We start from the raw sequence: 288358 nt of genomic DNA, 5'->3' as shown, positions 1-288358 counted from the left end.
TCTTAGTATCCCACTTTCGCCTGTGCTGGTGTGATGTTTAATTGTGCTCTTGACTTCTCATGCTCGTGGCTTGTGCCCATGTGTATCCTATGCTGTGATAACGCCTGGTTTATTTTGTCCTGTATGAACTTAAAAAAGTTGCCGCGTATTAATTTTCTATGGAAGTTAATTGTCAGAAGTTGTAGGTTTTAAGGACTTTTTCACGCATTAAATTTCTTACACTTGACGAAGAGGGTAGATTTATATCCACGAAACGCAGTGTTACACATTATATGATATATATCGTAACGTTGGCAGATATCCACAATGCTATTGCTCTAGAAATTCTATACCAATGGACACAGCCACAGAGAAGAGAACTAGAACAGATTAAACAACTACAGAGTTTGCAGAGCTTGTAAGGTTAAGTATTGTTTATTAACTGCACTAACTAGCGTCACGCTTCCCTGATTAGTATCACTGGACACAACTGATGATTAGGCCTCTCTGTACAAGTTGACTCTATCCCTAAGCTTATATACAGTGTAATGTCACTGAGTGCTCTGGACAACCGTGATAGTAATGAGCCATCTAACAAGCACAGGAATGTTTACAGTAACAGTACTGTAAACATTCTACTCCTACTTTTGTATAACAACAGCTGTCAGGTTGAGGTAAATTTTGTAAGCAATTAATTTAATATCATTGCATAGATAATTGGAACAGGGTGACTTGTAAGCACAACCTTATTTAATCCACATTTCATAATGTATTTAGTATTTATACGTTTAAGATATTTTTATTACTGTAAACATAAGTTTTACTTTGTAGTATTGAAATTGCTAGAATATACTGCTAATTTGTTTTAGTAATTATATATAATTATTGTTCTAGTAGCGATGCTTTACACTCAAAGATAAGAAATGTAAGAAATATATCTGTAAAAGAAAATTCAAGTTTTTTTTAATTGTACTTTTTAGCTCAACTCTTGATATAAATACCTAGGTTGACGGAAAGTTTATAGTAAGTAACTTATAGTGGTAGGTATACTTACGTTTCGTGTATATAAGGGATAATTTAAGTAAGGTTTAATAAGTTTTTTTTTGTAATTTGTTTATTATTTACCAAACATGATTGTTAATAGATTGATAATCACTAACAGAATGCGTTTGTTAGAGAACGTTTTGACTAAAGTAACTTATAGAGTTTGTATATTGTAAATTTGTTGTAATTTAAAATCCAAATGCTATTATTTTATCAATTAAGTATTATTTTAACGCTTTTAAGGTTCGTTTCATCAAATTGGTTATTATCGAATTTATGTGACGGTAAAACTCAATTCTAATATAACATAGCTTCAGACAATCCCGAACCAAAACCTCTTGAACTGAACTATATCGCAAGATAAAGACTATGATTGATAAATGCCGTTTGTGCCAGGTTACTTGCTTTTGTGGGTGGAATGTAAAATATACCTTATGAAGATTATAATTTAGGATGTAGTTAATGAGCTGTAACAAACCGCTATAGTTTCTTACGCTCAAACTGACAAGAGTTAAAAAAATTTCGTACCTTGATTTTTTTACTAAAATCCAAAATGTGGTGTTCTGCCATAGTTATTTCCTCTAAGTGTAGTATAAAGTAATAGTATAGTATAACATTTTTATGAAGAATGTAGGGTAAACATGGCCTTAATTTTATAAAAAGCTTTTATTTTTATGTAAAGCTTTTAAAGGCTCCCACAATGGAAAGGTTATGTAGAGAAATTATTTCTTTTCTCTACATGAAAAATGTATGTTTTAAGAGTAAACTGTCATTAAAAATTTTCTGTATATATATATATATATATATATATATATATATATATATATATATATGTATATATATATATGTATATATATACATATATATATATATATATATATATATATATATGTATATATATATATATATGTATATATATATATGTATATATATACATATATATATATATATATATATATATATATGATCTTTATAATATCTTTCTCTTTCACATTTATGGCACGAGAAAACCACCAATCGATATGTAAGCGTGAAGTTAAATTATTGGTGACACCAGGAATAAATATTTCATAGTTTACGAAGTTAATTTTGTATTTGTTTTAGCAAGATATTACATGCTCATAAGATGTCATAAACAATAAAGTAATAATGTTTTTGTTTTTGACACAATTTTGAGGAAGTTATTAGTCCGGAAACACCGTTTCAAAGAAAGCAGCCAGAACAGAGTCCAGCTAGTACATTTGCATTTATATTGCTGGGTTGGAATGTAATGAATACAACAGTCGTGGGTATGAGGGTTATAAAAGTTAGAAACGAATGTAAAAAAACTACAGTAGTTACCGCTGTGTTATTAAGCCGTATATTTATTGTAAGAGATTCCCCGTTGGTAGAAGTGTTTATGAAGTAAACATAATTGAATTACAGTCTTTAGTGAAAATAATTTCGTCTACAAGTTTGTGAACAATGCTTACGAAGGTTAAGTGAAAGATTTGGCTCATATCGTTCCAAAATAAAGAAATGTACATAGGTAAAGTTCAAAATCTTTTCGTGAATCTACATAATCGTTATTATATTAAATGATTATTGTGTTCCCTAACATAAAAAAATATTATAATATATATATATATATATATATATATATATATATATATATATATATCTCATTTATGAAATGATTTTAGCTCATATAATTGCTAACATTTCTTTAAACCTGTAGTTTTAACACTGCGTTGGCCACACCTGACTGCTAAACCGGATGCTCTACAGTCGGTACATAAGTATAGTCACAGTTAATGTGGTAAAACGTATTATTTAGTTGTATATATAAAACATAGTTTAATACATTGACTGCGTTGGAAGCACCTGGCTGCTACACCGGATGTTCTAAAGTCGGTACATAAGTACAGTCACAGTGAAGGTGTTGAAAACGTATTATTTAGTTGTATATAAAACATAGTTTAACACATTGACTGCATTGGCAGCACCTGGCTGCTATACCGGATGTTCTGCAGTCAGTACATACAGTAAGTAGAGTCACAGTTAATGTGGTAAAACGTATTATTTAGTTGTAGATAAAACATAGTTTAATACATTGACTGCGTTGGCAGCACCTGGCTGCTACACCGGATGTTCTACCAGCCAGCTCAGACCACTGGAGACGGTAGAGTACCAACTGCTGAAACTGAAATTACTTGTATTTTCGCTCAAAATTTTCCCTCACGGTGGGAAATCATCTGGTGTGTCATTTTACCCAAGTGTGTCATTTTAGACTGGTCTCCCCTACGAAGGCATTTACGAAGGAGAATCAGCTATGAAAAAATATCTAATATATTTAAGTAAACCTAAATATTTAATACTGGATGGAATAAAAAAAACATTATATTATTAGGAGTATTCTTTGTAAACGATTCTTTGCTAGATTTTGTTTTACCCAAAGGCGTTATTAAATTTTAAAATTAAATCCAGATCGCTACAACACATAGGCCGCTTTAATGTTGCACTTGGAGTATCCGTGGTTTACAACATTACATAATAATCATGGACGATTTATTCATAATAAATTAATATACCAATACCTTATGTATTTTACATAATAACTCAATATACAGGGGGTAATAAATGTGGGCTTGATAATTCCCGAAAGATTACAGGTAAATCAATAAAAATTTATACATCATTACTCCACCTATAAATCTACTTTTGAAGTAACTTCAATTTTCTTGGTCAAATCAGGGAGATGGTCCTATAGAAGTTAGAAAACATCTTAAATAAGAGCATAGGTCGAATTTTACATCAAATTAAAGGTCTATATTAGTAGAGTACAGTGCCACAAATCCAATATCAAAGAGGTGACTATATAATAATTACGTTGGTTTAAATTTTCGTTGGTATTAGTTTTTAAGGTACTTAGTTGGAGGATGGTCTAAAAGTAGTTGCGGGGAAAATTGAACTTACGCATAGTTAAAAATGTACCTACATTATTTTCAAATTGTTAGACCATCCTTCATTGTAATTTAAGAGTCATTAACTACCTTAAAACTTTTTTTCTTAAGTCCCGTTTTCATTTAATAAGTTTAAATTTCATAACTTGAGCGAAGATAGACAAGAATATTAAACCACCTAGACCAGGGTCTTCATTGTAAATGTTTCAAATTTTAAACGAGCATAATATTTTAAAGATTCAACTTTTTCAGGTTGGTTTTTCTGTATTTTACTCAACTAATTCCTTTAATTTGATGTTCTACTCGACCAATCTTTTAATTTAAGACTTCCTTTTGACTCTTTGCGGGTCGCCCTGATATGGTAAAAATATTAGTTACTTCAAAATGTAGTAAAGTAATTTATAGGTGCCGTAATGATGTATGAAGTTTTATTGTTTCACCAAACGATCAGTTCGGGATTTTTTACAACCTTTACATTTAAAATCTAAAAAGAACATTATTCTTATATTTTAGTTTTTTTAGACAGCCCCACTTAAAGTGCTTTTCATTACTTGATAGAATTTATATTTCTTATATATATATATATATATATATATATATATATATATATATATCCTGTCAGTACGTTTTTATCTCCTTCAAAAATCGTCGTCCGGAGTAATAAGGACACCACAAGTAGTAACTGACAGATGTTGGATGACATGCGAGATGGATCACACACCGTGTGAACTTTGAGGACGTTTTATCTCATTTAGAATCTTCTCATAATAAATTTCTAGTAAGTGACATATCACATCCTTATTTATGATTCTGAAAAATTAATTATTATGATACAAGTAAGAGAGCTTTAATGGAAATGGTTTTATTACAAAAATAGTTATGCTGAAGTAAAACTCATCAATGTTTTTCACTGGATGTAAAAATACTATATTATATTAGTTTGATTATTTAAAATCATATGTGACAGATAAGGCCAAATATTAAATAATTGAATAGTCAAAAGTAAGGGCTCTGTGGTATAATGATAGCACATACACCTGGCCAGTGAGAGATACGGGTTCGAGTTCCGGTGGAGCAAGTACTTTTGTGATTCAATGTTTATTGAAATTATATATATATATATATATATATATATATATCAATCTTCAATAAGAAATCATCAAATTTTTAAATTGAACAGTTTCTATATTTCGGCTTAAGCCGTCTTCAGGAAATTACAAAAATATTAATAGGGCTATAAGAAAAAAATAATATAAAACATCAACAAAGGAAAATTAAAATGGAAAAATGAATTAAGTCGATTGGTAAACATATGATTTAATTTTATAAATTTACTTTGTTGACTAAAGTTAACACCTTAAATTTAATCCACTTTGAAATTTTGATTTAGTGACTAGTTGATGGGCTTGTTCCATGGTTCTAAGACTGTTTCTATTTAAATGTTCTGATATTTTTCTAATTTTTTTCACTGAATATGTTTCTTCCAAATTTTTTATTATGTATTAATCCATGTGCTACTACAGGTTGCTCTGTCTTTTTATGTTTATATGCATACCTGTGCCCTGTCATCCTGGTTCTAAGAGAATTTATCGTTGGGCCAATATAATCTTTAGGGCATAACTTGCACTGAATTTGGTAAACAATATTTTTTTTATTCACATGTTAGGCTTTAAATATACTGTATGATTTTTTTAGAACTTCATATAAATGTTTTTGAAGTAGAGCACATGTTGCAAACTAAACACCTAGGTTTATTGCAATTATTTTACCCAACTATCACGTTTTCTTGGTCTTTGTGTTTAGGTAATTTTGGATGGATGAGAATATTTTTAAAAACTGGTGGTTTTTTTCTAAATGTTATTTTTGAAATGTATTTGAAATGTTTTAGTTCAAGCAGAGCTGTCCAATAAACTGTATGCTACTCAAAGTATATTGTTAATTTTATAAAGTCCTGGGTGGTAATTTGTTAAAGCTTTGGATTATTATTGTCAAAATTTAGATTTATTGTTCCAATTGATAGTTATATAGTGTTTAGTTTGTTGTTTAAAGGTTTGCGTGGATAACCCTTTTTGAAAATGCTCATAATAAATTATCAATATATTCTTCTAAGTGATATTTGTCACTGCATAAATTTTGGGCTCTTTTAGCTAAACTCTTTGGAATGGCTTTTTTGACATGGGACGGATGACAACTGTCATAATGTAGGTATTGAAATGTTTTGGTGTTTTTTTATATTGATCTTAGTTTTCAACTTCTCATTTTTAATAAAACTATCTATATCCAGGAAACTCACAATTGAATCAGATACCTCCTACGTAAATTTTAAGTTGCAGAAAGTGTTCATTGATCGTAAAAAATGTTGTAATTGTTCGTTACCATATGTCCATATCATGAAGACATCGTCAACGTAACGTTTCCAAAATATGTGTTTGTATGTTTGTGTTTCTAGAAAATCATGTTCAAGCTTCCCCATCACAAGATTAGAATAAGAAGGAGCCATTCTTGTTCCCATGGCTGTCCCATTTTGCTGTAGATAAAAGTTATTTTAAAACCTAAAGCAATTCATAGTTAGAATGAAATTTATTAATGTTAAAAGAAAATCTGACGAAGGAAGTGTATTTTTGGGACGTTTGTTTATAAGTAGTATCTCACAAAATCAATTCATTGTTGGTGTTCAATATTTGTGTACAGCGATTGAACATGGATTGTTACTAATTTAGGAGGAGTTTTTCAGGAGGAGGTTGAGCTACATATTTCACAAGGTGCCAAAAATCATTAATATTTTTAATGAAAGAAGGAAGATCAGTCACAAATTCTTTTAAATGGTCGTCAACAAAAGAAGAAATTCTTTCAGTTGGAGAAGATATTGAAGCTACAATTGGTCTTCCTGGTGGATTTGAAATATTCTTGTGGATTTTGGGCAATACTCGTATGTAGAATGTTGGTGTTTTCGGAGATTTCTTTACTAGTAAATAATTGATGGAATGATCACTTAAGCTTTCTTGTAAGTCATTTTTTCTTTATTTGATTAGATATTTTTGAACAAAATTCTTCATTAAGATCTCTATTTAAAATGTTATAAGTAGTTGTGTTACTTAGTTGTCTTTCTGCTTCAGCAATGTAATCCTTTATATTCATTATTACAGTCACATCCCCCTTGTCAGCAGGAAGTATTATTATGTCCATGTTATTTTTAAAAAATGTATAGCTTTTTTTGGTTAAATTATGGTTTTTTGGTAAATTATCTGCAAATGAAGGATCAGAAATAATTATATTTAAAAACTGCTCTATAGTGTGATCTGGATTCAAAGCTGGGGGATCCTATTCTGAAGGTAGCTAAAATTTCAAGAGAGATTTATGAATCTGCTTCTTCATTTTGATTGTTATTTAAAAAGTAATGCTTAATTCTAACTTTTCTTGAAAACTCTAACGCATCAGAAACTAATTTTATGTGGTCGAATTTTGGAGTTGGTGCAAAGTTAAGCCCTTTTTTAATAATATAAATTTAATTTTTTTTTAAAGTTTAGTTGGATATATTAATATAGTTTGCTTTTAGTAAATTGATATCTTTAAATTCACAACAATCATCTATGTTTATAGTTGGTTCTAAGTCATCAAAAATTGGAAGTAAATAGTAATGATAGAGCAAAGACATGTTTGTTTGAAGTAGGCCTCTTAAACCAATTATGTGCATAGTTTGGATCATGGCATCAAGGCTAACTTGAAACTTGACTGAGTTGCAAATATATTGATTGAAACTATTAATACTTCTTCACGCACTAAACATAAAATAAGATCCAATGTTTGTGGATTTTTTTTAAGCTTTTAACCACCTAATAATGAACACTGAAGTTGAACACATATCTCAAATATGTCTACTTCCGATTCAAAATTATCACAGTGCTCCATCGTATTACATCTTATGAGAATTGACTAAGATTAATATACGGACTCTGGTCTATAATGGTTTTAGTTACTGAAATAGTTAAACTTATTCAATTCAATCTTATATCATTTTATAGAAATTTGTTCATCGATATTCTTATAAAAATCACTCTCCAACTCTATGGCCCCAAAACCTTTGACTGCTCTTTAAACTCAAAATCGAATTACTCTGGAAGGGATGAGGAGATTGAAATATCTCCAGTGGTTTTCACTTATGTAGGTGTATATATTATACAATGATGTGCCTTTGACATATCTGTTACTCAATAGGAAATCGCGTCCTAAGCCGCGGGTAACTACTAGTTAATATATTTAAAGGAAATGAATAGTTATACTATCCAAGCTAGTTTCTATCGATGACACATTCATTAACAATGTCAATTCAGTATTTTTAACAGTACTATTAAAAATATTTTAATACTATACCATATTGTCCAAAGACACAAGCGATTAACCGTTTCCACTTTTACAGAAGTGTAAGTTTAACGCTATAACCATGTTCTTCTTAGAAGAGTTCAAATCGAAATATTATTCTATTAAAAATCTAAAGCAAAACAGACTATGCATAGTAAGTATTTGTAAATAATGAAATATAAAGTTTGGTTAATAACTAATCTAAACCCATTTTTAAGTACTTAAGTAAATTTATAATGTATATACATTTTAAGACAATAATTGATTTGAGGAGTGGACGGAAATATAATTATAAATCCCAGGACATCCGCAGGAAGTACAAACCGATCGTATTCTGGTGCTGTGGGAATCCGGATGTCCAAATCTTTTAACAAATGCAGTGGGGGAGGAAATAAATAAATCACGTGGTTATTAGAACAAATTATATTACAATGAAGCCCTAAGGGCAAAACCCATTCCAGGAAGGTGGAATTTGATAAGAGAGGAAAGTCAGTCCATAGGTCAATACTCCGAGGCAAAAGGGTCGTATTTCGGGTTACTACAGTATCGATATTTTACGGTGCTACGAACGTAGCTGGAATAGCCGAATGAGAAGAACAGCAACACATAAAGAACAGCTGCATTAGTATTGCTACAAAGAACACGTAGCTAGTTTGATTAGCAAAGTAAAAATTTTAAGTGGAGACTGAGAAGCGTGGTGTGTCGGAACTTTGACTTTAAATCGCAGAACAATCGAGGTGAAGTGAGTAGCTTCGATTTTATTTTATTGGCTAAACGAAATACCATTAATCGACAATGTCGTCGCTTTCTCCTTTATTATGGCCATTTACACCTGGGATTTGCCTATCAAATAATACGACTCCCGTGACATCACCCACTATTAAGCTTACTTTCATCTTATTTAATTTTTGAAATAATTTTTAGTTACTTTAATACAATTAAGTCAATTATTACTTCAAAAAGGTAAACAAGATTTGTTAAATTAATATTGTAAATTAACAAGTAAAAACAAAGTTTCTGTATTTTCATAATTACATTTTGTTAATAAAAGAAAATAAATATTATAAAGCTGCGACTCTGAGTTTCATATATCATTTCCTGTAATGATAATTAACTGAACTAGTCGGAAACTAATTAACCAATTAATGAAATAAGAGGAAAGAGAAACGTCATAATTTTAAGCATTCCTTTTTTCCAATTGTGTTATAGCAAAGGCTTCATCTCAATAGTATCGTCAGAACACCTACTGCACGTAAAGTTCAGTAAGAGCAATGTAAGTTGGGGTAAAGAAAGACAAATACCTTGAATAGCTGTGAAAAGCTGAATTCTCTTACTATACACCTTTGTATTATCAGTTTTCCTGCCATATTTATAAAATATAGATCTATTACTCATTTAAAGTTTTGCCTGTTAAATATGCTACGGTCAGAAAATTCAGTTGTGGAATTACTCCCAATTGGAATTTAAAACTCCTCTATTCACAAATGATCATCTTGAAGAATTTTACGGGCTGTGACTTTTAACCAAACAATACTGTATTTCTATTATAAAACACAATTTTACACAGAGTAGACATAGTGCTCTTATACATAAAATGTATTAAAATTTGCATAGATTTTTGTACTATTTGTGGCAATAGAATAAATTTTACTTTCTCCGCAAATACTTGAACCCGCAACTCTCGTTGCGAAGTTAGAATGCTGAATATGTTACCACAGAATCCTACTTGTTATACGTTGGTTAAATGATTTTTTTTTATCTATTATATCACTCATTGTGGACTGGCTTCGTTTTTTCCAGGAAATTTTAACAGTAAAAAAAGTTTGTTGTAATTTAATGTTTTATTGTATAATTATTATTATTGCAATATAATTTATGTTCACTCACTTTCAAGGGTACCCAGATAAAATATTTACCAAACTTGACTAGTTATAACGGATTGAATAATACTTTAATTATTTTTGTGTAGTACCTTAAGGTTTTTGAATAAGACGACATTTTTTCTATTTTATCATAGATTAATTTTAATAATGACACAAATAGTACAAAAATAAATAAATCGACCAATTTTAGTACGCCCTTCTATTACATATTATATATAATATTTTAAGTCAATTACAATAAAACAATAAGTTAAAAACCCCCACTATTTCGAAGTATAATATAAAAGAGTTTTATGATTAAATTCTTAAAGAGCATCTTGGCTACATCGCAGTTAATTAAAGTAACTTTCTTTGCCCCGGAGAGTACCCGCTAAATCACCATCTGATAAGGACTTTGTCTCCTAATTACTGTCCTTTAATTAAAACCGATCTCTCAAGCGTCCTCAAATAGATTATTTGGTTACGTTTAACTAAAAGTGTAATATGGATTTAATTATTGAGATTGTAGAGATCGTATTTAACACTTAATACGAAATGTACAGATGACATATGACTTAATATGTGTAATCGGTTTAGCGCAAGTTTGTATAAGACGTTTATATTTGAGAGCTTGACTGTAGTGGCTCTGTATAACCACATGACTTCAATATTAATATAACAGTATCCTTATATTAGAGTTGGGATATCCTTATATAGCAATCCTGCTAACATGCGATATTCTCATTTACGGCTTCATAATATAACCCATTATCTATGTTTCAATACATATTAAACTTTTTACTATAAAACAACTTGTCATAAGTATTTACAACAGACTGTTAATTTACAAATAAAAACAAAAATTGTTTAGAGAAAATCGCAATTATTTTATATTATACCAGGACAACTTGTATGCAAAAGACAATCTTAACGTAGTTATAATTTATGAAGATACTGCATTGGCTGAATTTTAGTTTATATGATTACATCAAACATCTTTGTCTTTAAAAAATATTTATTATGTAGGTTTTTTCAATTTAATGAGCGTTGAGACATGGTTAACAGTAATACAATTTTTAAATATTTTGTTTCATTGGGGAGATACGTTTTTCAGTAATACATGTCTACTTATACGGGTTACTTTGGGGGGGAGGAGTTGTATCGTAATTAGATGAAGCCTAGCAATAAACAACTAATTTAAACAAAAAAGTAATCAGTGTGGATTCAAAAATAAATAAAAATTTTAACAATAAAATCTGTCAAATTATTCCAAACAACATATATGTCTACCTTTTTCAATAACTATTCCGATTTTAGATAGAGACCATTTATAGTTACAGATATTTAAAATTGAACGATTTATACAAAATATGTTAATTTAATATTAACTGTAATTAAATCAAGTAATGTATATATTGTCTAAAGTTTTGGCTGGTAATGATTAAATATTATGGACTTTTCAAATGTTTAACAGTGTTACAATTATGATCACATGTCAACATTGATGGTTACCGTCCGATCACTGTGTAAACTAATGATGCAGATTAAGTTTCTAGATGACAGCCACATTTGAAATCTACTTTTCTTTTAATGAAGCCGAAATGAATTTTTATAATGTGGTGCCATGTCTTATTTGTTTATTTTCATTTATTTATTACGCATCTTATGTTTTGAAGAATTTTCATAGACAACCAAGTTTATCATATAGACGATCAATGAATTGTAACTTTTACACTTCTTAGCAGACAATAATGTAAACTATTATTCGTCTATTATAAATGTATACACTGCTGCGTGTGTGTTTTGTTTTGTTACTTTATATAGATCTAATCCGACTATTCCACAAAGCAAACGGGATTATTGTAAATAATAGAAGTTTTTATCGTCAAGTCTCTACCAACAGCACTTCTGTGTCACGCCACGTCGGCTAAGATAACATCATTAACGTCCACAAAATCAACCTTACAACCTACAAAGTTAAATTAGTTGTCAGGTAACTAAAGACAAGCTGAAGACTTGAGGACGTTTTCCCTATTAGCTACTTATTCCTGTGTCCCAAATGAGATTTTATATCTCCTTAAAAGGTTCGTCTTCTGTACTGTAATTTTAAAACTCATTTTCTTATTCAAAACAACTAAAAAATATGTAATTTTTTATTATTTATTAGTTTCTTTTTTAAGGAGAATCCGATATCCTTTAAGCTCTGCTGTGCCCTTCCTCATTGGCTACTAACCTGTGAGGATCTTATCAAACAGAATAAGGGGGATGGTACTGATAAAAAAGTGCAACGGTCACAGACAGGATACAAAGTCCAACGTCTTAGACCGCTCGGCAATCGGCACTCCCAATGTTATTTAGCTGTAATAGGCTTATTGTAATATTACCACGTAAGAAAGAGCTCTTCAATATGTATATTGAAAAGAATGTTGTAAATTTTCTAATAAATATATGCAGCATTCGTTGTATATAACATTTTATCAACGGTATCGGAAGGAACTTAATGTAAGCTTCTATAATAAATATTAAGAATAACAATATTGCAATTATAATTAATATACAATATATTTCTTTTAATTTTATTCGTTGTCAGCACAGTTTTAGATAAGGCCGTGATAGACAGTTTGATGTCACGTCATTAAATTGATAATTTTCAAACATTTTTATCTAAAACTATCTGTTTTTACTGCTAATAAATTTTAAACCAGTTTCCTAAATAGTAGGCGCATTGATCCTTGCATTAAAATGTATTTATGACGTAAACTGTATATTATAAATTATTATTATTGTATTAAATTCAAAATTTATAACAGACATAATATCATGAAGGTGTTGTCTTATCTAATTTTTTGAAAAATAAATGTAAAGATTATTGAACGTTTGCTCGTATAGGAAGATATGTACATTAAATGTTAATATACAATATCATAATATGTAATAATAGTTATTTATTCATTGTATTTAAGATACATATAAAAGCAAAAAATCTAAATTGAACTAAATTATTATTATTGTTTAGAATTAGTATACAAAAATACGAAACTAATTTTACCTTAGAGATAACCGAATTTCGGACCTCCGCCCTGCTATCAGACTGATGAAGAAGGTAAGAACCACGAATCCAGTCCCTCAGGTAAGAAAAAATTAAATAGCAAGATAAGATTGCTTCCGAATGCAGAGAATAATCGTTACTGGAAATAAAGATAAAGCTATCTTTCCGCTCCAATAACCAAGTAATAAATGTCGAGTTTTGGTCAAGCGTTTAAACAGTTTAAAGACTGTTCTAAACTATAAAGTTGCTAAGAATAGTTTCTATATATTTCCTAATTATTAAGTTCGTATTAGAGGTTACTGTAAATGAGCTATATTCTTCCTAATAAGTTACAAAGGTCCCAAAAAAGTTTATGACTATGACTTTTATAATATAACTTACTATACGAATAACTTAGTTGTGTTATACTTAACTGAGTGTACCTGTCAAATGTAACCAACTGTTCTGTGTAAAACATTTGTTCATTAGTTTGTTTATTATAATTTTTTTTACATTTGCAGTGAGTAAAACGTGTGCATAGTAAACTTTAATTTTTAAACGTCATTATGGATTTCGTAGATTAGGTAAGTATTGTCTAAAACATAATCAGAAATTTGACCACCGAAAACCCCTTTGAAGCAGTCGGCAAGAACTAGCTAGATAATATTTCACTGGAATGTTCTTTTGAACTAATGTACCAGTCCTAGCTCTAAATGTACAACAGTAATTTAACCATTTTGCCATACATTTAAAGACTGAAATAAAAACACATCTTTTATCTTTTGACAGAATAGACTTCTAAGATCTGTGATATGTTTTTTCTTTATCGGGAAACAGAACAAAATCAATTATGGAACAAAACATATTAAGAACAAAGTAAGCTACAATGGCCTTAATTCTCATATTATCTTGATCACCAGGAGAAGGTAAACACAAATATTGGCGTCGGAAATATAATTAACTAAAACCAGAAGTTCTCGTAGAGATGCAAAACCGACGAAATTTCGTTGCGATACCGTGGGTAAACGGCTAGTCGAATATAAATCTAATATATGTTATGCCACTATTAACATAAATACGTGTAACACCGATTGCAGGTGTCGAGTGTCTAATGGAGATGTTAGATAGACAAACGGAGATACTCGGTCATGTCAACCATTGGAATATAGGGGGACACTTACAGGGAAATATGCCAACCTCATTCTCAAGAAACGTCAATTGCATTGTTGTCATATTCCATCCATTTTTAACTAGTCTTCTGAACAATAAAATAAAAACACAATACTCGCATATAAAACAGTACATGGTGTACATTCTTATGATTCTTTGTTCAGAAACACTATTTAAACTATTCATAATAGGGTAAATTACCTAATACACCCAATTTACTATTTCTTACAAATTGGAGTTTGTCTAGTTATTTGAGTGAACATACGGGAGTTTTTCTCTTTAATATTAAACCCAAAAATTAATGTGATTATTGCATAAAGTGTTGTTATTATATTTGTTAACGCTGAGCTATTTTAAAAACTTTCTTAATTATTATGAAATATGTGCAAACTCAAGTTTTATACTTTTGTACTATCATTTGTAATTGTATTAGAAAATTATTTAAAAAATAGGAATTCGATACAGTTAAGAAATGAGCTGAAACTGTGTTTTCTCCTCAGCAATTATATAAAAAGTTTTTTATATAATTTGCTGAGGACACAGTTTTCAAGGCTCATTTTCTAAATTAAACTGTATCGAATTCATATTTTTTAAATAATTTTCTAATACAATTACCAAATGATTACGTACACAAAAGTTTTTAATTAAACAAAACTTGAGTTGCAACACATCATTTCATACATAATTAAGAAAGTTTTTATAAATAGCTCAGCGTAAACAAATATAATAACAAACAACTTTATGGTCAATAATCACATTATATTTGGTTTTAATAAGTTAAGATGAGAAAAAAACTCCTCGGATGTTCACTTCAAATAACTAGGACAAAAACGCTCAATTTGTAAGGAAATAGGAAATTGGGTGTATTAGGTATTTTCTATTATGAATAGTTTTTAATAGTGTTTCGTTGAACCATCAAGAAATGCTCAATAAGAATGTACAGCCCATGTACTGTTATATGCGGAGTTATTGTGGTTTTATTTTATTGGTTCAGAAGACTATGTTTAAAATATGGAAAATGGAATATGTACATACAATTGCAGTGGACTGTTTCTTGCGAGAATGGAGGTTGGCAGTATTCCCCTGTAGGTGTCCATATATTCCAATGGTTGGACATGAAATGACCGAGTTATCTCCGTTTTGTCTATCTAAACATCTCGCCAATTAGTAGACACTCGACACCTGCAATCGGTGTTACACGTATTTTATGTTATTAGGTGGCATAACATATATTAGATTTATATTCGGACCTAGGCCGTTAACCCTACGGTTATACGCACGAAATATTACGTCGGTTATTGCATCTCTACCGAGAACTTTCTGGTTTTTTAGTTAATTATAGAGTTCCGACGCCAATTTTATGTTGTGTTTACCTTCTTCCTGGATGATCAAGATAAATATGAGAATTAAGGCCATTGTAGCTTACTTTGTTCTTAAATATGTTTTTGTTCCATAATTGATTTTGTTTCTGTTTCCCGAATAGAAAGAAAAAAACATATCACAGATCTCTAGAAGTCATCATTCTGTCAAAAGATATTAAAAGATGTGTTTTTAAAATTTCAGTCCTTTTAAAATGTATGGCAAAAATGGTGTTAAATACTGTTGTAACATTTAGAAGCTTAGGACTGGTTACCAATTAGTTCAAAAGAACATTCCAGTGGAAATATTATCTAGCTAGTTTCTTGCCGACTGCTTCAAAGGGGGTTTTTCGGTGTCAAATTCTGATTATGTTTTAGACAATACTTAATCTACGAAATCCATAATGACGTTAAAAATTAAAGTTACTATGCACACGTTTTACTCACTGCAAATGTAAAAAAAATTATAATAAACAACTAATGAACAATGTTTACACAGAACAGTTGGTTACATTTGACAGGTACAACTCAGTTAGTATAACACAACTAAGTTTATTTCGTATAGTAAGTTATATTATAAAAGTCATAGTCATAAACTTTTTTGGGACCTTTGTAACTTATTAGGAAGAATATAGCTCATTTTTACAGTAACACTCTAATACGAACTTAATAATTAGGAATATATATAGAACTATTCTTAGCAACTTTATAGTTTAGACAGTTCTTTAAACTGTTTAACGCTTGACCAAAACTCGACATTTATTACTTGGTTATTGGAGCGGAAAGATAGCTTTATCTTTATTTCCAGTAACGATTATTCTCTGCATTCGGAAGCAATCTTATCTTGCTATTTATTTTTTCTTACCTGAGGGACTGGATTCGTGGTTCTTACCTTCTTCAGTCTGATAGCAGGGCGGAGGTCCGAAATACGGTTATCTCTAAGGTAAAATTAGTTTCGTATTTTTGTATACTAATTCTAAACAATAATAATAATTTAGTTCAATTTAGATTTTTTTGCTTTTATATGTATCTTAAATACAATGAATAAATAACTATTATTACATATTATGATATTGTATATTAACATTTAATGTACATATCTTCCTATTACGAGCAGCTCCTCAATAATCTTTACATTTTTTTTTCAATAATTCGTGTTACAAAAAATAAAATATCCATAATTTATATGCAATTTGAAAACAGATAGTTTTAGAATAAAAATGTTTGAAAATTATCAATTTAATGACGTGACATCAAACTGTATATCACGGCCTTATCTAAACTGTGCTGACAACGAATAAAATTAAAAGAAATATATTGTATATTAATTATAATTGCAATATTGTTATTCTTAATATTTATTATAGAAGCTTACATTAAGTTCCTTCCGATACCGTTGATAAAATGTTATATACAACGAATGCTGCATATATTTTATTAGAAAATTTACAACATTCCTTTTCAATATACATAATTGAAGAGCTCTTTCTTACGTGGTAATATTACAATAAGCCTATTACAGCTAAATAACATTGGGAGTGCCGATTGCCGAGCGGTCTAAGACGTTGGGACTTTGTATCCTGTCTGTGACCGTTGCACTTTTTTATCAGTACCATCCCCCTTATTCTGTTTGATAAGATCCTCACAGGTTAGTAGCCAATGAGGAAGGGCACAGCAGAGCTTAAAGGATATCGGATTCTCCTTAAAAAAGAAACTAATAAATAATAAAACATTACATATTTTTTTAGTTGTTTTGAATAAGAAAATGAGTTTAAAAATTACAGTACAGAAAGACGAACCTTTTATAGGAGATATAATCTCATTTGGGACACAGGAATAAGTAGCTAATAGGGAAAACGTCCTCAAGTCTTCAGCTTGTCTTTAGTTACCTGACAACTAATTTAACTTTGTAGGTTGTAAGGTTGAATTTTGTGGACGTTAATGTTTATCTGAGCCGGACGTGGCGTGGACACAGAAGTGCTGTTGGTAGAGACTTGACGATTAAAAACTTCTATTATTTACAATAATCCCGTTTGCTTTGTGGAATAGTCGGATTAGATCTATATAAAGTAACAAAACAAAAACACACACGCAGCAGTGTATACATTTATAATAGACGAATAATAGTTTACATTATTGTCTGCTAAGAAGTGTAAAAGTTACAATTCATTGATCGTCTATATGATAAACTTGGTTGTCTATGAAAATTCTTCAAAACATTAAGATGCGTAATAATAAATAAATGAAAATAAACAAATAAGACATGGCACCACATTATAAAAATTCATTTCGGCTTCATTAAAAGAAAAGTAGATTTCAAATGTGGCTGTCATCTAGAAACTTAATCTGCATCATTAGTTTACACAGTGATCGGACGGTAACCATCAATGTTGACATGTGATCATAATTGTAACACTGTTAAACATTTGAAAAAGTCCATAATTATTTAATCATTACCAGCCAAAAAACTTTAGACAATATATACATTACTTGATTTAATTACAGTTAATATTAAATTAACATATTTGTATAAATCGGTTCAATTTTAAATATCTGTAACTATAAATGGTCTCTATCTTAAAATCGGAATAGTTATTGAAAAAAGGTAGACATATATGTTGTTTGGAATAATTTGGAACAGATTTTATTGTTAAAAATTTTTATTTATTTTTGAATCCACACTGATTACTTTTTTGTTAAATTAGTTGTTTATTGCTAGGCTTCATCTAATTACGATACAACTCCTCCCCCCAAAGTAGTAACCCGTATAAATAAGACATTGTATTACTGAAAACGTATCTCCCCAATGAAACAAAAATATTTAAAAATTGTATTACTGTTAAACCATGTCTCAACGCTCATTAAATTGAAAAAACCTACATAATAAATATTTTTTTAAAGACAAAGATGGTTTGATGTAATCATATAAACTAAAATTCAGCCAATGCAGTATCTTCATAAAATTATAACTACGTTAAGATTGTCTTTTGCATACAAGTTGTCCTGGTATAATATAAAAATAATTGCGATTTTCTCTAAACAATTTTTGTTTTTATTTGTAAATTAAACAGTCTGTTGTAAATACTTTATGACAAGTTGTTTATAGTAAAAAGTTTAATATGTATTGAAACATAGATAATGGGTTATATTATGAAGCCGGTAAATGAGAATAATCGCATGTTTAGCAGGATTGCTATATAAGGATATCCCAACTCTAATATAAGGATACTGTTATATTAATATTGAAGTCATTGTGGTTTATACAGAGCCACTACAGTCCAAGCTCTCAAATATAAACGTCTTATACAAACTTGCGCTAAAACCGATTACACATATTAAGTCATATGTCATCTGTACATTTCGTATTAAGTGTTAAATACGATCTCTACAATCTCAATAATTAAATCCATATTACACTTTTAGTTAAACGTAACCAAATAATCTATTTGAGGACGCCTTGAGAGATCGGTTTTTAATTAAAGGACAGTAATTAGGAGACAAAGTCCTTATCAGATGGTGATTTAGCGGGTACTCTCCGGGGCAAAGAAAGTAGTTACTTTAATTAACTGCGATGTAGCCAAGATGCTCTTTAAGAATTTAATCATAAAACTCTTTTATATTATACTTCGAAATAGTGGGGGTTTTTAACTTATTGTTTTATTGTAATTGACTTAAAATATTATATATAATATGTAATAGAAGGGCGTACTAAAATTGGTCGAATTTATTTATTTTTGTACTATTTGTGTCATTATTAAAATTATATCTATGATAAAATAGAAAAAATGTCGTCTTATTCAAAAACCTTAAGGTACTACACAAAAATAATTAAAGTATTTATTCAATCCGTTATAACTAGTCAAGTTTGGTAAATATTTTATCTGGGTTACCCTTGAAAAGTGAGTGAACATTAAATTATATTGCAATAAATAATAATTATACAATAAAACATTAAATTACAACAAACAAACTTTTTTTACTGTTAAATTTCCTGGGAAAAAACGAAGCCAGTCCACAATGAGTGATATAAATAGATAAAAATCATTTAACCAACGTATAACAAGTAGGATTCTGTGGTAACATATTCAGCATTCTAACTTCGCAACGAGAGTTGCGGGTTCAAGTATTTGCGGAGAAAGTAAAATTTATTCTATTGCCACAAATAGTACAAAAATCTATGCAAATTTAATACATTTTATGTATAAGAGCACTATGTCTACTCTGTGTAAAATTGTGTTTTATAATAGAAATACAGTATTGTTTGGTTAAAAGTCACAGCCCGTAAAATTCTTCAAGATGATCATTTGTGAATAGAGGAGTTTTAAATTCCAATTTGGAGAGTAATTCCACAACTGAATTTTTCTGACCGTTAGCATATTTAACAGGCAAAACTTTAAATGAGTAATAGATCTATATTTATAAAATATGGCAGGAAAACTGATAATACAAAGGTGTATAGTAAGAGAATTCAGCTTTTCAACAGCTATTCAAGGTATTTGTCTTTCTTTACCCCAACTTTACATTGCTCTTACTGAACTTTTACGTGCAGTAGGTGTTCTGACGGATACTATTGAGATGAGAGTCTTTGCTATAACACAATTGGAAAAAAGGAATGCTTAAAATTATGACGTTTCTCTTTCCTCTTATTTCATTAATTGGTTAATTAGTTTCCGACTAGTTCAGTTAATTATCATTACAGGAAATGATATATGAAACTCAGAGTCGCAGCTTTATAATATTTATTTTATCTTTTATTAACAAAATGTAATTATGAAAATACAGAAACTTTGTTTTTACTTGTTTAATTTACAATATTAATTTAACAAATCTTGTTTACCTTTTTGAAGTAATAATTGACTTAATTGTATTAAAGTAACTAAAAATTATTTCAAAAATTAAATAAGATGAAAGTAAGCTTAATAGTGGGTGATGTCACGGGAAGTCGTATTATTTGATAGGCAAATCCCAGGTGTAAATGGCCATAATAAAGGAGAAAGCGACGACATTGTCCGATTAATGGTATTTCGTTTAGCCAATAAAATAAAATCGAAGCTACTCACTTCACCTCGATTGTTTCTGCGATTTAAAGTCAAAGTTCCGACACACCACGCTTCTCAGTCTCCACTTAAAATTTTTACTTTGCTAATCAAACTAGCTACGTGTTTCTTTGTAGCAATACTAATGCAGCTGTTCTTTATGTTGTTGCTGTTCTTCTCATTCGGCTATTCCAGCTACGTTCGTAGCACCGTAAAATATCGATACTGTAGTAAACCCGAAATACGACCCTTTTGCCTCGGAGTATTGTGACCTATGACTGACTTTCCTCTCTTATCAAATTCCACCTTCCTGGAATGGGTTTTGCCCTTAGGGCTTCATTGTAATATAATTTGTTCTAATAACCACGTGATTTATTTATTTCCTCCCCCACTGCATTTGTTAAAAAGATTTGGACATCCGGATTCCCACAGCACCAGAATACGATCGGTTTGTACTTCCTGCGGATGTGTCCTGGGATTTATAATTATATTTCCGTCCACTCCTCAAATCAATTATTGTCTTAAAATGTATATACATTATAAATTTACTTAAGTACTTAAAAAATGGGTTTTAGATTAGTTATTAACCAAACTTTATATTTCATTATATTACAAATACTTACTATGGCAATAGTCTGTTTTGCTTTAGATTTTTAATAGAATAATATTTCGATTTGAACTCTTCTAAGAAGAACATGGTTATAGCCGTTAAACTTACACTTCTGTAAAAGTGGAAACGGTTAATCGCTTGTGTCTTTGGACAATATGGTAATAGTATTAAAATATTTTTAATAGTACTGTTAAAAATACTGAAATTGACATTGTTAATGAATGGTGTCATCGATAGAAACTAGCTTGGATAGTATAATAACTATTCATTTCCTTTTAAATATATTAACTAGTTAGTTACCCGCGGCTTAGGACGCGATTTCCTATTGAGTAACAGATATGTCAAAGGCACATCATTGTATAATATATACACCTACATAAGTGAAAACCACTGGAGATATTTCAATCTCCTCATCCCTTCCAGAGTAATTCGATTTTGAGTTTAAAGAGCAGTCAAAGTTTTGGGGCCATAGAGTTGGAGAGTGATTTTTATAAGAATATCGATGAACAAATTTCTTATAAAATGATATAAGATTGAATTGAATAAGTTTAACTATTTCCAGTAACTAAAACCATTATAAGACCAGAGTCCGTATATTAATCTTAGTCAATTCTCATAAGATGTAATACGATGGAGCACTGTGATTAATTTTGAATCGGAAGTAGACATATTTGAGATATGTGTTTCAACTTCAGTGTTCATTATTAGGTGGTTAAATAGCTTAAAAAAAATCCACAAACATTGAGATCTTATTTTATGTTTAGTGCGTGAAGAAGTATTAAATAGTTTCAATCAATATATTTGCAACTCAGTCAAGTTTCAAGTTAGCCTTGATGCCATGATCCAAACTATGGCACATAATTGGTTTAAGAGGCCTACTTTCAAACAAACATGTCTTTGCTCTATCATTACTATTTTACTTTCCAATTTTTGATGACTTAGAACCAACTATAAAACATAGATGATTGTTGTGAATTTAAAGATATCAATTTACTAAAAGCAAACTATATTAATATAACCAACTAAAACTTTAAAAAAAATTAAATTTATATTATTAAAAAAGGGCTTAACTTTGCACCAACTCCAAAATTCGACCACATAAAATTAGTTTCTGATGCGTTAGAGTTTTCAAGAAAAGTTAGAATTAAGCATTACTTTTTAAATAACAATCAAAATGAAGAAGCAGATTCATAAATCTCTCTTGAAATTTTAGCTACCTTCAGAATAGGATCCCCCAGCTTTGAATCCAGATCACACTATAGAGCAGTTTTTAAATATAATTATTTCTGATCCTTCATTTGCAGATAATTTACCAAAAAACCATAATTTAACCAAAAAAAGCTATACATGTATTTTAAAAATAACATGGACATAATAATACTTCCTGCTGACAAGGGGGATGTGACTGTAATAATGAATATAAAGGATTACATTGCTGAAGCAGAAAGACAACTAAGTAACACAACTACTTATAACATTTTTAAATAGAGATCTTAATGAAGAATTTTGTTCAAAAATATCTAATCAAATAAAGAAAAAATGACTTACAAGAAAGCTTAAGTGATCATTCCCATCAATTATTTACTAAGTAAAGAAATCTCCGAAAACACCAACATTCTACATACGAGTATTGCCCAAAATCCACAAGAAATATTTCAAATCCACCAGGAAGACCAATTGTAGCTTCAATATCTTCTCCAACTGAAAGAATTTCTTCTTTTGTTGACGACCATTTAAAAGAATTTGTGACTGATCTTCCTTCTTTCATTAAAAATATTAATGATTTTTGGCACCTTGTGAAAATATGTAGCTCAAAACCTCCTCCTGAAAAACTCCTCCTAAATTAAGTAAACAATCCCATGTTCAAATCGCTGTACACAAATATTGAACACCAACAAATGAATTGATTTTGTGAGATACTACTTATAAAACAAACGTCCCAAAAATACACTTCCTTCGTCAGATTTTCTTTTAACATTAATAAATTTCATTCTAACTATGAATTGCTTTAGGTTTTAAAATAACTTTTATCTACAGCAAAATGGGACAGCCATGGGAACAAGAATGGCTCCATTCTTATTCTAATCTTGTGATGGGGAAGCTTGAACATGATTTTCTAGAAACACAACATACAAACACATATTTTGGAAACGTTACGTTGACGATGTCTTCATGATATGGACATATGGTAAACGAACAATTACAACATTTTTTACGATCAATGAACACTCTTCTGCAACTTAAAATTTACGTAGGAGGTATCTGATTCAATTGTGAGTTTCCTGGATATAGATAGTTTTATTAAAAATGAGATGTTGAAAACTAAGATCAATATAAAAAACACCAAAACATTTCAATACCGTACATTATGACAGTTGTCATCCGTCCCATGTCAAAAAAAGCCATTCCAAAGAGTTTTTAGCTAAAAGAGCCCAAAAATTTATGCAGTGACAAATATCACTTAGAAGAATATATTGATAATTTATTATGAGCATTTTCAAAAAGGGGTTATCCACGCAAAACCTTTAAACAACAAACTAAACACTATATAACTATCAATTGGAACAATAAATCTAAATTTGACAATAATAATCCAAAGCTTTAACAAATTACCACCCAGGACTTTATAAAATTAATCAATATACTTTGAGTAGCATACAGTTTATTGGACAGCTCTGCTTGAACTAAAACATTTTTTCAAAAATAACATTTTTGAAAACCACCAGTTTTTAAAAATATTCTCATCCATCCAAAATTACCTAAACACAAAGACCAAGAAAACGTGATAGTTGGGTAAAATAATTGCAATAAACCTAGGTGTTTAGTTTGCAACATGTGCTCTTACTTCAAAAAACATTTATATGAAGTTCTAAAAAAAATCATACAGTATATTTAAAGCCTAACATGTGAAATAAAAAAATATTGTTTACCAAATTCAGTGCAAGTTATGCCCTAAAGATTATATTGGCCCCAACGATTAAATTCTCTTAGAACCAGGATGACAGGGCACAAGGTATGCATATATAACATAAAAAATGACAGAGCAACCTGTAGTAGCTCATGGATTAATACAATAATAAAAAATTTGGGAAGAAGAAACATATTCAGTGAAAAAAATTAGAAAAATATCAGAAACATTTAAATAGAAAACAGTCTTAGGAACCATGGAAACAAGCCCATCAACTATGTCACTAAATCAAAATTTCAAAAGTGGATTAAATTTAAGGTGTTTAACTTTAGTCAACAAAGTAAATTTATAAAAATTAAATCATATGTTTACCAATCGACTTAATTCATTCTTAATTTTCCTTTGTTGATGTTTTTATTTTATTTTTTTCTTATAGCCCTATTAATATTTTTGTAATTTCCTGAAGCACGGCTTAAGCCGAAATATAGAAAACTGTTCAATTTAAAAAATTTGATGATTTTTCTTATTGAAGATTGATATATATATATATATATATATATATATATAATTTCAATAAACATTGAATCACAAAAGTACTTGCTCCACCGGAACTCGAACCCGTATCTCTCACTGGCCAGGTGTATGTGCTATCATTATACCACAGAGCCCTTACTTTTGACTATTCAATTATTTAATATTTGGCCTTATCTGTCCACATATGATTTTAAATAATCAAACTAATATAAATATAGTATTTTTACATCCAGTGAAAAACATTGATGAGTTTTACTTCAGCATAACTATTTTTGTAATAAAACCATTTCCATTAAAGCTCTCTTACTTGTATCATAATAATTAATTTTTTCAGAATCATAAATAAGGATGTGATATGTCACTTACTAGAAATTTATTATGAAGAAGATTCTAAATGAGATAAAACGTCCTCAAAGTTCACACGGTGTGATCCATCTCGCATGTCATCCAACATCTGTCAGTTACTACTTGTGGTGTCCTTATTACTCCGGACGACGATTTTTGAAGGAGATAAAAACGTACTGACAGGAATATATATATATATATATATATATATATATATATATATATATAAGAAATATTTTAAATTCTATCAAGTAATGAAAAGCACTTTAAGTGGGGCTGTCTAAAAAAAACTAAAATATAAGAATAATGTTCTTTTTTTTAGATTTTAAATGTAAAGGTTGTAAAAAATCCCGAACTGATCGTTGGTGTGAAACAATAAAACTTCATACATCATTACGGCACCTATAAATTACTTTACTACATTTTGAAGTAACTAATATTTTTACCATATCAGGGCGACCCGCAAAGAGTCAAAAGGAAGTCTTAAAATTAAAAGATTGGTCGAGTAGAACATCAAATTAAAGGAATTAGTTGAGTAAAAATACAGAAAAACCAACCTGAAAAAGTTGAATCTTTTAAAATATTATGCTCCGTTTAAAATTTGAAACATTTACAAATGAAGACCCTGGTCTAGGTGGTTTAATATTCTTGTCTTTCTATCTTCCGCTCAAGTTTATGAAATTTAAACTTATTAAATGAAAACGGGACTTAAGAAAAAAAGTTTTAAGGTAGTTAATGACTCTTAAATTACAATGAAGGATGGTCTAACAATTTGAAAATAAGGTACATTTTTAACTATGCGTAAGTTCAATTTTCCCCGCAACTACTTTTAGACCATCCTCCCAACTAAGTACCTTAAAAACTAATACCAACGAAATTTAAACCAAACGTAATTATTATATAGTCACCTCTTTTTTTATTTTTTTTTTGATATTGGATTTGTGGCACTGTACTCTACTAATATTAGACCTTTAATTTGATGTAAAATTCGACCTATGCTCTTATTTAAGATGTTTTCTAACTTCTATAGGACCATCTCCCTGATTTGACCAAGAAAATTGAAGTTACTTCAAAAGTAGATTTATAGGTGGAGTAATGATGTATAAATTTTTATTGATTTACCTGTAATCTTTCGGGAATTATCAAGCCCACATTTATTACCCCCGTGTATATTGAGTTTATTATGTAAAATACATAAGGTATTGGTTATATTAATTTATTATGAATAAATCGTCCATGATTTATTATGTAATGTTGTAAACCACGGATACTCCAAGTGCAACATTAAAGCGGCCTATGTGTTGTAGCGATCTGGATTTAATTTTAAAATTTAATAACGCCTTTGGGTAAAACAAAATCTAGCAAAGAATCGTTTACAAAGAATACTCCTAATAATATAATGTTTTTTTTATTCCATCCAGTATTAAATATTTAGGTTTACTTAAAATATAATTAGATATTTTTTCATAGCTGATTCTCCTTCGTAAATGCCTTGTAGGGGAGACCAGTCTAAAATGACCCACACTTGGTAAAATGACACACCAGATGATTTTCCCACCGTGAGGGAAAATTTGAGCGAAAATACAAGTAATTTCAGTTTCAGCAGCAGTTGGTACTATACCGTTCGTCCAGTGGTCTGAGCTGGCTGGTTAGAACATCCGGTGTAGCAGCCAGGTGCTGCCAACGCAGTCAATGTATTAAACTATGTTTTTATCTACAAAACTAAATAATACGTTTTACCACATTAACTGTAACTCTACTTACTGTATGTCATGTACTGGACTGCAGAACATCCGGTATAGCAGCAAGGTGCTGCGCCAATGCAGGTCAATGTGTTAAACTATGTTTTATATACAACTAAATAATACGTTTTCAACACCTTCCACTGTGACTGTACTTATGTACCGACTTTTTAGAACATTCCGGTGTTTTGTTTCTTGTAGCAGCCAGGTGCTTTCCAACGCAGTCAATGTATTAAACTATGTTTTATATACAACTAAATAATACGTTTTACCACATTAACTGTGACTATACTTATGTACCGACTGTAGAGCATCCGGTTTAGCAGTCAGGTGTGGCCAACGCAGTGTTAAAAAACTACAGGTTTAAAGAAAATGTTAGCAATTAATATGAGCTAAAATCATTTCATAAATGAGATATAATATACGTATATATATATAGATTTATATTATATATATATATATTATTTTTATTTTTTTTATGTTAGGGGAATCACAAATAATTAATCATTTTAATTATAATAACGATGGATTATTGTAGATTCACGAAAAAGATGTTTTGAACTTTATCCTATGTACATTTCTTTTTTATTTATGGTTGATACGATATGAGCCAAATTCTTTCACCTCTTAACCTTCAGTAAGCATTGGTTCACCAAACTTGTAGACGAAATTATTTTTCACTATACTAAAGACCTGTAACTATCAATTATGTTTTAACTTCATAAACACTGTCTTACCAACGGCGGAAATCTTCTTTATCAATAAATATACGGACTTCTGCTCTTAATAACATCATGCGGGGTAACTACTGTAGTTTTTTTTAACTATTTTCGTTTTCTAACTTTTTTTATTAACCTAACGATCATAAATCAACCCACACGACTGTTTGTAGTTCAGTTACATTCCCAACCCAGACCAATTATAAATGCAAATGCGTACTATGCTTGATCCTCTGGTTCCTCTTGTTTTGCCTTGCTTTTCTTTGATTGAAACGAGGGTTGCTGTTGGGTTTCCGAGACGGACTAATGAACTTCCTCAAAAATGTGTGGTTGGGTCGTGTGTCCAAAAACAAAAACATTATTACTTTATTGTTTAATTGACTTCTTGATAAGGAGCCATGTATATTATTCTTGCTTTTAGTTTAAAAACAAAATACAAAAATTTTTAACTTCGGGTAAACTATGAAATATTTATTCCTAGTGTCACCACAAATAATTTAAACTTCACGCTTAAATTTAATCGGATTTGGTGGTTTTCTGCCGTGCCATAAATGTGCTTCGTAGGTGAAATATATTATAAAAAGATCATATATATATTTATCACTATAAAATGTATATAGTAGGTACATGTATATATTATATACCATATATATATATACATATATATATTATATATACATATATATATATATATATATATATATATATATATGTAATATATATATATCATATATTATATAGTACATATATAAATATATTATATATAATTATTCAATTGATTTAAATTAAATTATCACAAAGCAGTCACTTTGTAAAGCAGTATAAATGATTTATTAAGCGCTAAGAAGCGAATGTCAAATTGAGTCTTACAAAACGAAATGGCAGTCCAAAGGGATGAAGTTAAAGTTTAAGGGCTTATTAGTCTCGTTAACCATATTTTACCTTTGATGATTCTTGTTCATTAGCTGGAAGTGATGCTCTGCTCGGGATCAGTAGAGATACCAGCGCGTCGATCTGCTTGTGCAACGGTACGACGACAAACGTTCTTTCCTTTGTTCCCGTCGTTTGGCTGATAAAAAATGATATTACTAATAGGCTTTAATCATATTATGGTTTTTTAACGAAATAAGGAAACTTTTACATAGTATTAACCCTTTGAAAGCACGTTTTACAAAAAATGAATATTTTAGTGATTTTATATTGTTTTTCCCTATAGAAATAACCTTTGTAAGTACAGTTACAATTTATTTTTAGATTTTGTCAATCATAATTTATATTTATTTTTGAGGTGGTTTCACTGCATAACCACTATGCAAGTACGGTCTTTTGGGGTGTATGCAAATTAAATTAAATTTTCTCCACCAACTTTTATTTAATACAATCAATAAATGACTATTCTAACAATCTAAAACTGATTGTGTTGATAATGTTTATTATTACTTTCATATGTGGCGACACTTTATTATTTATTCCTTTCGGTGATAGGCTCGGAAAACAATCTTTTAGTTCACTCAAACAAAGGGCAACACCACACGTTTCACATACCCATTTCGACCGATGAACTTCTTCTTTGCTGGAGCATTGAGCACAACGTCGAGACGTTCCTCTTACTGGCATGTGTGCATTTTCCGTAAAACGAAGTTCTTGTGGAACCTTTGGTTTGTAGTTGTTGATTGGAGTTGAAGAACTTCGTCTTCCTCTAGTTTCTCCACGAGGTACTCCCAGAAGGGCTTTTGACACGCTTCTCCTAAACTCTTTTAGTGTCAGTGGTTTTCCCTGGGATAGCATTGAAAATATGATAAAAGAGTTTACTATGGTTGTGTCCAGAAAGTGCCAGAAGATTCTGTGCCACCACTTTTTGGACTTGCGATCTATTGAGTAGGTAGATTTCAACATGTCTGCCTTATCGACATAGCCCATGTGAGCATTGTAGTCCTTTACTAATATATGGGCATGGAACAGCTACAATTTCACACCGTTTGCCTGTTTTCTGTTTACAGTATATTGTCACTTCGTTAGGATTGTGGTAATTAGAAAGAAAGTAGATACCTCTCTTGTCTTTCCATTCGACAGCTAAAATTCCAGTCATAGTTGACATGAAAGTCATGTTCTCCTTGATTCAGATCATGTTTCCCCTTCAGGCAAACACTCTTTTGGAAAAAATTGTCTGTCAGCTCTTGTTGTACCACAAGCTTGAATATTGTTTTTTCTGTAAGTAAATCATTAGATTGACTGAGCTAAAAAAATTGTCACAATATATTACATAATTCTTATTTACTAATTCTTCAGTGAGTTCTGTTACTACCCTTTGCCCAAGATTCTTTTCAACTATTCCAGCCCTTTTACCTTCGTAGATTTGAAATTGGCTGATAAAGCCTTTTTCATCAGCCCTCACCCAAACTTTGTACCCACGTTTGGTTGGCTTATCTGGCATATATTGCTTGATTCCACTCCGACCTTTGAATGGAATCATGCTCTCATCAATTGATTGAAATCGAGATGGAGCATAGCATGCTTTGTAGGTTTCTTGAAACTTGTTTAGGAGAGGCCTGATCTTATATAGTTTGTCATAATTAGGAGAATCTCGTTCGGGCATGTCATTATTATTGTTTATATGTAAATTTGTTAAAAGCCAGCCAAATCTGTTCACAGACATGTATGAAGATATGTAGTCATCTCTCAAATCTGCCTCTGAAGACCAGTAATCACGGTAGGAGGGAAGTTTTTTTTATTCCCATTAGGATATTTAGGCCTAGAAACACTTTCATTTCTTTCCTTGTTGTTGGAAATCTGATAACGCCCCCACCTATTTGGGTAGCGTAAACATTGGTTTCAAACACAAGTTTGTCAACTAGATCGTCGGGAAAAAGAGCTGAAAACACATCAACTGGGGTTGAAGCGTCAATTAGGGGACCTGTGCGTTCATTGAAATCATACGACTTATTGGGTGAGTAGTACTTTTGATACCACGTAACACTATCTTTGTAAAGTCTGTTAGCCAAAGGCTCAGAGTCCTCATCAAATTGAACGTCCATAGGCTGATTTTGAACGTCCAAGACTGCATTACCTTCGGGAATGCCAGGCTCTACCCCCTCTGCACTATGATTATCTTGAAAGTCATTTTCATTAATAATTAAAATCGGGATTTCATTACCTTCAGCTGTTTGGGCTAGGTCCAAATAATCTACCTCTAAGATTCCATTTTCTGCAACTGTGTATATTCCTTCAGCAACATCCGGGTATACTTGATCTTCGTCGTCCTCTGATTCAGGGTCAGATGGGATGTCTTCAGTTTCCGCCAGCCAAGCCTCTATGGATTTGTTCTCCATGGTTATAGTACCCCCTGAAATCAATAAGCAGTTGTAAAAAATGTAATAAGTAGTTTTTATATAGTAAAAATAACAATATAAAACAGGTTTAGCAACTGGTACGTAGTATAAAACGACGGCCGACCCCAAATGCATGGTGGTCATGTGGTGAAACCACCACAATAACGCCTAATATTTATTCGCCTGGCATCTCAAATCTAATTATTATAGTTTATATGTATATATTTAAGTACATTTATACTGAAAATATATGTTTGTACTTACCAAAAGTGATCAAAGCACAAAAGAAATACAAATATGTCACACTCAGTCAAGGCATGGACTCTTCTTTCACCCAGTCGTGGCAAACAACGCTCCTGCCGGGATTTGGGCGAATCTAGTGGAGCGGTTACGTAATTTGCCGCTAGAATGCGTCCTAAATCACTTCTGGAAGGTGGTTTCGTATATGCACCACTATGCGGGAAAGGAATAGAAATAAAAAACATAGGTGGTTTCACTATGATGCCACTGTGCTTCAAAGGGTTAATGACAATACAAGTATCGTCTAACTATAAAGGTATAAATGGAATGAAAAATGAAAATTCGTTTATTTAAACAGGCAAAGTGCGACATAAACTATTATAATGTGCGACCAAAGCTTTACTGCTTTATTGAATTTTGTATTATTCGAAATGTTTAATACCTTAGTTATTACCTATCACTCAAGAGTCTAGAAAGGTTTTATTTTCACGGTACTACCAGAATATTATTGGTTTACCGATACCAAACAGACAAAATACATCAACAAGGGGGGTATGGCATTCCCACTAGTTGTGAAAAGTCAGCTGTTGATTCTATTAAGTTATTAAATTATTTTAAATATTTAAAAACTAAACAGGGAGCACTTGGGAACTTAACTATTAATAGAAATGCTTCACTCAATCAAGAAATAATACAGGTTTCCGAGCAATAATAAAAAATGTACAATTATCATACATTATTAAACCAAAAATTATGGCACCATTTTACGTAAATTTAAAATTGTAATGGTAGTATTTTACGTTTTCATAAATGATTTCATGATGAGACTGCCTTTTTCAATTTATTTGTAAGAACGATAAGACGTACATGTCTGGATATAGGCCGAATTATAGGTTTAATTGTAGAATATCCTTAATAATACAACAAGAATATTTAAAATTATATCCTGGTAAAACCATCTTATCATAAATTAAAACTCATGTTGAATTTTACAGTAAATAATTTCTTAACTGTGTTGTATTTAACTTACTGTTTCCTTTCCAATTCAAACAGCTGGATTTTTACAATGTTTCTATCAAGATTAATAGGCCGACACATGAAGGAGAGGTGCTGTGACAACTAAGGATCAAGGTCCCTAGTCCAGAAAAGTAAGTGACAAAGGCTCACAGAGATCCTTGCTTTACAGAGGGATTTTCCGATTTGCCTCCGAGAATGACAAAAGTGGTGTTAAACATGTTTTTATTGACACAAAGATTTAATCACTGTTTTTTTAATTTTTTACAGGGTGTTGTTTTGTATTAAAGGTGGTAAAATAAGTAAATAATAGCATAGTAGTAGTCAGATTTAATTATTACAATTTAAATTTAAATTTGTGACTGGAAAAACTGTCGGATCTAAACTACGTTGGTACGCTTTATTCTAAACTGATGTGGTTCTTTCAATTTATAAAATTGTTATATCCTTCGCAAACACATGAGTAAGCTTCACATTTATAAAGCTTAACTTCAACCGCCTTCTTTTGAACTTAATATAAAAAGAAACTAGGATGGAGGGAAGCATTGTCCTTATCAGATGTGAGGATAATAGTTATTGCAGGTGACTTCATGTATTATTGACGCTTCAAAGTATTTCACTGTCGTTCCAAAATTTATTTATTAAATTTTAATTTCATGAATCTAAAGTTATTCAACGTGTCAAAGATACATTGTTGGTCATAAAAACTAAGTACGGTCAATATTCCAACACTGTGCCTTGAAAGAACATTAATTTTTTTATTTGGAATTTATTTTATATGTATATATATATATATAATATATATAATATATATATATATATATATATATATATATTTATATTTCCTATAAATTTATTTTTAAATTCTATAGTATGGATGTAGTTAAAATACCACGATAATTATATTTAATATTATATTGTTATGAGGTAGTTAAATATTATTTATTACATTATTAAATGATACGTTAAAATCTATACTCTTATTTTAAAACGTCTATACTAATACATTTTCTTCTAAAATATGTTCATGTTTACAAATTATATAAAGCAGTAACACATTAATACTGCTTAGAATTTGGAAAAAATCTAAAATTTTGCTGTACTGTGCGAAGTACAAGAATACGATTTGAACAAAACCTAAACAAAAATCTGGGATTGGGACTAACAGACTTTTTTTGTTATAAGATTACAAAAACTGTCAAGCTTTATGCTAAATAGACTAAATGTAATGAAATGCCTGATATAACTACATAGCATAAACTAAGTATGATTTTTAAACAGATAGTGTTCAAAACGTTATACACCCTAGATATTAAGAGGGAATTGTAGATATAAAGGCATTAATTTCACCCATTGGAAAGTTTCGTGAATGAGTTTTGTTATAATTTTATTGATAAAATGGTATTTTCCGAAATTTTAAATTTGTTCTAAATTACGGTTTTAGTCCCTCAGTTTGGAAAGTTAAAATATTTTAGATAACAAACTTACCTAATTCTTAGTCAAAAATTCTCTACATGTAATGGGTTAATTTTTAGATTTGAATTTGAGAGTCCCACATTTGGAATGTCTTTTTCAATTAGATGATACCAGCTTGCCTAATTTTTCTATGCGATTTAGTAGTTTTTACACTTTTTTATAACTCTAACGCTTTTTTTCCGGATATATTTAGTATACTTTGGCTGTATCTTAGACTTATAATAAAGCCATAGTTACTTAGGTATTAAAAACTGCTCTTACAAATCACTATATACTTGTATTAAATATCAGATTTATACAGTCATTTTAAACTTCCTTAAAAATTAAATACTATCTCTTTGCATTGCAATATATTTAATATAAAACTACAATATTAAAATAAAACACATAAATATTTTTAGGGAAATCTGTATGGGCATCAGAACGAGATTATAAACACAAGGGCAAGGACAAAGATAACCATAGAAAACTCTGCAGACGCCGCAATACACAACATGACATCTACTGGAAGTCGACCGGAGCTAGAGTTTGTTACTCCAACTGGGACACAGACGAGCCGGATGTGTTTCTGTGAATACCGCTGTCTGGTAGTCAATGACGTATTTAAGTGGTGGATCGGCAAGTTTTCCGACAAGATTGCATTTATTTTGTGAGTTAATTAATAAAAAATAGAAAAGTGTTGCTGTCATAAATGTACTTGTTTGCTCTTTGTAATACGTTTATTTACAAGATAGATCTTAAAAGTCGAGTAGAAATATTTAATGGCGAATTTTTTTTTGAAAAATGTAACATAACCCTAAGAAAATCTGTAAAGCATAATGTAAAACTCATGTTTTGCAATAGTTTAATCCTTATTCTGTTTACAAAGGATGCCATGATTTATTTAGTATGTAGTTTTTAAATACAGTTTTCGTCCAACGTAGTCGATCACGTAAGCTTATTATCTTGCCACAGGATAAAGAATGCCAGGTCATGTTTCCTGAGAAACTCCATAGTTTAATAAAGTTATGGATTAAGTTTTATTGTGGTTAAAAATTAATTAAGATGACTAATAAATAGTTTATTATTTTTAACTAATTACGGTCACAGGTATTGTATAATTAATTTAGATAAGACAACGAATTTATTGGAATATTATTAACATTAAACAAATAAATTGTAACTTTTCACTATCATAATAGCAAAATATTAACAATTAAAAATTTATGTGGTGAACACGTAAAAAACTTAGCCCTTACGTAGCCTGGTAAAATATGACATTACTATTCCTCTTTTACATCATTAACATTAACAATAAATATGATGTATTTTTCGATTGATCTGTTAATTAATACATACTAGTGTTTCCATAACGCTAAAATTCTGATAACACTAAAAATTATCATTTAAATGATTCTCCTATGCCTATTTAAACCAAAATGTTTTTACGTACAGGTCATGGACACGTAGAAGTGATTTTTATTATTTATACAAAATATATAGTTTACGAGGATTTGTAAGACTTTTTAAATAATAACCAGCAATTTTTATTTAATGTAACGTTATTATTTTAAAGCATTTATAAACGATAAATGTTCAAAAAATATATTTTGGATGATAAATCATTTCGAGTCAACCGCTATCAACAATTATCGTACATACTTAGTATATTTATGTAATTGTAAAAAAACAAAGAGTTATTTAAAGTATGATAATTACAATAAAGCGCTTGCGATAATTTAATATTGATGATGACACCATATTAGTAGCTACAATCAACATTAATAGCAGTAGTTACTGTTAGGTGGATAATATAATTATGGTAAATTATTTATGCATACAAGAGATTGCACTATTCATGAAACTATGCATTATAAATTTATCATAGTCTTGCCAGAGATGTGGTTCAATAGACACACTTCCAATAATTTCTACAATACTGTAAAACACGCTGTCCATAAACAAAAGACATGCTACCACCTCTTTTACCATTTTAAAATAGGCATATCAGCTTTTTTTGGCTGCTGTACTAATAATTATATGTTCTTTATGAAACAGGGGTTAGCTCACAATGTGAAGAAATTGTGTCGAGCGATTTCCCAAATATAAAACTCTCACTTAGGTAATAGTTGTTTTTAGAGTACACAAAAATAATATTCTCTCAGATGGTTCTCAATCTAGCAATTTATTAAAATATAAAGCTTTTAAACTTGCTTCAAGGGAGTCCCCCAGACCTCAGCTTAACTGGGAAGTGCGGAAGATTCTCCAAATGCTTGGTGTTTGTAAGAACCCTCACCCCCTATTTGGTCATCCTAGATACGCCTATGTTTGTAATTAGATCCTCTAGAGGAGTTTTCATAGTTTACTGATCTTTGAAATCTCGAGAGATATTTGTATCTTGTGCCGTCGAGATTTCTGTGTCTCTACAAGCGAAAAAAAAACTAGTGCACCTCAATAATGGCTACGAAAGTAAAACATATTTTGAGATAGTATAGAGCAGTTAAGTATTAAACATTCTAGAGTGCCTAATCCAAAATACTTGAGGGAGGCAATAATATTACAAGATTAAATTGGAGATAAGAACGGACAGATTGTGTGAGGGCCAGTAATATTGACCTAGACTGATTCATTTACTGATCTCGATAGCTATCATAAAGTGAACATCGTCTAAATTTAACAACCGCATCGTGCTCTGATTGGGTGGAATACGAGTTTTGTTTCAAATGCTTCTAAAGGACCGTCACCTTAAATACTGAAATAAACTTGGAATTTCCCATATTACATCTTAGGTAAATATATCCTTATTTAGAAAATTTAAATCTATGCATTCCATCCTGTCTATCTGCTCTATCAAATAGCCATTGAACATTACAGCCATTGAAATCTTCCAAACCAAAGAAAAATAAGGATACTGTTCTTTGTACTAGTCAGGTAAGTCGTGAAACCCTACTGTACTGTAATTTTGCCCCGATCGTCAACCACGATTTATATTAAGACTTAGAAAATAATTACTGTCCACATATTGATCCTGACCTGGCCGTCAGAAATATTATCTTACGGAATAACCCCTGGATAAAATTATATAAAAGAGGTCGAATTTAATACCACCCCTAATTCAATGAGGATAATTAATAATTCTATTTATAGAATGCACGCTTTATTGAATGTATTCTTATATATAATTTATTTGATATAACAATCAGGTTATGTTATACAATGACAAATGCCATTGACACAATGACCACTGGTATAGCCACGATCCTGGAACTGGCAATGGGCCGCACAGCCAACGTCAAACTGTGTAGAGACATTGTAGATACTGACGGCAGTCCAGAGATAGGTGGTGCAAGCGCTTCTCCTTTCTTCTATATCTGGTTCTAGAACATACGATGTATTAGAATGATACTGACACACCATTAAAGTACATTCCACTGGCGTAATTGCTGGCTTGGTAGAACACCAAGGGGCAGCACTACCACTATGAGGAGGCTATTACACGTTGATGCATTGGTAGTGAAGGTGGTACTGTGTTACATGATGTCTTAGCATTGTCAGAATAGATCCAGGTACTTTATTAGTTATAATAAATTTCCTTACTAAGTTGTTTTTTCCACAAAACTGTGAAAGTCAACCAAATAAAGTAATACGTAAAAACACAAGTTATTACTTAAGGCTTAGAATTAATTAAAATTATCCTTAGGCCATGAAATCATCATTAGCTATACCGGTAGTGTAATTCTATTTTTAAACAAATTATTTATAAATGAGGGTCCCGCGTCACGGCCTTTGTATAACATTTTCGCATTCCGAGAATAGACTTGGTTTCCGTAGATATATACTGCATTCCGAGCATATACCATATTTATTTTATGTAGTGAGAGAGGTTGTTTCAATAAATATTTTAAATTCTGCTTCAGTTCTCCTTCCGCTTAGTTCAGCATTTGAAATCACGTTTTCACAGACGTGACTCCTGGAATATGGAATTCGTAGTAGTTAAATAGGTAGACAAGATATATTTTTTCAGAAAACTAATGTCAAAGTTCTGTAATTGCAACTACATGTGATATCACAACTTATGATATACTCTTTTATATTTTAGTATAAAAATGTATACGTAAACTTAAGTGTTATGAGAGAAATCATTACTGGCCACATAAGTCTCGGTAATTTATGAACTTAAAGAGAGACTTTCTAAACAATTTCGCGGGATAAAATTCATGAATTATGCAGTGTGGAACAGGTGGACATAACAAAAGGATAACAGCTATCTCTGATTACGTCACTAAAATCAAAAAGATGAAAGCTGTTGTAAAGGTTGTACCTGATCTCTCAATAATAATATTGCTGGTAAACGTAAACAAAGTTTGTACAAACTAGTACTGTAACTACAAGTAGTGTAGTAGTAAAGTAACAAAATGTACTGTAACTACATTCATGTTTTGTTAATACAACACAATTATTATATTTGTTTTAACTATGTGGCACGTATTTCTGTTTCATATTATTGTTATGCATAATCACAATAAACACTTAACTAATGAAATATCATTTGGAATTGTGTTTTGAATTATAAAATTATTAGTAATTTAAATAGCTATTGTAAACGAACTTAGTATATTTACAATAATAGCAGCAAACATTGCAACCACTCTACGTCATTCAGAATATGCTTTCTTTCTTTTATTTTATATTTTACTAATTAAAATATTAAAATAATTTATGAAAACCAATTCATCAATTAATAACAGATTTAGCTTAGATAATATATAATACCATTGAATTATAAAATATTTAATTCCACATACTATAGAAAATTAAAGTAATAACTATCCATATTTAAACGAGAAAATAGTAAAAACATACCAGATTCCAGAGCCTGCTGATGTACAGGAACGGCTGAGACCACAAAACAAAAGCACACATAAGATGAGAAACGTTCTCCCGTACATTTTCCTCTCAACAGGTGTAAGACCTTTGTTGCTTTGAGGCCAGTACAGTGTAGCCTACAGCTATATAACGGTCGTGATCGCAGTCGGGGAAGTACGGGAGAGGAGGTGATTCTCGGTATTGCTAGCAATTATCTCGTTCTATGTGATTTACATAACGGAGTTGACTTCGTGCAAAATAATAAACCACGTCGTACTGCCGAGTTAAGAATGTGTGTTTTACACTTCTCCTCGGTGCTCTTGACACTTCAAAACTGGACGCAAACTTTGAAACGATTTTTTCTTCGGGATACTCTAAAGGAAAGAATAAAAATATTATTATCATTAACGGAGGGAAATATATACAATAATTACATAAAATATTATTGTATAATTAATTATTTAATTAAATATTTTATAGTTTTAATGGTATTATATATTATCTAAGCTAAATCTGTTATTAATTGATGAATTGGCATTCAATGTATTTAAATTAAATCATGGGTTGATGAAAGTTATATTAATATACCAGCGATTGTTTATTTTTTTTCGTATGATAGGAAAGTAAAGTAATTATTTGTTATTTTACGCACGGTAAATTTATTATAATAAAATTAGTTAGTGCTGTCAATTATATCAAACAATTCAAATAATTATCTAACAGATCATAACCATTGTAATACATATTATAATTTGAATTGGTTTTATGAACGGATTTTCATTATACTATTGTTTATTAAAATTCTTACAAAAAATAGGATGTTTTCATTGAATATTATGCTTATGCAGAAGGTGTACTGACATTTAAATACCGAACGTTAAATATAAAGGCGGAGCAACAGACAACAGTAGATTAGCAAGGGCAAGTTAGTTTTTAATGTACTCAGTTAGCGAGCAACAACCCAGTTGTAACACAGTTAAGGAAGAAATTAAACAGTAGGATAAGTTCAATTAGCGAACAATTTTCAACTTGAACTGGGCGAAGTTTGCCGCACACAAGCGTCACAGTTACGAGATCTCGTGTCAACTCTGAGTGACCGCAGTTTGCATGATAATCAGCGAGTTCCATCGTGTCAGATATTGTTTTCTGAACTACACTAACTAACCTCGTCTATCAGAGATGCAGTACATGTAACTAATCAAACATGTCTGTCTTGCTGTCCTGGTAAAATATCAATTACTCTTGTCAACTCTGGGCGACCGTAGTTTGCATGGTAATCAGCGAGTTCCATCGTGTCAGATATTGTTTTCTGAACTACACTAACTAAAGTAAAAATGTCTGTCTTGCTGTCCTGGTAAAATATCAGTTACTCTTGTCAACTCTCGGCGACCGTAGTTTGCATGGTAATCAGAGAGTTCCATCGTGTCAGATATTGTTTTCTGAACTACACTAATTAAAGTAATCAATCAGAGATGCAGTACATGTAACTAATCAAACATGTCTGTCTTGCTGTCCTGGTAAATATCAGTTACACTTGTCAACTCTGGGCGACCGCAGTTTGCATGGTAATCAGCGGGTTCCATCGTGTCAGATATTGTTTTCTGAACTACACTAACTAAAGTAATCAATCAGAGATGCAGTACATGTAACTAATCAAACATGTCTGTCTTGCTGTCCTGGTAAAATATCAGTTACTCTTGTCAACTCTGGGCGACCGCAGTTTGCATGGTACTCAGCGAGTTCCATCGTGTCAGATATTGTTTTCTGAACTACACTAACTAACCTAATCAATCAGAGATGCAGTATATGTAACTAATCAAACATCAAATCAATCAAACAATGTCTGTCTTGCTGTCCTGGTAAAATATCAGTTACTCTTGTCAACTCTGGGCGACCGCAGTTTGCATGGTAATCAGCGAGTTCCATCGTGTCAGATATTGTTTTCTGAACTACACTAACTAACCTAATCAATCAGAGATGCAGTACATGTAACTAATCAAACATGTCTGTCTTGCTGTCCTGGTAAAATATCAGTTACTATTGTCAACTCTGGGCGACCGCAGTTTGCATGGTAATCAGTGAGTTCCATCGTGTCAGATATTGTTTTCTGAACTACACTAACTAACCTAATCAATCAGAGATGCAGTACATGTAACTAATCAAACATGTCTGTCTTGCTGTCCTGGTAAAATATCAGTTACTCCTGTCAACTCTGAGCGACCGCAGTTTACATGGTAATCAGCGAGTTCCATCGTGTCAGATATTGTTTTCTGAACTACACTAACTAACCTAATCAATCAGAGATGCAGTACATGTAACTAATCAAACATGTCTGTCTTGCTGTCCTGGTAAAATATCAGTTACTCTTGTCAACTCTGGGCGACCGCAGTTTGCATGGTAATCAGCGAGTTCCATCGTGTCAGATATTGTTTTCTGAACTACACTAACTAACCTAATCAATCAGAGATGCAGTACATGTTACTAATCAAACATGTCTGTCTTGCTGTCCTGGTAAAATATCAGTTACTATTGTCAACTCTGGGCGACCGCAGTTTGCATGGTACTCAGAGAGTCCCATCGTGTCAGATATTGTTTTCTGAACTACACTAACTAACCTAATCAATCAGAGATGCAGTACATGTAACTAATCAAACATGTCTGTCTTGCTGTCCTGGTAAAATATCAGTTACTCTTGTCAACTCTGGGCGACCGTAGTTTGCATGGTAATCAGCGAGTTCCATCGTGGCAGTTATTGTTATCTGAACTACACTAACTAACCTAATCAATCAGAGATGCAATACATGTAACTAATCAAACATGTCTGTCTTGCTGTCCTGGTAAATATCAGTTACACTTGTCAACTCTGGGCGACCGCAGTTTGCATGGTAATCAGCGGGTTCCATCGTGTCAGATAATGTTTTCTGAACTACACTAAGTAAAGTAATCAATTAGAGATGCAGTACATGTAACTAATCAAACATGTCTGTCTTGCTGTCCTGGTAAAATATCAGTTACTCTTGTCAACTCTGGGCGACCGCAGTTTGCATGGTACTCAGCGAGTTCCATCGTGTCAGATATTGTTTTCTGAACTACACTAACTAACCAAATCAAACATATATGTAGTACATGTAACTGATCTGTCTTGCTGTCATGGTAAATATCAGTTACAATCGATATTATTTTCCACATCTGATTACCTAATTGTACTGATAATATATTTATTTTCCTTCTAAACAAACGGTACTAAATTAAAAAAGACTGCCCATTTATATAATTCTTTCATTTTATATTAACAATCTGTTGTATAGCAAAATAAGATAAACAGTTATTGTATAACAAAGTTAAACAATAATGACTATCTCTTTAACTACAGTTTCTAAATAACTTTAAGACTTAACTTAACATTGACACTTGACATGTGAAACATTAATAAGTAATATATTTAATAGAAATCATTATTAGACTGATAATTTCTTTATTCAAAAAGTTTTTACTGGGCATTTAACAGTTTTTTTCTAAACAATTATTTATAAAGTAAAATTAACATACAAATCTTAAATATTACATATAAGATCAATACATATTTTTAGGTATTATATACTTGGCCCTCGTAACCGAAGCTTATATTGATGTTTTAAATAAATTTAATTGGTTTTTATCTGTCTGTGAGCCCAATATTTAGAAAAAAAACTATCCATTAAACTTCTATATATAGCCATCACTGAGTTTTAAGTCATTGCTTCTCAATTGATGGGATATGGATGAGCGTTATAAAATAGTTTTACGTTTGTCTGGTGGCCAATCCTGGTTTCCTCTATGATGGCAAAGAGGAAATAGCAGAGTAAATAAATTTGTAACGAATCTGAATGCAACACAAATAAGTGAAGTATTAATATAATTAGGTTATTGATACACAGTAAGTAAAAACAATAAACTGGAATGTCAATGCGGAACTTCGTGAAACTTCTCTTACGTATTCACCCCAGCTCACTGACACTTTTATTATTTAGACACTGCTACGAAACCTGACTCAGTAAACTAAAAGATAATCTATTGTGTGAAAATATATTTTGATAATCACTTAATCTGAGGACTTCAAAATATGAAAGGAACTTAATTTTTACCTAGACAAGTATTAATTTTCAGATAGGGCGCGTACAACCATAAATTAGGCTTAGCATCATTGAAGCCTACCATTAAGTAGGTAGAAACAATTCTTTGTTTTATTTACCCGAAAACATAAATCTTTCTTTTCTGTGTAACTGTATGTCCATCATTCCACAAGAAATATATAAAAAACAATGAGCTATAGCTTGAAATTTTGCATCTAGCCTAAGAAAAAGCCTGTTACGTAACACATCGTATCTTGTAGTACACTCTCAAGAACATTTCTCAATCGCAAGAGTAAAATATCGAATTACTGACATCCATCAAGAAACTATAAAAACACAATTTACAATAGTAATGTTATTTTAATAGTAACTAGTTTTAAAACTGTTCTATATATTTTGGATAAAAAAATATAATTTAATAAAATCGTAATGTACTTATTAAATTAAACAATGATATTTTGTAGTTCTGTGTGTCGCGTAACAGACTTCACTAAATTTCCATTGTTTAAAATCTGTAATACTTATTCATTCTCACAATTCTACCATTCTCCATTCTCCCTGTGAACAGTATGACTGTGCTGGCCACGTGTCAGGCGGTATATGCTCCATTACTGAACTATACTTTGTCAGCGTTTTAAATTAAGTATCATACAAAGTTTAAAGTATGAAGGCTAGTCTATCCACAGTGTAACGAGCACAGCTTGCAACGCTTATTCTACAGTCAGGCAGAAGAGAAACGCTATCCGACTGATAGCCACTTGTTAAGAGTCAAAACAATAAAGCAAAATAAGCCAAACAACACGCAATCTAAAGAAAAGATAAGAGTACGCCAAACCACGTGTTTAAAATGGTAATGGTTGTGTTGGGATAATTAGGCCACATGTGTTAATATACAGATGTTTAAATCTGTTTTGAGTATTAATCAGTTGTTTACGATTTTATTTATTCTGCTATTTTCTCGTTTCCATCATTGATACCGTAAGTCCAATGTTCAACTATTACATAACGCTCAGCTTATATAAAATTGATGTTTATTGCAAATTTCAAGTATATATGTCAGTTTCTTTTCTGATATGTGTGTAAAGAGACAGTCAAACATACATAAATAAACTTTTCCATCGTATCGTTTTATATGCTTCGCTGACGCTCAGCCTGCACATACTCATAAAGGTAAAGGCGAGTGATAAACAATTAGTACTAGTCTTATGAAACGGTTATGAGTGATATTTACCCACTTACTAGATAATCCGTACCCAAATATGACGTCTAGTAAATAAAATATCGTGAAACACGTTGTTGTTTATCAAAGGCTGTTCTCAGTATTTCCCAGGTGAGTCTTAAATCCAAGTGACAGACAGTGATGAAATACAAGCGTCTCTCCCTGCCTACAGCCCTCTATCTGATATCAGAGTATCCTATATGTCTCTGATACCTTCACTCGGGTCGGGTCACTATCCTTCAGATTGTATGACATATATAACATTTCGCCCTGCCTACATCCCTGTAGCTGATATCAGAGTATCTTATCTGTCCTTATTACCTTCACTCGGGTCGGGTCACTATCCTTCAGATTGTAAAAAATATATAACCTTTCGCCCTGCCTACATCTCTGTAGCTTATATCAAATTATGTTATCTGTCCTTATTACCTTCACTCGGGTCAAGTCACTATCCTCCAGATTGTAAAAAAATATATACCTTTCCCCCTGCCTACATCCCTGTAGCTGATATCAGAGTATCCTATCTGTCCTGATTACCTTCACTAGGGTCGAATCACTATCCTTCATTTTGTAAAATTTTATAATGACTCCCCCTGCCTACATTCCTCTAGCCTTTAACAGAGTATCCTACCTGTCAGCCACTATCTTACTCGAGTCAGGTCACTCTCCTGCATTTGGTAAAACTTATTTATCGTTTCCCCCTGCCTCTAGCTGAAATCGACATATCCTGTCAGTCCTTCTCTTTCTTCACTCGGATCGGGTCCCTGTCCTTCAGTTGGTAAAAATGATATAAACGTCAAAAGTAAACTCGTCGTTTCATTTTATTCAAAAGTATTGCGTTTAAAGCTTTATTGTTTCATTGATTCCACAAACATTTATTAACGATCACTTCGCTTTAACTTCTTTTTAAATCAAGATTTGGTGCTAACTGATGTATTATTATCATGATCCCACGTAGTTATTGATATCGTACTAAACACTAGAAGGCCAGGAGACACAAACTTCCGTAGAGATTCTCAGCTATATTTCCACCTATATTGTCACATTAAGGTTTTGTTCTATACACCTTTTTTATAAACAACTTGCACTTTTTTTTGTAAGTTGTAACGTTTTATTCTCAAACCTGTACCAAATTAGGTTGGTTTTACTCCTTCAATAAGTTCTGAGATCGTTCAAGGGATCTATTGAACTGAGTATTCTGCTGAACCGTCGTAGCTATTACACCTAAAATATTACTTTCTGGGAGAACACTCCTGTTCTTATATACCATTCATGTTTAAACTTATCCGAACAGGTCCATGAAGAGACAAGGCGGGTTGAAAGTTATCAAATCGTATTAGATAGGAGAGTTGTAATACCCTTGTAGAGTTTAGTCTCCTACACTTGTTGAGATGGTACTTGAAGATAATGCAAAGAAAGCTCTCAATCTCCCACTGAGTTTCCCAGTTATTAACTTATCTGTGATTGGTGGTTTATTGTTGCTTCATTTTATAATATTGGAGTGCTTAGAATTTACTGTCAAAAATTCAAATTCCAGGCTATCTATTAAAGACACTATTTATCAGACACAAATATTTGTCCAATGGATCGATTAAACGGAAGAATAAGCTGGAATGATTCTTTTTGTTGTATTTAGTTATATAAATTTTCCTTGCGATCTAATATTAATTGGCTAACGGATTTGCATACCAATTATTTTACGAAACTTCACCTTGAAGTACTCCACAGTTTCTTAATTCAAACAAATAGCTTTATGTGATGTAAATAATGTATCTGGTATTATTACACATTGGCTGAGAAGCCAGATTTAATTTCGAAACGCTTTATTGTTTTCTTTTAGTTTTAACGATACAGCAGCCGGACACCTTTAATTAAACCAGAATTTAAATCAGATAAATATTATACATCCTACTAAGAACAAAATATACATCTTCAAAAATTATATTTCATTAGTAAATACATGCCGCTTGTAAATTACTACTTTGTGTAAAAAGAACCAAGTACAGACAACGTGAGAGTACATGGAGTTTGATGTCTTTACCAATGTTACTGCTGTAGTTGCATGTTACAATGGGAAGCGGTGAATTTGTGGTTCCTTTCTGATTACATAGTAGATGCCATTAACAACATATTTTTTGAAAATTACAATCGTTAAGAACTCATTTACCTTCATTTATTTAATTTTTAATTTTCAATCTAACAGATTATATTCTGTACATATTTTAGCGTATATACGTCTTATGTGGGAGGTTTGGTAGAAGACGGAATTAACACTCAAATTAACTTTTGTCAAGAAATAAATAATAATACTGTGTTCATCTGGAAAAAAAACCTTCCCGATATCTTTAAAATGTAAGGCTTAAAACTATGAAACAAAAGGAAAACTGGAAGTACAGCTCATTCTGCTAATTGTACCTTAGTCAGAGAAAAGAGAAATAATAATTAAATTTTCAGAATGTCGAGAAGAAAATATTTTAGAATGTGCGGTATTTAAATCTTTTACCGTTAAAATAAATTTTTATTAAAATCAATTGTGGGGTATAACAAAAGTTGGCAGTTACTCCAGGTAATTAATTAACTCTGTTAACATCAACATTAATGGCTAGTACTACATTAATTGAGAAACGCTAATTAAGTTTATTTTTATACAGAAAATTGTACAGTTAATTGAAAACTATAACACTATTTAGAGACTAGTAATCATTAATACTATCTCCTAATTAATAGTTTGCGTTTCACAAAATATAAGTGTCTAACACCTAGACGTTTAACAGAATAGAGCAGTGACATCAGAGCCTTATCGCTAGCGCTCAGCTGATTGTGGTTAAGAGAGGCCCTCTTGTTTTATTAGTCTTAGGTTTGGGATTCTTTCTCAAATCGGAAGAATATTTAAATGACACTAATTTAATACTATTTTACGTTTGACGAGTGATGTCGTTTATAAATACAGAACTAAGTCATTAAGATTAATAACGTAAGCCAACGTTTACAAATCTCAAAAAAATATTAATATTGTTGTTCAAACTTTTAAATTGTTTTTTGTAAAAGTGTGTATCTTATATCAATGGAGTATTGTCTGAATTTTTTATAAATTTAATTTAACAACACGTGTATGCAAATAAATTTAATTTCACGGGAACTTTTGTTTCAGAATTACCGTTTGTTAGATTCAATAGTGTAACTCTCTACATGAATGTTAATGGGGTTCGGATAGCTCTATCTTTACTATGTTAATGATACTGTTACCCGTTTTCTCAAAAACTACTAAAGTTAAAGAGGTGAAAATGTTTTTGGTACTTATATGTCGTGTAATAAAGATTTTAACACAAGGGTTTGCTTTTAACTTCTTTATTTACATTTTTATGATTTTCTAAAATTTTATTATATAAACCCGAAAAAAATCCTATACTTTTGCTGTAAAAAAACTAAAGCATACAAATAAAAAAGCCAATGTTACGTTTTTATAATAAATACAAGAGGATGTGGTAAAAATTTTAGAGTTGTATCTCTTGTAGTTTCTGAGATAACGGGTCATTTATATAAAAAATCACGGTTTTCGGGAAAACGCAAATAAAGATTTGGCCTACAAGAAATTATTCAATTGCTGACCTATAAAATTAGTATTGTGCAATCCAGCACCATACGATGGATGGTCTGGGTCCTGTTCTTCAGCAAAAGCTTCTTACAACCATCTTTCGGCACTTTCACGTCGTTGCATGTCTTTTTTCTGGAGTTTTGAAAGTTCTCGCTCGCCCCTTTGCACTCGCAGTCTGTCTAGTTCACTCATCACTGAATCTGTGTTTTTACTAACAGTCATTCCAAGTTCTTTCGAGTTAAAACTGGCATTTCCTCTGTTAAAACTTAAAATGGCTTCATAAACACCAAACTCCAAGGTTTGCAGACTTACAAACACCGTTTTGGGTAGTGGTGACCAAATTGTAATTTGGTCCGACTCATTTGAATTTTTGGACTTACCATGCAGGCAGGCATTTCTTCAACAGGGCAGGATCTTCCAAATCCTGAAAATAGGCTTGATCTGGCGCATAATAACTTCAGGTATATGCATGTGTTTCAAATGATCATACATTTCATTGTTGGCGACAGCTCGCTGATATTTACACCAGCTCTCTTTGCCTTTTTCACAGAGATGTGCTGTGGATTTTCTTTAGTGGACAATAAATGAAAATATTCAGCCCATACTGCTTGCCTCATTTTATCTACATTTCCAGTATTCCTCCGAAACAATATAAGGAGTTAGTTATAAAGGAGTTAGGAGGGATTCGTTCGGAGTTGTTGCATCCGTAATATTTCTGAATGGCTAAGATGCGTTCATCTGTAAGGCGATTTCTTTCACCAATGGTTTTTCCATCGGCAAGGACATGTTTTCCTGATTTTAGTTTTAATTTCTTTAGGCGAGCACCCATTCGTTTTAGTACATGTCCACAACACTCCATTTTCTCAATCACATAGTCATCTCCATAAGGCTTACTGTCAGCAACAGAAATAAACGCACCGGAATCGCCATCGCCTAAATAATATTTATATTTTACGCCAATCTCAGTTTCTGACCTACCAAAGGCTCCATGTACTTCCATAGCCCCACTAGAGCCTATGAAATTAGCTTTACGGATTTCATTTTGTATGTTTTGTAATTTATCTTTGCATGTACAGAACTTACTTACAACGGCCACAACAATAACACAACCCTTATCGACACTTGTTACAGTCACAACTCCATTATTTGATGTTTGCCCCCTAGTTTTGCGCCACAAAAGCTACAGGCACTAATTTCCAGGAACTTTCTCATAAGTGACTCTATATCTACTAGGTCATATATGTTCTCTGCTTCATAATCACTGTAACTTAGTTCTCTATCACCTATTTTCATCTTTAAAGAGCTTACACTAGGTAAGTCATCTTGTTTTGGGGTTAGGCCTAGGACTACATTGTTGAATCAACTTGTTGATCACTTTCTGGCTTGTATTTTTGAACCCCAACGTTTTTCCTTTTCTTGAACACACTTTTACGCCTCGTCATTTTCCTTTATCAAAAACTATTTATCACTGAAAATATGTTTTAATATTCACAATATCATAAGACACAGCACAATAGCCTATGTTTGGTAAAAAAAAACAGATACAGCCACAATAAAACAGCAGAAAAACAATCTGCTTGTTTGTGTCTTGTTTATATAATGTTAATATAATGCGTTGTGTATATGATTTTTCTACCATATTAAAAACCTGTGGATATATGTTTTTACTTATTTATATGTTCCTTGTTATGTGTGAGCACATTTTTGGAAATTACTAAACAGATTTTAATGACAAATTTTCAAGCGAAATATGGCGTCCCTATAGTGGTCTCATGTAAGTGACGTCAGTATATGAGATAATTGAAACATGAATGTCGTAGTAACGGGACAAGACTGCGTGTGAAAATTGGTAATTTCCAAATCATTAAAAATGCATTACAGTTTCTGTGTCTATGAGCGATAATCTCAGGATTCTCAAATATGGTGATCACATCACGATATCAATTAGTAATAATCACCAGTTTAGTTCCGTGGATGGAGGGGTAGATTTGTATGGAAAATATACATTCTTGGAGAGGCAAGATAGCCGGTTGGACAATAAACGGTGTTGAGAGGTTCTAATTGTACTCGAAACCTGATTAAGTAGTCACATTACTTCATTAGTTCTAGTTGAATGTTACTGTTTAGCCAATCAATGTTTGTTATTTATAATAGTGGTTAGCTATAACACTAGAATAAGAATAACCTAATAGAAATTAGAACCTATACAATGGGAGACTAAGTCTGTTCAATCAACAGAAATTGTAAAATAATGAGTTAGACTAAATTAAAATAAATTATACGAAGTTATGACTAATTCATATAGAGACTGAGTGTTTTCCAAACTACTAAAGTTATTAGTCTATATAAATATTTGTCTATTTTAACTGGTTGCAGCTAAAATGTCCGATTAATAATTAAAATTTCAAAATTAAAAAAGCCTAATGTCTCTGTCAATAAAGCAATAATCTGTAGAAAAATGTGATCTTATAATAGCTTGTTTAGATTAGGAGGAGAAAATATTTCCTAGCAAATATATAAATTATAAATGGCATTAAAAATTTTAAAAGTTTCTAAACACGACGTATATTAATAATTTACGTAAATTTTGGTGAATATGGTGGATGAGCAAATAATAAGGTTAAAACAGACAAATACAACATAGACGTCTACTGAATCTGAACATTATAAACACTACGAAATATTTTAATTTAAATGTATAATTTATATTTAGCACATTTTTCTTTTTCTAATTAGACAACGGAGGTAACATGATTACGCATTAAGATAGTGAGACAGCTCGTGTTGGTGTAACAAGTCTGTTATCTTATCAGAGGCCTCCCTGCTTTGCCTCATTAGGGGAGGTGTAATATCGGAGACGTACTTGTTTCTTGTCTAACATGTACGCTGTTAAATTTGTAGTTTGGATGAACTTTTCAAAAAGATTTGTCTTTCGTATCACTGGATGCAGTACAAAAGGTTATATAAAATAGTACATATTGCATCTTTATTTATTTGGCCATCGGTGTGCCTTTTTACACATTACGCAGATTATATAATAATAATTCGAATAATTATGAACCTTAAGAATAGAAATTTAGCAATAATAAAGGCATAGTAGGAATTTATTGAAAATTTAAAATTTTAATAAAAATTATTAATATACCTAAAATAAATAAACAAAAAATAATAAATTAACAATGGGATAATAAATACAACAAATAAATATGGAACTACCAGCAGTTAACAACTAGGCAATGAGAATAGTGTCTTTAATCAGCTGTGATGGAGCGTACATATTATTATTATTATTACATATATAATATTTAGCACAGAACTGTTTTCTAAATGAACGGGCAAAATTTTAACGTGATATATCTAGATCTTAAAAAGGTTTCACGTTATATTTTATTTGTTTAGCATTTTGTCCAAGTTTATTTAGTGTTTCTATAAGAAAGGCATCATTTATATCTGAATTGGGATTGTTGTAGTACTCTTTTCAAATGGATTTATTTCTGGGAGAATTTTAGCAGCATTTTCAATTTCATGGACTTTTTCCCGAGATAATTCACGACAAATAAAAATTGTTTTAATAATATTTTTATTCTATTCAAATTATTTTCTATTATATTCCACATATTCTATCTTCGTTATTTTTATATATTTTTATCAATTTCAATTCGGATAAATCTTTGTATATTCATGTCAAAAAGGAATGTGGAATGTAACCTACTCTCTTCTGCAATCATCCAAATCGTCGGTATCCAAAACGGTCCAAAACAGTTTCTGTAAAGTATAAATCTTGATTCACTTCTCAGTACATACTGCCTTTTAATATTTTTTTAATATTTAGATAGAGTGTTCTCTCACACACACACACACACACACACACACACACACACACACACACACACACACACACACACACACACACACACACACACACACACACACACACACACACACACACACACACACACACACACACACACACACACACACACACACACACACACACACACACACACACACACACACACACACACACACACACACACACACACACACACACACACACACACACAAACACACACACACACACACACATATTTTATATGTATATATACATATAAAGATAACGGATAAGCAGTAGTTGTAGTTGTTATATTAATTAACTTGTAAAATAATTATACGTACTAACAGGCGAAAAATGTGTAAAAATTTTAACAATATATTTTCTTAATAAATAACAACGACAGTTTTAAATATCCAATGTGGTTCAATCTCCTACAAGTATTTAGAATAACTTTTTTTAGAGTTTACTTTAAATCTTTATTTTGCTTGTAATATACAATTACATATCAATTAACACTATATATTTTGGAGTAGTACCGTATGTCAATAGTTACAATAAAAAGTACACTCCACAGCAAGAACAGCGCATTTACAATAAAAACCAACACGGAACATGTGGGTGCCTGGCAGTTATAGAAGTCCATGACATATGGCAATTGTTGCTTGTTCCCTCATAGTTACAACGTTTTACTTTTATGTTAGGCAGTTATTTTCCCATCTCTGAATATTAAATTTGCCTTCATCTCCCGACACTGCGAATTTTCTTTGTAATAAAATTATTAAATTGATTTAAATTAAATTATCAGCAAGCAGGCACTTCTGAGAAGCAGTATACATGATTTATTAAGCTCTAAGAAGCGAATGTCAGATTGATTCTTACAAACGAATTGCAGTCAAAGGGATGAAGTTACAGTTAAGGGCTTATTAGTCTCGTTAACATATTTTACCTTTGATGATTCTTGTTCATTAGCTGGAAGTGATGCTCTGCTCCGGATCAGATACCGGCGCGTCGATCGCTTGTGCGACGGTACGACGAGAAACTTTCATTCCGTCTTTTTGTTAAAAAAAAAACAAATAAAATGCTAATGGGCATCAGTGATGTTACGTTTAAACAATATTGAACGGAAAAAAGAAATATGAGGAAAGTGTTATGCTAAAGGTCACTACTTGGTGTTTATGACGGTACAAGTATCGCCTAACAAGAAAGGTTTTAACTATTATAATGTACGACGAAAGCTTTACCGTTTTATCCAATATTGGTAGTATCCCAGTTATAGTATGTTACTCAAGAGTTTGGAAAATTGTTATTTTCACGATAGCAACAGAATATTATTGGTTTTCCTATACTACAAGAGAGAGTGTTAGATACTTCCAGAAGTGGGATAATATTCCCACTAGTGGTGAAAAGTCAGTTGTCTATTGTGTTAGTAAATTATTTAAAATATTTAACGCGAACGGGCAGCACTTGGTAGCTTAACTATTTATAGCAATGCTTCACACAATCATAAAATAATACAGCTGTTGAGCAAATACAATAGTTGTACAATCATCATTCATTATCATGCCAAAATGTATGTCATCATGTTACGTAAACTGAAAATTGTAATGGTAATAATAAATAATATTTTCAGAAATGGTTGGATGACGAGACTGCCTAATTCAATACATTTGTAAATACTGTTATACATAGATTTCTGTGAATGGTTATAATTATATTTTGGCACTTATTCTAAGAAATAAATAGCCTTAATTTTATAACAATCATCAAAACAAAACAAGAATATTTAAAATTATTTCCTAGTTAACCATCTTATCCAGCGACCAAAGAAGAACATAGACTGGCAATCGGGGCGCGAGGCTGAAGCCGGTCATCACCAGAGTGGTGGGGATGGCAGTGGATGAGTCACCCACTACCGAGCGTCCGTGTGGCGGCAGGATGGGCTCGCTCTCGTTGTTTACTTTTGCTTGCCACCGATTATAGAATTTGTATTATTGGAAATTGGATGTTTTTTTAAGAATGATCAACTAAAATATACTTCGCTTGAATTTGTGTACATTTTATTTCATTGTAAGTAAGGGATATAAACTAAATACCATAAAGAAACTGTAAAAACTATACTGTAACCTGTATAGAATGTTAGAAATCATTCATTGATATATACTGTAACACCAAATAAACAGTAACATTGTAAACTGTAACATCACATAAAAAGTAAATTAACTATTTAAGTTAGACATTTAAGTTATTCCGTATTGTAAAAGGTTTAATTTATAGGCTTTAATTACATATAATGTTTCATTTTATTATGTACTTGTTGGTTTTGAAGCCCGCTACAACGATTAGTTGATTTAATCAAATTTAGATATATTCCCATAATAAGTTGCTAATGTTTATAGATTTGAGTATAATAAAGGTTGAGCATTTAAACATTAAACCTATTTGCAGCGTATGGAGGCGAGGCGGCGGGTACGTTTTTGCGCTGCATGAAATTTGTTTCTGATTTATACCTCGTTTCTCGACAAACTGTTCACTCCAAACATTTATAAAAAATACTACGGTAAAATTTGGTTTATTATCTCAAACTTTCTCGCAGACGAAACTCGCCTGACCAATAAATAAAAAAAGTAGCAGCCGACTCATTATTTCATGTCCATCGCCAAAGCTCAATTTGGTTTTTAATTAATAATATTTATTTTATAACACTTGTAATAAACTTTTAAAATGTTTATCTACTACATCATCATTGGCATAGTATTGACTACAAAATTGTGAAATTTCAAGTTCTTATCCCAACTCTAACTGTATAATCCAACGGTGTTAATGAAACGCGGCGAATTAAAATGCATACTCGCCGCGAGCTGGTGCCCGGCCGGTTTGTCACCAGAGTGGGTGTGGGTTGGCTTCAACTGCCGTAATGTATTGGGTATAGGGATTTCCAGTCTATGTTCTTCTTTGGTCGATGATCTTATCTTTAACTAAACTGATATAGATTGTTACAGTTAATTTATTGCTTAATTATGTCGTATTTAACTTTTCTTTCCTTTACAATTCAACAGCTGGATTTTCACAGTATTTCTGTCGGGATTGTGGACCGACTCATGAGAAAGATGTGCTGTGACATCTAAGGATCAAAGTCCTTAGTCCAGAAACGTAAGTGACAAAGGCTCACAGAGATCCTTGCTTTACAAAGGGATTTAGAGATTTGCCTCGTAGTATGACAAAAGTGGTGTCAAACGTGTTGTTATAGACACACTTATTAAATCACAGTGACTAATTTGACAGGGTGTTATAGTATTTAAGGTGGAACTAAATAATAGCATTTGTTTTAGAAATATTTCAGATTGAATTATTATAATTTTTATTTTAACTTGTTACTCAAAGAAGTGTTATACTAACGACGTTAATACAGTTTATTCTAACTTTATATAGCTCCTTCCACTTATAAAATATTTGTATATTTCGCCAATACGTTACTAATTTTCAACATTTATAAAGCTTATAGATGGAGTAGACCACAACATCCGGAATCTCTTCCACTGAATACCAAAAGTTACTGGAATGGTGGAAAACGTTGTTCTTATCAGATGTGAGACTAGAAATTATTGAAGACCTCTCTTCATGTATTGTTTTCACTTCTGAGTATTTCATTTTAGTTCTAACATGTATTTATCAATTGTAACTTTATGAATCTAAAGTTACGCAACAAAACAAAGATACTTTGTTGGTTATAAAACCTAATAGTATCCATATCCCACCACTGACCCTCGTAAGAACGTTTATTTTTCAATTGGTAAGTTAAAATGCGTAATTTAATTCTTCCACTTTACCAGGAAGTGCGCTACCACTACATTAAAGAGTCCTTACTTTTTACCATTCAATCATTAAAGTCTTTGTCCCATATACGTACGTTAAAATAACCAGCTTAACATAAGAAGACCAAATACCTGTCAAGAACTTTTATTTACATTCATTACATTTGTATAAATGGCAATAGCCGAATTCAATTTCAATGAAACAATTATGTATTACTCAGGAGGATGGAAATATTTAAATTGTGTCTAACTGACTGCCTATAGATATCTCAAAAAGAAACTGCCATGTTAACTTGAAATTCTATATGAATCTGCATTTATTTATAAACAGCACTGTTTGATGGGGGTGCAGCTATAGGATTTGGCTGAGCAGGTGCTAGTATTTTTTATTTACCCTTTTGAGTAAAAAAGATGGCAGGGAGTAAATTACATGATAAATAAATTTAAAACGACCTGTTTTAATTCATATGAGAATTTGACAATTGAATCTATTAACACGTAACATATAGGAAATTTTGAAAGACTCTGAAAAGATTTCATTTCAAACCACTTTTGTTGTACACCCTGCCTACCTAACTGTAGCATTTTATTTAATCACTGATCACACAGTTGGCTGACAAACTTTATCTGTCTGCCAGAACTATTGAGGATGGGTTACCCAACATGCGGTGTGGTATTCCTACCATGTAAATTACTTACTTATATATTTATTTCATAATTTCATTTCTATTTGTTCAGCGTTTGTGACGTACATGATTCCAGATGACTGTCACTGATAGCAAACCGTAATTCGTTGTCTGAGGGAGAAGATCTAGGAAGATCGAAACAATAACACATTAGTAAGGGAAGTAAATCGTTAACAGGATATTCCAGTAGCTCTGAAGGCATTCCACTATCGATAGGTTTTACTCAAAGGTTACTAAGGAAGAAAAGATTCCTTCTGACAATTATGGTTCACATTTATTACTGCAGTGCAATACACGTTCCGTGTTCAAAAGAGGAATGCTACTATTGTTGTGAATGGCACGTTTCTTAAATTATTCAGTTCAAACTGAATTCCGATTTTGTCAACTCACCGACATCAGATTTCAGGATCAATTTATGAGATATTGTCAGATTACTCACACTAAAAGAGTACAGAGTGAACTGCACTGTTTGCTCACTTATTTGAACTTTCTCACTACTGCTCAAAGCACAGTATTTGTTTATAACATTGTTTAATAAATATAACTTTAAAGAAAATGTGTCCTTACCACGTGTGTGTGCTGAGTATTCTATAATTATAGTTTTTTTTGTTTGTATTTGATGTAGAGTAATTTCTTACTAAGAACTGTTGCTCGATTTGGTCCTTACAGGCTAAATATATTACAGGTAGAATATATAGAATGGATTTTATATATACTGAATATTTACTTGCATATCAGTTTGAACCCGTCAATGAGACATTGCTGTTTGCAGTAATATAGAGTACCAAAAGTTGTTTAACTGATACCAATATTCTATTTAGAGAATGGTTAATCAGTAAAGGTCATTCAAAAGTGACTGTGATAACAGTCTCGGACGGAGACTCGGCCAACTGATCAGCGAGTTGTTCGCGAGTGAGGATGGTAATGGCCTTGTACTCGTTACCATCGGTAAGAGAGTTGAGTGTGCGGTGTTTGGTCTGTATATTCATCTATGGACTTACAATTACGTGGGCAACTGGATATTACTTTACAGGTTACTTGTTACACTGATTAAACGTAAATAGATCGATATTAACAATAAAGTGTTTCATACATTTTAATTAGGCAATTAGCTAATTTATTATATAATATAGTAATGCAATGAATTGAATTCAAAACTATTTATATTTAATTTTAGCATTTAAATACAGGGCTTTGAGATGACATTGTACCGTGTTTCTAGATATAAACTTGATTACATCGCAGTTGGAGGACAAACAATTCCATATCAACTCTTCACTAAAGGTAATAATAGTTAAAATTTGATTTATAATTTATAGGCTAATTTACTTAGTACGGGTGTAGTTAAAAAACAAAATAATTATGTTTAATATAATATTGTTATGAGGTAATTAAATTTTATTTATTGTATTATTAAAATTACATGTTGAAATGTATTTACTCTAATTTTCAAGAAGCTCAAGCTAATACATTTTATTTTAAAATGTGTTAATTTAAAAATGATATTATATGGCTTCAAAACTAGAAACGATTTAAAACATTTTTTGGAATCTCATGAAAATGAGCCAAATGGTTAGAATGTTAGATTAGGTGATGACGATTAATTTTTATGAAATTACTGTTCGTATAAAATATAATAGCTGAAGAATTCAATTTGATATTATTTAAAAATTTAAATAACTGAATTGTTCTTTCTCTTAATTATTTCTATGTTTCTATAGATATTATTGGACAAGCAAACGCGTAATGCGTTCACGCTCTAAAAGACAACACATTATTATTTCAAAGAATTTGACATAATAGGAACAAAACCAAAACAAAAAACTGGGATTGGGACTAACAACCCTTTTTGTAATAAGTTTGAAAAATTGACAAGATATATACTACATTGGCAAATATCAAGTTAAATGCCTCATATAATGTTATACCAGAGCTTAAATAAGATTTCTCAACATATAGTGTGTAAAACCCATAATATTATAAGACATTTTTTAAATAGATGCATTAGTTTCACCTGTTAACAAGTTTCATGAATCAAATTGGATAATACTTTTATAATATTAAAATTAGCATTACCCAAAATGTATTCTTTTTTTAATTCCTAAGTATATAGTTTTAATTTTGATATATAAGGAAATGATTAAATGGAAGTTATGGTTATAAATCAAACTTATATCTGCAAATATATTGCTGTTCTGTGGTAAATATATTTAAAATAAATATGATAACTTTTCGTACAGGCCAGCTGGGCCGATGCTCTCAGAGTCTGCAAGTCACTGGGCATGAAACTAGCTGCGATCAACAGTAAGCAGGAACAAATACTTTTGGAAAAATTCATGGATCGAAAAGGTAAGTTAAAGAGTGAAATAAATAAATTTAACAATATTTTTTTTTCTTAAGTAGTAAGTAACAAATAAGAAATAAACACCCAACGAGTGATAAATATACGACATATATATGTCTATAATTAAAGGAATTTATTTTATAAATGGAAATATATTTCAAATTAGGTTCGCACATGTTCAATATTAAAAACATATCAGTAACATAAACAAAATATTTAGCTTAAAATAAAAATAAAATTATAAATTAACTGAGTTTAAGTTGTATGATGCATTTGTTACAGAAAATATTAAAAATAGGTAAATACTGTTGTAATTTAAAAATTCGTACGAATAGGTTATATTAGGTTAGGTGAAGTTAGGTTGGCTTATGTTATATTAGGTTTAGTTAGTTTCGGTTCGGTTGTCTTAGTTTAGGTTAGGTTATATTTAGTTAGGTTAGGTTAGTTTAGCTTATGTTAGACCAAGTTAGGTTACGTTGTGTTCGTTTTCTTGTTCAGTAGTAAGGTGGTTAATTGGTTAAATTGTTTGTTAGCTTGCTGGTATGATAGATTAGTGTAAATTACTTTATGTTATATTAGTTACGTCTCTTTACCATATCTTGCATAATGCAGGTTAAATGATTGAGATGGTTAGGTGTGCAGATCTTTATAGTTTCTGGTAGTCAGGTAATCATGTGGCCTGGTGGGCAGATGGTTGGGTGTCCCAGGGGTTAGTTAGTTATTTCCGGTTAGTTTATTTCAGAATTTGTTGCGTTGCGGTATGTTTCTTGGACTTATGTTTGGTTTTTGTTACTTAGTATTTATTTACGGAACCATGTTTTTAATTGCTTAAAATTCAAGTATAACATGATGTATCTACCAATTTACATTAAACTATTATAGTTACTCTCATTTAAATATTGAAAAACCTACTTTTTTGCTTGCAAATTTAAACAAAACGATATTATGACACTTAATTTACTTATATATTTGCTACAGATTATTAATGTCATAGATTCACTGTTTTATTATAAAAATTTGTAAACAAACTAATTCTACGTTGAATTCTAAATTTTGTTTTAGTCCCTTATTTTGAAAATTAATATTTTAGATAACAAACTTACCGATTCTTAGTCAAAAACTTTCAACATGTAATAGGTCCTCCACTTTTGGAACGTCTTTTTTCTCAAATTGGACGATAAAAGTTTACTTAATTTCTCTATAAGTTATTTAAATGTATTCCATTTTGTTTCTTTTTTATAACTCTAACGTTTTTCTTGATATATTTAGAGTAGCTATATTTGACTCGCCTCTTTTATAATAGCTGAATTCATTACTTTGGCTGTATCCAAAATCGAGACTTATAATAAGCCATAGATACTTAGGTATTTGAAAACTGCTCTTACAAATCACTATATATTTGCATGAAGTATCAGATATCTAAAGTCTAAAAAATTTAAACCTCCATAAAATTAAATATTACTTATTTGTATTGCAATATATTTAACATAAAACTACGAAAATGACTAAAATACATAAATATTTTCAGTTCCTGGGGAATTCGTATGGACATCAGGGCGAGCTCATAAACACAAGGGTAAGGACAAAGATAGCCATAGACACCGCTGCAACCGCTGCAGTACACATGGCATCTACTGGAAGTCGACCGGAGCCAGAGTGTGTTACTCCAACTGGGACACAGATGAGCCGGATGTGTTCGGTGAATACCGCTGTCTGGCAGTCAATGACGTATTTAAGTGGTGGATCGGCAAGTGTTCCGACAAGATGCATTTTGTTTGTGAGTTAAGTAATAAAAACAGTTGACTTCAAACGTTTTGCATTCGTAAAATGTCCTTGTTTGCTCTTGGTAATACGTTTATTTACAAGATGGACCTTAACTGTATAGTAAAAATATTATTACTGGTAAGATTTTTTGAAAATATAACATAACCCTAAGAAAATCTTCAAAGCATAACTCATTTCTCACGTTTAAAAGTACTTAAATATTTATGCTGTATACAAAGGATGCCATGATAAATTAAATATGTCGTTTTTAAATACAGCACGTATAGCGAGTCGGTAATGTCAGTATATTTAAAATAATACATAATAATAATAATGCCACATAATGTTTGCTGAAGAATTGTCATAGTTTAAAGTCCAGGGATTAAGTTTCATGGGGTCTAATAGTTAAGATTATTGATAACTTTTGTATTATTAATAACTGACTAAGGTCAGAGAATTTTTATGAATTAATTTAGGTAAGATACCGTATTTAGTTTAATAGTATTTACATTAAAAAAATAAATAGTGACTTTTGACTTTCAAAATATTACAAATTTTACACTAATGCGGTGAACACGTAAAAATCTACGTGTTATCAAGTCTATTCTAACTATATTTAAACCACAGCATAATTAGTATTTTTGAATTAGTGTACAAAAATATTACAGTAATGTTACTGCGATGCAGTAAACGCGCAGAATGTAGTTATAATTTGGCACAGCGGCTAAAGTCAAAAATTTTCATGCTGTAGATAAAAGGTTATAATCAATAAGGTTATCATTCAAAATTATGATAAAACTGATATTTTATACAACAATAATTATAATATTAAAATACAGCAGAACGGGTAAGATTACTATCGCAAATATTGTATCTCCGGTACATCTACAGTTACCATTGTTGTAGTATTGTATATTGCAGTGGGTATGGCGGTCATCGCGAAATAACGAAATTAAGCAACGTCGAGCTTGGCTGCTGCTTGGATGTGTGACCGCTGAGCGATCCTGTCCTTGCAAGCAGTCTGCCTGCCTGGCCTTTGCTGGTGGTTCTGAAGTCATATTTAAACCGCGGTCACCAGATTAACTGTTAGAGAGTGCATCTTAGCCCCAACTTTGCTTGGTAAAATAAGACATTACTTTACTTTAATTTTTACTGTTGTCAATGCTAATTTATTTTTTTCAGATTTACATGTTAATTAATAAATAACTAGTGGTGAGAGAACGCTACAATTCTAATAGCACTAAACATGAACACTTAAATTATCCTTCTATTCCTATTTAAACCAAAATTACGTACACATTATGGAAACTTAGAAGCGATTTATATTTATTTACAAAAAATTTATTTATTATTAAAATAGAAAATCAGGAAATAAAATTTATATATCATATAATTTTATTACTTTAAAGAATTTATAAACAATGCAAATTAAAAAAAATTATTTCGGGTGATAAATAATTTTGAATCAACCATTATCAACATACTCGGCACATACTTAGTCTTTATATAAATTTAAAAATTAAAGAGTCATTTAAAGTATGGTAAGTACAATAAAAGCGCCTGTGGTAATAGAATATTGATGATGACGCCATATTAGTAGCTACAATCTACATTAGTAGCAGTAGTTACCGTTAGGTGGATAATATAATTATGGTAATTATTTATGCATACAAGAGATTGCACTATTCATGAAACTATGCATTATAAATTTATCATTGTCTTGCCAGAGACGTGGTTCAATGGACACACTACCAGTAATTCTATATTACTTTAAACACACTTTCCATAAACAAAAGTTATGATACTACTTCTTTTACCATTTTAAACTATGCCTATTAGCTTACTTGGCTACTGTACTAAAAATTATAAATTCTTTATGAAACAGGGGATAACTCACAATCTGAAGAAATTGTGTCGAACGATTTCCCAAATATAAAACGCTCACTTACATTATAGTTGTTTTTATAGAACATGAAATAAAACATATTCTCTCAGAAATGTCTCAATCTAACAATTTATTAATTATAAAGCTTTTAAACTTGCTCTAAGGGAGTGCCCCAGAGCCCAGCTTGACTGGGAAGTGCGGAAGATTCTCCAACTGCTTGGCGTTTGTAAGAACCCTCACCCCCCATTTGGGCATCCAAGATACGCCAATGTTTGTAATTAGATCCTCTAGAGGAGTTTTCATAGTTTAATGATCTTTGCAGTCTCGAGAGATATTTTTATCTTGTGCCGTCGAGTTTTCTCTGTCTGAATAAGGGAAAAAAACTAGTGCACCTCAATAATGGCAACGAAAGAAAAACATATTTTGAGATAGTATAGAGCAGTTAGTATTGAAAAATTCTAGAGGACCTAATCTAGAATACTTGTGAGAGGTAATAATATTACAAGATGAAATTGGAGATAAGAACGGACAGATTGTGTGCGGGCCAGTAATATTGACCTAGACTGACTTGATCCGTTTTCTGGTATTGATAGCTATCATAAAGTGAACATCGCCTAACTTTAACAACCGCATCGTGCTCTGATTGGATGGAATACGAGTTTTGTTTCAAATGCTTCTAAAGGACCGTCACCTTAATACTGAAATAAACTTGGAATTTCCCATATTACATCTTAGGTAAATATATCCTTATTTAGAAAATTTAAATATATGCATTCCATCCTGTCTTATCTGCTCTATCAAATAGCCATTGAACATTAGAGCCATTGAAATCTTCCAAACCAAAGAAAAATAAGGATACTGTTCTTTGCACTAGTCAGGTAAGTCGTCGTCATACGCAAAACCACACTGTACTGTAATTTTGCCTTGATCGTCAACCACGATTTATATTAAGACTTAGAAAATAATTACTGTCCACATATTGATCCTGACCTGGCCGTCAGAAATATTATCTTACGGAATAACCCCTGGATAAAATTATATAAAAGAGGTCGAATTTAATACCACCCCTAATTCAATGAGGATAATTAATAATTATATTTATAGAATGCACGCTTTATTGAATGTATTCTTATATATAATTTATTTGATATAATAATCAGGTTATGTTATACAATGACAAATGCCATTGACACAATGACCACTGGTATAGCCACGATCCTGGAACTGGCAATGGGCCGCACAGCCAACGTCAAACTGTGTAGAGACATTGTAGATACTGACGGCAGTCCAGAGATAGGTGGTGCAAGCGCTTCTCCTTTCTTCTATATCTGGTTCTAGAACATACGATGTATTAGAATGATACTGACACACCATTAAAGTACATTCCACTGGCGTAATTGCTGGCTTGGTAGAACACCAAGGGGCAGCACTACCACTATGAGGAGGCTATTACACGTTGATGCATTGGTAGTGAAGGTGGTACTGTGTTACATGTTGTCTTAGCATTGTCAGAATAGATCCAGGTACTTTATTAGTTATAATAAATTTCCTTACTAAGTTGTTTTTTCCACAAATCTGTGAAAGTCAACCAAATAAAGTAATACGTAAAAACACAAGTTATTACTTAAGGCTTAGAATTAATTAAAATTATCCTTAGGCCATGAAATCACCATTAGCTATACCGGTAGTGTAATTGTATTTTGAAACAAATTATTTATAAATGAGGGTCCCGCGTCACGGCCATAACATTTTCGCATTCCGAGAATAGACTTGGTTTCCGTAGATATATACTGCATTCCGAGCATATACCATATTTTTTTTATGTAGTGAGAGAGGTTGTTTCAATAAATATTTTAAATTCTGCTTCAATTCTCCTTCCGCTTAGTTCAGCATTTGAAATCACGTTTTCACAGACGTGACTCCTGGAATATGGAATTCGTAGTAGTTAAATAGGTAGACAAGATATATTTTTTCAGAAAACTAATGTCAAAGTTCTGTAATTGCAACTATATGTGATATCACAACTTATGATATACTCTTTTATATTTTAGTATAAAATGTATACGTAAACTTAAGTGTTATGAGAGAAATCATTACTGGCCACATAAGTCTCGGTAATTTATGAACTTAAAGAGAGACTTTCTAAACAATTTCGCGGGATAAAATTCATGAATTATGCAGTGTGGAACAGGTGGACATAACAAAAGGATAACAGCTATCTCTGATTACGTCACTAAAATCAAAAAGATGAAAGCTGTTGTAAAGGTTGTACCTGATCTCTCAATAATAATATTGCTGGTAAACGTAAACAAAGTTTGTACAAACTAGTACTGTAACTACAAGTAGTGTAGTAGTAAAGTAACAAAATGTACTGTAACTACATTCATGTTTTGTTAATACAACACAATCATTATATTTGTTTTAACTATGTGGCACGTATTTCTGTTTCATATTATTGTTATGCATTACCACAATAAACACTTAACTAATGAAATATCATTTGGAATTGTGTTTTGAATTATAAAATTATTAGTAATTTAAATAGCTATTGTAAAGGAGCTTAGTATATTTACAATAATAGCAGCAAACATTGCAACCACTCTACGTCATTCAGAATATGCTTTCTTTCTTTTATTTTATATTTTACTAATTAAAATATTAAAATAATTTATGAAAACCAATTCATCAATTAATAACAGATTTAGCTTAGATAATATATAATACCATTGAATTATAAAATATTTAATTCCACATACTATAGAAAATTAAAGTAATAACTATCCATATTTAAACGAGAAAATAGTAAAAACATACCAGATTCCAGAGCCTGCTGATGTACAGGAACGGCTGAGACCACAAACAAAAGCACACACAAGATGAGAAACGTTCTCCCGTACATTTTCCTCTCAACAGGTGTAAGACCTTTGTTGCTTTGAGGCCAGTACAGTGTAGCCTACAGCTATATAACGGTCGTGATCGCAGTCGGGGAAGTACGGGAGAGGAGCTGATTCTAGATATTGGTAGCCATTATCTCATTCTCTGTGATTTACATAACGGAGTTGACTGCGTGCAAAATAATAAACCACGTCGTACTGCCAAGATAAGAATGTGTGTTTTACACATCTCCTCGGCGCCCTTGAGACATCAAAACTGGACGCAAACTTTAAAATGATTTTGTCCTCAGGATTCTCTAAAGGAGAGAATAAAAATATTATTATCATGATCGGAAGGAAATATATTTTATAATACAAAAAATACTAAGCAGTACATGTATTTAAATTAAATCATGGATTGATAAAATTTATATTAATATACCGGCAATTGTTTATTTTGTTTTGGATGATATAAAAGTAAAGTAAAGATTTCTTATTTTACCAGGCAAAGTTAAGGCAAGAAGCCCTCTCTAACACAACTTACCCGGTGACCAACGGCTTAAAGGTGACTTCCGATCCACCACCAATGGCCAGGCTGGCGGGCTGCTTGCAAGGACAGGATCTCTCAGCGGTCACCCATCCAAGCTGCAGCCACGCTCGATGTTGCTTGATCTGGTTATCTTGTGATAACCATTGTACCCGCTACACTGCTGATATGGTCCACAATGGATTGAATTTGTGTAAAGGTCATGCATAGTATTGCTACTATAATTATTAATTCCTGTGAGAGATGACCTATTTTATCCTGAAAATAAATTAACGTTTTGACATATATAGTAACAGTAAATAATATCCAAAGTTGCAAAAAACACTCTGTCAGTGCTTCAAATTTTAAACTGCTACATAGATATGGTAAATTAATTATACGCGTAATAAAACTAGTTAGTGCGGTCAATTATCTCAAACAATTCAAATAATTATCTAACACAACATAACCATTGTAATATATATATATGATCATTTTAATTGTTTTTATAAACGGATTTTCATTGTACTATTGTTTATTTAAATTCTTACAAAAAATAGGATGTGTTCATTGAATATTATGCTTATGCGGAAGGTGTACTGACATTTAACAGATTTCTGGCTCCAATTTTCTCTACCGAGCGTTAAATATAAAGGCGGAGCAACAGACAATAGTAAATTAGCGAGGGCAAGTTAGTTTTTAATGTACTCAGTTAGCGAGCAACAACCCAGTTGTAACACAGTTAAGGAAGAAATTAAACAGTAGGATAAGTTCAATTAGCGAACAATTTTCAACTTGAACTGGCGAAGTTTGCTGCACACAAGCGTCACAGTTACTTGTATCTCGTGTCAACTCTGAGCGAACCGCATTTTGCATGGTAATCAGCGAGTTCCATCGTGTCAGATATTGTTTTGTGAACTAAACTAACTAACCTAATCACACAGAGATGCAGTACATGTAACTAATCAAACATGTATGTCTTGCTGTCCTGGTAAAATATCAGTTACAAGCGACATAATTTTCCAAATCTTAGTTACGTAATTGAGCTGGAAATATATTTATTTTCCTTGAAAACGAACAGTACAAAATTCAAAAAGAATGTCCATTTATGTCAATTTTTCAATTAAATATTAACAATCTGTTTTATAGCAAAATAATTTAAACCGTTATTGTATAACCAAGTTAAACAATAATGACTACCTTTAACTATAGTTTCTAAATAACTTTAAGACTTCACTTGACACGTGAAACGTGAAAAAGTCAATATATTTTAATGAAATCATTATTATACTGACCTTTTTTCATTCAAAACTTTTTTGACATTTATATATTTTCATTCCGAAACATTATTCACAAAGTAAAAATAGAACGCCTAAAAGGGAAGAATATGTAAAAATCTTAAATATTACATATAAGAACAATAAATATTTTTATGTAATAATATACTTGGCACCCGTTATCGAAGCTTATCACACGAGGGGTTTATAATTGTTATTATAATTGTTTTTATAATTGTTTTTTTTATCTGTCTGTCCACACAATATTTCGAAAACGAACTATCCACTGGACTTTCATATATACGCATCGCTGTGTTTGAAGACGGCCTTTCTCAATCGATGGAATGTGGCTGAGCGTTATAAAACATTTTTACATTGGTCTAGTGGGTAACTATGATGGCCAAGAGGAAATAGCATATTAAATAAATTTGTAACGGAGCTGAACATAACAATATAAAAATATAACAGTAACGTATTAATATAAGTAGGTTATTGATACAGTAAGTTAAAACAGTAAATTCGATAGTCAATGCAAAAATTCGTGAAAAGTGTTCTCTTACGTATCCTCCACACCTTACCGTAAGCCTATTTTTATTACTTAAACACTGCTAGTAAACCTGACCCAGTAAACTATAATATAATATATTGTGTGGAAGTATATCTTGAGACACATTTAATCTGCGGACTGCAAAATATGAAAGAAACTGCATTTTAACATAAACAAGAATTAATTTTCAGATAGGGCACGTACAACCATAAATTTGGCTTAGCGTCATCAAAGCCTACCATTAAGTAGGTGGACACAATGTCTTTTTGATAACTCGTAAACATAAATCTTTATTTTGTGTATGATTGTATGACTATCAAGATATTTCGAAAAAAATTAGCTGTAGGCTGGAAATTGTGCATGTAGCCTCAGAGAAACCTGTTACGTAACACATCGTATTTTATATTACACTCTCAAGTACTGTTCTCAGTACCAAGAGTAAATTTTAAAAATCAAATTACTGTTATCCATGAAGAAATAACAAAAACACAATTTAAAATAGTAATGTCCTTTTAATAGTAAGTAATTTTAATGTTTTTCGATATATTTAAGAAATATATATATATATATATATATATATATATATATATGATTTTATAACATCGTAAAAATCAATAAATTTCCAATATGCATTATTCAAAATCTGTAATACATATTCAATCTCGAAATCCCTGTGGACAGTATAACTATGCTAGCCATGTGTCAGGCGGTATATGCTACATTATCGAACTCTACCTTCCTTTACATTCATTGAATTTCCACTATGCATTATTCAAAATCTGTAATACGTATTCAATCTCGAAATCACTGTGGACATTATAACTATGCTAGCCATGTGTCAGGCGGTATATGCTACATTATAGAAATCTAACTTCCTTTACATTCATTGAATTTCCACTATGCATTATTCAAAATCTGTAATACATATTCAATCTCGAAATCCCTGTGAACAGTATAACTATGCTACCCATGTGTCAGGCGGTATATGCTACATTATAGAACTCTACCTTCCTTTACATTCATTGAATTTCCACTATGCATTATTCAAAATCTGTAATACATATTCAATCTCGAAATCACTGTGGACAGTATAACTATGCTAGCCATGTGTCAGGCGGTATATGCTACATTATATAACTCTACCTTCCTTTACATTCATTGAATTTCCACTATGCATTATTCAAAATCTGTAATACATATTCAATCTCGAAATCCCTGTGGACAGTATAACTATGCTAGCCATGTGTCAGGCGGTATATGATACATTATCGAACTCTATCTTCCTTTACATTCATTGAATTTCCACTATGCATTATTCAAAATCTTTAATACATATTCAATCTTGAAATCACTGTGGACAGTATAACTATGCCAGCCATGTGTCAAGCGGTATATGCTACATTATCGAACTCTACCTTCCTTTACATTCATTGAATTTCCACTATGCATTATTCAAAAATCTGTAATACATATTCAATCTCGAAATCCTGTGGACAGTATAACTATGCTAGCCATGTGTCAGGTGGTATATGTTACATTATATAACTCTACCTTCCTTTACATTCATTGAATTTCCACTATGCATTATTCAAAATATGTAATACATATTCAATCTCGAAATCCCTGTGAACAGTATAACTATGCTAGCAATGTGTCAGGTGGTATATGTTACATTATATAACTCTACCTTCCTTTACATTCATTGAATTTCCCACTATGCATTATTCAAAATCTGTAATACATATTCAATCTCGAAATCCCTGTGGACAGTATAACTATGCTAGCCATGTGTCAGGCGGTATATGCTACATTATAGAACTCTATCTTCCTTTACATTCATTGAATTTCCACTATGCATTATTCAAAATCTGTAAATAAATATTCAATCTCGAAATCACTGTGGACAGTATAACTATGCTAGCCATGTGTCAGGCGGTATATGCTACATTATAGAACTCTACCTTCCTTTACATTCATTGAATTTCCACTATGCATTATTTCAAAATCTGTAATACATATTTAATCTCGAAATCACTGTGGACAGTTATAACTATGCTAGCTATGTGTCAGGTGGTATATGCTACATTATAGAACTCCACCTTCCTAGACATTCATTGAATTTCCACTATGCATTATTCAAAATCTGTAATACATATTCAATCTCGAAAATCCCTGTGGACAGTATAACTATGCTAGCCATGTGTTCCAGGCGGTATATGATACATTATTCGAACTCTATCTTCCTTTACATTCATTGAAATTTCCACTATGCATTATTCAAAATCTGTAATACATATTCAATCTTGAAAATCACTGTGGACAGTATAACTATGCTAGCCATGTGTCAGGCGGTATATGCTACATTATCGAACTCTACCTTCCTTTACATTCATTGAATTTCCACTATGCATTATTCAAAATATGTAATACATATTCAATCTCGAAATCCCTGTGGACAGTATAACTATGCTAGCCATGTGTCAGGCGGTATATGCTACATTATCGAACTCTACCTTCCTTTACATTCATTGAATTTCCACTATGCATTATTCAAAATCTGTAATACATATTCAATCTCGAAATCCCTGTGGACAGTTATAACTATGCTAGCCATGTGTCAGGTGGTAGATGTTACATTATATAACTCTACCTTCCTTTACATTCATTGAATTTCCACTATGCATTATTCAAAATCTGTAATACATATTTCAATCTCGAAATCCCTGTGGACAGTATAACTATGCTAGCCATGTGTCAGGTGGTATATGTTACATTATATAACTCTACTTTCCTTTACATTCATTGAATTTCCCACTATGCATTATTCAAAATATGTAATACATATTCAATCTCGAAATCCCTGTGAAACAGTTATAACTATGCTAGCCATGTGTCAGGTGGTAGATGTTACATTATATAACTGTACCTTTCCTTTACATTCATTGAATTTCCACTATGCATTAATTTCAAAATATGTAATACATATTCAATCTCGAAATCCCTGTGGACAGTATAACTATGCTAGCCATGTGTCAGGTGGTATATGTTACATTATAGAACTCTACATTCCTTTACATTCATTTGAATTTCCACTATGCATTATTCAAAATATGTAATACATATTCAATCTCGAAATCCCTGTGGGACAGTATAACTATGCTAGCCATGTGTCAGGCGGTATATGCTAACATTATCGAACTCTACCTTCCTTTACATTCATTGAATTTCCACTATGCATTATTCAAAATCTGTAATACATATTCAATCTCGAAATCCCTGTGGACAGTATAACTATGCTAGCCATGTGTCAGGCGGTATATGCTACATTATAGAACTCTACCTTCCTTTACATTCATTGAATTTCCACTATGCATTATTCAAAATCTGTAATACATATTCAATCTCGAAATCACTGTGGACAGTATAACTATGCTAGCCATGTGTCAGGCGGTATATGCTACATTATAGAACTCTACCTTCCTTTACATTCATTGAATTTCCACTATGCATTATTCAAAATATGTAATACATATTTCTCGAAATCTCCTGAATCCCTGTCTACCTTCTTTACTTAACATATGCTAGCTAGCCATGTCAGGTGGTATATGTTACATTATATAACTCTACCTTCCTTTACATTCATTGAATTTCCACTATGCATTATTTTCACTAATCTCGAAATCACTGTGGACAGTTCACTAGCTATCAAATATCTGATAATCACTATGCATTCAATCTCGAAATCCCTGTGGACAGTATAACTATGCTAGCCATGTGTCAGGCGGTATATTCATATCTATGCATTACGATACATATTCATCTTGATGGACTATACTCTACCTGTGTCCTTTACATTCATCGAACTATCCACATTCATTGAATTTCCACTATGCATTATTCAAAATCTGTAATACATATTCAATCTCGAAATCCCTGTGGACAGTATAACTATGATAGCCATGTGTCAGGCGGTATATGCTACATTATAGAACTCTACCTTCCTTTACATTCATTGAATTTCCACTATGCATTATTCAAAAATCTGTAATACATATTAAATCTCGAAATCACTGTGGACAGTATAACTATGCTAGCTATGTGTCAGGTGGTATATGCTACATTATAGAACTCCACCTTCCTTTAGACATTCATTGAATTTCCACTATGCATTATTCAAAATCTGTAATACATATTCAATCTCGAAATCCCTGTGGACAGTATAACTATGCTAGCCATGTGTCAGGCGGTATATGATACATTATCGAACTCTATCCTTCCTTTACATTCATTGAATTTCCACTATGCATTATTTCAAAACTCTGTAATACATATTCAATCTTGAAATCACTGTGGACCAGTATAAACTATGCTAGCCATGTGTCAGGCGGTATATGCTACATTATCGAACTCTAACCTTCCTTTACATTCATTTGAATTTCCACTATGCATTATTCCAAAATCTGTAATACATATTCAATCTCGAAATCCCTGTGGACAGTATAACTATGCTAGCCATGTGTCAGGTGGTATATGTTACATTATATAACTCTACCTTCCTTTACATTCATTGAATTTCCACTATGCATTATTCAAAATATGTAATACATATTCAATCTCGAAATCCCTGTGAACAGTATAACTATGCTAGCCATGTGTCAGGTGGTATATGTTACATTATATAACTCTACCTTCCTTTACATTCATTGAATTTCCACTATGCATTATTCAAAAGATCTGTAATACATATTCAATCTCGAAATCTCTGTGAACAGTATAACTATGCTACCTATGTGTCAGGCTGTATATGCTACATTATCGAACTCTACCTTCCTTTACATTCATTGAATTTCCACTATGCATTATTCAAAATATGTAATACATATTCAATCTCGAAATCCCTGTGAACAGTATAACTATGCTAGCTGTGTCAGGCTGTATATGCTACATTATCGAACTCTACCTTCCTTTACATTCATTGAATTTCCACTATGCATTATTCAAAATATGTAATACATATTCAATCTCGAAATCCCTGTGACAGTATAACTATGCTAGCCATGTGTCAGGCGGTATATGCCTACATTATCGAACTCTACCTTCCTTTACATTCATTGAATTTCCACTATGCATTATTCAAAATATGTAATACATAGTTCAATCTCGAAATCACTGTGGACAGTATAACTATGCTAGCCATGTGTCAAGGCGGTATATGCTACATTATAGAACTCTACCTTCCTTTACATTCATTGATTTCCACTATGCATTATTCAAAATCTGTAATTACATATTCAATCTCGAAAATCCCTGTGGACAGTATAAACTATGCTAGCTATGTGTCAGGCTGTATATGCTACATTATCGAAACTCTACCTTCCTTTACATTCATTGAATTTCCCACTATGCATTATTCAAAATCTGTAATAACATATTCAATCTTGAAATCACTGTGGACAGTATAACTATGCTAGCCATGTGTCAGGCGGTATATGCTACATTATCGAACTCTACCTTCCTTTACCATTCATTGAATTTCCACTATGCATTATTCAAAATATGTAATACATATTCAATCTCGAAATCCCTGTGAACAGTATAACTATGCTAGCCATGTGTCAGGTGGTATATGTTACATTATATAACTCTACCTTCCTTTACATTCATTGAATTTCCACTATGCATTATTCAAAATATGTAATACATATTCAATCTCGAAATCCCTGTGGACAGTATAACTATGCTAGCCATGTGTAAGGCGGTATATGCTACATTATCGAACTCTACCTTCCTTTACATTCATTGAATTTCCACTATGCATTATTCAAAATCTGTAATACATATTCAATCTCGAAATCCCTGTGGACAGTATAACTAATGCTAGCCATGTGTCAGGTGGTATATGCTACATTATAGAACTCATACCTTCCTTTACATTCATTGAATTTCCACTATGCATTATTCAAAATCTGTAATAACATATTCAATCTCGAAATCACTGTGGGACAGTATAACTATGCTAGCCATGTGTCAGGCGGTTATATGCTACATTATAGAACTCTACCTTCCTTTACATTCATTGAATTTCCACTATGCATTATTCAAAATCTGTAATACATATTCAATCTCGAAATCACTGTGGACAGTATAAACTATGCTAGCCATGTGTCAGGCGGTATATGCTACATTATAGAACTCTACCTTCCTTTACATTCATGAAATTTCCACTATGCATTATTCAAAAATCTGTAATACATATTCAATCTCGAAATCACTGTGGACAGTATAACTATGCAGCCATGTGTCAGGCGGTATATGCTACATTATAGAACCTCTACCTTCCTTTACATTCATTGAATTTCCACTATGCATTATTCAAAATATGTAATACATATTCAATCTCGAAATCACTGTGGGCAGTATAAACTATGCTAGCTATGTGTCAGGTGGTATATGTTACATTATATAACTCTACCTTCCTTTACATTCATTGAATTTCCACTATGCATTATTCAAAATCTGTAATACATATTCAATCTCGAAATCCCTGTGGACAGTATAACTATGCTAGCCATGTGTCAGGCGGTATATGCTACAATTAATAGAACTCTACCTTCCTTTACATTCATTGAATTTCCACTATGCATTATTCAAAATCTGTAATACATATTCAATCTCGAAATCACTGTGGACAGTAATAACTATGCTAGCCATGTGTCAGGCGGTATATGCTACATTATAGAACTCTACCTTCCTTTACATTCATTGAATTTCCACTATGCATTATTCAAAATCTGTAATACATATTCAATCTCGAAATCACTGTGGACAGTATAACTATGCTAGCTATGTGTCAGGTGGTATATGCTACATTATAGAACTCCACCTTCCTAGACATTCATTGAATTTCCACTATGCATTATTCAAAATCTGTAATACATATTCAATCTCGAAATCCCTGTGGACAGTATAACTATGCTAGCCATGTGTCAGGCGGTATACGATACATTATCGAACTCTATCTTCCTTTACATTCATTGAATTTTCCACTATGGCATTATTCAAAATCTGTAATACATATTCAATCTTGAAATCACTGTGAACAGTATAACTATGCTAGCCATGTGTCAGGCGGTATATGCTACATTATCAAACTCTACCTTCCTTTACATTCATTGAATTTCCACTATGCATTATTCAAAATCTGTAATACATATTCAATCTCGAAATCCCTGTGGACAGTATAACTATGCTAGCCATGTGTCAGGTGGTATATGTTACATTATATAACTCTACCTTCCTTTACATTCATTTGAATTTCCACTATGCATTATTCAAAATATGTAATACATATTCAATCTCGAAATCCCTGTGAACAGTATAACTATGCTAGCTATGTGTCAGGCTGTATATGCTACATTATCGAACTCTACTTTCCTTTACATTCATTGAATTTCCACTATGCATTATTCAAAATATGTAATACATATTCAATCTCGAAATCCCTGTGAACAGTATAACTATGCTAGCTATGTGTCAGGCTGTATATGCTACATTATCGAACTCTACCTTCCTTTACATTCATTGAATTTCCACTATGCATTATTCAAAATATGTAATACATATTCAATCTCGAAATCCCTGTGGACAGTATAAACTATGCTAGCCATGTGTCAGGCGGTATATGCTACATTATCGAACTCTACCTTCCTTTACATTCATTGAATTTCCACTATGCATTATTCAAAATATGTAATACATGTTCAATCTCGAAATCACTGTGGACCAGTATAACTATGCTAGCCATGTGTCAGGCGGTATATGCTACATTATAGAACTCTACCTTCCTTTACATTCATTGATTTTCCACTATGCATTATTCAAAATCTGTAATACATATTCAATCTCGAAATCCCTGTGGACAGTATACTATGCTAGCTATGTGTCAGGCTGTATATGCTACATTATCGAAACTTTACCTTCCTTTACATTCATTGAATTTCCACTATGCATTATTCAAAATCTGTAATACATATTCAATCTTGAAATCACTGTGGACAGTATAACTATGCTAGCCCATGTGTCAGGCGGTATATGCTACATTATCGAACTCTACCTTCCTTTACATTCATTGATTTTCCACTATGCATTATTCAAAATCTGTAATACATATTCAATCTCGAAATCCCTGTGGACAGTATAACTATGCTAGCCATGTGTCAGGTGGTATATGTTACATTATATAACTCTACCTTCCTTTACATTCATTGAATTTCCACTATGCATTATTCAAAATATGTAATACATATTCAATCTCGAAATCCCTGTGAACAGTATAACTATGCTAGCCATGTGTCAGGTGGTAGATGTTACATTATATAACTCCTACCTTCCTTTACATTCATTGAATTTCCCCTATGCATTATTCAAAATATGTAATTACATATTCAATCTTGAAATCCCTGTGGACAGTATAAACTATGCTAGCCATGTGTCAGTGGTATATGCTACATTATCGAACTCTACCTTTCCTTTACATTCATTGAATTTCCACTATGCATTATTCAAAATATGTAATACATGTTCAATCTGGAAATCACTGTGGACAGTATAACTATGCTAGCCATGTGTCAGGCGGTATATGCTAACATTATCGAACTCTACCTTCCTTTACATTCATTGATTTTCCACTATGCATTATTCAAAAATCTGTAATACATATTCAATCTCGAAATCCCTGTGGACAGTATAACTATGCTAGCTATGTGTCAGGCTGTATATGCTACATTATCGAACTCTACCTTCCTTTACATTCATTGAATTTCCACTATGCATTATTCAAAATCTGTAATACATATTCCAATCTTGAAATCACTGTGGACAGTATAACTATGCTAGCTATGTGTCAGGCGGTATATGCTACATTATCGAACTCTACCTTCCTTTACATTCATTGATTTTCCACTATTTTCCATTATTCAAAATCTGTAATACATATTCAATCTCGAAATCCCTGTGGACAGTATAACTATGCTAGCCATGTGTCAGGTGGTATATGCTACATTATCGAACTCTACTTAGTTAGTGTATAAATTAAGTATCATGCAAAGCTTAAAGCATGACGTTTATCAACGTATATAGCTTGTATCGCTTATTCTACAGTCAGACAGAAGAGAAATGCTGTAGGTCGATATTTATACTCCTATAACGCTAATGATCAGCCAATAATCAGCTGAAAACTCAATAACAATTTGCGCAGCTTGCATTGCTTATTTTACAGTTAGACAGAAGAGAAATGCTATCCAACTGACAGATAGTTAAACTCGTACGTCGCTAACGTTCGGCCAAATAATTGTACGCTTAAATGGTTATTTATAATCATCTTTACTCAACCACTTGAGAAGTGTGAAAACAATAGAGCACAACAAGCCAAATAACACGCAATCTAAAGAAAAGATTAAGAGTACGCCAAACCACTTGTGTAAAATGGTTTTGGTTGTGTTGTGATAGTTAGGCTACACATGTTAATAAACCATATTTTAAACTCTGTTTTGAGTATTACTCAGTTGTGTACGATTTTATTTTATTCTGCTATTTTCTCGTTTCCATCATTGATGCCGTAAGACCAACGTAAAAGTATTACTTTACGCTCAGCTTATATAAAAATTAATTTTATTGCAAATTCCAAGTTTATGTCAGTTTGTTTCCTAGATATGTGTGAAAAGACAGACAGTCAAACAAACATTAATAAACTTTTCCAACTTCTCGTATTATAGGCTTCGCTAACGCTCAGCCAGTACATACTCATAACGGTAATGGCGAGTGATAAATAATTATTACTAGTCTTACGAAACGGTTATGAACGTTTTTTAAACACTTACTAGATAATCCGTACCTAAATATGACGTCAAGTAAATAAAATATCGTGAAACACTTTGTAGTTTATCCAAAAGCTGTTCTCAGTATTTCCCAGATGAGTCTTAAATCCAAGTGACAGACAGTGATGAAATACGAGCGTCTCGCCCTGCCTACAGCTCTCCAGCTGATATCAGAGTATCCTATCTGTCCTCTACTACCTTCATTCGGGTTGGGTTACTATCCTTCATATGGTAAACATTATTTATCGTCTTCCCCTGCCTACAGCTCTCCAGCTGATATCAGAGTTTCCTATCTGTCCTCTACTACCTTCACTCGGGTTGGGTCACTCTCCTTCAGATTGTAAAAAATATATAACTTTTCGCCTTGCCTACATCCCTGTAGCTGATATCAGAGTATCCTATCCGTCCTCCACTACCTTCACTCGGATTGAGTTACTATCCTTAAGATGGTAAACATTATTTATCGTCTTCCCCTGCCTACAGCTCTCCAGCTGATATCAGAGTATCCTATCCGTCCTCCACTACCTTCACTCGGATTGGGTTACTATCCTTAAGATGGTAAACATTATTTATCGTCTTGCCCTGCCTACATCCCTCTAGCTGATATCAGAGTATCCTATCCGTCCTCTACTACCTTCAATCGGGTTGGGTTACTATCCCTCAGATGGTAAACATTATTTATCGTCTTCCCCTGCCTACAGCGCTCCAGCTGATATCAGAGTATCCTATCTGTCCTCTACTACCTTCACTCGGGTTGGGTTACTATCCTTAAGATGGTAAACATTATTTATCGTCTTCCCCTGCCTACAGCCCTCTAGCTGATATCAGAGTATCTTATCTGTCCACCTATATATTCACTCGGGTCGGGCCCTTGTCCTTCAGTTGGTAAAACTGATATAAACGCCAAAAAAGTCGTTATTTCGTTGTATTCAAAAGTATTGCGTTTAAAGCTTTGTTATTTCATTGATTCCAGAAACATTTATTAACGATCACTTCGCTTTATAAATCGAGATTTGGTGCTAACTGATGTATTATCATCGTGAAACCACGTAGTTATTGATATCGTACTAAACTCTAGAAGACCAGGAGACACAAAATTCCGTAAAGAGTCTCAGCTATATTTCCGCCTATATTCTCACATTTATTTTTTTCCATACACCTTTTTTTATAAACAACTTGCACTAAATCAATTTCTCACAAAGTATAACATTCTATTCTCAAAACTTCTACCAAATTAGGTCGGTTTGACTCCTTCAATAAGTTGTGAGATCGTTCAAGGGATCTATTGAACTCACTCTTCTGCTGAACTGTTGTAGCTTTTAAACCTAAAATATTACTTTCTGGCAGAACACTCCTCTTCGTATGTACAATTCGACTAAACTAAGTCCAAACTAGTCCAAACAGATCCATGAAGAAACAGGACGAGTTGTAAGTTATCAAATCGTATTATATAGGAGAGTTTTAATACCCTTGTAGAGTTTAGTCTCCTACACTGGCTGAGAGAAAGCTCCCAATCTCCAACTGAGTTTTTCAGTTAGTAACTTATCTATGATAGGTCCTTTATTGTTGCTCTATTTTATAATGTTGTAGTGCTTCGAATTTAATATCCAAAATCCGAATTCCAGGCTATGTATAAAATAAACTATTTATCAGACACAGAAAATGTCCACAGGATTGGTCGTCAAGACAAAATAAGTTGGAATTATTCCTTTCTTTAGTACTTAATTATATAACATTTCCTTGGGATCTAATATCAAGTAGCTAAAGGATTTACATACCAATTATTTTGTGAAACTTACCCTTGCAGTTCTGCTCAGTTTCTTAATTATTACAAATACCTTTATGTGATGTAAACAATGCACCTGGTATTATTACACATTGGCGGAGAAGCCAGATTTAATTTCGAAACGCCTTATTGTTTTCTTTTAGTTTCAACAATACAGCAGCAGGACACCTTTAATAAAACCAGAACTTAAATAGATAAGTACTAACACCCAACTTAGAACAAAATATACATCTTCAAAAATTATATTTCGTTAGTAAATATATGCCGCTTGTAAATTAATACTTTGTGTAAAAATAAACAAGTACAGAGAACATGAGAGAACAAAGGGTTTGAGGTCTTTCTAATGTTACTGCTGTAGTTGCATGTTACAATGGGAAGCGGTGAATTGGTGGTCCTCTCTGATTACATAGTAGATGCCATTAATAATATACTTTTTTATTAACATCATAAAGAACTCATTTACCTCACTTAATTAAATTTAATTTTTAACTTTCAATCTAATAAATTATAGTTTTTACGGTAGGCTAAGTAATAAACACTGTTTTTCAAAACACACCTTTTAGCCTATACGTCTTATGTGGGAGGTTTGGTTGAAGACGTAATTGACACTCAAATTCACTTTTGTCAAGAAATAAAAAATAATATTGTGTTCGTCTGAAAATACGCCTACAACCTTCCCGATATCTTTAAAAATTTAAGGATTAAAAACGATTAAACGAAAGGAAAACATAAAGTCAGTCAGAGAAAAGAGAAATAATAATAAAATTTTCGGAATTTCGATAAGAAAATATTTTACAATGTGCGGTATTGTTTTACTGTTAAGATACATTGTTAATAAAATACATTTTAGTGTATAGTAAAAGTTGGCAGTTAATACAGGTAATTTGTTAAATGTTTTAACATGAACATTAATAGCTAGTACCACTTTAATTGTCAGACGGTAATTTAGTTTATTTGTTATATCGAAATATTTACAATTCATTTAAAACTAAATTTTTCCCTAATGTATGAATAATAACTTCTAATTAATAGTTTCAATTTTGCAAAATATGTGTTTATTTCTTAAACAGTAATTTATTTCATACTTCAGTGCAAGTATGAGTAATAATAGACGAGAAAGAAAGCTGTTTATCAGAACAGAGCAGTGACCTCACGACCTTATCACTAGCGCCCAGCTGTTGTTGATAAGAGAGGCCCTCTTGTTTTATTAATCTTAGGTTAGGGATTCTTCCTAAAGCAGAAAAATATTAAAATAGCACTATTTAATACTGTTTTACCTATAATAAGTCATATCGTATGTAAATACAGAATTAATTCTTTACAATTATTAACGAAAAATTCAAATTCAACGTTTAAATATTGCAGAAAATATTAATATGCTTGTTAAAACCTTTACATTTTCCTAGTAATAGTATGTATCATGTATGAATTTAGAATAGTTTGAGTTCTTGAATAATTTAATTTAAATCACGTGTATGAAAATATATTTAAATTTACGAGAACCTTTGGTTAAGAATTACCGTTTTTTAGATTCAAAAGTGTACATGAATGTTTAAAACATTTTTGGCTATATTAAAACAAATTTTTCGATTGGAATACTTCTTGTGTCTTCTTTCCTGTTAAATGAGAAGGTAATGTATGTGTTTTTATTTGGAATTTATATTAAAATGTCTTTATGAATATTACGCATGGTAAAAAAAATTTCTTCTGTATTATTACTACTGGAGTGTTTACTGGTTGTGACCTTAAAAAATGTGTTAAGTTAAAACAAGCATTAATACCTAATACGTAGATTATTTGTCGGTCGGAACGAACGATATTTGCGCAACAAATATCTTCGGAAGTTATAGGACAATATTGATTAATTTTAATTTAAACCTTGTAGTTTTCATCTGGAAGCAGTTAACGATTTCAACACATACTTGTAAACATATAGAAGTGAGGGTAACATTTGGTAGAGATCACCGCTAACTCAAGGCTATACTTGGATAACAAGAAACCAAAATTTCCTTGAATTGCAATATTTCATATTTATATGCACTAATTCACTTAAATTAATAAATTTATAAATTCAGTGCCTGACTAAAAATAACCGCAAACACTACACTAATATAAAATCACGTAATATAGTATAGCTATTTTATAAGTATATTACGTTAGTTGTTTTTTATCAAATGTTAAACAGTACCATCATAAAAAAATAGTGTTTCTCATATTCAATTGAACCTTCATGATCAATTTCAATTTTATAAGTCAGCTCGTTTTCGATGTATGGAGCGAACAGACTGATAAATGATGTGCAATTTTTCTAGCCCCAAAAGTGATAGGCTTCGCTGACGCTCAGCCAGTAAGAACACAAAACATTACCAAAGACAAAGACAAGTTCAAACAGTAAGCAAACAGCTGTGGATATACCTAGATGCTGCAAGCCAGGGTGTTGGCACTTTGATCCCTGTTGACAAAACATATCCAGGCTCATAGACCCATCACTGTTTGTTGTGATTGTTCAACACATACAGTATATTACACATTCCAAGTCGTATTATTTACTCAATACAACTTAGTAATATCAGTTACCTCAGTACATTACGCTGAAAATATTTTCCATCCTACTAAAATAAGTAATAAAATCACTTTCAACCATTACATTTTCAGCCATTATGTTTGCCTGTGCTAGCCCACTAACATTTCAAAACACTTTTGATATTTCAAATAATGAGTACAAATTCAGCTTTTAGCCAATGCGAAATTGTTTCAGCTTGAATTTTTTTTAGTTTACTTTTTTATATAATTTGCTGAGACACAGTTTCAGCTCATTTCTTAACTGTATCGAATTCATATTTTTTAAATAATTTTCTAATACAATTACAAATGATAGTACAAAAGTTAAAAAAAACTTGAGTTGCACATATTTCATAATAATTAAGAAAGTTTTAAAATAGCTCAGCGTTAACAAATATATAACAACACTTTATGTCAATAATCACATTATATTTTGGTTTAATATTAAGAGAGAAAAACTCCCGGATGTTCACTCAAATAACTAGACAAACGCCAATTGTAAGGAAATAGGAAATTGGGTGTATTAGGTATTTTCTATTATGAATAGTTTTTAATAGTGTTTCTGAACATAAGAAATGCAGAAGAATGTACACCATGTACTGTAATATGCGAGTATTGTGTTTTATTTATTGCTCAGAAGACTAGTTAAAAATGGATGGAATATGACAACAATGCAGTGACGTTTCTTGGAGAATGAGGTTGTCAGTATTTCCCTGTGGTGTCCTACATTCCAATGGTTGACAATGACCGAGTATCTCCGTTGTCTATCTAACATCTCCATTAGACACTCGACACCTACAATCGGTGTTACACGTATTTATGTTAATAGTGTCATATATATTTTATTAGATTTATATTCGACTAGCCGTTACCCACGGTATCGCACGAAATTTCGTCGGTTTTGCATCTCTACGAGAACTTCTGGTTCTAGTTAATTATATTTCCGACGCCAATATTGTGTTTACCTTCTTCTGGTGATCAAGATAATATGAGAATTAAGGCCATTGTAGCTTACTTTGTTCTTAATATGTTTTGTTCCATAATTGATTTTGTTTTGTTTCCCGATAAAGAAAACATATCACAGATCATAGAAGTCTATTCTAAACTAAAACGATAACTAAGATATGTTTTATTTCAGTCTTTAAATGTATGGCAAAATGTTTAAATACTGTTGAACATTTAGAGCTAGGACTGGTACATTAGTTCAAAAGAACATTCCAGTGAAATATTATCTAGCTAGTTCTTGCCGACTGCTTCAAAGGGGGTTTTCGGTGTCAAATTCTGATTATGTTTTAGAAAATACTTACCTAATCTACGAAATCCATAATGACGTTAAAAATTAAAGTTACTATGCAGACGATTTACTCACTGCAAATGTAAACAATTTATAATAAACAACTAATGAACAATGTTTACACAGAACAGTTGGTTACATTTGACAGGTACATTCAGTTAATATAACACAACTAAGTTATTCGTATAGGAAGTTATATTATAAAAATCGAAAAAATTTATTTATTAATTATTTTTTAGTCATAAAATTGTGTAGGACCTTTGTAACTTCTTAGGAAGAATATAGCTCATTTACATTAACCTGTAATACGAACTTAATAACTAGGAAATATATATAACTATTCTTAGCAACTTTATAGTTTAGATAGTCTTTAAACTGTTTGAAGCTTGACCAAAACTCGACATTTATTACTTGGTTATTGGAGCGGAAAGATAGCTTTATCTTTATTTCCAGTAACGAGTCTTCTCTGCATTCGGACGCAATCTTATGTTGCTATTTGTTTTTCTTACCTGAGAGACTGGATTCGTGGTTCTTACCTTCTTCAGTCTGATAGCAGGGCGGAGGTCCGAAATTCGGTTAACTCTAAGGTAAAATTATTTTCGTATTTTTGTATACTAATTATAAACAATAATAATAATTTAGTTCAATTTAGATTTTTTGCTATTATATGTATCTTAAATACAATGAAAAAATAACTATTATTACATATTATGTTATTGTATATTAACATTTAGTGTCCATATGTTCCTATTACGAGCAGCTTCTCAATAATCTTTACATTTTTTTTTTTCAAAAATTCGTGTTATGAAAAATAAAATATCCATAATTTAATGCAATTAGTAAGAAGGAAATAGATTAAACCAAAGTAATTTGCAAATAAAAGTTTTCTGACTACGATTAGATCATTCTAGACATTTTCAAAGCATAGCGCAGGATTTTGCCAGTTTATATTATTCTCAAGTCAAAAGCAAAACATCATGAGTTCTGTAAGTGATGACTTAAAACAACACCTTCATGATATTATGTTTTTTTGATATAAATTTTTAATATAATAATAAAATTATAATATTTTATAATATACCGTTTACGTCAAAAAAACATTTTAATACAAGGATAATGCGCCTGCTATTTAGGAACTGGTTTAAAATTTAATAGCACGTAAAAACAGATAGTTTGAAATAAAAATGTTTGAAAATTATCAATTTAATGACGTGCTATCAAACTGTCTATCACGGCCTTATCTAAACTGTGCTGACAACGAATAAAATTAAAAGAAATATATTGTATAGTAATTATAATTGCAATATTGTTATTCTTAATATTTATTATAGAAGCTTACATTAAGTTCCTTCCGATACCGTTGATAAAATGTTATATACAACGAATGTTGCATATATTTACTAGAAAATTTACAACATTCTTTTCAATATACATATTGAAGAGCTCTTTCTTACGTGGTAATATTACAATAAGCCTATTACAGCTAAATAACATTGGGAGTGCCGATTGCCGAGCGGTCTAAGACGTTGGACTTTGTATCCTGTCTGTGACCGTTGCACTTTTTTATCAGTACCATCCCCCTTATTCTGTTTGATAAGATTCTCACAGGTCAATAGCCAATGAGGAAGGGCACAGCAGAGTTTAAAGGAGATCGGATTATCCTTAAAAATTAAACAAATAAATAATAAAAAATTACATATTTTTTAGTTATTTTGAATAAGAAAATGTGTTAACAACAAACAATGAGACTAAAATTACATACAGATGACGAACCTTTTAAGGAGATATAATCTCATTTGGGACACAGGAATAAGTAGCTAATAGGGAAAACGTCAAGTCTTCAGCTTGTCTTTAGTTACCTGACAACTAATTTAACTTTGTAGCTTGTAAGGTTGATTTTGTGGACGTTAATGTTATCTTAGCCGACGTGGCGTGACACAGAAGTGCTGTTGGTTGAGACTTGACGATAAAACTTCTATTATTTACAATAATCCCGTTTGCTTTGTGGAATAGTCGGATTAGATCAATATAAAGTAACAAAACAAAACACACACGCAGCAGTGTATACATTTATAATAGACGAATAATAGTTTACATTATTTTTTGCTAAGAAGTGTAAAATTTACCATTTATTGATCGTCTATATGATAAACTTGGTTGTCTATGCAAATTCTTAAAAACATAAGATGCGTAATAAATAAATGAAAATAAACAAATAAGATATGGCACCACATTATAAAAATTCATTTCGGCTTCATTAAAAGAAAAGTAGATTTCACATGTGGCTGTCATCTCGAAACTGAAGCTGCATCATTAGTTTACACGGTGATCGGACGGTAACCATCAATTTTGACATGTTATCATAATCGTAACACTGTTAAACATTTGAAAATTCCATAATATTAATAGCTTACCACATTAGACGTTTAAAAATATATACATTACTTGATCTAATTACGGTTAATCTTAAATTAAAATATTTGCCTAAATTGGTTCTATATTATATTTTTGTAACCATAAATGGCCACCATCTCAAAACCGGAAGAGTTATCGAAAAAAGTAAACATACTTGTATATGTTGTTTGGAATAATTTGACAGATTTTATTGTTTAAATTTTTATTTATCTCTGAATCCACACTGATCACTTTTTGGTTAAATTATTTGTTTATTGCTAAGCTTCATCTAATTACGATACAACTCCTCCCCCTAAAATAACCCTTATAAGTAGACATGTATTACTGAAAACGTATCTCCCCAATGAAACAAAATATTTAAAAATTGTATTACTGTTAACCATGTCTCAACACTCATTAAATTGAAAAACCTACATAATAAATATTTTTAAAATACAAAGATGTTTCATGTAATCATATAAACTAAAATACAGCCAATGCAGTATCTTCATATACTATAACTACGTTAAAATTGTCTTTTGCATACAAGTTGTCCTGGTATAATATAAAATAATTGTGATTTTCTCTAAACAATTTTTGTTTTTATTTCCAAATTAACAGTCTGTTGTAAATACTTGTGACAAGTTGTTTATAGTAAAAAGTTTTATATGTATTGAAACATAGATACGGGTTATATTATGAAGCCGTAAATGAGAATATCGCATGTTAGCAGGATTGCTATATAAGGATATTCCAACTCTAATATAAGAATACTGTTATATTAATATTGAAGTCATGTGGTTATACAGAGGCACTACAGTCAAGCTCTCAAATATAAACGTCTTATACAAACTTGCGCTAAACCGATTACACATATTAAGTCATATGTCAGCTGTACATTTCGTATTAAGTGTTAAATACGATCTCTACAATCTCAATAATTAAATCCATATTACACTTTTAGTTAAACGTAACCAAATAATCTATTTGAGGACGCTTGAGAGATCGGTTTTAATTAAAGGACAGTAATTAGGAGACAAAGTCCTTATCAGATGGTGATTTAGCGGGTACTCTCCGGGGCAAAGAAAGTTACTTTAATTAACTGCGATGTAGCCAAGATCCTCTTTAAGAATTTAATCATAAAACTCTTTTATATTATACTTCGAAATAGTGGGGGTTTTTAACTAATTGTTTTATTGTAATTGACTTAAAATATTATATATAATATGTAATAGAAGGGCGTACTAAAATAGGTCGATTTGTTTATTTTTGTACTATTTGTGTCATTATTAAAATTAACCTATGATAAAATAGAAAAAAATGTCGCCTTATTCAAAAAACTTAAGGTACTACACAAAAATAATTAAAGTATTATTCAATCCGTTATAACTAGTCAAGTTTGGTAAATATTTTATCTGGGTACCCTTGAAAGTGAGTGAACCTAAATTATATTGCAATAATAATAATTATACAATAAAACATTAAATTACAACAAACTTTTTTTACTGTTAAATTTCCCGGAAAAAACGAAGCCAGTCCACAATGAGTGATATAATAGATAAAAATACTAATCATTTAACCAACGTATAACAAGTAGGATTCTGTGGTAACATATTCAGCATTCTAACTTCGCAACGAGAGTTGCGGGTTCAAGTATTTGCGGAGAAAGTAAATTTTATTCTATTGCCACAAATAGTACAAAAATTTATACAAATTTAATACATTTTATGTATAAGTGCACTATGTCTACTCTGTGTAAAATTGTGTTTTATAATATAAATATTGTTTGGTTAAAAGTCACAGCCCGTAAAATCCTTCAAGATGATCATTTGTGAATAGAGGAGTTTTAAATTCCAATTGGGAGTAAATCCAGAACTGAATTTTCTGACCGTAGCATATTTAACAGGCAAAACTTTAGATGAGTAATAGATCTATATTTATAAATATGGCAGGAAAACTGATAATACAAAAAAGGTGTAGAGTAAGAGAATTCAGCTTTTCACAGCTATTCAAGGTATTTGTCTTTCTTTACCCCAACTTACATTGCTCTTACTGAACTTTACGTGCAGTAGGTGTTCTGACGATACTATTGAGATGAAGCCTTTGCTATAACACAATTGGAAAAAAGGAATGCTTAAAAATTATGACGTTTCTGTCTTTCCTCTTATTTCATTAATTGGTTAATTAGTTTCCGACTAGTTCAGTTAATTATCATTACAGGAAATGATATATGAAACTCAGAGTCGCAGCTTTATAATATTTATTTTCTTTTATTAACAAAATGTAATTATGAAAATACAGAAACTTGTTTGTACTTATTAATTTACAATGTTAATTTAACAAATCTTGTTTACCTTTTTGAAGTAATAATTGACTTAATTGTATTAAAGTAACTAAAAATTATTTCAAAAATGAAATAAGATGAAAGTAAGCTTAATAGTGGGTGATGTCACGGGAGCCATATTATTTGATAGGCAAATCCCAGGTGTGAATGGCCATAATAAAGGAGAAAGCGACGACATTGACGATTAATGGTATTTCGTTTAGCCAATAAAATAAAATCGAAGCTACTCACTTCACCTCGATTGTTCTGCGATTTAAAGTCAAAGTTCCGACACACCACGCTTCTCAGTCTCCACTTACAATTTTTACTTTGCTAATCAAACTAGCTACGTGTTCTTTGTAGCAACACTAATGCAGCTGTTCTTTATGTGTATTATCTTCTCATTCGGCTATTCCAGCTACGTTCGTAGCACCGTACAATATCGATAGTGTGGTAACCCGAAACACGATCCTTTTGCCTCGGAGTATTGACCTATGACTGACTTTCCTCTCTTATCAAATTCCACCTTCCTGGAATGGGTTTTGCCCTTAGGGCTTCATTGTAATATAATTTGTTCTAATAACCACGTGATTTATTTATCTCCTCCCCCACTGCATTTCTTAAAAGATTTGGACATCCGGATTCCCACAGCACCAGAATACGATCGGTTGGTACTTCCTGCGGATGTCCTGGGATTTATAATTATATTTCCGTCCACTCCTCAAATCAATTATTGTCTTAAAATGTATATACATTATAAATTTACTTAAGTACTTAAAAATGGGTTTAGATTAGTTATTAACCAAACTTTATATTTCATTATTTACAAATACTTACTATGCATAGTCTGTTTTGCTTTAGATTTTTAATAGAATAATATTTCGATTTGAACTCTTCTAAGAAGAACATGGTTATAGCGTTAAACTTACACTTCTGTAAAAGTGGAAACGGTTAAACGCTTGTGTCTTTGGACAATATGGTATAGTATTAAAATACTTTTAATAGTACTGTTACAAATACTGTATTGGCATTGTTAATGAATGTGTCATCGATACAAACTAGCTTGGATAGTATAACTATTAATTTTCTTTAAATAATATATTAACTAGTAGTTACCCGCGGCTTAGCACGCGATTTCCTATTGAGTAACAGATATGTCAAAGGCACATCATTGTATAATATATACACCTACATAAGTGAAAACCCCTGGAGATATTTCAATCTCCTCATCCCTTCCAGAGTAATTCGATTTTGAGTTTAAAGAGCAGTCAAAGTTTTGGGGCCATAGAGTTGGAGAGTGATTTTTATAAGAATATCGATGAACAAATTTCTATAAAATGATATAAGATTGAATTGAATAAGTTAACCTATTTCAGTAACTAAAACCATTATAGACCAGAGTCCGTATATTAATCTTAGTCAATTCTCATAAGATGTAATACGATGGAGCACTGTGATAATTTTGAATCGGAAGTAGACATATTTGAGATACATCAAAACTTCAGTGTTCAATATTAGGTGGTTAAAAGCTTAACATTACTAAAAGCAAACTATATTAATTTATCCAACTACACTTTAAAACAAAATGAAATTTATATTATTACCAAAGGGCTTAACTTTGCACCAACTCCAAAATTCGACCACATAAAATTAGTTTCTGATGCGTTAGAGTTTTCAAGAAAAGTTAGAATTAAGCATTACTTTTTAAATAACAATCAAAATGAAGAAGCAGATGAGAAGATTCATAAATCTCTCTTGAAATTTAAGCTACCTTCAGAATAGGATCCCCCAGCTTTGAATCCAGATCACACTATAGAGCAGTTTTTAAATACAATTATTTCTGATCCTTCATTTGCAGATACTTTACCAAAAAACAATAATTTAACAAAACAAAAAGCTATGAATTCTTTAAAAAAATAACAAGGACATAATAATACTTCCTGCTGACAAGGGGGATGTGACTGTAATAATGAATATAAAGGATCATATTTCTGAAGCAGAAAGACAACTGAGTAACACAACTACTTATAAAATTTTAAATAGAGATCTTAATGAAGAATTTTGTTCAAAAATATCTAATTAAATAAAGAAAAAATGCCTTACAAGAAAGCTTAAGTGATCATTCCATCAATTATTTACTAGTAAAGAAATCTCCGAAAACACCAACATTCTACACGTTGCCCAAAATCCACAAGAATATTTCAAATCCACCAGGAAGACCAATATTGTAGCTTCAATATCTTCTCCAACTGAGAGAATTTCTTCTTTTGTTGATGACCATTTAAAAGAATTTGTGACTGATCTTCCTTCTTTCGTGAAAAATATTAATGATTTTTTGCACCTTGTGAAAAATGTAGCTCAACCTCCTCCTGAAAAACTCCTCATAAATTAGTAACAATCGATGTTCAATCACTGTACACAAATATTGAACACCAACAATGAATTGATTTTGTGAGATACTACTTATAAACAAACGTCCCAAAAATACACTTCCTTCGTCAGATTTTCTTTTAACATTAATAAATTTCATTCTAACTATGAATTGCTTTAGGTTTAAAAATAACTTTTATCTACAGCAAAAAGGGACAGCCATGGGAACAAGAATGGCTCCTTCTTATTCTAATCTTGTGATGGGGAAGCTTGAACATGATTTTCTAGAAACACAAACATACAAACCCATATTTTTGAAACGTTACATTGACGATATCTTCATGATATGGACATATAGTAACGAACAATTACAACATTTTTTACAATCACTGAACACTTTCTGCAACTTAAAATTTACGTGGGAGATATCTGATTCAATTGTGAGTTTCCTGGATATAGATATTTTTATTAAAAATGAGAAGTTGAAAACTAAGATCAATATAAAAAACACCAAAACATTTCAATACCTACATTATGACAGTTGTCATCCGTCCCATGTCAAAAAAGCCATTCCAAAGAGTTTAGCTAAAAGAGCCCAAAATTTATGCAGTGACAAATATCACTTAGAACAATATATTGATAATTTATTATGAGCATTTTCCAAAAGGGGTTATCCACGCAAACCTTTAAACAACAAACTGAACACTAAATAACTATCAATTGGAACAATAAATCTAAATTTGACAATAATAATCCAAAGTTTTAACAAATTACCACCCAGGACTTTATAAAATTAACAATATACTTTGAGTAGCATACAGTTTATTGGACAGCTCTGCTTGAACTAAAAACATTTTCAAGTACATTTCAAAAATAGCATTTAGAAAACCACCAGTTTTTAAAAATATTTTCATCCATCCAAAATTACCTAAGCACAAAGACCAAGAAAACGTGATAGTTGGGTCAAATCATTGCAATAAACCCAGGTGTTTAGTTTGCAACATGTGCTCTACTTCAAAAACATTTACAAGTAGTTCTAAAGAAAATCATACAGTATATTTAAAGACTTAATCATGTGAATAAAAAAATATTGTTTACCAAATTCAGTGCAAGTTATGCCCTAAAGATTATATTGGCCCAACGATAAATTCTCTTAGAACCAGGATGACAGGGCACAGGTATGCATATAAACATAAAAAGACAGAGCAACCTGTAGTAGCACATGGATTAATACATAATAAAAAATTTGGAAGAAACATATTCAGTAAAAAAAATTAGAAAAATATCAGAAAATTTAAATAGAAACAGTCTTAGAACCATGGAACAAGCCCATCAACTCGTCACTAAATCAAAATTTCAAAGTGGATTAAATTTAAGGTGTTAACTTTAGTCAACAAAGTAAATTTATAAAATTAAATCATATGTTTACCAATCGACTTAATTCATTCTTAATTTTCATTTTTTGTGATGTTTTATTTTATTTTTCTTATAGCCCTATTTATATTTTTGTAATTTCCTGAAGACGGCTTAAGCCGAAATATAGAAACTGTTCAATTTAAAAATTTGAAGATTTCTTATTGAAGATTAATACTTACATACGCACATATACATATACATATATATATAATTTCAATAAACATTGAATCACAAAAGTACTTGCTCCACCGGAACTCGAACCCGTATCTCTCACTGGCCAGGTGTATGTGCTATCATTATACCACAGAGCCCTTACTTTTGACTATTCAATTATTTAGTATTTGGCCTTATCTGTCACATATGATTTTAATTAACCAAACTAATATAATATAGTATTTTTACATCCAGTGAAAAACATTGATGAGTTTGTACTTCAGCATAACTATTTTTGTAATAAAACCATTTCCATTGAAGCTCTCTTACTTGTATCATAATAATTAATTTTTCTGAATCATAAATAAGGATGTGATATGTCACTTACTAGAAATTTATTATGAGAAGATTCTAAATGAGATAACACGTCCTCAAAGTTCACACGGTGTGATCCATCTCGCATGTCATCCATCATCTGTCAGTTACTACTTGTGCTGTCCTTATTACTCCGGACGACGATTTTTTAAGGAGATAAAAACGTACTGACAGGAAATATATATATATATATATATATATATATATATATATATATAAGAAATATAAATTCTATCAAGTAATGAAAAGCACTTTAAGTGGGGCGGGTACGGTCCAATAAGCGGACCCGGTTTTTTATATCGAAGAATATAATCATCGATACCTAATATTCGCATATCGAATCATAGACTATCAATCGATATAAAAGTAATAACAATCATATGTTTAAATTAAAATGTGAATTTAATGATAACATATAATAAATGAACATAACCAAAATCAGGGAAACTCATAACTTTAACTAAATGAAACAGAACGAAAACGTTTTTACTAAAGTTGTGTCCACCATTACCTTCTTTTTTTGCATCTGAAGACGACCATGTTAGCTCCTCTGACAGTTACATTTGTTACCTTTCCACAAATATCACATAATGGATTCTTAGGTACTAACCCAACATCCTGAAGCCATAAAAAACATATTTTATCGTCTTTTAAAGCAATTTCGTGAAGCTTCCTAAGATTGACGGCCATTTTAATACACAATGTTACGTGAAATTTAAAATATTACCTTGTATTATTTGAAAGTGTTTACAGCTGTTCATATAGATTATTTAAGTTGTTAAAAATAATTCATCAGTATCGATTGATTATATCGATGGTTATGATTAAGTCATATCGTTTGCCAATTTCGATATAAAAAACCGGGTCCGCTTATTGGACCGTACCCAGTGGGGCTGTCTAAAAAAACTAAAATATAAGAATAATCTTCTTTTTAGATTTTAAATGTAAAGGTTGTAAAAAATCCCGAACTGATCGTTTAGTGAAACAATAAAACTTCATACATCATTACGGCACCTATAAATTACTTTACTACATTTTGAAGTAACTAATATTTTTACCATATCAGGGAGACCCGCAAGGAGTCAAAAGGAAGTCTTAAATTAAAAGATCGGTCGAGTAGAACATCAAATTAAAGGAATTAGTTGAGTACAATACTGTAAAATAAACCTGAAAAGGTTGAATCTTTAAAATATTATGCGCGTTTAAAATTTCAAACACTTACAATGAAGACCCTGGTCTAGGTGGTTTAATATTCTTGTCTATCTTCGCTCAAGTTATGAAATTTAAACTTATTAAATGAAAACTGGACTTAAGAAAAAAAGTTTTAAGGTAGTTAATGACTCTTAAATTACAATGGAGGATGGTCTAACAATTTGAAAATAATGTACATTTTTAACTATGCGTGAGTTCAATTTTCCCCGCAACTACTTTTAGACCATCCTCCAACTAAGTACCTTAACCCTAGAGTAGACGGGCTGGGTCTGTGAGACCCAGGCGGTTTTGTTTTGTTCAGAGCTTTAAGGTCAAAGTGACTTACGGTGGCGAGACTCCGTGTAGCTTTCCAAAACACTCCACATAGTGCTCTGCCGTAATTGTTTTTGTTTCCCACGTCTCAGTCTTTGCGTAGTAAGTGATTGATTACGATTTGGGTCTGGTAGGCCTAGCCCGTCCGTTGGCGTCACGTTTTTACAGATATTTCGAATTATTCTTATTTTATTTCATCGCCTATTTTACATCGGAAAAGTGTTTATATACGATTTTTTTTTATTGTAATGAAGTTTTAGACCATTAAAATAAATATGTCTAATAGACATATTGACAGAAGCAGTGAAATTGACAGACTATTGTTACGAGACAGTGAGAGTGAATCTCATGACGCTGATCCAAACTTATACAGTGACCATGATACAGAAAGTGAATTCGATTTGGATGAAGTTTGTGAAGCAGGACAACATGAAGAGGAAAGTGACAGGAAGGGACGGTCACTCTTAAAACCTTACATGTAACTTCGGGCACAACAAGGCGACTTACCTAAGGAAATTTGAGCCTTAGCTGCAAAATTCCTATTCCTGCAAAAGAAAACCCTGAACCAGGAAAACGAGGCAGGTGCTCTTTGTGCAAAGACAGCAAAACCAAATATTTTTGTAAGCAGTTTAAAGCGTGGCTGTGCTTGTCTCACGCGGAGCTGCTGTGCCGGGATTGCGCTGAGTCGTTCTAAAAGATAAGGATACAACCGACACCTACAGCTTGTATCTATGATTGTGAAAGTAATTTAGTATTTTTCCCCCTTCTTAAGTTAGTTATAGTGATAAAATGATAGTTTTTATTGTGTAAATATCTATTTGTAGAGTAAGAACAGTACTTGTCTTCATTTTGCTTTTCTGTATACGGAAATGTACATTTGCAAAAGTAGATTTTTTACGCCTATATAATAAGAAATCGGTTTTATTTCAGAAAGATTTTACATTTTTATTTTATTATTTAGGTCTTTCTTATTTCAAAAATATGTATAGTTTAATTTTTATATACACATCATGGTAAGATAACATTTAATATTTAAAGTAAATTTGTAAGATCTAATTAGCTATTTTTTTATAAAAGCTCTTCATTAAATTACGACATTAAAACTAGCCAATACTAATACAGCCATGCTTGTATTTTAATGTAAAAATAAATTTGTATTAATAAACTGGTTAAAACATATTTTTTTTAATTGTTTTTATTTGGGTCTGTCAGACCCAGCCCGTCCTGATACGTAACTTTTTTGCCCGTCTACTCTAGGGTTAAAAACTAATACCAACGAAATTTAAACCAACGTAATTATTATATAGTGACCCCTTTGATATTGGATTTGTGGCACTGTACTCTACTAATATAGACCTTTAATTTGATGTAACATTCGACCTATGCTCTAATTTAAGATGTTTTCTGACTTCTATAGGACCATCCCCCTGATATGACCAAAAAAATGGAAGTTACTTCAAAAGTAGATTTATAGGTGGAGTAATGATGTATAAATTTTTATTGATTTACCTGTAATCTTTCGGGAATTATCAAGCCCACATTTTTACCCCCTGTATATTGAGTTATTATGTAAAATACATAAGGTATTGGTATATTAATTTATTATGAATAAATCGTCCATGATTATTATGTAATGTTGTAAACCACGGATACTCCAAGTGCAACATTAAAGCGGCCTAGGTGTTGTGGCGATCTGGATTTAATTTTAAAATTTAATAACGCCTTTGGGTAAAACAAAATCTAGCAAAGAATTGTTTACAAAGAATAATCCTAATAATATAATGTTTTTTTATTCCATCCAGTACTAAATATTTAGGTTTACTTAAATATATTAGATATTTTTCCATAGTTGATTCTCCTTCGTAAATGCCTTCGTAGGGGAGACCAGTCTAAAATGACACACTTGGGTAAAATTACACACCAGGTGATTTCCCACCGTGAGGGAAATTTTGAGCGGAAATACAAGTAATTTCAGTTTCAGCAGTTGGTACTCTACCGTCTCCAGTGGTCTGAGTTGGCTGGTAGAACATCCGGTGTAGCAGCCAGGTGCTGCCAACGCAGTCAATGTATTAAACTATGTTTTATCTACAACTAAATAATACGTTTTACCACATTAACTGTGACTGTACTTATGTACTGACTGTAGAACATCCGGTATAGCAGCCAGGTGCTGCCAACGCAGTCAATGTATTAAACTATGTTTTATATACAACTAAATAATACGTTTCACCACATTAACTGTGACTGTACTTATGTACCGACTTTAGAACATCCGGTGTAGCAGCCAGGTGCTGCCATCGCAGTCAATGTATTAAACTATGTTTTATATACAACTAAATAATACGTTTTACAACATTAACTGTGACTGTACTTACTGTATGTACCGACTGTAGAGCATCCGGTTTAGCAGTCAGGTGTGGCCAACGCAGTGTTAAAACTACAGGTTTAAAGAAATGTTAGCAATTATATGAGCTAAAATCATTTCATAAATTATATATATATATATATATATATATATATATATATATATATATAATATTATAATATTTTTTTATGTTAGGGAACACAATAATCATTTAATATAATAACAATTATGTAGATTCACGAAAAGATTATAACTTTACCTATGTACATTTCTTTATTTTGGAACGATATGAGCTAAATCTTTCACTTAACCTTCGTAAGCATTGTTCACAAACTTGTAGACGCCATGATTTTCACTAAAGTCTGTAATTCAATTATGTTTACTTCATAAACACTTTTACCAACGGGGAATCTCTAACAATAAATATACGGCTTAATAACACAGCGGTAACTACTGTAGTTTTTTACATTCGTTTCTAACTTTTATAACCCTCATACCCACGACTGTTGTATTCATTACATTCCAACCCAGCAATATAAATGCAAATGTACTAGCTGGACTCTGTTCTGGATGCTTTCTTTGAAACGGTGTTTCCGGACTAATAGCTAAAGGTGTCAAAACACAACATTTATTACTTTATTGTTTATGACATCTTATGAGCATGTAATATCTTGCTAAAACAAATACAAAATTAACTTCGTAAACTATGAAATATTTATTCCTAGTGTCACCAATAATTTAACTTCACGCTTACATATCGATTGGTGGTTTTCTCGTGCCATAAATGTGAAAGAGAAAGATATTATAAAGATCTTATATATATATTATATATATATATATATATATATATATATATATATATATATATATACAGAAAATTAATAATGACAGTTTACTCTTAAAACACATCTTTTTCATATAGAGAAAAGAAATAATTTCTCTACATAACCTTTCCATTGTGGGAGCCTTTAAAAGCTTTACATAAAAATAAAAGCTTTTTATAAAACTGAGGCCATGTTTACCCTACATTATACATAAAATTTTATACTATACTATTACTTTATACTACACTTAGAGGAAATAACTATGGCAGAACACCACATTTTGAATTTTAGTAAAAAAAATCAAGGTACGAAGTTTTTATTAACTCTTGTCAGTTTGAGCGTAAGAAACTATAGCGGTTTGTTACAGCTCATTAACTACATCCTAAATTATAATCTTCATAAGGTATATTTTACATTCCACCCACAAAAGCAAGTAACCTGGCACAAACGGCATTTATCAATTATAGTCTTTATCTTGCGATATAGTTCAGTTCAAGAGGTTTTGGTTCGGGATTGTTTGAAGCTATGTTATATTAGAATTGAGTTTTACCGCCACATAAATTCGATAATAACCAATTTGATGAAACGAACCTTAAAAGCGTTAAAATAATACTTAATTGATAAAATAATAGCATTTGGATTTTAAATTACAACAAATTTACAATATACTTGTACAAACTGTACAAATTACTTTAGTCAAAACGTTCCCTAACAAACGCATTCTGTTAGTGATTATCAATCTATTAACAATCATGTTTGGTAAATAATAAACAAATTACAAAAAAAACTTATTAAACCTTACTTAAATTATCCCTTATATACACGAAACGTAAGTATACCTACCACTATAAGTTACTTACTATAAACGTTCCGTCAACCTAGGTATTTATATCAAGAGTTGAGCTAAAAAGTACAATTAAAAAAAACTTGAATTTTCTTTTACAGATATCTTTCTTACATTTCTTATCTTTGAGTGTAAAGCATCGCTACTAGAACAATAATTAAATAAAATTACTAAAAAAATTAGCAGTATATTCTAGCAATTTCAATACTACAAAGTAAAATTTATGTTTACAGTAATAAAAATATCTTAAACGTATAAATACTAAATACATTATGAAATGTGGATTAAATAAGGTTGTGCTTACAAGTCACCCTGTTCCACTTATCTATGCAATGATATTAAATTAATTGCTTACAAAATTTACCTCAACCTGACAGCTATTGTTATACAAAAGTAGGAGTAAAATGTTTACAGTACTGTTACTGTAAACATTCCTGTGCATTTTAGATGGCTCATTACTATCACGGTTGTCCAGAGCACTCAGTGACATTACACTGTATATAAGCTTAGGGATAGAGTCAACTTGTACAGAGAGGGCTAATCATCAGTTGTGTCCAGTGATACTAATCAGGGAAGCGTGACGCTAGTTAGTGCAGTTAATAAACAATACTTCACCTTACAAGCTCTGCAAACTCTGTAGTTGTTTAATCTTTTCTAGTTCTCTTCTCTGTGGCTGTGTCCATTGGTATAGAATTTCTAGAGCAATAGCATTGTGGATATCTGCCAACGTCACGATATATATCATATAATGTATAACACTGCGTTTCGTGGATATAAATCTACTCTCTTCGTCAAGTGTAAGAAATTTAATGCGTGAAAAAGTCCTTAAAACCTACAACTTCTGACAATTAACTTCCATAAAAAAGTAATACGCGGCAACTTTTTTTAAGTTTATACAGGAGAAAATAAACCAGGCGTTATCACAGCATAGTATACACACGGGCACATTCCACGAGCATGAGAAGTCAAGAGCACAATTAAACATCACACCAGCACAGGCGAAAGTGGGATACTAAGAAGAAAATTAAAGTCGGCACTTCCTGCGGCCACGCAGCGAGTCCTCCGAATCTTTGAGACAGGAAGGTGATGGTCGGGAAGGGGAATAGGTAAAGGCGCCTGACTCCGACTCTATGTTAAATAACGCATCACCTAAGTATTGAACTTGAGATGAGACCTGACTCATTATTTATATATAAGGATCAAGGGAGACATTTTACAGTTTATCGCTATAAAAATAATAAAAATTTTAGTCAGAGGAATTTTAAATTCAAAGCATTGAAAATATTGAATAAAGTAATATTATTTATTATTTATAGTTGATATATTATACGGATATCATAGTTTTTTAAGCCTATTTTAATATAAATTTTTATCATTTACGAATATCTCGTACGATTAATCTCGTATGTTAGTTTCCTTGTTGTTGAAAAAGTAATTGGCTATAACTATTATTTATATCATTGTAGTTGCTTATGTATTAAATAACACTGAAAAAATGCAGCTGAGAAGCTCTCAAGAGTATAATTACTGGAGAAGCTACGAAGTGTGCTGGACAATATATCACGCTTGGTCCTGGACAATGACATCTGGGTGAAATTGTATTAGAGTCCAGTGGTAGATATATTATGGTCCCCAACGCAGGCTTTGTAACATAAATAACGCATTATGTTACGTGAAAATAGTTAAATTTAGTTAACTGCACCTCTATTGTACAAATAAGTTTGAATGTATTCCATTTGTATATTTATTAGCCTTTGTGTTAGGTAACTATTTATTACGAGTTTTCTAAATAAACACGGGGGAAAAATTATAATATTTTGCGTTAATTCTGAATTTCAAGTTCGTCTGGTGAATTTTTCAAAGGTCTCCTAAAAAACTGCTAAGAACTCTGTTACTGTATACAAAATAAAGACTTTTCTATATATTAAAATATTACAATGTTTTTATAAAGTAAGCTCAAATGCAAATCAACATTTATACGTAATGATATTTACATAATAAAATCAGCTACGTAAGTATTCAATTTAAATCAAATAGGTTTTAAACCTATTATTAGTCACACACATTAACAAAAATATAAGATTAATGATAATGTCCATACTACCTACGAATCCACAAGTTACGGTTTTTCACTTCAGTCCAGTTAGGTTGCAACAGTTGCTGGCAACTGTCAACTTGAATTTATCATATTTCTCTGTTAGTGTCCATATTGTCTAGGAACCCACAAGTTACTAGTTTGCTTATATTAGAGAATGATACTGTCACTTCGGTCTAGTTAGGTTGACGTCCAGCAACAGTCAACTTGAATTTATCATATTTCTTTGTTAGTGTCCATATTGTCTAGGAACCCACATGTTACTAGTTTGCTTATATTAGAGAATGATACTGTCACTTCGGTCTAGTTAGGTTGACGTACAGCAACAGTCAACTTGAATTTATCATATTTCTCTGTTAGTGTCCATATTGTCTAGGAACCCACAAGTCACTAGTTTTTTTTGTATTAGAGAATGATACTGTCACTTCGGTCTAGTTAGGTTGACGTCCAGCAACAGTCAACTTGAATTTATCATATTTCTCTGTTAGTGTCCATATTGTCTAGGAACCCACAAGTCACTAGTTTGTTTATTATAGAGCATGATACTGTCACTTCGGTCTAGTTAGGTTGACGTCCAGCAACTGTCAACTTGAATTTATCATATTTCTCTGTTAGTGTCTATATTGTCTAGGAATCCACAAGTCACCGGTTTGTTTGTATTGGCTGACGTCACTCTCACTTTGTTCCAGTTAGGTTGACAGTCAGCAACAGTCAACTTGAATTTATCATATTTCTCTGTTAGTGTCTATATTGTCTAGGAATCCACAAGTCACCGGTTTGTTTGTATTGGACGACGTCACTCTCACTTTGTTCCAGTTAGGTTGACAGTCAGCAATAGTCAACTTGAATTTATCATATTTCTCTGTTATTGTCTATATTGTCTAGGAATCCACAAGTCACCGGTTTGTTTGTATTGGACGACGTCACTCTCACTTTGTTCCAGTTAGGTTGACAGTCAGCAACAGTCAACTTGAATTTATCATATTTCTCTGTTAGTGTCTATATTGTCTAGGAATCCACAAGTCACCGGTTTGTTTGTATTGGACGACGTTACACTCACTTTGGTCCAGTTAGGTTGACAGTCAGCAACAGTCAACTTGAATTTATCATATTTCTCTGTTAGTGTCTATATTGTCTAGGAATCCACAAGTCACCGGTTTGTTTGTATTGGACGACGTTACTCTCACATTGGTCCAGTTAGGTTGACAGTCAGCAACAGTCAACTTGAATTTATCAGACTTCTCTGGTAGTGTCCATATTGTCTAGGAACCCACATGTTACTAGTTTGCTTATATTAGAGAATTATACTGTCACTTCGGTCTAGTTAGGTTGACGTACAGCAACAGTCAACTTGAATTTATCATATTTCTCTGTTAGTGTCCATATTGTCTAGGAACCCACAAGTCACTAGTTTTTTTGTATTAGAGAATGATACTGTCACTTCGGTCTAGTTAGGTTGACAGTCAGCAACAGTCAACTTGAATTTATCATATTTCTCTGTTAGTGTCCATATTGTCTAGGAACCCACATGTTACTAGTTTGCTTATATTAGAGAATGATACTGTCACTTCGGTCTAGTTAGGTTGACGTACAGCAACAGTCAACTTGAATTTATCATATTTCTCTGTTAGTGTCCATATTGTCTAGGAACCCACAAGTCACTAGTTTTTTTGTATTAGAGAATGATACTGTCACTTCGGTCTAGTTAGGTTGACAGTCAGCAACAGTCAACTTAAATTTATCATATTTCTCTGTTAGTGTCTATATTGTCTAGGAATCCACAAGTCACCGGTTTGTTTGTATTGGACGACGTCACTCTCACTTTGTTCCATTTAGGTTGACAGTCAGCAACAGTCAACTTGAATTTATCATATTTCTCTGTTAGTGTCTATATTGTCTAGGAATCCACAAGTCACCGGTTTGTTTGTATTGGACGACGTTACACTCACTTTGGTCCAGTTAGGTTGACAGTCAGCAACAGTCAACTTGAATTTATCATATTTCTCTGTTAGTGTCCATACTGTCTAGGAACCCACAAGTCACTAGTTTTTTTTGTATTAGAGAATGATACTGTCACTTCGGTCTAGTTAGGTTGACGTCCAGCAACAGTCAACTTGAATTTATCATATTTCTCTGTTAGTGTCCATATTGTCTAGGAACCCACAAGTCACTAGTTTGTTTATTATAGAGCATGATACTGTCACTTCGGTCTAGTTAGGTTGACGTCCAGCAACTGTCAACTTGAATTTATCAGACTTCTCTGTTAGTGTCTATACTGTCTAGGAATCCACACGTCACCGGTTTGTTTGTATTGGCTGACGTCACTCTCACTTTGTTCTAGTTAGGTTGACAGTCAGCAACAGTCAACTTGAATTTATCATATTTCTCTGTTAGTGTCTATATTGTCTAGGAATCCACAAGTCACCGGTTTGTTTGTATTGGACGACGTCACTCTCACTTTGTTCCAGTTAGGTTGACAGTCAGCAACAGTCAACTTGAATTTATCATATTTCTCTGTTAGTGTCTATATTGTCTAGGAATCCACAAGTCACCGGTTTGTTTGTATTGGACGACGTCACTCTCACTTTGTTCCATTTAGGTTGACAGTCAGCAACAGTCAACTTGAATTTATCATATTTCTCTGTTAGTGTCTATATTGTCTAGGAATCCACAAGTCACCGGTTTGTTTGTATTGGACGACGTTACTCTCACTTTGGTCCAGTTAGGTTGACAGTCAGCAACAGTCAACTTGAATTTATCATATTTCTCTGTTAGTGTCTATATTGTCTAGGAATCCACAAGTCACCGGTTTGTTTGTATTGGGACGACGTTACTCTCACATTGGTCCGGTTAGGTTGAACAGTCAGCAACAGTCAACTCTTGAATTTATCAGACTTCTCTTGTAGTGTCACCATATTGATACTAGGAACCCAAATGTTTATAGTTTGCTTATCATTAGAGAATGGTACTGTCACTTCGGTTCTAGTTAGGTTGACGTATTACAGAAACAGTTCTACTTGAATTTATCATATTTCTCTGTTAGTGTCTATATGTCTTAGGAATCACAAGGTCCACCGGTTTGTTTGTATGGACGACGTTACTCTCTCCACTTTGGTCCAGTTAGGGGGACAGTCAGGCAACAGTCAACTTGAATTTATCATATTTCTTGTTAGTGTCTATATTCGTCTAGGAATCCAAAAGTCACCGGTTTGTTTGTATTTGGACGACGTTTCTTCACTTTGGCCAGTTAGGTTGACAGTCAGCAATCAGTCAACTTGAATTTATTCAGACTTCTCTGGTATTGTCCATATTGTCTAGGAACCCACATGTTACTAGTTTGCTTATTTAGAGAATGATACTGTCTCTTCGGTCTAGTTAGGTTGGACCGTACAGCAACAGTCAACTGCATTTTTCAATATTTTCTTGTTAGTGTCCATATTGTATAGGACACACACATAGGTCACTAGTTTTTTTGTTATTTTAGAGAATGATTCTGTCACTTCGGTCTAGTTAGGTTGGACAGTCAGCAACAGTCAACTTTGAATTTATCATAATTCTTGTTAGTGTCCATATTGTCTAGGAACACCATGTTACATAGTTTGGCTTTATTAGAGAATGATATGTCCATTCGGTTCTATTAGGTTGACGTACAGCAACAGTCTAACTTGAATTTTTCATATTCTCTGTTAGGTCATATTGGCTAGGAACCCACAAGTCACTAGTTTTTTTGTATTAGAGAATGATACTGTCACTTCGGCCTAGTTAGGTTGACAGTCAGCAACTAGTCAAACTTTAATTTATCATATTTCTATGGTAGTTGTGAGACGTATATTGTCTAGGAATCCACAAGTCACCGGTTTGTTTGTTATTGGAACGACGGTCACTCTCACTTTGTTCCATTTAGGTTGACAGTCAAGCAAATTCAGTCGAACTTGAATTTATCATAGTTCTCTGTTAGTGTCTTTTTTTGTCTAGGAATGTCAAAGTCACGGTTTGGTTGTATGGACGACCGTTACACTCACTTTGGTCAGTTAGGGTGACTGTCAGCATACAGTTCAAAGTCAATACTTGTCTTTATCTATATTTCTCTGTTAGTGTAACATAGTGTCTAGGTATCCAAATAAGTCACTTGTTTTTTTTGTTGGTATGTGTATTGATACATGTCACTGCGGTCTAGTTAGGGTTGACGTTACAGCAACAGTCAACTTGAAATTTTATCATATTTCTCTGTTAGTGATCCATTATTGTTCTAGGAACCCACAAAGTCACTAGTTTGTTTATTATAGAGCTATGATACTGTCACTTCGGTCTTGTTAGGTTGACGTCCAGCAACTGTCAACTTTGAATTTATCAGACTTCTCTGTTAGTGTCTATACTGTCTAGGAATCCACACGTCACCGGTTTGTTTGTATTGGCTGACGTCACTTCTCACTTTGTTCTGTTAGGTTGACAGTCAGCAAACAGTCAACTTGAATTATATATATTCTCTGTTAAGTGTTTCTATATTGTCTAGGGAATCCAACAAGTCACCGGTGTTGTTTGTTTATTGGACGGACGTCACTCTCACTTATGTTACAGTTAGGTTGACAGTCAGCAACAGTCAACTGAATTTATCAGATTTCCTCTGTTAGTGTTATTTGTCTAGGAATCACAAGTCACCGGTTTGTTTGTATTGGACGACGTCACTCTCAACTTTGTTCCATTTAGGTTGACAGTCAAGGCAACAAGCAACTTGAATTTAACATTATTTCTCTGTTAGTGTCTATATTGTCTAGGAATCCACAAGTCACCGGTTTGTTTTGTATTGGAGACGTTACTCTCACTTTGGTCAGTTAGGTTGACAGTCAGCAACAGTCCACTTGGATTTATCATATTTCTCTTGTTAGAGTCTATATTGTCTAGGGAAATTCCAACAAGTCACCGGTTTGTTTGTATTGGACGCGTTACTCTCACATTGGTTTCCGGTTTAGGTTGACTGTCAAGCAGCAACAGTCAACTTGAATTTATCAGACTTCTCTGGTAGTGTCCATTTTTTTTTTTTTTTTTTTTTTTTTTTTTTTTTTATGTCTAGGAAACCCACATGTACCTAGTTTGCTTATATTAGATGAATGATACTGTCACTTAGGTCTAGTTAGTTGACGTTACGAGCAACAGTCAACTTGGATATTTTATCATATTTCTCTGTTAGTGTCCATATTGTCTAGGAACCCACAAGTCACTAGTTTTTTTGTATTAGAGAATTGATACTGTCACGTCGGTCTAGTTAGGTTGACAGTCGAGCAAACAGTCAACTTGAATTTATCATATTTCTCTGGTTAGTGTTCCATATTGTCTAGGTACCCACATGTTCAATAGTTTTTTTTTGTATTAGGAGAATGATACTGGCACATCGGTCTAGTTAGGTTTGAACTGTCAGCAACAGTCAACTTAAATTGATTCATATTTCTGCTGTTAGTGTCTATATTGTCTAGGAATCAAACAAGTCACGTGAATGATCGTTTGTATTGGACGACCGTCACTCTCACTTTGTTTGCCTTTTAGGTTGGGTCAGTCAGCAACAGTCACTTGAATATATCATATTTCTCTGTTTTAGTGTCTATATTGTCTAGGAATCCACAAGTCACCGAGTTTGGTTTTGTATTGGCGACGGTCACACTTCACTTTGGTCCAGTTAGGTGACAGTCAGCATCAGTCAACTTGAATTTATCATAATTTCTCTGTAAGTGTCCATAATTGTATAGGAACCCACAAGTCACTAATTTTTTTGTATTTAGAGAATGATAACTGTCACTTCGGTCTAGTTAGGTGACGTCCTGCAACTGTCAACTTGATTTTATCAAATTTCTCTGTTAGTGTCCATTTGTCTAGGAACCCACATTGTCCCTAGTTTGTTTATTATAGAGCATGATATTGTCACTTCGGTTAGTTAGGTTGACGTCAGCAACTGTCAACGTGAATTTTATCAGACTACTCTGTTAGTGTTATACTGTCTAGGAATCCACAGTCCCGGTTTGTTTGTATTGGCTGACGTTCCTCTCACTTTGTTTAGTTAGTTGACAGTCAGCAACAGTCAAATTGAATTTATTCACTTATTTCTCTGTTGTGTCTTATTGTCTAGGAATCACAAGTACCGGTTTGTTTGTATTGACGACCGTCACTCTCACTTTGTTCCAGTTAGGTTGACAGTCAGCAAACAGTCTAATTGAATTTATCATATTTATCTATTAGTGTCTATATTGACTAGGATTCCACAAGTAACCGGGTTTGTTTGTATTGACGGACGTCATCTCACTTTGTTCCATTTAGGTTGACAGTCAGCACAGTCAACTTGAAATTATCATATTCTTGTTAGTGTCTATATTGTCTAGGAAATCCTTACAAGTCACGGTTGTTTGTATGGAACGACGTTACACTCACCTCTGGTCCTGTTAGGTTGACAGTCAGCAAACTGTACAACTTGAAGTTATCATATTTCTCTGTTAGTGTCATATTGTCTAGGAACCAAAGTCACTGTTTTTTTGTATTAGAGAATGGAGTCTGTCACTTACGGTCTAGTTAGGTTGACAGGTCAGACAACGGTCAAACTTTGAAATAATTTAAAATTCATATTTCTCTCGTTAGTGTTCATATTGTCTAGGAACCACAAGTCACTAGTTTTTTTGTTATTAGAGAATGGATACTGTCACATCGGTCTAGTTAGGTTGCAGTCAGCAACAGTCAACTTATATTTTATCATTATTTCTCTGTTAGTGTCTATATTGTCTAGGAATCCACAAGTCACCGGTTTGTTTGTATTGACGGAGTCACTCTCACTTTGTTCCATTTAGGTTTGACTGTCAGCAACAGTCAACTTGAATTTATCATATTTCTTGTTAGTGTCTATATTGTCTAGGAATCCACAAGCACCGATTTGTTTGTATGGACGACGTTTACAACTCACTTTGTCCAGTTAGGTTGACAGTCAGCAACGTCAACTTGAAATTTATCATATTTCTCTGTAAGTGTCCATATTGTCTAGGGGAACCCACACAGTCACTAATTTTTTTGTATTAGGAGAATGATACTGTCACTTCGGGTTAGTTAGGTTGACGTCCTAGCAACAGTCAACTTGGAATTTATCTATTTCTTCTGTTAGTGTCCATATTGGTCTAGGAACCCACAAGTCATAGTTTGTTTATTATTAGAGCGATCGATATTGTCACTTCGGTCTAGTTAGGTTGACGGCCAGCAACTGTCAACTTGAATTTATCAGACTTCTCTGTTAGTGTCTTATATGTCTAGGTATCCAACTCCGTCACCGGTTTGTTTGTATTGGCTGACGTCATTCACTTTGTTCTGTTAGGTTGACGTCAGCAAACAGTCAAAATTGAATTTATCATATTTCTCTGTTAGTGTCTATATTTGTCTAGATAATCCACAAGTCACCGGTTTGTTTGTATTGGACGACGTCACTCTCACTTGTTCCTGTTAGGTTGACAGTCAGGCAACAGTCAACTTGAATTTATCATAATTTCTCTATTAGTGTCTATATTGTCTAGGGAATCCACAAGTCACCGGGTTTGTTGGTATTGGAACGACGTCTCTCTCACTTTGTTCCATTTAGGATGACAGTCGCAACAGTCAACTTGAAATTATCATATTTCTCTGTTTTGTGTCATATTGTCTAGGAATCCACAAGTCACGGTTTGTTTGTATTGCACGACGTTTACACTCAACTGTGGTCCAGTTAGGTTGACAGTCAGCAACAGTCAACTTGAATTTTAATCAATTTCTCTGGTTAGTGTCATATTGTCTTGGAACCCACAAGTCACTAGTTTTTTTGAATTAGAGAATGATACTCGTCACTTCGGTCTAGTTAGGTTGACGTCCTGCTAAAGTCAACTTGAATTGTTTCATATTTCTCTGTTAGTGTCCATATTGTCTAGGAACCCACAAGTCACTAGTCTTTGTTTATTATAGAGCAATGATACTGTCACTTCGGATCTAGTTAGGTTTGACGTCCAGCAACTGTCAACTTGATTTATCAGACTTCTCAGTTAGTGTCTATACTGTCTAGGAAATCCACACGTCACCGGTGTGTTTGTATTGGCTGACGTCACTCTCACTTTGTTCACAGTTAAGGTTGATCAGTCAGCAACAGTCAATTGAATTTATCATATTTCTCTGTTAGTGTCTAATTGTTAGAATCCACAAAGTCCAACAGGTTTGTTTGTATTGGACGACGTTACTCTCACTTTGGGTCCAGTTAGGTTGACAGTCGCAAACAGTTCAACTTGAATTTCTATCAATTTCTCTGTTGTGTCTATATTGTCTAGGAATCCACAAGTCACGGTTTTGTTTGTAATTGGACATCGTCACTCTCACTTTGTTCCGAGTTAGGTTGTAACAGTCAGCAACAGTCAACTTGAATTTATCATATTTCTCTGTTAGTGTCTATATTGTCTAGGAATCCACAAGTCACCGGTTTGTTTGTATTGGACGACGTCACTCTCACTTTGTTCCAGTTAGGTTGACAGTCAGCAACAGTCAACTTGAATTTATCATATTTCTCTGTTAGTGTCTATATTGTCTAGGAATCCACAAGTCACCGGTTTGTTTGTATTGGACGACGTTACACTCACTTTGGTCCAGTTAGGTTGACAGTCAGCAACAGTCAACTTGAATTTATCATATTTCTCTGTTAGTGTCCATATTGTCTAGGAACCCACAAGTCACTAGTTTTTTTGTATTAGAGAATGATACTGTCACTTCGGTCTAGTTAGGTTGACGTCCAGCAACAGTCAACTTGAATTTATCATATTTCTCTGTTAGTGTCCATATTGTCTAGGAACCCACAAGTCACTAGTTTGTTTATTATAGAGCATGATACTGTCACTTCGGTCTAGTTAGGTTGACGTCCAGCAACTGTCAACTTGAATTTATCAGACTTCTCTGTTAGTGTCTATACTGTCTAGGAATCCACACGTCACCGGTTTGTTTGTATTGGCTGACGTCACTCTCACTTTGTTCCAGTTAGGTTGACAGTCAGCAACAGTCAACTTGAATTTATCATATTTCTCTGTTAGTGTCTATATTGTCTAGGAATCCACAAGTCACCGGTTTGTTTGTATTGGCTGACGTCACTCTCACTTTGTTCCAGTTAGGTTGACAGTCAGCAACAGTCAACTTGAATTTATCATATTTCTCTGTTAGTGTCTATATTGTCTAGGAATCCACAAGTCACCGGTTTGTTTGTATTGGACGACGTCACTCTCACTTTGTTCCAGTTAGGTTGACAGTCAGCAACAGTCAACTTGAATTTATCATATTTCTCTGTTAGTGTCTATATTGTCTAGGAATCCACAAGTCACCGGTTTGTTTGTATTGGACGACGTCACTCTCACTTTGTTCCATTTAGGTTGACAGTCAGCAACAGTCAACTTGAATTTATCATATTTCTCTGTTAGTGTCTATATTGTCTAGGAATCCACAAGTCACCGGTTTGTTTGTATTGGACGACGTTACTCTCACTTTGGTCCAGTTAGGTTGACAGTCAGCAACAGTCAACTTGAATTTATCATATTTCTCTGTTAGTGTCTATATTGTCTAGGAATCCACAAGTCACCGGTTTGTTTGTATTGGACGACGTTACTCTCACATTGGTCCAGTTAGGTTGACAGTCAGCAACAGTCAACTTGAATTTATCAGACTTCTCTGGTAGTGTCCATATTGTCTAGGAACCCACATGTTACTAGTTTGCTTATATTAGAGAATGATACTGTCACTTCGGTCTAGTTAGGTTGACGTACAGCAACAGTCAACTTGAATTTATCATATTTCTCTGTTAGTGTCCATATTGTCTAGGAACCCACAAGTCACTAGTTTTTTTTGTATTAGAGAATGATACTGTCACTTCGGTCTAGTTAGGTTGACAGTCAGCAACAGTCAACTTGAATTTATCATATTTCTCTGTTAGTGTCCATATTGTCTAGGAACCCACATGTTACTAGTTTGCTTATATTAGAGAATGATACTGTCACTTTCGGTCTAGTTAGGTTGACGTACAGCAACAGTCAACTTGAATTTATCATATTTCTCTGTTAGTGTCCATATTGTCTAGGAACCCACAAGTCACTAGTTTTTTTGTATTAGAGAATGATACTGTCACTTCGGTCTAGTTAGGTTGACAGTCAGCAACAGTCAACTTAAATTTATCATATTTCTCTATTAGTGTGTCTATATTGTCTAGGAATCCACAAGTCACCAGTTTGTTTTGTATTGGACGACGTCACTCTCACTTTGTTCCATTTAGGTTGACAGTCAGCAACAGTCAACTTGAATTTATCATATTTCTCTGTTAGTGTCTATATTGTCTAGGAATCCACAAGTCACCGGTTTGTTTGTATTGGACGACGTTACACTCACTTTGGTCCAGTTAGGTTGACAGTCAGCAACAGTCAACTTGAATTTATCATATTTCTCTGTTAGTGTCCATATTGTCTAGGAACCCACAAGTCACTAGTTTTTTTGTATTAGAGAATGATACTGTCACTTCGGTCTAGTTAGGTTGACGTCCAGCAACAGTCAACTTGAATTTATCATATTTCTCTGTTAGTGTCCATATTGTCTAGGAACCCACAAGTCACTAGTTTGTTTATTATAGAGCATGATACTGTCACTTCGGTCTAGTTAGGTTGACGTCCAGCAACTGTCAACTTGAATTTATCAGACTTCTCTGTTAGTGTCTATACTGTCTAGGAATCCACACGTCACCGGTTTGTTTGTATTGGCTGACGTCACTCTCACTTTGTTCTAGTTAGGTTGACAGTCAGCAATAGTCAACTTGAATTTATCATATTTCTCTGTTAGTGTCTATATTGTCTAGGAATCCACAAGTCACCGGTTTGTTTGTATTGGACGACGTCACTCTCACTTTTTTCCAGTTAGGTTGACAGTCAGCAACAGTCAACTTGAATTTATCATATTTCTCTGTTAGTGTCTAAATTGTCTAGGAATCCACAAGTCACCGGTTTGTTTGTATTGGACGACGTTACACTCACTTTGGTCCAGTTAGGTTGACAGTCAGCAACAGTCAACTTGAATTTATCATATTTCTCTGTTAGTGTCTATATTGTCTAGGAATCCACAAGTCACCGGTTTGTTTGTATTGGACGACGTTACTCTCACTTTGGTCCAGTTAGGTTGACAGTCAGCAACAGTCAACTTGAATTTATCATATTTCTCTGTTAGTGTCTATATTGTCTAGGAATCCACAAGTCACCGGTTTGTTTGTATTGGACGACGTCACTCTCACTTTGGTCCAGTTAGGTTGACAGTCAGCAACAGTCAACTTGAATTTATCATATTTCTCTGTTAGTGTCTATATTGTCTAGGAATCCACAAGTCACCGGTTTGTTTGTATTGGACGACGTCACTCTCACTTTGGTCCAGTTAGGTTGACAGTCAGCAACAGTCAACTTGAATTTATCAGACTTCTCTGGTAGTGTCCATATTGTCTAGGAACCCACAAGTCACTAGTTTGTTTGTATTAGAGAATGATACTGACACTTCGGCCTAGTTAGGTTGACAGCTGGCAACAGTCAACTTAAATTTAATGTATTTCTTTGTTAGTTCCATATTGTCTAGGAACACAAAATAGCTGAACAATAGGCGGGAGATATCCGTATTAAAACTAATAGTATTTTCCTCAGTGTATGAGGCCATAGACCGCCAAACTGTGGGGATCTGGGATTTCCACAAAAGTTACCATCTGTAGTGTTGATTTATAAACATTGATACTTACAAAATTATAATTCAAAGATGCACATATATGTAGATTATTCAAAAAGTGGATACTGTAATTTTAAATAATTTACATATAACAGATATGAGATTCAAGAATGGATTTATCTCCAAATCTGAATTGTTTACCTTCTCATGGAGTACAGTCTGTCATTTAAAAAACATAACTGTAAATCAAGTCGTTGTTTTTTATTTATTATTGTAAATTCAAAATATTGTTGCACACAACAATGTATTTTACCGGAATCATTAAATGATTGGGCGGAAATAAAATTAATGCAGAGAATCTGTATGGAATTAATTATCTTTGTGTATATCTGAGGTTTTATATAAGTTTCCTTGTTTATTTTTATTTAAGTTTTATTTAGCCATTATTGTCATTTGTAAAAAATATTTGAAATAAATGGCAATGGGTCACTTCCATATTAGGTCAATTATTTTTAATATTCGAGTAATTTTAATGAGAAATTCAATCATAGCTCGTTTATCAATAAAACTATCCTATTGGAATTATTATTCAACTCACTGTATTTGTACATTCAATGATAATATTGAGTAAATGTTACTTTTTTTACTTGTTTTCACACTTCATAATATCCCCAGTCAAGGTGAATTCTGAGAGATTTTGCGTAATTGTATTTGTTTTGCAGACATAAACAATAATATTGATGTATTTATGTTATAGTCTGAAATTTTGTTGTTTTTATTTTGTGCTGTTAGGCGAATTTTTAAAACTATTAGTTATAGTTTTCAAAACCCCCAGACATTTCATAAAACGCTATTGTGAAAAACATATGAGGTTATTTGTTATATTTTATGCTTTGGATGGATATCTTATCTTTTAACGCAGTACATGGATTTAAATATAACATTTACTGAACATGTTGAAATGAGCCTACGCATCTTGGAATACACTGTTTAACTACTTTAATAATGTATAACCAACCCAGTTTCAACGTTATAACGCGTTCATTCCCACATGAGCACACATTTGCATATCTCATAAAGGGAGGTTCGAATGGCCCACCATCCATTTCACCATGCAGATTATTTTCCATCTGGTTTATTGTCATTATGATATGTACATTAAATGAACGATAAACCAACATAGCGGTTACGTTTCGGTAATCTTTGAGATTGGGTTGCGCCCTAAAATTTATCGTTGAGATAATATACGTTACCAAAGATTGGTGAGTGATAATTTATAATTTTATTGGAATCCATTTATACGTATAAATTTAACATTTAATAACTTAATACAGCATTAATGTACCCTAACATGTTTTTATAGCTGCGATATTGTTACGTTTAGTTATCTTGTTACTTATCGTAGTTATCTTCATGCCGTTGCATACTTAAAAGACCACAATAATGAGTATCTTAGAATAGTAGTATTTACATTATTAAAAGTATAAAATACCATTAAGGTAATATTATATAATTTATAATAGAAAACCCGGCAGCAGCAGAACAGCTACTTTTGCAGTAACGTGGTGTACATGAACAGAAACAATTACATAGTGACTCATAGACTCCACATCGCATTGAGTAACATGGATCTTCGTAAAACTCTATGTCTACATCAAAATTTAACTTTTGCAAAATGTAAAAACTATGAAAGAGTTTTTTCTGGATATATCAGGCCTAAAGACAGACAGAAGTGAAATATGTCCTGCCCTTCAAGTGATATATTTTGATAACGCTCAGCCAGTGCCCAGTGCACTGCCACGTTTTAGACACAATACCATAGTACGGTAGAAAAACCGGGTCTTTTCACACATACGTAGGTAGGTAGGATTATTTCAATATGAATGTATAGCTCAATTTAATCTTTTTCTCAGTGTAGCGTCTGAATCTGAGAACATTCCGGGAGTCAAGCCTGTGACAGTTTCAAATTCCTAAATATACTTAGGCGTAACGACCATTAGCGTGGTAGTGATGATACATACGTTTTTTGGCTAAATAGAGTCGAAAATGATTTGCAACTTAACATCACATGTTAACAAAACATTTCAACAGAAAATTTAGAGCAATTAACAAGAGTGTACTGAAGGGCTTTGCTTAGTGGTAAGTCTCTCGAGTCCATATCCAGACGATTGGCCAGTACTGGCTATCCAGAAAGTAACAGACGTTTTTAAAAGGTGCGGCAGTGGACGGGGCTACAGGTGCCATCTTGGTATCAAAACGCTCTAGCGTTCAGTACGTATCGAGCTGTAGTCAAGCATGCGGTCTGTATCTCTGTTACTTATCTCACTGTGATTAATTAAATGTGTGCTGCTATTGAAAATCACGGATTGTGAAGTGCATTCAGTGATAAGGTTATTGCTAAAAAAACCATAAACCAAATTATATATATATATATATATATATATATATATATATATATATTGCCAATTTTACGAAGTTTATGGAAATTGAATAATTAATGAAAGCAGAGTAAGGCAGAAATGTATTGACTTTAAAAACGTCTGCACCTATGTTGATTACCATAGTCGGAGCGGTCGGCCTGACATACTGAATGAATATTTGATGTTGAAAATGAATGAAAAAGTTCATAAAATCGTCGTTTCACAATGAATAAACTCTTGAAACATTTCCCACGAATTCATGTTTACTTCATGTATTTGATATAAGGAAGCTTGGATACCACAACCTTTGTGCCAAGTGGGTTCCAAAAATCCTTACGGAAGATCACGTAATTTTGAAATCTTTCACCATTGTACGCAATTTAAAAAGTCATCGAAACATTACTACTAAATGCATTTAATATTCTACATTAAGTACTGGTTTTCGATTTTATAAATTATATTCTTTCACTCGTATTTATATAGAGATAACGTGTTTGCACATCGGCCACTAAATACCACAAATTGTTTTTGTTTATATTCCGGAAGAATTAAAGACTTAGGGTTACTGTAAATACTTGTGACTTATGCGAGATTGATGGTTAACGTGGGCACAAACTTTTAATAGGATAAGGAACTTTAAATTAGTTAAACTTTGTCACTTAACCATTTTTACGCGTCGTTTGACATCAACTCTGAGACAGTGGACTGGGGTTCAGCAACTCACGAATATTGTTAGCTTAGTTTCTATTGTACAATTATGTTACTTAAAACGACTACAGTGACTGTTTTATTTAGTATTTTCTTAGAGTTATATATTGTAAACAATTAAATTATGGAGTAACCTTGAGTTAAAGAGGCTAAACTAAATTCAAAAATATAATTCTTGTGTTCTCAAACAATGATAAAGAATGAAATGGATTATCCTTATTCAAAGTGAAAATTCGATATTTAAGTCCACATGTATGTTAAAAGCTAACAGCTGAGCATTTGTAATGTATTTTTATTTTAAAACTTAATCGTGGAACACTCAAAATTCTAAAACACAAATAATAAAATTATAGGTAAAGTCCGGAAATAAGATAAAAAGGGATCATCCATATCCTAAGTCAAAATCAAGATATGGACTACACCTATGTCCAATAACTAATAGCCAAGCCTGTGCAATATATCTGTATATTTTACAACGTAGTCTTGTAAAGCACATAATTCTCAACGATGAATAACACAATTCTAGGTAAAGTCCCGTAGAAAGAAGAGAAATAAGCGACCAGAGACAGATGGTCACCTCGGGACCCGCTATGACAGTTGGGAAGTCGATAAAGAACTTTATCCCCAAACAGGAATAAAATGATTCCACTTTTGGTCTTTCAGTTATTGGATTATAGACCAGGGACATATTTTTTAAAGTTTCTAAATTCCTTCCTATTACTGTATTTATAAATAACCAAACGTCATGTCCTTAGGTATTGATAAAAAATGTGTACTTCAAGGTTACAAGGACAATCTTTATTTGTTTCAAAGTGCAGTGGTTTACAGAGTACCCATAAGAAGACATGTGAACTAAAAGAGGTCCTCGAAGTGCTTCTCATGCTCATTGTGAATACTGCCTAGAGCATTTTCGTAGTTCAAGAACAGAAAAAATTCAAGAATAGATTAAATTTATTGATAGATTTTAATAAAGCATTCTAATTTTTAAAGTTATTTAACTATTATATAAATTTTTCTTAAATAAATTACAGTTATAAGTATGCCGTCACTAAATTTGAAAAAATATAATTATGTATAATATTGTTGGGTCAAAGGCCAATAAAATAGCCTATGATTAAATTAATATTATAAAAAACTGTATTCAAAAGTTTTGTAATTGATGATAGATAATTTGAAAAGATAAGAGATTTTGAACATTTTTCATTGATAAATTAAATAATAAAACAATACGTTTTAGTATTGCAATCAAACCTCTTCTTCAGGTGTCAGATTTCAAATTATAGTTTAAAGGATTTAATTTTCCCTTTTCTTTGAACTGACGTCTGCACTTTAATTTTGCAATTTTAATATAATTTAGTACATGAAATTTATTTGATAAGAGTTGTATTGACTTCGCCTTTATTAAGAAATTCTTAGTTAAAGAATTTGGTTTAGTAGTTTAATTTTTCCCTGTGTATTGGAGATCAATCTAATACAAAATGGAACTTTGAGGAGAAGTTAGGAAAAAGCCGTAAATTTTATTCAGGTCTCTATCTAATTCAAGAGAAAGGCAAAAATACATTTTTAATTATATGATATGTAAGCCTCTGGTAAACATTATGAATATACATATATCATACATATATCACATACATTGTTATTATAACTCGCATGTATGTCTAATACTCTCAAGTGAAAGTTCCAAAACAATTGTAAAAACAGTTCGCATTTTCGCATTGAATAAGCTAAAGGGAAATATGTTGTCAGTTACTGCCTTGGATCAGTGCCACATTCCAGTCAGAAGGCTCCAAATAGTCTGAAACTTCATGATTTTCTGAACACATCAATTGAACATTTACTTGAATACTATAGTGCTATATAACGTTTTCAATATAATAATTCTGAATAAAATTGCATATCAAAGTACCAAACTTTAAAGGCTGAAAAAGAATTTGATATAACAATATTTATTGTGAACTTATTAACAAGTAATAAATTTTATGTACCTTTTTAAGTAATACATTACTCTAAAATTATATGAAAATGTATATACATTCATATCGTCTCGAAAATTCTCACCAACTCAAAATTTTAAGTGTTCAGAATAATCAAATATGAAATGTAGCTATCCACAAAATAAAGAATAACACATGCTTTCTATTCAATAAGACATTAAATTATTCAAGGGACAAAATATGTAATGTTAAACATGAAAAAGAACACTTACTTTTGTATCTATGTGCAACAATATGCAATTCCTTGTGTACTGGTGTACGAATTCCAGTGTTCTTTTGTGTTTTGTGTGTGTGATTAACTGTCTTCTTTACAGCACTTACTTATCTGAGGTTTGAAGATTAAAGAGAAAAAGAAATTTGAATCAGGTCACCATAAAAAGAAGATAATCAATTGTAGGAATATTTTGATGGAAGCTAGCAGGCAATGTAGTTCTTTTGAAAATGTTAATATTTCTGGTGCATAAAATGACGAGAATGAGACATCGCAATGTATATGTACAAAATACTTGTATAAGACAGTACAAGTATATAAAAATATCCAGTTATTAACAGTCCTAACATTACATTAATGAATCATACGGTTTAATTTTACTACTATCAAATAGCTTTACTAATTCAGTAACACAATAATTTTCAAATAAAAGTTAAACGAATTTAACCAAAGAGTAAAGTTAAATAAAAATTACATACATTTAAATATAGGATATCGTGTACAAATGCAAAATACAGGATAGGTGCACGATGACGTGTAATATTAGGTTATGTACACAACACTTAGTGAATAGAGGATAAGCTTATGTTTTTCTTGCAGTTTCTTTACACCAATTCTCAGAGCCCACAAATGACCAAACTGAGCGGTTGTGATAAATGACTGAGAGAAAAGAACGGAAACTTTAGATAAATATTTATGAAGGTCATTAGTGTGACGAAGTGGGCACAGTACAGGGTGTGGTGGATATGTGCTCTTTTTAGTCGAATAGATGTTGTAATTCTTAAAATATCTGAACTCTCTTCTTAAAATATTTTAAATAACAGTATGTGGACATTGTATTTCAGTTATATTTAACAGGCAAAAATATGTCTCAATATAACGCGTTGTGTATATGATTTTTCTACTAAATTAAAAAAATGTGGTTATATATTTTTACTTATTTGTATGTTCCTAGTTATGTGTGACCACAGATTTTTTTCGAAATTACTAAACTGATTTTAATGAAACCTTTTCAAACAAAATGTGATACCCTAAAGTTATCTGACTTAAGGTTTTATTATATATTAAACAAGTACTTGACCAGAAATTACCTTGGAACTTTCACATTTAAAACCGTATGGGGAATCGAGAAAAAGTAATTTGCGGAGATACAGTTCTCAAAATAAATTCCTTCAAAATTGCGACAAAACATAATTTTTCATGTTTGAATTGAAGTGTCGTCTTTATTTGAAGCAATATCACAAATCCGTCCTAGAGTGGCAAATCAGGATTAAATGCAGAGAAGGGAATTTACGAAATAAATATAAGGCACGTCAGAATTTATGTGAGAAGCTTCTTATATACATTATGTTTTTAAATAATTCTTCTGTAGGTGTCCTTTAAATGAACAACAAATAACATGGAATAACGAGATGGAATATAATGGCGAAATTTAGTTTTCTTTGAAAGACAATAACTTAACTCTCAGATGCTAAGGAATATATCATTGATTATGTTAACCCTGATATCAGGCTCCTTATTAGATGGGATCTAACAAAAATAGAAACTTATTTTAATAGCTAGTCCTGCCACCTGAGCGTCCTTAAGTGCTCAGAAGGCTTTATTATGAACATGTTAAACTTTAAATTAGGATATTTTATCTACAGTGGTGGGGGGTGGGGTAACGGAATATCACCGGGTCAGTAATGTTAGATGCCATCTACGCTCCAGCCTGACCGTGTCAGTCTTACTGTTAGGTACCGTCTACGCGCAAGCCTATTGATGTTTGTTGTCGTCATATGCTTTAATATTATATTCGTGTTGTCTGATTATTTATTAGTTTAAGTTTGTATTTTTATAATGGCAGGATCTGTTGACGAATGTCTAATTATAAATTGGATAGGTGCTCCAGAACAACTATCAAGGTATTTAATTGTCCGGTGCAGAAACACATATTTACAGTATGTAAATTCGACAGCTGCAGAAGATCCATATGTGCAGAACACACTAAATCAACTTTACACAAAGCAACACATACATTGCCGCCGTAGACGAGTAATCTGTACAGAGTAATATACATTGGCATGTAACTTTTTAAAAATTTTGTTGACATATTAAACATAATTTGTAGTAAACTTTATTTTTAATATGAATATTGTATAATAAATATGTGTTTAAATACGTCTCAATGCAATTCTATGCAAGAGATTTAACGTTTGAATTACAAATACAGGCTTAGTTATTCTATTTTGTTAAATATATACAACTATTACAAAATCATACATATTTATATAAAAAAAACTATAAAAACCAATAAATTAAATGAAATAGAAAAAAACTGCTTTAGCAGAAAACAATTTAAAATTAAACGATAAATTTGTAAAATGTTAGATGCAAACTATACACAAGCCTACAGGCGTGTCCAGGTAGACAAGCCTAATGGCGGGTTAATGACCCTAGTGGTAGCCTAGTGGTGTCATTACTAAAGGGGATATGAAAAATGTGCTCTGGGGCCAAGGCTCAAAATTATCTTGAAAATTGGAATCTTTCAAACTACTGTAACATACCTCAAGTGGGAAGACTCCTAGTCTAGATCAGTGTCCGAAAAGAAACTTCTGAAGGTGTACTTTGAATCACGACATAAGGAACGACGCTGATTAAGATGACAGGACATAGTTTTCATCTAATGATCATAACTTACCCCGCCGATAACAGGTAACATATAATCTTTTATAGTAATAGTCTTAGTGACGACATCACTTGAGATAATATAAAAATCCATCCTGTAGTAACGAATGTAGGACAGGAATGAGTGCAGAAAACGGATTTTTCTCAAAAATTATCAAATACATTAGAGTTCTCTGTCTATGAGTGATAATCTCAGGATGTCACGAATATGGTGATCACACCACGGTATAAACTAATAATAATCACCTCTTTAGTACCGTTAGACGGAGGGATAGAGTTAGAGAATAAGGAAAATATCTCATTCTTGTTGAAGCTAGTTCGCCGCTAGGGGCAATAAACTATGTTGAGAGGTTCTAATTGTACTTGAAAACCTGATTGTGTAGTTACAATACTTCACTAATTTTAGTGAAATCAATGCTGAATTATGACGTGTTCAATAGGTGACTAAGTCTCTTTAATCTTAGTCTCTCCGGATTTCATCTGCCTATCGTACCGTTTCGGAGCCAGCCGTCCTTGTGATTGCGGGGGTAATTCCCATCGATCTTCTTGCTCTTGAGCGGAAGCATGTATACGATGGGAATGGCACTGTCAGCCGTGCTACTGCCCGTTCGCACACAATGTATGAGTGGCAAACTCAATGGGAGACGGAGAGTCGAGGGACGTTGGTCTTTTAGGCTCATAGGTGATCTGAGGGGATGGACCGAAAGAGAGCATGGAGAGGTAGACTTCTACCTTACCCAGCTTCTCACTGGGCACGGTTGTTTCGGCTTCTACCTTAACAGAATGGGGAAGATCCCGAGTCCGGAATGCCAGTACGGGGATTCGGATGCGGACGATGCCCTGCACACCTTCTTCAAATGTAGAAGGTGGGAAACGGAGAGAAGGGAGCTGGAGGCAGCTATCGGGCATGTTTCGCCGGAGACTCTTATAGAAGAGATGTTGTCCAGTCCCGAATCGTGGAACGCTGTCGCTGCGTTCTGCAAGAGGGTGCTAAGGCAAAAAAGAAGAGAGCAGCTATAAAGCACCAGAATAGCTCATGCTGGTGGATTTTAGAATGAAGTAATGCCCATTGGGCGAACGATGGCACCCTCTTGAAGTAGTTGCAGAGATGCGTTCCCGAGAGGGTTTTCCAATGCCTGGACCGGTAGGTTTTTAGTGGGTGAGAGTCCCACACACCAGGGCGAACACCTGTCCCTGACGGTGCATAATGCATTTTCCTATCGCAAAAAAAAAGGTCTCTTTAATCAACAATAAAAGTAAAATTAATATTTAAAATTAGTTTCAATAAATGATGTGAAGTTATGACTAATCCAAATAGAGAATAAGTCATTCCAAACAACTAAAATGATTGGTTCGTAGAAAACTTTCTCCTAAGACTGTATGGTTGCAGGTAACATATCCGATTAATTGCTGAAATTAAATAACCAAACAGACCAGTTATTCCTACCACTATTCCTAAGCTATCACCAAGGTAAGATTCAGAAGGACGGTATATTGTTTCGTGCCACGGCAGTCGTTTGCACACTAATACCGAACTATGAGATACAAAGCTGCCTGTCTGGCGCGTTTTACCATTATAACTTCAAATTTTCAATAGCCTAATGCTCTTTTAGTACGGTAAAAATAAGGAGAACCACGTGCTCTTAACATAGCTTTTTAGTCCAGGAGGAGGAAAATTTTCCTAGCAAATATATGTCTTAAATTTTATTGAAAAATTAAACATCAACAGGTTCTAATTACGACGTATATTAACTAACGTTAAATTTGGTCAGAATAAGTACTATTAGGTGACCTATTATTCTAATATACATCTGATTTGATGAATTAAAGTAAATTTCCAGTGACTATGGTGGATAAGCATATAATAAGGATAAAATAGACAAATGTAACATCATGTGTCTATTGAATATAAAGAATCATAACCCTTATAAATATTTTAATTAAAAACATAATTTGTTTGTATAAAATTTACATTTTTCAAATTAGGCAACGGAAGTAACATGATAAGTCATTAAGATAGTGAGACAGCTCGTGTTGCTGTAACAAGTCTGTTATCTTATCAGAGGCCTCCCTGCTTTGCCTCATTAGGGGAGGTGTAATGTCGGAGACGTGCTTGTTCTTGTCTAACATGTACGTTGTTACATTTATACTTTGGAGGAACTTTTCACAAATTTGATAATATTGTTCTTTTGTATTACTGGATATATTTCATCAGGTCAGATAACACACTCAATATTTTATCTTTATTTGTTTATATATTTGATTAACGGCAATGCCTCTTTAAACAAACAAAAATCGTGTGAATACAAATTATATAATATTAATTATAATAACAAACTTTTAAAGATATACATTTAATTTAACAACAATGAAGTTAATAATGAGAAAGTAGGACTTGGGTGTAAATTTAGACATTGAATTCAAATTAATGAATATAACAAAATAAATTCACACAAAATAATAAATAATAAACAATAAATAAATATAGAGTAATATAAACGTAAATAAACAATGCTCTTTCCTTAAAGGTAACTTGTGGATCGATAAAGGTTATAAAATATCATAATACTACGTTACAGTATTTAAATCAAGTCTCTTCTACAGGTGTATAAACACTAATGCATAAAAATCGCACTAGCCACAATTCATCATAGCTTTAAGTTTATTTTTTATCTTATACATAAAAACAGTTATGCTTCCCGAAATGTGGATATAGGAACCCACAAAATGCAAAAGCTAATCGATCGCTGGTAAATTTATTTCTAATATGCGAAATACAATATACTATATAGCTTCACAATTAAAAACCATATAATGTAGCTATCCACATTCATACTGTTGAAGTGGGAACTATAAATCTGTTTATTTAGTTTTCTGACGGTGATGCAAATATTATATTTATGTGTCTGACGGTCAGTGCTAATGTTAATGTTAAGGTGGGAAAAGACATAATATAGGGAAAATGACGTTTTTATACTCTCCCTTTCGGCTTCTACCACAACTAGCGCAGTTGACGGCGGATTTCACATTTAGACAAAATTACTCCATAGATTTCAAGGAACCAAAATGTTGTATTCTAAAACTATAATTGTGTTATGTCACATGAAAAATGAGCGTAAGCACATTTATTACGTAAAACACACAAATAGCCTTAACACATCCATCGACAGGATTATTCGATCCCAGCATGTTTCTGAACGTTACAGTTTTGAGGACTGTTGTGAAAACAATATTTGTTGCGGGTATGTGACTTTGTAATGCATACTACACCGTTAATGCAATTTCATCTAAATTAAGCGTAGGTATTATATCGCTTGCCCAGATCGTGAGTCAGTGTTCCACATAAGCGTCCCCAACAATGCCTATTTTTAACAAATGGCAATTTAAAAGGTAAGTTTGAATATTCTTGAAGTGAGTACTTATTTTTGCGGGCTATGACTGTATGTTTTGCGCAGGGAATAACTTTTGTTTATGTTTTCACATGCTTTTAAAGTACAATCTTCACCAAAACTTAAACAGTCCGTTATATAAACATCTGATCTGAACTAACATGTCATTTAATGCATGTTTTACTGAAACTACAAGTAGTCAACAACTAGGCACTGGTGTATGTAATGAGGTGTGACGGAGCATATATATATATTTATATATATATTAGCACAGACCTCTTTTCTAAAAAATTTTGGTAAATTTCAACGTGATATAGCAAGAAGTGTTACATTAAATTTTCTTTTTTTAGCGAATGGTCAAAGTTCATTGAGCATTGATATACTAAAATCATCGTTTATATCAGAATTGGGATCGTTGTACATTTTTTTCAAATTGTAAAATTGTTAGCAACATATTCAATATCAGCTACATAACATGGAGTTTCTTCGTGAGATAATTCACATCAAATCTGAATTGATTTAGCAATTTCTACATTCGAATTAAATTTTTTTCGACGATGTAATCTTCGATTTTAATTATTTTCATACATTTTGATCAATTTCATTTCTGATAAGATTTGTGTCTCTTCACGTCGTAAAGGAATGTGCCATGTAACTATCTTTTTTCTGTATTCATTGAAGTCGTCGGCCATCTTAGTTTCTGCAACTTATAACTCTTGGTTCACTTCTTAGTATGTATTCTCCTTTATTATCTTTGTAATACCTAGATACAAAATGTATCAAATTATCTGATATTTTCTCAAATTTATCAAACTGACTAAAAATGACCGGTGCATCATTCTCCAGGTTACTCACTTCTTTTATAGTCTTTTTGTTTCCTTGTCGTTCAATGGGCTATAATGTTGGAATTGAAACAATAATGGTTCACAATCAAATATTTTATTATAAATATATAAAACAAGCTGGTAATGAGTGTAATTTTATATTTAAAAATTTAGTTTATGTCGATAAGAAATCATTTAATAATTAGCAAACGTATCTTTTCAAGATATATATATATTCAAAGCCCGTTAGAAGAGGTAGTAACTTCTGTCGGTCAGTCCCGTGACTGAGTCCCGTAAATGCCTTTTTCTTATCCTGGAAAATTATGAATTCTAGTAAAAATATAGTAATGGTTAAGTAATGATTGTATAACTATATATTTAAACATGAACATTGAAACAAAATACTTACTTAATAATAAACAACGACAGTTCTAAATATCCTACGTTGTGGTTCTACCTCCAAAATGTAATTAATATAATATTACAATTTACTTTACACTCTTTAAAAATTGCTTGTAATATACAATTACATATCTCTTAACACTGTATATGTCTGTAGCAATATGTCAATAGTTACAATAAAAAGTACATTCCACAACAAGAACAGCGCATTTACAATAAAAACCAACACGGAACATGTGGGCGCCTGGCAGTTATGGAAGTCCATGATATATGGCAATTGTTGCTTGTTCCCTCATAGTTACAACGTTTTACTTTTATGTTAGGCAGTTATTTGCCCACCTCTGAATATTAAATTTGGCTTCATCTCTTGACACTGTAAGTTGTCTTTGTAATAAAATTATTCAATTGATTTATATTAAATTATCAGCAAGCAGTCACTTTTGTAAAGCAGTATAAATTATTTATTAAGCTCTAGGAAGCGAATGGCAGATTGAGTCTTACAAACGAATGGCAGTCAAAGAGATGAAGTTACAGTTAAGGCCTTATTAGTCTCGTTAACATATTTTACCTTTGATGATTCTTGTTCATTAGCTGGAAGTGATGCTCTGCTCGGGATCAGTAGAGATACCGGCGCGTCGATCGCTTGTGCGACGGTACGACGAGAAACGTTCTTTCCGTCGTTTGGCTGAAAAAACAAAGATAATGCTAATAGGCTTTAATCATATTAGGTTTTAACAAAATAAGGAAACTTTTACTAGGTATTGATTACAATACAAGTATCGTCTAACTATAAAGGTATAAATGAAATGAAAAATGAAAATTCGTTTACATAAACAGGCAAAGTGCGACATAAACTATTATAATGCGCGAAGAAAGCTTTACTGCTTTATTGAATTTTGTATTATTTTAAATGGTTAATACCTTAGTTATTAGCCTATCACTTAAGAGTCTGGAAAGGTGTTATTTTCACGATACTACCAAAATATTATTTGTTTTCCGATAAAATACCTACAAGAGAAAATACATCAACATGTGTGGATATGGCATTCTCACTAGTGGTGAAAAGTCAGCTGTTGATTCTATTCTGTTATTAAATTATTTAAAATATTTAAAAACCAAACAGGCAGCACTTGGGAACTTAACTATTAATAGCAATGCTTCACACAATCAAGAAATAATACAGGTTCCGAGCAAATAATAAAAAATGTACAATTATCATACATTATTAAACCAAAAAAGGATGTTGCCATTTTACGTAAATTTAAAACTGTAATGGTAGTACGTCACGTTTTCAGAAATGATTTCATGATGAAACTGCATATTTCAATTTATTTCTAAGAACGATAAGACGTACATTTCTGGGTATAGGCCGAATTATAGCTTTAATTGTATAACATCCTTAAAAATATAACAAGAATATTAAAAATTATTTCCTGGTAAACCAACTTATTTTTAATTAAACTAATCTAGAATTTCAAAGTAAATTATTCCTTAATTGTGTTGTACTTAACTTAATTTTTCATTTCCAATTAAACAGCTTGATTTTACAATATTTCTATCAAGATTAATGGGCCGACACATGAAGGAGAGGTGCTGTGACACCTAAGGATCAAGGTCCTTAGTCCAGAAACGTAAGTGACAAAGGCTCACAGAGATCCTTGCTTTACAAAGGGATTTTGAGATTTGCCTCGCGGAATGACAAAAGTGGTGTCAAACATGTTCTTATTGACACAAAGATTTAATCACAGTGGCTATTATTACTGGGTGTTTTGTATTAAAGGTGGTAAATTAAGTAAATAATAGAATATAGCATAGTAGTATTCAGATTTAATTATTACAATTTTAATTTTAATTTGTGACTAAAAGAACTGTCGGATCTAAACTACGTTGGTACGCTTTAGTCTAAACTGATATGGTACCTTCAATTTATAAAGCTTAACCGGCATCTCTTCAACTGAATAACAAAAAGCAACTAGGATAGAGGAAAGCATTTTTCTTATCAGATGTAGGGATAAAAGTTATTGCAGGTTCATCTATTATGGAGGCTTCAAGTATTTCATTGTGGTTCCAACATTTATTTATTAAATGTTGATTTCATGAATCTAAAGTTATTGAACCAAACAAAGATACATTGTTGGTCATAAAACCAAATAGTATCCATATCCCAACACTGAGCCTTGTAAGAATGTTAATATTTCTATTGGGTTTAGTTTTATATATATATATATATATATATATATATATATATATATATATATATATATATATATTTCCTATATCTTTATATTTAAAGATATATAGTATGGATGTAGTTAAAATATTACAATAATTATATTTAAGATTATATTGTTATGAGGAGGAAGTTAAATATTATGTATTACATTATTAAATTTATACATTCGTAGATTTTTACCCTTATTTTAAAAAGTCTACTACTACTAAATTTTCTTCTAAAAGATGTTCATTATTACAAATGATATAAAGCAGTAACACATTAATATTGCTTAGAATTTGGAAAAAATCTTAAAATTTTCTGTACTGTGCGCCAAGAATACCATTTGAACCAAACCAAAACAAAAATATTGGATTGGGGCTAACAAACTTTTTGTAATAAGTTTACAAAAACTGACAAGCTTTATGCTAATTAGACTAAATTTCAAGAAATGCGTGATATAATTATGTAGCATAAACTAAGTATGATTTTTAAACAGATAGTGTTCAAAAAGTTATACACACTTGATATTAAGAGGCAATTTTGCTATAGAGGCATTAATTTCACCCGTTGGTAAGTTTTGTGAATGAGTTTTGTTATAATTTTTATCGTTAAAATGGTATTTCCCGAAATTAATTTTTTCTAAATTTATTATGGTTTTAGTCCCTCAGTTTGGAAAGTTAAAATATTTTAGACAACAAACTTACCTAATTCTTAGTCAAAAACTCTCGACATGTAACGGGTTGATATTGAGATTCAAATTTGAGTGTCCCACTTTTAGAATGTTTTTTTTTAATTAAATGATACCAGCTTACCTAATTTCTCTATGTGATTTAGTAGTTTTAAACTTTTTTTATAACTCTAACGCTTTTCCGGATATATTAAGTATACTTCGGCTGTATCTTAGACTTATAATAAAGTCATAGTTACTTAGGTATTAAAAACTGCTCTTACAAATCACTATACATTTTGTATTATATATTAGATTTCTACAGTCATTTTAAACTTCCATAAAATTAAATACTATCTGTTTGCATTGCAATATATTTAATATAAAACTACAATATTGAATAAAACACATAAATATTTTTAGGGGAATCTGTATGGGCATCAGAACGAGCTTATAAACACAAGGGCAAGGACAAAGATAACCATAGACAACTCTGCAGCCGCCGCAGTACACAGTATGACATCTACTGGAAGTCGACCGGAGCTAGAGTGTGTTACTCCAACTGGGACACAGACGAGCCGGATGTGTTCTGTGAATACCGCTGTCTGGCAGTCAATGACGTATTTAAGTGGTGGATCGGCAAGTGTTCCGACAAGATGCATTTATTTTGTGGGTTAATTAATAAAAAATAAAAAAGTGTTGCTGTCATAAATGTACTTGTTTGCTCTTTGTAATATGTTTATTTACAAGATAGATCTTAAAAGTCGAGTAGAAATATTTAATGGCGAATGTTTTGAAAATATAACATAACCCTAAGAAAATCTGTAAAGCATAATGTAAAACTCATGTTTTGCAATAGTTTAATCCTTATTCTGTTTACAAAGGATGCCATGATTTATTTAGTATGTAGTTTTTAAATACAGTTTTCGTCCAACGTAGTCGATCACGTAAGCTTATTATCTTGCCACAGGATAAAGAATGCCAGGTCATGTTTCCTGAGAAACTCCATAGTTTAATAAAGTTATAGATTAAGTTTTATTGAGGTTAATAATTAATTAAGATGATTAATAAATAGTTTATTATTTTTAACTAATTAAGGTCACAGGTATTGTATAATTAATTTAGATAAGACAACGAATTTATTGGAATATTATTAACATTAAACAAATAAATTGTAACTTTTCACTATCATAATAGCAAAATATTAACAATTTAAAATTTATGTGGAGAACACGTAAAAAACTTAGCTCTTACGTCGCCTGGTAAAATATGACATTACTATTCCTCTTTTACATCATTAACATTAACAATACATATGATGTATTTTTCGATTGATCTGTTAATTAATAAATACTAGTGTTTCCATAACGCTAAAATTCTGATAACACTAAAAATTATCATTTAAATGATTCTCCTATGCCTATTTAAACCAAAATGACGTACACGTCATGGACACGTAGAAGTGATTTGTATTATTTATACAAAATATATAGTTTACGAGGATTTGTAAGACTTTTTAAATAATAACCAGCAATTTTTATTTAATGTAACGTTATTATTTTAAACGATAACGATAACGAAACGAAAATAATAAACGATAAATGTTCAAAACATATATTTTGGATGATAAATCATTTCGAGTCAACCGCTATCAACAATTATCGTTCATACTTAGTATATTTATGTAACTGTAAAAAAACAAAGAGTTATTGTAAAGTATGATAATTACAATAAAGCGCTTGCGATAATTGAATATTGACGATGACACCATATTAGTAGCTACAATCAACATTAATAGCAGTAGTTACCGTTAGGTGGATAATATAATTATGGTAATTATTTATGCATACAAGAGATTGCACTATTCATGAAACTATGCATTATAAATTTATCATAGTCTTGCCAGAGACGTGGTTCAATAGACACACTTCCAATAATTCTACAATACTGTAAACACTCTGTCCATAAACAAAAGATATGCTACCACCTCTTTTACCATTTCAAAATAGGCATATTAGCTTTTTTTGGCAGCTGTCCTAATAATTATATGTTCTTTATGAAACAGGGGATAACTCACAATGTGATGAAACTGTGTCGAGCGATTTCCCAAATATAAAACTCTCACTTAGGTAATAGTTGTTTTATTGTACACAAAAAATATTCTCTCAGATGGTTCTCAATCTAGCAATTTATTAAAATATAAAACTTTAAAACTTGCTCCAAGGGAGTGCCCCAGACCTCAGCTTAACGGGGAAGTGCGGAAGATTCCCCAACTGCTTGGCGTTTGTAAGAACCCTCACCCCCCATTTGGTCATCCTAGATACGCCTATGTTTGTAATTAGTTCCTCCAGAGGAGTTTTCATAGTTTAATGATCTTTGCAATCTCGAGAGATATTTTTATCTTGTGCCGTCGAGTTTTCTCTGTCTGTACAAGGGGAAAAAACTAGTGCACCTCAATAATGGCAACAAAAGAAAAACATATTTTGAGATAGTATAGAGCAGTTAAGTATTAAAAATTCTAGAGGGCCTAATCAAAAATACTTGAGAGAGGTAATAATATTACAAGATGAAATTGGAGATAAGAACGGACAGATTGTGTGCGGGCCAGTAATATTGACCTAGACTGATTGATCCGTTTACTGATCTCGATAGCTATCATAAAGTGAACATCGCCTAACTTTAACAACCGCATCGTGCTCTGATTGGGTGGAATACGAGTTATGTTTCAAATGCTTCTAAAGGAGCGTCACCTTGAATACTGAAATAAACTTGGAATTTCCCATATTACATCTTAGGTAAATATATCGTTATTTAGAAAATTTAACCCTTTAAGCGTCATGAAAAATTGGACCTGATCATTGATTAAGTTACAATGTTTTTAAATTTCCAATGTGTAAAGTTAAATTTATTTTCTTTTCTATATGTCAAAATAGAGTTGTTTAACGGTAAATAAAATTTTTTTAGCCCTTTTTGGATTTCCTAGGCTAATTTTTAACTTTGAGAATATCGTAGAATAGCAGTATAGTTGTCACTATATTTTTTATAATTTATTCAGTAAATAGGGGAATGAAACACAGTTTTACAGATAAACATATACTACATTACAAGCTAATAAAATTTGAAAAATACAAAAGTAGACAAAGAGTGTTTATTTGGTGGCGGGCTGCCACAACTAGCATTCCGCACGTCTCCCGCAAGCCACTGTTATCGCGTGGACTTTGAACCTTCTTATCGCTCGGAAACCTGTAGGACGGCCTTGCGGGGCTTGAATTATGTTTCTTGCTTTCTGATAACATCCTTATGACCGTATTAAAATATGAAAAAGTTTGGGGTTGATCAAGTAATTGCTCAGAATTACCAAATCTTGAAATTCCGAATCGTCTGGATTTGCTATTCACACGAATAATGGTAACAAACACTAAATAAACACTGGACACTGCTGAATATAATATGAATAATTTACTTTAAAAAGAATAGGACACAACAGAAAATTAGCGATAACCGAAATACATGTGCGTGTACCGGACGCTTCTCACTAACTAACTGACTACATGCCTTGACGGGAGCTCCCGTTAATGACTTTATGAAAGGCGCGGGGCCACGCCCGCTGGACAGTGTTTGGCCAATTACAAGTCACTGCCACTCCCATTGTAATAGAATTTGAGGCAGGGCAACCCGTCTGTATGTCGCATGACTACTAGAACCATCTAGCAGCAAAATATTCAACTAACATAGCAGTAAGAAAATAAAGAACGCAAAAACGCGGATCCACGGCAATAACGTTTTGAGCTTGTAGTGGCCCTCCGCGGATCCGTGTCAATAACGCTAGTAAGGTTAAATCTATGCATTCCATCCTGTCTATCTGCTCTATCAAATAGCCATTGAAAATTACAGCCATTGAAATCTTCCAAACCAAAGAAAAATAAGGATATTGTTCTTTGTACTAGTCAGGTAAGTCGTCGTACGCAAAACCCAACTGTACTGTAATTTTGCCCCGATCGTCAACCACGATTTATATTATGACTTAGAAAATGAATTACTGTCCACATATTGATCCTGACCTGGCCGTCAGAAATATTATCTTACGGAATAACCCCTGGATAAAATTATATAAAAGAGGTCGAATTTAAAACCACCCCTAATTCAATGAGGATAATTAATAATTCTATTTATAGAATGCACGATTTATTGAATGTATTCTTATATATAATCTATTTGATATAACAATCAGGTTATGTTATACAATGACAAATGCCATTGACACAATGACCACTGGTATAGCCACGATCCTGGAACTGGCAATGGGCCGCACAGCCAACGTGAAACTCTGTAGAGACATTGTAGATACTGACGGCAGTCCAGAGATAGCTGATGCAAGGGTTTCTCCTTTCTTTTATATCTAGTTCTAGAACATACGATGTATTAGAATGATATTAACACACCATTAAAGTACATTCCACTGGCGTATTAGCTGGCTTGGTAGAGCACCAAGGGGCAGCACTACCACTATGAGGAGGCTATAACATGTTGATGCATTGGTAGTGAAGGTGGTATTGTGTTATATTTTGTCTATGACTTGTCAGAATAGATCCAGGTACTTTATTAATAATAAATTTCTTCACTAAGTTGTTATTTCCACAAATCTGTGAAAGCAAACCAAATAAAGTAATACATAAAAATATATGTTATTACTTAAGGCTTAGAATTCATAAAAATTATCCTTAGACCATGATATCATCATTAGCTATACCGGTAGTGTAATTTTATTTTGAAACAAACTATTTATGAATGAGGGTCCCGCGTCAGGGCCTTTGTATTACATTTTCGCATTCCGAGAAAAGACGTGGTTTCCGTAGATATATACTGCATTCCGAGTATATAGCATATATGTAGTGAGAAAGGCTGTTTCATGAAATATTTTTAATTCTGATTCAGCTCACCTTCCGCTTAGTTCAGCGTTTGAAATCACGCTTTCACAGACTTGACTCCTGGAATATGGAATTCATAGTAGTTAAATAGGTAGACAAGATATATGTTTTCAGAAAATTAATGTCGAAGTTCTGTAAATGCAATTTTTTGTGATATCACAACTTATGAAATACACTTTTATATTTTAGTATAAAATGTATATGAAAGCTTTAGGATATGAGAAAAATTATTACTTGCCATATAAGTCTTGGTAATTTATGAACTTAAAGAGAGACTTACTAAACAATTTCGCGGGATAAAATTCGTGAATTATGCAGTGAGGAACAGGTGGACATAACAAAATGGTAACGGTTATCTCTGATTACGTCACTAAAATCAAAAAGAAGAATGCTGTTGTAAAGGTTGTGTCTGATCCCTCAATAATATATTGCTGGTAAATGTAAACAAAGTTTGTATAAACTAGTATTGTAACTACAAGTAGTGTAGTAGTAAAGTAACAAAATGTACTGTAACTACATTCATATTTTGTAAATTCAACACAATCATTATATTTGTTTTAACTATGTGGCACGTATTTCTGTTTCATATTATTGTTATGCATTACCACAATAAACACTTAACGAATGAAATATCATTTGGAATTGTGTTTTGAATTATACAATTATTATTAATTTAAATAACTATTGTACACAAACTTAGTATATTTACAATAATAGCAGCAAACATTGCAACCACTCTACGTAATTCAGAATATGCTTTCCTTCTTTTATTTTATATTTTACTAATTAAAATATTATAATAGTTTATGAAAACCAATTAATCAATTAATAACAGATTTAGCTTAGATAATATATAATACCATTAAATTATAAAATATTTAATTCCACATATTATAGAAAATTAAAGTAACAACTGTTCACGATTAAACGAGAAAATAGTAAAAACATACCAGATATCAAAGCCTGCTGATGTACAGGAACGGCTGAGACCACAAACAAAAGCACACACAAGATGAGACATGTTCTCTCGTACATTTTCCTCTCAACTGGTGTAAGATCGTTGTTGCTTTGAGACCAGTACAGTGTAGCCTACAGTTATATAACGGTCGTGATCGCAGTCGGGGAAGTACGGGAGAGGAGGTGATTCTCGGTATTGGGAGCAATTATCTCGTTCTATGTGATTTACATAACGGAGTTGACTGCGTGCAAAATAATAACCCACATCGTACTGCCGAGTTAAGAATGTGTGTTTTACACATCTCCTCGGTGTTCTTGACACTTCAAAACTGGACGCAAACTTTGAAACGATTTTTTCTTCAAGATACTCCAAAGGAAAGAATAAAAATATTATTATCATTAACGTGTAACGCGACCGATTTGGGGATTAATTGGTATCCGCTGCCACCACCGGATGATTCCGGAAAAAGAAATAAAGTTTATGCAACAACGTTTGAATTTTAAAAACACTGTTTATTAATGATTAATCTATAAAAATTACTCAATTTAGATTGGTTAAAAAGGGGAGAGCACTTCTGAATGATATAAAGTATTGAATTACATTTCTGAAAGAATTTAGAAAAGTTTTAAAATAGGGCAACAGAGAGTTACATGTCTACGAGTCTGAGGCCTGAACTAGACTAGCTTCCCAGCACACGCAGGTGCTGACTCTGCATTGTCAGCAGTCTTACTGCTGACCTCCTCAACAGTGCTGTACACTTTACAATTATTATTACGTCTTTAGTTAAATTTTACTAAATGAATGAAATTTGTATATAACCAAACAAAGCATAATTTCTTGAATTATTGTTAATATTGGGTTCGGGTCGTTACATCACCCTCTCCTCTGGAAAAGATGTGTCATAGGATTAAAGTGATGGCACATCTTGAATCTATTACATTCGTATATTAATGACTTATTTGTAACTTTAAAACGTTTTTTTTTTTCTTTGAAGTGTTCCCCAAATTATTAATACATATTTCTAATCTAAGTTTACATAATCATGATACTATTAAGATTTAGGATTATTACTAATATACAATATTTCTTTTCAGAGTCACAAGCCGGTCAGAGTCTTTTGATTTGTCACTCTAAAGATTTTAAAAATTTTCACATTTTTTTTCACTATTTAATCATGAGGGGGGGGTCACCCGAACAAAGGAGGCTTCGTGGATGATCTCTGCTAATGGAGTTCCTTCCTCCACCCTCACTGTCAGTTGGCTCTGGTCTGGGCCGCTTGTGCTCTGAGTTTGTCTTTGCCGCCGACTGGTCGTGCAAAGGCGTCTTATTCTCCTATGACATATAAAAACTACGAGCAGTACACAATTTAAACTTACAACTACATACATGACAATAAAATTATAATTCTTATTTACATTAATGACGACAGGTCGGTTTATATTAGATCCTTGCAATAATGAATTTAGTCCTATTTCTATATGATCATCAATTAGATTCTTTTTTATATCTTTTAGCGTTTCAAAAGTTAAGTTATTGTTTAATAATATAAGAGCGGTTTCATTCGGCTGCAATATGTTTATTTTCGGTATATGAAGGTGCGTAATATTTCTTTTATAAACTATATTCCCTCTGATTCTTGAAAATATCTTACCAATTTTTCCAAAAATATCACACCTTGATACTTGTTTTATGATACCTGAGGTATTAACAACGACTTCTAAATAATCTTTTACAATGTCTGTTTTAATTACAGATGTATCATCTTCAATATTTCTAAAACAATTTAATATTACTTTGTAGGGTTCTGCAACACTATAAATCCAATCATTACCATTTTGTAACCAAAACGGTGAGTTTACATTCTCAGTTAGAACTCTGTTACACTTTTGAGTTACAGAACTTAATCCCATAAACAGTGAATAGATGCAACCATCGACTGTATGGTGTAGTACACTTATTGAATTTGGACAAATGTTAACATAACTGTGCCTACATTGAACATATTCATCTGAGGTGAGAGGTACATAGTACTGCCTATCTTTAGATATCAACAAGTAATCGTGTTCAATTTTCCAAACTAACCAATGTCTTAACCTAGGTTGATAAAGTGGTATCACTTCGATTTTATAGGTTTCAAATTGTCTATCAATTGAGCTTAATGGTACTGTAACAATCAATCTTATGCTAGCTGGGTTAGCTAATGCTTGTGCTGTACAAAGATCATAATACAAAAATATATCTTCATTATTTACAGGAACAATTAGTTTCAAATGAGATGGTATAATCTTTTCAATTTTATTCAACACTTTTGGGAAATCATGTGGATTTAGTAATTTACTGCTTATATTACCAGAGTATATAAGTTCTAATGCTTGCCTAAACTCTAATACTATTAGCTTAGCTTCATCAACAGTTTGACCTAAATGTCTTAACATTGTTGTAATTGCCATATGTTTTGCTAAGGACTGATGCATCATTATATTCTGTTCATTGAAGTTCGTTAATGATGTTATTAACCTGTCGTTGGCTGTAGATAACTTAATCATTATCTCATGAATGGCTTTAGTGTTACTTACAATTCTAGAATTAATATATTTCATCAAAGTTATTTGTGTATGACGCGAACTAACAACTGTACCACTTATTAACTTTAGTTCGTCTACTTTGGTATTTACATGTTCTAAATCTTCACTAGTCGGTACACCAAATAACCACTTTAATGCATAACCTCCTGCATTTATAAGTCCACGCTTATTTCTAGAATTTCCAGCAGGTGGCAAAAGTTTTAATAAGTCAGTTATATCACTCTCATACTGCTCGATTCCTTCCTTCACTCTTATATATTCAAACTCGAAGTCTTCATCCCAGACGTTCACACTGATATTTTTAAACTGTTCTAATTCTACACATCTTTCTTTTAATGGTATCAGTTCATCAAGGATGTCTACTAGATCAAAGTCTAAAACGATTGTCCATTCATCTCCGGATATCACAGAGTCTTCTAGCTTCCTAAACACAACTCCTTGGCTCATTTCAGCTGCTTTGACCAACGTAATAATCATTAGTCCTGTAACAAAGGTTATACTTGACATCCATAATCTAACCTTTAATTTATGTTATGCATATTCAATGTTGTTTAACTAACTTCTCCTTATTATAATATAACACAATTAATCTTCTTAAAGTAACTCGATTTGTCCTTTCACTTCTTACAACTTTTTTTCTTCTGGCCTTCTGTGTTAGTACTCACAGTAATCTCATGTGCTTGTGTGGATATACTCAGACAATTTTTGATCTTCAGAGTACTCCTTTTTTTTCTCTCACACAACATTCATACCCATTCAGCAACATTCGTTTTACATTTTCACTTCTGTCAAACTGATCATTTTCACTTCATTCGCTACTGAGTTGTTATCCTACAAGATGAAATTTCGAGAATATACAACAACTTCGGATTTTTTTCTTACTTCTCTCATGATATAACACTTTACTTCTACATTATTATAGTACAACTTGTATGCTTCTATTTACAACTCAACTTCATAGTCTTTCAGTCTGGACGGCTTCCTCCTTTCCCTGACTGGTCTTTCATTGTTTCCTTCTTGGGCAGGTTGTAATCCACTCGGTCCGGCTTGCTCTGCTGCTTGGCTTGGTACTGTTGGATCTTCAACCTCCTCTTCTGCATCACTTGCTTCTTCTTCGAGGTTTACTCCTCTTCTTGCTTCCTTGCTAGGAACTTCTAGTGCTTCTTCATTTTCATTCCCATGGAATTCTTCTACGCTGTCTTCGTTTTCTTCTTCTTTGTTTTTCAGTTCAAATACTGGCTTGATTCTATTCACGTGCACTTTGACGTTTTTCCCTCTTATTCTTAAATCTACATTTAACTCAGATACGATTTCTAATATTTTGTATCGACCTTTCCATAACTGTGAGAGTTTTTTAACTCTGCCCTTTTTTATGTGTGGTACATGCAGGTACACTAACTGTCCGACATAATACTCACTTTCTTTCGACTTCTTGTCGTAATGCTTCTTTTGAGCTTTCCTTGCCTTTTCCTGGCAGTGTTTCGATACTTCTTGAATCTCTTTTAATCTGGTTCGTAGATCTTCTACGTAATCTGAGTAGACATCTGTGTCCTCAGTTATAGTGAGATCTGCTTCTAAGGGTGTTTCCATCTTCTTTCCGTACACCATTTCAAAAGGTGTGTACCCTGTACACTCGTGTTCTTGGCTGTTGTATGCCATGTTCATGGGTAACAGTTCGTCCCAGTCTGACTGGTTTTTGTTGACAAAGTGGCTCAGCATTTTAGGGATGGTTCGGTGTACTCTCTCTGTCCGTCCGTTACTCATAGGATGGTAAGCAGTTGTCTGTAATTTTTTTATTTTCAGTAGTTTGCAAACATTCTGAATCAGTTCTGATGTGAAATTCTTCCCTTGGTCTGTAATTAATTCTTTTGGTACTCCGATTGACGTTATAACTTTCTGAACAAATGCTCGTGCTATGGTTTCAGCTATTTGATCTGGTAATGCTATAAATATTCCGAATCTTGTGAAATGGTCGATAACAGTTAATATGTACTTGTTATTTGATCTAGTTAACGGTAAGGGACCTACTATGTCGCATGCTAATCTATAACCAAATTCACTCACTTCTTGAAACTTCCCTAATGGTGCTTTTGATTTTCCATAGTCTGTTCGTCTGTTGCATGAGTCACATGATCGTACGAATGCTGTTACATCTGCTCTCATTTTTGGCCAGTAGAATTTGTCTTGAATTCTTAATATGGTCTTCTTTATTCCTCCATGTCCACTCGTTGGTAAATCATGATGTAGTCGTATTACTTTCTCTCTCAATTCTCTTGGTATTACAATTAATTTTTCATCTTTTTTCTTGAAGTACACTACTCCTTGGGGACTTGTTTTGAAATGTTCATGCATTTTCAGTTTTTGACATTCTTTATCTTTCTTTTGAGCTGCTTTAATCGCGTCTATATCTAATAAAGGTAACTTTTCACACTCGTTTTTGTATACTACTCTACTTAGACAATCTGCATTTTTGTTTTTCACACCGGGTTTGTGGTAAACTTTGTAATCATACTCAGCTAATTTCAAAGCCCATCTGGTTAATCTACTTGAAGGATCTTTTAATGATAGTAGCCATTTGATTGCACTGTGATCCGTGTAAAGAGAAAACGATCTTCCATAAAGATAACATCTGAAGTATTTAACTGCCCAAACTACAGCTAATAACTCTCTCTCGGTTACACTGTAGTTCTGTTCTGCGGAATTCAACTGTCTTGATGCATACGCTATAGGATGTTCTACACCGTTTATTTCTTGTCCTAGCACTGCACCAATCGCTACGTTGCTGGCATCTGTGCTAAGAATGAAAGATTTTGAAAAATCTGGGTAGATCAACAAGGGTTCAGTGGTTAGTTTTTCTTTTAGTTTTTTGAAAGCTTTCTCACAATCTGGTGTCCAATTAAATTTTTCATTCTTTTTGATCAATTTAGTTAATGGTTTGGCTATGTCCGCAAAGTTTTGAACATGCCTTCTGTAGTAACTGCATAATCCAATGAATCCTCTGATTTCTTTCTCATTCTTTGGCTGAGGGAACTCCCTTACAGCTTCAATCTTTTTCGGACAAGGCTTTACTCCTTGATTCGTGATTATATGTCCTAAGAAATTAATTTCGGGTTTTGCAATTTGGCATTTCTTTAGCTGCACACTTAAGTTTACCTCCTTAAACCTCTCTAGCACGTCACTCAAATCTTGTGCATGCTGTTCTATTGTCGGGCTGTAGACTAAGATGTCATCCATGTATGGTAAACAAGACTTTCCTTTCAGTCCTGATAAAGTGGTATCAATTAACCTCTGGAAAACTGCAGGGGAGTTTATAAGACCCATGGGAATTCTGGTATATTCATAATGTCCTGTTGGAGTACTGAAAGCTGTTTTCTCTTGGCTGTCAGGATGCATTTTAATTTGGAAAAATCCCGAATTCATATCTAGCGCAGTAAAGAATTTACTTCCACCAAGCATGTCAAGTGTTTCGTGGATATCTGGTAAAGGATAAACTTCTGGTACTGTGCATGAGTTCAGATCTCTGTAGTCGATGCACATTCTGTGAGTTACAACACCATCTAGACCAGGTTTCTTTGGAACTATGACCACTGGTGCTGACCATGGTGATACACTCGGTATTATGATTCCCTTATCCACTTGTTCCTCTATCAGCTCTTGTATCACTTGTTTCTGTGCATGCGGCACTCTGTATTGCCTTTTGTTAATGGGAGGGTGGTCTCCTGTGTTAATTTTGTGGCTTACTTTTGCTGTGCATCCTAAATTTTCAATTCCTCCAAGGCTAAACAAATTTCCAAACCGATAAAGTACGTTTCTAATCTTTGCTTTTTCTTCTGGTCTCAAATGCTCTATCTTTTCTTCTACTTTTCTTCTGAATTCGTCGCTTTTTTTTGATACTGTGTTGACCCTTTTTGGTTCTGTCGAATTCTTTGGTTTTAAATGAGGTTCTTCTAATTTACAGATCAAAGTGTTCTTGTACATTACTAAATCTTCTGGGCTTGTATTAACTACTTTCGTCCAACAAGTTCCATTTCTTACTGTAGTTAGACTTCTGGCTACATAAATTCCATGAATTTTTACGAGTGCTGGTTCTGTAATTACAACTTTGTTCTCAATTTCTTGCTTTCGTTGTTTCACATTTTTCCCCAATTTTAGTTGTACTAACATTTCTGAACGGGCAGGTATGTTGAGGTTAGTTCTGCAGTATGCTGGAAGATTTTCAGGCAAGTTTTCGTTTTCGTTATGCTTCACTTGCGCGTTGATTGAGCGATCGGGTTCTACTTGGAAGGTTTGAGTTCGCTTGGTGGCTATACCAAGTCCACTCACACAATCATTTGTAGTTTCTTTGTCTCGTTCGTATAGGTCGACTGCGTCACAACCTTCGATACTTAAGACATATCGTTCTAAATCAATGACAGCTCTTTTCCACCTAAGCACATCATAACCTATAACTGCAATATAATCGTCAGGCAAGTCTGCTACTATGAACGTACACATCATTTCTGTGTCTCCTAGCTTTATAGTCTGTTTTACTTGACCGTAGGGGTGCATTACGGCTCCTGTGATGCCATGTACACGAACATCAGTCGGTGAGATAGGTCCTTGGGTGACCGTTTTCTCTATCATCGAGATTTGTGCCCCAGTATCAATTATGACTGGCCCATTGACACTCCCAATGGTTCCATGAGCTAGTAGTTCATAGTTGTTTTCCTGCTCAGTGATGTATGCAATTTTAGGTTTTTTCTTCGCCTGTCCAAACCTTATCTTGTGTAGGTTCAGATTTACTTCCTCACGGGGTTGCCAGCGGCGCTTCTGGGTTCCCCGCTGTAGTTTAACGGTAGAGCGTTTCTTGAACTATAACCGCTTCCTGAAGGTTGACCTCTTTCGTTACCCGTGTTCTTTGTTCTGGCCCAGCAATTATCAGCTGTATGACCTTGCTTCTTGCAGAAGCTGCAGTGAGGACGTGTGGAGTTTGCCTTCGATTTACATTCTGATTCTCTGTGCCCTTTTCTACGGCAATATCCACATTCCTTCATCTGCCTGTCTGTAGAGCTTCTACATCTACAGTCTTTTGCTACGTGTCCTATCTTTCCACAATTGTAGCATTTACTTGTTAAATTGTTTCCAAAAACTTTCCTTGGTTTTTCTTCAAATGGATTTGGCCTTTTTTCTAAGTTATTTATAGCTATCGCGGTAGTCACTGCTTCTCTAAAATTCTTTGGAAACTTAATCCTTGTTTGTCTGCCAATTTCTCCGTAAAGTCCTCTGACAAAGGCTTCCATTGTTCTTCGGTCAGCTTCTTCTCTTAATACTCTATTTACTTCTTCGTTATTGGTGGTTCTCAGTGTTTTGTCACTGACCCTCTTTACTCTGTCAGAAAATTGTTCGATGGTCTCTCCTTTGTTTTGTCTGATGCTAGCTAACTGTTCAAAATAATAGTGATCTGGTAGGCTATCTCCAAACCTTTCTGTTAGAGCAGACTTAATTTCTTTAAGTGTTGTGGCGTTTTTGCATTTTTTATCTGATTTTGAAAACTGTAGTGCACTACCAATTAACTTTAATTTTAATACTTGTAATGTTTGTGTTTCGTTCCAATTGCTCAGTTCTCCTATGCCTTGAATGCTGTCGAAGAATGGCATGAGTAGATCGGCTCTCTCTCCGTCGTAGGGAGTAATGCTAGACACTAGCTCAAATGATGGCCTGCTTGCTGCTCCGATTGTCATATCCATAGCGGATGGTGACATTTCTGTTCTGTTCAGCACAGAATTTCCCGCGATGGTTTCGTCTATGCAGTCTTGAAGAGACCTGACTTTGGTTGAAATTGCATCAAAAGCCTCTTGAAATTCAATGGTTTTTCCTTCAAACGTTACTGTAGAACTCATGATTGTTGATTTGTTATAATGATCTTAATAATCTAACATTTAATTTAGGAAACTCTACAAAATTTTACGAAGTTCGATTTAAAATATACGACTGAATTTATGACTAATAATACTATTTTTTTCTTCAAAATCCCAAAGTTCTATATCAAAATAAATTTTCTGATAACCAATCAATGATTGATAACCTATCTATACCCAATCCTATCAATCAATCATCATCAATTGATGTTAGTGATAATAATCCATATACATCATATAAAACTAATTAGTAGATTAGCAATGCCTAACCAATTAACAATATCGATTTACACAGTACAAGTATACTAATGTGACGTATAGATTTTGAATAACGCACTGGAATAGCGTCTAACTTCAAATTCAAATTAATTTTAAAACATAAATATTTCTCAATAACAATTATCTAAACTCAAAATATTAATTTTATCAAAACTATGACACTTCTTTTAAAGAGTGCTTCTACATTACAAAGATTTAATAAATAATTTTTTATCTGGAAACATTGGCATTTCTTCCTGAATATTATTTAATAATTATTCTTATCTTAATTTTAAAATGAGAAATAGGTGCCCTGGAAGTGACGACCTGACATTGAAGTACACATTGTTACTCCATGTTAGAGTAATTCAATTTAATTTACTTATTACTTAATAATCAATCACAAAATTTGCCAAAAAAATGTGTTTATTCAATGCTGCATTCACTATTATACCACAGCACCTTTATTCTCTCTTATTTCTATGTCTTATTTTATTATATAATTAACGTAGAATATTTGGTAAAATTAGTTTAAAAGTATAGCCAATGTTTCTTCATTATATTTATTTAATTTCTGAACGTGAACAAAGGCTCACCAAATATCGCCGCCATTGTGACTGCCATGGTTGCTAAGGCTGTGGACAGATGATGTTGGTTGTTGACAGCGTCACCCACGATGTTGGTTGGTTGCTCCGCTTCCGTCTCCTAGGCTGGCGACGTGATGAAGATGGCAAAATGGCGTCCTTTCTCGGCTTGGCGTCTTCACGTGTAGATTCCTTTATCCAATTCCATCGTCTTCCTGTTGCACTTTTTACTCCAAAATTCTGAAAGATCCAACTTGGAAACACTTTTCCTAACTGTTAAACTATACTTGACACTGGATTACACTGTTTAAGTAATTTTGATGATCACGTGGTCACTTCGGCGTCGGGAAAACAATCAACTGTACAGCTAAATTGTCCCAAAGTTACGCGATAATCCCACCGCGCTGCTACCAAATCTGTAACGCGACCGATTTGGGGATTAATTGGTATCCGCTGCCACCACCGGATGATTCCGGAAAAAGAAATAAAGTTTGTGCAACAACGTTTGAATTTTAAAAACACTGTTTATTAATGATTAATCTATAAAAATTACACAATTTAGATTGGTTAAAAAGGGGAGAGCACTTCTGAATGATATAAAGTATTGAATTACATTATTGAAAGAATTTAGAAAAGTTTTAAAATAGGGCAACAGAGAGTTACATGTCTACGAGTCTGAGGCCTGAACTAGACTAGCTTCCCAGCACACGCAGGTGCTGACTCTGCATTGTCAGCAGTCTTACTGCTGACCTCCTCAACAGTGCTGTACACTTTACAATTATTATTACGTCTTTAGTTAAATTTTACTAAATGAATGAAATTTGTATATAACCAAATAAAGCATAATTTCTTGAATTATTGTTAATACTGGGTTCGGGTCGTTACAAACGGAAGGAAATATATACAATAATTACATAAAATGTTTTGCATTCAATGCATTTAAATTAAATAATGGGTTGATGAAAGTTATATTAATATACCGGCGATTGTTTATTTTGTTTCGTATGATAGAAAAGTAAAGTAAATATATCTTATTTTACAGCCAAAGTTAAGGCAAGAAGCGCTTTCTAACACAACCTATCTGGTGACCAACGGCTTAAGGGTGAACCACCACCACCAATGGCCGGGCAGGCGGGATGCTTAAAAGGACAGTCACTCAGCGGTCACCCATCCAAGCAACAGCCACGCTCGGTGTTGCTTGATCTGGTTATCTTGCGATAATCGTTGTATCCGCAACACTGCTGATATGGTCCACAATGGATTGAATTTGTAGAGGTCATGCATATTATTGTTACTATAATTATTAATTCCTGTGAGAGATGAACTATTTAATCCTGAAAATAAATTAACATTTTCACATATATAGTAACAGAAAATAATATCCAAAGTTTCAAAAAATCACTCTGTCAGTGCTTCAAACTTTAAACTGCTAGATAGATGGTATGGTAAATTTATTATAATAAACCTAGTTAGTGCTGTAAATTATCTCAAACAATTCAAATAGTTATCTAACATAACATAACCATTTTAATACATATGATAATCAGAATTGTTTTTATAAACGGATTTTCATTGTACTATTGTTTATTTAAAGGTTTACAAAAAATAGGACGTGTTCATTCAGTATTATGCTTATGCGGAAGGTGTACTGACATTCAACTGATTTCTGGCTCAAATTTTATCTACTGAGTGATAAATATAAAGGCGGAGCAACAGACAACAGTAAATTAACAGAGGCAAGTTAGTTTTTAATGTACCCAGTTAGCGAGCAACAACCCAGTTGTAACACAACTAAGGAAGAAATTAAACAGTAGGATAAGTTCAATTAGCGAACAAATTTCAACTTGAACTGGCAAAGTTTACCACACACAAGCGTCACAGTTACGAGTATCTCGTGTCAACTCTGAGCGACCGCAGTTTGTATGGTAATCAGCGAGTTCCATCGTGTCAGATATTGTTTTCTGAACTACACTAACTAACCTAATCACACAGAGATGCAGTACATGTAACTGATCAAACATGTCTGTCTTGCTGTCCTGGTAAAATATCAGTTACTCTTGTCAACTCTGAGCGACCGCAGTTTGCATGGTAATCAGCAAGTTCCATCGTGTCAGATATTGTTTTCTGAACTACACTAACTAACCTAATCACACGGAGATGCAGTACATGTAACTGATCAAACATGTCTATCTTGCTGTCCTGTTAAAATATCAGTTACTCTTGTCAACTCTGAGCGACCGCAGTTTGCATGGTAATCAGCAAGTTCCATCGTGTCAGATATTGTTTTCTGAACTACACTAACTAACCTAATCACACAGAGATGCAGTACATGTAACTGATCAAACATGTCTGTCTTGCTGTCCTGGTAAAATATCAGTTACTCTTGTCAACTCTGAGCGACCGCAGTTTGCATGGTAATCAGCAAGTTCCATCGTTTCAGATATTGTTTTCTGAACTACACTAACTAACCTAATCAAACAGAGATGCAGTACATGTAACTGATCAAACATGTCTGTCTTGCTGTCATGGTAAAATAGCAATTACAACCGACATAATTTTCCAAATCTGTTTACGTAATTGAGCTGGTAATATATTTATTTTCCTTGAAAACGAACAGTACCAAATTCAAAAAGAATGTCCATTTATGTCAGTTTTCAATTAAATATTAACAATCTGTTGTATAGCAAAATAAGTTAAACAGTTATTTTATAACAAAGTTAAACCTATCTTTAACTATAGTTTCTAAATAACTTTAAGACTTCACTTAACACGTGAAACGCGAAAAAGTCAATATATTTTAATGAAATCATTATTATACTGACCTTTTTTCGATTCAAAACTTTTTGTGACATTTATATATTTTCATTCCGAACTAGAGAACGAGGTTTTATAACATATAAGAACAATAAATATTTTTATGTAATAATATACTTGGCACCCGTTATCGAAGATTATCACTCGAGGGGTTCGAAAAATATCGTTGTTTTTTATGTGTCTGTCCGCACAATATTTCGAAAACGAACTATCCACTGGACTTTTATATATACGCATCGCTGTGTTTGAAGACGGACTTTCTCAATCGATGGAATGTGGCTGAGCGTTATAAAATATTTTTACATTGGTCTAGTGGGTAACTATGATGGCCAAGAGGAAATAGCATATTAAATAAATTTGTAACGGAGCTGAATATAACAATATAAAAATATAACAGTAACGTATTAATATAAGTAGGTTATTGATACAGTAAGTTAAAACAGCAAATTCGATAGTCAATGCAAAAATTCGTGAAAAGTGTTCTTTTACGTATCCTCCACAGCTTACCGTAAGCCTACTTTTATTACTTAAACATTTCTACGAAACCTGACCCAGTAAACTAAAATATAATATATTGTGTGGAAGTATATCTTGAGACACATTTTAATCTGTGGACTTTAAAATATGAAAGAAACTGCATTTTAACATAGGCAAGAATTAATTTTCAGGTAGGGCACGTACAACCATAAATTTGGCTTAGCGTCAACGAAGCCTGCCATTAAGTAGGTGGAAACAATTTCTTTTTGATTACTCGAAAACATAAATTTTTATTTTCGTATGATTGTATGACTATCAAGAAATTTCCAAAAAAAATTAGCTGTAGCCTTGAAATTGTGCATGTAGCCTCAGAGAAACCTGTTACGTGACACATCGTATTTTATATTACACTCTCAAGTACTGTTCTCAGTCCCAAGAGTAAATTTTAAACATCAAATTACTGTCATCCATCAAGAAATAACAAAAACACAATTTAAAATAGTAATGTCCTTTTAATAGTAAGTAATTTTAATGTTTTTCGATATATTTAAGAAATATATAAGTGTACATATATATATTTGATTTTATGTTCATCGTAAAAATCTATAAATTTCCACTATGCATTATTCAAAATCTGTAATACATATTCAATCTCGAAATCCCTGTGGAGAGTACAACTATGCTAGCCATGTGTCAGGCGGTATATGCTAAATTATCGAACTCTACCTTCCTTTACATTCATTGAATTTCCACTATGCATTATTCAAAATCTGTAATACATATTCAATCTCGAAATCCCTGTGGACAGTATAACTATGCTAGCTATGTGTCAGGCGGTATATGCTACATTATCGAACTCTACTTTGTTAGTGTATAAATTAAGTATCATGAAAAGTTTAAAGCATGACGTTTATCAACATATATAGCTTGTATCGCTTATTCTACAGTCGGACAGAAGAGAAATGCTGTAGGTCGATATTTATACTCCTATAGCGCTAACGATCAGCCAATAATCACCTGAAAACTCGATAACAATTTGCGCAGCTTGCATTGCTTATTTTACAGTCAGACAGAAGAGAAATGCTGTAGGTCGATATTTATACTCCTATAGCGCCAACGATCAGCCAATAATCACCTGAAAACTCGATAACAATTTGCGCAGCATGCATTGCTTATTTTACAGTCAGACAGAAGAGAAATGCTGTAGGTTGATATTTATACTCCTATAACGCTAACGATCAGCCAATAATCACCTGAAAACTCGATAACAATTTGCGCAGCTTGCATTGCTTATTTTATAGTTAGACACAAGAGTAATGCTATCCAACTGACAGATAGTTAAAATCGTACGTCGCTAACGTTCGGCCAAATAATTGTACGCTTAAATGGTTATTTATAATCGTCTTTACTCAACCACTTGAGAAGTGTCAATAGAGCACAACAAGCCAAATAACACGCAATCTAAGCGTTTAAGAGTACGCCAAACCACTTGTGTAAAATGGTGTTGGTTGTGTTGGGATAGTTAGGTACACATGTTAATAAACCATATGTTCAACTCTGTTTTGAGTATTACTCAGGTGTTTATGATTTTATTTATTCTGCTATTTTCTCGTTTCCATCATTGATGCCGTAAGACCAATGTAAAAGTATTAATTTACGCTCAGCTTATATAAAAATTAATTTTATTGCAAATTCCAAGTTTATATGTCAGTTTGTTTCCTAGATATGTGTGAAAAGACAGACAGTCAAACAAACATAAATACACTTTTCCAACTTCTCGTACTATAGGCTTCGCTAACGCTCAGCCAGTACGTACTCATAACGGTGATGGCGAGTGATAAATAATTATTACTAGTCTTATGAAACGGTTATGAGCGTTTTTTAAACACTTACTAGATAAACATCTAACACAAATAATTTAGTATTCGTATGTCTATTCAAAGGAAATGAAAGACAAATAGACATGTTCAAAAACTACTTAAACCTAATCCATCATAGTCTAAATTTTACCAGTGAAATTGAAGAAAATAATGCAATAAACTACCTTGATTTGACTATAACCAAGATCAACAAAAAACACAATTTCAAAATTTACAGAAAACTGACATACACAGATTTAGTTATTCCTTCCTCATCGAATCACCCATACCACCAAAAAATAGCTGCATTCAAATCAATGATCGACAGATTACACAAAATTCCAATGACAACTGAAGATTTTTATAAAGAATTAAACATTATTAAATACATAGCCCAAAATAATGGATATAAACCAAGCATGATTGATATATTATTGAAGAACTACAAAAAGAAAGAAAACAAGAACAAAGGAGAAAGAGATATCAAATACATTCAATCAGACTACCTTGGTAAACATTGTCACAAAATTAACAAATCATTTTATAAACAAGGATATCAATTGGCATTCAAAACATCGAACAACATTGGACTTTTAATCAAAAACAAAAGCAATTCAACAAACCAAAATCACAATTTAAAATTCAACAATAGTGGAGTATACAAATTAAATTGCAACGATTGTCAATCCCACTATATTGGACAAACCGGCCGATCATTCAAAATTAGATTTAATGAACACATAAAAGCATTGAAAACATCATCAAATTCAAAATATGCAGACCATTTAAATAACACCGGCCATACATACACTAACATCGAAAACAATCTTTAAATTTTACACACAAGCAAAAAAAGTCGCTTATTATCTACTTTAGAACATTTTGAAATTTACAAAAGTGCCAAAATTAATCATAATATATTATTAAATGACAAAGAGTTCCTAACAAACAATTTATTACTCGATAGACTTTTAAACAATATACAATGATCTCACATAAAATTAAATACAACAAATTTAGCCACCAAGGTAGTAAAAAACACATGACAAATTTATTTTAATTATTTATTTTTATAATTAACTTAACCTTATTTTGTACCTGAGGATGGAATCAATGATTCCGAAATGTACATAGTAAGAAGAATAAAAGTTTAAAAGTGTTAAAAGTTTATTATTACTATATTACTTACTAGATAATCCGTACCTAAATATGACGTCTAGTAAATATAATATCGTGAAACACTTTGTAGTTTATCAAAAGCTGTTCTCAGTATTTCCCAGGTGAGTCTTAAATCCTAGTGACAGACAGTGATGAAATACGAGCGTCTCCTCCTGCCTACAGCACTCCAGCTGATATCAGAGTATCCTGTCTGTCCTCTACTACCTTCACTCGGGTTGGGTCACTCTCCTTCAGATTTTAAAAAATATATAACGTTTCGCCCTGCCTATATACCTGTAGCTGATATATGTAAATATGTTTTTTGTAAAGTATAACGTTTTATTCTCAAACCTGTACCAAATTAGGTCGGTTTGACTCCTTCAATAAGTGCTGAGATCGTTCAAAGGATCTATTGAACTGACTTTTCTGCTGATCTGTTGTAGCTTTTAAACCTAAAATATTACTCTGTGACAGAGGACTACTCTTCATTTATATAATTAAAGTTTAAAGTACTACGAACAGATCTATGAAGAGATAGGACGTGTTGCAAGCTATCAAATCGTACTAGAAAGGAGATTTGTAGTAGCCTTGTAGAGTTTAATCTCTTACACTTGTTGAGATGGTACTCGAAGAGAAAGCAAAAAAAATCTGTCAATCTCCAACTGAGTTTACCAGTTATTAACTTATCTATGATTGGTGATTTATTTTTGCTTTATTTTGTAATGATGGAGTGCTTAGAATGTAATGTCAAAATCCATATTCCAGGCTATGTATAAAGGAAACTATTTATCAGACACAGAAAATTATCTACAGGATCGGCCGTGAAGGAAAAATAAGTGAGAACTATACTTTTCTTTGGTATTTAATTATATAACATTTCCTTGGGATCTAATATCAAGTGGCTAACGGATTTACATACCAATTATTATGCCAAACTTCACCTTGCAGTTCTGCTCAGTTTCTTAATTATTACAAATACCTTTATGTGATGTAAACAATGCACCTGCTATTATTACACATTTAATAGAGAAGCCAGATTTAATTTCGAAACGCTATACTGTTTTCTTTCAATTTCAACGATACAGCAGCAGGACACCTTTAATAAAACCGGAACTTAATAGATAAGTACTAAACACCCAACTTAGAACAAAATATACACCTTCAAAAATTATATTTCGTTAGTAAATGTATGCCGCTTGTATATAATTACATTGTGTAAAGATAAACAAGTACAAAGAACATGAGAGAACAGAGGGTTTGAGGTCTTTGCCAATGTTACTGCTGTAGTTGCATATTACAATGGGAAGCGGTGAATTGGTGGTTCCTCTCTGATTACATAGTATATGCCATTAATATATTTTTTATTACAATCATAAAGAACTCATTTACCTTACTTAATTTAATTTAATGTTTAACTTTCAATCTAATAAATTATAGTTTTTACGGTAGGCTAAATATTAACCACTGTTTTTCAAACACATATTTTAGCGTATACGTCTCATGTGGGAGGTTTGGTTTAAGACGTAATTAACACTCAAATTCACTTTTGTCAAGAAATAAATAATAATATTGTGTTCGTCTGGAAATACGCCAACAACCTTCCCGATATCTTTAAAAATTTAAGGATTAAAACGATTAAACGAAAGGAAAACATAGTCAGTCAGAGAAAAGAGAAATAATAATAAAATTTTCAGAATGTCGATAAGAAAACATTTTAGAATGTGCGGTATTTAAATCTTTTACTGTTAAGATACATTTTTATTTAAATAAATTGTAGGGTATAATAAAAGTTAGCAGTTACTTCAGGTAATTAATTAACTTTGTTAACATCAATATTAATGGCTAGTACACATTAATTGAGAGACGCTAATTAAGTTTATTTTTTATACCGAAAAAATGTCAGTTCGTTGAAAACTGCAACACTATTTAGAGACTAGTAATCATAAATAGGAACTCGCAATTAATAGTTTGCGTTTCACAAAATATAAGTGTCTAACACGTAGACGGTAATTTCATATTTCATATTCTCGTTAATAAGTAATAATATTAACGTGAAAGAAAGCTGTTTATCGGAATAGAGCAGTAACCTCAGAGCCTTATCGCTAGCGCTCAGCTGATTGTTGATAAGAGAGGCTATCTTGTTTTATTAGTCTTAGGTTCGGGATTCTTTCTCAAAGCGGAAGAATATTCAAATGCCACTAATTTAATACTATTTTACGTTTGCCGAGTGATGTCGTTTATAAATACAAAACTAAGTCATTAATACTAATGACGTAAAGTTAAAATCCAAAGTTTACAAATCTCAGAAAAATATTAATATTGTTGTACACACTTTTAAATTGTTCTTTGTAAAAGTGTGTATCTTGTATGAATGGAGCATAGTCTGAATTTTTTAATAATTTAATTTCACACACGTGTTTGATAATAAATATAATTTTACGGGAAATTTTGTTTCAGAATTACCGTTTTTTAGATTCAATACATAGTGCAACTCTCTTCTTGATTGTTAAACATTTTTTTGCAATTAAAAAAAAAATATTCTTTGATTGGAATATGAATTTTAGTTGAAGTTTATGAATTTTCCGCATGCTTAAAATTAAATTTCTTATTACTACGGAAGGTTTGACTGGTTGTGATCTTTAAAAATGCGCTAAGTCAAAAAAAGCATTAATACCTAGTACTTAGATTATTTGTCAATAAGAACGAACGACATATGCGAAACAGAAATATTCGAGAGTTAAAGAGCAATAAGTATCAGTTAAAATTTAAACCTGGAGGTTTTCATCTGGAAGCAGTTACCAATTTCAACACATATGTACTTGTATATAGAAGAGAGGAACACAATTGGTAGAGATTACCACTTTACTTCGATAACAAGAAATAAAAAAAATGCTTTCAATTACATTTCATATTTATATGTACTAATACTCTTAAATTAATAGTTTCCTTAATTCAGTGCTTGACCAAAAACACCCGCAAAAATATTACTACTGTATAAAATCATGGTATATTGTATAGATTTTGCATAAGAAAATTACGTCATTGGTTTTTACTAAAATGTTAAACAAGGTCCATACCGACAAGACTTTTTTTTAATTTGGAGAAGTAAACCCGTTTTAAACCATTGTTCGATCAATAATACAAAAATTAAGAACATCTACTCAGCAGTCATATTAAATTAACCAATTATTTGCAAGTCTGAACTCATTCTATTATTGATAGATATATAGAAAGACACAATCATATGGTAAAGAATGTCTTGCACCCGTCAATGAAAAGAGAAGTTGTGCCAGCGAACTGAATGCTCTTAAGCGTTAATGATGGTCACCCAATGTCCATGGTTAAAAATCAATATCATAGTACTCATTCTTGTCTATGTTGAAATGAAGTTATGTGTAAACTTTAAGTCTACAGATACTATCATTCCCTAGATATCTTGCCACATGACACATTTACGTTTAAATCGTCATTAATCCACGCATCAAATCAAATTAAAAAGTTGGATGTGTTGTGATAATTAGGTACACGTGTAGTATGCCACATTTTTAAACCTATTAAGAATATACTTAGTTTTTTGTAAATTAGTTATTCTGAAATTATCTCAATGCTGTCATGGTCATCTATTAGATCAAAGTAAAACTATTCGCTAACGCTCAGCCAAATTGCAATGAAGTGACATGCACTATTATCGTTCGAATGACCTAGGGGAGGTAATAGAACGAAAGAATGCACAAAAAATTAATATTAAACAGAGATTTTTAAATTGACTTTCTAGCCTACTACTGTTTCGTTTTACTATATAAATTAAAATGTCACATGTTTAAATCACGTATGATTTTATCCATTTAAATTGGATTGATACTGCTAATTTATTGTTGCCATCATCGTTAACCATTAGTTGAATAAAAATATTCGCAAATGCTTAACAGATTCCTATGGAATGAAATCACCATCATCAAAATTAGTGCTTCTCATATGTATAAACATTCATATAAATTCAAGCTTCATGATCAACTTCCAGTCTATAAGTCAGTTCGTTTTCTATGTACCGTGCAGACAGACAGGTATAAAGACATACAGACTTAAAGTTTATAAAGCCCAACAAGTGATAGGCTTCCCTGGCGCTCAGCCAATAAGGATACAAAACATTACCAAAGACAAAGAGACGTTGAAATAGTAAACAAACAGCTGTGGATGTGCCTAGATGCTGCAAGCCAGGGTGTTGGCACTTTGATCCCTGTTGACAAAATATATCCAGGCTCATAGACCCATCACTGTTTGTTGTGATTGTTCTACACACACAGTATATTATACATTCCAAGGCGTATTATTTACACAATACAACTTGGTAATATCAGTTACCTGCGTACATTACGCTGAAAATATTTTCCATCGTACTAAAATAAGTAATAAAATCACTTTCAATCATAGCATTTTCAGCCATTAGGTTTGCCTGTGCTAGTCCACTAACATTTCGAAACACTTTCGATATTTCAAATTCAGCTTTTAGCCAATGCAAAGTTGTTTCAGCTTGAATTATTTTTAGTTTATTTTTTTATATAATTCGCTGAGACACAGTTTCAGCTCATTCTTAAATGTATCGAATTCATTTTTTTTTTTAAATAATGTTCTACTACAATTTACAAATGATAGTACAAAAATTTAAAAAACTTGAGTTGCACATATTTCATAATAATTAAGAAAGTTTTAAAATAGCTCAGCGTTAAAAAATATATAACAACACTTTATGTCAATAATCACATTATATTTAGGTTTAACATTAAGAGAGAAAACTCTCGGATGTTCACTCAAATAACTAGACAAACGGCAATTGTCATGAAATAAGAAATTGAGTGTAATAGGTGTTTTCTATTATGAATAGTTTTTTAATAGTGTTTCTGAACATTAGAAATGCAGAAGAATATACACCATGTACTGTAATATACGAGTATTGTGTTATATTTATTGTACAAAAGATTATTTAAAAATGGATGGAATATGACAACAATGCAGTGAAGTTTCGTGGAGAATGGGTTTGTCAGTATTTCCCTGTGGTGTGCTACATTCCAATGGTTGACAATGACCGAGTATCTCTGTTGTCTATCTAACACCTCCACTAGACACTCGACACCTACAAACGGTGGTACAAGTATTTATGTTAATTGTGTCATAAATATTTTATTAGATTTATATTCGACTAGCCGTTACCCGCGGTTTCGCACGAAATTTCGTTGGTTGTGATCTCTACGAGAACTTCTTAGTCTAGTTAATTATATTTCCGACGCCAATGTTGTGTTTACCTTCTTCTGGTAATCAAGAAAATGTATTTTGAAGGTTGTCATTTTATTTTACTCCGATCTTAGTATTTTATATTCAAAAGCAGATTTTGCTTCTTTTCCGACCAAGAAAATATATATACATTCACAGTTCTGAGAAGCCTAATTTCAATAGGTTTCATAACAATATATAAATATGTAATAAAAGCTAGACTACATTGTCTCTTATATATGCACTGATAGCAGTTACTCGATGCGCTTGAAACGCTATTTCGAAGGCACATATATGACTACTTGTGGTTCGGGTAAATTATATTTACAAAGGCAATTTTGAGTTTGTTACGATCAAGATAATACCATTAAAAGTTTATAACTATGGTCGTTGTATTTTACTTAATACTTAGTATGTTTAGTTCCATAATTGATTTGATTTTGTTTCACGATCAACAGTTTATATATATATATTGAGCTAGTTCTTGCAAACTGCTTCAAAGGGAGTTTTCGGAGTCGAATTTTAACCTTGTTATGTTTTAGGATATTTTCTAAGGTTAATGAGTACTTACCTAATCACTGAATTATATAATGGCATTAACAATTGTGGTTACTTTGAATAAAATGTACAAACTTTAAAATTTAAAGTATTTGAAAATAAATAATAATGTTTTCACAAAATAGTTGATTACATTTGACAGGCTCATTCAGTTATTATATATATATATATATATATATATATATATATATATATATATATATATATATATATATATAATATATTATTACACACCTTAGTTATTCTCTAAGAAGTTGTATTGTAAAAGTCATAATCATTAAATTGTATATATTATATTATATTTTTATTTTCTATTGTTGTCACTTCTTAGGAAGAACATAGCTCATTTATAGTAACCTGTAATACGACCTTAAAGGAAATATGTCGTGGAGAACTACTCGTAGAAACTTTATAGTTCAGATGCTCTTAAAGCTTGACCAAAACTCGAAATTTATTATTTCATTATTGAAACGGAAAGATAGCTTTATCTTCATTTCCAGTAACGATTCTTCTCTTCATTTAGAAGCAATCTTATCGTGTTTATGTGTTTTCTTACCTGAGAGACTGGATTCGTGGCTCTTACCTTCTCCTGTCTCATAGCGGCATGGAGTTCTGAAATTGGGTTATCTGTAAAGTAAGATTATGTTCGTATTTTTGTAGACTAATTACAAACAACAATAATATTTTTGTTCAATTTGGATTTTCCCTTGTTACGTGTAACTTAATTACAATGAATAAAAGTTTAATATTACAAGTTAAATTATTTTATATTAAAAATAAATGGCTAAAAGTTTTCTATTTTAAGAAAATTTTCAATAATCCTTGTTTAAAAAAGAATTGTTTAGAAAAAAACAAGCCGTTCATAATTTAATACAATGTGTAAAAAGGGAATAGATAAAACCACAGTTACTTGCTAACGTTTTTTAGCTATGAATATAACTCTTAGAACTTGGAGGATAGTGTAGATTTGTGCCAGGTTATATTACTTGTCAACAACCAAAAATTATGAGTTATATAAGTGATAAGACTTTAGATAGCACATTCTTGATATTATTACTGTATGATATAAATCATGAATATAATAAAATAATAATATATCGTTTATGTCATAACATATTATTAATACAATTTTAATCAACATGCTTATTTACAAACTAGTTTAACGTATAATATTAAATACACACAAATAGTTTAAAGGAAGAAAGTAATTATTTTAAGACGTGTTCTCAATTTGTCTATCAATCACTGTCTCATCTAAACTGTGCTGACAGCTTATAAGGTTAAAAGAAAAATATTGTGTACTTGTGGTATTTCCCATTATAATTTTAAATATATTAAAAGAAGATTGACATTAATTTTCTGCTGATACACTTGATAAAATACAAAACGAATTTTGAAAATATTTACTAGAAAATCGACATATTTTTCAATATACATAATGTAAAGCTTATTCTAACGTGATAATACAACAACAATCCTATTAAAGCTGAATAATATTGGGAGTGCCGATTTCCGAACGGTCTAAAGCGTTGGACTTAGTCTAAGTTTAACATAGCGTTGGTTCGAGTCCTGTATGTGACCCTTCAATTTTTATCAGTACCATGGACCTTGTACTGTATCCCTTATTCTGTTTGATAAGATCCTCGCACAGGTTAGTGATCCATGAGGACGGGTAGAATACGGCTTAAAAGGGGATCGGCTTCGACTTAAAAAAATTTAAAACAAAACACTTGTTAAGTTGTTTTGAATATGCAATGTGTTAGCAACAGACAGTGAGGCTAAAATTACAGTAAGGAAGACGAACATTATAAGGAGATAGGGCAAAGGAATATATCTTATAGGGAAAACGTCCTCAAGTCTTCAGCTTGACATTAGTTACCTGACAACTAATTTAACTTTGTAGCTTGTAGGGTTGATTTTGTGGACGTTAATGTTATCTTAGCTGACATGGCATGACACTGCAGTGCTTATAATTGAGACGATAAATTTGTATTTTTTACAATAACTACGCTTGTTTTGCAGAACAGTCGGATTAGAAAAAATATATAAAGAAACAAAACCAGACACAGACGCTGCAGACGTAATATTTATAACAGATGATTACTTTTACATTTGTCTGCTAAGCAATATATATTAAACTTGGTTTTCTATGCTAATCTGTAAAAACATAAGATACATAATAAATAAAGAAAAGTTAACATGGCGCGAATTATAAATATTAATTCCGGCTCAATCGTAAGAAAGGTAGTATTCAAATGTGACTGTCATCTATAAATGTCAAACTGAAACTGCATCATTACTTTACACACCTATGGGACAATAACCCTCAATGTTGACATGTTACCATAGTCGTAACACTGTTAACTATTTGGAAAGTCCATAATCTTTAAACCTTTGCAACATATAAATTTCTTGATTTAATAAATTAAATCTTAAATTAATATATTTAAATCGGTTCATATATATATATATATATATATATATATATATTATATATATATATATATATATATATATATATATAATATATATATATACATATAGTTCAATAACCAAAAAGGACACCTTTTTTAAACCTGAAAAGTTATCAGAAAATAAGTACGCATATAGTTAATTTATACGCATATAGTTTTATATGGGATAACTTGACAGTTTTTATAAATTAAGTGTCGGTTGTTATTTATCTTGTAGGGTATGTGAAAAAGAATCGATACTGATAGCTATTTTTCACACTTGTTTTTTATTAGTAAGATTCAGCCAATTACGGTATAACTCCGCCCCCTGAAGTAAGCCGTATAAGTGGATATGTATTACTGAAAATGTCTCTCCCCTATAAAGTAGAAATATTTCAAGATATTAACTCTGTTAACCATTTATTAACGCTCACTGATATAAAAAACGTAGGTGATAAAAATTTGTAAAAGAAAAACGTTTTGTAAATACAAGTTGTCCTGATATATGATACAGTAATTATCTTCACTTTTTCTAAACTATTTTTATTTTTATTTCTCAATTACCAGTTTGCTGCTAGTGTTTGACAAGTTGTTTAGAGTAAAAAATTTAATATGCATTGAAACATGTAAGAATATTTTATAATAGGTTATATTTTGAACCTCTAAACTAAAACATCGTATGTAGGCAGAATTGTTATATAAGGCAGGTCTAATATAAGAATACTGTCATATTAATATTTATGATCTAAGAATTTCTTTATACAAATATGCCAGGTAATGTTTCTAGGTACAGAACCACCTTATGTCCAGTTCTCGAATATAAACACGAATATAAACGCCTTATAAAAACTTGTGTTAACTCTTTTACACATTTAAACTTATGTGCCAACTGTTATTTGTATGATTTTATGAAGATCCACCCGATTACACATTTTTAACAATGATTTTAGTTGTTAAATACGATGTAGCAATATTCAAAATCTCAATAATTAAATCCATATTACACTTTTAGTTAAACGTGACCAAATAATCTATTTGAAGACGCTTGAGAGATCGGTTTTAATTAAAGGACAGTAATTAGGAGACAAAGTCCTTATCAGATGGTGATTTAGCGGGTACTCTCCGGGGCAAAGAAAGTTACTTTAATTAACTGCGATGTAGCCAAGATCCTCTTTAAGAATTTAATCATAAAACTCTTTTATATTATACTTCAAAATAGTGGGGTGCTTTAACTAATTGTTTTATTTTAATTGACTTGATAAGTCATATAAAAGGATACTAAAATGCAGTGGTCGATATGTTTATTTTGATACTACTAGTGTTATTACAATAAACACATATACACATAATAAAATAAAACAGGTGTTACCTTCTTCAAACTCCTTAGCCTACTGCAGAATAACTATTAGTAATTATTTAATCCGTAATAAATAGTAATGCTTGTTAAATATTTTATCTGGACAAAAACCTTTTACTTGTTCAATTTACCGGCAAACGCACCCAGTCCTCAACGAGTGATAGAATAAATAAAAAAAAAAAACAATTAACTGACTGATAACAAATATGGTTCTGTGGTATAATGGTCAGTATTCTCATTCGGAAATGAGAGATGCGGGTTCGAGTATGGGCTGAGACTTCTTAGGCTATTGCCATTTACACAAATTTAATAAGTTTCAGATACGAGTGCACTACGTCTACTTATTGTCAAATTGTGTTTCATAATATAAATATTGTTCGAATAGCAGTCATAGCAAGAAAAAACCTTCAAGAAGATCATTTCTGAATAGAAGAGTGTTAATCCGAATTGTGAGCAAATGCTGCATTTTCTGACTTTAGCTATATTTAACTGGCAAACTATAGATATTTTATAGATGTATATTTGAATATATGACGTAGGAAAAGTGATAATGCAGAGGTCTAGAATACGTAATTCTGCTTTCGCAGATATTTGAGGTGTTTGTCTTCCTTTAACCCAACTTACATTGCTCTTACTCAACTTTACGCAGTAAGGTGTTCTGATGATAATGTTGAGATAATACTAATGTTGAGATAATACAGTAACTACTAAAAAAAGATAAAACTGAGCTGAATATTGGGATAATCGCTGTAGTCAGATTCCCACGTATGAATGACCACAATGAGGAAGCGAAGACATTGTCGATTAATGGTATTTCGTTTAAGCCAATCAAATAAGATCGAAGCCACTCAAATCACCTTGATTCAGCTGTGATTAAAAGTCAAACTTCCGACACACTACGCTTCTCAGTCTCCACTTAAAACTTATACGCAGGTAATCGAAATAGCTTCGTGTCATTTAGCATTAGCATGTACTCCGCAGTACTTTTCGTGTTCTATCCTCACACTCGGCCGTTTCAGGTCGTAGCATCGTACAAAACCGATAATTTGGTAACCCGAACCACGATCCTCTCGCCTCAAAGGTCTGACCTATGACTGACTTTTTCTCTCTCGGATCAATTTCCATCATCCTGAAATAGGTGTTGCCCTTTGGGCATTATTGTAATTTCATTGCTTCTTATAACCTTGCGCGTTAATTTTTTCCTTCCCTACCGCAATTCTTACGAATCTTTGGGCATGACGTATTGTTGGTATTTCCTACAGATTTCCGTAGATTTATAATTTTATTTCCGTCCGCGCCCCAAATCAATTATTACATCAAAATTTATGTCGACTCAAATGTGATTTAGTACTTAAATCATAATTTTGCCCAGTTATTACATAAAGTTATAAAATTTAATTATTTACAAATACTTACATACATAATCTGCTTCCTTTTGGATTTGTAATAGAATGATTTTCCGATTTTAAATATATAACAAAACTAAGAGGAACTAAGACTACTGTTATCTTTACTAGTTAGGTATCTTTACTAATACTGATTGATTGATTTATTTATTTCCAAAATTTATGTACAGAGTAAAATAGAATACATAACAAATAATATCTTATAGGAAATTATCCCCACATGTGCATCAGCCTGTGTGTGGGCAAACGAGTTCCTCAGTATGCACTGCCAATAACACACAAAAAACTTAAATTAAAATAAGGGAATACTACTATGTAGGTGCAAACGGCTGTTGTCATAGGACAGGCACGTTATAGTATTAAATGTAATTTAATACCTCTGTTTAAAATAGTGCATTTACATTGGTAATGGATGTGGCACAAATACAAACTTGCGTCGCGATAGTAAAAATATAAATCTTTTATGTATATTTTGTAGCATTTACCAGCGGCTATGATGAACATGATTTCCTATTGAGCAAGATATACGTCAAAGCCATATAGTTGCACAATAAACACTCCTAACATAAGTGAAGGCCACAGGTGACATTTGTATATTATAAACCATTCCAAAATACTCCAATTTTAAGTTTAAAAAGCATTCAACGTTTTGGAATATCAATGACATTAACACATTTATATAACATTTAATTGATTAACTCCGACAATTCCAGTAACACTTGAACTATTTTAGACCAATTTCCGTATATTAGCCTTAATAAAATCTCCTAAGATGTAATATGATGGAGCACTATCATAATTTTGAATCAGAAGTAGACATTAAGTAGTTCAAACAAAATTGCGAAACAATGGATGTTATTTTATGTTTAGCGCGTGATGAAACATTGATAGTTCCAATCATATTAAAAATTCCGGCAAGTTAAGAGTTGCCTTGCAGCCATGTTAAAAATTATGCACAAACTAGGTTTGAGAGGCCTACTTTGGACAAAACATGTCTATGTTCAGCCATTGGCACCTGATTCCAACGTTGCAGGGCATTATACATTAGTAAATATACAGTGCCTTTAAGGTTGCAACCCATTTAAACTTTTATTAGTGGGTACTCTTCATAGACATGATCTTTCTTGGATTTTGGTTAGTTGGACTAAATGGGGTTACAACCACATTACAACCCCTATGCGTATTTAATCTGTATCAAAATAACTCAGTTGGCCTATACACGTCATGCGGCATATGCGAATAAAATTTCAACTTTCTGGGATATTGAGAATACGGAGAATTAGTGAGGGGTGTGGGGTATTAGTCTTTTATACATAGACTTTTACATCTCTATTCATTAAATTTAAATTTTATTACCTTAAAATCTTTTATAAAGTATTAAACTTATGGGAATCAAGACCAGACTTCTACTTATAAAATCCAGGTATTTAACTTGAAATTAGAGTTACTAATATGGTATTATTACATTCAATTGAAGTTTTACTTCGGCATAACTATTTTTGTAACAAAAATATTTAAATCGAAGCTCTCTTACTCGTATTATAAAAACTTTTTTTTTAGTTTTAAAATAAGGATGTTATAGGACACTTACGAATATTATGACACTTATCTATTATGAAGAGCTTCTAAATGAGATAACACGTCCTCAAAGTTCACACGGTGTTATCCGTCTCGCTTGTCATCCATCATCTATCAGTTACTAATTGTGCTGTCCTTATTACTCCGTACTACGATATTTAATAAAATACAAAATATACTGCTGGGAAAAAATTTAAGAATTATATAAATATTAACAGACAATTTAAGTGGATTGTCTCATAAAAAAAACATAAGAATGATTTCTATTTAGATTTTAAATATCCAGGGTGTAAAAAAATCCCACGCGGGCTTGATAATTTCCGAACGATTACAGGTACGATGAAATGATAAAAATCTATAATTAAAGATCCTATTCTATAGTTTAAAATTTTCTTCTTACTCCAAATGGGCCATTCCCCTGACATGATAGATTTATAGGTGCAGTAATGATGTATCAAGTTTTATTGCTTTATTTGTAATCTTTCGTGAATTGTAAAGTCAGTGATTGACTTTTTTCCCTACCTATATTGAGTTGGCTGTTATAATAGCCACCTATATTGAACTCATAGTGATTAAGTCGTCAAAGAAGGCTATGTAATATTGTGAAACGCGTAAATTCCCAGTGGAACATTCGAGCGGCCTAGGTGTTTTGGCGACCGGGATTTAATTTTGAAACGTAATAACATCTTTTTTAAAACAAAAGCTATCCAAGAAGTGTTTACAAACAAGGCTCCTAATACTCTGTTATTTTATATTCCATCCAGTATTAAATCCTTAGGTTTGTCTAAAAAGATTAAATGTTTTTCCGTAGTCGATTCCCCTTTGTAAATGCAGTTACATATGATTAGCATGTTACTATTTTACTTAATCGTACGCATTTCCTATTTATTATTTTATAGGAACATATTTTATAGATAATTTAAAATTGTATTATCTTCAGCTTCATCAAGGTTAATTTGCTATAGTCACGCTGAGGCCACTTTTTTGAATATACAGTATACTCAAATAGGCACAACTACTTAAAAAAAACGTGCAAAACTTTACTCTTACAAATTAGTTTACTTTAACAAAGAGCGTTTGTTTATTTCAATTTCTTACTTTTCATATGGAATGTTTTTACTCTACAGAATCTCGTATCTATTTATATACCTAAATTATACGACTACTGGACGGCACAAAGGAAGGTTGATTAATGACAAATGCATGTAGTCTTTAATACAATGATATTTATTTCAATAACTTTCCCATTGGTTGTGAAAGTTGCATTGCAAAATTGGCGTGTTAACGATACTATGCAGGGGTTTTGCAGTGAAAAATTAAAAACACAAGCATCCCAATAAGGTTGAATTTGTTGGAACTGTCGTGTATACAGATTACAGATAAAATATACTTAGTCAGGAGAAAATATGCTAAATTCACATCATAGGTTCATGTTATGTTCGATAATAGATTGTGCGTAGTGAGGTCACTCCGCTTTGCACACACATCCCAATAAGGTTGAATTTGTTGGAACTGTCGTGTATACAGATTACAGATAAAATATACTTAGTCAGGAGAAAATATGCTAAAGTCACATCATAGGTGCATGTTATGTTCGATAATAGATTCTGCGTAGTGAGGTCACTCCGCTTTGCACACATATCCCAATAAGGTCAAATGTGCACTTATATATAAGATTTTCATATACCACTGTACATTAAGTAACAGTAAATAAATTTATATATTCTTATAAAAAGAATCACTGCGTAACTGTCAGGAAAAACTACGGCAGTATTTAGTAATAATGCGTAATGACAAATTCGAGTATGAAAATGACTGACACATTTAAAAGAACTCTCCGTTTGTTACAACATACTTTCAGTATAGTGGAATAGATCAGTGGACTCTAAAGAAGTTAATCGTAATAAGATCTTAAAACACACAGAAATAAATTAAGTATTTATGTTACAGTATAGATTGCCAGAGAAATAAAATTATGGGTGAACTTACTCAGAGGAATAAATATATTTTAATGACATTTACGAGGGAATTAAATCCAGTTTAAAGTTTTAGGTACACTTTTAAAAGGAAGTACTAGAAGTCTGTGGGCGAATGTTTGCAGGAAACCCAATTTCAAAAAGTAATCATTAAAAGTTTAGTATAACCCCAAAGGGACGTGGCAAACATTGCAAAGTGTTGTGGCACTGGAGCACGCTTCTCACTAGGCTTTGACTTTGCCGTCCAGCATTATTTTGTAAAATAGCTGACCTTAGAAGATATATATGATTGACTACTATTTAATTACAATATTAATTTTACTTTTTTTCTTTTGAAATAATTTTCTAATTTAAAACAATAAAATATTTTATAGATAAAAAGCATAAGTTAAACCTTCCTCTAAGTTATCATACATATTCATAAAACCCTGTTTTATACAGGTCTGCCAAGTTTGAGTTACTTAAGATTGAAATTTATAAGGGGGCGCAGTTTTGAAATGCCGACACAAACTAAAAAAATATCTATACCATTTGTGAGATGAAAATAATTATCAATGTTCACTTATTTCAACGAATAACTAGGGATTTAAAGCGTTCGAAAAACTAAAAAAAATATGCGCTACTCTAAACTATGTGTATTGATAAATGTATGTTTTTATATTTTAAAATATTCATATTGGATCAATACTATATCATCTTTTCATTCAAAAGGTTTGTATTTTAATTGTTTCCTGTTGCTACTATAACATTATTTGGGGAGATTATTTGTAATTAAATTACTTAGAATATTACATTATTACTAACATTTAAATTTTGGTTAAATCTCTTTAACAGCCTCTCTAAGTTTTTCTCTGATTTTTGTTAGTTAGGATCATTTCTGCGAATATTTTTTTCATGAAGTCTTAATAACATTCAAACAAAGAATATGTAAAAATATTTTAGAAACCAACATATTATATTTGAGATTTAGTGAGTAATTAACAACGTTGATTATTTCTGGGGATAATACATTTTTTAGGTTTGAAAAAAAAATTTCTCATTATATCACTTGGTATTTGAGACACATTCAAATACCCTTTTTCAGACTATATCGAAACTAAAATAAGATGAAGCATTTATTGTTGAACAAAATCAATCATGTATAAAAATATTTTATTTTACGCGTCAAAGAATCCAAGTAGAACATAAACGTGTCTTTCGCGTCTTATCGAAATGGGGAACACAAACCAGTGAAGTCTTCAAGGCAAGGTTCCATGCCAAAGAGCTTAACACTGACATTTTGTCCAGTTCACTGAGTTTGCACGCCACATTTACCCTGGGGATGGATTTGTATTTGTATGAAACATCTTTATCTATTCAAAATGTCAAGATAAAAAGAATAAATAAAACAAAAAAGCTATTTTGTAAGCTTTAATTATCACAATGTATCTTTAATAAAGAAAATTAAAAATAACACTTTTTTCTTGTTATCACATGTAACATGACGTAAACTTCAGTTCGTTGTTAAAAGTGCAATAGGCCTACTATATACTAAATTAATTAAAAATATTATAATTTTTTACTTGAAAACTTGTATATTTGCATTTTTGTTAACCATGTTGACAACAAATAAAAAGAAAAAGAAATACATTTGTAAACAAAGAATATAATTATTATAATATGCAACCAATTTATACATGTAGCCCCAATGCATATATCAACATCTTTCTGGGACATGGTATACAGATTTTTTTCATGAAACCCTAAACTAAGATATTTCTGCACAACAGAACTAACAAAAATCTCAATCTATCCTTTAGTGACACATCTTAAGAAGCATTCGATTTGTATACTTTAAATTTAGCACGAACCTTCATTTTATACATACACAAGAATGATGAAGAATGATGATTTTATACTTCTATGATGACCCCAACATGGACTTTGATTTAGCGCCATTGAAGGCTAACAGTAAATACGCTGACATTGAAGAAAAAACCTCTCTGATTGATTGTCTGGCTGTGTTTATGAGTACGAAAAACATCTGAAGATTAAAATAAGTTATGAACGTGAAATTTTGCATGCATCCTGAGTGAAGGCTGTTAAGCGATAAGTGATGTGACGTACATAATATAAATACGTACTTGATATATATATATCAACCTCGTTAGTTAATCAAAGTCTGTTGTTAAAATAATTTTTCAGGTTACACTTTTGATCGATATTTTACTAAGTTTTGTACTATGAACAGAATACAATAATCAGTTATGTTTGTAAAAATTATGTGTCCCAATAAAACACATAATATCAAACGTGTTAGAGGTTGTAAGCTATATAATTTAAGTATTAGGTTTTTTATTGGTTGTTATAAATCCTTCCGGAATTATATTTATATGTTCGTAAATAACTTTGTCACAAGTTTCTTGACTATTTTAGTGGCAAGAAACGTCTTCTTGAGAGAACACCTGCCTTCCTGTCACACCGTCTCTTCACTTACTTCTTGAAAACTAATTTGGAGTTGTGTTTGAGGATTTATTTCACAACATTTATAAGGAATTGAATTGCATCCTCTAATTTTTTTTCTTCACAAGAGTATTTTACCTAATCTTCTTTCGCCTTAAATAATTTATAAAATACCTAATTAGTTTTGGATCAGTTTAGTTTTAGTTGATATTTTAATTAATATATACTAGTACAAATCAGGATATAGTTAATGTAAAATTATTTATATAAACAAACATCGAAATGTAATTAACAACTGGATAGCATTTCAAGTCATTAAGATGTGACTCTTAATTACTAATAATTGATGAAACTATAAAATTTATACTATAAACTATAAACTTATTATTTACATAATTGTGAACTATAGATCACTGCTTATTATACCAAACTAAAAGAATTCTCTCGTTATAATATAACATGCTAAATTAAAAATATGTGAGTAAATAAATATTTATAACTATAAAAATGTTTCTTATACTTATCTATTCTTTATTTTGTAGAAATACTTACTAAATATCTTGAAGTAGAAACCGCAGTTGGAGCAATTGGTATCACTTTTCGCTTCTATATCGCGTTAGGATCGACTCCACGGTAGCCAACCTGAAGCCCCCTACTTCATGTTAAAAAATTCCACGCCTGGAGATATTTAGCAGCCCATTCTCTGCATCCTAGGTATTTGGCTTTTTTGCCTGAAGAGCCTATATGCAGCCTCACGAAAAGCTCCTGAGACCTAGATTTGAAGGCACTCTTAGGTCAATTCTTTTGAGCAGTTGGGGGTAGTCAATGAGAGCATTTAAGATCTTGTACTGAAACATGGCATCCTGGATCTTTCTACTACAATCAGGTGACACCAAGCACATGTCCGATGCTATTTATTCGATCAACACATCTCTGTAATGAAGGCCGTGCCTCACTCCTACAATTATCACAAACTCACAATTCTCACTTGAATTTGTTGAAGAGCCCTAATGTGGCTAACTTGAAAGGCGACCACACAAACGTCGAAAACTCCAACAATTTCCTGACGACATTGGCAATCGGGTATGGTGGTTATCGTGAGATAACTGAATAAAGCAACATCGAGCGTGGCTGCTGCTTGAATTGGTGGCCGCTGAGAGATGATGTCCTTGCAAGCAGTCCGCCTGCTCGGGATTGAGCAACAGGGGTGTAATGATTAAGGGCTGACACACTGAGTCGTTTTAAAGGCATAAAAATATTCTTGGTTTAATAATATAACTGGTTTTTATAGTCAGTCTAACTTTTATATTAAACTTTCATTTCAGCTATTATACAACAGTGGTGTGTATATTAATGGTACAGTTGTGACAGTAAATAAACAAACAAAGCTAGGAATAAAAATCACGCATGTCAATAGAATAATGGAAACATTTCAATAGCAAAGTTAAACAATTTATCTGGAGTTCGGCACTAGAAGCATCATAAATTGCGCAATTCCAATGTTTTATTGCAGCCCACAAAAGAGCATCAAGTTACAAACTGCTGGCTCGCAGCCAAGCGACGTATTGGCGATGGTGTTTGGACTTGGGCTGTGATTGTATTGTTGAACTAATACCTTCAACTTGTTGTCTGCGCAATGACAAAGATGCTATGATGCAACGAATAAATTGAATGTGAGTACATTTTAATTATTATTTTATATTGCAGTTCAATGAGACCTGCGTGTAATGTTGATTATTGTGATAGGTGAAACCTCAACAATGCATTTTGTTGTTACTGAACAGACTGTATGCATTACAAAATTATTTATCTTGAGAGTATGAGTGTTAAAATAAATACTAAATATATATTTATGAGTTAAAATTTTCTTCCTGTTAAATTTTTATTATTGGCTTAGCGTTAGTAAGATACATCACTTGAAGGAGTAGAAACATATATACCTTTTTTTATTTCTTTCTGTATGACTATCTGATCGCACAATCTCAATTACGAACAATCTATAGACGATAATTTTTATGAAGTGCCATCTCTGAATGGGCTTAACTGACATTAAAATATTGAATTAGTAGTCCACAGCTGTTTTGTCAGAATATGAATGTACATTTACAGGAAAACAAGTAAAATGTGTAGTTTGACCCTATATTTGTTGTAATAAATTTATTATAACGTGCAATGAAATAGCTGGCTGGCAAGAATAGACGAAGTGTTTCTATTTTTATTTTACCGTAGTCATGTGGATAGTTGTTCAATAAGAATAAATACAGCGACGATGGGCATGACGAAGCTATTAATTGTTGGCATTCTTCTTTTGCGTGAATGGATGGTAAACAATCTAGTAACTCTTAGAAAGTTTTATTTTAGTCCTAATTTTGTGTTAAAAGTCTGGTATATTATACGGTGTTGGAATCTATACAATGATAAAAAATACTTTGCTTTCGTAAGAATAGGCGAGAACACATAATTATACAAAGATCGAAATGAAATAATTGCTTGTAGTTAATGTTTCTTTTTCCTTGTACATGTATTTGTAAAAATGAGGTAGTAACCTAGTATCAATTTAATTATAAATAAATTTCCAAAAAAGTATATTGTATATGAAAACATGGGGCTTTTTGGTCAATTAAAAAAAAGTCATAAATTGAACTTTTTAAAAAAATTTAAATTATTTTACTACAGCGCATTCCTTATTAAAAATAAACAATTTCTAAAAAAGTTAATCCTCCTATTCCAAGTGCTTCTTGAGAAAACGGGTTACCAATATTGACAATTTAACATTGGCGGAATACAAGTATTCAAGTCCCCTTAATATGCGTGTAACACAGTCATCCGGAACGATAGCTAAAGGCGTAGGATTATATTATCTTCTAAATAATTCTGAAATAATACAAATTATTAAATTCCCTATTATGAGAGTGAATGATTATATTTTACGGTGAATTCTCATTATTTCTTTCTGAAAGCAAACCTAATACGATTCATAAATTCCTTGTCATACCAAACTCAGCAGTTCTGATAACATTCGGTATTGTAATCCTCTGAAAACATTTTTTCTGTAAATCTTGCTTTAAAGGAAAGAATAAATGTGATTCCTATAACGCAATATTTTTAATTGTCAACTTCCTAGTTTGGTTTATTGAAGAATATAATACGAACATCAGTCTTGAAATAAAATGATTCTTTATTATGGATGGATACCTAATTTCGGCTTGTGGATATCAAGTATTGAAGTACCTATTCCAAAATAAAGATTTGCTGAGCATCAACGCAATAATCTGCCTTTCCCGGAAATTAAATAATTTATTATGTACAGACACTAATATAGTGGGCAGATATATACTCACGTTATCGTAAAACGGTATCCATCTATGTGAGTCTTTTAGTTTGCTAAAGCTCCAGAGTTTTGGTAAAATCCGGAAATATAAGTACAGAAGAAGTTATGTTTCTTGCAACATTCTGTTTTGGTATGGTGGTAAACTAACAAGAAATAAATGCAAATGTAGATCTATTTACTACTCATATCAACCTAATTGTTCTGCAATATCACTACAACACAGTTGGAAATATCGAAGAAATAATTTGATGTATATGATATTAAAATAAATTTAATAACTTCTACAAGTACGATTTCTACGTCATTGTTGAATGAAAACAACTCATATCATTCCCTAACTTCTGTTCTATCACTTACAGACTTACCCAATTATCTTTGACGATATCGATCTAGTGCTTCTGGGCAACACTTAATTGGTACGATCGCAAATGAAATTAGAAACTTGGATGGCTTCACCATCTGATCACTTTAGCAGCAGTCATCAATATATAGCAACTGGTCTGATCATAATCTTAAGTTGCTAGCATTGAGAGATGATCATGCTCAAAATCAATATTCCATAATTGTTGTATTTATATGTTTAATCTACAAATTTTAAAATTTTCTTTAACATCACATGAGATATTTTTGAGGGGGTTCAAACATCATATAAATCTTACAGGGTGGATATTAGATGTTTCTGTCATATCCACGCGAAAAAGATGGAAGGAGCTGGTTTATTAACTTGATCATAGGCCTAATCTACAATTATTCTTATATAAATAAGATTACTACAAGGAAGATTATATTTGTAAAGACTAAAATATTTTGTGGTAATTGTACGGACACAGTATTAGTTAATTAAACTTTATTAATAATATTTGTATTTAAATTTTGTTACTGACGATGAAACTTTTAAAAGGGTAGCAAGGTTTCGTACATTTGCCATCGTTATAAGTTCAAATCCTTGTAACGTTGTTTTGTAACTTTCTTAACCTATAACGATGGCAAATGTACGAAATCCTGTTATACTTTTAATATTTTTAGATCACTATTGAAATATTTTTAGAATATGTTGTTTGAATTACGATATATTAATTTAATTCATGACATAATGTCAAGTTGAAATAATTACCGTACTCAAATTTCTAAGGTAGTGTGCGCCCAGGAATAATTTAATGGCTGAAATCACATGGTAGCATTTAGCCACAAACGATCCCTTTGTACGAGTTGGTATGAACTATATTATTGTGCTATTATTCAATATAATAATAAAAAGTGTAATCTAATTGTCTTAAAAAAGGCATATAATTTTCTATTATTCCCATTATTAGTTTTCATAAATGCTTCGTATTTTTTTTACAGTGTAAGTCGAATAATTTTCAATACATGACGTACATATCAAGCTTTGAATACCTGACCATAACATCACTTCGAGAGAAAAGTAAAGCTGCATTCGCCAAATGGAGAAACATAGTAAGAAGGTACTTACCGTAAGTGGAACTCTCTCATCCTTTCCCTGATCTCTCTTTCTGGTGATTTTCGGAGGAGCAGAACAGTAATCCCCACCGCATTCTCTCAAAAAGTCAACTATTTCTAAAATATTTTATATATAGGTAAACAAAGTTATACTTATATAATGTTCCCTTAGAGAGCTATCTCGATGCTCACCCATATTACTTTTTGCATTCACCTGATACTAAATGCCAGACCATAGCAGCTAAAATATTTTGTTACGTAACAATTTCCACTCCGCCTCATCATCATCTCAAGAGTGGGTTGTTAATAGATTCTTGTGTATATGTATGAAAAAATAATATAAGGTATAACCTCTAAAAACTTGATCAGTCCTTAAGTTCACATTTACGTTGTAGATATTTCATAAGTAGATTTAGACTTAAAAGAAACGGCAGCTATTTTGGGAAACAAACTTTATGAGAAAAGCAAACTAATACACCGGGTCTAGCAGTTTCTTATAGACTTTCTATATTTCTATCATAGTAAAAACATTTATTTAATTTTCATGCAATAGTTTCCACACTTATCTGTAACTTAAAAAGTTCTCTTTGTAAAGAGAGCAACATCTTTTCATCCCGATTGTTAAAAATACACTTAATACTGCTTACCTAAGTAGTTTCTGAAACAGAAAAAATGTAATGTTTCGTTGAGTACTTGCTAAAAGTAAAAATAATAAAAAAGTGACATCTCAGACAGTGGTCGACAGTGATATGGCCTTCGGCTGAAATGGTGACAGTGAGATTAGGCAACGAAATCTGTAGGACCTTATTGGCAAACTCCACAATACTAAAACGAGCAATGAGTAAATAACTCATCTCAGTGAGAAATGCGGCGCTTTTCTGAAACTATGTATGGCATTTCGTGCTAAAAGTAAGGATCTTAAGTGTGATATAAAGAACCTGAGGACGAAAGAAATCTTGTTTTATAACAATCTTGCTTTTGACGTAACCGACCTGGATCAGTACGAAAGGGGACTAAAACTTTGGGATGCGCAGTTTACCCATTATGTAAGAATTTATTTAATTGGATTTTTACATGGTTGTTGCTTGTTCATTTTGCATACTGTTCACTAATGTCACTGACATTTAGTTCAGGAATTTATAGCATATGTCAGGCCTTAATGAAACTTACTGGCAGTCTAAATACGTTGAGCACCTAAATAATTAAAAAACCATTGTTATAGAAGAATAGAAGATAATATGGAGGAATAGAATTCAGGCTTCAATTATAGGAATGCAAACTAAGTAGTCGACTGGAGCAAATCGATAGAAATGATTGAAGAAGATATAAAGAGGAATATGTACGCGAGCAAACCCACCAGTCAGTATACGAGGCTCAACTCAACCGTACTGTTATGTCTCCCTGCACAATTTAAACAGTTTCAACCTTAACGAAACACTTAAGTAAACTTTTAATTTATATATTTTGTGTTATGTTTTTGTATATGTAGGCACGACTACGATGTGTTTTTCATTTATTTTAATGTGCTTATGAAAATGCCGTAATAAAATTGTAATGGATTGGTTAAAAATGTAAGTAGATTATAAATATTCATAGGTAGTTATACACTTAACGGCCGAATTGGCAAATACGAGTTTCCCGTTATTAAGCATTCTTTCTGAGCAAAACGATACAGGGTCTCAAGAGGTGAAAATGACAAACAACGAAGTTATATAAAATTGAGAGTCAAACTACTTTTCTTGAGTAATAGTTTATAGTTCTACAGGCGTCACGTGGTCTTATTAGGATCATGAGTCAACCTGGTTGCTGCTGACGGCAGCCATTACGCCATCTTTGAATACGTAAAATAATATTAATGTTGAAATTAGGGTATTTGACCCAAGCATACTTCCTTTTTGTTGCTTTAGGCCTTCTTATTAAACATTCAGGGCAGTACCTAAAAAAGAAATATACGAAAAACATCCCTCGAGATAGTAACTACACTAACAGATTAAATTTGGATAGTTTGAACACGAATGCCTCCAGCCATTATTGCAACACCACTTGACAAAACAAAAGTTTTTGAAAATTCAACTAACCATAATCTACTACTATCTTGCAAAATGAGTAGTTCTAAAATTTATTATTTGTTATTTTCATCCCGTAAAAAGCTATATTGATTTGTTCAAAAGGACGATTGTAATAGGTTAATAACGCGAATCTCGTTACCAAATAGCAAAAATTTTTCTATTTCTTGAGAATTTAAAAATGTAAAAAAACAAACGTAAGTTTATTAATAAGGAAAAATTAAGTAAAAATAACTGTTTAATTTCGCATGTACGTACTTATGTACAAGGTAAGTTTTTATCACATAAAATAGCTATAAAAATAACACCCAAATATGTTTTATAAAAATAAAAAAACACTGCAAACCAATACCTAATTTTTCTATGAAAAAACGATAACTAATAAAAAAGATATCAATTATTTAAAAATACTTTAAATACTCACGTAAACCAAATCAGGCATATAAATTTCTTTCAAAAATAATGGACCCTTTTAGAATTAAGCGCGTAAAGGACGTTAAGGTTAATCAAGAGAAAGTGAATGCTACTTCACAGGAAGGGGCTCTACTAGCCTGTTTTGACCACAACACTCAGATAAGCTATCGGGGGCAGATAACACTATAAATCGTAGATAAATAGAAGCACAGTACACAAATATAACCGCAACTGTACATTTACGCACCAACTATTTAATGTAATAGTTTCTTGTGATCTTCATTCCCTAAAACCATATATTTTTGTTAAGGAAGAAGAGCAAAATAATTTAATAACGTTGCAATTTTGATTGCCGTTAATCTCAATGATACCGATTCCATAAATCATGTTTTACATAATTTTAGAAGGAACATTTTGCGTTAGTTTCCTCACGGTGTTGCGTTTTAATATTGTTTCAATTATTGTCACTCAACCCAAATGTATTATACAGAAAGGATTAAAACTTGTTGCCTGAATATGGTACTTCATTGCCTGTGCAAAAATAACTATATTTATTTTTTGTGTATTTTCTCAGCAATTCCTATGGCGTAAGGCAGGTAAACACGATAACAAATATGAGTAAGACTGATATTTTTTAACAAGTTGTCCTATACCCAAGACATATTCTTATTATGGTTTTGTTTATCTAAATATTTTTAAGAGTCGCCCTTATTTTTTACCATTTCTCTTTATCTGTACAAAATTTTTAAATCATTCCATGAAAATACTGTAATACATCACTAGTTGTGTAAAAGGCACTGTCAAAAGTACTGAGCATATTTCTTTCTTTTCTAATGTCATACAATAATCCTGTGATGTTTTGGAGAACTGGAGTAGATAGATTTCAAACATATGGTTAAAAAGGTAGAGAACTTGACTGTTTCTGGTTTGACGGCTTCTATCTTGGGAAAACGGAATATATCCCCAGTTCACTTCACTAAACATATCTCTCCAGGAGACACACCACTATGTGGATAGCCCACTGCCTCCCGCATACCTTTAGTTCCTTACATCTTTCAAATAACATTTGTTTAGATGATTTAGAATTTGTAGAAGTTATAATCTATCCAACATTTACTATAATTAAAATGATCCGTTTTTAATTTTGCCATTTCTTCTAATTGATTAACAGAGTATGCAATCGTAATTTCTCCTTGTTATCAGTTAGTTATCACTATGTTATTCCCCGCTTACAGTTCCATTACACTTAGCAAACTCTATATTTAAACTTGATATCCAGTTATGAAAGTTATTGAAATTTATAATAATGTTCTTTTCCATTACATTTCTAAACCCAACATAAAGCGTATTTACTCTTTTCTCATTATTAACCTATTATTGAAATTAATTGTTGATTGTATTGTTATAATAATGACACACAAATTTTAATATATATATTGAATTGTTCACTAAAAAATTATTATTTTATAAATTTTTAAACAATACAAAACTGTATAAGTTAAATACAAATTGAATTCAGTTAATTGTTTGTTTTAGTTAGTACTTTAAAATAAATTTACTGAAGTTGAAATATTTGTAGTACAGACAAAACAATAAAGACACAAGAGCAAAAAGATATGGAACAACAATAAATTTTGTGTTTTCAAGATATTCTGCAAGATTGAATTCCAGAATTGTTATTTCTTATTTTAGTAATCACAAACCCATATTTTCAAGTTTACCTCATAAGCATATTTAAGTAATTATTTGTAAAAAATTGGAGTGAAAATGATATTGGCCAAAATGATAAAAATAAAATAAATGATGTTAAGAAAAATGTATAAATGTTATTAATTTAATAATTAGAAGTCAGTGGTCGTTATATAATATATGAAATGTACAAATAATATCACAAAATATGTATAAAAATTATAAAATATATAAATTTGTATGTTAAAATATTTAATGTCTCACGTTATTTAAAAAGATAAAAAATAACCTTTTTAATAATTAATAACTGTAATTTTTCAAGATATAACCACAGTCCGTTATAAGAAGTATGCATTTCTGTTAGTCAGTTCTGCAACTTTCCTATTTTTTCATAATTTATTTTCTGACCATGTTTTGTGTCATAATTGTGTGTGTGTTGTAATAGAAACATTAACCACATTTACAGTTACTCGTAAAAATGTTTATGAGGTCCAAACTGTAAAGAGCTTTAGATAGTTTTCTTTATTAGACAAAGAAGGCTACCTTCTTATTAGAGAATCCATTATTAGATTTAATTAGTATTTAAATATTTGCAACTAATAATATAGTATAATATTCAGATGAAGGATTCGAATAAAATTATACTGTAGCCATTTTGAGAGTTAGGTAAAACTAAATGTGGTACCCCTATCTCGCAGTTGCCACCAAATTGACACTTGGAGTCGGCCACACCGTTCCCACCGACAATCTAATTTGTCCATTATTGCTGTTGCTACATCCGGCTCAGGTCTTTATCGTCTTATAGTTAGGGGTATGAAACCGAGTTTACTATTAATGTCATGTTCCAGTAGGATAAAACTAGTCATATCACTTATCATGTAGATATTCCACGATGTAATTCATTATGTCAGTGAATACCATTTAATTATTTTTGTTATTTCTAGACAAGCTTGGCGTACGCGAGGTATTGAGATTAGTGCCATAAATTCTTTCTAATGGATCTCAATAAAAGGCGGCCCCTACCCCCAAATATCCTGAATATACAGTCACTCCAGAAACAGTATAATGGTCCTTATAAGCTAGGACTAGGTGCAATGTATAAGCTTATTTATATATAACATTTTTCAATGATTGTAATGTATTTGCACTATGAAAAAGAATAAAAGATTGGTCACAACTTCCTTTCACATGCTGAGTGAGCTGGTTAACACTAAGTTTTTAAATATGTTAATTTAACTTTACTAATTAACTACCAAATATTATGTAACAATTTGCTATTATTTTAAGTTATTTGCACTAACCATAGGAATAGAAATTACCATTTATTTTGTGCCTATAAGCATGTCGGAAATGAAAGATTATTAAGTAAATGGATGGAATGAAGCTGACAAGGGCCCACTTATTTATAAGAGACGCGACGGGGACTCCCAGCTTAGCATATCATCTGTGTGAATGCACTCAAATCTCTCCACTTTGTCATACGTGGATCTCCCTGAAAGATGAGAGGAGGTGAGGAACAAATTCAAGACATTACGATGGCGGTTTTTTGTATGAAAACATTTACCTGGGAAATATTGAAGCATTGCGTTTACCTTGCTAATGAAAATCGTGTTGTGTTTGGTTAATACGTGAGAAATACTGTATTGCTATAAATATCTCAAAAACGCTTGAATATTTATTTATTTATTTAAGAACAAAAATAAGATACTAACTATTATAGTATAGTAAGTAACGTAAGTTAGATAGTAAGTAACATATTAATATAACACGAGTTAATGATAAAATGCAATGTGATGGACTACACAACAATATAGATTTTTATACATAGCAATAACAACTTTTTCATTTCATCTTTTTCATTATCTGTATTAAATCTTCCAAATACAAGATCATCAACGGTAAGTTACTCTACTATTTACAATTTTGCTTTATATTACATTTAAATTATCAGATGAAAAGTCTAAGTTACTATACAATAATATAAATTTTACTTATGGACAAGGCGCGCGAGGTGTTAATTGGCAGTAAGATGTTTAATTTCAAAGTTCGAGAGATAAGATTATTAACCGTGGCTATTAGGTCATTAATCCGCCTAGAATTAAGTTCCAAGAACATCAGATTAATTTTATGCTAAGCAATAACGAGTAACAGTGTAGCGAAAATATGAATTATATAGATGAAACTAAATAACGTTTCAAATTCTTTTTTCCCTTTCAAACGTTTTGGTACGACTGGTGTCCTCAGACGTACCAAAGACAAAGAAGATATGTGAGAGTATGTGTATTACAGCCATTTCCGTTACGTGAATTTCAGTTTTATTTCAAGACAAAGCGAACGTTCTTCTCCATATCTGAATTTCATTGGTGTTTTAAGTGTTATAAAATAATAAGTAGTTTTTATTTCCTTTTCAAGTAATACATATTATACTTTTAACATAACACATGCGAATTTAATAACAAGAAATATAAAATTAAATACATTAAGTCACATTAAATAAATAAATATTACATATCTGTTTTTGCAGAATTCTTTTAAAATGGTAAACTGTAAGTAGCAAAAAATTATAGTGGCAATATTTAATACTAGTGTATCTGAACAAATAAGAGTACAGAAATAAGTCTAAAGTCTAAAGTCCATTTCACTGCCATCATGAAAAGGACGATACCTTTGTGACATTACGTATTTAAGATCCAGAAATGGATTCTGCGAACTCGAAAGCTGTAAATCTAGTTTTCCAGATGCCGGTACTGAGCTAGTATAAAACGCAACCTTTATTAGCTAAACACAGATCTATGTTTGATAGTTTTGGTAGTCAGGCTATCCGGCAAATCAGTCTAAAAAATTTGTTTTTAATTCACTTTTATTTATTTTGTTACTTACTAATTAAGCATGTTATTAAATACAAAACTAATCTTTTAAAGTTCGTAAACCTGTCTAATAGGTATAAACGAAGAAAATATTGAAGACCAAGATAACACCAGTCATGCCAACCCGTGTAAAGGAGAATAATATGTATCCTAAGAAAACAATTAGAAATTGTAATTGAAATCTTCATAAATCTTTGTGATTACAGAAATCTAAGGCAAAATTTAAGAACTATAGCCATTGGCAACTTTATACTTCCAGTAATAGTAGTATTCATGGTAATGGAACAACCAAATGTAATTTGTGAAAGTTAAACGTAACGGGGTGGTAATAAAACTATTTATAAACGAATATATTATTACTGATGCAATTTTGCCAACAGCAACGTTCTGCGCATGAACATTTTTGTTTACTTGTAGTTAAAGTAAATATATTGCAGATATATATTTCATTATAGTGCTCGGAAACTCAATCAAATTTACTTGCAGCCTTTTCAGGTCAGGATTGAAATCAGAGATATTGCTAACCCAAACCTGTAACATTTATTATGAATTGCATTTGATGAAAGCACTCTGTGAATTAAAAGCAAATATAATTACCACGTAAAAAATGTCATCAATATTAAAAATTCATTTTTGTATTATACTAATGATATAAATAAGAGCCACTGTAATTCTAATCGAAGGGAAAACTGAATAAAAATTCAGTGTGAAAATAGAAGTATACAACAAAAAAACTTTTGATAATCAATCTAAAACAATAATTTTAACTATTATTTATTGCGGAATCAGGCTTCCCCTGTAACTGTGGTTAGGTCTTTTTTAGGACTGTAGAGGATTGAGATGTTCTAATGTTTGTTATAATGTTATGAATGTTTTCACTGCCTGCTTTTGTAGCCTCTACTACATGGTATACGGACTGCTATGGCCACTGTCACAGCCTCTATCGTACGATGGAGGAGCTTCTATAGCCACTGTCACAGTCACAACCTCTATTGTATGGTGGTGGAGCTGCTATGGGCACTGTCACAGTAACAGCTTCTACTGTAAGGTGGATAAAGTGTCATTGCGATTGTTACAGTCTCATCTTCTATCGTATGATGTACAGCTACTATGAGCACTGTCACATTCACTGTCTCTATTGCAGGGTGGAGGGCTCATATGACAACTGTCACAGTCACAGCCTGCAATCTATGATGGACGGCCTCTATGAGCACTGTCACAGTCACTGTCTCTATTGCAGGGTGGAGGGCTCATATGACAACTGTCACAGTCACAGCCTGCAATGTATGATGGACGGCCTCTATGACCACTGTCACAGTTACTGTCTATATTGCAGGGTACTAATACTATAGTCACAGTACTTCAAAACGAAGTTAAAACCATATTAATTGATATATACAGTGTAAGAATAGACGTATATAACCGTAGAGTTTTTTTATAATTCATCTAAAAATTAAATGTTAAAACAATAGTTTTTAATATTATTTATTGCAGTATCATTCTGCCCCTCTAACTTTGGCTATGTCTCTTATCTCTTGTGTCTATTGTAGAGGGATTGTGATATTCCAGTGTTTGGTGTTATGAAAGTTTTCACTTCATGCTTTTATAGCCTCTGCTGCATGGTGGAAGGTCTCCTATGACCACTGTAAAGTATAATCTAGAATTTAAATCAAACCCAAGAAGTAATTTTTATGATATGACAACTCTGAATGTAATGCAAGTTCTTAGTTTTAATGTAATGTTTTCACGGACTTTTGTGATTAAATTTTGTATTCAAGTAGAGGACTTACATGAACACAAAATTCAATTTAAATCCGTGCTGTAGTTATGCGAATTTGGGGGCGACTCAACCAGTAATATGTGGATTCTTTTATGTACATATAAATGTACAGTGTCTTGAAATTTGGTTATTTTCACAGTTTATATTCCAAAATTACTCTTATACGCTAATATTGGTAAAGAGATTATAACGTCTCATACCATTATTAATCACTGTAGAAACCAGAAGATATGTTTGCCCAACACTGATGTGAAAAGACGGCTCAAGTACGTTGCTAATGTTAGGTTAAAGTATTGTTGACTTGTTCCACATGTAATAATGAACCATATCTCATTTTATACTAATTAGGTAGTAAAACGTGGAAGAAGCACGGCTTGTTCCATAAATGGACAACCACCAAAATAGGAATAATTTATTCGGAACTCTATGTCTATATCTGTACAGTGTTCAAGATATCACGCGTAATTATTGTTCATTTACTATCCAGTGGGTAACAAATATTCACAATATAAATAATGTTACCAATTCATTTTATTGTGTCGCCTGATATCTAGTTATGAACGAGCTACCAATGGCCTTTGCAAAGACGAAATTTAAGGTCGAAAAATCCATGGATTCTGTAGTATAGGAATGTCAGTGTGTGATTACATACGAAGTGTCATGGAATAACTAAACTGTTTCTGACGTATGGGAGGAAGTGTGGTCAATTCCTTAAAGTGAGGCAGCACCAGTGTTGGGCAGCCTCATGTGTAATGCAGCAGCTGCTGAAAGTTTGCTATAAATGAGACTTGTTGTCTTGTACTTTATGATGTAAGATCATATAAAGTGTCATGGAATGGCTAAATTGTTTCAGACGTATGGGAGGAAGTGTGGTCAATTCCTTAAAGTGAGGCAGCACCAGTGTTGGGCAGCCTCATGTGTAATGCAGCAGCTGCTGAAAGTTTTCTATAAATGAGACTTGTTGTCTTGTACTTTATGATGTAAGATCATATAAAGTGTCATGGAATGGCTAAATTGTTTCAGACGTATGGGAGGAAGTGTGGTCAATTCCTTAAAGTGAGGCAGCACCAGTGTTGGGCAGCCTCATGTGTAATGCAGCAGCTGCTGAAAGTTTGCTATAAATGAGACTTGTTGTGTTGTACTTTATGATGTAAGATCATATAAAGTGTCATGGAATGGCTAAATTGTTTCAGACGTATGGGAGGAAGTGTGGTCAATTCCTTAAAGTGAGGCAGCACCAGTGTTGGGCAGCCTCATGTGTAATGCAGCAGCTGCTGAAAGTTTGCTATAAATGAGACTTGTTGTCTTGTACTTTATGATGTAAGATCATATAAAGTGTCATGGAATGGCTAAATTGTTTCAGACGTATGGGAGGAAGTGTGGTCAATTCCTTAAAGTGAGGCAGCACCAGTGTTGGGCAGCCTCATGTGTAATGCAGCAGCTGCTGAAAGTTTGCTATAAATGAGACTTGTTGTCTTGTACTTTATGATGTAAGATCATATAAAGTGTCATGGAATGGCTAAATTGTTTCAGACGTATGGGAGGAAGTGTGGTCAATTCCTTAAAGTGAGGCAGCACCAGTGTTGGGCAGCCTCATGTGTAATGCAGCAGCTGCTGAAAGTTTGCTATAAATGAGACTTGTTGTCTTGTACTTTATGATGTAAGATCATATAAAGTGTCATGGAATGGCTAAATTGTTTCAGACGTATGGGAGGAAGTGTGGTCAATTCCTTAAAGTGAGGCAGCACCAGTGTTGGGCAGCCTCACGTGTAATGCAGCAGCTGCTGAAAGTTTGCTATAAATGAGACTTGTTGTGTTGTACTTTATGATGTAAGATCATATAAAGTGTCATGGAATGGCTAAATTGTTTCAGACGTATGGGAGGAAGTGTGGTCAATTCCTTAAAGTGAGGCAGCACCAGTGTTGGGCATCCTCACGTCTAATGCAGCAGCTGCTGAAAGTTTGCTATAAATGAGACTTGTTGTCTTGTACTCTATGATGTAAGATCATATAAAGTGTCATGGAGTGGCTAAACTGTTTCAGACGTATGGGAGGAAGTGTGGTCAATTCCTTAAAGTGAGGCAGCACCAGTGTTGGGCATCCTCACGTGTAATGCAGCAGCTGCTGAAAGTTTGCTATAAATGAGACTTGTTGTCTTGTACTTTATGATGTAAGATCATATAAAGTGTCATGGAGTGGCTAAACTGTTTCAGACGTATGGGAGGAAGTGTGGTCAATTCCTTAAAGTGAGGCAGCACCAGTGTTGGGCAGCCTCATGTGTAATGCAGCAGCTGCTGAAAGTTTGCTATAAATGAGACTTGTTGTCTTGTACTTTATGATGTAAGATCATATAAAGTGTCATGGAGTGGCTAAACTGTTTCAGACGTATGGGAGGAAGTGTGGTCAATTCCTTAAAGTGAGGCAGCACCAGTGTTGGGCAGCCTCACGTGTAATGCAGCAGCTGCTGAAAGTTTGCTATTACTGAGACTTATTATGTAACATCACCCTGAAGTTTTTAAAAGTAATCGTATCTCACTCAACTCACAGTATCACACTTGTAATAATTATAATATCAATGGTCAATAAAGTAGTTTCTAATTAGTTTACAACAACCTAGGTTTGCTTTCTAATGGTAATTCATTATCATAAATTTGAGTCTGATTCCATATATGGAAGGGAGTGGTTGAAGCCAATTTAAGAACGGATGTTAATATAATTTCATATGAGAACAGAGGACCATTTCATTTTCGGCCTAAACAAGTACAATAACTTATATGTTTAAACTAGGTTATTTATTTCGACCACTTTTTAGATTTAATCTATCTGTCTTGGAACAACTATTAGCCATTGCAAATGACTGCCTTTGTTCTTCTAACGTAACAGTTTACGATATTCTTTACGATAGTGTTATTGTATGTCTTTAAATGTTTTCTTCATTATCAATAGTTATTTGAAATCATCTTTAAAGCTTTGTTATGACTCTTAAACTAGATTTGATGTATTGCCTTACGTCGTACATTTCTTTGCCAACATTTGCAATGTTGCAAATTTAACTTTACACTTTAGTTTTGAAGTATTTATAATTTGAACCCTACCGTCTTAATTACTTTGGTGAGTATTCTTATTCAGCACAACGTTAACTCAAATAGCGTCGTCGAATACAATTACTTGTCATGTTTGTTAGCGATAGTCTCAATCTTCATTTTCCGAATTCTTTTCCAAGAGAGCACTGAAAGATCAAGCCATGTAAACTTTTAAGCCTTATTTGGAAGGAGCAGAGTCCAAAAGTAATTAACTTAAAGATACATATTATCTGAACCGGTAAAACATCATTACAGTTACTGTAAATGTACTATTAAATTTTAAGTTACGGTATACACCAAACAAGAACAAAGGTATCAGAAAAACTCTGAAACTAAAGGATTTTGCTAGCCCATAAACTAAGTACTGTAACAAATTCGTGCAGGATAAAATAAAAGCTTTTCCTGCACATCTACTTTAAAGAATCTTTGAATAAGAACGCTTAAATAGACAGCTATATAAACCCGACGGTTATTGTGTGCCTCATTAACATTTGTAGAAACAAACATGAGATATCTATCAGTGAATTTAAATGTAGTACCGCACGTACAGAGAACCAAGTTATATATCATCATGTAAGTTCAGTTTGTGATTGGCCAGTGATCCACAATATTGAACACGTAGTTCTGATAAGTCAACACAATAACCAGCTATCAACGTTGTGGATATAGATTATATACTCTGGCTCCATCACAATGTATACTCACATAAACCTGTGTAATCAGATGCCACTATTTTGGGTTAGTTCCTATTAACACCACTATTTTAGCAATCACGGTTTATAAAATCCAAGTATTGTTGTGAAAAGTTTATTGTATTTTGGATAGAAAGCAATTAAAATTGTATAGTTTAGGTAAAATAAATAACATTAATATAATTATTTAACATTAAGATTTGCACACTCCAGAAAACGATTTATATATTGAAATGAATAGTGCAATTAATATAAGTACCGTCCAAGAGTCACATCCAAGACATATTATGTTCATATATAAATATTCAGGGAGCGTTATTATTAGTGTCATGTCCTTATACATCTTAAGCTATTTATGTATGACCTCATTATTAAGAATGTGTCATGGATCTGATGATTATGTAGTAGATATCATACTTCTGTTCCTGTTGGTGAATCGAAAACACCATCATACCTTTTTGGCGTTCTGCCATCTAGAAATTTATAAATGACTTCTTATATAATTTGCTTCCGAAAAAATTGGAAAAGGTTAAATGCTATTGACACTTCTGTGACGGAGGTTCTATAATACATGCAACTTATGCACATAATTGTAGTCTTCGTAACATCTACCATGTCCATACAAAAAATCTTTGAAGATATATTATAATGATCAGATATAAATTTTTAGTAAAAGCAATATGTCATATCAACAGCCTTAAGAATATTTATACAAAAATCCATAGCCTTATGTATATTTTTATCCATTGACGCATGATTCCATTGTCATCTTAATAATGTATCATGAATTAGATCTTTATATACCGACCTAACTGTATATATTACCTATTGGAATGAATCCAAATCATTGACTAATATTTCTTTTGCTTTACCGTTGCTAGAAGATCGTCCTCTCCAATAAAGACGGTGAGATTTAAATATATTTAAATATTGGCACATTGGTAAATTCTAGAATGGCATGTGAAATTTAATTTCTTTGAACGATAAATGCTTTTTCTTGCGGTAAACCCGACATAAGAGCCGGTGGCAATTCATTTAGAATTTGAACCTCTGAGAAATGAACACTGAAAAATATGCATCTTAAATATTTTCCTACCTCAGATTCAAAATAATCACAGAGCTCGATCATATGACATAACAAGAGCTTTCAATAAGATTACTACGGACAGTGGCCTCCACTCTGGCCTACTTCAGGTGTCGAAATTGTGTTCATGCAAATGTTATGTAATTTCATGAAACTTTATTGGTACTTATGAGAATTATTTTACTCTTCGCCTCCTGAACAACAACTCATTTCTATGTAAAATTAAATTGCCATTACTCTGTAACGGATTAGGGTATTGAAATATCTTCCCTCGAACCCTTAGGAATGATTGATTCAAGATTGATACGCCTAAGATTAACTGTTATTTCATAGGAAATAGCCGGTATCTGCTAGTATAAACAATGGGTAAAATTGAAACTATACATATATAACCTCAAATATCAATTATTTTTAGTGTTTATTTTTTATTTTAAAATACTTTTATTTACAAAACTCAAAATATTTTGAACTGTCAAGAATAAGTGAGGTACAATTTCCAACTAATTGACACGATAATTTCCGTAGTATAAATAAGTATAATTAATAATTCATTAAATATAAGTAATAATATAATAAATAATCATTTTCAAGATTTTTTATTTACTTGCAGCCTTATTTGTTGTAAGCAAATGTTTCAATTTCACTTATATATATATATATAATACAAAAAACTAATAATGATAGTTTACTCTTTAAAAATATCTTATTTTTTCATAACGCAAAAGAAATTATTTCTTTATATAACACCATTTTAGAAGCCTTTAAAAGTTTTGGATATATAAAAATGAGGACATTTTTACCCTACGGGATCCATATGACTTGAGCTAACAAGCTAAATATTCTAATTCACTTACATTTTCTTCCGCAGATATCTTTTTTACAATTCTTAGTTTTTAAAGAAGAGATTCATATAAAACTACTACGAAAATTAGGATATATTTTATCAATTTCAATACTTCAAAACAAAACTTTGATTTCAGTGATAAAAATATCAAACCGGTACAAAACGTACAAATATTGGTAAGAGGTTGTGATTACATCTGTTTTTCACATAATGATTCAATGATCTAAGATTAACCATTTTCTAAATTTAAATCAAGCGGACAGCCATTGTTTTACAAAAGTAGGAATAGAATGTTTATAGTTATAGGAATGCTAGATGGCCCATACCATCACGGTTGTCCTGAGCACTCAGTGACAGTACACTGTACATAAGCTTAGGGATAGAGTAAACTTGTACAGAGATAGATAATCATCAGTTGTGTCCAGTGATACTAATCAGGTAAGCGTGACGCTCAAAGTCAAAGTCAAAGTCTTTATTGCAACAAAAACAAGTTGGTAACTCATACAGTTGACGTCAAGTTGCCACAAGGCTTTAAGAAACCAATAATTATAGTTAATACTACTTATATCTTTACAGGTACATCTTCACTTAAAGTTAAAATAGAGTTCAAATAATAAAATCAGTTCTTCTCTGAAAATTAAAACTAACAATTAACACATGGTAACACAAATAAAACGAAGTACAACAATTGAATTTATTCAATATTTGAAGGACAAACTAATTAAGGACTAAGATTCCATTTAAGGTAATGCACAATGATAATAGATAAAAAATAAAACATACAGGTAAAACATCCTTTATATACACAACATTCGAAATAGTTAAACATTATTATTAAAAATAAGGCAAGGTCATCAATTAATAAAAGTAAAAATTATATAAAAAACATTCAAAATAGTTAAACAGTAATATCACAGATAAGGCAAGGTCATCAATTAAAGCTAATGTCAATGGTTGAAAGATCTAAAAACTCATTTATACTGTAAAAAGGATTCCTCAGTAGCCAGCTGTACAATTTTGTTTTAAAACATTTAAAATCAGTATCACAGACATTTCCAGGAAGTTTGTTGAACATATTTAAGCCTACGTAAGAATAAGAGTTTTGTGTTTTGCTAAGCCTGACATGAGGTAAATCAAGTAAATCTCTGTATCTGGTGTTGTAGTTGTGAATGTCATTCCTAAACAAGGAAGAATCAATCCTCAAATTAACTCTAACTAGACAATAAAATATGTACAAGTTAAAAACTGTGGGTATTTGTTCACTTATAAACAGTGGTCTGCAATGAGCTCTATAATCAGAGTAAATAATTATTCTGATTGCTTTTTTCTGGAATAACAAAATATTTTTTGTACTGGTACTACAACCCCTGAGCAGTATAACATAAGAGATTATACAATGAAAAAATGAAAAATAGGCCATTCTCAAATAAAATTTTGGGATATACTTTTTCAAATTACGCAAAATGTATATTACTCTAGAAAGCCTACTACACACACCCTGAATGTGAGGACCCTATGAGAGTTTTGAATCAATGTTGATTCCTAATAGCTTGACATTATCGTTAAAGCCAAGCTCTAGAGAGCTAAGAGTGAAAAGAACAGATTGCGTTTTATTACCATTTAACAAAAGACCATTGCTATCAAACCAGTTTTCAAATTCCTTGAGACTGTTGTAAATTTGGTTGAAAAGAGTTCTTACATTAGAATTCCTACAAAACAATGTTGTATCGTCAGCATACATAATTGACTTACATATAGAAATGTTTTTTGGAAGGTCGTTTATCATGACTAGAAAGAGAAAAGGGCCAAGGACCGAGCCCTGTGGCACTCCACTCTCTACCCCTGCCTCCTTAGAAAGTTTGTTTCTAAAGCTAACTTGCCCAGTGCGATTTTTAAGGTAGCTACGAAATAAGTTAAGCTCGGCACCATCAACGCCATAATGTTCTAGCTTCATGAGAAGAATGTCACGCGGAACACAATCGAAGGCCTTTGTCAGATCACACATGGTGGCGACCGTACCCGCACGAGTTTCAAATCCACCAAGGACGGCCTCCACCAGAACCCCGACCGCATCCACTGTCGACAGGCCACCCCTGAAGCCAAACTGAGATTCTGAAAGTAGTGATTAACTTGGTTGTATCACCACTTTCTCAATAATTTTGGAGAAAACAGGCACCACAGAGATCGGTCGATAACTGGAGGGACTAGACGGGTCGCCCTTCTTAAGAATAGGGACAAATCTGGATAACTTGAGTACATCGGGGAATAATCCCTTATCTACAGGACTGTCAAAGGCTGTACTATCACTAACAGTACTTTTTTTACAAGATCACTGCTGATGTCGAAGATATCTCTACACTTGCTAGGATTAAGACTTTTTACTATTTTTATCACATCATCACAAGACACTTTCTTTAGCCTGAAATTAGCTGAAACAGTTCCATGCATATTCTGTAGGTAGAGCATATCAGTTGCAACAGATGAACCAGTGGAGCTGCGGACCTCTTCCACCGAAGACGCAAAGAAATTGATGAAGATCTCAGGAGTTAGATGGTTGACTTCAGGCGACATTGGCTTTCTTCTCTGTTGAGAATTGGATAGTAATTCCCAAGCTCTTTTACACTGATTTTTAGAAGCAGCGATAGAATCTGCGTTTGCCTTGAACTTTGTCTGAAGAACACATTTTTTATAATCATTCTTCGCATTGAGATACAAACGTCTTGTAGTTTCAACGTAAATGTTGTAGCGTTGGGCCCATAAGTAGATGTCATAACACATTTCTAAATGTCTTTTCTTCATAAATAGGTCAACAGTATACAAATTTTTAGGAACCGATTTCTTATACGTCTGTCCACTGAATGTAACAGTCTAAAAAGGAAAACATTTGTCCATTTTTTCTATGAATAAGTAGAAAAATATATTGAACTTACTAAAATTTTGCTGAAATTCTTCCGCCCAGTTTATACTTCCAAAAGATTGTTCAAAAATGTCAAGATTATAGTTATTAAAATTCCTTAACAAACGCACATTCTGCGCACTAGTGCAGGAGTCAGGCAAGAGTACAGTATTCAAGGAGTTGTAATTGATAATTTTTGCAAATTTGAAAAGACATTGCCAATACATGCTGTACCTCTTGTAGGTTCGAGGTTAAGGCAGTAACAGTTGTGCGAACGAAGCATATCTAAAAACTGTAACGAAAAGTTTCGCGGTAACCTTATATCAATGTTCAAGTCCCCGCACACAATAATGGGTAGGCTATAACTATCTAGTAAATGGATCATTAGCCTATCCAGTCCTTCAAGGAATGATTCATGGTTTCCATCAGTAACAAGACAAAGAGAGACTACGAGGACTTCTAAGTTATCCAACATTACCTTTGCACATACAATCTCAAGGTCACTTTCCTGGCACAAGTGGCTAACGTCTATTTTTTTGGAAAATAAAACCTTCTTTAACATACAATGCAACACCACCTCTTGACTTGGTGTTCCGACAGTACATTGTTGCACACAAATAGCCATTTATTTTGATGCAGTTCTTATTATCTTCATTTAAAACCAGTGTTCACAAACGCAAAAGATAGAGCAATCATTTTCAGAAATTAAAATCTCGACTTCAAACAGTTTATCCGCAAGGGATTGAGCATTGACCGACAGTATTTTACAATGTCTAGATACTTTTTTTAAACTTTCAATAGGCCCAGTCAGATCACTACTACACGAATCATTTACATCACACGACACAGATAATCTTATGTTGGGTTCTTTTCCAAGGAGGTCTTGGGCAAAAGACTCGTCGCCAACTGGTCTTCAAGGAGCTCGAAACATTTTGACAAGGACACCATCTGGCCAAGTATCAGCGTCCAATGCAATATCAATTTTGTTTTCTGGCACGCACACTTTAAAAGCTATGTAAGAGTCATACTTAGCTTTCCATTCTTCACATTCAATTTCACACTCAAATATATCTTTCAAATAGGACAAAAGATCTTCTTTACCTACTTCTACGGAAAGCCGAGACACAAAGAGCCATTTTTTACAAGGCACAGTTTTAATTAGGCAGTCAGTTTTTTTACCAATTATAGGCCTAGGCCTATTCGACACATTAGGCCCAGGTCTACTCTTGTCCACAACGGTAGAACTTAGTTTGTTTGGTTCATTTCTGTTGGCAGAAGAAACACGTCCTTTCCTACCAACAAGAGTAAAACTATCCTTAACATTGGCTTTGTTGGCAGCAGCAGAATCTTTGTTGGATAATAAGGCGTCCTTATAACTAATGCTAGACTGAGATTTCTCATTGCTGCCCTGTGTGGATGTTTTCTTATCGTCCTGCTGAAAAGGTTCAGAATCACTTAGGTTAGGATCATTTGAGCTTAGGCCATGGCCGTTGTCAGATTTTCTAAAATTGTCGTTCCAGAATAATGAAAGTGAGTCCAACTTACCGTTTAATGATACGTTATCTTCAACCTCTCCTTTTACGATATGTAAAAGTTTGTCAACAGCGATTCGTAAACTCAAGAAATCTTCTACGTCAACACGTTTATGAATGATGGAGCTAACCTTACTTGAGCGGGGCTTACAGTACCAAACAACTACGTTTTCCAGCTCTGATATATTTTAGTATAACTCCTTTGTCATGTCTACACATTTAATGTGAAACCATTTTCCACACATCCCGTCACAAAGCAAAGCATCGTCATTATTATTAACTAAATAATCCCAGCAGCCACACTTAGAGTCGTCTTCTCCACCCGCCAAGACACTGTTTTCAAACCCAAATGTTTATTAACGCTAGTTAGTGCAGTTAATAAACAATACTTCACCTTACAATCTCTGCAAACTCTGTGGTTGTTTAATTTGTTCTGGTTTTCTTCTCTGTGGCTGTGTCCATTGGTCTAGCATTTATAGAGCAATATGATTGTGGATATTGCCATAGTTATATGTTATATAATGTATAACACTGCGTTTCGTGGATATAAATGTAACCTCTTCGTCAGGTGTAAGGAATCTAATGCATGAAAAAATTACTTAAAACCTACAACGTGTGGCATATAACTGCCACTGAAAATGTTATATCCGAGGAGAAAATGAACGAGGCGTTATTACACGGGAAGCACAAGGGCACAAGCCACTAGTATGAGAATTCAAGAGCACAATTAACCATTACACAAACGAAAATGGGATACTAACAAGAAAATCAATGTCGGCACTTCCTGCGGCCTCGCGGCGTGGCCTGTGCACCAATAAGACAGAAAGGCGATGGTCGGGAAGGGGAATGTTTAAAGGCACCTAACTCCGGCCCTATGTTACAACAACACATCACCTTACAAACACTGCACCTGTCACATATGATGTTTTATTCTCAATATGTGATTGTGTCTATGTGTACCGATCAGCGATTTGGTCAATTTGACATTAAATATCCCTGGCAATGTGTCATCCATTTTTACTACTCTAATATCCACTGAAGTAAATAATGGTATTACAAACAATTTGTTATAAGAAGATAGGAATACCTTCCAACCATCATTAATTATTTTTAGGCGTGTAATTATGCCAATTAAAAAAGAAAAGGCAATGACAAACCAGTTATTCAATAGGATATCGCGTGCAGAGATTTGGGTAACTACTAGTTAATAATATAAAACAATCCGGATAGAGAAATAGAGTGGTATTGTAGGTTACTACCAAACGTAACATCTACGCAATTTAAGCCATGATTAAATTGTGAACTAGAAGCTTTTCTTATTTTTGTTGTGTTTTGTATCGGAAATCTGAAAGAATACTTCTTAACTCTGTTAAAATAAGTTATTAAGGTTTTGAAGTGACATTGAGTCCATTAGTCTGCCTTGCTATGCTTAAAAAGCAGTTTTAATTCTGCCAAGGAACCATGGTCCTGCCACAGGTATATTCCTGCCACTGCCTGAGATAGAGTGAATGGTGGGCGGCAAACTCAGAGAGGGTGAGCTTTTAGGATTATGTGGTGCAGTGTAATGTCAGGCTAACAGAGTGTTCCAGTGAAGGTCTGCTTGAAGCAGTTTTCAATCTGTAAAATCATTGCTAAACTGATGCCCATTTCATCAATCCATGTAAGGTATTGACATCAACGCAGTCTTACACGGTTCTCCTTAGAATTGGCCTGGGATACGGCCCTTTACAGGGAACGATATCTTGCTCATAGACATGGTGTCTATACAAAATAATTCAGCCAATACATAAATACATACCCAAATTCATAAAAACTAATATTTTATTTGTAATGTACAAAATTGTAACTTAATTGTGATATGTCCGGTCGTAATTAAGTAAACCTGGCTACTTATTTATGTAGGAGGAACAAGGGTAATATTTTACAATTTATAGCTAAAAAATAAAAGAAAATTTTTGCCAGACCATTTAAACATTTCTAAAGCTTTGAAAAAATTTCTTCAAATCATATTATTTAATATTCAAAGTTTACATATTTTTCAGATATCATATTTTACTTATTAATAATAAGAATAACAATGTTTTTCATTAATGAATATTAATGTCGTATATTATGTACCTTGTTATTGACAAGGTAAATGGCCATAACTATTGACCGGTGCAACTATTTTTTATAAGATTAGAACTGTTTATATACTAAGTAAACCAGAAAGAAGTGCAGCTGAGAAGCTCTCAAGAGTATAATTACTGGAGAAGCTACGAAGTGTGCTGGACAATGTATCACGCTTGGTCCTGGACAATGACATCTGGGTGAAATTGTATTAGAGTCCGGTGGAAGACATATTATGGTTCCCAACGCAGGCTTCCTAACATAAATAATTCATTATACAACGTGAAAACAGTTGAATTTAGTAAAGTTTACCTCTATTATACAAGTAAGTTTGAATTTATTTGTTTTGTGCAATTATTAGACTTGGAACAAGGTTAACTATTTATAACTAGTTTTCTAAATCAACAGGGTAAAATAATGATATTTTGTATTGCTTCTATACTTAGAGTTAATTTCAATTTTATTTCAAAATTTCAATTTGCTTTGAAATATATTGTTCAAAGACTTCAAAAACATTCTGTTATGATTTGCAAAATAACCGCTTTTCTAAATCTTAAGACAATGTAATGTTTTTTTTATAAATAAAACTCAAATGAAGCCATCACACTGTACTTTATTTCAAGCAGAAGTGTCCGTAATGATAATTACATCGTGAACTAAACTACATAAGTAAGCAATTTACGTTAATTCGGTTTTAGCCAATTATTAGTCACACACATTATGTAAGATCGTATTAAATTAAATTCATTATTCGTGTTTATTTTGCCTAGGAATCCACAAGTCACCGGCTTGTTTGTATTGGCCGACGTTACTCTCACATTGGTCCAGTTAGGTTGACAGTCAGCAACAGTCAACTTGAATTTATCAGACTTCTCTGTTAGTGTCCATATTGTATAGGAACACTCACTGCTGAAACATAGGTGCCAGAATTCCGTATTAAAACCAAAAGTATTTTCCTAAGTGTATTAGTAAGTAGCCCGCAAAATTCTCTGATTCTGGACATTGAATATCAATTCTGTTGATTTAAAAATATTTATATTTATAATATTTTTATTTAAAGATGCATAGGTATGTAAATTTATTCCAAAATGGGATACTGCATTTTACTTCTTTAAAGTAAAGTAAAGTGAGTGGAATTTTATTTTTGTAATATCATTATTATTTTTCATATCGAACTAAATTTACATAAAAGAGATGAAACATTTGAGTACGGACATGTCTCCTATTCTGAATGGTGTACATTTTCATGGAGTGCAGTTTTTAATTTAAAAAAATGTAACTGTAAATCAAGTTATTTTCGTTTCTAAGTTACTATAAATTCAAAATATTAATGCACACAACAATGCATTTTCACCGATATTTATAAAAGATTGCGCTGAAATAAAATATATTCAGAGAATCGGTATGAATTTCAATGTGTTTATTTTCATTGTAGGTTTTCCTTATTGAAAAGGGTTTAGAAGTAAAGCAAAGCAATTTAAAACTCGGGATGTACTGAATTTTATGTAGCCGAGATTGTCATTTGTAAAAGATGTATTAAATAAATAGCAATGAGTCACTTCTATATGAAATACTAAAGATTTTGCTGAAGATTTTAACTATTATTTTGTTTATAAAAAAAATGGTCTCAGTTAGTTTTTCTATTGGAAGTGTTATTCCACTCACTGTGTTTGGATATTCAGTGTAGAAATTAAGTAAATGATTTTTTACCCGTTTTAACACTCCATAACATTGTATGTGAAGGTCTAAATACATTGTGTGTATTTTGCATCATTGCATTTGTGTTTTCCTAAACGAATAATGATATTGATGTATTTAGGTCATAATCTGAGATATTATATTCATTTTGTGTTATTTGTAAATTGTTTAAAATTATTATTTAGAGATATAAAATTTCCAAGACATTTCATATGACGCACATGAGAAAAACATGAGGTATTTTGTTACATGTTTCAGCTTTGAACAGATTTAATACCTTTTAACGCTTTAAATGGAATTAAATATAAAGTATTTAACATGAAAAATGTTCCTACGCATTCTAAGAAAGGGTACACTGCTTAACATTTTTATTAATGTATAAATATCCGGTTTTAACGTTATAAAGCGTTCATTCCCACATGACCAAACATTTGCATATCTCATAAAGGGGAGTTTGAATGTTCCAGCGCCTATTGCACCATGTAGATTATTTTCCATCTGGTTTATTGTCATTATGATATGTAAATTAAATGAGCGGTAAACCCACGTAGCGGTTACGTTTCAGTAATCATTGAGATTGGGTTACGCCCTAAAATTTTTGCCGTTGAGATAATACAAGTAATTAAACATTGGTGAGTGGTGCTTTATATTGGAATCCATTTAGTTTTATACACATACAATGTAATAACTAACTACAATATTTATGTACGCCAACATTTTGTGGTAGTTGTTATACTTTTTTGTTTATGTTGTCTTAACTTGTTGTCTTATTTTATCTTATGTTGTTGTCTTATGTTGTCAACATACTAACTTGAATAAATCTAGAGGATTCTGAGAAATATCACTCATCAAAGTTTAAAACAAATTTTAGGAACTTTAGACATTTTTACAATAACTTAAGTGTGAAGGGGTTATGTAATGTGAGTGCTTAGTTTAGCTCCATTTTATATTCCTATTAATGCATCGTCTGAAATCTAACGTTGTTATACAGATGACTGCTGGAATCTGGAGTCATGTTCGTCTGAAGGGATCCAAAAAATTCGGTTACTAAGAAGCTCAAAATGAACTCTTTACATGTAGACTACAAAATATAGTGCAATCTAGGTCAAGAGATTTCACTAACTCTTCATGTGCACTACTATGTTTTAGAGACGATATCATAGCACGATGGAGCAAGCGGGCTTTTCACACATACGTACGTGGGAAGGGTTATTTCAATGTGAATGTATAGTTTAGATGAATTTCATTCCATTTCATCTTCCACTTAATGTAGCATCTGAATCTGACCACATTCTAGGTCAAGTCTGTGACACTTTCCTATTCCAAAATACTCATATTCATGACGACCATTGTTGTGGTAGTGATGATACGTACGTTTGTTGGCTAAACAGAGTCAAAATGTTTTGCAACTAAATCCATATGCTTATACAAAATTTCAACAAAGCGTTTAAAGCAATTAAAAAGAAAGTACTGAAGGGCTTACCATAGTGGACAGAGTTTCTCGAGGCTAGATCTAGTCGATTAAGGATCCTCGGTGGCCATAATTTCATTACCCGTGACCAAAATTATGATCTTTGACGCACTGGAAAACCAACTAAAGTAATACGTCAGAATTTAATAATAAATAGGCTCAATCATTTAACTTCATATCGTATCCCATACAATAAATACAGGTATATTATCTGATATGATATGCTTTATTATCGACCATTTTAACTATAACTAATATACGGAATTAGTGCAATTTTTAATTACGATGGCTATCCAGAAAGTAACGTGCGTTTTTGAACGGTGCGGCAGTCAAAGGGGCTACAGCTACCATCTTGGTGTTAAAACACTCTGGCGTTCAGTATTCATTGAGCTCTAGTTGCAAGGTCTGTATCTCTTTTACGTATCTTACTGTGATTAATTAAAATGTGTGTTGTAATTTGTCATACCGTCACTTGTGAACTGCATTGAGTAATAAGGTTTTTGTTGGTAAAAACCATAAACCAATTGAAATATATCGGCAACAATGTGAAGTTTGTGAAAAATGGACTATCGCGTGAAAGTAGAGTAGCGCAGTAGTGTATTGACTTAAAAAATGGCCGCACAGATGATGACGATTTTCGTAGCGTTCGGCCATGCCTAGTGACTGAAGATTTGGTTGTGAAATTCAATGACAAAGTTCGTGAAAATCGTCGATTCACAATGACTGAACTTCGGGACATTTCCTACAAATTCCACGAATTCGACTTGACTTTGAATGTTTATAGTAAAGCTTGGATACCAAAAACTTTGTGCCAGATGGGTTCAAAAAATCCTTACGGAAGATTACGTAATTTTGGAACTTTTCACTAACGCAGGCAATTTCAAAAGTTATTGAAACAATACTTATAAACACATTTAATATTCTAAGAAATTCGTTTCCAGTATCAATTATATTCTTTCACTTGTATTTATATAGAGATTACGTGTTTGCACATCGGCCACTAAATAAATATTTAAAAAATGTTGTATTTTATATTCCATAATAATTAATAGACAGGGTTACTGTAAATACTTGTGACTTATGGGAGATTGATGGTAAACGTGGGCACAAAGTTTTAATAGGATAAGGAACTTTAAATTAGTTAAACTTTGTCACTTAACCATTTTTACGCGTCGTTTGACATCAACTCTGAGACAGTGGACTGGGGTTCAGCAACTCACGAATATTGTTAGCTTAGTTTCTATTGTTCCAATGACGTTACTCACAATGGCTAGAGTTACTGTTTAATTAGGATATTCTTAAATTAACATATTTCAAATAATTTAATTCTGAAGTAAAAAAATTCAATTTGTAAATATAATTCTTATCATCATAAATAATTATAAAAAAATGAAATATATTATCTTTATCTAAAGATAAAATTCAATATGTAGTCTACATGTGTGTGTGTGTGTGTGTGTGTGTGTGTGTGTGTGTGTGTGTGTGTGTGTATTCTTGTAAATCAGATAATTCTCAACTATAAAAAATAAAATTCTCGTTTAAAAAACTGAAAATGGATAATATAAGCCTTTTGAATCTTTGGTTATATTTTACAACTTAATCTTCCAAAGCTTATAATTCTTAACCATGAACAATATATGGTAAGATCAAGTTAAAGTCTCGGCTAAAGCTTGATATGGACCATTGCTATCCTAAATGAAAAGACACTATATATTTGTATGCACATGTTGATAACTAAAAGCTGGACCTTTTGAATATATCTTTATATCTTATAACTTATTCTTGTGCAACACATAATTCCCAACCATTAATAATACAATTCTAGGTAAAGTCCCGTATAAAGAAGAGAAATAAGCGACCAGAGACAGATGGTCACCTTGGGACTCGCTATGACAGTTGGGAAGTCGATAAAGAACTTTATCCCCAAACAGGAATAAAATGATTCCACTTTTGGTCTTTCAGTTATTGGATTATAGACCAGGGACATATTTTAAAAGTTTATAAGTTCCTTTCCATTACTGTATTTATAAATAACCGAATGTCATATCCTTAGGTATTGATGAAAAAATGTGTACTTCAAAGTTACAAGGACATTTTTTTTTTATTAAAAGTGCAGTGGTTTACAAGTAACCATAAGAAGACATGTGAACTAAAAGAGGTCCTTGAAGTGTTTCTCATGCTCATTATGAATACTATGTAGAACATTTTCACAAGTGTAGAGCAGAAACATCTAATTAAGATACTTTTTTAAAAGGATTTTAATGTTTAAAGTTAATTAAATATGTTTATCAATTCGTATGAAATAAATCATAGTTATTATACTAAGTAAAACAACGAAATATTACCATTGAATCCAAAATTGCGAAAAATATGATGGTGTATAATATTGTTAGTTCAAAGGCCAAGAGAATGGCCTTTGATTTAAGGTATATACTAAAAAAACTGCATTATACAGTTTAGTCATTGACGATGAATAATTTGAAAGGATAATGGATTTTGAACACGTTTCATCGATGAATGGAAAAATAGAACACTACGTTTTGATTATTTCAATCTACCCTCTTCTTGAAGTATTAGATTTCAAATCATAGCTAAAAAGTATTTAAATAGTTCCCTTTCTTTAATCTTACGTCTGGACGTATTTTTTGCAATTTTATATTATGTCTTACATAAAAGTAGCTAAAAATAATTTTTTGACTTCACCTTTTTTTAAGAAATTCTCAATTAAAGAATTTTGGTTTAGTAGTGTTTTTTTATTTTCTCGTGTTTTTGAGATTAGTCTATTACAACAACATCGAGTTCCAAGCAGAAGACCGGAAAAACTCCTTAATTTTAATCAGGTCTCTATTTAAATCATGCAAAAGGTAAAAATTACTTTACTAATATAATATGACAGCCTCTGGTGAAAAATTTAAAATTGTGAAAACATATATCACCCATAACATCAGATAAAGAGTTTAGTATAACTCACAGTTTAGTATAACTCACATGTATGTCTAATTCTCTAAATGAAATAATTTTAAACAGCAGTTCACATTGAATAAGCTAAAGGGAAATATGTTGTCAGTTACTGCCTTGGACCTGTGCCATATCCCGGTCAGAAGGCTCCAAATAGTCTGAAAGTTCATGATTTTCTGAATACATCCATTGAATATTTACTTCAATACTATAGTTCTATAAAACGTTTTTTATATAATAATTATTAATAGAGTTACAAATCAATGTACCATACTTTAGATGTTCACTTAGAATTTGTGCATAGGAACATGTACTGTAAACTTATTAAAAAGTATTTTTATAGAATTTTTTTAAGTAATCAATTACTTGTAAATAATACGGCAAAGTATATATACGCGTATAGTCTCGAAAATATCTTCCACCTCAAAATGTTGTGTTCTTAAGTGTATAATATTCAATGGTACTTATCCCCAGAATAAAGAATAACACAACTATGAGGATGTTTTAGTGGTTTAAAAATTTATATCTTCAAAATTTATAGAATATTTTGATGGAGGATGAACTGTTCATTATGTTCAATACATTATTTTAAACATGAACACGAGTACTTCCTTTGGTATTTACGCGCGAAATACGTAGCTTCCTTGTTTACTGGTGTACGGATTCTATTGTACTTGTGTGTCTGACGTTGAAAGATTACAGAGAAAAGGAATTAGAATCAGGTCACCATAACAAGAAAGTAATCAATTGTTGAATTGTTTGATGGAGGCAAGCAGGTAATGTAGTTCTTGTGAAAAAGTTTATTTTTCTGATGCATAAGATTACGAGAATGAGATATCGTAATATATATGTACAAAATTCTCGTATACGGCGATATAATTATATACAAATATAAAGTTATTAACAGCCAAACTATACCCTTAAGAAATGTTCGTTTGAATACTACTACTGTTAAACAGTTTTCATTACCTTAGTAACATATTAATTTTTAGAAACTAATTTAATTGAAACAGTTTAGTTAAACAAAAAGTGCACAAATTTAAATGCAGTATATCGTGTACAAATGTAAAATAGAGTAAGATGCAGACGTGTACAATCACGTGTAAAATTTGTTTACGTATACAACACTTAGTGAATAGAGGATAAGCTTACGTTTTTCTTATCGTTCTTTACACCAATACTCAGAGCCCACAAATGACCAAAGTGAGCGGTTATGATAAATGACTGAGAGAAAAGAACGGAAACTTTAGATAAATATTTATGAAGGTCATTAGTGTGACGAAGTGGTCACAGTACAGTGTGTGGTGGATATGTGCTGTTTTTGGTCGATTGTATGTTGTAAATCTTAAAATATCTGAACTTTCTACTTGAAATATCTTAAATAACTGTATGTAAACATTGTATTTAAGATATTCTTAATAGATAAAAATACGTTTTAATATAATGCGTTGTGTATACGATTTTTCTACCAAATTGAAAAGAAAATTGGTGTGAACTGTTCTTTCCTAAATATCTGAAATTATTTTAAATAAACATTTTTAAGCGAAATATGGCTGTCCCATAGTAGTCCCATTTAAGGTTTATTGTATGTTAAATATATACTAGACCAGGAAATAGCTTTGAAAATTTTACCTTTAAAATCTTATAGGGAAGCCAGAAAAAGCAATTTGCGGGGATAAAGTTTGTTTACAATCAATTTAATCTGCTTAAAAATTGCTAGGAAACATTATATTTCGTGTTCGAATTGGAAAGACGTCCATATTGGAGGCAATATATAAAGACCATCGTCAAGTAACGAGACAATTTAGATTGCGGAGTTTGAAATTTTCCAAATCACTTTAGGTTACATCATGAACACTATAGGGTAGCCTAGTCTACATCATGAATCTAGAAAATGCTCCTATAGGAGTACTTTGAAGCATTAAATAGAACAACGAGACAGAGTGGGATGCCGAGATGTATTTTTCTTTCAATTCGTTCATCTTATGTCGCAGATGATAGGGATCATACTATTGTTTATAGCAATAAAAATATCGTCTTGGAGTGACGAGTCAGGATTAAATACGGCGATAAGAATTTCTTTAATGAATATAATATAAATCAGAATATCTGTGAAAACATTCGTAACCTACATTATGGTTCCAAATAATGATCCTCTAAGTGTATTTTGAATAAACAAGGAACAGGTTGGAACAACGAGACGAAACATAACGAATAGATACAGGTTTCTTGTAATAACCACAACTTATCTCTCAGATGCTAAGGAACATGTCGTTCATCATGTTAAACCGCCACCAGACTCACTGTTAGATGGGATCTAACAAAATACGTATGACTGAAGACATTTTTTTAATAGCTATTGCTGCCACCTGAGCGTTCTTTAGGGTTTGGAAGGCTTTATTAGGAACATTATACACACTGCAATAGTATAATATTTTATCTGCAGGCTAAGGGGTGGGAGGGATTAACGGAAGATCGCCGGGACAGTAATGTTAGTTGCCATCTACGCTAGAGCGTGACCGTGTCCGTCTTACTGTTAGGTACCGTCTAGGCGCAAACCTATTGATTTTTGTGTATTCGTTCGAAGTGGTTTTGTTGTCGACACACGTTTTAATATTTTATTAGTTTTTCCTGATTATTTATTAATTCTGAATTGTATTTTTATAACGATAGGAGCTGTTGACTAGGTTTAATTTTAAGTTTGATAGATATACCAAAACTGTTTGGTGAAATCCATGGTGTTATTATTGTCCGGTGGAGAAAAAATATGTACACTCAATTAATGTGACAACTGCAGATGATCCATATGTAAAGAACATGCTGCATCAACTGTACACAAAGCAACTCATTTCCACCGTAGACTAGTAATCTGTACAGTCCCAGCTAAATTTAAATGTAACTTTTTACACATTTTCGTGATTTATCAACTTTAATTGTAATGAACTTGATTTGCAATCCACATATTTTATAACAAAAACGTGTTCCATTGTGTCTACATGTTATGTTAAATTCTATGCAATGGATTTAACTTTTAAATAAAAAATCAGACTCTAATAAATCAATTATTTATAAATATAAATTTTGTATTTATATATATATATATATATATATATATATATATAAAACAGTCAAATCACTTAATTAATTGACATTGAAAAAATTGGCCAGTAAAAATTGCAATACTAAGTGATAAAGTTATCAAATTTCAAATGTTAGATGCCAGCTATACACGTGTCTACTGACGTGAACCAGTTAGACACACCTGGCGGGTTAATGGCCGAGTAGTAGCATTACTGGAGGTAATATAAAAATACGCTCTGGAGCTACGTTCCCAATTTATTTTGGTTGGATCCAAATCACTGTAAGATAAAATTGCTATGAAAAGATTCCCAGTACAGATCAGTATCAGAAAAGAAACTTCTGTATGAGTACTTTGAATCACGACATAGGTCAACGATGCGGAATGAGATAACGAGATATAGTTTTCATTCATTGGTTATACTTTATACCACAGATAATAGGTAATGTATAATCCTTCATGGTAATAGTCTTAGTGACGTCACTATATGAGATAATTGAAACATTAATGTCGTAGTAACGGGACAAAACTGCGTTTAGTAATTGGTATTTTGCAAATCATTAAAAATACATTAGAGTTTCTGTGTCTATGAGCGATAATCTCAGGATTCTCGAATATGGTGATCACACCACGGTATCAACTAATAATAATCACCTCTTTAGTACCGTTAGACGGAGGGAGAGAATTAGAGAAGAAGGAAAATATCCATTCTTGTTGAAGCTAGTTCGCCGCTAGGTGCAATAAACTATGTTGAGAGGTTCTAATTGTACTTGAAACCTGATTAGGTAGTCACATTACTTCATTAGTTTTAGTTGAATGTTACTGTTTAGACAATCAATGCTCGTTGTTTTATTATAGTAGTTAGCTATAAGACCAGTAAAATATAAATAGTACCGAATAGAAATTATGGTCTATTCAATGGGAGACTAAGTCTGTTCTACCAACAGAAATTGTAAAATAATTAGTTTAAAATAAAGTATCCGAAATTATAACTAATTCAAGTAGAGACTGAACAGTTTCACAACTACTAAAATTATTAGAATATAGAAATATTTGTCTTAAGCGTTATTTAACTGGTTGCAGCTAAAATTAACGATTAAGTAGTAAAATTTAAGTAACCGAACAAACCAGTTAATTTAGTTTAGTTATTCCCACCATCAGCTTTAAACAATCAGCAAGGTAAGATGCAGACGGATAGTATATTACTTAAACATGCCACGGCAGTCGTTTGCACGCTAATACCTAACTAACTATGAGGTACAAGGCTATCTGTCTTAGGCGTTTTACCATTATAAACTTCAAAATTACAAAAGCCTAATGTCTCTGTCAATAAGGCAATAATCAGTAGAAACACGTGCTCTTAATATAGCTTGTTTAGTTTAGGAGGAGGAAATATTTCCTAGCAAATACATAAATGATAAATTGCACTAAGGATTTAAATTCTTAAACAGTTTATAAACAAGACGTATATTAATTTACGTAAATTGTGATTATTGTAAATACTATTAGGTTACCTATTATTTTAATAAACATCTGTATTTGATGAATAAAATGAAAGTCACAGTTAATGTGGTGGATGAGGAAATAATAACATTAAAATAGACAAATGCAACATCAGATTTCTATTGAATCTGAACATTAATAACACTACTAAATATTTTAATTTAAAAAAGTATAATTTATTTTTAGGAAATATTTTTCTAATTAGGCAACGGAAGTAACATGATAAGTCATTAAGATAGTGAGACAGCTCGTGTTGCTGTAACAAGTCTGTATCTTATCAGAGCCCTCCCTGCTTTGCCTCATTAGGGGAGGTGTAATGTCGGGGACGTGCTTGTTTCTTGTCTAACATGTACGTTGTTACATTTATAGTTTGGACGAACTTTTATCAAATTCAAAAAGATTTTTCTTTCGTATCACTGGATGCAGTTGAGCAGGTTAGATAAAATAGTATATATTGTATTTTTATTTATTTGGCCAACGGTGTGCCTTTTTACACATGTAAACAGTGTGAACGCAAATTATATAATAATAATTCTTCTAATTATGAAACTTAAAAATAGACATTTAGCAATAATAAAGACAAAGTAGGACTTTATTGTAAACTAAAATATTGAATACAAAAATAATGAATATACCCAAAATAAATTAACATAAAATAATAAATGAACAATGGTATAATAAATACAAGAAATAAATATGGAAATACCAGCAGTCAACAACTAGGCAATGAGAATAGTGTCTGTAATCAGCTGTGGCGGAGCGTATATATTATTATTATTTTAAAATTTTTAGCACAGACCTCTTTTCTAAATGAACGGAGTAAATTTTAACTTGATATAGCTAGACATTAAAAAGGTTTGACGTTATATTTTATTTATTTAGCGATTTGTCCAAGTTTATTGAGTATTGCTATAAGAAAGACATCATTTATATCTGAATTGAGATTGTTGTACTTTTTTCAAATGGATTCACTTCTGGGACAATTTTAGCAGCATTTTCAATTTCATAGAGTTTATTCACGACATAATTCACCCCCAATATAAATTGTTTGATAACTATTTATATTCAATTCAAATAATTTTCGATTATGTAATAATTATTCAATCTTCATTATTTTTATATATTTTGATAAATTTTATTACGGATAAATCTTTTTTTATTCATGTCAAAAAGGAATGTGCAATGTAACCAACTATCTTCTGTAATCATCGAAATCGACGGCCATGTAACAGTTTCTGTAAAGTATAACTCTTGGTTCACTTCTCAGTACATTCTGTCTTTTAATATTTTTGTAATATTTAGATACGAATTGTGCCAAACCTATGTCTTCCAAATAATCCGGTATGTACACACACACACACACACACACACACACACACACACACACACACACACACACACACACACACACACACACACACACACACACACACACACACACACACACACACACACACACACACACACACACACACACACACACACACACACACACACACACACACACACACACACACACACACACACACACACACACACACACACACACACACACACACACACACACATACACACACACACACACACACACACGCGCGCGCGCGCGCACGGGCACACACACACACACACACACAAGAATATAACCACTAGATATTACCAACAACTGTATTACCACAAGAAGTGTGGTAATATAGTTATACGTACTAACATGTAAAAAATGTTTTAACATTTTAACAATATACTTTCTCAATAAATAAAAACGACAGTTTTAAATACCCAATGTGGTTCGATCTCCTACAAGTAATTAGCCTGACTTTATAATTTACTTTACAATCTTTATTTTGCTTATAATATGCAATAAAATATCTCTTAACACTGTATATCTTGTAAAAATATATAAATAATTACAATAAAAAGTACATTCCACAGCAAGAACAGTGCATTTACAATAAAAACTAACACGGAACATGTGGGCGCCTGGCAGTTATGGAAGTCCATGATATATGGCAATTGTTGCTTGTTCCCTCATAGTTACAACGTTTTACTTTTATGTTAGGCAGTTATTTGCCCATCTCTGAATATTAAATTTGGCTTTATCTCTCGACACTGCAAATTGTCTTTGTAATAAAATTATTCAATTGATTTAAATTAAATTATCAGCAAGCAGTCACTTCTGAGAAGCAGTATAAATTATTTATTAAGCCCTAGGAAGCGAATGTCAGTTTGAGTCTTACAAACGAATGGCAGTCAAAGGGATGAAGTTACAGTTAAGGGCTTATTAGGCTCGTTAACATATTTTACCTTTGATGATTCTTGTTCATTAGCTGGAAGTGATGCTCTGCTCAGGATCAGATACCGGCGCGTCGATCGCTTGTGCGACGGTACGACGAGAAATGTTCATTCCGTCTTTTTGCTGAAAAAAAAACAAATAAAATGCTAATGGGCATCAGTGATGTTACGTTTTAACAATATAGAACGGAAAAAAGAAATGTGAGGAAAGTGTTATGTCAAAGGTCCCTACTTGGTGTTGATGACAGTACAAGTATCGCCTAACAAGAAAGGTTTTAACTATAAGAATGTCTGACGAAAGCTTTACTGTTTATCGAATATTGGTAGTATCCTAGTTATAGTCTGTCACTCAAGAGTCTGGAAAATTGTTATTTTCACGTTAGAAACAGAATATTATTGGTTTTCCTATACTACCAGAGAAAGTGTTAGATACTACCACAAGTGGGATAATATTCCCACAAGTGGTGAAAAGTCAGTTGTTTATTGTGTTAGTAAATCATTTAAAATATTTAAAAACCGAACAGGCAGCACTTGGGAGCTTAATTATTTATAGCAATGCTTCACACAATCAACAAATAATACAGGTGTTGGGCAAATAACAATAGCTGTACAATTATCATTCATTATCATGCCGAAATGTATGTCACCATTTTATCTAAATTGAAAATTTTAATGGTATTAGTAATACATAATATTTTCAGAAATTAACGATGTCATGATGATACTGCCTATTTCAATATATTTGTAAATATATTATTAAACATAGATTTCTGTGAATAGTTCTAATTATATTTTGGCACTTTTACTAAGGAATAGCCTTAATTTTATATCAATCATCAAAACAAAACAAGAATATTTAAAATTATTTCCTGGTTAATAACCATCTTATCTCTAACTAAACTGATGTAGTTTTTTACAGTAAACTATTGCTTAATTATGTTGTATTTAACTTATTTTTTCCATTCCAATTCAACAGCTGGACTTTTACAGTATTTATGTCGAGATTGTGGGCCGACTCATGAGAGAGAGGTGCTGTGACATCCAAGGATCAATGTCCTTAGTCCAGAAACGTAAGTGACAAAGGCTCACACAGATCCTTGCTTTACAAAGGGATTTAGAGATTTGCCTCGCAGTATGACAAAAGTGGTGTCAAACGTGTTCTTATAGACATAATTATTACATCCGAGTGCCTACTTTGACAGGGTGTTATAGTATTTAAGGTGGAAAAATAACTAAATATAAAATGTGTTTTAGAAATATTTCAGATTGAATTATTATAATTTTTATTTAAATTGGTTACTCAAAGAAGTGTTAGACTAACTACGTTGATACAGTTTATTCTAACTTGATAAAGCTCCTTCCACTTATAAAATCGGTATATATCTCGCCAATACGTTACTAATTTTCCACATTTATAAAGCTTATAGATGAAGTAGACAACAACATCCGGAATCTCTTCAACTGAATACCAAAATTACTAGAAAGGAGGCAAGCATTGTTATTATCAGATGTGAGACTAGAAATTAGTGAAGACCTCTCTTCATGTATTTTTTTCACTTCCAAGAATTTCATTGTGTTTCTAACATTTATTTATAAAATGTAACTTTTATGTATCTAAAGTTATTCTACAAAACAAAGATATATTGTTAGTTATAAAACCTAATAGTATCCATATCCCACCACAGACACAAGTAAGAACGTTCATTTTTCTATGGGTAAGTTACAATGTGTCATTTAAATCTTCCACTTTACCAGGAAAGTGCGCTACCACTACATTAAATAGTCCTTACTTTTTACCATTCAATCATTATGTTTTTTGTCTCATATAAAATAAACAACTTCCCATATGATCAGAAGACCAAATACCTGTCAAGGACTTTTATTTACATTCATTACATTTGTATAAATGGCAATAGCCGAATTCAATTTCAATTAAACAATTATGTATTACTCAAGAGGCTGTGAATATTTAATTTGTGTCTACCTGTCTGTCTATTCGATATCACGAAAAGAAACTGTCATATAGATGACAGACATGTCATCTAATAGACAGACACGTAGACACAAATTAAATATTACCAGCCTCCTGAGTAATAACTTAAATTCTATAAAGAAATGAAGATTCATAAAGAATTTCAAGTCTGTACTTGAAATTTTATATGAATCTTCATTTCTTTATAAGCAACACAGTTTGATGGTGGTGCATGTTACTCTATAGAATTTGGCTGAGCATGAGCTAGTATTTTTACATCACCCTTATGAGTAAAAAATATGGCAGGAATTAAATTACACTGATAAATAAATTTAAAACGAGCTGTTTTAATTCATATGAGAATTTGAAAATTGAATCTATTTATTAACACATAGGTTATTCATATAGGAAACAAGTAATCGTGTGTAAAGTAAATGTTGAAAGACTTTGAAAAGATTTAATTTTAAACCACTCTTGTTGGACAAATCAATACCTAACTGTAGCGTTTACTATTTAATCACTGATAAGAAAGCTCATAGCATAAATATAGTAACAAGTCAGTATTTATGTCTATATTCAAATCATGTGGCTAAATAAAGTTTTACCTATTGACTTTAAATGTTATGTGACATTTTATTACTACATAGACAAAAATGAGTTCTACGACGATAGTATGTGTTCAACCATCAAATATGTACAAGCGTCATTGAAGCCTATCACACAGTTGGCTGACAAACTTTATCTACCTGCAAGAACTATTGAGGATGGGTTACCCAACCTGCGGTGTGGAACTCATACCTTGTAATTTACTTACTTGTATATTTATTTCTAAATTTAATTTCTATTTGTTCAGCGTTTGTGACGTACATGATTCCAGATCACTGTCACTGATAGCAAACCGTAATTCGTTGTCTGTTGGAGAAGATCTGGGAAGATCGAAACAATAACACATTGGTAAGGGAAGTAAATCATTACCAGGATATTCCAGTAGCTCTGAACGCATTCCACTATCGATATGTACTACTCAAGGGTTACTAAGGAAGAACAAATTCTTTCTGACAATTATGGTTCACATTTATTACTGCAGTGCAATAAATGTTCCGTGTTCAAAAGAGGAATGCTCCTAGTGTTGTGAATGACACGATTCCTAAATTATTCAGTTCACACTGAATTCCGATTTCATCAACTCACCGACATCAGGTTTCAGCATCAATTTATGAGATATTGTAAGATTATTCACACTAAAAGAGTAGAGAGTGAACTGCACTGTTTGCTCACTTATTTGACCTTTCTCACTACTGCTCAAAGCACAGTTTATAACATTGTTTAATAAATATAACTTTAAAGAAAATGTGTCCTTACCAACTGTGTGTGCTAAGTATTCTATAACTAGAGTTTTTATGTTTATATTTGATGTAAAGTCATTTCTTACTAAGAACTGTTGCTCGATTTAGCCCTTACAGGCTAAAGATCTTACAGGTAGAATATATAAAAAAGATTTTATATATACTGAATATTTACTTGCATATCACTTTGAACCCGTCAATGAGACATTGCTGTTTGCAGTAATATAGAGTACCAAAAGTTACGTAACTGATTCCAATATTCTGTTTAGATAATGGTTAATCGGTAAAGGTCATTCAAAAGTGATTGTGATAACAGTATCGGACGGAGACTCGGCCAACTAATCAGCGAGTTGCCCGCGAGTGAGGATGGTAATGGCCTTGTACTCGTTACCATCGGTAAGAGAGTTGAGTGTGCGGTGTTTGGTCTGTATATTCATCTATGGACTTACAATTACAAGGGCAACTGGATATTACTTTACAGTTTACTTGTTACACTGATTAAATTTAAATATATAAATATTAAAAATAATACCTTTCGTACGTTTAAATTGGGATATTAATTATATAATATAGTAATAATTTAATTGAAAACTGTTTATATTTATTTGTAAAGTTTAAAAATTGGTCTTTGAGATGAAATTGTACCGTCTTTCTAGATATAAACCTGATGACATCGCAGTTGGAAGACAAACAGTTCCATATCAACTCTTCACTACAGGTAATAATAATTCAACTTTTATTTATAATTTATAGGCTAATTTATTCCGTACGGATGTAGTTAAGATAACACAATAAGTGTGTTTAATATAATATTGTTTGTTAAATTATTAAAACTACATGTTGAAATGTATTCACTCTAATTTTCAAAAAAGCCTAAAGTAAGAAATTTTATTTTTACATATGTTCATTTTTAAATACTATGATATGGTTTCGAAATTGGAAACTTTTAAAACGTTTTTTGAAATATCGTAACAAAAATGAGCCAAATGGTATGTTAGGTAGGGTGATGACGATTAATGCCTATGAACATTCTGTTGCTATGAAATATAATCAATCAAAAATTCAATTTCATATTTTGTTAACAATGTAAATAACTGGTTTGTTCTTTATCTTCATTATTTCTACGTTTCTCTAAATAGTATTGGATAAAAAACGCATAATGCGTTCAGGCTGTAAAAGACAACACATTATTATTTCGAAGAATACGACATAATAGGAACAAAACCAAAACAAAAAACTGGGATTGGGACTAAAAACCCTTTTTGTAATTATTTTGAAAAACTGTTGAGCTATACACTGCATTGGCAAATATCGAATTAAATGCCTCATATAATGTTATACCAGAACTTAAATATGATTTTTCAACAGTTAGTGTGTAAAACCCATAATCGTAAAGACATTTTTGAAAAATATGCATCAGTTTCATCTGTTAACAAGTTTCGTGAATGAAATTGAATAATACCTAATTAATTAAATTTGGTATTTTTCAAAATTTATTCTTTTGTTACATTCCTAAATACATAGTTTTAACTTTGATATACAAGGAAATTTTTAAATAGAAATTGTAGTAATAAATCACATTTTCAACTGTTCAGTTGTATAATGCTGTTCTGTGGTAAATATATTCAAAATAAATATATTTTTTCGTACAGGCCAGCTGGGCCGATGCTATCAGAGCCTGCAAGTCACTGGGCATGAAACTTGCTGCTATCAACAGTAAGCAGGAACAAACACTTTTGGAAAAAGTCATGGATCAAAAAGGTGATTTAAAGGTTCATAATAAAAAAACATATAACCACAGAAATTCCTTTTTCTTTAGTAATAAGTAAGGAATAACAAATAAACACCCAACGACTGATAAATATACGAGACATATATGTACAATAAAAGGCAGTTTATTTAATAATTGAAATAATGTTTCAATTTAGTTTTTCACGTGTTTAATAGTCAAAACATATTTGTAACGTAATAAAATATTTAGCTTAAAAAAAATAAACATATAAATTTACTGAATTTAAGTAACATATGACGCATTTAATATACAATAATAAAAATAGGTAAATATAGTTGTAATTTTTTTTAAATCATAAGAATATGTGGGAGAATGTTAGGTTACGTATGGTAGGTTCGGTTAGCTTATATTAGGTTAGGTTTGTTTCTGTTTCGTTACTTTAGTTTAGGTAATATTTAGGTAGGTTAGGTTGGTTTAGCTTACGTTAGGTCAAGATAAGTTAGTTTAGGTTAGTTTTCTTATTTATTAGACATGTGGTTAAGTAGTAAGAACGTTTGTGAGTTTTCCGGTAGGATAGATTAATTTAAAGTATTTTATGTTATGTTAGTTACATATCTTTACCATATCTTTCATAATGCAGGTTAAATGACAGAGATGTTTAGGTGTGCAGATCTTTATGATTTATGGTGGTCAGGTAATCATGTGGCCTGATGGACAGATGTTCCGATGTCTTGGTGGTTTTTTAGTTATTTTAGGTTAGTTTATTTTATAATTCAAATTGCGTTGCTGCTTTCTTTCAGTTATGTTCGGGTTTTGTTACGTAATATTATAGTTATATCTATTTATTTATTGTTAAACTGTCATCAATGTGCTTTTACGGCACTTAATTTAGATGTTTGCTATAGATTAAGACTTTCATAGTTTCACTGTTTAATTATTTAAAATTTAAAGGCATTTATTTTACGTTAAACTCTATATTTTGTGTTTTAGTCCCTAATTTTGAAAAAATAATTTTAGATAACAAACTTTACCTTATTTTTTATTCAAATATTCTACTATATGTCATGGGTTAATCCCGAAAATTTCAGATTGGTATTTAAGACCTATTCTCTTATAACATGATTTTTCCTTAAATTAGATGATTTAATCTTATGTAATCTCTCTGTAAGTTTTTTAGGTGGTTTGCATTATGATTTTTACAGCTCTGACACTTCTCCTAATATGCTTAGAGCAACCATATCTGATTCACCTGCTATATAATAGCTGAATTAATTACTTAGGCTGTAACGAAAATCCAAAAGACTTACTAATAAGCCATAGATCCTTAGGTATTTTAAAACTGCTCTTACAAGTCAGTATACAGTTGAATTTAATATTAGATATCTACAGTCAAATTTAAACTTTGTTACCTTCAAATATTCCTAATTTGTATTGCAATATATTTAACATAAAACTACTATTATGTATAATATACAAAAATATTTTCAGTTCCCGGGGAATTCGTATGGACATCAGGGCGAGCTCATAAACACAAGGGCAAGGACAAAGATAGCCATAGACAACTCTGCAGCCGCCGCAGCACACATGACATCTACTGGAAGTCGACCGGAGCAAGAGTGTGTTACTCCAACTGGGACACAGACGAGCCGGATGTGTTCGGCGAATACCGCTGTCTGGCAGTCATTGACGTATTTAAGTGGTGGATCGGCAAGTGTTCCGACAAGATGCATTTTGTTTGTGAGTTAAGTAATAAAAACAGTTGACTTCAAAAGTTTTGCATTCATAAATGTCCTTGTTAGCTCTTGGTAATAGGTTTATTTACAAGATGGAGCTTAACTGTCGAGTAAAAATATTTACTGGCAAGGTTTTATGAAAATATAACATAACCCTAAAAAAATCTTTAAAGCATAACTCATGTTTCATGTTTAAAGTACTTAAATCTTTATGCTGTATACAAAGGATGCCATGATTAATTAAATATGTCGTTTTTAAATACAGGAACGTATAGCGAGTCGATCATGTCAGTATATTATTTTAATACAGGACAAATAATGCCACATAATGTTTCCTGAAGAATTGTCATAGTTTAAAAAGTCCAGGGATTAAGTTTCATGGGGGCTAATAGTTGAGATTATTGATACATATTTTATTATTAATAACTGACTAAGGCCAGAGAATTTTTACGAATTAATTTAGGTAAGATACCTTATTTATTTCAATAATATTCACATTACAGAAATAAATATGACTTTTGACTATCAAAATATCAAAAACTTTTAAAATTTCACACTAATGCGGTGAAAACGTAAAAATCTACATGTTATCAGGTCTATTCTAACTATATTTAAATCACAGCATAATTAGTATTTTTGACTTAGTGTAACAAAATATAACAGTAATGTTACTGCGATGCAGTAAACGCGGAGAATATAGCTATAATTTGGAACTGCGGCTAAAGTCAAAACGTTCCATGCTGTAGATAAAAGCTAATAATCAATAAGGGTATCATTCAAAATTATGATTAAACTGATCTTTTATAACAATAATTATAATATTAAAATACAGCAGCACGGGTAAGCTTACTATCGCAAATATTGTATCTCCGGTACATCTACCGTTACCATTGTTGCAAAATGGTATATTACAGTGGGTACGGCGGTCATCGCGAAATAACGAAATTAAGGAACGCCGAGCGTGGCTACTGCTTGGATGGGTGACCGCTGAGCGATCCTGTCCTTGCAAAGCATTCTGCCAGACTGGCCTTTGCTGGTGGTTCTGAAGTCATATTTAAACCGTGGTCACCAGATTAATTGTTAGACAGTGCATCTTAGCCCTAACTTTGCTTGGTAAAATAAGGCATTACTTTACTTTTATTTTTACTGTTATCACAGCTGATGTATTTTTTCCGATTGACCTGTTAATTAATAAATAACTAGTTGCGAGAGAACGCTACAATTCTAATAACACTGAAAATGAACACTTAAATTAGCCTTCTATGCCTATTTACCAAAATGGCGTACATGTCATGGACACGTAGGAGCGATTTATATTTATTTACAAAATACACAGTTTACGAGGATTTGTAAGACTTTAAAAATAAAAGAATCAGGAAATAATATATATATATATATATATATATATATATATATATATATATATATATATAATGTAATGTTATTATTTTAAAGCATTTATAAACAATACATATTTCAAAACATTTATTTCGGGTGATAAATCATTTTGAATTAACCATTATCAACATACTCCGCAAGTCTTTATATAAATTTAAAATTAACGAGTCATTTAAAGTATGACAATTACAATAAAAGCGCCTGCGATAATTGAATATTGATTATGACACCATATTAGTAGCTAAATCTACATTAATAGCAGCAGTTACCGTTAGGTGGATAATATAATTATGTTAATAATTTATGCATACAAGAGATTGCACTATTCATGAAACTATGCATTATAAATTTATCATTGTCTTGCCAGAGACGTGGTTCAATGGACACACTACCAGTAATTCTATATTACTGTAAACACTCTTTCCATAAACCAAAGATATGATACCAATTTTTTAACATTTTAAATTACGCCTATTAGCTTATTTGGCTACTGTACTAAAAATTATATGTTCTTCATGAAACAGGGGATATCTTAAAATTTAAACAGATTGTATCGGGCGATTTCACAAATATAAAGCGCTCAGTTAGATTATAGTTGTTTTTATAGAACATGAAATAAAACATATTCTCTCAGAAATGTCTCAATCTAGCAATTTATTAATATATAAAGCTTTTAAACTTGCTCTAAGGGAGTGCTCCAGAACCCAGCTTGACCGGGAAGTGCGGAAGATTCCCCTACTGCTTGATGTTTGTAAGAACACTCACCCCCCATTAGGTCATGCTAGATACGCCTATACTTGTGATTAGATCTTCTAGAGGAGTTTTCAGAGTTTACTGTTCTTTACAATCTCGAGAGATATTTTTATCTTGTGCCATCGAGTTTTTCTGGCTGTACAAGCGAAAACAAACTAGTGCACCTCAATGATGGCAGCGAAAGAAAAGCATCCTTTAAGATAGTATAGAGCAGTTAAGTATTAAACATTTTAGAGGGCCTAATCTAGAATACTTGAGAGAGGTAATAATATTACAAGATGAAATTGGAGATAAGAACGGACAGATTGTGTGCGGGCCAGTAATATTGACCTAGACTGACTTGATCCGTTTTCTGATATTGATAGCTATCATAAAGTGAACATCGCCTAACCTGAACAACCGCACCGTGCTCTGATTGGGTGGAATCCGAGTTTTGTTTCAAATGCTTCTAAAGGAGCTTCAACTTAAATACTGAAATAAACAGTAAATTAACTTATGTAAATATATGCTTACTAACAAAATGTCAGCATTAAATCCTGTATATCTGCGTTATAAAACATATATTAAAGCCATAGGCATCTTGAAAAAATAAGGATATGTTCTTTGTATCAGTCCGGTAAGTCGTGGTCATGTAAAACCCTGTATGTGCTATATGTTTGTCCGGATCGTTCACCACGGTCTATAATATAAGACTTACAAAATTAATTACTATTACTATCCACACATTGATCCTGACTTATCTGTTGGAAGGTTATTCTCTTCTAATAATAAAATGACTAAAAAGAGGTCGTATTTAAAACCGTCCCTTTTTCAAGCAGGTAAATTAATAATTTGATTTATACTCGTAAAAAATACGTTTTATTGAATGTTTTTCTTAAATATATATATACATATATATATATATATATATATATATATATATATATATAATATATATATATATTAGTATATATATATATATAGTCTCTTAAAGCAGTTCAAAAGGAAACTACAATTAATTTTGTACAATATTTCGTTGTAATTAAACAACTTTTTCAAGTACACTTAATAGACACAGAATAAAATAAACAAACATAAGAAGAAACACCTGATAATAAAAACATTCTAAATGTAAATACAATTTGACATGTAAAAAAGTTTTGATTAGTTGTTAATTTTAACATAATATAATATAATTTTGAATTTAGGTAAATTTGTATCACAATATAATTATTCAAGTGGAAAACAATAATTTAGCGAAGGTTTTAGTCCATATGGTTGTTTTGATTTTAATATAAGTTGGTGTGGCCAATTCATTATTCCCTTAAATTTAAATCATTTCTAGAGCTGTTTTCACAAGGAGTAATTTTGCTTACAGCTTTGAGTTTGTAACAATCCTCAAAGCATTTTGCTATGGTGAATAGCGTGTAAGGCTACTGGTTTTTTGTCGTCTTTATGATTGATAGAAAAACGGTGACCGGTCATTCTTACCCGGAAAGAATTTGAGGTTTGCCCAAATTCCTTGGGACAAAACCTACAGGTTAGCTGGTAAATTGAATTGTTGGAGGTACAGTCCAATTTACCAGCTATGGGATAAGTTTTTTTAGTGACACTACTTTGGAATTGATCGGTCTTATCCATAATTTTGCAAATACCATAACGTGGTTTATTACAAGGTTCACAGCCAAAAGATAAATTTTCATAATTTTTTCCAACATGAATTTTGAGGCCTTACAAGCATATTCTTCAAATTTTTTAGGTCTCTTAAATACTATTCTAGGTGGCCTGGACAATAATTTTCTCAGTTAAGGGCGAGTTTTTTAAAATTTCATAGCCAATTTTCATAACTCTATTGAATTTGTGCAAACCAGGATAAAAATTTTGTGATAAATTTAGGATCATTTTGGAAATGATTTGGAATATTTGTAGCCTTTTTCGGTTGTCTGAGCTGCCGGTTCAAAAGTTTTTTTAGGGTATCCCCTGTTAGAAAGAGCTTTAGTAAGTTTTCTTTTGTAAATTTTGAAATCTGAAGCGTTTGTACATAAGGATTTGGCTCTAAGGGAAAGACTTTTTTGGAATGGACTTTTTTACATGATTTGGATGGCAGCTACTGTAATGTAAGTAATTCATTTTATTAGTACCCTTAACATGTATTTTGGTTTTTAAAATATGATTATCTAGAAAAACTTTTTTTGTGATTAATGTTCCAATTAAAGTTAAGACATGAAAAATGTATTTAAACTATCAAGGAAATGATGGAGTTTTCTCTAACAACCCATGATTCCAGACTACAAAAAATGTCATCTATAAATCTTAGCCACAATAAAGCAAGGAAATTTTGAGTTTTAAGAGAAAATTTTTTCTACAAATCCCATAAAAAGGTTGGCGTATGATGGGGCCATTCGAGTACCCATCGCCGTTCCTTTAATTTGGAGATAGTTCTGATCCATAATTTTGAAATTATTCATTGTTAAAATTAAATGAATGAGTGAGGTTAGAAAGTTTGTTGAAGGTTTAGTATTATTTGGCCTTCTTTCAAGAAAATGTGTGGCGGCTTCCAGACCACCTTGATGTGGAATGTTAGTGTAAAGCGATTCTACATCTATCGTTACAAGAATCGTCTCATCAGGAAGTGGCTGGTGAACATCCTTGAGTCTTGATTAAAAGTGTCCGGTGTCTTTGATGTAGGATGGAAGATTTCTCACCAGGGGTTACAGGTTGTCATCTACGAATGCTGAGATTCGCTCTGTAGGAGAACCGATGCTTGCCACGATAGGTCTGCCAGGAGGTGGTCTCGATGGTTTATGTATTTTTGGTAAATGGTAGAAAATTGGTGTTTTCGGTGCTTTTGGGACAAGAAGATTTAGCATATCATCTGAAAGATCCTCATTAGCAGCCTCTTGAGTAAGGGTATTCACGGATTTCTTGGTTAAATGCTGATGTGTTAGTTCTTTATCAATTTGTTTGTACGTAGAACTATCACTTAGCTGTCTTTCTGCCTCTTTTATATAATCAACCTTGTTTAAAATTACAATAGAATTGCCTTTGTCCGAAGGCAAAATCATAATTTGATCATTATTTTGAAGTGACCTAATTGCTTTTCGTTCAGCATGAGATATGTTTTTGGAATTAGGAAGACTGTCTGGCAGATCAGGATTTGAAATATTTGCCAAAATTAAACTTATGAATTGCTCAACAGGGTGTTCTATATATAAGGGATTTTATATAAAAATCATGTTATGTTATACAATGACAAATGCCATTGACACAATGACCACTGGTGTATCCACGTCCCTGGTAGTGGCAATGGGCCGCACAGCCAACGTCTAACTGCGAAGAGACATTGTAGATATTGACGGCAGTCCTGGGGACGTTAGTACAAGGGCTTCTCCTCTCTCGTCTATGAAGTTCTAGAACAAACAGTGTGTTACTATGATAATTACACGCCAACAGAGCACAATCTACTGGCTCATTTACTACCTTAGTACATCACCAAGGGGCAGCACAACCACTACAACACTGATCATTGTTAGGAGATGTTACTGTGTTATATTTCGTCTAGGTATTGTCACAATAGATCCAGGTACTTTATTAGTAATAATCATTTTCTTGACTAATTTGGTTTTCCAAAAATCTGTGAAAGCCTATAAAATACAGTAAAACATCAAATTATAAATTACTTAAGGCTTAGAGTTAATTCAAATTATCCTTAGATCATGAAACCGTCAGATCATTTGCTATAGTATAAATGCATTGTTAAAACAAACTATTCATGAAATAGGATCTAGCGTCACAGCCTTTGTATTACATTTTTGCATTCCTAGAAATGACTTTGTTATATATACGAGTACATAGCGTAGCTATAGTCGAAAGGGTTGACTCAATACTAATGTTGAATTCTGCTCCAGCTCACCTTCCGCTCAGTGCATGCAGCGTATGAAATTACGCTTTCACAGACTTGACTCCTGGAATATTAAATGCGTAGTGGTTAAATAGTTGAGAAAACATATTTTGTCAGAAAACGAATGTCACAGTTCTTTGATTGCCTGCTATTCCACTTTCTGTGATATCAAAGCTTATGAAATACCATTTTATATTAATTCAGGATAAAATGTGATATGTACGTTTAAGCATTATGATAAAAATTATTACTGTCCACATAAGTTTTGCGGTTTATCAACTCAAAAAGCGACTTACTAAACAATTTCGCCGTATACAATTTGTGAATATAATGTGGCACAGGTGGACATAACTAAACGATAACTGTTTTCTCTGATTACGTCAATAAAATCAAAAAGCTTTTGTAAAGGTGCCTGACCCCTCTGTCATATTGCAGATAATATAACCAAGTTGGGTAATAGCTAGTATTGTAACGACACTTAGTGTAGTAGTAGTAACATGTAATATAACTACATTCATACATTGTAAATTCAACGCAATGACTATATTTGTATCAGCTATGTGTTATGCAATTCTGTTTAATATTAGTTGTATGTATCACCCCAATAAAAACTAAAATATTATTTGGAATTGTGTTTTTAATTATAAAAAGATTATTAATTTGAACAACTATTGTACACAAACCTAGAACATCACATTAATAGATGTAAAAATATACAACCACTCTATGTAATTTAGAATAAATGTCTTTCTTTTACTGTATATTTTATTAATTATTACAATATTACAATAATTTATGAAAACCAATTGATCAATAAATATCAGATTTAACTTAGATATCAATTATAATATATAATTCCACGTCTTATAGAGAATTAAAGTAACAACTATAGCCTACATATTTAATCGAGAAAATAGTAAAAACATACCAGATACTAAAGCCTGCTGATGTACAGGAACGGCAGAGACCACAAAAAAAAGCACATAAAAGATGAGACACGTTCTCTCATACATTCTCCTCTCAAATGGTGTAAGACCGTTGTTGTTTTGAGACCAGTACAGTGTAGCCTACAGCTATATAACGGTCGTGATCGCAGTCGGGGAAGTACGGGAGAGGAGCTGATTCTCGGTATTGCTAGCAATTATCTCATTCTCTGTGATTTACATAACGGAGTCGACTGTGTGCAAAGTAATAAACCACATCGTCCTGCCAAGTCAAGAATGGGAGTTTTACAACTCCTCGGTGTTCTTGACACATCAAAACTGGGACAAAGTTCGAAATGATTTTATCTTCAGGACACTCTACAGGATAGAATAAAACTATTGTTATCTTTATCGGAAGGGAATATATACAAGAGTACATAAAATAATACGCTATCAATGTATTTTAATAAAATAATGTGCTGATAATAGTTAAAATAATTTACCGGCGATTGTTTATTTTGTTTCGGATGATATAAAAGTAAAATAAAGTAAACATTTCTTTCTTTACCAGGTGAAGTTAGAGCTGAGAAGCCCTCTCTACCTTAACCGGAGGACCAACGGACTTCCCAACCACTACAAACGGCCGGGCAGGCGGGCTGCTTGCAAGGATAGTATCGCTCATCCTTCCAAGCAGCAGCCACGCTCGAAGTGGCTTGATATGGTTATCTTGCGATATTCGTTGCACCCGCTAAGCTGCTGATATTGTACACAGTGATTAAATCAGTGTGGAACTCATGCAAAATACTGTTACTATAATTGTTATTTCCTGTTAATGATTAATATGTCATCCTGGAAATAAATTAACGTTTTGATATATCAATAAAGTAACAGTAAATAAATATCCAAAGTTTCGAAAAATCACTCTGACAGTGCTTTAAATTTCAAACTATTAGATAGATGGCACGGTAAATTTATTCTAAATAATAGAACTTTTAAGTGATGTTAATTATCTCAAGCAATTAAATTAATTCTAACAGAACATAACCATTGTAATACGTATGATAATTAGAATTGCTTTTATAAAAGCATTTTCTTTGTACTGTTGTTTATTTAAATTATTAAAAAATAGGATGTGTCTATTAAATATTATGCATATTCGGCAGGTCTAGGGAGATTAACAGATTTCTGGCTCAAATTTTTTCTACCGAGCGTTAAATATAAAGGCGGAGCAACAGACAACAGTAGATTAACAAGGGCAAGTTAGTTTTTAATGTAACCAGTTAGCGAGCAACAACCCAGTTGTAACACAGTTAAGGAAGAAATTAAACAGTAGGATAAGTTCAATTAGCGAACAATTTTCAACTTGAACTGGCGAAGTTTGCCGCACACAAGCGTCACAGTTACGAGTATCTCGTGTCAACTCTGAGCGACCGCAGTTTGCATGGTAATCAGCGAGTTCTATCGTTTCAGATATTGTTTTCTGAACTACACTAACTAACCTAATCAAAAAGAGATGCAGTACATGTAACTGATCAAACATGTCTGTCTTGCTGTCCTGGTAAAATATCAGTTACTCTTGTCAACTCTGAGCGACCGCAGTTTGCATGGTAATCAGCGAGTTCCATCGTGTCAGATATTGTTTTCTGAACTACATTAACTAACCTAATGAAACAGAGATGCAGTACATGTAACTGATCAAACACGTCTGTCTTGCTGTCCTGGTAAAATATCAGTTACTCTTGTCAACTCTGAGCGACCGCAGTTTGCATGGTAATCAGCGAGTTCCATCGTGTCAGATATTGTTTTCTGAACTACATTAACTAACCTAATGAAACAGAGATGCAGTACATGTAACTGATCAAACATGTCTGTCTTGCTGTCCTGGTAAAATATCAGTTACTCTTAAGAATAAGAATAAGATTATTTATTTGCCATTCGGCCATAGTAGCAATAGACATCGTCAGTTGTTTAATTTACTTAAAACTAAAAAAAAAATACGGTTTGCCAAGGCACTGGAAATTGACAAACTTAACAGTTTAAAAATATTTTAACAACAACAACAATAAAAACAAGTTAAAAATAGCAAAAATAACAAATATATAGCAACAGCCTTGTCACACAACAATAAAGCAAGAGCTTACGTCATCAAACCAGCAAGGTGCGTCAAAAAGCAAAACTTAACAATTCTAAAATGAATATAAACAGTAACAAAAAAAGACAAAATAAATTCAAAAATAATAATAACAGCCATGTGATTAACAGCAAGTCAGAACAATAACAATAAAAGAAACAACAATAACAAGTCAAAATATAGAGTCAGCAATATCACAGTCCATGAACTCATTTAAAGAATAAAAAGGGTGGTTTACTAACCAGTCCATCAGCTTTCTCTTGAAACTCTTTATATCAACTGTATGGTCTTTATGGCCTAATTTATTAAAAAGTGTAATTGACATTGCATTGGCATTTGACTGTGTTTTACTAAGTCTAGCAAAATCTTTATTTATTTTATAACTATTTCTAATATTGTAGGAATGAAGTCTACCTCTTATAACATAATCACCTAGATTAGATTTCACATTGACAACAAGTAAATAAATATATAAACAAACAACAGTGGGTATAGACTCTCTAATGAATAACGGCTTACAACTAGTTCTTTGGTCTGAGTCAGTGAGCACTCGTACAGCTTTCTTTTGGATTAACAGAACTCTATGTATTTCTGAACCATTACCCCAAAGTTGGAGCCCATACAGTAAAATACTGTTGAAAAAGGCAAAATAAGCACTCCTTAGATATTGCTTAGGAACATTTTTCTTTAGTTGCCTCAACAAAAAAACCACTCTACTAAGCCTTCCACATACATAGTTAATATGATCTACCCATGATAGCTTATTATCTAGATAGATGCCCAATAGCTTAACACTATCAGAGAAAGTACTGGGGGAACTCATGTTTTTCAGTGTAAAGCAAATATTTTGTGTTTTGAGATCATTTAAAACAAGTTGATTGGCATTAAACCAGTTTTTAGCATACACAACATTTTCATCCATAAAAGTGGCTAAGCTATTTATATTAGAGTTAGAACTAAAAAAAGTGGTATCATCTGCAAACATTATCACGTTAGCTTGAACATTGGGAGGGAGATCATTCATTACAACTAAGAACAGCAAGGGACCCAGGACCGATCCCTGTGGTACCCCATACTCAACACAACGCGAAGTAGAGAGAGAACCTCCAACACTTACCCTTTGTTCACGTCCCGTTAGGTATGACTCAAATAATGCCAATTCAGTACCAATTATACCATAGTGAGACAATTTAGAGAGCAGTAGGTCCCTAGGAACGCAGTCAAAAGCCTTGGTTAGATCAAAAAGAGTAGCCACGGTGGAGGCCTTGGCTTCAAAACTATTTATTACAGCTTTCACCAGGACTTCAACTGCATTCACGGTGTTTCTACCTGCTCGAAAGCCAAACTGACAATTTGAAAGAATATTGTTACATTTGAAAAAATTACTCACTTGGTTTTTCATGACAATTTCAAGGAGTTTTGAAAAAATGGGTAACAAAGAGATGGGCCTAAATGAACCAGGTTGGTCCCTGGGACCCTTCTTGTAAATAGGCACAACCTTGGCCGTTTTTAAAACACTTAGGAAATATACCAGTAAACAAACATTGGTTTATACAAATTGTAATAGGTAGCACAATTGAAAAAATAATTTTCTTTAAGAGCTCACTAGATACACCATACGCATCTTTACTTTTGGATGCTTTCATTTTTTTTCACCACACACAGCACCTCCTCACATGACACAGGAGACCACTTGAATTGAGTTGCAGCACCAGGAGCCTTGGCAAGAAGATCACCCGCAGATATCTGGCTTGGAGTGATGACCTCTCTCACCTCATCAATACAGTTGACGAAATGGGCCGAAAATACTTCCGGAGATAAGCTGGGGGCATCTCGGGTAGTCGCACCTCTTTGAGCCGCTATGATGGACCAGGCCGCTTTGCATTTGTTGGAGGAGGTGTTTATAAAATCTTCATTAGCTTTAAGCTTTGCCTTTTTCAGCTCACTTTTGTAGTTGTTCCGCATAAAAACATAAGCTCTTCTGGCTGCCTCTGACTTTGTATCCTTAAACATGGTGTTATATGCCATAACAAGGTTTTTAAGTTCGTTCAATTCATCTGAGAACCACTTCGGCCTACATTTCTTAGCAGATTTTGATACTCGTATCTGCTTATGTTTAACAGGACAACAGATATTTAAAAAACCTAGAAATCTTTCCAGAAATATATCAAACATTGTGACATTAGGCCGAGAATCGGAAAACAGTAAATTAGGCCAGTCTACATCAGACAGAGATGCAATCAGAGACTCGACATTAGTAGGTGATAGGCTTCTACCTACAATTTTCTCACCGAGGTTCCCTTTAACCACATCATCCAGATAAATAGTAACTTCAATAGTGTTATGGTCAGATAAGCATTCATCAAGCACTTCGGCTTGGATAGAATGGTCGTTAAGGTTAGACACCACATTATCTATGCAGGCATCAGCCCTTGTCGGTACATTAACCAGCCATCTGCAATCAACTGATCTCAATAAGTCTCTCAATGCAAAAACTATAGGCCCACTGTCCCTCACCTCGATGTTCCAGTCACCGCACATAATTATTGGGCAATTAAGATTGATCAGATAGACGAAAAACTTCTCAAACAGCTCCATAAAAATTTTTATATCCCCTGAGGGAGGTCTGTATATGGAGATCAACACCAGCTTAAGGTCTACAATAATTATGGCAGACATTTCAATGTTCATTTCACTACAGTAGTCACTAGTGTCAATTTCAGTAAAATTAATACCATTTCTAACTAGTATGCCCGAGCCACCTCTAATATGCTGCCTTCGACAGAACATACTAGCTTGTGTAAAGTTCTGAATAGTAACCAAATCACGAGTATCTTCTAAACACCAATGTTCACTGACACATAAAGCTATAAAGCGAGAGTCAGACAAGTTAACATCGAGCATTTCTACTTTGTCATTTAATGATTGAGCATTTAGATACAAAATACTAGATTTAACAGTCATTTTCGGATTTTCGGAGGCACATCCATTACGTTTATAGGGGTCAGATGGTGACGATTTAATGTTAGGCCTGTCTAACCCCGTTGTACACCTAAAAAATCTACAGGACGTTTTCTCTGAGATGTAACAAACTTACTTACAAGAATTCCTTCGTCCCAGAAGTCCGGGCTTAGTAAAACATGTTCAAGATTCTCACTAACACCAATCTTATAGGACTTGTACCCATCGTATTTGGGTTTGAGTTCAATACAAATAAAATCATCTACTTTAGATTGGGTTAGGAACACCTCCATATCTTCTTTGGTAGTTAGTGCATCTAATCGGGATACAAAAACCCAAGATCTTTTAGAAGCCACTTTTAGCTTAGTTTCACCATTGCATTTGGTCCCTACAATTGGCTTGTAATTATTAGGTTCTTTCCCATAAGATAAAGATTTCACCTGACGAGTCTTAGGCCTACTTCTTCTTCCTTGGTGGGTCACAAAACCATCATTGATGGTTTCATCACTTTTGTCTCCATGTGGGGTAGGGTTTTCGTTTTCTTTGTTAGCCCTGGTATTGTCCGCTACATTGGCTTTTAGTTGCAACGAACTATTCCTTACCACCCTGGAGTACGATAAAGATGATTTAACATGATTATTACCATCCTGTTGTTCCATCACGTTCTTCTTAGGATATTCTTGTCCGTTATCACTTAGGTTAGACTTAGCACAACTAGGCCTATCTTCATAACTTGACTGACGATCCTTAGGCCCTGTCATTTCCGATACTGCTAAGCATTCGCTTGTATTACCTAAAGAAACCAAGTTATCATATTTGGCTCTAATAGCGGCCAAGTCTTCTTTCACTCTAACATATTGCTGGAAGAGTGCGTCCATTCTCTCACAAAGAGCAACATTACTCAAACTAAGTTGATCAAGTTGGTCCAAAACAATATTTAGATATTTAGCACATATTTAGTGTGCTATTTAAAACAGTAAATTCGATAGTCAATGCAAAAATTCATGAAAAGTGTTCTCTTACGTATTTTTTTTTTTTTTGCTTTGGGGTATTGGGGTGGATTCACAGATCCTCACACGTCAACCTGAGCTTATTGTGTGCCCCTTTGATGTTAGAGGGGTAAGCCTATCTTTGTGCCCTTAATTAGGCTAAGAAGCTTTTCCCCGATACTAGCATCTGGTTCGTCGCCTGGTTGTTTATCACCGAAAAGAGCCCTTCTCCTTGCTCCCAGTCTCTCACAGTCCAGTATTATGTGTTTTGCAGTCTCTTCAGACTTATTGCAGAGTCTGCACTCCAAGTCCTCATGTCGTAAACCTAGAGTGTTTAGGTGTTTCCTGAAGTGGCCGTGTCCAGTGATCAAGGCAATCACTTGCTTAACCCGATCCCTGCCCAGCCCCATCAGCCATCTGGTGAAGCCGGAGCTAGAATCAGCAAGCAGTCTTTTGCCGAGTGCTTGTACTTGGTGACTCTGCCACCGCAAGCGGTGTGTCTTCCTGGACCATTTGTTTATACTTTGGTAAGCGGCTGACTTGCTTATACCACAACTCGGTTCTGGACCGGTGTATGGCATGCTTGCTCCGCTTTTGGCAAGCCTGTCGGCGCATTCGTTACCACCTATGCCTGTGTGGCCCGGTACCCAACGAAGACGCACAAAGTTGCGTGATCCAAGCTTGCAGAGAGTGTTAAAGCACTCCCACACAAGCATGGATGAGATGCTGTTGGAGTCAAGAGCTTTAAGAGCTGCCTGACTGTCTGACATTATACAGATGTTCATTCCCTGGTACCCTCTAGTGAGGCCTAGGTTGGCACAGGCTAGGATACCATAGATTTCGGCTTGAAATATGGAGCAGTTCCGAAACAAACTGCCGCAAAGGGCAGTTCTAGGGGATTGACTAAACACTCCATATCCAGTTCTACCCTTAATAAGCGAGCCATCCGTGTACCAGACAAAGCTCTTTCTTATTGTTGGGATGTTATCTTGCGATTTCCACTCATCTCTGGAGTAGAAGTCAACAGAGAATGGCTTATTAAATACGAACTCCGTTCTCATTATGTCGGAGACCATTTCGAGAATAGCGCTTGGGTTTACAGCTTCAGTGATGGCGCCATGGCTCGCGTTAGACGCGCCATTCCTCCACAAGCCAGCAACCACCAGCCGATAACCTGACTTACGCGCTTTTATATGGACATCAAGAGGTAGAAGTCCTAAAGCCACCTCGAGGGTCGCTGAGGGACTGCTCCTGAATGCTCTGGTTGCAAAGATTGTACCAAGCCTTTGTGAGCTTTCAAGCTTGGCTTTGGCAGTTACCTGATTCACCTTTGTCCACCAGACTAATGAACCATAAGTGATTTGAGGCCTTACAACTGCTTTGTAAAGCCATAGTGCTATATGGGGTTTTACGCCCCATGAGATTCCTGCAAGTCTCCTGGACGTCATGAGCGCCCACTTTGCTTTGTGCAGGATATTGTTAAGATGATCATTCCACGTAAGATTATGGTCTAGAGTCAGTCCTAAATATTTGACTGTCTTTGACCACTCAAGCTGTGTGGATGCGAGTTTCAGCCTAGAAAGAGACTCTAGTTTCTTTTTCCTAGTGAATGGTACAACTACTGTCTTAGAGGGATTTACTTTCAGTCCCTCTCCCTGACACCAGTTGTATACATGTTGAAGATTGGTATTCATGATATCAACAACAACATTTGTATATTTTCCCTGTACCATAAGGACTATGTCGTCTGCATATCCTTGGACATAGATTCCATTGTTAGTAAGGTCCTCAAGTAGACCATCTACTACTAGATTCCACAGTAGAGGTGACAGGATGCCTCCTTGAGGACATCCCCTTGTGGGTGCGATCACGAGCGATTCTTCATTGAGATCGGCCCTGATCCGTCTGGAGCACAGCATGGCCCTAAGCCACCGGCACATAGCTGGCTCGAGGCCACGTCGCTGTGCTCCACATACCATTGCAGTGAATTTAGCATTTTCAAAAGCTCCTTCAATGCCTATGAAGGTGCACAATGCCAATTCCTTGGCGGACAGGCTATCCTCAATCCTACTGACTAGTTGGTGCAGTGCTGATTCACAGGATTTGCCTGGCTGGTATGCATGTTGGTTGCGATGAAGGGGAGTGTCTGAGAGAACTCCCTTTCTCAGGTGCCTCTCCACCAGTCTTTCTAATGTTTTCAGTAGAAACGAAGATAAACTGATGGGACGAAAAGATTTAGGGACAGAATAGTCCGCTCTCCCTTTTTTAGGGATGAAGACCACCCTGTTGAGACGCCAGGCTTGTGGTATGTACCCATAAGCTAGGCTCGCCCTGAATAGTTCACATAGAAGGGTAAGGAGATTCTCCGGCCCTTGTTGAAGCAGGGCCGGAAAGATTCCATCCCCTCCTGCAGATTTGAAAGGGGCAAATTTAGAAATTGCCCATTTGGCTTTAGAGAGAGTGACAATCCTTCTGGCAATGGCCCAGCAACCACGATAAGCTGTTGGCCGTGAGCCTGCCTCATGGTTACCAGACGTTCCAGTGTTGTCATTCTCAAAGATACAATCAGGGAAGTGAGTCTCAAGGAGAAGTTTGAGGCTATCACTAGACCCGGAAGTGTGTTGACCTCCCTGGGACCTTAAAGATCCCAAGTGACCGGTTGGACCTGAGGCTAGTAAACGTTGCAGTCTAGCTGCCGCGCTTAACTCATTTACCTTCTGTGTAAACTGCCTCCAGGAACTTTGTTTTGCCTTTTTAATTGCTAGGCTGTATTCTGTTAGAGCTCTATGATAGGACTCCCAGATACGGCTCCTTTTGCATTGATTGTACAGCTTCCTAACATTAGCCCTTTTGCGAGCGAGGTCCGCAGTCCACCACTTAGTATTGGTTCGACTCTTCCCCCGTCGCAATGGACAATTGTCGTGGAAGCTATTGATTATAGCATTCTGCAGGTCAGAAGCTATCTGATCTATATCTGTGAAGCATCACACCCTTCCGCCTACCGATCCCAACTGTGACTGTAGGTCAGACTTATATCCCAACCAGTCAGTCCTCCTGGGATTGCGATAGAGGACCTCTGCAGCCTCATCTTGCAAGTTGAAGCGGATATACCTGTGATCCGATAATGAGGCCTCTTCGCTTACGTGCCACTTATCAACCATTCCAAGTATACCTTGTGTGCAGATTGTTATATCAATAACTTCTTGTCTAGTTCGTGTTGCGAACGTGGGGTGGTTACCTTTATTACATATAAATAGGTCCCTGCTTAGAAGAAATTGTAAAAGTGCCTCACCTCTGGGGTTAGTGTTGGTGCTGCCCCATCCAGCAGAGTGATGGGCGTTGGCGTCACAACCTAGAAGAAGTTGTTGACGTCTAGCTTGTGCTTCTTCCACCAGGAGCTCTAGGTCTCTTGATGGAGGGAGTTCCCTGGCATCAGATGGCAAGTATACGGAGCCTACAATTGTGCTCTGTACTATGCCTCCATTCTTCCAGGTCAGTGTGCCCACAGTGAGATCTCTGGAGCAGAATTCGTTGAGGGTTAGAAAATCCAAGCCTCTCTTCAACAGGATGCAGGTCCTGACATTCCTTAGAGAGGTACAGTAAATTAACTTACCTTTGGTTTCATTTAGGCCCGCCACTCTCCCTTGGTGAAGCCATGGTTCTTGAATCAATGCCAGATCGAATCCCTCCTGGAGGAAGAACTGGCAGAAGGCTGCCGAAGCAGCCCTACTGTGCTGGAGGTTGATTTGTAGAACTCGTGGCATTGTCCTTGACTGTCGAGGAGACAATTGAGACCTGCCAGAGTCCTAGGTTGGCTCTACAGTTGGAAGCCTTCACAGCCTTGTAGCAGACCTCGTCCAGGAAACAGACGAGTCCGTAACCTTTCGGATCTGGCTTGGATAGAAGGATTTTCCACTCGTTTACATTTAGGTTGGGATTCTGCTTTTTGAACATTTCAAGTACCTTTTCAGGTGTCTTCTTCAGAAGCTTCGGGTGAGCTCTGAAAAACACCCTAGTGGACCTCAAGATGTCCTTACGCAGACCCACTCTCAGAGAGATGTCATCTCCCAGAGGTTTTATTCTTTGAATAACTTCTTCCAGCCAACGTTTGGTGTGCTCGTTGATGCAGGAAGCAATTAAAACACCTTTCTCTAGGTAGGTGCCCGCAAACGATGGAACGGAACCATCCTCCAGGGGTTGGATTTCTTCCATAATTGCGTCCTCGATGGCTTCTCCTTGCTCTGCACTAAGCTTCGCCTCTGGGTAGCCTTCGAGGGCTATGGCTATTTTGATCGCCGCGACCTCTCTGTAGGTAGCCTTGGGTGTGCTACCAGAGGCCTCGGGATCGTGGGCTTCGGGCTTTTGGGTTTCCCTCCTAGCCTTCTTTGCGGGCCCCTCAGCGGAGGGTGGGGTGACCGAGGTGCCTCTGGGGCGTTTGGCAGACCCCTCCCCCGCCTTGGTACCCGCAGTTGGGCCCGGAGTTGAGACCTCCTGCCGTTCTGGGTTCTTTTTCTTCTTTTTCCCCCTCCTCCACTTGGAAGGGTCAAAAGCTTCACCCTTTTCAAGAAGTTTAGCCTTTAGTGCTTCTCTCCTTTGAGCAGTGGTGAGATTAGGCCTCTTCATTCTGAGGTTGCCGAGTTGCTCTGTGGCATCATCCAGCGTACCTGTAGACATGGGAGTGCTTGGGCTGTTGAGGAGCTGATCTTCTACATCTTGAAGGGCTTTTGCTTCCTCAGCGCTTGTACTACCTTCCTCAGATAAAGCTTTGCCATGTATGGGAGCTTCAGTGTGCAATGGAACCTCCTGTGTTCCTAAGGCACTTTGTTGAGGAGAAGGTAGGGATGTTGGCATAACAACCTCTTGAGTTGTTTTACCAGGTGATGGTGTGTGCGAGGTAGCTTCAGGAGCTACCTCAGCAGGAAGAGGAAGAGGTAGGTTAGGAAACAGCTTCAGGAACTGTTTCAAGGGTTGGTTAGTTTTGGTTTTTGTTTTTGTTTTTTTCCATGATGTTCCCACGAGTAGCTAGGGAATGGAAGGTCGACCCAGACAGAGCCCCGCATGCCTGGGTAAGCTGCTTTTAAACTGGAGGGTCGCCGGTGTCCAGAGTCCGCATAGTAAAGACTGGTTTGCCACCAGCCATTCAGCCCTGGCCTATGCTGTTCCACCGTGGCTTGGCCCCTAGTGGGAGAAATGAAAGGAAAACTAAATCGAAGGGTTGAGGAAGTTTACCTCAAATAGAAGAGAGTGAAGAAGAGAGATAGGCTGACACATAGAAAAGTGTGCCAGCCATAGGCCTCCAGAACAAGAAGAGAAGGGATCTGGAGCATTAGCTAGGGTACCTCGGGGTCGCCACTACCCGTACGGCCTCGAAAGTTTGACCGCCCCGAGGGCAAGATGTCTTACGTATCCTCAACAGCTTACCGTAAGCCTATTTTTATTACTTAAACACTGCTACGAAACCTGACCCAGTAAAATATAATATAATATATTGTGTGGAAGTATAACTTGAGACACATTTAATCTGCAGACTGCAAAATATGAAAGAAACTGCATTTTAACAAACACAAGAATTAATTTTTAGATAGGGCACGTACAACCATAAATTTGGCTTAGCGTCATCAAAGCCTACCGTTAAGTAGGTGGACACAATGTCTTTTTGATAACTCGTAAACATAAATCTTTATTTTGTGTATGATTGTATTACTATCAAGAAATAAAAAAAAAAATTAGCTGTAGGCTTAGAAATTTAGCATGTAGCCTCAGATAAACCTATTACGTGACACATCGTATTTTATATTACACTCTCAAGTACTGTTCTCAGTCCCAAGAGTAAATTTTAAACATCAAATTACTGTCATCCATCGATAAATAACAAAAACACAATTTAAAACAGTAATGTCCTTTTAATAGTAAGTAATTTTAATGTTTTTCTATATATTTAAGAAATATATATGTGTGTATATATATATATATATATATATATATATATATATATATATATATACATATATATTTGATTTTATGAAATCGTAAAAGTCAATAAATTTCCACTATGCATTATTCAAAATCTGTAATACATATTCAATCTCGAAATCCCTGTGGACAGTACAACTATGCTAGCTATGTGTCAGGCGGTATATGCTACACTATCGAACACTACCTTCCTTTACATTCATTGAATTTCCACTATGCATTATTCAAAATCTGTAATACATATTCAATTTCGAAATCCCTTTGGACAGTACAACTATGTGTCAGGCGGTATATGCTACATTATCGAACTACACATTGCTTTACATTCATTGAATTTCCACTATGCATTATTCAAAATCTGTAATACATATTCAATCTCGAAATCCCTGTGGACAGTATAACTATGCTAGCCATGTGTCAGGCGGCATATGCTACATTATCGAATTCTACCTTCCTTTACATTCATTGAATTTCCACTATGCATTATTCAAAATCTGTAATACATATTCAATCTCGAAATCCCTGTGGAGAGTACAACTATGCTAACCATGTGTCAGGCGGTATATGCTACATTATCGAATTCTACCTTCCTTTACATTCATTGAATTTCCACTATGCATTATTCAAAATCTGTAATACATATTCAATCTCGAAATCCCTGTGGAGAGTACAACTATGCTAACCATGTGTCAGGCGGTATATGCTACATTATCGAACTCTACCTTCCTTTACATTCATTGAATTTCCACTATGCATTATTCAAAATCTGTAATACATATTCCATCTCGAAATCCCTGTGGACAGTATAACTATGCTAGTCATGTGTCAGGCGGTATATGCTACATTATAGAACTCTAACTTCCTTTACATTCTTTGAATTTCCACTATGCATTATTCAAAATCTGTAATAAGTATTCAATCTCGAAATCCCTGTGGACAGTATAACTATGCTAGTCATGTGTCAGGCGGTATATGCTACATTATAGAACTCTAACTTCCTTTACATTCTTTGAATTTCCACTATGCATTATTCAAAATCTGTAATAAGTATTCAATCTCGAAATCCCTGTGGACAGTATAACTATGCTAGTCATGTGTCAGACGGTATATGCTACATTATCGAACTCTACTTTGTTAGTGTATAAATGAAGTATCATGCAAAGTTTAAAGAAATGCTGTAGGTCGATATTTATACTCCTATAACGCTAACGATCAGCAAATAATCACCAGAAAACTCGATAACAATTTGTGCAGCTTGCATTGCTTATTTTACAGTCAGACAGAAGATAAATGCTGTAGGTCGATATTTATACTCCCATAACGCTAACGATCAGCCAATAATCAGCTGAAAACTCGATAACAATTTGTGCAGCTTGCATTGCTTATTTTACAGTCAGACAGAAGAGAAATGCTGTAGGTCGATATTTATACTCCTATAACGCTAACGATCAGCCAATAATCACCTGAAAACTCGATAACAATTTGTGCAGCTTGCATTGCTTATTTTACAGTCAGACAGAAGATAAATGCTGTAGGTCGATATTTATACTCCCATAACGCTAACGATCAGCCAATAATCAGCTGAAAACTCGATAACAATTTGTGCAGCTTGCATTGCTTATTTTACAGTCAGACAGAAGAGAAATGCAGTAGGTCGATATTTATACTCCTATAACGCTAACGATCAGCCAATAATCACCTGATAACTCAATAACAATTTGCGCAGCTTGCATTGCTTATTTTACAGTCAGACAGAAGAGAAATGCTGTAGGTCGATATTTATACTCCCATAACGCTAACGATCAGCCAATAATCAGCTGAAAACTCGATTACAATTTGCACAGCTTGCATTGCTTATTTTACAGTTAGACACAAGAGAAATGCTATCCAACTGACAGATAGTTAAACTCGTACGTCGCTAACGTTCGGCCAAATAATTCTACGCTTAAATGGTTATTTATAATCATCTTTACTCATCCACTTGAGAAGTGTCAATATAGCACAACAAGCCAAATAACACGCAATCTAAGAGTTTAAGAGTACGCCAAACCACTTGTTCTAAATGGTGTTGGTTGTGTTGGGATAGTTAGGTACACATGTTAATAAACCATATGTTCAACTCTGTTTTGAGTATTACTCAGGTGTGTATGATTTTATTTATTCTGCTATTTTCTCGTTTCCATCATTGATGCCGTTAGACCAATGTAAAAGTATTACTTTACGCTCAGCTTATATAAAAATTAATTTTATTGCAAATTCCAAGTTTATATGTCAGTTTGTTTCCTAGATATGTGTGAAAAGACAGACAGTCAAACAAACATAAATACACTTTTCCAACTTATCGTATTATAGGCTTCGCTAACGCTAACCCAGTACGTACTGACATGACTGTGGAGCTTTCAAATAAACTCCAGCGTGCTCAGAACTTTTGCATTAGGTTCATTTTTAATCTCAGACGTGATGATCACGTAACGCCCTTCTTCAAACAATTATCTATATTAAAATTACAAGATCTTCGAGACTATCACTCACTCATTCTGTTGCACGCTCTTTTAAATACAAATTGTCCCAGTTATCTTTCAAACAACTTTCAATTTATGTCTGAAATAAGTGAACGAAGTACAAGGAGGGGTACATCCTTATTATCTATACCAATTCATCGAACAACTACCTTTAGTAAGTCGTTTACAGTTTCTGCCTGCCGATTGTGGAATGCCTTACCTATAAACATCAGAGCCATTGATAAGCGCGCTCGCTTTGGGGCGGAGGTCAGGGCCTTGATGCTGGGGGCTCAGGGGGTATAGCGGTTGGCGGCTTTGGAATGTGTTACTTAAGGCAACTGAATGCAAGTTGAATGAATGCATGCGTGTATGTCTTATTATAGTTTTGTAAATATTTATAAAGTTACATTAATTATAGATGTTGTTTTTTATTATTTTAAAGCTAAGATTCTTTTAATGTATAAGGTAAATAAATAGATTTATTTTTAGTTATACATGTATATGTATGTTAGTTTAATTTTTTACGAGGTTAAGTGGTAGAGAGGACTTTATAGTCCTAACTTCGCCTCTAATAAAGACATTTTTCATTTCATTTCATTTCATTTCATTTCATTTCATTTCATTTCATTACTCATAACGGTGATAAATAATTATTACTAGTCTTATGAAACGGTTATGAGCGTTTTTTAAACACTTACTAGATAATCCGTACCTAAATATGACGTCTAGTAAATATAATATCGTGAAACACTTTGTAGTTTATCAAAAGCTGTTCTCAGTATTTCCCAGGTGAGTCTTAAATCCAAGTGACAGACAGTGATGAAATACGAGTGTCTGCTCCTGCCTACAGCTCTCCAGCTGATATCAGAGTATCCTATCTGTCCTCTACTATCTTCACTCGTATTCGGTCACTCTCCTGCAGATTGTAAAAAATATATAACGTATCGCCCTGCCTAAATCCCTGTAGCTGATATCAGCGTATACTATTTGTCAGTCGCTACCTTCTCTTGGGTCAGGTCACTCTCCTGCATTTGGTAAAAACTATTTATCGTCTCACACTTGCCTACAGCCTTCTAGCTGATATCAGAGTATCCTATCTGTCCACCTATATATTCACTCGGGTCGGGCCCTTGTCCTTCAGTTGGTAAAACTTATATAAACGCCAAAAAAGTCGTTATTTCGTTGTATTCAAAAGTATTGCGTTTAAAGCTTTGTTATTTCATTAATTCCACAAAAATTTATTAACGTACACTTCGCTTTAACTTTTTTATAAACCGAGATTTGGTGCTAACTGATGTATTATTATCACGAAACCACGTAGTTATTGACATCTTACTAAACTCTAGAAGGCCAGGAGACACAAAATTCCATAGAGAGTCTCAGCTATATTTCCGCCTGTATTTTCACATTAATTTTTTGTTCGATACACCTTTTTTATAAACAACTTGCACTAAATATGTTTTTTGTAAGGTATAACGTTTTATTCTCAAACCTGTACCAAATTAGGTCGGTTTGACTCCTTCAATAAGTGCTGAGATCATTCAAGGGATCTATTAAACTGACTCTTCTGCTGATCTGTTGTAGATTTTAAACCTAAAATATTACTCTGTGACAGAGGACTTCTCTTTATTTATATAATTCAAGTTTAAACTACTACGAACAGATCTATGAAGAGATAGGACGTGTTGCAAGCTATCAAATCGTACTAGACAGGAGATTTGTAGTAGCCTTGTAGAGTTTAATCTCCTACACTTGTTGAGATGGTACTCGAAGAGAAAGCAAATAAAGCTGTCAATCTCCAACTGAGTTTACCAGTTATTAACTTATCTATGATTGGTGATTTATTGTTCCTTTTTTTTGTAATGATGGAGTGCTTAGAATGTAATGTAAAAAATCCATATTCCAGGCTATGTATAAAGGAAACTATTTATCAGACACAGAAAATTATGAAGGAAAAATAAGTTATAACTGTACTTTTCTTTGGTATTTAATTATATAACATTTCCTTGGGATCTAATATAAAGTGGCTAACGGATTTACATACCAATTATTATGCCAAACTTCACCTTGTTGTTCTGCTCAGTTTCTTAGTTGTTAAAAATACCTTTATGAGATGTAAATAATGCACCTGGTATTATTAGACATTGGCGGAGAAGCCGGATTTAATTTCGAAACGCTGTATTGTTTTCTTTCAATTTCAACGATACAGCAGCAGGACACGTTTAATAAAACCGGAACTTAAATAGATAAGTATTAAACACCCAACTTAGAACAAAATATACACCTTCAAAAATTATATTTCGTTAGTAAATGTATGCCGCTTGTAAATAATTACTTAATGTAAAAATAAACAAGTACAGAGAACATGAGAGAACAGAGGGTTTGAGGTCTTTGCCAATGTTACTGCTGTAGTTGCATATTACATTGGGAAGCGGTGAATTGGTGGTTCCTCTCTGATTACATAGTATATGCCATTAATATATTTTTTATTACAATTATAAAGAACTCATTTACCTTACTTAATTTAATTTAATGTTTAACTTTCAATCTAATAAATTATAGTTTTTAAGGTAGGCTAAATATTAACCACTGTTTTTCAAAACACATATTTTAGCGTATACGTCTCATGTGGGAGGTTTGGTTGAAGACGTAATTAACACTCAAACTCACTTTTGTCAAGAAATAAATAATAATATTGTGTTCGTCTGGAAATACGCCAACAACGTTCCTGATATCTTTAAAAATGTAGGGATTAAAACGATTGAACGAAAGGAAAACATAGTTTAAAGACTTTGTTGGAGCTGAAGTATAGCACATTCTGCTAATTCTACCTTAGTCAGAGAAAAGAGATATAATAATTAAGTTTTCAGAATGTCGAGTAGAAAATATTTTAGAATGTGCGGTATTTAAATCTTTTACTGATAAGATAAATTTTTATTAAAATAAATTGTAGGGTATAATAAAAGTTGGCAGTTACTTCAGGTAATTAATTAACTTTGTTAACACCCACATTAATGGCTAGTACTACATCAATTAAGAGAAGCTAATTAAGTTTATTTTTTATATCGAAAAATTTACAGTTCATTGAAAACTGCAACACTATTTAGAGACTAGTAATTATAAATAGGAACTCCTAATTAATAGTTTGCGTTTCATAAAATATAAGTGTCTAACACATAGACGGTAATTTCATACTTCAGGGCAAATATAAGTTATAATTTTAACGAGAAAGAAAGCTGTTTATCGGAACAGAGCTGTAACCTCAGAGCCTTATAGCTAGCGCTCAGCTGATTGTTGATAAGAGAGGCTATCTTGTTTTATTAGTCTTAGGTTCGGGATTCTTTCTCAAAGAGGAAGAATATTTAAATGACACCAATTTAATACTATTTTATGTTTGCCGACTGATGTCGTTTATAAATACAGAACTAAGTCATTAATACTAATGACGTAAAAGTTAAAAGCCAAAGTTTACAAATCTCAGAAAAATATTAATATTGTTGTACACACTTTTAAATTATTCTTTGTAAAAGTGTGTATCTTGTATGAATGGAGTATAGTCTGAATTTTTTAATAATTTAATTTAACACACGTGTTTGCTAATAAATATAATTTTACGGGAACTTTTGTTTCAGAATTACCGTTTGTTAGATTCAATAGTGCAACTCTCTCCTTGATTGTTAAACATTTTTTTTTGCAATTTTTTAAAAAAATATTTTTTGATTGGAATATGAATTTTAGTTGAAGTTTATGAATTTTCCGCATGCTTAAAATTACATTTCTTATTACTACGGAAGGTTTGACTGGTTGTGATCTTTAAAAATGCGCTAAGTCAAAACAAGCATTAATACCTAGTACGAAGATTATTTGTCAATAAGAACGAACGATATATGCGAAACAGAAATATGCGAGAGTTAAAGAGCAATAAGTATCAGTTCAAATTTAAACCTGGAGGTTTTTCATCTGGAAGCAGTTACCAATTTCAACATATACTTGTATATAGAAGAGAGGAACACAATTGGTAGAGATTACCACTTTACTTGGATATCAAGAAATAAACAAATGCTTTCAATTACAACATTTCATATTTATATGTACTAATACTCTAAAATTAATAGTTGCCTTAATTCAGTGCTCGACCAAAAACACCCGCAAAAATATTACTACTGTATAAAATCATGGTATATTGTATAGATTTTGCATAAGAAAATTACGTCATTTGTTTTTACTAAAATGTTAAACAAGGTCCATACCGACAAGACTTTTTTAATTTGGTGAAGTAAACCCGTTTTAAACCATTGTTCGATCAATAATACAAAAATTAAGAACATCTACTCAGCAGTCATATTAAATTAACCAATTATTTGCAAGTCTGAACTCATTCTATTATTGATAGATATATAGAAAGACACAATCATATGGTAAAGAATGTCTTGCACCCGTCAATGAAAAGAGAAGTTGCGCCAGCGAACTGAATGCTCTTAAGCGTTAATGATGGTCACCCAATTTCCATGGTTAAAAATCAATATCATAGTACTCATTCTTGTCTATGTAGAAATGTAGTTTTGTATAAACTTTAAGTCTACAGATAATATCATTTCCTAGATATCTTGCCACATGACACATTTACGTTTAAAACGTCATTAATCCACGCATCAAATCAAATTAAAAAGTTGGATGTGTTGTGATAATTAGGTACACGTGTAGTATGCCACATTTTTAAACCTATTAAGAATATACTTAGTTTTTTTGTAAATTAGTTATTCTGAAAATTATCTCAATGCTGTCATGGTCATCTATTATATCAAAGTAAAACTATTCGATAACGCTCAGCCAAATTGCAATGAAGTGACATGCACTATTATCGTTCGAATGACCTAGGGGAGGTAATAGAACGAAAGAATGCACAAAAAATTTATATTAAACAGAGATTTTTAAATTGACTTTCTAGCCTACTACTGTTTCGTTTTACTATATAAATTAAAATGTCACATGTTTAAATCACGTATGATTGTATTAATTTAAAATGGATTGATTCTACTAATTTATTGTTGCCATCATCGTTAACCATTAGTTGAATAAAAATATTCGCAAATGCTCAACAGATTCCTATGGAATGAAATCGCCATCATCAAAATTTGTGTTTCTTATATATATCAACATTCATTATAAATTCAAGCTTCATGATCAACTTCCAGTCTATAAGTCAGTTCGTTTTCTATGTACCGTGCAGACAGACAGGTTGAAAGGTATACAGACATGAAGTTTATAAAGCAACACAAGTGATAGTCTTCGCTGGCGCTCAGCCAATGAGAATACAAGACATTACCAAAGACAAAGACACGTTCAAACAGTAAACAAACAGCTGTGGATGTGCCTAGATGCTGCAAGCCAGGGTGTTGGCACTTTGATCCCTGTTGACAAAAGATATCCAGGCTCATAGACCCATCACTGTTTGTTGTGATTGTTCTACACACACAGTATATTATACATTCCAAGTCGTATTATTTACACAATACAACTTGGTAATATCAGTTACCTACGTACGTTACGCTGAAAATATTTTCCATCCTACTGAAATAAGTAATAAAATCACTTTCAATCATAGCATTTTCAGCCATTAGGTTTGCCTGTGCTAGTCCACTAACATTTCGAAACACTTTTGATATTTAAAATAATGAGTACAAATTCAGCTTTTAGCCAATTCTAAGTAGTTTCAGCTTTAATTATATTTAGTTTACCTTTTTATATAATTCGCAGAGACACAGTTTCAGCTCATTTCTTAAATGTATCGAATTCACTTTTTTTTAAATAATTTTCTACTACAATTTACAAATGATAGTACAAAAATTTAAAAAACTAGAGTTGCACATATTTTATAATAATTAAGAAAGTTTTAAAATAGCTCAGCGTTAACAAATATATAACAAATCTTTATGTAAATAATCACATTATATTTTGGTTTAACATTAAGAGAGAAAAACTCTCGGATGTTCACTCAAATAACTAGACAAACGGCAATTGTCATGAAATAAGAAATTTAGTGTAATAGGTGTATTCTATTATGAATAGTTTTTAATAGTGTTTCTGAACATTAGAAATGCAGAAGAATGTACACCATATACTGTAATATACGAGTTTTGTGTTATATTTATTGCACAAAAGATTATTTAAAAATGGATGGAATATGACAACAATGCAGTGAAGTTTCGTAGAGAATGAGGTTGTCAGTATTTCCCTGTGGTGTCCTACATTCCAATGGTTGACAATGACCGAGTATCTCTGTTGTCTATCTAACATCTCCACTAGACACTCGACACCTACAAACGGTGGTACAAGTATTTATGTTAACTGTGTCATAAATATTTTATTAGATTTATATTCGACTAGCCACTACCCGCGGTTTTGCACGAAATTTCGTTGGTTGTGCATCTCTACGAGAGTTTGTGGTTCTAGTTTATTATATCTCTGGCGCCAACATTTTGTATACCTTCTTCTGGCGATCAAGATAATATGAGAATTAAGGTCATCGTAACTTACTTTGTTCTTAATATGTTTTGTTCCATAATTGATTTTGTTTTATTTCCCGATTAAGAAAACACATCACAGATCTTAGAAGTCTATTTCCGTCAAAAGATAACTAAAATAGGTTTTAATTCAGTCTTTACATGTATGGCAAAATGTTTAAATACTGTTGAACATTTAGACCTAGGACTGTTACATTAGTTCAAAAGATCAGTCCAGTGAAATATCATCGAGCTAGTTCTTGTCGACTGCTTCAAAGGGGGTTTTCGGAGTCAAATTCTGATTAAGTTTTAGAACATACTTACCTAATCCCTGGAATCCAAAATGACGTTAAAAATTTTAGTTACTATTTAGACGATTTACTCACTGTAAATGTAAACAGTTTATAATAAACAACTAATGAACAATGTTTACACAGAACAGTTGGTTACATTTGACAGATTCACTCAGTTAATATAACACAACTAAGCTATTCGTATAGGAAGTTATATTATAAAAGTCGTAGTCATAAAATTTTGTAGGACCTTTGTAACTTCTTAGGAAGAATATAGCTCATTTACAGTAACCTCTAATACGAACTTAATAATTAGGAAATATATAGAACTATTCTTAGCAACTTTATAGTTTAGATAGTCTTTAAACTGTTTAAAGCTTGACCAAAACTCGACATTTATTACTTGGTTATTGGAGCGGAAGGATAGCTTTATCTTTATTTCCAGTAACGAGTCTTCTCTGCATTCGGAAACAATCTTATCGTGCTAATTTGTTTTTCTTACCTGAGAGACTGGATTCGTGGTTCTTATCTTCTTCAGTTCGATAGCTGGGCGGAGGTCCGAAATTCGGTTATCTCTAAGGTAAGAATATTTTCGTATTTTTGTATAATAATTCTAAACAATAATAATAATTTAGTTCAATTTAGATTTTTTGCTATTATATTTATCTTAAATACAATGAATAAATATCTATTATTACATATTACGTATGTTATTGTATATTAACATTTAATGTCTATACGGTCCTATTACGAGCAAACGTTCAATAATCTTTACATTTATTTTCAAAAATTAGATAAGACAACACCTTCATGATATTATGTCTGTTATAAATTTTGAATTTAATAAAAATAATTTATAATATACAGTTTACGTCATAAATACATTTTAATGCAAGGATAATGCGCCAGCTATTTAGGAACTGGTTTAAAATAGCACGTAAAAACAGATAGTTTGATATAAAAATGTTTGAAAATTATCAATTTAATGACGTGCTATCAAACTGTCTATCACGGCCTTATCTAAACCGTGCTGACAACGAATAAAATTAAAAGAAATATATTGTATAGCAATTATAATTGCAATATTGTTATTCTTATTATTTATTATAGAAGCTTACATTAAGTTCCTTCCGATACCGTTGATAAAATGTTATATACAACGAATGTTGCATATATTTACTATAAAAGTTACAACATTCTTTTCAATATACATATTTAAGAGCTCTTTCTTACGTGGTAATATTACAATAAGCCTATTACAGCTACATAACATCTTGAGTGCCGATTGCCGAGCGGTCTAAGACGTTGGACTTTGTATCCTGTCAGTGACCGTTGCACTTTTTTATCAGTACCATCCCCCTTATTCTGTTTGATAAGATTCTCACAGGTCAATAGCCAATGAGGAAGGGCACAGCAGAGCTTAAAGGAGATCGGATTCTCCTGAAAAAAGAAACTAAAAAATTAACAATAACAAAACGTTAACAAAAAGAAATGAAACTAAAATTACAGTACAGAAGACGAACATTTTAAGGAGATATAATCTCATTTGGGCCGCAGGAATAAGTAGCTAATAGGGAAAACGTCCTCAAGTCTTCAGCTTGTCTTTAGTTACCTGACAACTAATTTAACTTTGTAGCTTGTAAGGTTGATTTTGTGGACGTTAATGTTATCTTAGCCGACGTGGCGTGACACAGAAGTGCTGTTGGTAGAGACTTGACGATAAAACTTCTATTATTTACAATAATCCCGTTCGCTTTTTGGAATAGTCGGATTAGATCAATATAAAGTAACAAAACAAAACACACACGCAGCAGTGTATACATTTATAATAGACGAATAATAGTTTACATTATTGTCTGCTAAGAAGTGTAAAAGTTACAATTCATTGATCGTCTATATGATAAACTTGGTTGTCTATGAAAATTCTTCAAAACATAACATGCGTAATAAATAAATAAAAATAAACAAATAAGACATGGCACCACATTATAAAAATTCATTTCGGCTTCATTAAAAGAAAAGTAGATTTCACAGGTGGCTGTCATCTCGAAACTGAAGCTGCATCATTAGTTTACACGGTGATCGGACGGTAACCATCAATTTTGACATGTTATCATAATCGTAACACTGTTAAACATTTGAAAAGTCCATAATATTTAATCATTACCAGGCAAAACTTTTGACGATATATACATTGCTTGATTTAATTACAGTTAATATTAAATTAACATATTTGTATAAATCGGTTCAATTTCAAATATCTGTAACTATAAATGGTCTCTATCTTAAAACCGGAATAGTTATCGAAAAAGGTAGACAAATATGTTGTTTGGAATAATTTGACAGATTTTATTGTTAACATTTTTATTTATTTTTGAATCCACACTGATCACTTTTTTTGTTAAATTAGTTGTTTATTGCTAGGCTTCATCTAATTACGATACAACTCCTCCCCATAAAGTAACCCGTATAAGTAGACATGTATTACTGAAAACGTATCTCCCCAATGAAACAAAATATTTAAAAATGGTATTACTGTTAACCATGTCTCAATGCTCATTAAATTGAAAAACCTGCATAATAAATATTTTTTAAAGACAAAGATGTTTGATGTAATCATATAAACTAAAATACAGCCAGTGCAGTATCTTCATAAACTATAACTACGTTAAGATTGTCTTTTACATACAACTTGTCCTGGTATAATATAAAATAATTGTGATTTTCTCTAAACAATTTTTGTTTTTATTTGTAAATTACAGTCTGTTGTAAATACTTATGACAAGTTGTTTATAGTAAAAAGTTTAATATGTATTGAAACATAGATAACGGGTTATATTATGAAGCCGTAAATGAGAATATCGCATGTTAGCAGGATTGCTATATAAGGATATTCCAACTCTAATATAAGAATACTGTTATATTAATATTGAAGTCATGTGGTTATACAGAGGCTCTACAGTCAAGCTCTCAAATATAAACGTCTTATACAAACTTGCGCTAAACCGATTACACATATTAAGTCATATGTCAGCTGTACATTTCGTATTAAGTGTTAAATACGATCTCTACAATCTCAATAATTAAATCCATATTACACTTTTAGTTAAACGTAACCAAATAATCTATTTGAGGACGCTTGAGAGATCGGTTTTAATTAAAGGACAGTAATTAGGAGACAAAGTCCTTATCAGATGGTGATTTAGCGGGTACTCTCCGGGGCAAAGAAAGTTACATTAATTAACTGCGATGTAGCCAAGATCCTCTTTAAGAATTTAATCACAAAACTCTTTTATATTATACTTCGAAATAGTGGGGTTTTTTAACTAATTGTTTTATTGTAATTGACTTAAAATATTATATATAATATGTAATAGAAGGACGTACTAAAATAGGGCGATTTTATTATTTTTGTACTATTTGTGTCATTATTAAAATTAACCTATGATAAAATAGAAAAAATGTCACCTTATTCAAAAACCTTAAGGTACTACACAAAAATAATTAAAGTATTATTCAATCCGTTATAACTAGTCAAGTTTGGTAAATATTTTATCTGGGTACCCTTGAAAGTGAGTGAACCTAAATTATATTGCAATAATAATAATTATACAATAAAACATTAAATTAAAACAAACTTTTTTTACTGTTAAATTTCCCGGAAAAAACGAAGCCAGTCCACAATGAGTGATATAATAGATAAAAATAGTAATCATTTAACCAACGTATAACAAGTAGGATTCTGTGGTAACATATTCAGCATTCTAACTTCGCAACGAGAGTTGCGGGTTCAAGTATTTGCGGAGAAAGTAAATTTTATTCTATTGCCACAAATAGTACAAAAATTTATACAAATTTAATAAATTTTATGTATAAGTGCACTATGTCTACTCTGTGTAAAATTGTGTTTTATAATATGAATTGTTTGGTTAAAAGTCACAGCCCGTAAAATCCTTCAAGATGATCATTTGTGAATAGAGGAGTTTTAAATTCTAATTGGGAGTAAATCCAGAACTGAATTTTCTGACCGTAGCATATTTAACAGGCAAAACTTTAGATGAGTAATAGATCTATATTTATAAATATGGCAGGAAAACTGATAATACAAAGTTGTAGAGTAAGAGAATTCAGCTTTTCACAGCTATTGAAAGTATTTGTCTTTCTTTACCCCAACTTACATTGCTCTTATTGAACTTTACGTGCAATAGGTGTTCTGACGATACTATTGAGATGAAGCCTTTGCTATAACACGATTGGAAAAAAGGAATGCTTAAAAATTATGACGTTTCTCTTTCCTCTTATTTCATTAATTGGTTAATTAGTTTCCGACTAGTTCAGTTAATTATCATTACAGGAAATGATATATGAAACTCAGAGTCGCAGCTTTATAATATTTATTTTCTTTTATTAACAAAATGTAATTATGAAAATACAGAAACTTGTTTGTACTTACTAATTTACAATGTTAATTTAACAAATCTTGTTTACCTTTTTGAAGTAATAATTTTACTTAATTGTATTAAAGTAACTAAAAATTATTTCAAAAATCAAATAAGATGAAAGTAAGCTTAATAGTGGGTGATGTCACGGGAGTCATATTATTTGGTAGGCAAATCCCAGGTGTGAATGGCCATAATAAAGGAGAAAGCGACGACATTGTCGATTAATGGTATTTCGTTTAGCCAATAAAATAAAATCGAAGCTACTCACTTCACCTCGATTGTTCTGCGATTTAAAGTCAAAGTTCCGACACACCACGCTTCTCAGTCTCCGCTTAAAATTTTTACTTTGCTAATAGAACTAGCTTCTTGTCCTCTGTAGCAAAACTTATGCCGCGGTTCTTTATGTGTATTATCTTCTTATTTGGCCATTCCAGCTACGTTCGTAGCACTGTAAAATACCAATAATGAGGTAACCCGAAACAAGATCCTTTTACCTCGGAGTATTGACCTATGCCTGACTTTCCTCTCTTATCAAATTCCACCTTCCTGGAATGGGCTTCATTGTAATATAATTTGTTCTAATAACCACGTGATTTATTTATTTCCTCCCCTACTGCATTTCTTAAAAGATTTGGACATTCGGATTCCCACAGCACCAGAATACGATCAGTTGGTACTTCCTGCGGATGTCCTGGGATTTATAATTATATTTCCGTCCACTCCTCAAATCAATTATTTTCTTAAAATTTATATACATTATAAATTTACTTAAGTACTTAAAAATGGGTTTAGATTAGTTATTAACCAAACTTTATATTTCATTATTTACAAATACTTACTATACATAGTCTGTTTTGCTTTGGATTTTTAATAGAATAATATTTCGATTTGAATTCATCTGAGAAGAACATGGTTATAGCGTTAAACTTATACTTCTGTAAAAGTGGAAACAATTAAACGCTTGTGTCTTTGGACAAAATGGTATAGTATTAAAATACTTTTAATAGTACTGTTACAAATACTGTATTGACATTGTTTATGAATGCGTCATCGATAGAAAGTAGCTTGGATAGTATAACTATTCATTTTCTTTAAATATATTAACTAGTAGTTACCCGCGGCTTAGCACGCGATTTCCTATTGAGTAACAGATATGTCAAAGGCACATCATTGTATAATATATACACCTACATAAGTGAGAACCGCTGGAGATATTTCAATCTCCTCATCCCTTCCAGAGTAATTCGATTTTGAGTTTAAAGAGCAGTCAAAGTTTTGGGGCCATAGAGTTGGAGAGTGAATTTTATAAGAATATCGATGAACAAATTTCTATAAAATGATATAAGATTGAATTGAATAAGTTTACCTATTTCAGTAACTAAACCCATTATAGACCAGAGTCCGTATATTAATCTTAGTCAACTCTCATAAGATGTAATACGATAGAGCACTGTGATAATTTTGAATAGGAAGTAGACATATTTGAGATACATCTAACTTGGATCTAACATTGGATCTTATTTTATGTTTAGCGCGTGAAGAAGTATTAATAGTTCCAATCAATTATATTTCCAACTCAGTCAAGTTTCAAGTTTGCCTTGACGCCATGATCAAAACTATGCACATAATTGGTTTAAGAGGCCTACTTCAAACAAAACATGTCTTTGTTCTGTCATTACTCTCTGCTTTTAATTTTTGATGACTTAGAACCAACTATAAAACATAGATGATTGTTGTGAATTTAAAGATATCAATTTACTAAAAGCAAACTATATTAATTTATCCAACTACACTTTAAAACAAAATGAAATTTACATTATTACCGAAGGCCTTAACTTTGCACCAACTCCAAAATTTGACCACATAAAATTAGCTTCTGATACGTTACAGTATTCAAGAAAAGTTAGAATTAAGCATTACTTTTTAAATAACAATCAAAATGAAGAATCAGATTCACAAATGTCTCTTGAAATTTAAGCTACCTTTAGAATAGGATCCCCCAGCTTTGAATCCAGATAACACTATAGAGCAGTTTTTAAATATGATTATTTATGATCCTTAATTTGCATATACTTTACCAAAAAACAATAATTTAACAAAACAAAAACCTATGAATTCTTTAAAAAATTAACAAGGACATAATAATACTTCCTGCTGACAAGGGGGATGTGACTGTAATAATGAATATAAAGGATTATATTGCTGAAGCAGAAAGACAACTGAGTAACACAACTACTTATAAATATTTAAAAATAGATCTTAATGAAGAATTTTGCTCAAAAATATCTAATTACATAAAGAAAAAATGCCTTACAAGAAAACTTAAGTGATCATTCCATAAATTATTTACTAGTAAAGAAATCTCCGAAAACACCAACATTCTACATATTGCCCAAAATCCACAAGAATATTTCAAATCCACCAGGAAGACCAACTGTAGCTTCAATATTTTCTCCAACTGGGAGAATTTCTTCTTTTGCTGATAACCATTTAAAAGAATTTGTGACTGATCTTCCTTCTTTCGTGAAAAATAGTAATGTTTTTTTGCACCTTGTGAAAAATGTAGCTCAACCTCCTCCTGAAAAACTCCTCCTACATTAGAAACAACCGATGTTCAATCACTGTACACAAATATTGAACACCAACAATGAATTGATTTTGTGAGATACTACTTATAAAAAAAGTCCCAAAAATACACTTCCTTCGTCAGATTTTCTTATAACATTATTAAATTTCATTCTAACTATGAATTGCTTTAGGTTCCAAAATAACTTTTATCTACAGCAAAAAGGGACAGCCATGGGAACAAGAATGGCTCCTTCTTATTCTAATCTTGTGATGGGGAAGCTTGAACATGATTTTCTAGAAACACAAACATACAAACCAATATTTTGGAAACGTTACATTGACGATATCTTCATGATATGGACATATAGTAACGAACAGTTACACCATTTTTTACGATCACAGAACACTTTCTGCAACTTAAAATTTACGTAGGAGATATCTGATTCAATTGTGAGTTTCCTGGATATAGATATTTTTATTAAAAATTAGAAGTTGAAAACTAAGATCAATATAAAAACACCAAAACATTTCGATACCTACATTATGACAGTTGTCATCCGTCCCATCTCAAAAAAGCCATTCCAAAGAGTGTAGCTAAAAGAGCCCAAAATTTATGCAGTGACAAATATCACTTAGAACAATATATTGATAATTTATTATGAGCTTTTTCCAAAAGGGGTTATCCACTTAAACCTTTAAACAACAAACTGAACACTAAATAACTAAAAATTGGAACAATAAATCTAAATTTCACAATAATAATCCAAAGTTTAAACAAATTACCACCCAGGACTTTATAAAATTAACAATATACTTTGAGTAGCATACAGTTTATTGGACAGCTCTGCTTAAACTAAAACATTTTCAAATACATTTCAAAAATAACATTTAGAAAACCGCCAGTTTTTAAAGATATGTTCATCCATCCAAAATTACCTAAGCACAAAGACCAAGAAAACGTGGTAGTTGGGTGAAATCATTGCAATAAACCCAGGTGTTTAGTTTGCAACATGTGCTCTACTTCAAAATCATTTACAAGATGTTCTAAACAAAATCATACAGTATATTTAAAGACTATCATGTGAGTAAAATATATTGTTTACCAAATTCAGTGCAAGTTATGCCCTAAAGATTATATTGGCCCAACGATAAATTCTCTTAGAACCAGGATGACAGGGCACAGGTATGCATATAAACATAAAAAGACAGAGCAACCTGTAGTGGCACATGGATTAAAACATAATTAAAAATTTGGAAGATACATATTCAGTGAAAATAATTAGAAAAATATTAGAAAATTTAAGTAGAAACAGTCTTCGAACCATGGAACAAGCCCATCAACTCGTCAATAAATCAAAATTTCCATGTGAATTAAATTTAAGGTGTTAACTTTAGTCAAGAAAGTAAATTTATAAAATTAAATCATATGTTTACCATTCTACTTAATTCATTTTTCATTTTCATTTTCTGTGTTGATGTTTTATTTTATTTTGTTCTTATAGATCTATTTATATTTTTGTAATTTCCTGAAGACGGCTTAAGCCGAAATATAGAAACTGTTCAATTTAAAAATTTGAAGATTTCTTATTGAAGATTAATACGTATATATATATATATATATATATATATATATATATATATATATATATATATATACATATTATTATATATAATTTCAATAAACATTGAATCACAAAAGTACTCGCCGGGACTCGAACCTGTATCTCTCACTGGCTAGGTGTATGTGCTATTATTATACCACAGAGCCTGTTACTTTTGACTATTCAATTATGAGGCCTTATCTGTCACATATGTTTTTAATTAACCAAACTAATATAATATAGCATTTTTACATCTAGTGAAAAACATTAATGAGTTGTACTTCAGCATAACTATTTTTGTAATAAAACCATTTCAATTGAAGCTCTCTTACTTGTATTATAATAATTCATTTTTCTGCATCATAAATAAGGATGTGATATGTCACTTACTAGAAATTTATTATGAGGAGATTCTAAATGAGATAACACGTCCTCAAAGTTCACACGTTGTGATCCATCTCGCATGTCATCCATCATCTGTCAGTTACTACTTGTGCTGTCCTTATTACTCCGGACGACGATTTTTTAAGGAGATAAAAACGTACTGACAGGATATATATATATATATATAAAAAATATAAATTCTATCAAGCAATGAAAAGCACTTTAAGTGGGGCTGTCTAAATAAACTAAAATATAAGAATAATGTTCTTTTAAGATTTTAAATGTAAAGGTTGTAAAAAATCCCGAACTGATCGTTTGATGAAACAATAAGACTTCATACATCATTACGGCACCTATAAATTACTTTACTACATTTTGAAGTAACTAATTTTTTTACCATATCAGGGAGACCCGCAAGGAGTCAAAAGGAAGTCTTAAATTAGAAGATCGGTCGAGTAGAACATCAAATTAAAGGAATTAGTTGAGTACAATACAGGAAACTAACCTGAAAAGGTTGAATCTTTAAAATATTATGCGCGTTTAAAATTTGAAACATTTACATTGATGACCCTGGTCTAGGTGGTTTAATATTCTTGTCTATCTTGGCTCAAGTTATGAAACTTAAACTTATTAAACGAAAACTGGACTTGAGAAAAAAAGTGTTAAGGTAGTTAATGACTCTTAAATTACAATGGAGGATGGTCTAACTATTTGAAAATAATGTAGGCCCACATTTTTAACTATGTGTACGTTCAATTTTCCCCGCAACTCCTTTTAGACCATCCTCTAACTAACTTAAAAACTAATACCAACGAAAATTAAACCAACGTAATTATTGTATAGTGACTCCTTTGATATTGGATTTGTGGCACTGTACTCTACTAATATAGACCTTTAATTTGATGTACTATTCGACCTATGCTCTAATTTAAGAGGTTTTCTGACTTCTATAGGACCATCCCCCTGATATGACCAAAAACAATGGAAGTTACTTCAAAAGTAGATTTATAGGTGGAGTAATGATGTATCAATTTTTATTGATCTACCTGTAATCTTTCGGGAATTATCAAGCCCACATTTTTACCCCCTGTATATTGAGTTATTATGTAAAATACATAAGGTATTGGTATATTAATTTATTATGAATAAATCGTCCATGATTATTATGTAATGTTGTAAACCACGGATACTCCAAGTGCAACATTAAAGCGGCCTAGGTGTTGTGGCGATCTGGATTTAATTTTAAAATTTAATAATGCCTTTGGGTAAAACAAAATCTAGCAAAGAATTGTTTACAAAGAATACTCCTAATAATATAATGTTTTTTTATTCCATCCATTATTAAATATTTAGGTTTACTTAAATATATTAGATATTTTTCCATAGTTAATTCTCCTTCGTAAATGCCTTCGTAGGGGATTCCAGTCTAAAATGACACACTTGGGTAAAATGACACACCAGGTGATTTCCCACCGTGAGGGAAATTTTGAGCGGAAATACAAGTAATTTCAGTTTCAGCAGTTGGTACTCTACCGTCTCCAGTGGTCTGAGCTGACTGGTAGAACATCCGGTGTAGCAGCCAAGTGCTGCCAAGGCAGTCAATGTATTAAACTATGTATTATTTACAACTAAATAATACGTTTTACCACATTAACTGTGACTGTACTTATATACTGACTGTAGAATATCCGGTATAGCAGCCAGGTGCTGCCAATGCAGTCAATGTATTAAACTATGTTTTATATACAACTAAATAATAGGTTTTACCACATTAACTGTGACTGTACTTATGTACCGACTGTAGAGCATATCGGTTTAGCAGTCAGGTGTGGCCAACGCAGTGTTAAAACTACAGGTTTAAAGAAATTTTAGCAGTTATATGAGCTAAAATCATTTAATAAATTATATATATATATATATATATATATATATATATATATATATATATATATATATATATCTACAAGTTTGTCAACAATGCTTACGAAGGTTAAGTGAAAGATTTGGCTCATATCGTTCCAAAATAAAGAAATGTACATAGGTAAAGTTAAAATCTTTTCGTGAATCTACATAATTGTTATGATATTAAATGATTATTGTGTTCCCTAACATAAAAAAATATTATAATATATATATTTTTTATGTTAGGGAACACATGTTTGTGTGTGTGTGTGTGTGTATTCTTGTAAATCAGATAATTCTCAACTATAAAAAATAAAATTCTCGTTTAAAAAACTGAAAATGGATAATATAAGCCTTTTGAATCTTTGTTTATATTTTACAACTTAATCTTCCAAAGCTTATAATTCTTAACCATGAACAATATATGGTAAGATCAAGTTAAAGTCTCGGCTAAAGCTTGATATGGACCATTGCTATCCTAAATGAAAAGACCCTATATATTTGTACGCACATGTTGATAACTAAAAGCTGGACCTTTTGAATATATCTTTATATGTTATAACTTATTCTTGTGCAACAGATAATTCCCAACCATTAATAATACACTTCTAGGTAAAGTCCCGTATAAAGAAGAGAAATAAGCGACCAGAGACAGATGGTCACTTTGGGACTCGCTATGACAGTTGGGAAGTCGATAAAGAACTTTATCCCCAAACATGAATAAAATGATTCCACTTTTGGTCTTTCAGTTATTGGATTATAGACAAGGGACATATTTTAAAAGTTTATAAGTTCCTTTCCATTACTGTATTTATAAATAACCGAATGTCATATCCTTAGGTATTGATGAAAAAATGTGTTCTTCAAAGTTACAAGGAAATTCTTTTTTTTTATTAAAAGTGCAGTGGTTTACAAGTAACCATAAGAAGACATGTGAACTAAAAGAGGTCCTTGAAGTGTTTCTCATGCTGATTATGAATACTATGTAGAACATTTTCACAAGTGTAGAGCAGAAACATCTAATCAAGATACTTTTTTAAAAGGATTTTAATGTTTAAAGTTAATTAAATATGTTTAGCAATTCGTATGATAAATCATAGTTATTATACTAAGTAAAACAACGAAATATTAACATTTAATCCAAAATTGCGAAAAATATGATGGTGTATAATATTGTTAGTTCAAAAGCCAAGAGAATAACCTTTGATTTAAGGTATATACTAAAAAAACTGCATTATACAGTTTAGTCATTGACGATGAATAATTTGAAAGGATAATGGATTTTGAACACGTTTCATGGATGAATGGAAAAATAGAACACTACGTTTTGATTATTTCAATCTACCCTCTTCTTGAAGTATTAGATTTCAAATCATAGCTAAAAAGTATTTAAATAGTTCCCTTTCTTTAATCTTACGTCTGGACGTATTTTTTGCAATTTTATATTATGTCTTACATAAAAGTAGCTAAAAATAATTTTTTGACTTCACCTTTTTTTTAAGAAATTCTCAATTAAAGAATTTTGGTTTAGTAGTGTTTTTTTATTTTCTAGTGTTTTTGAGATTAGTCTATTACAACAACATCGAGTTCCAAGCAGAAGACTGGAAAAACTCCTTAATTTTAATCAGGTCTCTATTTAAATCATGCAAAAGGTAAAAATTACTTTACTAATATAATATGACAGCCTCTGGTGAAAAATTTAAAATTGTGAAAACATATATCACCCATAACATCAGATAAAGAGTTTAGTATAACTCACATGTATGTCTAATTCTCTAAGTGAAATAATTTTAAACAGCAGTTCACATTGAATAAGCTAAAGGGAAATATGTTGTCAGTTACTGCCTTGGACCTGTGCCATATCCCGGTCAGAAGGCTCCAAATAGTCTGAAAGTTCATGATTTTCTGAATACATCAATTGAATATTTACTTCAATACTATAGTTCTATAAAACGTTTTTTATATAATAATTATTAATAGAGTTACAAATCAATGTACCATATATTACATGTTCACGTAGAATTTGTGCATAGGAACATGTACTGTAAACTTATTAAAAAGTATTTTTATAGAATTTTTTTAAGTAATCAATTACTTGTAAATAATACGGCAAAGTATATATACGTGTAAAGTCTCGAAAATATCTTCCACCTCAAATTGTTGTGTTCTTAAGTGTATAATATTCAATGGTACTTATCCCCAGAATACATAATAACACAACTATGAGGATGTTTTAGTGGTTTAAACATTTATATCTTCAAAATTTATAGAATATTGTGATGGAGGATGAACTGTTCATTATGTTCAATACATTATTTTAAACATGAACACGAGTACTTCCTTTGGTATTTACGCGCAAAATACGTAGCTTCCTTGTTTACTGGTGTACGGATTCTATTGTACTTGTGTGTCTGACGTTGAAAGATTACAGAGGAAAGGAATTAGAATCAGTTCACCATAACAAGAAAGTAATCAATTGTTGAATTGTTTGATGGAGGCAAGCAGGTAATGTAGTTCTTGTGAAAAAGTTTATTTTTCTGATGCATAAGATTACGAGAATGAGATATCGTAATATATATGTACAAAATTCTCGTATACGGCGATATAATTATATACAAATATAAAGTTATTAACAGCCAAACTATACCCTTAAGAAATGTTCGTTTGAATACTACTACTGTTAAACAGTTTTCATTACCTTAATAACATATTAATTTTTAGAAACTAATTTAATTGAAACAGTTTAGTTAAACAAAAAGTGCACAAATTTAAATGCAGTATATCGTGTACAAATGTAAAATAGAGTAAGATGCAGATGTGTACAATCACGTGTAAAATTTGCTTACGTATACAACACTTAGTGATTAGAGGATAAGCTTACGTTTTTCTTATCGTTTCTTTACACCAATACTCAGAGCCCACAAATGACCAAAGTGAGCGGTTATGATAAATGACTGAGAGAAAAGAACGGAGACTTTAGATAAATATTTATGAAGGTCATTACTGTGACGAAGTGGTCACAGTACAGTGTGTGGTGGATATGTGCTGTTTTTGGTCGATTGTATGTTGTAAGTCTTAAAATATCTGAACTTTCTACTTGAAATATCTTAAATAACTGTATGTAAACATTGTATTTAAGATATTCTTAATAGATAAAAATACGTTTTAATATAATGCGTTGTGTATACGATTTTTCTACCAAATTGAAAAGAAAATTGGTGTGAACTGTTCTTTCCTAAATATCTGAAATTATTTTAAATAAACATTTTTAAGCGAAATATGGCTGCCCCATAGTAGTCCCATTTAAGGTTTATTGTATGTTAAATATATACTAGACCAGGAAATAGCTTTGAAAATTTTACCTTTAAAATCTTATAGGGAAGCCAGAAAAAGCAATTTGCAGGGATAAAGTTTGTTTACAATCAATTTAATCTGCTTAAAAATTGCTAGGAAACATTATATTTCGTGTTCGAATTGGAAAGACGTCCATATTGGAGGCAATATGTAAAGACCATCGTCAAGTAACGAGACAATTTAGATTGCGGAGTTTGAAATTTTCTAAATCACTTTAGGTTACATCATGAACACTATAGGGTAGCCTAGTCTACATCATAAATCTAGAAAATGCTCCTATAGGAGTACTTTGAAGCATTAAATAGAACAACGAGACAGAGTGGGATGCCGAGATGTATTTTTCTTTCAATTCGTTCATCTTACGTCGCAGGTGATAGGGATCATACTATTGTTTATAGCAATAAAAATATCGTCTTGGAGTGACGGGTCAGGATTAAATATGGCGATAAGAATTTCTTTAATGAATATAATATAAATCAGAATATCTGTGAAAACATTCGTAACCTACATTATTGTTCCAAATAATGATCCTCTAAGTGTATTTTGAATAAGCAAGGAACAGGTTGGAACAACGAGACGAAACATAACGAATAGATACAGGTTTCTTGTAATAACCACAATTTAACTCTCAGATGCTAAGGAACATGTCGTTAATCAGGTTAAGCCGCCACGAGACTCACTGTTAGATGGGATCTAACAAAATACGTATGACTGAAGACATTTTTATAATAGCTATTGCTGCCACCTGAGCGTTCTTTAGGGTTTGGAAGGCTTTATTAGGAACATTATACACACTGCAATAGTATAAAATTGTATCTGCAGGCTAAGGGGTGGGAGGGATTAACGGAAGATCGCCGGGACAGTAATGTTAGTTGCCACCTACGCTAGAGCTTGACCGTGTCCGTCTTACTGTTTGGTACCGTCTAGGCGCAAACCTATTGATTTTTGTGTATTCGTTCGAAGTGGTTTTGTTGTCGACACACGTTTTAATATTTTATTAGTTTTTCTTGATTATTTATTAATTCTGAATTGTATTTTTATAACGATAGGAGCTGTTGACTAGGTTTAATTTTAAGTTTGATAGATATACCAGAACTGTTTGGTGAAATCCATGGTGTTATTATTGTCCGGTGGAGAAAAAATATGTACACTCAATTAATGTGACAACTGCAGATGATCCATATGTAAAGAACATGCTGCATCAACTGTACACAAAGCAACTCATTTCCACCGTAGACTAGTAATCTGTACAGTCCCAGCTAAATTTAAATGTAACTTTTTACACATTTTCGTGATTTATCAACTTTATTTGTAATGAACTTGATTTGTAATCCACATATTTTATAACAAAAACGTGTTCCAGTATGTCTACATGTTATGTGAAATTCTATGCAATGGATTTAACATTTAAATAAAATATCAGACTCTAATAAATTAATTATTTATAAATATAAATTTTGTATTTATATATATATATATAAAACAGTCAAATCACTTAATTAATTGACATTGAAAAAATTGGCCAGTAAAAATTGCAATACTAAGTGATAAAGTTATCAAATTTCAAATGTTAGATGCCAGATATACACGTGTCTACTGACGTGAACCAGTTAGACACACCTGGCGGGTTAATGGCCGAATAGTAGCATTACTGGAGGTAATATAAAAATACGCTCTGGAGCTACGTTCCCAATTTATTTTGGTGATCAAAATCACTGTAAGATAAAATTGCTATGAAAAGATTCCCAGTACAGATAAGTATCAGAAAAGAAACTTCAGTATGAGAACTTTGAATCACGACATAGGTCAACGATGCGGAATGAGATAACGAGATATAGTTTTCATTCATTGGTTATACTTTATACCACAGATAATAGGTAATGTATAATACTTCATGGTAATAGTCTTAGTGACGTCACTATATGAGATAATTGAAACATTAATGTCGTAGTAACGGGACAAAACTGCGTTTAGTAATTGGTATTTTGCAAATCATTAAAAATACATTAGAGTTTCTGTGTCTATGAGCGATAATCTCAGGATTCTCGAATATGGTGATCACACCACGGTATCAACTAATAATAATCACCTCTTTAGTACCGTTAGACGGAGGGAGAGAATTAGAGAAGAAGGAAAATATCCATTCTTGTTGAAGCTAGTTCGCCGCTAGGTGCAATAAACTATGCTGAGAGGTTTCTAATTGTACTTGAAACCTGATTAGGTAATCACATTACTTCATTAGTTTTAGTTGAATGTTACTGTTTAGACAATCAATGCTCGTTGTTTTATTATAGTAGTTAGCTATAAGACCAGTAAAATATAAACAGTACCGAATAGAAATTATGGTCTATTCAATGGGAGACTAAGTCTGTTCTACCAACAGAAATTGTAAAATAATTAGTTAAAATAAAGTATCCGAAATTATAACTAATTCAAGTAGAGACTGAACAGTTTCACAACTACTAAAATTATTAGAATATAGAAATATTTGTCTTAAGCGTTATTTAACTGGTTGCAGCTAAAATTAACGATTAAGTAGTAAAATTTAAGTAACCGAACAAACCAGTTAATTTAGTTTAGTTATTCCTACCATCAGCTTTAAACAATCAGCAAGGTAAGATGCAGACGGATAGTATATTACTTAAACATGCCACGGCAGTCGTTTGCACGCTAATACCTAACTAACTATGAGGTACAAGGCTATCTGTCTTAGGCGTTTTACCATTATAACTTCAAAATTACAAAAGCCTAATGTCTCTGTCAATAAGGCAATAATCAGTAGAAACACGTGCTCTTAATATAGCTTGTTTAGTTTAGGAGGAGGAAATATTTCCTAGCAAATACATAAATGATAAATTGCACTAAGGATTTAAATACTTAAACAGTTTACAAACAAGACGTATATTAATTTACGTAAATTGTGATTATTGTAAATACTATTAGGTTACCTATTATTTTAATAAACATCTGTATTTGATGAATAAAATGAAAGTCACAGTTAATGTGGTGGATGAGGAAATAATAAGATTAAAATAGACAAATGCAACATCAGATTTCTATTGAATCTGAACATTAATAACACTACTAAATATTTTAATTTAAAAAAGTATAATTTATTTTTAGGAAATATTTTTGTAATTAGGCAACGGAAGTAACATGATAAGTCATTAAGATAGTGAGACAGCTCGTGTTGCTGTAACAAGTCTGTATCTTATCAGAGCCCTCCCTGCTTTGCCTCATTAGAGGAGGTGTAATGTCGGGGACGTGCTTGTTTCTTGTCTAACATGTACGTTGTTACATTTATAGTTTGGACGAACTTTTATCAAATTCAAAAAGATTTTTCTTTCGTATCACTAGATGCAGTTGAGCAGGTTAGATAAAATAGTATATATTGTAATTTTATTTATTTGGCCAACGGTGTGCCTTTTTACACATGTTAACAGTGTGAACGCAAATTATATAATAATAATTCTTCTAATTATGAAACTTAAAAATAGACATTTAGCAATAATAAAGACAAAGTAGGACTTTATTGTAAACTAAAATATTGAATACAAAAATAATGAATATACCCAAAATAAATTAACATAAAATAATAAATGAACAATGGCATAATAACTACAACAAATAAATATGGAAATACCAGCAGTCAACAACTAGGCAATGAGAATAGAGTCTGTAATCAGCTGTGGCGGAACGTATATATTATTATTATTTTAAAATTTTTAGCACAGACCTCTTTTCTAAATGAACGGAGTAAATTTTAACTTGATATAGCTAGACATTAAAAAGGTTTGACGTTACATTTTATTTATTTAGCGATTTGTCCAAGTTTATTGAGTATTGCTATAAGAAAGACATCATTTATATCGGAATTGAGATTGTTGTACTTTTTTCAAATGGATTCACTTCTGGGACAATTTTAGCAGCATTTTCAATTTCATAGAGTTTATTCACGACATAATTCACCCCCAATATAAATTGTTTGATAACTATTTATATTCAATTCAAATAATTTTCGATCATGTAATGTTCAATCTTCATTATTTTTATATATTTTGATAAATTTTATTACGGATAAATCTTTTTTTATTCATGTCAAAAAGGAATGTGCAATGTAACCAACTATCATCTGTAATCATCGAAATCGACGGCCATGTAACAGTTTCTGTAAAGTATAACTCTTAGTTCTCTTCTCAGTACGTACTGTCTTTTAATATTTTTGTAATATTTAGATACGAATTGTGCCAAACCTATGTCTTCCAAATAATCCGGTATGTACACACACATGTACACGCGCACGCGCGCACACACACACACACACACACACACACGCGCGCACGGGCACACACACACACACAAGAATATAACCACTAGATATTACCAACAACTGTATTACCACAAGAAGTGTGGTAATATAGTTATACGTACTAACATGTAAAAAATGTTTTAACAGTTTAACAATATACTTTCTCAACAAATAAAAACGACAGTTTTAAATACCCAATCTGGTTCGATTTCCTTCAAGTAATTAGCCTGACTTTATAATTTACTTTACAATCTTTATTCAGCTTATAATATGCAATAAAATACCTCTTAACACTGTATATCTTGTAGAAATATATAAATAGTTAGAATAAAAAGTACATTCCACAGTAAGAACAGTGCATTTACAATAAAAACTAATACGGAACATGTGGGCGCCTGGCAGTTATGGAAGTCCATGATATATGGCAATTGTTGCTTGTTCCCTCATAGTTACAACGTTTTACTTTTATGTTAGGCAGTTATTTGCCCATCTCTGAATATTAAATTAGGCTTTATCTCTCGACACTGCAAATTGTCTTTGTAATACAATTATTCAATTGATTTAAATTAAATTATCATCAAGCAGTCACTTCTGAGAAGCAGTATAAATTATTATTAAGCCCTAGGAAGCGAATGTCAGTTTGAGTCTTACAAACGAATGGCAGTCAAAGGGATGAAGTTACAGTTAAGGGCTTATTAGGCTCGTTAACATATTTTACCTTTGATGATTCTTGTTCATTAGCTGGAAGTGATGCTCTGCTCAGGATCAGATACCGGCGCGTCGATCGCTTGTAACGACGAGAAATGTTCATTCCGTCTTTTTGCTGAAAAAACAAATAAAATGCTAATGGGCATAAGTGATGTTACGTTTTAATAATATAGAACGGAAAAAGGAAATGTGAGGAAAGTGTTATGTCAAAGGTCCCTACGTGGTGTTCATGACAGTACAAGTATCGCCTAACAAGAAAGGTTTTAACTATAAGAATGTCTGACGATAGCTTTACTGTTTATCGAATATTGGTACTATCCTAGTTATAGTCTGTCACTCAAGAGTCTGGAAAATTGTTATTTTCACGTTAGAAACAGAATATTATTGGGATAATGAGATAGTATTCCCACAAGTGGTGAAATGTCAGTTGTTTATTGTGTTAGTAAATTATTTAAAATATTTAAAAACCGAACAAGCAGCACTTGGGAGCTTAATTATTTATAGCAATACTTCACACAATAAACAAATAATACAGGTGTTGGGCAAATAACAATAGCTGTACAATTATCATTCATTATCATGCCAAAATGTATGTCACCATTTTATCTAAATTGAAAATTTTAACGGTATTAGTAATACATAATATTTTCAGAAATTAGTGATTTCATGATGATACTGCCTATTTCAATATATTTGTAAATATATTATTAAACATAGATTTCTGTGAATAGTTCTAATTATATTTTGGCACTTTTACTAAGGAATAGCCTTCATTTTATATCAATCATCAAAACAAAACAAGAGTATTTAAAATTATTTCCATGTTAACCATTTTATCTCTAACTAAACTGATGTAGTTTTTTACAGTAAACTATTGCTTAATTATGTTGTATTTAACTTATTTTTTCCATTCCAAATCAACAGCTGGACTTTTACAGTATTTCTGTTGAGATTGTGGGCCGACTCATGAGAGAGAGGTGCTGTGACATCCAAGGATCAATGTCCTTAGTCCAGAAACGTAAGTGACAAAGGCTCACACAGATCCTTGCTTTACAAAGGGATTTACAGATTTGCCTCGCAGTATGACAAAAGTGGTGTCAAACGTGTTCTTATAGACATAATTATTACATCCAAGCGCCTACTTTGACAGGGTGTTATAGTATTTAAGGTGGAAAAATAACTAAATATAAAATTTGTTTTAGAAATATTTCAGATTGAATTATTGTAATTTTTATTTAAATTGGTTACTCAAAGAAGTGTTAGACTAACTACGTTGATACAGTTTATTCTAACTTGATAAAGCTCCTTCCACTTATAAAATCGGTATATATCTCGCCAATACGTTACTAATTTTCCACATTTATAAAGCTTATAGATGGAGTAGACAACAACATCCGGAATCTCTTCAACTGAATACCAAAATTACTAGAAAGGAGGCAAGCATTGTTATTATCAGATGTGAGACTAGAAATTAGTGAAGACCTCTCTTCATGTATTTTTTTCACTTCCAAGAATTTCATTGTGTTTCTAACATTTATTTATAAAATGTAACTTATATGTATCTAAAGTTATTCAACAAAACAAAGATATACTGTTAGTTATAAAACCTAATAGTATCCATATCCCACCACAGACACAAGTAAGAAAGTTCATTTTTCTATGGGTAAGTTACAATGTGTCATTTAAATCTTCCACTTTACCAGGAAAGTGCGCTACCACTACATTAAATAGTCCTTACTTTTTACCATTCAATCATTATGTTTTTGTATCATATAAAATAAACAACTTCCCATATGATCAGAAGACCAAATACCTGTCAAGGACTTTTTTTACATTCATCACATTTGTATAAATGGCAATAGCCGAATTCAATTTCAATTAAACAATTATGTATTACTCGGGAGGCTGTGAATATTTAATTTGTGTCTACCTGTCTGTCTATTCGATATCTCGAAAAGAAACTGTCATATAGACTTGAAATTTTACATGAATCTTCATTTCTTTATAAACAACACAGTTTGATGGTGGTGCATGTTACTCTATAGAATTTGGCCGAGCAAGAGCTAGTATTTTTACATCACCCTTATGAGTAAAAAATATGGCAGGAAGTAAATTACATAGTAAATAAATTTAAAACGAGCTGTTTTAATTCATATGAGAATTAGAAAATTGAATCTATTTATTAACACATAGGTTATTCATATAGGAAACAAGTAATCGTGTGTAAAGTAAATGTTGAAAGACTTTGAAAAGATTTAATTTTAAACCACTCTTTTGGGGGTGTCAAATCAATACCTAACTGTAGCGTTTACTATTTAATTACTGGTAAGAGAGCTCATAGCATAAATATAGAAACAAGTCAGTATTTATGTCTATATTCAAATCATGTGGCTAAATAAAGTTTTACCTATTGACTTTAAATGTTATGTGACATTTTATTACTACATAGACAAAAATGAGTTCTACGATAGTATGTGTTCAACCATCACATAATATGATGTGACTATATTATATACAAGCGTCATTGAAGCCTATCACACAGTTGGCTGACATACTTTATCTATCTGCAAGAACTATTGAGGATGGGTTACCCAACATGCGGTGTGGAACTAATGCCTTGTAAATTACTTACTTGTATATTTATTTTTCAATTTAATTTCTATTTGTTCAGCGTTTGTGACGTACATGATTCCAGATCACAGTCACTGATAGCAAACCGTAATTCGTTGTCTGTTGAAGAAGATCTAGTAAGATCGAAACAATAACACATTGGTAAGGGAAGTAAATCATTACCAGGATATTCCAGTAGCTCTGAACGCATTCCAGTATCGATATGTATTACTTGAGGGTAACTAAGGAAGAACAAATTCTTTCTGACAATTATGGTTCAAATTTATTACTGCAGTGCAATAAATGTTCCGTGTTCAAAAGAGCAATGCTCCTAGTGTTGTGAATGACACGATTCCTAAATTATTCAGTTCACACTGAATTCCGATTTCACCAACTCACCGATATCAGGTTTCAGCATCAATTTATGAGATATTGTAAGATTATTCACACTAAAAGAGTAGAGAGTGAACTGCACTGTTTGCTCACTTATTTGACCTTTCTCACTACTGCTCAAAGCACAGTTTATAACATTGTTTAATAAATATAACTTTAAAGAAAATGTGTCCTTACCATCTGTGTGTGCTGAGTATTCTATAACTAGAGTTTTTATGTTTATATTTGATGTAAAGTCATTTCTTACTAAGAACTGTTGCTCGATTTAGTCCTTACAGGCTAAAGTTCTTACAGGTAGAATATATAAAAAAGATTTTATATATACTGAATATTTACTTGCATATCAATTTGAACCCGTCAATGAGACATTGCTGTTTGCAGTAATATAGAGTACCAAAAGTTACGTAAGTGATTCCAATATTCTGTTTAGATAATGGTTAATCGGTAAAGGTCATTCAAAAGTGATTGTGATAACAGTATCGGACGGAAACTCGGCCAACTAATCAGCGAGTTGCCCGTGAGTGAGGATGGTAATGGCCTTGTACTCGTTACCATCGGTAAGAGAGTTGAGTGTACGGTGTTTGGTCTGTATATTCATCTATGGACTTACAATTACGATGGCAACTGGATATTACTTTACAGGTTACTTGTTACACTGATTAAATTTAAATATATAAATATTAAAAATAATACCTTTCGTACGTTTAAATTGGGCTATTGATTATATAATATAGTAATGCATTTAATTGAAAACTGTTTATATTTATTTGTAAAGTTTAAAAATAGGTCTTTGAGATGAAATTGTACCGTGTTTCTAGATATAAACCTGATGACATCGCAGTTGGAAGACAAACCGTTCCATATCAACTCTTCACTAGAGCTAATAATAATTCAAGTTTGATTTATAATTTATAGGCTAACTTATTCCGTACGGATGTAGTTAAGATAACACAATAAGTGTGTTTAGTATAATATTGTTTGTTACATTATTAAAACTACATGTTGAAATGTATTCACTCTAATTTTCAAAAAAGCCTAAAGTAAGAAATTTTATTTTTACATATGTTCATTTTTAAATACTATGATATGGTTTCGAAATTGGAAACTTTTAAAACGTTTTTTGAAATATCGTAACAAAAATGAGCCAAATGGTATGTTAGGTAGGGTGATGACGATTAATGCCTATGAACATTCTGTTGCTATGAAATATAATCAATCAAAAATTCAATTTCATATTTTGTTAACAATGTAAATAACTGGTTTGTTCTTTATCTTCATTATTTCTACGTTTCTCTAAATAGTATTGGATAAAAAACGCATAATGCGTTCAGGCTGTAAAAGACAACACATTATTATTTCGAAGAATACGACATAATAGGAACAAAACAAAAACAAAAAACTGGGATTGGGACTAATATCCCTTTTTGTAATAAGTTTGAAAAACTGATGAGCTATACACTACATTGGCAAATATCGAGTTAAATGCCTCATATAATGTTTTACCAGAACTTAAATAAGATTTTTCAACAGTTAGTGTGTAAAACCCATAATCTTAGACATTTTTGAAAAATATGCATAATTTTCACCTATTAACAAGTTCGTGAATGAAATTGAATAATACTTTAATAATTAAATTTGGTAATTTTCAAAATTTATTATTTTGTTACATTCCTAAATACATAGTTTTAACTTTGATATACAAGGAAATGTTTAAATAGAAATTGTAGTAATAAATCAAATTTTCAACTGTTCTGTTGTATAATGCTGTTCTGTGGTAAATATATTCAAAATAAATATATTTTTTCGTACAGGCCAGCTGGGCCGATGCTTTCAGAGCCTGCAAGTCACTGGGCATGAAACTTGCTGCTATCAACAGTAAGCAGGAACAAACACTTTTGGAAAAGGTCATGGATCAAAAAGGTAAGTTTAAGACTCATAATAAAAAAAAATATAACCACAGAAATTCCTTTTTCTTTAGTAAGAAGTAAGGAATAACAGATAATCACCCAACGACTGATAAATATACGAGACATATGTGCATAATAAAAGGCAGTTTATTTAATAATTGAAATAATGTTTCAATTTAGTTTTTCACGTGTTTAATAGTCAAAACATATTTGTAACGTAACAAAATATTTAGCTTAAAAATATAAACATATAAATTTACTGAATTTAAGTAACATATGACGCATGTAATATGCAATAATAAAAATAGGTAAATATAGTTGTAATTTTTTTTAAATCATAAGAATATGTGGGAGAATGTTAGGTTACGTATGGTAGGTTCGGTTAGCTTATATTAGGTTAGGTTTGTTTCTGTTTCGTTACTTTAGTTTAGGTAATATTTAGGTAGGTTAGGTTGGTTTGGCTTACGTTAGGTCAAGATAAGTTAGTTTAGGTTAGTTTTCTTATTTAGTAGACATGTGGTTAAGTAGTAAGAACGTTTGTCAGTTTGCCGGTAGGATAGATTAATTTAAAGTATTTTATGTTATGTTAATTACATATCTTTACCATATCTTTCATAATGCAGGTTAAATGACAGAGATGGTTAGGTGTGCAGATCTTTATGGTTTATGGTGGTCAGGTAATCATGTGGCCTGATGGACAGATGTTCCGATGTCTTGATGGTTTTTTAGTTATTTTAGGTTAGTTTATTTTATAATTCAAATTGCGTTGCTGCTTTCTTTCAGTTATGTTCGTGTTTTGTTACGTAATATTATAGTTATATCTATTTATTTATTGTTAAACTGTCATCAATGTGCTTTTACGACACTTAATTTAGATGTTTGCTATAGATTAAGACTTTCATAGTTTTCACTGTTTTATTATTTAAATTTTAAAGGCATTTATTTTACGTTAAACTCTATATTTTGTGTTTTAGTCCCTAATTTTGAAAAAATAATTTTATATAACAAACTTTACCTTATCCTTTATTTAAATATTCTACTATATGTCATGGGTTAATCCCGAAAATTTGAGATTGGTATTTAAGACCTATTCTCTTATAACATGATTTTTCCTTAAATTAGATGATTTAGTCTTATGTAATGTCTCTGTAAGTTTTTTAGGTGGTTTACATTATGATTATTTTTACAGCTCTGACACTTCTACTACTATGCTTAGAGCAACCATATCGGATTCACCTGGTATATAATAGCTGAATTAATTACTTAGGCTGTATCGAAAATCCAAAAGACTTACTAATAAGCCATAGATCCTTATGTATTTTAAAACTGCTCTTACAAGTCAGTATATAGTTGAATTTAATGTTAGATATCTACAGTCAAATTTAAACTTTTTTACTTTCAAATATTACTAATTTGTATTGCAATATATTTAACATAAAACTACTATTATGTATAATATACAAAAATATTTTCAGTTCCCGGGGAATTCGTAAGGACATCAGGGCGAGCTCATAAACACAAGGGCAAGGACAAAGATAGCCATAGACAACTCTGCAGCCGCCGCAGCACACATGACATCTACTGGAAGTCGATCGGAGCAAGAGTGTGTTACTCCAACTGGGACACAGACGAGCCGGATGTGTTCGGCGAATACCGCTGTCTGGCAGTCAATGACGTATTTAAATGGTGGATTGGCGAGTGTTCCGACAAGATGCATTTTGTTTGTGAGTTAAGTAATAAAAACAGTTGACTTCAAAAGTTTTGCATTCATAAATGTCCTTGTTAGCTCTTGGTAATAGGTTTATTTACAAGATGGAGCTTAACTGTCGAGTAAAAATATTTACTGGCAAGGTTTTATGAAAATATAACATAACCCTAAAAAAATCTTTAAAGCATAACTCATGTTTCATGTTTAAAGTACGTAAATCTTTATGCTGTATACAAAGGATGCCATGATTAATTAAATATGTCGTTTTTAAATACAGGAACGTATAGCGAGTCGATCATGTCAGTATATTATTTTAGTACAGGACAAATAATGCCACATAAAGTTTCCTGAAGAATCGTCATAGTTCTTATGGGGTCTAATAGTTGAGATTATTGATACATATTTTATTATTAATAACTGACTAAGGCCAGAGAATTTTTACGAATTAATTTAGGTAAGATACCTTATTTATTTCAATAATATCCACATTACAGAAATAAATATGACTTTTGACTATCAAAATATCAAAATATTTTAAAATTTCACACTAATGCGGTGAAAACGTAAAAATCTACATGTTATCAGGTCTATTCTAACTATATTTAAATCACAGCATAATTAGAATTTTTGACTTAGTGTACCAAAATATAACAGTAATGTTACTGCGATGCAGTAAACGCGGAGAATATAGCTATAATTTGGCACTGCGGCTAAAGTCAAAACGTTCCATGCTATAGATAAAAGCTAATAATCAATAAGGTTATCATTCAAAATTATGATTAAACTGATCTTTTATAACAATAATTATAATATTAAAATACAGCAGCACGGGTAAGCTTACAATCGCAAATATTGTATCTCCGGTACATCTACCGTTACCATTGTTGCAAAATGGTATATTGCAGTGGGTACGGCGGTCATCGCGAAATAACGAAATTAAGGAACGCCGAGCGTGGCTGCTGCTTGGATGGGTGACCGCTGAGCGATCCTGTCCTTGCAAAGCATTCTGACAGACTGGCCTTTGCTGGTGGTTCTGAAGTCATATTTAAACCGTGGTCACCAGATTAATTGTTAGAGAGTGCATCTTAGCCCTAACTTTGCTTTGTAAAATAAGGCATTACTTTACTTTTATTTTTACTGTTATCACAGCTGATGTATTTTTTCCGATTGACCTGTTAATTAATAAATAACTAGTGGTGAGAGAACGCTACAATTCTAATAACACTGAAAATGAACACTTAAATTATCCTTCTATGCCTATTTAAACCAAAATAGCGTACATGTCATGGACACGTAGAAGCGATTTATATTTATTTACAAAATACACAGTTTACAAGGATTTGTAAGACTTTAAAAATAAAAAAATCAGGAAATAAAATCGATATATCATGTAATGTTATTATTTTAAAGCATTTATAAACAATACAAATTTCAAAACATTTATTTGGGTGATAAATCATATTGAATCAACCATTATCAACATACTCCGCACATACTTAGTCTTTATATAAATTCCAAAATTAACGAATCATTTAAAGTATGACAATTACAATAAAAGCGCCTGCGATAATTGAATATTGATGATGGCACCATATTAGTAGCTACAATCTACATTAATACCAGTAGTTACCGTTAGGTGGATAATATAATTATGGTTATTATTTATGCATACAAGAGATTGCACTATTCATGAAACTATGCATTATAAATGTATCATTGTCTTGCCAGAGACGTGGTTCAATGGACACACAACCAGTAATTCTATATTACTGTAAACACTCTGTTCATAAACAAGAGATATGATACCACTTCTTTTACCATTTTAAATTACGCCTATTAGCTTATTTGGTTGCTGTACTAAAAAATATGTGTTCTTTATGAAACAGGGGATAAATGTGAATAAATTGTGTCGGACGATTTCCCAAATATAAAACGCTCACTTACATTATAGTGTTGTTTTTATAGAACATGAAATAAAACATATTCTCTCAGAAATGTCTCAATCTAACAATTTATTAATAATAAAGCTGTTAAACTTGCTCTGAGGGAGTGCTCCAGACCCCAGCTTGACTGGGAAGTGCGGAAGATTCCCCAACTGCTTGGTGTTTGTCGGAACCCACACCCCCATTTGGTCTTGCTAGATACGCCTATACTTGTGATTTAGATCTTCTAGAGGAGTTATCATAGTTTACTGATCTTTACAATCTCAAGAGATATGTTTATCTTGTGCCACCGAGTTTTCTCCGGCTGTACAAGCGAAAACAAACAAGTGCACCACAATGATGGCAGCGAAAGAAAAGCATCTTTTAAAATAGTATAGGGCATTTAAGTATTTCAAATTCTAGAGGGCCTAATGTAGAATACTTGAGAGAGGTAATAATATTACAAGATGAAATTGGAGATAAGGACGGACAGATTGTGTGCGGGCCAGTAATATTGACCTAGACTGACTTGATCCGTTTTCTGATATTGTTAGGTATCATAAAGTGAACATCGCCTAACCTAAACAACCGCACCGTGCTCTGATTGGGTGGAATCCGAGTTTTTTTTCAAATGCTTCTAAAGGAGCTTCACCTTAAATACTGAAATAAACAGTAAATTAACTTATGTAAATATATGCTTACTAAGAAAATGTCAGCATTAAATCCTGTATATATGCGTTATCTAACATATATTGAAGCCACAGGCATCTTGCAAAAATAAGGATATTTTCTTTGTATCAGTCAGGTAAGTCGTGGTCATGTAAAACCCTGTATGTGCTATATGTTTGTCCGGATCGTTCACCACGGTCTATAATATAAGACTTGTAAAATTAATTACTATTACTATCCACATATTGATCGTATCTTATTTGTTGGAAGGTTATTCTCTTCTAATAATAAAATGACTAAAAAGAGGTCGTATTTAAAACCGTCCCTTTTTCAAGCAGGTAGATTAATAATTTGATTTATACTCGTAAAAAATACGTTTTATTGAATGTTTTCTTATATACATATATATATATATATATATATATATATATATATATATATATATATATATATATATATATATATAAGGGACTTTATATAACAATCCAGTTATGTTATACAATGACAAATGCCATTGACACAATGACCACTGGTGTAGCTACGACTCTGGTAGTGGCAATGGGCCGCACAGCCAACGTCAAACTGTGAAGAGACATTGTAGATATTGACGGCAGTCCTGGGGACGTTAGTGCAAGGGCTTATCCTCTCTCGGCTATGAAGTTCTAGAACAAACAGTGCGTTACTATGATAATTACACGCCAACAGAGCACAATCTACTGGCTCATTTACTACCTTAGTACATCACCAAGGGGCAGCACAACCACTACAACACGTTGATGCATTGTTAGGAGATGTTACTTTGTTATATTTCGCCTAGGTATTGTCACAATAGATCCAGGTACTTTATTAGTATTAATCATTTTCTTGACTAATTTGGTTTTCCAAAAATCTGTGAAAGCCTATAAAATACAGTAACACATCAAAATACATAAGTTATTACTTAAGGCTTAGAGTTAATTCAAAATATCCTTAGATCATGAAACCGTCAGATCATTTGCTATAGTATAAATGCATTGTTAAAACAAACTATTCATGAAATAGGATCCTGCGTCACAGCCTTTGTATTAAATTTTTGCATTCCGAGAAATGACTTGTATCTATATATACGAGTACATAGCGTAGCTATAGTCGAAAGGGATGACTCAATACTAATGTTGAATTCTGCTCCAGCTCACCTTCAGCTCAGTGCATGCAGCGTCTGAAATCACGCTTTCACAGACTTGACTCCTGGAATATGAAATTCGTAGTGGTTAAATAGTTGAGAAAACATATTTTGTCAGAAAACGAATGTCACAGTTCTTTGATTGCCTGCTATTCCACTTTCTGTGATATCAAAGCTTATGAAATACTATTTTATATTAATTCAGGATAAAATGTGATATGCACGTTTAAGCATTATGATAAAAATTATTACTGTCCACATAATTTTTTGCGGTTTATCAACTCAAAAAGCGACTTACTAAACAATTTCGCCGTATACAATTTGTGAATATAATGTGGAACAGGTGGACATAACAAAACGATAACTGTTTTCTCTGATTACGTCAATAAAATCAAAAAGCTTTTGTAAAGGTGCCTGACCCCTCTGTCATATTGCAGGTAAATATAACCAAGTTGGGTAATAGCTAGTATTGTAACGACAGTTAGTGTAGTAGTAGTAACATGTACTATAACTACATTCATACATTGTAAATTCAACGCAATGACTATATTTGTATTAGCTATGTGTTATGCAATTCTGTTTAATATTATTTGTATGTATCACCGCAATAAAAACTAAAATATAATTTTGATTGAATTATTAATTTAAAAAAACTATTGTACACAAACTTTGAACAACATATTCATAGATATAAAAACATAGAACCACTCTATGTAATTTAGAATACATATTCTTTCAGTTTATTGTATATTTTATTAATTTACAATATTACAATAATTTATGAAAACAAATTGATCAATAATAACAGATTTGACTTAGATATAATAAAATTAAAAAATATACATAATTTCACGTCTTATAGGGAATTAAAGTAACAACTATCCATACATAAACGAGAAAATAGTAAAAACATACCAGATATCAAAGCTTGCTGATGTACAGGAACGGCTGAGACCACAAACAAAAGCACACACAAGATGAGACACGATCTCTCATACATTCTCCTCTCAAATGGTGTAAGACCGTTGTTGTTTTGAGACCAGTACAGTGTAGCCTACAGCTATATAACGGTCGTGATCGCAGTCGGGGAAGTACGGGAGAGGAGCTGATTCTCGGTATTGCTAGCAATTATCTCATTCTCTGTGATTTACATATCGGAGTCGACTGTGTGCAAAGTAATAAACCACATCGTCCTGCCAAGTCAAGAGTGGGAGTTTTACAACTCCTCCTCGGTGCTCTTGACACATCAAAACTGGGACAAAGTTCGAAATGATTTTATCTTCAGGACACTCTACAGGATAGAATAAAACTATTGCTAACTTTATCGGAAGGGAATATATACAAGAGTACATAAAATAATACGCTATCAATGTATTTTAATAAAATAATGTGCTGATAATACTTAAAATAATTTACCGGCGATTGTTTATTTTGTTTCGGATGATATGAAAGTAAAATAAAGTAAACATTTCTTACTTTACCAGGGGAAGTTAGGGCTGAGAAGCCCTTTCTAGAACCTTAACCTGGTGACCAACGGCTTAAGGACTTCCCAACCACTACAAACGGCCGGGCAGGCGGGCTGCTTGCAAGGATAGTATCGCTCAGCGGTCCATCCAAGCAGCAGCCACGCTCGAAGTGGCTTGATATGGTTATCTTGCGATATTCGTTGCACCCGCTAAGCTGCTGATATTGTACACAGTGGATTAAATGAGTGTGGAACTCATGCAAAATACTGTTACTATAATTGTTATTTCCTGTTAATGATTAATATGTCATCCTGGAAATAAATTAACGTTTTTATATATCAATAATGTAACAGTAAATAAATATCCAAAGTTTCGAAAAATCACTCTGACAGTGCTTTAAATTTCAAACTATTAGATAGATGGCACGGTAAATTTATTCTAAATAATAGAACTTTTAAGTGATGTTTATTAACTCAGCAATTAAATTAATTATCTAACAGAACATAACCATTGTAATACGTATGATAATTAGAATTGCTTTTATGAAAGCATTTTCTTTGTACTGTTGTTTATTTAAATTATTAAAAAATAGGATGTGTCTATTGAATATTATGCATATTCGGCAGGTCTAAGGAGATTAACAGATTTCTGGCTCAAATTTTCTCTACCGAGCGTTAAATATAAAGGCGGAGCAACAGAAAACAGTAGATTAACAAGCAAGTTTGTTTTTAATGTACCCAGTTAGCGAGCAACAACCCAGTTGTAACACAGTTAAGGAAGAAATTAAACAGTAGGATAAGTTCAATTAGCGAACAATTTTTAACTTGAACTGGCGAAGTTTGCCGCACACAAGCGTCACAGTTACGAGTATCTCGTGTCAACTCTGAGCGACCGCATTTTGCATGGTAATCAGCGAGTTCCATCGTGTCAGATATTGTTTTCTGAACTACACTAACTAACCTAATCAAACCGAGATGCAGTACATGTAACTAATCAAACATGTCTGTCTTGCTGTCCTGGTAAAATATCAGTTACTCGTGTCAACTCTGAGCGACCGCAGTTTGCATGGTAATCAGCGAGTTCCATCGTGTCAGGTATTGTTTTCTGAACTACATTAACTAACCTAATCAAACAGAGATGCAGTACATGTAACTAATCAAACATGTCTGTCTTGCTGTCCTGGTAAAATATCAGTTACTCGTGTCAACTCTGAGCGACCGCAGTTTGCATGGTAATCAGCGAGTTCCATCGTGTCAGATATTGTTTTCTGAACTACATTAACTAACCTAATGAAACAGAGATGCAGTACATGTAACTAATCAAACATGTCTGTCTTGCTGTCCTGGAAAAATATCAGTTACTCTTGTCAACTCTGAGCGACCGCAGTTTGCATGGTAATCAGCGAGTTCCATCGTGTCAGATATTGTTTTCTGAACTAAATTAACTAACCTAATGAAACAGAGATGCAGTACATGTAACTGATCAAACATGTCTGTCTTGCTGTCCTGGTAAAATATCAGTTACTCTTGTCAACTCTGAGCGACCGCAGTTTGCATGGTAATCAGCGAGTTCCATCGTGTCAGATATTGTTTTCTGAACTACACTAACTAACCCAATCAAACAGAGATGCAGGACACGTAACTGATCAGATATGTCTGTCTTGCTGTCCTGGTAAAATATGAGTTACAAGCGATATAATTTTACAAATCTTGGTTACGTAATTGAGCTGGAAATATATTTATTTTCCTTGAAAACGAATAGTACCAAATTAAAAAAGAATGCCCATTTATGTCAATTTTTCAATTAAATATTAACAATCTGTTTTATAGCAAAATAAGTTAAACAGTTATTTTATAACAAAGTTATTTAACTATAGTTTCTAAATAACTTTAAGACTTCACTTGACACGTGAAACGTGAAAAAGTCAATATATTTTAATGAAATCATTATTATACTGTCCTTTTTTCGATTCAAAACTTTTTGTGACATTTATATATTTTCATTCCGAACAAGGGAACGAGATCTTATAACATATAAGAACAATAAATATTTTTATGTAATAATATACTTGGCACCCGTTATCGAAGCTTATCACTCGAGGGGTTCAAAAAATATCATTGTTTTTTATGTGTCTGTCCGTACAATATTTCGAAAACGAACTATCCACTGGACTTTTATATATACGCATCGCTGTGTTTGAAGACGGACTTTCTCAATCGATGGAATGTGGCTGAGCGTTATAAAATATTTTTACATTGGTCTAGTGGGTAACTATGATGGCCAAGAGGAAATAGCATATTAAATAAATTTGTAACGGAGCTGAATATAACAATATAAAAATATAACAGTAACGTATTAATATAAGTAGGTTATTGATACAGTAAGTTAAAACAGTAAATTCGATAGTAAAAGCAAAAACTCGTGAAAAGTGTTCTTTTACGTATCCTCCACAGCTTACCGTAAGCCTACTTTTATTACTTAAACATTGATACGAAACCTGACCCAGTAAACTAAAATATAATATATTGTGTGGAAGTATATCTTGAGACACATTTTAATCTGTGGACTTCAAAATATGAAAGAAACTGCATTTTAACATAGGCAAGAATTTATTTTCAGATAGGGCACGTACAACCATAAATTTGGCTTAACGTCATCAAAGCCTACCATTAAGTAGGTGGACACAATGTCTTTTTGATAACTCGTAAACAGAAATCTTTATTTTGTGTATGATTGTATTACTATCAAGAAATTAAAAAACAAAATTAGCTGTAGGCTTAGAAATTAAGCATGTAGCCTCAGAGAAACCTGTTACGTGACACATCGTATTTTATATTACACTCTCAAGTACTGTTCTTAGTCCCAAGAGTAAATTTTAAACATCAAATTACTGTCATCCATCAAGAAATAACAAAAACACAATTTAAAATAGTAATGTCCTTTTAATAGTAAGTACTTTTAATGTTTTTCGATATATTTAAGAAATATATATGTGTATATATATATATATTTGATTTTATGTTCATCGTAAAAATCTATAAATTTCCACTATGCATTATTCAAAATCTGTAATACATAATCAACCTCGAAATCCCTGTGGAGAGTACAACTATGCTAGCCATGTGTCAGGCGGTATATGCTAAATTATCGAACTCTACCTTCCTTTACATTCATTGAATTTCCACTATGCATTATTCAAAATCTGTAATACATATTCAATCTCGAAATCCCTGTGGACAGTATAACTATGCTAGCTATGTGTCAGGCGGTATATGCTACATTATAGAACTCTACCTTCCTTTACATTCATTGAATTTCCACTATGCATTATTCAAAATCTGTAATACATATTCAATCTCGAAGTCCCTGTGGACAGTATAACTATGCTAGCTATGTGTCAGGCGGTATATGCTACATTATCGAACTCTACTTTGTTAGAGTATAAATTAAGTATCATGCAAAGTTTAAAGCATGACGTTTATTAACATATATAGCTTGTATCGCTTATTCTACAGTCGGACAGAAGAGAAATGCTGTAGGTCGATATTTATACTCCTATAGCGCTAACGATCAGCCAATAATCACCTGAAAACTCGATAACAATTTGCGCAGCTTGCATTGCTTATTTTACAGTCAGACAGAAGAGAAATGCTGTAGGTCGATATTTATACTCCTATAACGCTAACGATCAGCCAATAATCACCTGAAAACTCAATAACAATTTGCGCAGCTTGCATTGCTTATTTTATAGTTAGACACAAGAGTAATGCTATCCAACTGACAGATAGTTAAAATCGTACGTCGCTAACGTTCGGCCAAATAATTGTACGCTTAAATGGTTATTTATAATCGTCTTTACTCAACCACTTGAGAAGTGTCAATAGAGCACAACAAGCCAAATAACACGCAATCTAAAGCGTTTAAGAGTACGCCAAACCACTTGTGTAAAATGGTGTTGGTTGTGTTGGGATAGTTAGGTACACATGTTAATAAACCATATGTTCAACTCTGTTTTGAGTATTACTCAGGTGTTTATGATTTTATTTATTCTGCTATTTTCTCGTTTCCATCATTGATGCCGTAAGACCAATGTAAAAGTATTAATTTACGCTCAGCTTATATAAAAATTAATTTTATTGCAAATTCCAAGTTTATATGTCAGTTTGTTTCCTAGATATGTGTGAAAAGACAGACAGTCAAACAAACATAAATACACTTTTCCAACTTCTCGTACTATAGGCTTCGCTAACGCTCAGCCAGTACGTACTCATAACGGTGATGGCGAGTGATAAATAATTATTACTAGTCTTATGAAACGGTTATGAGCGTTTTTTAAACACTTACTAGATAAACATCTAACACAAATAATTTAGTATTCGTATGTCTATTCAAAGGAAATGAAAGACAAATAGACATGTTCAAAAACTACTTAAACCTAATCCATCATAGTCTAAATTTTACCAGTGAAGATATTGAAGAAAATAATGCAATAAACTACCTTGATTTGACTATAACCAAGATCAACAAAAAACACAATTTCAAAATTTACAGAAAACCGACATACACAGATTTAGTTATTCCTTCCTCATCGAATCACCCATATCACCAAAAAATGGCTGCATTCAAATCAATAATCGACAGATTACACAAAATTCCAATGACAACTGAATATTTTTATAAAGAATTAAACATTATTAAATACATAGCCCAAAATAATGGATATAAACCAAGCATGATTGATATATTATTGAAGAACTACAAAAAGAAAGAAAACAAGAACAAAGGAGAAAGAGATATCAAATACATTCAATCAGACTACCTTGGTAAACATTGTCACAAAATTAGCAAATCATTTTATAAACAAGGATATCAATTGGCATTCAAAACATCGAACAACATTGGACTTTTAATCAAAAACAAAAGCAATTCAACAAACCAAAATCACAATTTAAAATTCAACAATAGTGGAGTATACAAATTAAATTGCAACGATTGTCAATCCCACTATATTGGACAAACCGGCCGATCATTCAAAATTAGATTTAATGAACACATAAAAGCATTGAAAACATCATCAAATTCAAAATATGCAGACCATTTAAATAACACCGGCCATACATACACTAACATCGAAAACAATCTTGAAATTTTACACACAAGCAAAAAAAGTCGCTTATTATCTACTTTAGAACATTTTGAAATTTACAAAAGTGCCAAAATTAATCATAATATATTATTAAATGACAAAGAGTTTCTAACAAACAATTTACTACTCGATAGACTTTTAAACAATATACAATGATCTCACATAAAATTAAATACAACAAATTTAGCCACCAAGGTAGTAAAAAACACATGACAAATTTATTTTAATTATTTATTTTTATAATTAACTTAACCTTATTTAGTACCTGAAGATGGAATCAATGATTCCGAAATGTACATAGTAAGAAGAATAAAAGTTTAAAAGTGTTAAAAGTTTATTAATACTATATTACTTACTAGATAATCCGTATCTAAATATGACGTCTAGTAAATATAATATCGTGAAACACTTTGTAGTTTATCAAAAGCTGTTCTCAGTATTTCCCAGGTGAGTCTTAAATCCTAGTGACAGACAGTGATGAAATACGAGCGTCTCCTCCTGCCTACAGCACTCCAGCTGATATCAGAGTATCCTATCTGTCCTCTACTACCTTCACTCGGGTTGGGTCACTCTCCTTCAGATTTTAAAAAATATATAACGTTTCGCCCTGCCTATATCCCTGTAGCTGATATCAGCGTATACTATCTGTCAGTCGCTACCTTCTCTTGGGTCAGGTCACTCTCCTGCATTTGGTAAAAATTATTTATCGTCTCACCCTTGGCTACAGCCCTCTAGCTGATATCAGAGAATCCTATCTGTCCACCTATATATTCACTCGGGTTGGACCCTTGTCCTTCAGTTGGTAAAAACTGATATAAACGCCAAAAAAGTCGTTATTTCGTTGTATTCAAAAGTATTGCGTTTAAAGCTTTGATATTTCATTGATTCCACCAAAATGTATTAACGTTCACTTCGCTTTAACTTCTTTATAAATCGAGATTTGGTGCTAACTGATGTATTATTATCATGAAACCACGTAGTTATTGACATCGCACTAAACTCTAGAAGGCCGGGAGACACAAAATTCCGTAGAGAGTCTTAGCTATATTTCCGACTATATTCTCACATTTATTTTTTGTTCCATACACCTTTTTTATAAACAACTTGCACTAAATATGTTTTTTGTAAAGTATAACGTTTTATTCTCAAACCTGTACCAAATTAGGACGGATTGACTCCTTCAATAAGTGCTGAGATCGTTCAAGGGATCTATTGAACTGACTCTTCTGCTGATCTGTTGTAGATTTTAAACCTAAAATATTACTCTGTGACAGAGGACTACTCTTCATTTATATAATTCAAGTTTAAACTACTACGAACAGATCTATGAAGAGATAAGACGTGTTGCAAGCTATCAAATCGTACTAGACAGGAGATTTGTAGTAGCCTTGTAGCGTTTAATCTCCTACACTTGTTGAGATGGTACTCGAAGAGAAAGCAAATAAATCTGTCAATCTCCAACTGGGTTTACCAGTTAATAACTTATCTATGATTGGTGATTTATTGTTGCTTTATTTTGTAATGATGGAGTGCTTAGAATTTAATGTTAAAAATCCATATTCCAGGCTATGTATAAAGGAAACTATTTATCAGACACAGAAAATTATCTACAGGATCGGCAGTGAAGGAAAAATAAGTTAGAACTATACTTTTCTTTGGTATTTAATTATATAACATTTCCTTGGGATCTAATATCAAGTGGCTAACGGATTTACATACCAATTATTATGCCAAACTTCACCTTGCAGTTCTGCTCAGTTTCTTAATTATTACAAATACCTTTATGTGATGTAAACAATGCACCTGCTATTATTACACATTTAATAGAGAAGGCAGATTTAATTTCGAAACGCTATATTGTTTTCTTTCAATTTCAATGATACAGCAGCAGGACACCTTTAATAAAACCGGAACTTAAATAGATAAGTACTAAACACCCAACTTAGAACAAAATATACACCTTCAAAAATTATATTTCTTTAGTAAATGTATGCCGCTTGTAAATAATTACTTTGTGTAAAAATAAACAAGTACAGAGAACATGAGAGAACAGAGGGTTTGAGGTCTTTGCCAATGTTACTGCTGTAGTTGCATGTTACAATGGGAAGCGGTGAATTGGTGGTTCCTCTCTGATTACATAGTATATGCCATTAATAATATATTTTTTTATTACAATAATAAAGAACTCATTTACCTTACTTAATTTAATTTAATGTTTAACTTTCAATCTAATAAATTATAGTTTTTTATGGTACGCTAAATAATAAACACTGTTTTTCAAAACACATATTTTAGCGAATACGTCTTACGTGGGAGGTTTGGTTGAAGACGTAATAACATTCAAATTCACTTTTGTCAAGAAATAAATAATAATATTGTGTTCGTCTGGAAATACACCAAAAACCTTCCCGATATCTTTAAAAATGTAGGGATTAAAACGATTAAACGAAAGCAAAACATAGTTTAAAGACTTTGTTGGAGCTGGAAGTATAGCTCATTCTGCTAATTGTACCTTAGTCAGAGAAAAGAGATATAATAATTAAATTCTCAGAATGTCGAGTAGAAAATATTTTAGAATGTGCGGTATTTAAATCTTTTACTGTTTAAGATATATTTTTATTAAAATAAATTGTAGGGTATAATAAAATTTAGCAGTTACTTCAGGTAATTAATTAACTTTATTAACATGAACATTAATGGATAGTACTACATCAATTGAGAGACGCTAATTAAGTTTATTTTTATACAGAAAAAATTACAGTTCATTGAAAACTGCAACACTATTTAGAGACTAGTAATTATAAATAGGAACTCCTAATTAATAGTTTGCGTTTCACAAAATATAAGTGTCTAACACATAGACGGTAATTTCATATTTCAGGGCAAATATAAGTAATAATATTAACGAGAAAGAAAGCTGTTTATCGGAACAGAGCAGTAACCTCAGAGCCTTATCGCTAGCGCTCAGCTGATTGTTGATAAGAGAGGCTAAATTGTTTTATTAGTCTTAGGTTCGGGATTCTTTCTTAGCGGAAGAATATTTCTTCGCTTTAGCGGAAGAATATTCAAATGCCACTAATTTAATACTATTTTACGTTTGCCGAGTGATGTCGTTTATAAATACAGAACTAAGTCATTAATACTAATGACGTAAAGTTAAAAGCCAAAGTTTACAAATCTCAGAAAAATATTAATATTGTTGTACACACTTTTAAATTGTTCTTTGTAAAAGTGTGTATCTTGTATGAATGGAGTATAGTCTGAATTTTTTATTAATTTAATTTAACAACACGTGTTTGATAATAAATATAATTTTACGGGAAATTTTGTTTCAGAATTACCGTTTGTTAGATTCAATACATAGTTAAACTGTCTACATAAATGTTAAGACATTTTTTGCTATTATTTGGAAAAAATATTCTTTGATTGGAATATGAATTTTAGTTGAAGTTTATGAATTTTCCGCATGCTTAAAATTACATTTCTTCCGTATTATTACTACGGAAGGTTTGACTGGTTGTGATCTTTAAAAATGCGTTAAGTCAAAACAAGACTTAATACCTAGTACGTAGATTATTTGTCAATAGGAACGAACGATATATGCGAAACAGAAATATTCGAGAGTTAAAGAGCAATAAGTATCAGTTAAAATTAACTTAAACCTGGAGGTTTTCATCTGGAAGCAGTTACCAATTTCAACACATATGTACTTGTCAACATATAGAAGAGAGGAACACAATTGGTAGAGATTACCACTTTACTTCGATAACAAGAAATAAAAAAATGCTTTCAATTACAACATTTCATATTTATATGTACTAATACTCTTAAATTAATAGTTTCCTTAATTCAGTGCCCGACCAAAAACACCCGCAAAAATATTACTACTGTATAAAATCATAGTATATTGTATAGATTTTGCATAAGAAAATTACGTCATTTGTTTTTTACTCAAATGTTAAATTAGGACCATACCGACAAGACTTTTTTTAATTTGGTGAAGTAAACCCGTTTTAAACCATTGTTCGATCAATAATACAAAAATTAAGAACATCTACTCAGCAGTCATATTAAATTAACCATTCCTACGCTGGCTAAGTTGTGTGAAAAACCTAGTTTCTTATGTAATACATCTTGACGCTAGAAGATAACATTAAAAGACCATGTTATTTGGATTTTAATCTAAAACAATTTCTCAATCATATTATTATACAAGTTATGAATACACCACACCAAGTGTCACGTATAAGGCTTCGCTTAGGTTTGTTAAAAATTGCAAGTCTGTAACTCATTTCATTATTGATAGATATATAGAAAGACAGACAATCATATGTTAAAGAATGTCTTGCACCCGTCAATGGAAAGAGAAGTTGTGCCAGCGAACTGAATGCCTTTAAGCGTTAATGATAGTCACCCAATTTCCATGGTTAAAAATCAATATCATAGTACTCATTCTTGTCTATGTAGAAATGAAGTTTTGTGTAAACTTTAAATCTACAGATAATATCATTCCCTAGATATTTTGTCACATGATACATTTACGTTTAAATCGTCATTAATCCACGCACCAAATCAAATTAAAAAGTTGCATGTGTTGTGATAATTAGGTACACGTGTATTATGCCACATGTTTAAACCTATTATGAATATACTTAGTTTTTTATACATTAGTTATTCTGAAATTATCTCAATGCTGTCATGGTCATCTATTATATCAAAGTAAAACTATTCGCTGACGCTCAGCAAAATTTCAATGAAGTGACATGCACTATTATTGTTCGAATTACCTAGGGGAGGTTATACACGGAAAGAATGCACCAAAAATAAATATTTACACAGAGATTTTTAAATTGAATTTCCAGCCTACTACTGTTTCGTTTTACTATATAAATTAAAATGTCACATGTTTAAATCACGTATGATTGTATCCATTTAAAATGGATTGATTCTGCTAATTTATTGTTGCCATTCGTTAACCATTAGTTGAATAAAAATATTCGCAAATACTTAAGATTCCTATGAATGAAATCACCATCATCAAAATTATTGTTTCTCATATATATATATATATACATATATATATATATATATATATATATATATATATATATATATCAACATTCATATAAATTCAAGCTTCATGATCAACTTCCAGTCTATAAGTCAGTTCGTTTTCTATGTACCGTGCAGACAGACAGGTGGAAGGGTATACAGACATGAAGTTTATAAAGCCCCACAAGTGATAGGGCTTCGCTGGCGCTCAGCCAATGAGAATACAAAACATTACCAAAGACAAAGACCAATTCAAACAGTAAACAAACAGCTGTGGATGTGCCTAGATGCTGCAAGCCAGGGTGTTGGCACTTTGATCCCTGTTGACAAAACATATCCAGGCTCATAGACCCATCACTGTTTGTTGTGATTGTTCTACACACATAGGATATTACACATTCCAAGTTGTATTATTTACACAATACAACTTGGTAATATCAGTTACCTGCGTACATTACGCTTAAAATATTTTACATCCTACTAAAATAAGTAATAAAATCACTTTCAATCATTAAATTTTCAGCCATTAGGTTTGCCTGTGCTAGTCCACTAACATTTCGAAACACTTTTGATATTTCAAATAATGAGTACAAATTCAGCTTTTAGCCAATTCTAAGTTGTTTCAGCTTGAATTATTTTTAGTTTACTTTTTTATATAATTCGCTGAGACACAGTTTCAGCTCATTCTTAACTGTATTGAATTCATATTTTTTTAAATAATTTTCTACAACAATTTACAAATGATAGTACAAAAGCTTAAACAACTTGAGTTGCACATATTTCATAATAATTAAGAAAGTTTTAAAATAGCTCAGCGTTAAGAAATATATAACAAAACTTTTTGTCAATAATCACATTATATTTGGTTTTAAAATTAAGAGAGAAAAACTCTCAGATGTTCACTCAAATAACTAGACAAACGCCAATTGTAAAAAAATAGGAAATAGAGTATATTAGGTGTTTTATTTTATGAATAGTTTTTAATAATGTTTCTGAACATTAGAAATGCAGAAGAATTTACACCATGTACTGTAATATACGAGTATTGTGTTATATTTATTGCACAAAAGATTATTTAAAAATGGATGGAATATGACAACAATGCAGTGAAGTTTCGTGGAGAATGAGGTTGTCAGTATTTCCCTGTGGTGTCCTACATTCCAATGGTTGACAATGACCGAGTATCTCCGTTGTCTATCTAACATCTCCACTAGACACTCGACACCTACAAACGGTGGTACACGTATTTATGTTAATACGTAGTGTCATAAATATTTTATTAGATTTATATTCGACTAGCCGTTACCCGCGGTTTCGCACGAAATTTCGTTGGTTTTGCATCTCTACGAGAGTTTGTGGTTCTAGTTTATTATATCTCCGATGCCAACATTTTGTTTACCTTCTTTTGGCGATCAAGATAATATGAGAATTAAGGCCATCGTAACTTACTTTGTTCTTAATATGTTTTGTTCCATAATAATTGATTTTGTTTTATTTTCCCGATTAAGAAAACACATCACAGATCTTAGAAGTCTATTTCCGTAAAAAGATAACTAAGAATAGGTTTTATTTCATTCTTTACATGGTTATCAAAATGTTTAAATACTGTTGAACATTTAGACCTAGGACTGGTACATTAGTTCAAAAGAACAGTCCAGTGAAATATCATCGAGCTAGTTCTTGTCGACTGCTTCAAAGGGGGTTTTCGGAGTCAAATTCTGATTAAGTTTTAGAAAATATACTTACCTAATCCCTGGAATCCATAATGACGTTAAAAATTAAAGTTACTATGTAGACGATTTACTCACTGTAAATTTAAACGATTTATAATAAACAACTAATGAACAATGTTTACACAGAACAGTTGGTTACATTTGACAGATTCACTCAGTTAATATAACACAACTAAGTTATTCGTATAGGAAGTTATATTATAAAAGTCGTAGTCATAAAATTTTGCAGGACCTTTGTAACTTCTTAGGAAGAATATAGCTCATTTACAGTAACCTCTAATACGAACTTAATAATTAGGAAATATATAGAACTATTCTTAGCAACTTTATAGTTTAGATAGTCTTTAAACTGTTTAAAGCTTGACCAAAACTCGACATTTATTACTTGGTTATTGGAGCGGAAAGATAGCTTTATCTTTATTTCCAGTAACGAGTCTTCTCTGCATTCGGAAGCAATCTTATCTTGCTATTTTTTTTTCTTACCTGAGAGACTGGATTCGTGGTTCTTACCTTCTTCAGTCCGATAGCTGGGCGGAGGTCCGAAATTCGGTTATCTCTAAGGTAAGATTATTTTCGTATTTTTGTATAATAATTCTAAACAATAATAATAATTTAGTTCAATTTAGATTTTTTGCTATTATATGTATCTTAAATACAATGAATAAATATCTATTATTACATATTACGTATGTTATTGTATATTAACATTTAATGTCTATACGTTCCTATTACGAGCAAACGTCTCAATAATCTTTACATTTATTTTCAAAAATTAGATAATGACAACATCTTCATGATATTATGTCTGTTATAAATTTTGAAATTAATACACAATAATAATAATTTATAATATACAGTTTACGTCATAAATACATTTTAATGCAAGGATAATGCGCCAGCTATTTAGGAACTGGTTTAAAATAGCACGTAAAAACAGATAGTTTGATATAAAAATGTTTGAAAATTATCAATTTAATGACGTGCTATCAAACTGTCTATCACGGCCTTATCTAAACTGTGCTGACAACGAATAAAATTAAAAGAAATATATTGTATAGTAATTATAATTGCAATATTGTTATTCTTAATATTTATTATAGAAGCTTACATTAAGTTCCTTCCAATACCGTTGATAAAATGTTATATACAACGAATGTTGCATATATTTACTAGAAAATTTACAACATTCTTTTCAATATACATATTGAAGAGCTCTTTCTTACGTGGTAATATTACAATAAGCCTATTACAGCTAAATAACATTGGGAGTGCCGATTGCCGAGCGGTCTAAGACGTTGGACTTTGTATCCTGTCTGTGACCGTTGCACTTTTTTATCAGTACCATCCCCCTTATTCTGTTTGATAAGATTCTCACAGGTCAATAGCCAATGAGGAAGGGCACAGCAGAGCTTAAAGGAGATCGGATAAAAGAAACAAATAAATAATAAAAAAATTACATATTTTTTTAGTTATTTTGAATAAGAAAATGTTTTAACAACAAACAATGAGACTAAAATTACAGTACAGAAGATGAACCTTTTAAGGAGATATAATCTCATTTGGGCCGCAGGAATAAGTAGCTAATAGGGAAAACGTCCTCAAGTCTTCAGCTTGTCTTTAGTTACCTGACAACTAATTTAACTTTGTAGCTTGTAAGGTTGATTTTGTGGACGTTAATGTTATCTTAGCCGACGTGGCGTGACACAGAAGTGCTGTTGGTTGAGACTTGACGATAAAACTTCTATTATTTACAATAATCCCGTTTGCTTTGTGGAATAGTCGGATTAGATCTATATAAAGTAACAAAACAAAACACACACGCAGCAGTGTATACATTTATAATAGACGAATAATAGTTTACATTATTGTCTGCTAAGAAGTGTAAAAGTTACCATTTATTGATCGTCTATATGATAAACTTGGTTGTCTATGCAAATTCTTCAAAACATAAGATGCGTAATAAATAAATGAAAATAAACAAATAAGACATTGCACCACATTATAAAAATTCCTTTCGACTTAATTAAAAGAAAAGTAGATTTCACAGGTGGCTGTCATCTCGAAACTGAAGCTGCATCATTAGTTTACACAGTGATCGGACGGTAACCATCAATTTTGACATGTTATCATAATCGTAACACTGTTAAACATTTGAAAAGTCCATAATATTTAATCATTACCAGCCAAAACTTTTGACGATATACTCATTACTTGATTTAATTACAGTTAATATTAAATTAACATATTTGTATAAATCGGTTCAATTTTAAATATCTGTAACTATAAATGGTCTCTATCTTAAAACCGGAATAGTTATCGAAAAAGGTAGACATTATATGTTGTTTGGAATAATTTGACAGATTTTATTGTTAAAATTTTTATTTACCTTTGAATCCACACTGATCACTTTTTTGTTAAATTAGTTGTTTATTGCTAGGCTTCATCTAATTACGATACAACTCCTCCCCCTAAAGTAACCCGTATAAGTAGACATGTATTACTGAAAACGTATCTCCCCAATGAAACAAAATATTTAAAAATTGTATTACTGTTAACCATGTCTCAACGCTCATTAAATTGAAAAACCTACATAATAAATATTTTTTAAAGACAAAGATGTTTGATGTAATCATATAAACTAAAATACAGCCAATGCAGTATCTTCATAAACTATAACTACGTTAAGATTGTCTTTTGCATACAAGTTGTCCTGGTATAATATAAAATAATTGTGATTTTCTCTAAACAATTTTTGTTTTTATTTGTAAATTAACAGTCTGTTGTAAATACTTATGACAAGTTGTTTATAGTAAAAAGTTTAATATGTATTGAAACATAGATAATGGGTTATATTATGAAGCCGTAAATGAGAATATCGCATGTTAGCAGGATTGCTATATAAGGATATTCCAACTCTAATATAAGAATACTGTTATATTAATATTGAAGTCATGTGGTTATACAGAGCCACTACAGTCAAGCTCTCAAATATAAACGTCTTATACAAACTTGCGCTAAACCGATTACACATATTAAGTCATATGTCAGCTGTACATTTCGTATTAAGTGTTAAATACGATCTCTACAATCTCAATAATTAAATCCATATTACACTTTTAGTTAAACGTAACCAAATAATCTATTTGAGGACGCTTGAGAGATCGGTTTTAATTAAAGGACAGTAATTAGGAGACAAAGTCCTTATCAGATGGTGATTTAGCGGGTACTCTCCGGGGCAAAGAAAGTTACTTTAATTAACTGCGATGTAGCCAAGATCCTCTTTAAGAACTTAATCATAAAACTCTTTTATATTATACTTCAAAATAGTGGGGGTTTTTAACTAATTGTTTTATTGTAATTGACTTAAAATATTACATATAATATGTAATAGAAGGGCGTACTAAAATAGGTCGTTTTGTTTATTTTTGTACTATTTGTGTCATTATTAAAATTAACCTATGATAAAATAAAAAAAATTTCACCTTATTCAAAAACCTTAAGGTACTACACAAAAATAATTAAAGTATTATTCAATCCGTTATAACTAGTCAAGTTTGGTAAATATTTTATCTGGGTACCCTTGAAAGTGAGTGAACCTAAATTATATTGCAATAATAATAATTATACAATAAAACATTAAATTACAACAAACTTTTTTACTGTTAAATTTCCCGGAAAAAACGAAGCCAGTCCACAATGAGTGATATAATAGATAAAAATAGTAATCATTTAACCAACGTATAACAAATAGGATTCTGTGGTAACATATTCAGCATTCTAACTTCGCAACGAGAGTTGCGCGTTCAAGTATTTGCGGAGAAAGTAAATTTTATTCTATTGCCACAAATAGTACAAAAATTTATACAAATTTAATACATTTTATCTATAAGTGCACTATGTCTACTCTGTGTAAAATTGTCTTTTATAATATAAATTATTGTTTGGTTATAAGTCACAGCCCGTAAAATCCTTCAAGATGATCATTTGTGAATAGAGGAGTTTTAAATTCCAATTGGGAGTAAATCCAGTACTGAATTTTCTGACCTTAGCATATTTAACAGGCAAAACTATAGATGAGTAATAGATCTATATTTTTAAATATGGCAGGAAAACTGATAATACAAAGGTGTAGAGTAAGAGAATTCAGCTTTTCACAGCTATTCAAGGTATTTGTCTTTCTTTACCCCAACTTGCATTGCTCTTACTGAAATTTACGTGCAGTAGGTGTTCTGACGATACTATTTGAAGCCTTTGCTTCGTAATTGGAAAAAAATGAATGCTTAAAAATTGTGACGTTTCTCTTTCCTCTTATTTCATTAATTGGTTAATTAGTTTCCGACTAGCTCAGTTAATTATCATTACAGTAAATGATATATGAAACTCAGAGTCGCAGCTTTATAATATTTATTTTCTTTTATTAACAAAATGTAATTATGAAAATACAGAACATTTTTTTTACTTATTAATTTACAATGTTAATTCAACAAATCTTGTTTACCTTTTTGAAGTAATAATTGCCTTAATTGTATTAAAGTAACTAAAAATTATTTCAAAAATTAAATAAGATGAAAGTAAGCTTAATAGTGGGTGATGTCACGGGAGTCATATTATTTGATAGGCGAATCCCAGGTGTGATGGCCGCAATGAGGAAGTGACAACAATGACGATTAATGGTATTTCGTTTAGCCAATAAAATAAGATCGAAGCTACTTAATTTATCTTGATTGTTCCGTGATTTAAAGTCAATGTTCCGACACACCACGCTTCTCAGTCTCCGCTTAAAATTTTTACTTTGCTAATAGAACTAGCTTCTTGTCCTCTGTAGCAACACTTATGCCGCGGTTCTTTATGTGTATTATCTTCTTATTTGGCCATTCCAGCTACGTTCGTAGCACTGTAAAATACCAATAATGTGGTAACCCGAAACACGACCCTTTTGCCTCGGAGTATTGACCTATGCCTGACTTTCCTCTCTTATCAAATTCCACCTTCCTGGAATGAGTTTTGCCCTTAGGGCTTCATTGTAATATAATTTGTTCTAATAACCACGTGATTTATTTATCTCCTCCCCCACTGCATTTCTTAAAAGATTTGGACATTCGAATTCCCACAGCACCAGAATACGATCGGTTGGTACTTCCTGCGGATGTCCTGGGATTTATAATTATATATTTCCGTCCACTCCTCAAATCAATTATTGCCTTAAAATGTATATACATTATAAATTTACTTTAGTACTTAAAAATGGGTTTAGATTAGTTATTAACCCTACATCGGGCGCCGTTCTGATGTTGGCAGTCGTTTCCCGCAGTGTACTTCACGGGCATCTTTCGGGGAAGCGAAACAATAGCCTCCCGCTTATCTTTGTCAAAATCTGTCAGTATGACGTCTACTTCCATGCGAGACTGGACGATTCCTCCGTGAGCGCCCGATGTTGTGTTTGTAGTGCTTGGACGAAATCTCCGTGAGCGCCTTATTGTGTTTAGTTTTTATGGAGTAATAATCCGTGTGCGCCTAAATGTGTGACCTGTGATGGTTTCTTTTTAAGTTTTACGATATATTCTATTTGAATTTTGTGAAATGGAGAATGAAGACGAGAGACTTGCCAGTACAGTACTCGTGTGCTAGGGAAAATTTCAGTACTGTTTATAGAGTGAACATTGTCGTTATAATAATCAGAAGGAAAATGTTTTGAAACTTTGTGTAGTGTTAAACAAATTTTTTTAGTAAAGAATAAATTTTTATTTTATAGAGTAATAATTGACATTACAATTGAATAATATCTCAAGAATTGAAGTAAGGTTTTTTTGTAAGAAGTTAAAAACTAAGTTCCTTAAAATAAATTATGATGTTACTATATAATAAAATTTTTTAAGATTTTGAATTTCTTATTTGGAAAATTCATTACATAAGAGAGTAATTTTTATTTAACTTCTAAAAATGAATATATTACATTGTAATTAAATCCGTATGAATATTTAAACAAATAAATATAGTTTAAACGACTATGATATCTATTATTCGCTAACCTGGAGGAAACCTCCGTGAGCACCTAATGGTGTTTCTAATTTTAAGCGCCTGATGGAGGGCTAACCAAATTTATGTTTCATTATTTACAAATACTTACTATACATAGTCTGTTTTGCTTTGGATTTTTAATAGAATAATATTTCGATTTGAAATATATAACTCATCTAAGAAGAACATGGTTATAGCGTATACGTTAGCGTTATAGCGTAACTTATACTTCTGTAAAAAGTGGAACCAACGGTTAAACGCTTGTGTCTTTGGACAAAATGGTATAGTATTAAAATACTTTTAATAGTACTGTTACAAATACTGAATTGACATTGTTAATGAATGTGTCATCGATACAAACTAGCTTGGATAGTATAACTATTAATTTTCTTTAAA

General features: G+C 32.3%; 1 protein-coding gene and 1 long non-coding RNA gene across 2 annotated transcripts; one reads left to right on the top strand and one right to left on the bottom strand.

The window, feature by feature from the left end:
- The first annotated feature begins 56663 nt into the window (after nt 1-56663).
- Nucleotides 56664-266958, top strand: LOC124356003. The gene is made up of 11 exons (XM_046807148.1): nt 56664-56832; nt 57022-57083; nt 58040-58148; nt 59672-59920; nt 207795-207856; nt 208791-208899; nt 210359-210607; nt 261998-262074; nt 262991-263099; nt 264562-264810; nt 266822-266958. Exons 1-11 carry the CDS (start codon nt 56718-56720, stop codon nt 266956-266958), a joined length of 1527 nt encoding a protein of 508 aa, XP_046663104.1. The 5' UTR covers nt 56664-56717.
- LOC124355412 lies at nt 115485-132433 on the bottom strand. Its single transcript, XR_006921761.1, has 3 exons — nt 132300-132433; nt 124108-124224; nt 115485-115847 (listed from the first exon to the last, which is right to left on the bottom strand). It is a non-coding gene; the product is annotated as an uncharacterized LOC124355412 (long non-coding RNA).
- Nucleotides 266959-288358: the final 21400 nt, after the last annotated feature.

The sequence above is a fragment of the Homalodisca vitripennis genome, chromosome 2, assembly GCF_021130785.1.
Source record: "Homalodisca vitripennis isolate AUS2020 chromosome 2, UT_GWSS_2.1, whole genome shotgun sequence".
NCBI classification, from domain to species: Eukaryota; Metazoa; Arthropoda; class Insecta; order Hemiptera; family Cicadellidae; genus Homalodisca; species Homalodisca vitripennis.
This window is presented reverse-complemented; position numbering and strand designations above follow the sequence as displayed.

What these genes read in the sequence shown, in the direction of transcription:
- LOC124356003 (XM_046807148.1), top strand. Translation starts at nt 56,718, where the DNA reads ATGGTAATGGCCTTGTACTCGTTACCATCGGTAAGAGAGTTGAGTGTG. An exon ending in ATATCAACTCTTCACTACAG is followed by an intron (nt 207,857 to 208,790) that starts GTAATAATAATT and finishes TTTTTCGTACAG; the next exon opens with GCCAGCTGGGCCGATGCTAT. An exon ending in AAAGGTCATGGATCAAAAAG is followed by an intron (nt 263,100 to 264,561) that starts GTAAGTTTAAGA and finishes AAATATTTTCAG; the next exon opens with TTCCCGGGGAATTCGTAAGG.